The following is a 288,358-nucleotide window of genomic DNA, read 5'->3' as shown; positions in this document are numbered from 1 at the left end:
ATAAGAATTAAAAAGATTTTTTTTTTGGCACAATAGGCAGCTAAATGCGCCAAATTAACAGACCTTTTCCGTAGTGGGAAGAGTGCTGTGGCAGCCGGAGGTGCAGATGAGGAAGGACCCAGCAGCATGGACAGGACAGGTGCACGATTAGGGATATATTAGTGATTTATTATACACTGAAATTGTTTATATTTGCATTTAAATATAGGCATTTATTACATGGCTTGGTAGAATTCCAATGTAGGAAGAGAGAAGAGGAGGAGCAGCAGAAACCAGGAAACAGACAGGTAGAGGGGCAGTGTGCAAGGCTGGGTAGGCAATCATATTAGGCATATCAATCAATCAATCAATCAATCAATCAATCAATCAATCAATCAAAGCTTTATTAAGGACACACACACACACACACACACACAAAATAGAAAAATACAGCACAATATTACATATTTACATATAGGATAAAATGCCAATAGTTCCACATACTAGATAATAACCTGACTGAAGCACAGATTGAATTAGAAAATGTATTATTCTTAGTCATATTTATTACTGATGTTCTTCTCATGTTCTTCTCAGTTGTACAATCAGTAAGCAGAGGCAGGGTCCAGCACAGGGGAAACTGAGCCAGGGAGAGTTGAAAGTGAGGACACACACACACACACAAACAAATCTCTATTTTATGGGACTGCATTGTGGTTTTTGAGTATCTGAGTGGGTATTTGTTAGTATTTGTAACCATTTTATCACTCCGACTGACTGTACACATGACATGCTGGTAGTTAGCAGTATACTAACTATACTGTGACTTATGTGTTCGAAATTAGGTTTTGCTGACCTGGTTGTGTTCAGTGCAGTGGTGACTTGCTTATACAACCTGAAGAGGCAGGTGTCATCCTAAAATTTCTTGAAGGTCTTCAGTGTAATCTGATTCTCTTTATACCATAAAAACACTATTAGAATTAAAATAACTGCAAAGAATCCTTCTGCTCATGCACCAAGGGCACTCGCGTAAAAGGCCTCTCCATCTTAAAGTCCCGGGCTGAATTTCAGTCCCAGTACGTCCCTGGTGTCAGCCATGACAGCCCAACAATTTCCTGGGCCTTCTGCATTTTGTATCTCATGGACTTAAGCCATATAAATGGGCTAAGACTCCCCCAAGTCCTCCATCCCAGCCTCCTTCACAGAGGACATGTTGTTCAGGTTCAGAATTTGTTCAAAGAATTCCTTCCACTGCCCGACTATATCGCCAGATGAGATCAGTAGTTCCCCTTCCCGGCTAACAACAGCATTGAAAAAGCCCTGTTTCCCCCACCACAAGCCGTCTACAGTTTGCCAGAACCTCTTTAAGGCCAACCAAAAGTCCTTCTCCATTGCTTCCCTAAACTCCTCCCACACCCAAGTTTTTTGTTTTCGCAATAGGCCCTTTTCACAATGACGTCAGATAACTTCCGCTTTTCCGCAAAGCAGTGTAAACGTACTTCCGTTTTAATTTACGCGCGCTGGTTAAAGTTACTTCAGGAAAACACAGAAGGTGATCACCGACAATACGAAAGGTAAAATTAAAATAATAATAATATTTACGTATGTAGCGTTACTGGTTCTTATATTTACATTATTTTGATGACGTTAATGATCATTTCCAGTAACTTATTGCATTCTTTAACGTGTGACTGTCGTGGAGGAGAAAGTAGAAAGTTAGCTAGCACCAAGATAACTGTTAAATCACGGTTAGCCCGTGTATTGCCACAAGTTTACTAACAAGTGTTACATTTTTATCAAAGCTAAATGTCAAACCATTTCCATATGCTGATGTGATTTATCATTCATTTTATTCCTATGTCCATTTTTCAACAGTTTCCCATCCAATAAGCATGGCACAGTCATCTTGTAGATGCTATTGCAGTGTTCCTTGTTGTTCAAACAACAAACATAAAATTCCTTATTTAAGTTTCCACGATTTTCCAGTGGACGCTGAAATACGTGCACGTTGGGTTAGGGCCATCAAAAGAGATGAGGGACCGAGTTTTAAAATACTCCGTGGGAGCACTTACGTGTGTAGTCAGCACTTTACCCCAGAGGATATAGGTACATCAACCAGTGGACGAACCAGGATTAAGAAAGGAGCAACGCCATCTAGATTCCCCTGGAATGACTGGGGTAAAGGTAGGACACTATTAAGCCTAATAGGACATTAAAATAACAATAAATCGTAATTTATTACATTATTTACAGTTTACATATAATTGTGCTTGTATGAAATAAACGAAAAAAATATTATTTCATTTTAAATTGTATACAGCTTATTAGCCCATATAAATAATAAAGCATCCTGTTGCCATTAAAATTGCCATTTGTTAGTATTGCATTTGTGGTAGTATTATACACATTTTTTGAGTCCTGAGAAATGATTACTAAATATTCATAATGACTTGTATGTGTATCTATTTCACATCTCTACGAAGAGCCTCACAAGCTCGACAGCCAGTTTACCAGAGAGCAAGGAAGCATTTTAGGGCTGCAGTCCTAGATGAATCTCAGGAGATGCCTGTCCCAGGAGACATCACAGAGGAGGCACTCCCTGCGGGTGGAGTAGCAAAAGATCATGACTATGCCTACCATCCTTCTCCTGGTAATCTTAGTTATTGTAGTCTCTTTATTTCATAAGAGCAAATAATTACTGTCACGCTCACTAACAAATAACATCCAATAAAGAAGACAGAGTAAAAACTAGTAGATGACTTAAAGGATTACTTCACCCAAAAATAAGATAAACACAAAAGATAAACACAATTTTCATTTTTGGGTGAACTATCCCTTTAATGATAAACATTAAGGTGTATGCTTTTTCTTGCTTTTAAGGTAAACTGGATGCTGCTGCACGGAGAATTCAAGAGTTGGAGATTCAGGTTGTGTCACTAGAACTGGAAATCCAGCAGCTGACAGTTAAGCAGCAGCAGCATCAGCCTCTGATTTTCAAGTTCTGTGTCACAGATGAGGACTTTCGTTACTACACTAGGTTCAGCTCAAAGGAGGTCTTCACTGTGTTTTGGGAGTCAGTTTACCCATCTGCTTCAAGGCTTTTGTACTGGTCCAAGGCACAGCAAACAGCACAAGAGACACCTAGCCCTCAGCGAAAACTTCCGCTCATTGATGAACTGTTCATGTTTCTCTGTCGTGTTGCAGCTGGGCTTCAGGAGAAAACCTTCTCAACCATCTTCGAGGTCAGCTTGTCTAATGTCAGTCGCATCATCTTAACATGGACAAGCTACCTTTACCAGGTTCTTGGCTCGCTACCGTTGTGGATGACGAGAGAGCAAGTGCAGGCCACAATGCCTGACAAGTTCAAGCTCTACTGCCCTCAGGTGAGAGTGATAATAGACTGCACCGAGATCCGTTGTGAAACCGCATCTTCTCTCTTACTACAGTCGGAAATGTTTTCCAACTATAAAAACCACACCACCTTTAAAGGTCTAATTGGCATTGCTCCATGTGGGGTTATCACATTTGTTTCGATATTGTACACAGGCTCCATCTCTGATATAGAAATAACGCGGCAATCACAGATCTTACAGTTACTTCAACCAGAAGATGGAGTAATGGCTGACAAGGGGTTCCAGATTGAGAAGATGCTGTCACAGGTGGGGGCAACGCTCATCATCCCTCCACTGAAAAAATCAAATCAGCTCAGCACAGAGGACACATTGAAGAACCAGGCTATTGCTCGCTTGAGAATTTTAGTTGAGAGGGCGATACGCAGGGTGAAGGAGTACCACATTTGGGATGGGCTTGTTCCTCTTTCTATGGTAGGTTCAGTCAATCAGTTGTGGGCCATCTGTTGCCTACTCTCAAACTACCAGGGACCTCTTGATATCAAAGGGGACAAACCCGTCTGAAGTGTTTCCTTTCTTGGGTGAGATTAATTCTTAATTCTTCTACTTTTAGGTGTTTGACACTGTGTAGATATACTGTAAATACAAGTGCTTTGTAATATATTTTTAAATTTGCTACATTTTCTATGCTTTGTATGAACATAGGGGTTACTATATTTTCATGGTTTTTAATAAACAATGTTGTGAAGCATTCTGTAAAAAGTTTATCCAGAGTAAAATGAATTTACATCTTAACCAATAAAAGAAAGAGAATATCTTTAAAACTTGCCATTTTTTTTATTTACATATTTGGTAATAGCATTTATGTGAGATGAAGGAAACTAATACAAAACTTTCATAGCAGCTCAAAGCTACAAACAAGACAAAGGATATTTACATACAATGCAACACTGACTTAAGTTGTAAATTGAAAAAGTATTTACATCAGGAATTACATGCATCAGATGTTCATAGAAATATTTACATTTGAAAATTCTGCCTTAACGTAATAATACATCCATGTAGATGTTGTGATAAAAATAATCCAGCTTCTGTCGCATTGAGTTGATGATCTCCTCATCCCTAAATATTCTTTCAACTGTGAAGTCAGTGTGGGTATCTGTTATAAAATCACACCACTGAAGTCCGCTTATGGCCAGCTGGCCTTGAACCTGATAGTAATATTTGTGGCTTTTCTTAAAGCAGGCCTGGCCTCGAACTGTGATCAGGTGTTTAACTTGAGCAACATCTTCAACATCACAACTCTTAACCTCTGCCAACCCAAATGGTGGTGTTTCTCTGGGGTTGAAAACTTTGGCATCAGGGCTGGCTGCAAGGTGAGGTGCATCAGGGTGGATGAGGACCCCACACTGCGTCACAGTGACATCACAGAAATCAGAATATTGCCTTAGTATGTCAGGCTCCAGGTCCAGCCCTCTTTTCATAGCTGCTGTCTAAAGAGTTCCTCTCAGAATGCGAGCAGCTAAGGATTTTGCAGTTGACTCTCCACGGACATGACATATCTCACCAAATCTGCTGGCTGTAAGTCGGGGTTTGCGTACCTGGGTCCACAGCTGGCATTCTGACTGCAGTTGTGTTTCTGCCTCAATAGCAGCAGAGATCTCCCTTGACACTTTAAGGCTCTCTAAGTGGCATTGTTGCTTGTAGTTAGGCTCAAATTGTATGTGAAATTTAAAATTGTGACCTTCAATGGGCAACTGAGGAAATCCAGGGGCACCAGGGTGTTTAATAATGTCTCTACTTATCTCAGGAGGGCACTGGTAAGAGAGCAAAGACCCAAATGGCACCGGGCCAAATTTAGAGTCCACAAAATTAAGGGCCTCAAGCCTGTGGAGCGTCTTGCAGTTTCTCAACACTGGCAAGGATGTGAGGATCTGGAAGAGGACCTGACAAAAAAGTGAGATGTATATTTTAATAAACATGAAAATGTTTTGAACTGCCCCAAACCCTATATATTAAGAGATGTTCATAATTTACAGAAGATATCAACTGGAAGTTTAAAGGGAAAATATACTAATCATTGTTCTGTTATACATTAAAATATATAGACAGGTGTTAATTCAGACTTGCCACCATATGCTCTGTACAGTGTACATTTCACACCAGTTCGGGCATGATCCTTGGACTTCGGTACTGGTTTACACACTACCATGTCATTTGTTGCCTCAGGAGCAATTCCCTGTAATATATTGATGATAAATTATTAATTGACATAGTCATTACAAAATTAAAGTCCAACATCATTAAATGTAATAAATGTTAACGTATTACATGTGTCCTAGGCCGGTGCCAGGTCTGCAGTGAGCTGGTGCATGACAGTGGCAATGGCACTGTCTTGAAGCCCATGGTACAGTAGTGAGCACTTTGAAACAATAATGCCACAATGTGGTTGCACAGTGCTTTCCCAGCAGAGCAGGTACATGACATGCATTTCAGTACCACAGGAACCTCTTTAGCATGAAATGTAACCTGATAATAGAAACAGGAAATTAAGTCTTTCCTGCACAACAATTTTACATTTCATTGGAGTAATTGAACAAACTTAAGGTTTTACAGTAAGTCCATGAACTTTGAACACCTACTTTATTTTAACATCACACAGCATATTTCTCAGTCTTTTTGTCCTCAAACAACCCTCTTCTGTTTTTTAAATGTAAGGTTGTCATCTAGATTTTGGTGCACCACACTCATTGACATCAGGCTGAGAAACACACTGAACCACAATGGAACTTTGTGGGATAACGTTACTGCAAAGTGTCTGCAACCGCAGCAGAACATGAAAATCAGAAAAACCTGAAGGTGATGAGCCTCCTCATTTTTCCTCATGGACCTGTGACAACGCCCTCTCACTGTCACCTCATCGACAGCTACATTCGAAACTATTCCAATGCAATGTTTTGGTGAAAGGGCACATTAACCATGAATGCGTTACTGACATTTATCTAACAATACACAATCTGTAGCTAACATCAGTAATAAACATGATTGCAACAAGAGTTTACAGGTCTGTATTACAGTAAATTAATTAAGAATATGGACTTTCACTGCAGGAGAGAAAGCTAACAGCTATCGTTATCCTAACTCCTCCGCTAACGTAATTTGACCGGGACAATACAAAATGCTTACCTTCATACGCAAACCGGTACTGCTCAATGAAGAATTTGTATCCTTTGTCAAGTTTGGAACGTGTTGTAAGTGAAAAGTTGTCTGCAAGTCGCTGTACATCATCTAGATGTATTTTTGGCAGGTGTCGAAGGGACTGGGTAAACTCCATAGCTTTCCACTATGCTGGCGGAAGTAAACATACACTGCTTTGAGTCAGAATGGAAGTTGCGTGACGTCACGTGAAAAGGGCCTATTACTGCAGCCGCAGCTCTTCTGGCCTGCCGGTAACCCATTAGCTGAATTAGGAACCCCACAGGTTAATCAATCCCGAAAGGCCTCATTTTTCAGCCTGACAGCTTGCTTCACCGCAGGTGTCCACCAAGAGGTTCATGTGTTACCACCACGACAGGCACGAACAACCTTCAAGCCACAGCTCCATGCAGCTGCTTCTATGATGGAGGCTTTAAACCTGGTTCACTCTGACTTCATCTCCTTAACCTCTCTCTGGATTTGGGAAAAGCTCCTCTAGAAGTGGTAATTAAATATCTTCTGGACAGGAGACTCCACCAGAAGTTCCAGTTCAATATCACACTCTGCTTTGGCTTGACAGGTCTCTCCGGCAGCCTCCCCGCCGTCTGATACAACTTACCACCATAAAAAGTTAACATTTAAACATGAAAAAAATGACACACATTAGCTTTAATAAGCAAGCAGATCAATATGTGCCTGTTGTGCTATATTGTAAAAAATATGATTCTGTTAGGACATGATAGCTCATTTCAATGTCACCACTGTCCTGTCCATTGTATTTTGTATCTGTACACTCATTCCCTAGCTCAGTATGATCCAAAACCTAGTGAACTGCCTTGAAGCACAAAAAATCTGACTCATGATTGATTCCAATTAGAGACAGTCTAGGATGGTCATTAGTACTGTATAGGATGGTCATTGGTCATATGAATGGGAGAATGCTAAATGTTTTGGCTGTTGGAATGTAAGTCCCGCCCTATAGTTAAAAGAGCTAATTGCCTTAGAGACTGCAGTTTTCAGTGAGAACTCGCATGTGTATTAGCTGGACCAGCCTGAAAATATATATATTTTTTGCATGATCCGAGCTAAAGAAGCACAATTTATGAAATGATTTTATTGCTCATTTGAAATATGTAATTCAATTGTAATTTTGGCAAACCGTTTTGGAGATTTTGGTCTTTCTTTATTCAAGAAGATAGGAACTGTACATGTATCCACAGAAAATAGCTGCCCAAAGATGTTGGGAACATGTCCGCTGAGTGACCTGACTTACCTTAAATGGACTTTGTTCCAACAGAATGTGATGTTAGCTTGATGCTAAGCAATCGACACAAGCTCTAATAAGCTCTAATACTAGATTCTGATTGGTCAAACCAAGGGTCTCTGTGGCCACATATTTTTTTATAATAACTGCTAAACTGTATATTTGACACGTCACAAAACACTACATTTGATTTGCCACATTGTATTGTAAACGCAGCGGTGCAGCCGAGGGAGTAATCAAACATGCTCACCTTCCTCTCTCTCATATTGCTGGGAAAACCAAATCATTTAAATTAATTGTTTCTTTCAGACAGTTCATATAAGTAAATGAACCAATTAAAACAAACAATTCCCTTACATTTAGCATTGGGAACGTCAATTCATTTGAGTGAAGTTCACATAATTAGTTTTTTTTTAATTAAATGTAGTTTTTGTAATTCATTTACTGATTCACTTAAGCCCTGCACAGCCTTAAAGAGATTTTGCCTTCTTTTTTTAAACAAAATATTTATTGAGCTCTTATCACTATATTGCAATTCAGTTGTATAAAATAGGGTGTTTTCTAGTTTATTCTTTTATCTTAGGTAGAAATGTATGTTCATATAAATGTTGTCACTCTATTTTTTTGTACCCTTACGAAATGGTTTTAAACATGGTTTTGCAATAGCAATATTGTTGTATGTAACTATGAGTGTAGCAACCATTACTGTTGTAACCTTTTGCTTTTTGGCAGAAACAATAGTTTTGATACAATTAAGCATTGTTTTACTGCAGTAATGCTGTATTATTCATATATTAAACATGGTTTTACTATAGTAATTTTGTATAATAATCATGTAGTGCCTATGGTTAATTCTATACTTATATGGTTATTGTAGTTTTTCTATAAATACAATGGTTAAACTATTTTTGCTGTAGTAAAACCATGATTAATTTAAGTTAGGAGTTGCTAACTTAATGGTGGTGGCGTAGTGGCTAAAGCACAGGGCTGTTAATCAGAAGGTTGCAGGTTCTAACCCCATGGCCACCACCATTGTGTCCTTGAGCAAGGCACTTAACTCCAGGTTGCTCCGGGGGGATTGTCCCTGTAATAATTGCAGTGTAAGTCGCTTTGGATAAAAGCGTCTGCCAAATGCATAAAAATGTAAAAAAAAAAAAGTAAAAATAGCTTGAGAAGCAACAGTTTCAAAATAGCTTCCGTAACACTGTTTTTTAATTTTATTAAACAGTTTAATGGATATTGTCAGTATTGATTGAAATTTGTAATTCTTAAAATGTATCTTATTTCGTCCTGCTGAGCTCATCGCTATGTATTCTGGAATTGCCTTCTCCACAATGGATCCATGCTATGCTGCCTTAAAATTTGGCCAAAACAAGGTGTCTATGCCAACCTTTTGGAACAGCCTTCATATATAAAGCATGTCTATGATGACTTAAGAGGCTGAGAAGTTAGTCAGATCACCAGGTTTTGGAACAGAGCCAGTTCTGTCTCTGGGCCAGAATACTTTTATTGCTTCCAGTCTGATGGTTTGTTCTGAAAGCCTGATGTTACGAGGAAGAGGAGAAAGACACATGGCTCCATGGCCAGATTTCACAAAAGATGTGAAATAAAGGAACAGCTTCAGTGCTGTTAACAGACTTCTGACTACAATTCCAGTCACCCTCATTAATACCCTCTCTACTATCGACAGTGTCTCCAGGCCAGGATTTAATGATTTGTTGGATTCTCTCTCACTCTCTCTCTCTCTCTCCCTCTCTTTCTGTGTCCTACTGCTGTGCCATTGTAAGATAAATCCCAGAGGTAGCTCATTTGCAAATATACTGTAAGTGCGAACACAAATGCACACACACACATTTTCTTTCCACTTTGTAGTTTTTTCCTCTGTCAAATCTATTATGAGACAGTACATTCTGTATATCATTTTCCATCACCTTTTCTCACTTTCTTCAGCACACATTCTCTGTATTTGATTACTGTGTTGTGCAACATCAAACAGACTACAGGGAAGACTTATAAGCATCTACTCAGATAGAGTTGAAAGGACAATGATAAGAAATACGAACTGTTCTGGAAATAGATTCTTTCCCAAATCTTTTTTAAGCCACTTCGAGTAGCACTTCTTTTTTTAGAAGATAGTTTGTCTGGCAGCACAAATGGACAAATACCAACTATAAGAGGCAGTGAAAATCAGAGACATCTATCATGACAGCAAATATTGTGTAAAGGTATTGCGTGTACTCAGATTATCTTATTTTTGTTTGTGTCATCATATGGTATCATGTGATCAGACTCATGACTGAATTTGATGAAAACCAAAAATTATGAAACACTTACATTTTTGTAACTTTAATTAACCAGTCTTTACTTAAGCAATAAATTACAAGAGGCTGTGACTATATTCACAATATAGCTTGGCACTTTATATAAAACAACAGTAACTACAAAAAAGGACACACATATTTATCAAAATATAATTTTACTAAGCAAATTCTTAAAGTGCCATCCTTTCACTAGAGGATACAGTCCCTAGCATAGTAACAGTTATGTTGACATGTAATAGTTGACCCATGGACCTCTATGGGTTTTGCGTAGTAAACAGGTATTTTGAGACATACTATATCAGAGATTTTAACATGGAATTTAGGAAAATAACTATCTGTATTATAGCTGACATTTACGCTGAACAGATCACTTGTTCTTGTACATTCAAATACATGTGAAAATATACAGTATGAATCTGTTTCACGACACAACTATTTGAATGTACATTATTGATATTTCAAGCAAATTATAATAAAATAATATTTGTTAATTTCATTAACATATGCTTAAATAATAATATTAAAGTTGTTATAAAGTGCCACTGAAGAAAACTAATAATTTTACGTAGGCTACATTTACTCTTACAAACAATATCATTTGAAATCAACCCTTTATTTGAGAAAGATAAGTGGAACAGAGACCATTGCCTGTTTTGAATTTAAGCTAAATATAAGTGAATGTATACTGTAGCACTAATAAGTTAATTGAAGGTTAATGATGGTTTGAAGTGATAGACTTGATGCACAGCTTCAAGCTTTTGAACTAATTGATTAAAAATATAACTGGTACATAATTTTTCCTGTCTCAGATTAGATTTATTTCTATCACAAAGGTGCATACATATCTTACAGTATCAGTCTATGGGGATTTTATGGCATCTCCGGTATTAAACCACCAGGTGCAAACACCCTTATTGAGTACTGCAGAGACTCATTTCACAGATAAGTGCCTTCAGTGTTAGTTATACACAATAAAAACCACTTGACACTTGACACCACATCCTGGGCCTCGTTTCCCAAAAGCATCGTAAGCCTAAATAGACTGTAAAATCCAACGTATAATTCATCTTAGTTTTGAGGCCCATTTCTCAAAAGCATCGTAACTTAACTAGTACTTAAAAATGCTCGTAGATTAACGGGTGCTCTGGAGTAATCGTACAGCGCTAAGAGCATCATAAGAACATAGACTTATGCAGATACCTGCAGATGAAATTACACTTAAATATAATTTAAATACCAATAGCTACAATTTATGCTGAGACTTTAATATCAGGATATTTGTGTTTTATTTATTTATTTTTCTTTAAGTCTAATAATAATAATAATGAAATGCATAAAATATATAGTCTAAATGGTTGAATAGATTAATTAGTAAACAAATAAAGTTATTTATGTGGACTATTTGGACAAGTTGGTAACAAAAATGTGGTGGTATGATTGATGCAGACAACTGCACAAATCATTAACTTGCTGCCATGCATGAAAATCGTCCATATATATTTGCTCATCATCCTATATTTTCATTTATTAATATGAAAGACACTTTTATCATTTCCTCTTCCTCTCTGACACCCAGTGTCTATCTCACCAGCGCTACAAGTTGTGTAGCACCGCACATGCAGCATTGCTGTCACCGTTATCACTTTTGGCAGTAAAGAGCAGACCTCCGCTTTATTGGTGAATGTCCCTGAAGCACATCTTCTAAACGTTTCCTTATTTTGCACCCACATTGAACCTCGTAATATTCAATGAATGCTTGTTATAAGCAGGATCATACTCAATGCTTCCGCTGACTTCATTAATCATGGAAGCTTTTATGCAGAGAGGGATTTGTGAAAATGAAATATTACAAATGTACACCTGATTATGGAAGGAGATTGTGTAAAAGAAATAGGTTGTTCTGCACAAAATGCTTGTAAATACAATATGTAAATATATAGCTAATTAGGTCAAATATTTAAAGGTATTCAGAAACCCTTGTTATTAATGACACCTGTTGCCATTAAGTGAACTGCAGCCAGCTACCTGTTGCTCGTACATATACTCCATAGGGACGCAAGCGAGCGAGAATCGGCCAAAACAATGATGTAACGTACAAAGAGGCTGAACGTGATACACTGGCATCATGCTGACAGATGATGTAACATAATTAAAATTACACAGTTATGATTGTTTTACTACAAACTTTGAGACTAAACTAAAACTACTTATGAGCTAACATAGCACACTGATGCACACAGACAGTACAGCTACATACTACAGTTGCACTGCACTTTTATGTTGCACTATTGTATGTTTTGTATGTCATATGTTGTACTACAAATAAGAAACCAGAGTATTTGCTTAAATGTATCCTCTATACCTGACTTTTAGTATAAAAAGAAGATCCTTGAAATTATTTGAAAGTTACATAGCTTGCAATTCGTCAGCGTTAGCAGGCAAGATCAAGTTAGCTAAAATTACACAGATCAATCCTTATGGCACTATATTTCACATGCTTTACAGTTATGTAAGCTTACCTGTCCAATAAGAAGAATACTAATTCAGGGTCGGTTATGATCCCCAAAACCGAATTAAGTTCCCTCTAGGAATCAAATGCCCTGCCGATGTTCACTCTTGTTTTCACTCGACCACGATCATGTTCCCGCTTAGCCAGATGGGATTCAGTAGATAAATGTTTGTGTAGGAGTCAGTGTTGTGCTGGGAGCCGGACGTTTGCTGGATTCCATCTCTAAGATAACGTTACCTAGTGTTGCAGTTTGTTGTCACTGTTAAATAAGGGAAGCACTGAAGCAAGGCTTTCGGGAGCACGCATAAATGCCATATCCTTTGGATTTTTCTGGCAAAAGCAACTTGCTCCCTTCACATGAAAATCAGTCTACAGGCTTTAATAGGCAACCTATTAAAAAAGGCGAATATTATATACAATATTGCACCTTTAAGAAAATATTTTAAAACAAATTTTAGCGAAGTAAATTACAAATTATTGTATAGTTATGCACAAATATAATAAAGTTATAATGTCGAACAGCACTATATGGTCACATGTCAGCACTGTCACATGGACAACGACTCTCTTAAGTAGCACTTAAAGCATGTCCTTGCATGTTCATTTAAAAAAATAATGAACTTTCATAAAACTTCTCGTAGAAAAAGCTCTTAACTGCTAAGATCAATCGTATTGGGAAACGGGGCCCTGATTAGTAGGAGAGTCCACCATATTAGGGTGTAAAGCAATAATTTGTGTGAATAGCTGGGTTCCATGATTTGTTTAACCGGTGCCAAATCCTTCTGCATAAGCACAGTAAAACAACACTCAGTAGAAAATACAACAGTAGAAAATATGTTCAACCATTTTGGATGCCTATGGACATTGCCACAAAAGACAAAGACAGGAGTTGAACTGCATTCAAAATATCTGAAGACAAAAATTAAAAAAAAAACAAAAAACAAAACAATGATTGCCCTTCCCCTATAGCACAGATGGCCAACTCCGGTCCTGTAGATCCACTGTCCTGAAGATTTTAGCTCCAACCTTAGTCATTAGTTGCTTCAAACTAATCCAGGTCTCCAGGATAACTTAAAAAAAATTAAGGGCAGGTGTGTATGATTAGGGTTGGAGCTAAATGCTGCTGGACAGAAGGCTCTCCAGGACCGGAGTTGGCCACCTCTGCCCTATAGCAATACTTTAATGGACAGGAAAAAAAATGTTTGTGTAAGAATGTTTGAAATTTAATTTTCTGTTCTTTTCCATTCAATGACAGCTCATAGTTACCAAGGCTGTCAAGTTCCATAAAGGACAAAAACGCCCCATAAAAGAATCATGAATGTAGTCCATTCATCTTGTCAGCTATATTCCAAGTCTTCTGAAGTCATACAAAAACCTTCTGTGAGGAACGGACAAAAAATAATGTTGTTAGATTTGTATTCTTCCCCTTCACTATAGCTCTGAAAGCTCCTTCACTTTCACATTGAATAGTTATTGATGTGTCACACTTGGTTTGACAAACATTGGTTCTTGTCTGTGATTAAATGTAAGAACTTGAGAGAACTTAATTTAGCATTTTGGAACAACTTATGCACAGTCACATTTTTCCCATGAGACCAGGTGTTGAATAGCTTCATAAGACTTGGAATGCTGCACTCAAATTATATGGACTACTTTTATGGCCATTGTATGGACATAGAGCTTCAAAATTATTTCTGTTGTGTTCCATGTACTGTACAAAATAACAGCATGCAGGTTTGGAACAACAAGAATGTGAGTAAATAATGGGTTAACTTTTCATTTGATTCAGTTTGTATTGTTGCATAATACAATATATCAGTCATTTAATCACAAATACATAAATGACTGACCCCTCAAGGTGTCCTGTGGTATCTGGCACCAAGACATTAGCAGCAGATCCTTTAGGTCCTGTAAGTTGTGAGGTGGATCTGCCATGGATCAGACTTGTTTGTCCAGCACATCCCATTGATGCTCAATCGGATTGAGATCTGGAGAATTTGGAGGCCAGGGCAACACCTTGAACTCTTCATCATCTTCCTCAAACCATTCCCGAATGTGTGCAGTGTGGCAGGGTGCATTATTCTGCTGAAAGAGTCCAATGCCATCAGGGGATACCATTGCCATGAAGGGGTGTACCTGGTCTGCAACGATTTTAAGGTAGGTAGCATGTGTCAAATTGACATCCACATGAATGGCCAGACCCAGTGTTTCCCAGCAGAACATTGCCCAGAGCATCACACACCCTTCACCGGCTCGTCGTCTTCCCACAGTGCATCCTGGTGCCATCACTTCCCCAGGTAAACAGCGCACACGTACACAGCTATCCACGTGATGTAAAAGAAAACAGGACTCATCAGACCAGGTGACCTTCTTCCACTGCTCCAAGGTCCAGTTCTGACGCTCCCGTGCCCATTGTAGGTGCTTTCGATGGTGGACAGAGGTCATCATGGGCACGCTAACTGGTCCTCAGCAACGCAGCCCCACACACAGCAGGGTGTAATGCACTGTGTGTTGTGACACATTCCTCCCGTAAACATCAATAACATTTTCTTTGACTTGTGCCAAAGTAAACCTCCTGTCAGTTTGGACCAGATGGGATAGCCTTCGTTTCCCTTGCGCTTTGATGAGCCTAGGGCACTCAACATCCTGTCTCCGGTGTAGGATTTGTCCCTCCTCTGACCGCTGACCGGGAGTACCTCACATGTCTTGCTGTTTCAGAGATGCTCAGACCCAGTTGTCTGGCCATGACAATCTGGCCCTTTTCAAAGTCACTCAGGTCTTTACTCCTGCCCATTTCTCCTGCATATATATATATATATATATATATATATATATATATATATATATATATATATATCACACACACACACTGTGTACATATATAATCAGTTCTTTTTAGCTTTTTTGTAGTTTTATTTTGTTATTTTTCAATGAGATTCATACATTTTAAGTGTGGCTGAAGTGTACAAATACTTTTAGGGTCACTGTATGTGGAATTAGGTCACTTTTTTGGACTCTCCTAAATAATTTAATTTCACATCATAATGAGGTGGTTTTTAAAAACATTTTATGGGTATTATAAAACTCGACAGTCTTCCAACTTTAGCTACATTCATTTGGTGTATTCCCATACAAAGCCCCCTGAGACACAGAATAGGCTGCTATAATTTAACACAATTGCCACTGTCCATCAGCCTCTCCGCCCACATGAGCTTCATTTTCCTTCCATAAGGGGAATAGAGTATTTTACCTCATGTTATTCCAGAAACCCCAGTCCTCTGTTATACATAGGCCCATATGTCTGGGACTGTGCTGTTTAATCATGACATATGTTACAATCTCTGCCCTTTCAGCACAATGAAACTTCTCTCTGAACTCCTACTACTCGGACTCCACACTAAACATAGATATAGAAGTTACGCAACTCTTCAGTGGTGCTGCATGGGATCCTGAGGGAACCGATGTCTCTGGGCATGGAGAGGCCCTTTGCTTTACCTTTGCTAAGCTGTTACATAAAACACCATTGTGAAACTAGAGTGGAGTGGTCAGAAATGGAATAACACTGTTAGCATGTTGCCTTTTCACCCTCTTTCACTGTCTCACTCACACCCAGAATAAAAAAAAAAAAAAAACAGAAAAGGGCTTTTATGCCACATCCACACTTATACGTTTTCATTTGCAAATGCCTTCCGTCCACATTAAGACAGCATTTTTGTTTAGCGAAAACTGAGTTTTTCGAAAACGCTCTACCAGGTGGATAAATTTGAAAATGCTGTCTTTGCATTGGAAAACTGTGTAGACTGATTGGCGCTGGACTTGAAGCAGTGCATGACGATGAGAAATGTTGTCCGACTTGAGATAATGCCACAGCCACGTCACAACATACAGTATGCCATCAAAGTGGCGTGAGAACGATTCGAGGGCAGCCGTCTGGCTCAGCCAGTGCAGTTTATACTTTATTCTGAAAACAGAGATTGGCTAAACTCACAATGTGACAACAATGATGTGTCTTATGGGCTGTGTTCACATTTGCATACTTTACATACTACTCTTACTGCTTCTGCTATGTCACTCTATAGTAGAAATAAGAGTCGTATGGTAGAATTCCATTTCCAAGGTGTTTATTCTGACACATTCTGTTCCGTTAAACTCTCCATATTATTATAACAGTAGCCTACATAATGTTTATATCAATGTAATGAAGAGGAGTGATTGGCCGGGCCAAGAGGATGCATGCCCGATGCTGAGTTGCCCAATCAGCGGGAGAGAGATAAAAGAAGGATCTGGGGACGCCAGAGAGTGAGCGAGAGGGAGACACATGAAGATGTGTCTTTTGACGTGTCAATGGCCCGTCTTCTTCCAGTCACGGGTATCACCAGTGAGCAGACAAGTCTCTTGTTCAGTACGGATTAACAATCACGACAGTGTTGCCAACTATTTTCAATGGAAAGTAGCTAAAGCCTGCTCGAAAAGTAGCTAAATGTCGCCAGATGACGTCATGCGTCATTAGCATATTAATGACGTCATTGCGTCGTATTTGCATTCTGCCTAATTTGTCGGTACTGTAGCCTACTTCAGTTTATAATAACGGTTATCTCCCCTAAACCATGCTCATACTGTTTTTATATAAGTATATAGCCGAATGTCCAGTAAAACGGTTCTCAATTACATATTTTCTGTTAGACAACGGAACGGAACGGAACTTAGCTAACGTTACATGTTTATGAGTTTGAAGAAGGTTTATTGTTGTGTTTGGATAAGTAAAATGTATAGAGTCTGTAAATATACGATCTGAAGTCGGAGAGTTCAGAAACCGGAATGAACTTAAACTCTGATTAGTAGTGAATATAAGCGTATGCCAAGAAAAAACGGTCAAATTAAATGTTTTGAATTAATTAAAGAAGGCAGCTGCTATGTGATCACTGATTGGTTCCTGCTAACACAGCGTGCACATGCGCAGCTCATTCATGTCTATGTCCGCTGGCGTGCAGTCAACGGAATGTGCTGCTCCTCTCAGCCACTCACTGAACAGAGCAGACGCAGTGGGGAAGTAAGACCTCACGCTTGCAGTACTGGCGATATTTGGAATTTGGAAATTTGCTAAGGTTTGTCCAAAAAGTCGCTAGATTTGTCGCTAGTCGCTTTTTTGAAAAAATGTCGCTAAAGGGGTCTGAAAAGTCGCTAAAAATAGCGACAAAGTCGCTAAGTTGGCAACAATGAATCACGAGACTTTTAATAAAACACTGCTGAAGACTTTCAATATAAACAGAAGCATAAACAATGACGCACATACACACAGCTTTGTGCATCTCTCTCGCTCTCACTCTGGCGTCCCCAGCTCCTCCTTTTATCTCTCTCCCACTGATTGGGCAACTCAGTGCCAGGCGGCATCCTCTCGGCCCGGCCACGCCCTCCTCCTCATGACAAACATGTTATGTTTTGTGTATTATAGTAATATCATGTTTATTCATAAAAAAAAAAAAAATATTCAAAATGATTAAAAATACTGACTGCTTTATTGGTTTATTGGTCTTTAATTGGACAGGCACGATATAAAGCAGCACATAACCTTTCCAAATGAACAATGCCTCTGGTTGTAATATGTAAAATTCAAACCTCTGTCAATCTCAATTCTACTCTGCCTGCAATAAAGAAAGCAAACATTGTGCAGTCTTCCGTGACTAATGTAGGTTCAGCACACAACGGGAAGCGCAAAGTATTTGGCTTGACGGCTCTCTTTTCAAATCCTCCCTCGACTGCAACCGGCAAAACTCATGGACTGGTAAGGCAAGGCACAGTTCAAGTCGAACGCACTATTCCATAATTTTTTTTTACAAGAATTTTTGCTTAATGAGACTTTTATTTTGATTTTACGTTCTCTGGATGTTACACCACATTTTTTACTTTAAGCCCCAGGGAAACTCATTTAATTGAAAACATGTTCATCATAAAAGAGGTGTATTAAAACATCTCATGAACTCGTACTTGTATGAGATGGCAAAATATATTGTATGACTTGGCTTGATGAAAATTATTCCCACTTGTATTCCAACAGAAACCAACCAATCAACAAACAAAATTTCAAATGGATAAAAACATTTTCCTGACCAAAAACTAGGTGCTGCAATGTTGATACTAATTGCCACTGGACTGTTTTCTGGTTCCGGTCTCCATAAGAATCAATGCAAAAAACACTAATACGAGCATTCCAGATGGAGAACCATCTTGAGTGTTAGGCCTAGCTGGCGTACACATGAGTTCAGACTCAACTTGTGCAGTTGCTGGCTGTCATAACACCTCAAACACTGTGTACACTGTGCATTAACATTCATTTTTCAGTGATCAGATCACTATTGGATTGCTCTTGACCACATTAAATGACAGGTGTAAATGCACCCAAGTTGCATTGTGATCGTATCGTGATCGGATTACTGAAACCACATTCGGAGGTGGTCAGGCACAGATTCTAAGCACACTTAAAGGTCTAAATGCACATGGGTTTTAGTTATCCAGATACAAGTACATAAGTAATTAATTATATGATGACATTGCACTACAGTCATCCATTGTAAAAGCACTGAGTTGCAGGTTCTTGGCTTCAGTTTTTTATTCTGCCATCGCAATGTGAACTCCACTACAGACACTGTAGTCTTGCAATCATGTCACCCAAACAATGAACAATATTTCATTTGCATAAAGTTAAACTTCTCTCAACCTTGTCATGTAGCTCACCATGGCCACATCTATTCACCAGAGGTCACTGTCGCTTGTGTTGGCAGAAGTCGCCAGCTCTCATTGACAGTGAATGAGATGAGGTCACTTGGTTTGTCGCTGCATGTGTATATGGGGTTTCTCTCCTGTTTTCGAATCACCCAGTAAACTCACGTGAAAATGGGTATCACTCGTGCATTTCAGATGACAAGCATATATAGCACATACAAAGCGCTGACATGAGATGAATATCAATAGATTTGCTTTGGCGACCCAAAATTTAACTTTGTCGGCTGCCAAACATTTTTTAATTAAGGAACGACCCTTAGTCAAAGTTATAGAAAGCATTTTCATTATCCATCCATCCAGTGTTTTTAAAATTGGCTAAAAGACAGAGAATTTTAATTTACCATAAGTAGTAGTGTTTTCCATTTTGCTTGGGTAACTTTGATCGGATCACTATCCTTTCACAGTGGATACACATTTTATTGCTGATTTTAAATATGTTCTTTGATCGTAATCATGTCCAACCGATTTGGAAATGTCAGTCTTTCCACATAAGAATAGATAGGACCTGTAAATTTATGGCGCTTGTTTAAAAAAAAGAAGCTGCCCAGCCTATCATAGAGCATTCCAGAGATGACTATAGTTCACTGACTTGCCTTGAAAGGGACATTTGATATATTAACTTCTCGTTTACATATGTAACCTCGGTTTCCTGAGACGAAGGGAACGAGAAATTGCATTTATTAACGTATATTGGGAAGTGCCTTCTTACACGACCTAGTTGAAACCTATCTACAATAATGGCAATATTCTAATATTGACTATGGTGTTTGAGCCCCGCCGTTTTGGCGCGAAACTATAAATAACTCTGAGTCTTGTAGTGTGGCCAGCATTCACAATGTCTCATTCCCTTCGTCTCAGGGAACTGAGGTTACGTACATAAACGAGACGTTCTCTTACGACTCAGTACACTTTACATAGCGTTTGCTAACGCATATGGGGAACGGAATCCCATCACGCAGCACTACATGACATAACCTTCCAGAGAGGTAACATGATGCCGCAGTCTCGCGGGATGGCAACCGCCATGAGTTTGCCGCAGTGAGTGACCCTCATGTTGGGCCTGGAGGGGAGCACTCAGAATGGATATAGGGACAAGTCATATAGAATGAATTGACCACTTCACGAACCCAGTCGGGAAGGAAGTTTATATATAATGAACATATGTTTTGTAAAAACACACCGTTCATCCATGCCCTCTAGTTGAATATGATTTAATACCAATTGGCCATATCTTACCCTGCGACTTGTAAGCCAGGGAAATTGCAACAACGGTCCAGTGAGAAAGTCTTTGCTTGGTGACGAACATTCCTTTTGTGCATCCTCTATAGCACACAAAGAGCTGATCAGACAACCCTCATGCTTTTATTTTGACATTTTAAACTCTTCAGGAAGTCCTTTAAGTGTGTCTGTTTGTAGGCAAGTTCACAGTAGTTTAATTCGCTTCGTATTCAAATTCTGGTAAAATGCATCTCCAGTGCCATTCTAAATGCATATTATAAGTGAACCGGAATATTGAGCATCTACATCTGAGAATATTGCGCACCGCTGTGAAACTTAATATACCCACGAGTGTATGTGTGTAAACAGAGCATCGCCATTAACTGATGCGCTGGAGCTGTGCGTGCATTTGATATATTTACTTTAAACACAGCCTTTTGTGATTCACAGAGCTATTGTACGTCTTCAAGTGGCTTTGAATAAAATGCATGAGTCATTTGAACTACTTTAATTGTTTTTTATGGTTCATTTATGTCATTTTTTTAAGCTTGACCGTAACGAACATAACAAACACACAGTATCGGATTTGGATCAGGCTTGTCGCACCGATACCCGTCTAAAAGTTTCAGTATCGGAGCTGATACCAATCCAGGTATCGGATCGGTGAATCCCTAGTTAGAACTTTAGGCACATATCCTTTTCTGGGTTTGACAGTGGCTTTTGAAAGACCGGGGCCAAACTCCAGACATTAATTTTCAATTGATAGTGCTTGTAAGTCACCGACCCTTTTTACTGAGGGCAGAACCAGCAGTAGTGCAGTCTTATTAGAGAGCATGGGCAAACCATCAGAGTCCAAAGGTTCGAAGGTTGGGGCCCTGTGAGCTCTTTTAGAAGCAATGTTTGGTCCTAAATCGGGACTGTAGCCGGCAGAGGTGGATTTAATCATCTTACTCCTCTAAGGAACTTTATGATTAAATCCTGCTTGCCTATAGTTCAGGTGTGTGATATGAATATATAGTCACCACATAAACTTAGAGCTTTGACAGAGTGAGGCATACATCTAATTACTCTTGAAGAAATATGAGAATTTCATGTATGGGCCATTTTACTGTGTATTTGCCATGTGAAGACACAAATCAAATACCCTGTTGGTAGAAGGTTGGCGCTGTCCATGGTGCTAGAACAACCACTGGCTTTACCAGTGGCTCAACTGCAACATTTGGTGGTGCTGAGGCAGCTGGTGTGGGGTTTTTAGCCAGGTGCTGGACCGAGACAGAGCAGGAGCGAGCCATTTATGATGAAATACTGCTCAGTACTTTTGGCATAAAATGTCTCATAGCCTGTGAGTGTTGCTGAGTCGTGACGTAGTGCTATTCTATTCACAGAGCCTCCGAAAGCCTTTTCCCGTGCTACGCATTTCCGTGAGGGTCAGCCAGATATAAAGAAACACCAGGTTGCCAAAATGACTTGCCATTTTGAAAGTTTGTTATATGAAGTTCAGGGAAGAATGAGGCAGATCTATGGGACATGGTCACTTGACTGTGTCCAGACAGCAGGCACCATTCATCAAGGTGAGATTGTGTAGGTTCCTCTGGAGGAGACCACTCGATATCGAGCTCATTGACCACTCTTGAAAAGTTGCAAAGCATCTCCTTGTCAGTGGCTCGTACATGCTCCTCGCCCTCTCTGAGGGAAGGGGTGGTAGTGTGATCCATGACATCATCATCATCCCCAGCATCAGGCTGTGTGCTCCTGGAGGGTCAGAGCTAATAACGCACATAATATTTAGTCTTAGACGCATTATATGGAGATTATTATTATATCGGCACGAGAACCACCTCAAATTAATCCTGCTCAACCTCGCAGCCCTGCCATGCCTTCTCTTGTGATCCCTTGGATGTCACAGAAGAGGTGGGTGGGAGGGCGCAGGAGGCTGAATCGTCCCTCAGGATGCTGAAGTGGCCTGTTCACTGGTGACGAGGCGGAGTGATGTTCGCTGGAGCACTGCAGAGAAGTGAGAGTCTTCTGGTTGCCATGAACTGACTCATGAAGTCGATGGTGAAGCAATAGAGGGCTTCTAGACAAGAGATGAATCACTGTCTTGAAGGAAGAAAATTCTGTGGAATGGTGTTTGTGTGCCTGCTTTTATAGCGGACAGCTTCGTGCCTAAAAGGTCGGGGGCTCAAACAACATAGCCAATATTAGAATATTGGCATTATTTTAGAGAGGTTTCAAATAGGTTTTGTGGAAGGACGCTCCCCATATGCATTAGCAGAACACAATGTCAAATGTGCTGAGTTGTAAGGGAACCAATCACGACCAAGTACGCTGATAAAGAAGTGCAAGTGACTGCCCGCAGTTGCCGTAGGACCCTAGAGAAGAGATGCGGCCAATGTGAATGCCCAAATGCAACACGTTGCTCACACCTCTCTCACTCCTCGCTCATGGAGTATGTGTGAATTACGGTGTTAGATTTGACAGAATATATGTAAGATATGTGCCGTGTATGGATTCTTTACATCAGCTTTTTACTTGAATGACAAAGTGAGGGATTGTAGCAATTCATAATGTAATTACTACACATAATGTAATAACTGTACATTGACTTTTCATCTCATTATAGTGCTTTTGGATCGTTCCACTGATGAAACATTAAAAAAATATCTTTCCAAGAAATTTCAGTGCATGTAATTGAAGAGAGAGAGTCTATCCCTCACAGCCTCATTTTCATTCCTGTTAAAAATCAGAGATGTTTTTAGATGCTATTTGGATATTGTGATAAAAGAAATAGAATGATTTCCATCTTTAAAAATGTTTTGTTTAATATTTTATCCAATACAGTATACCAAAAGTCACAGCAATAGTATTAATATTATTAATACTTGGGCTAAGAAACACATTTAAATCCATAAAGTTGTTTATTAAAAAGTCATGCAAAGATGACGCTTTATATTCTATTGTGAAGAGAACTCGCGCACAATTAAATGCAAATTTATATATTAAATATATAAACAGGATGGAAGGCAGTGATGCACCAATATAGTTTACATGTTAAGTGAACCCATATGAGAGAGATGTTTCAGTTTTTATGACATTTGATGCAAATAAAAATGCACATCCTCACTGCAGGTTCAGGATTTATTCCTTGATATACTTCAGCATTTAATATCGGTGGTCTGGTTTTGGTGACTGCAGTGGCTTCAGACACGTGATTTAAAGCTTGTACTTTATTGGTCAGGGCATTTAATAGCTGGCGAGAAAAAACAACACACTCACCTTAGAAAAAAAAACTCACTTTTTTCGGCATGCAAATGTTCACTCGTGTGAACAGCTCTATAGGAATTCATTGTTTCAATTCAAAATCTTAAAAAAATTCATGTTTGCTGTAAAAATACCTTTTTGATGTGCCCATTCTGTCATGTGTTCAGCATCTGAGCATGTATTCAGCCTTTCATCAGGTCAAAGGGAGACAAAAACAATTAAACCAATACTTCTTTCACCTCATTTAAAATCCTGTTTCCTCTCTGACCTTCATACTCCATAAAACAGTGTAAATTCTCTCATCACCTCCAGCTGGTCATAGAACAGTTATATGTGTTTATTTTCAATGAAAGGCACACATTATTATCTCTGCATGGGAGGCTATTTAACACAATTAATCTTTCAGGAGAGGGACTCTCAGATATCTGGGTATCTGAAAGCCATTAGAGGAGAGAAGCTGAGATATAAATGTCTGATCGTAGTAAATGAATCACACTGGCATCATAATGAGGGGCAGAGAGATTGGCACTTTGGAGAACGTTTGTTTGTTGGAATTCTTGAAAGACAATGCCTGTTGTGCTTACAACCTGATTCCTACTGATTTAACCTATACTGAAGTCTTATACTTTAATTTTTAAACAGCCAAAAGTAAATCTGCAACTTTTATCTATATTGTCATGATTTAGCATACAGGTGAAACTCGAAAAATTAGAATATCGTGCAAAAGTTCATTAATTTCAGTAATTCAACTTAAAAGGTGAAACTAATATATTATATAGACTCATTACAAGCAAAGTAAGATATTTCAAGCCTTTATTTGATATAATTTTGATGATTATGGCTTACAGCTTATGAAAACCCCAAATTCAGAATCTCAGAAAATTAGAATATTGTGAAAAGGTTCAGTATTGTAGGCTCAAAGTGTCACACTCTAATCAGCTAAACACCTGCAAAGGGTTCCTGAGCCTTTAAATGGTCTCTCAGTCTGGTTCAGTTGAATTCACAATCATGGGGAAGACTGCTGACCTGACAGTTGTGCAGAAAACCATCATTGACACCCTCCACAAGGAGGGAAAGCCTCAAAAGGTAATTGCAAAAGAAGTTGGATGTTCTCAAAGTGCTGTATCAAAGCACATTAATAGAAAGTTAAGTGGAAGAGAAAAGTGTGGAAGAAAAAGGTGCACAAGCCGCAGGGATGACCGTAGCCTGGAGAGGATTGTCAGGAAAAGGCCATTCAGATGTGTGGGGGAGCTTCACAAGGAGTGGACTGAGGCTTCAAATGTCGTATTCCTCTTGTCAAGCCGCTCCTGAACAACAAACAGCGTCAGAAGCGTCTTACCTGGGCTAAAGAAAAAAAGAACTGGTCTGTTGCTCAGTGGTCCAAAGTCCTCTTTTCTGATGAGAGCAAATTTTGCATCTCATTTGGAAACCAAGGTCCCAGAGTCTGGAGGAAGAATGGAGAGGCACACAATCCAAGATGCTTGAAGTCCAGTGTGAAGTTTCCACAGTCTGTGTTGGTTTGGGGAGCCATGTCATTGGCTGGTGTTGGTCCACTGTGCTTTATTAAGTCCAGAGTCAAGGCAGCCGTCTACCGGGACATTTTAGAGCACTTCATGCTTCCTTCAGCAGACAAGCTTTATGGAGATGCTGACTTCATTTTCCAGCAGGACTTGGCACCTGCCCACACTGCCAAAAGTACCAAAACCTGGTTCAATGACCATGGTATTACTGTGCTTGATTGGCCAGCAAACTCGCCTGACCTGAACCCCATAGAGAATCTATGGGGCATTGCCAAGAGAAAGATGAGAGACATGAGACCAAACAATGCAGAAGAGCTGAAGGCCGCTATTGAAGCATCTTGGTCTTCCATAACACCTCAGCAGTGCCACAGGCTGATAGCATCCATGCCACGCCGCATTGAGGCAGTAATTAATGCAAAGGGGACCAAACCAAGTACTGAGTACATGTGCATGATTATACTTTTCAGAGGGCTGACATTTCTGTATTTAAAATCCTTTTTTTTATTGATTTCATGTAATATTCTAATTTTCTGAGATTCTGAATTTGGGGTTTTCATAAGCTGTAAGCCATAATCATAAAAATTATATCAAATAAAGGCTTGAAATATCTTACTTTGCTTGTAATGAGTCTATATAATATATTAGTTTCACCTTTTAAGTTGAATTACTGAAATTAATGAACTTTTGCACGATATTCTAATTTTTCGAGTTTCACCTGTATACACAGATGAGCAAAAACATTTTGAGCACCTGACTAATATACTGTTGTTCCTCCACGTGCCACCAAAACAGCACTGATCCACCTAGGCATGGACTCTACAAGACCCCTGAAGGTGTCCTGTGGTGTCTGGCACCAAGACATTAGCAGCAGATCCTTACAAGTCCTGTAAGTTGCGAGGTGGAGCCTCAGTGGATCAGGCTTGATGGTCCAGTACATCCCACAAATGATCAATCGGATTGAGATCTGGGGAATTCGGAGGCCAGGGCAACACCTTGAACTCTTCATCATGTTCCTCTAACCATTACCGAACAATGTGTGCAGTGTGGCAGGGTGCATTATCCTGCTGAAATAGGCCACTGCCATCAGGTGATACAATTGCAATGAAGGGGTGTACCTGGCCTGCAATGATGTTTAGGTAGTTGGCACGTGTCAAAATGCCATCCGCATGAATGGCCGGACCCAGGGTCTTCCTACAATTTAAATTAACATATCCAAAATGACAACAAAACAATGAGTCTGTGAATTAAATATTAGTAGCCTACTAAAGTATCTGGTTAAATTAATTAAATTAAAATTAATTAAAACTTAATTCCAAAAAAGTTTAAATGATCCATAAAGGTTTAAATACGCCATAAAGTTTTCATCTATTCAGAAAATTCCTGCTCATGTGATACAAAGAAACTGAAACATGTACAATATTTTTTCACTTTCCTTTAAACTGTACTAAATTTGAAAATGTTAATGTATCATTCTTTTTTTATTATTATTATTAGACTATTTTTATTCTTTTCCCACTATTTAGCTAATTCTGTACATGTAATTTAACTAAATAATTACGTCCTCCACATTATGTTAAAACGTGAGCACAAATCAGCTTTTTGTGTAAAATTCATGATATATTTATGGCACTTTCACCTGTTTGACGGCTATATTGATTTATTCAAAGTTCTTTGAATGTTTGTATTTAATGTTTGCTTGACATTTCACAACTGATTGACATCTCGTGCCTCAGTTAACAACATATTCTACAGTTCATGAGCCTACATTTTCAGTTTTATCTATTCTCCAGTTTGAGCCCCACCCACTTTAAGTTCTATCTGAATACAGAGACTGATACAGATAATCCTGCAATAGTCTCAGATATGGGAGTTCGATTTCGAGATTTTTGGAGTCTACTCCGATTCCCAACTCCAGCCGTTTGAGTCGACGTATAGTTTCAATATCCAGAGCGTCACCAGGGAAGCCATTCGTGGGCAGTGCCTTCCCAAGTGACATATTTTCACCACCCAAAATTGCTTGTAAGGCATGAGTGGAAAATTAACTGAATTATGAAAATCTTAACTCAATCCACTGCTTATTGCGTCCGACGTTTTTCATGGAATGTATGGGGAAAATTTTAAATCTACAGCTTTTTAAACTCAACAGTCTCAACCACAACAGATTAAATATCAATGGGTTTAATAAAGGTATATTGGTGTGGTTTTTGCTTTGATTAAATATCACAAGCTTATCTGTAAGTTAATAGTGTTTCCTATTCCATAAGTTCTGGCGAATCGCACACTAAATGTAGTTTTTATTTGCTCTTCAGAGTTTTTAAAATGTGTGACATGAAGACATAAACTCCAGCTATAATAATTAGAGACATTGCATAAATTTACCTTAAAATAACTGATAACAATGTCATTCCCTAGTTGCAGCTCATATCCAATTTTAAGAGGGAAAATAACAAGAAACATGCTGGGTCTGAAATCATTTCATTGTCATATAGATGCTTATTTGGATAGCGAGATGATGCACCTCCATTTTTCCCGCATCTGTTTTGAAAGCATTGTCACATGGTTATGCCTACATCGTTACAAAAGCAACCCATACAGATAGGTTGGTTATGTCTGAACACGCAAATCTGATTTGATCACATGCAATTAATAATGCACAGATCTGATTTGAGAAAAAAATCCAATTTGCCTGTAGGCTGAACTTAGCTAGATACAGATACAAATACAGATAATGGCTGCACTGCACACCCCTAATAGAAATAAACAATATATTGACTTCTAATTTGTTTAAAATCTATCTGGATATTTATGGAACTTGAAAAGAGGATAGTTTATAATGTATTTTGTAGAGACTGATTGACCAATAATTGTTTTTTTGACCAATATTTACACTTATTTTAGCTGTTTCCTCTCTTTGGCTATGTTCGGTAAGGAAGAGTAGGGTAGCACTTTTTATAGTGTGCTGTATACTGACTTCTATTTAAAATAAAAGTGATAGAGCAAAAAGTAGGCATTTTCCACTAAATGTTTTTCAAACATGTCGGATTATTTTTAACATGGTTTGGTTAGAAATAAAAATGGTTATTTCAAAATGAAGTGTGAAAAATGCAGTTTGATGAAATAATAAGTCAAGAAAGAGATTATTTATAAAGGCTAATTTATATTTGGCTCATTCGTTGCCTTGAGGGATATGCAGTATTCTGTGATCTGTTAGGATTAGTTGTTGTATACTGCATTTTTTGTGTGTGTGTGCAAAATATGTCACAATATTTGCTTAGTGTGCAGATGTTTTGTAACTGCAGAAATAGTAGCGTAGTAACAGTAGTATGTTATATATAGCCTTCCTCTCCCACTTACTTGATGTTTTTCTCTCTCTCTCTCTTTTTCTTTCTCTCAGGGGGACTGAGATTCTTGAATTCTGAATAGAAATTAAAATATTAATGAACACATAAAAATGTTTTAATTGTTGGCTTAGTAATTTCCGAAATGTTATGAGATATGCCTGGCTGAAATTTCATGTAAAAATGATCAGTATATTCCACAAGAACATTAAAGTAATTAAATGCCCATCCTTCACAGAGAGCCTGAACTCTGAGCTTCCTAACATACAGTATATGCTAAAAATGGGCTTAGACTAAAACCATGCTGTTGTGAAAAAACCTGATACAGTATGTAATAGATCACAGATCATGTGAACTGTACTAAAAAACAATAAGAATCCCCTTCAGACTCTCTCTGTGTCATATATATAAACTAAGATGACATAATTCTGCCAATAGCAGCAGTAGATGCCTTGATAACTGCTTTAGAAAATTAAAGAAAACTGAAAATTCTCTCATCATAATTTTCTTTCTTCAATAGACAACAAAAAAAAGCTCCTCTTTTCCATACAATTAAATTTAATGGTGACCAGGGGCTGTTCAGAATAATGACCATAATGTATCTTTGTTCTTCACACAAAGCTATCGTGACTTCAGAGAATTTTAAATATATGGTACACAAATCAAAAGCAATGCTTTTTTAAGCTGCTTTTATAATGTTTTTTGTCATTTTTGGAATGTGACAGCCATTGGTTCCCATTCAATTTAATCAAATGAATAAACAGCAGTCATGCTTAACATCTTCATTTGTTGTCTACAAAAGAAAGAAAGTCATATCGGTTTGGAACAAGGGGGACAAAATGATCCAATTTTGGGTTACCTATTCCATATAAGCATCTATTAAACTGCAAAGTAGCTGAGCTGCACATAAATCTTTCAGTTTCAGTTCACTAAATATAGCTGCAAGCAAAAATTAAGGGGACAAGTACAATTTAAGAATTTTAGAACTTTGTCATGACTGTAACCCACACAAGAAGAGACAGTCACAATGTCGGATGAAAACTGCTTTATTAATATCAAGTAGTGCAGGCAAAAGTACAAAGGGCAAATCCAGTGAAGAGTTGTCGAGGGAAGCGTAGGGTCAAAAGCCGGGGTAATCAGAATGAGAGTAACTAGTGGGCAAATCCGGGAGAGTAGTCGAGGGGAGCGAGGGTCAAAGCCGGGGTAAACAGGATCGAGAGGCGGGTAAACTAACAGGGGAGCTAGGGGAACAAGAGAGCTGGCAAGCTAAGGGGTAACGAATCAAAGGGGGGTCAAAACTAGACGAGACTAGCAGGGGACAAAGACACGGGAATCTAAATACAATAACCAACCCTGGAGAAACGAATGCGTGTGGAATATATAGTGACGAGTGCAGGTGTAAACAATGACGTGGTGATTGGGACGAGTGCAGGTGGTCATAATGTTCTGGATGAGAGCGGGAAGCAAGCGAGTGCGCTCGCGGAGTGCATGTGTGCCCGAGTGGGGAGATAGTCTACGAGCATGTGAGCTCGTAGGAGCAAAAACGAGCGTGCAAGCTCGAACGAGCAAAAACGGGCGTGGAAGCCCGAGGGAGGAAAAAGAGCGTACGAGCTCAAGGGGGCGGAGCGAGGGAGCGGGGTTCGTGACAGTACTCCCCCCTCTGAATAGGACGGCTCCTGACGGCCGCGGGAGGCAGTGCAGGATGATCGGGGGACAGACCAAGGGAAGTGAGACAGTCCATGGGCAGTTCAAGGTAAGGTCAGGGGGAACATAGTGGACAGGCGGGTGGTCGGGAGATCTAGGGGGCAGCCATAGGGCAGAGACTGGGTCAGGGGGTCTGGAAGGCGACTGGAGGACAGGGACTGGGTCCGGGGGTCTGGAAGGTGACCACCGGACAGGAACAGGGTCAGGAGGCCAGGGAAGAGGCCACAGGACAGGGAGAGTGTCAGGGGGCCACCGGACAGGGTCAGGGGGCCAGGGAAGAGCCGTGAAAGGCGGAGCCGTGGTGGACTTGGGAGACGGAGCCTTGGAAGACGGAGCCGTGAGAGACTCGGCAGGCGGGGTACTGAGAGGCTGAGGAGGCGGCACCATGGGGAGCCCAAGAGACAGGGCAGAGGGAGGTGGTGCCGCAGGAGGCTCTAGAGGCGGAGGCCTGGAAGGCTCTGGAGGTGGAGCCGAAGGAGGCTTTAGGGGCGAAGGCCTGGAAGGCTCAGGAGGCGGAGCCAATGACGGTGGCGCCGTGGGCGGCTCCAGCGAGGTAGGCCTGGAAGGCTCTGGAGGTGGAGCCGAAGGAGGCTTTAGGGGTGAAGGCCTGGAAGGCTCAGGAGGTGGAGCCGATGACGGTGGCGCCGTGGGAGGCTCTAGCGAGGTAGGCCTGGAAGGCTCTGGAGGTGGAGCCAAGGGAGGTGGCGCCGTGGGAGGTCCCCGAGGCGACGACCTGGCAGGCTCTGTAGTCTCGGTGGGTAGAGCCGTAGCAGGCTCGAGGGGCGGAGCTCTGGAAAGCTCTGGAGTCTTTGGGATCAGAGCCGTGAGAGGCTCGGGAGGTGGAGCCGTGGGAGGCTCTGGAGGGGGAACCGTAGGAGGCCCGAGAGGCGGAGCCGTAGGAGGCTCAGGGAGGCGGAGCCGTAGGAGGCTCGAGAGGCGGAGCCGTAGGAGGCTCGAGAGGCGGAGCCGTAGGAAGCTCTGGAGTCTCTGGGAGTAGAGCCGTGAGAGGCTCGGGGAAAAAGGTCATGGAAGACTCGAGAGGCTCTAGAGGTGGGGCCCTAGAAGGCTCGAGAGGCTTGAGGGGGGGAGCCATGAAAGACTCGAGAGACGGAGCCCTGAGAGGCTCGAGGGGAGGAGGAGCCCTGAAAGACTCGAGAGGGGAAGCCCTGAGAGGCTTGAGAGGGGGAGGAGCCCTGAGAGACTCGAGAGGCAAAGCTGTGAGAGGCTTGAGGGGTGGAGCCATGAAAGACTCGTGAGGAGAAGCCCTAGGAGGCTTGAGAGGGGGAGGAGCCCTCAGAGACTCGAGAGGCGAAGCCGTGAGAGGCTTGAGGGGCGGAGCCCTGAAAGACTTGAGGGGCGGAGCCCTGAGAGGATCGAGAGGCGGAGCCCTGAGAGGCTCGAGAGGCGGAGCCATGAAAGACTCTAGAGGAGAAGCCCTGAGAGGCTTGGAAGGAGGCGGAGCTCTGGGAGGCTCGAGAGGAGGAGCCCTGAGAGGCTCGAGAGGAGGAGCCCTGGGAGGCTTGGGAGGAGGAGCCTTGGGAGGCTCGTGAGGCGGAGGCCGCGAGGGCTCTGAGGGGCGAGCAGAGGCTGGCAGAGCCGTGGAAGACTCTGGGGGCGGAGCAGAACCCGGCAGAGCCGTGGAAGACTCTGGGGGCGGAGCAGAACCCGGCAGAGCCGTGGAAGACTCTGGGGGCGGAGCAGAACCCGGCAGAGCCGTGGAAGACTCTGAGGGAACCTCTGAGGTCTTGAGCACAAGACGAGACTGGGGAGAAGGGGCCCTCTTCCTTCTCTTACGTCTTCGGCCAACAGGGGACGTGGCCATGGGGACGGTCGAGGCTACAGGCGCTGGCTCTGGGGCGGTCGAGGCTACAGGCGCTGGCTCGCTGACCGTGGCGGACATGGGCGCTGGCTCGTTGGCCATGGCGGGCATGGGCGCTGGCTCGTTGGCCGTGGCGGGCATGGGCGCTGGCTCGTTGGCTGTGGCGGGCATGGGCGCTGGCTCGTTGGCCGTGCCAGGCTTCGAGGCTGGGGCCGTGACAGGCTTCAAGACGGGGGCCGTGACAGGCTTCAAGACGGGGGCCGTGTCTGGCTTCAAGACGGGGGCCATGGTAGGGAACGCTGGTTCAGTGTCTGCCTCCCCTACAGTAAACGAGGAACCAGCGTACAGTAGGGCGAGGTCAATAAACTGAGCCAGGTTAAGGGAGCAGCGACCACCAGGCATGAATGATGAGGCTGGCACATTCAGTCCATGTTGAAACATGGTTTTCAGAGCCACCTCATTAAAATTCACCTGGTTGGCCAGGGCACAAAAATCCACAACATAAACCTCCAAGGGTTGACTCCCCTGACGCAACCCCACGAGTCGGGACGCTGGCTCCATAATGTCGAGGGCGGGGTTATGAGTTACACAACCGCTGCCTCGCATAAAAAACCCTTGGTCAGCGTGTGAAGAGCCATGAAACCTCTCTGGGGGTGGAGAGTGCACAGCGCTCAGAAATGCACTGGAGGCATAAACGGGCTCAGGGGCAGACACAGGTGAAATAGGGTGAAACAAATCAGAAAAAGAACATACCTGCTGCCCCTGGGCCGCGAGCGCTCGGTCCTGCCTCCAAACTGTAGCTCGTCGCGCCGAATGTGACGTGCACCTCCGCTCTAGTGAGCTGCGCGAATCCTCAGCGCGGGGCATTGTGACTGTCAACGGTGAGGTTGGTTATTCTGTAACCCGCACAAGAAGAGACAGTCACAATGTCGGATGAGAACTGCTTTATTAATATCAAGTAGTGCAGGCAAAAGTACAAAGGGCAAATCCAGTGAAGAGTTGTCGAGGGAAGCGTAGGGTCAAAAGCCGGGGTAATCAGAATGAGAGTAACTAGTGGGCAAATCCGGGAGAGTAGTCGAGGGGAGTGAGGGTCAAAGCCGGGGTAAACAGGATCGAGAGGCGGGTAAACTAACAGGGGAGCTAGGGGAACAAGAGAGCTGGCAAGCTAAGGGGTAACGAATCAAAGGGGGGTCAAAACTAGACGAGACTAGCGGGGGACAAAGACACGGGAATCTAAATACAATAACCAACCCTGGAGAAACGAATGCGTGTGGAATATATAGTGACGAGTGCAGGTGTAAACAATGAACAGGAGTGCAGATGACACGAGTGCAGGTGTAAACAATGACGTGGTGATTGGGACGAGTGCAGGTGGTCATAATGTTCTGGATGAGAGCGGGAAGCGAGCGAGTACGCTCGCGGAGTGCATGTGTGCCCGAGGGGGGAGATAGTCTACGAGCATGTGAGCTCGTAGGAGCAAAAACGAGCGTGCAAGCTCGAACGAGCAAAAACGGGCGTGGAAGCCCGAGGGAGGAAAAAGAGCGTACGAGCTCAAGGGGGCGGAGCGAGGGAGCGGGGTTCGTGACAATGACCTCGGACTATATTGTAAAAACATGTAAACAAAACAAACACATATTGAAATTTCCATTTTCTGAAGACTTAGAATAGGGAAAAAAACGATCCAGAGATTTGCTTAAATTGACAAAGCATTTTTGGCACTGTATACAAACTGCTCAGATACCCTCTGGGCATGATGTTGAAGACGCATACCAATTTTCTTAAAATAAGACAAAGCATTCAAAAGATGCATTACTTTGTAATAAAATACAAAATGGTGGAGATATGATACGATACAGCCGATATTTTAATGACCCAAGTAATCCATAAGCACCCAATTCATGATTTCAAGGACAAAATGTTTAAAAGTTATGGGCAAAAATAGCAACTTTTGAGATTGATTTGACACATAAGTGGCACTGTCACCAAACTTTGCAAGTACCCTCGGGTCATGGTCATTTTGAAGCATCTTAAGCTTTGCATCGATAGGACAAAGCATTGCGGAGATATAGCCTCACTTCCTGTTTTACACCGACACCCTGTCCACACCAGACACGAGCGGCGCATTGCATCAAAAGCAATAGAATGGAAGCATCCATTGTGGTGCATTGCACTGACAGTAAACGGGTGTCTCATTCCATTTTTGTCTGCAAGCGCTGGCACTAGTTCTGCCAACAACACAAGTAAACGGTTTTAAAATTTAGAATAAGTGGAAAAAATTATTTTGTTTCTAGAAATGAATTATTTAACTGGTGGTGGCGCTATAGAATTTGTCCTAGACAACCCAAATTTTGTGTGTGGCCAGTCATATCCACACTTATCAGTGTGCAAAATTTGATAACTCCTCCAATCCATTGATGGGGCTACCATAGACTCCCAGCCAGTGGAAGAATAATAAGAAGAAATGGAATGGATACCATAGGTGTCAATGCATCTGTGGTGCATGGCACCTAATAATAATGTAAAACAGTCCGATTAAATGACCAAAAACCAATAAAAGCATTAGGCATCGTTAAAGCCACATATTGTGGTGGATAGTTTTTTCTTTTTTATTACAAGTCACAACTGATTGGAATAAGACTGAACCAGGGATGATATTGTTTTGTTTGAATTGAGTGCTAGAACATTCCTCCATTTAGATACTGAATAAATCCAGGAGCAACACTTTGTAGGTTCATATACATAGGCCAGCCCAGTCTTTCTCTCTACAAAATCTTTTCATATCAATTATGAAATTACAACGTTCTCTGAAGACATTAATTCACATATATTAATCTCTGAACACATCATTTTCTCACATACAATATTAGTGCATGTAGCTGTCATTTCCACAGAGTACAGACCCTCGTCCATTTTTAGTCAACTCACTTGTGGAACAACCTAGTTTAAGTCTGTCATATTCAAAACCCTGAGATTTCAAAGTTATGAATCCATCTAACATACAGAATTACAAACAGGGTGTTAGCTTAGATTGTTGTCCAACACATATCAACATACTAGCATTTAAAGTTAGTTTAGATATTTTGTATATCAGGACATTTAGAGTATAATCCAGTCATTGCAATATGCTTAAACACTTTAATACATTTGACAATTATTATGCTATTTTGTATTTGACATTTAGTGCTAGCAATGCCAGGATCATGGGTTCAATTCTCAGGAAACACGCTTACTGATAAATGTATGCCTTGAATACATTGTTTTTTGGTCTGGATAGAAGTGTTTGCAAAATGTGTATGTTTAGACATTTATTACAGACAACTTATATTTATAAATCTGGATAAGGTCATATGTGTGATTTTCAAAATTAGTCATATGGTTCTATTATCAAATTCCTTATAACACAAACTATCAAAAAATAGCATATGCTGTAGATTCTTATATTTATATTATCTGGCCCAACATAAATCCTAACCATATAATATGTACATATGACATGTAGAGTATTTTGTGTTTCAGCTACTGATTTGTATTTGCGTCACACCGTGCAACTAAATCAACAAAGCTGCATGAGTTCAGTTTTGTATATTTATTTCTGTAAGCCTGCAAGGGCCACCCCTGACTATTAACGATGATTAGACATGATCGGGGCGTGTAAGGATCCTGTAATCTTGAGTCTTGGCATTTTTATTTACTGTTTTTGGCATTTGGCAAAGCTTGGGGTTACCCTACAGAGATGTGTGCAATGTTTAGTGGAAGGAAAAGATTTGAATTAAATACATTTCTATTCCTATTGGAAAATAGTGAACACATTTTCAGCAGTATTGGGTAGCAGTGATGTGCACAGACCTTAGCAGGGACAGGGGCTGGAGGAAATGGAGAGAGTGGGAAGAGAAATTGGCCCTGGACTTGAAATAGAAACTGACCCAAAAGTTATTGGGGGAGGGGGTGTTGTGCTGCCCGCTTCAGCCTGTCAGTGGGTGATTGTGCTGTAGCGCATGCTCTTAAAGGCACCTCCGCTTAAACTCCCCTCGACCAAAAGGGCACCTTTAGATTTGTGAAGGAAAGGGGCAGGGGTTTGTGCATGTCAGTGTTGGGTAATGACTTACTAAAAGTAGTGCCGCTACTAACTTAACTATATTTTTTAGTTGCTTGACTGTTTTATTTTATATATATACATTTTTCTGTCATCTTAAATTAGACAATTTGCTAAAAAACTGTCATTGTTTTGGTGCCAGAAAATTATTAATACATATGGTTTTGGTTACATATTTATGGATTTATTTATAAGTAGTGCTGTCAAATTAATGCGATAATATAGTGCGATTAATTATATAAAAATAACTATAATACATTTTAAATAAATATAATAAAAATGTACGCAATTGATCATGTCCCTTGACCGTATTATAGAATATTCCTACCATCGGAGCAATTCAGCTTAAAGTACCAGCTGTTCCCTATCTGTCACGCACTCAACGTTGTGTCGATGTAGTGACACTAGGGGTCGCCCTTGGGAGCCCCTAACACCTCTGATTTTTGAGAAAAGGCCAATGGGTATTGGCGAGTGGAATTTGCATGCCACTCCCCCGGACATACGGGTATAAAAGGAGCTGGCTCGCAACCACTCATTTAGATTTTTTCATCGGAGCCCTGCGGTTGTGTTCAGCGAGCTGAATTCCTCTGCCGTTCCATTTATCTCTGGAAAGCTGTTGGATTTACGGCGCATAACAGCAGTTTCTCCCTGTTGTGCACTGATTGAGTGCAGAGAATGCCCCTTGGTGCTTCAGCAGCCTAAGAGTATTTATTCTTCCTTTAAAAGAGTATATTTCCTTTCTAAAAGTGTGGCACTGATGAAGAGGGTCTTTTTAAAGATGCTTTTCCACCTATGTATAATTCCTGGTTGCAGACATTACCTCTCTGCTTCCGACGGAGTGCTTGGGCGCTGCCCAGGTGGAAACAGTGTTCGCGGATGGGTCATGTTCTCACTGCGAGAACATGATCATGGCAACATTGCGGTCATGGCTTTCCATCGTCAGAGGGAAAGACCCCCAGTGGCTCCCCGCCCCGGTTCTTCTATCTACAGGTATGAGGCAGCGTCGGTTAGCACTGGGGGTGCTTTGGGGACCCCAATGGGAGCCGTTCCACAGGGTAAATGGTCCCACGGACCTCCCATTCCCCAGGATGCTCATTTGCCCCAGTCGATTTCTGGGATGAGACCGCTGGCTCGTCTCAGGGTGAGTTTGCGATCCTATTTGGGGCTCGTGAAGCGGATGAGCTCTCAATTGAAGCATTGGAGAGCGGGCTGGTCCAGTTGATGCCGAGGACTCGACTGGGCTCCCAACTTCGGATGTGGTCGCCAACTCACAGGCCAACTCGGAGCTGGCGGCCATGCTTGCCCTGGCAGCTGCAAGTGCCTGGCAAATATTTAGAAATGCGATTAATTTGGTTAATTTAGCGGTAAGCCATATAATTAATTTGATTCAAAATTTGAATCAATTGACAGCCCTAGTTATAAGTTATATGATTGTTTAGTTATATTTAAAACAACGCCCACTTAAGTAGCACACTATAATATACAATAATTTTCTCTGAAAACTAGACTTAATTTATTACGTCATTCTGCTTTTTACAACAATTATAGTTTTTTTTTTTGACAGAGATTAACTATTATAAGTAGCTTGACAAACTAAAGCTTTAAAGTAGCTCCCCGGTCACTTATTTTCAGTCATATTTCACAGGCTATACAGAAGCAGCTTGTCAATAATTATTGCAAAATGCAGTCAGCCATAATGTTGGCTTTTTATTTTTTTTCAGGAACAAATGTATTGAAGAAAAAAAAAATTATTGGGTTGTATTGTATTCTTCGATTGTACGCTCTTCCAGTGAGACATTTATGATTTTAACGTATCTGTTTACAAACTTCCCATGTTGGGGTCAGTGCTCCCAATTATATGCTCTGTGTCTCCGGGCTGATATCTACATGAACTGTGCAAATCCTTTGGTCATTAAGCTGAGGTCATTCACATGTCTGTGCCAAGGGTTGTCGTGACGGTGAGTTTTGAGAAGACAAGCAGCCCTGAGCTGTGCTGCAGTAACTGTGATTAACTGCATCATTAGTACACGTCAGGTTTTCTAAACCCTGATATTCCTGCATTAACATTCAAACAGTGCTCACGGTGATACTTGGTTACACAAATTATTCAAGCTTAGGAGTACAAAAGAATAGCTGACAAGTTTAAGGAAGAGCTCACCCAAAAATTAAACTTCTGTCATTATTTACTGACCCTAATGATTTTCAAAACCCATACAACTTTTTCTTCAGTGGAACATAAAAAAGGAGATGTTAGGCAGAATGTACAAGCTGTTATTTAAAAGTAGTTCATACGACTTGTGTGCTACATTCCTATTCTTCTGAACTCTTATGATAGCTTTGTGTTAGGAACAGAAATACATTTAAGTTGTTATGCACTGAAAATATTCTCAGCGCTGCAGCTCAGATTCATGAATCTCATTCATGTTTAAACTATATAACAAATAGGACGCATTAAGACACTTCCAGGGTTGACATCAGTGATGCAAACCACATTTGGGATATTTACTAATCATGAAACGTCAAACTGGAATATGCATATATTCACATTGCATGGATAACAAATGAATTATTTTAGAGCATTGGCAGAGGGAAGATTTTCTGTGAATAATGACTTCGATTTCAGTCTGTTCCTCACACAAAGGCATTATATAACCACAGAAGACTTATTTAGCGCACAATATATAGCACTCAAGTCGTATGGACTACTGGTTTTGTTTACATTTATGGTGCTTTTTGTAATTTTTAGAACTTGACATCAGTGGTCACTATACTCTTTCATTGTGTGGAAAAGAGTAGCATGAATGGACTGAAAATCATATGGGTTTGGAAGAGCATAAGGGTAAGGGTGATCTGGGTGAACTATCCTTTTAATGTTTTAAGACATTTATAATTAGTGTCACACAGTACTGTATTCAAAGTTTCCAGTGTCAAATATGCAACCACACTGAATGATGTACCGTCTGAAAATCCATCCAAAGACTCCATGCTACCAGTTTCCTAGTTTGAAGACAAGTTTACCATTTAGTTTTAGTGTTGATCTGTTAAGGCATCCCAGATCCTCTTTGTTAAAGTGGAAATTAAAATGCACCCTCATGCGTACAGCCCATTTAAGCTTTGCACGGTCTAAATCTTTATGCAGAATAGTACAAAAAGTCTACTGAACAGTTTTAATGTAAATTCAGTCATCATTTATTCACCTTCATGTCGCTACAAACCCATATGACATTCTGTCTTACACGGAACACAAAAGGAGATGTTAGGCAGAATGTTAGCCTCAGTCACCATTCACTTTCAATGTATCTTTTTTTGTTCATACAGTATAAAGAAATTATACTGTATGAACAGTCTGAGGATAACATTCTGCCTAACATCTACTTTTGTGTTCCACGTAAGACAGAAATTCATATGGGTTTGTAACAACATCATGTGGGGATTGAATGATGACAGAATCTTCATTTTTGGGTGAATTGTATCTTTCATTCTTTTGTAAATATCTCTGTGGGTGATAATTCTTCTCCAAATGGGCTAAAATGCTAAATTTTTAGCTCATAAATAGAGAAGGCAGTAGGTTTATCAGCTCATAAACTTGTTATGGGCTTCACTACTTTAAAAGTGGACATGAACGCAAATGATTTGCAACGATTTGTTTCCGTCCCCAGCAGAGCCCATTCTATTTATAAATGGCAGGTTGTCTACTCTAAGAAGAAAAAAGCAGTTATTGACTGGGACTTCTGTGTGGTTTTCTTTCTCTTATACTTGTTGCAAATCTCGCCAGCATCTGGCAGCCACCTTAATGGCTAAACAAAGAAGCTGGGTGAGAGAAGAAAGCTATCCTGACATTTGGAAGAAGGCTGAATGTAAAACTGTCCAGGAAGAGCTGATGAAGAAGAAGAAGGAGAGAGACAAGGATTGGAGGGAGAAATGGGAGGTAGGGTGAAGACAAGAGCGTTTAATCAATGCCTCGAATGTAACAGAGTTCAGATCTGGGTAATTCCTCTGCAGTATATCTTCATGGATGTATTCGTCATATACGCCTTAATATATTGGATACAATATTAAACTCATAATTAAATACGTTTCATACAGAGGGGTAGATTTAAATAACTTCACTACTTTGATTTGACCGGATGTTGGCATTTTTGCCATGTCACTTGTAAAATTAAATTGACCATTTGTTTTTATTTATTTAGAAATATCTAGTTTCTAACTTTTTCCTTTCTCTAATTAAAATGTTTCTAACCAAACATGTTAGTCAGCAGCAACACAAACATACGCACAAAAATATGTAGGTGCTATAATTAATATGTAATTTATAAATTCTGTGATATTTTGTGGTATTGGTTGGTTTTTCTCATTCTCAAATGTTCAATCCTGTTTGACAAAATTACAGAAATCAGTATAATTATAAAAATAATGATGGTTAACAAAATCTAAAAATTAAATTAAAGTTGACACCTCCATGTAAACTAACTCTCAGTCGCTCACTTTGTCCACTCTATTATGTTCCATCTTGTTACACTTCCTGTTCATTTTCTAACTTTTGTCTAAATCATCAAGTCATGATAATTAATAATAGTAATTTAATGTAAGGGCTTGAGCTTGACCAGAGAATATGTATGAAAGCCTGTTATACACTTTTATAGAAATATCCTTTATAGGACAGTCTCATAAGGGAGACTCTGCGATCAAATTCTTCCGAAGTCACAAGATCTCCATGAGAGGAATAGAGTGACATTGAATCTGAAAATCATCTTCTGTGAAGGCAACCTCATTTAAAAATATCATACAAGCATTTGAATGTCGGAATTAGTCACAAGACATACAAGAGCTTAAGACATTCAACATTACTGATGTCGAAACTGTGGTAACACTTCTTGAGGAGGCAATTTTTTAATGTTTAAAATGTTTTTTAATGTGCGGATCGGGTTCTGACTGTTACGACAGACGGGAACGTTAATAAATAAATAAAGACCTACATTTAGAAAACCAACACATGGGATTGGAAGACCCGGAAAACAGCTAAAGCATGAAGAGAGGGTTATTTTGATGATAAATTTATGGTTCTTTTCTAATATTTAAGCTGCAATTTGGACACCCATAAAACTCCCTTTGTGTCCCACGGCAAACAAAATAAAAATTAAATGATAAAGCATTAGTAAAAGAAATTTAGCCTTGGGAAAAGTAAGGGTATGCTCTGAAATTAGTTGAATATGGAATCAAATACACTGCGCTCAAGTACTCTTACTCATAAAAATGCTCTGATACAAAACAATGATACCGTCTGATGTAGGAATGTCATTAAGTGCACAAATTAAAATCACAAATTAGTGTGATTATTAAACCACAAAGGCTGCGAAATAATGAAATAAATGTATACAGTAAGTACGCTAAGTATGCTGCATGCTACAAAGTGAATGTGTGAAGCTGGCCGTTCATCCACTAAAAAACACATCATGATCATCATGCGCACTCTTGTGTGTAGTAGATTACAGAGAGCAGGGGGCGAATTTGCTCTACTGTACAGTACGCAACACATTTATTATTTCATTATTTCAGACAATATACACCCACTTAGCATGTTATTAGGAACACCTGTACACCTACTTATTCATGTCATCTAATTAGTCAATCATGTGGCAGCAGCAATGCATAAAATCATGCGTGTCAGGGGCTTCAGTTAATGTTCACATCAACCATCAGAATGGGAAAAATTTTGATCTCAGTGATTTAGGTTGCGGCATGATTGTTAGTGCAAGATGGGCTGGTTTGAATATTTCTGTAACTGCTGATCTCCTGGGATTTTCACACACAACAGTCTCTAGAATTTACTCAGAATGGTGCCAAAAACAAGAAACATACAGCGAGCGGCAGTTCAGCGGACGGAAATGCCTTGTTGATGAGAGGGGTCAACAGAGAATGGACAAACGAGTTTGAACTGACAGAAAGTCTAAAGTAACTCAGATAACCGCTCTGTACAATTGCAGTGAGCAGAATAGCTTTCAGAATGCACAACATGTCGAACCTTGATGCAGATGGGCTACAACAGCTGAAGACCACGTATTAGGTATTACTGTATTAGGACCATAGTGTTTCCAATAAAGTGCTCAGTGAGAGTATTTATTTAATTAAATCACAGCTTTTTCCAGAGGTGAGAGACTACCGTCAAAAACACAAATAAACATTTTACACCAAAATTAAAGCAAAATTTAATAAAGCTTTCATTAAATGAAAAACAAATAAATATAAAAAACCTTAGGATTTTCATGTGAAGAGAGCTGGTCAGTTTTGCCAGGAAAATCCAAAGGATGTGACGTTTATACACACTCCCCAGAGCCTTGCCTCAGTGCTTCTCTTCTGCTATTCAACAGTGACAACAAACGGTCTGGCTAAGTGGGAATGTGATCGTGGTCGAGTGAAAACTAGAGTGAACATCGGCAGGGCAATTGATTCCTGGAGGGATCTTCATTCGATTTTGGGGATCAAAACCGACCCTGAATTAGTATTCTTCTTATTGGACAGGAAAGCTTACATAACTGTAAAGCATGTGAAATATTGTGGCATAAGGATTGATCTGTGTAATTTTAGCTAACTTGATCTTGCCTGCTAATGCTGATGAATTGCAAGCTGACTTGCTTCATAACTTTCAAATCATTTCAACAATCTTCTCTTTATACTAAAAGTCAGGTATACAGGATCAATTTAAGCAAATATGCTGGTTTCTTATTTGTAGTACAACATATGACCTACAAAACATACAATAGTGCAACATAAAAGTGCAGTTCAACAGTAAACTGTCTGGTATTCTTCAGTAGTATGTAGCTGTATCTGTGTATCAGTGTGCTGCTATGTTAGCGGATAAGTAGTTTTAGTTTAGTTTCAAAGTTTGTATTTAAACAATCATAACTGTGTAATTTTAATGATGCGACCTCATCTGTCAGCATGATGCCTTTGGATCATGTTCAGTCTCTTTGTAAGTTACATCATTGTTTTGGTCAGTGCTTGCATCCCTGTGGAGTTTGTGCATGAGCGTGAGCAACAGGTATACTTAATGGCCACAGGTGTCATTAATAACAAGTGTTTCTGAATCTTACATACAGCACCTTTAAATAATATTTACAGTAATAACATTAACCCTTAAATGCATTGTTATTTTCCCAAACACTCTGATATCTATCAAAAATGGATGTACAAATTTCCTATATAGTGTATTTTCAAGACAATTTCAAAAAAAAAAAAAACAATGCAATAAATCAGGACAAATCAAGAACAGGATTCATTATTTTCATTCTGAAATTTCATTAGATGCAACTGGCTGTCAAAAACAAATTGAGGTCCACTTAATCTACACATGTGTTATGTATTTGTAACTTTTGTGTATCTTATGTGTGATATGTCTTATCTCCAAAAAAATGGATGAGTACAGGGGGTGAAATGAGGTTCCAGATCTCTAAAGACATTAAAGGGTATGCGTTAAAGGGATAACGGTAACTGAATTTTTCATTGAAAGGTATGCAGAAAAATTCCTTCTCCCTTAAAGATATGAACAATTAAATAAGTGTCCTGAGATATTTCACCAATCACAAAGTCTACAGCTGTGACAGCTGTAGACTTTGTAAACACCATACAAAAATTGTATCCGCAGATCGCGCATTGACACTTTTCAACTGTCAGTCATTTTGCTAATTGTATTGTAATTTTAGCGAATTATTGAGGCACACTGGCATTTTTAAGCCATGTTGTTCATAACAGTTGTCTTTTGAGGGCGCTATTTTGCTGCTGTTTTTTTAGACAACTTGTTACTTTTGGAATGCAGGATTTTGGAAAGAGGGGGGTGCGGCTAATTCAACGGCTCAGTCTCGTGGAAGTAAAACAGCTGAAATCTCTTACAGCACCTTTAAATTAATAATATTTTTTTCTGTATTTAAAAAAATATTTTACATCTTGACCAAAACATTTTTTTTTTGGATTGTGGTGTGAGGTTCTGTCTAAAAGTACTTTGTATGGTAAAAACAATTTTATGCTGAAAAGTATTATTATTATTATTTTTATTTTGTATTTATATATTTCTCCCTTTTTCACCCCAATTTGGAATGCCCAATTCCCACTACTTAGTAGGTCCTCATGGTTGCATGGTTACTCACCTCAATCTGGGTGGTGGAGGACAAGTCTCAGTTGCCGCCACTTCTGAGACAGTCAGTCCACGCATCACGTGGCTTGTTGTACATGACACCGCAGAGACACTACATGTGGAGGCTGATGCTACCCTCTGCGATCCACGCACAACTTACCATGTGCCCCATTGAGAGCGAGAACCACTAATCATGACCACGAAGAGGCCACCCCATGCCCAAGCAACTGGGCATGGTTTTGGTTGCTTGGGAGACCTGGCTGGAGTCACTCAGCACACCCTGGATTCAAAGTCACGACTCCAGGGCTGGTAGTCAGCTTCAATACTCGCTGAGCTACCCAAGCCCCTGAAAATGAATTATATTTTCTTTTGTTAGAAGTTTTAATGAAATAATTTATTTAGACACCCTTTTGATGAAACAATTGAATCATACTGTCAAATACACAATGTAAAAATAAAATAAAACCGAATTTATGAAATAATTAAAAAATTGTTTGGAAAAATAATACATAATGTTTTTACATTTTGAAACAGCCAAAATAACTTTTTCATGTCTTTCGAGTTACAGTTGCTGAAACTTAACACGCTTTCCTCAAATCATCAGTCTCACAGTATTGTATTTGAAAATTGCTACATTCAGTATCTGCAAGCACTAAAAGGAAGTATCAGCACCTGTAATTAGTCTTCAAAAAATGGTTTTGGGTCATCCGGGACATCCTGTGATGAGGAGGAGACTAATCAGCTGAGGAGATGGATAAGTGCAGTAGAATGTGGCAGTTTGGGAGAGAGAGAGAGAGCCACATGCAGCTGCCCTGTGTGTGTTTGTGTTGTGTGATTTTTTGTTTAAATAAAATATGATTTTGACTGTTCAACCGGTTCCCGCCTCCTCCTTTCCCATTCCAACCTTGTTACATTAGTGCCGAAGCCTGGGAAGGAGGAGGAATGCGCTGTCGTGGAGTCCTCGCCACTACCAGCCAACCCAAAGTAGCAGCCGTGACCATCTGCTGGGGGTCGGAGGACTTGCTCTGGTCCACCCGGGGAGGAGTGGCTGTTGTCTGGCAGAGGTTGGGGAGTGGCTGAGGGCCGGGCGACAGCGTTTCTGGGCGTTGGTGAACCAGGTTATTCCTCTCTCCCTCTTGCTGTCGCTTCGCTTTGCCCTTTCCCTTTCCTCTTTTTTTTCTTCCCTCCCCTCATCCCCCTCCCCAGCCCTAGAGAGGCAGGGAAAAGCCTGCGTGGCAGGCAGGGCCAGAAGATCCGGAAAGGGGGAGGGAGGGGGGTGTACATCATGCCGGGGGTCCCCCGCCCTGAGGCAAAGGAGGGAGGACTGTGAAGAGGAGGAGCCAGTCGGACTAATCAGCCGAGAAGAGGAATAAGTGCAGAGGAACACGGCAGTTGGTGAGAGAGAGAGCCACATGCAGCTGCCATGCATGTGTTTGTGTTGTGTGTATTTTGTTTAAATTAAATGGAGTGGTGGTGGCGTAGTGGCTAAAGCACAGGGCTGTTAATCAGATGGTCACTGGTTCTAACCCCATGGCCACCACCATTGTGTCCTTGAGCAAGGCACTTAACTCCAGGTTGTTCCAGGGGATTGTCCCTGTAATAATTGCACTGTAAGTCGCTTTGGATAAAAGCGTCTGCCAAATGCATAAATGTAAATGTAAATATTATTTTGACTGTTCAGCCAGTTCCTGCCACCTCCTTTCCCATTCCAGCCTTGTTACAATCCCTAATCTGCAAAGTTTTTAGTGGTTCAGGTGAAAAGTGATCACCCCAGTGACGTTTTGTCATGAGAGTGTATTGCTCTTAAAATGTAAGCACAAGCATATTCATTAATTGTTACTAAAGGTACTACATAACAGGAATGACCCAGCTGTGTTTAGTGCTATCTTGAATAGCTTTATTGTCTAAAACATTGTAATTTAACTTTGGTGTACCAACAAAGCCTGGCACATCTTTGTTTTGTCAGGAATCTCTCTCCACCCAGTCACCCCTTAATGTCTGGCTTTCTTCCCAAATGCCTCACTGTCTCTCTCCCTCCTTCCTTGCCTCAACCTAGACCCTCCCTCTCCCTTCTCTCTCTCTCTCTCTCTCTCTCTCCCTTGCACACACACACACACTGCCTTCTCTCACTCTCGCTCTGCCAGTCTGCGGTTCAACATGTTGCCTGAGCGATGCTGCGTTCCACAGTGGAAGCCATCCTGCCGGTGTTCCGGTCGCGCACCACAGCCCGAGCGTCAGTGCTCCATCTGAAGGACCTGTGTGAGGAGAAGCGAGACCCTCACAAACCCCTGCCATCACCTGACAGGGAGGAAGACCACACCAGCTCCATGTGGAGGGAGGCCATGCATAAGAGGACCTATTTGCTAGAGAGGGGCTCCCGGATAGGAGGAGATGGAACAGGGGGAGGAGGAGGTGTCCGTGGCCAGAGACACAGGTCCCCGGACTGGCTGTATGACTCGTATCATCGGATGAGCCAGCAGCACCCACTTATTGTTTTTCTTCTACTTATTGTGATGAGCGCCTGTCTGGCTTTGCTGGCTGTCTTCTTCGCCTCTGGGCTTGTGAGTGTTTGGAGACTAGGGGGAAGGTGACTGGGGAAGAGGGATGGGGAACAAGATTGGGTAGAATTGAGGGGGAGAGCTCTGTTGTTGCTGCTAAGAAAGTAGAAAAGGAATATAACTTATACAATAATGCAGTTGGAAGACACTTTTATTCAAAGAGAGAGTGCATTCATGGTATTTGTTTTTAACAGTTCATGTGTTCTCTGGGAATTTAACTCAGAACCTTAGAGTTGTTAGTGCAATGCCCTTCCCATTGAGCTACAGTAACATACTTTTCAATGCAGAGGGTTCCTAAAACTCTTAAAAGGGACTTTCTTCCATGGAACACAAAGATAAGATGATTGGCAGAATAAAAAGCTTCAGTCACCATTATATTTCATTGAATGGAGAACAAATTATAATAAAGTGAATTGTGGCTTAGATTATCATCCTGCCATTTTTGTTCCATGGCAGAAAGTCATACCGGTTTAAATTAAAACAACATGCGGGTGAGACACAAGTATAATGTGCATCCGAAAATAAATGTTCTGTGCACAAAAACATCACACATTAGAGTAAGTCCCATCCAATCAGTATTGTTTGCACTGATTGCAGCAGCCATATGTCTTTGTTTACATTATGCAGTATGTAATCTCTCCCTTCAAAGCATCATTTCTGTGATTCACGTGAAAGCCATAAAGATACTGCACACAGGGAATAATCAATGTCTGGAAAGAAGGGGAACAAGTGTATTTGGAAAATCAGGGGATTTAATCATGGGCAATGAAGCAGAATGGATAAAGCAGAAACTATTAGCCTGTCAACAATACAGCTGTTTGCATTTTCCTCTCATATTCATTTTAGCACAGTTGGAGAAAAATGGAATTCCCTGTGAATTCAAGCCCGTTGGTTAATAAGCTCTTCCATGCTGCAGAGAATGATGTGTTAACCATTGGCTGTGGTATCTATGAAGTGTCTAAACTGTACATTTTCTAATAAATAAAGTGAGGGTTGGCTATCTATAGTGTATTATAGATAGAGGTTCATAAAAATATTTAATTATTTATTTACCATTTTTAATCACTTTTAAGCTTTCACTAGTTCATTCATTTACTTTTTTTTTTTATTCAAAATATTCCGTGTTGCTCTAAATGAATGAGGTAATATAATCTGCAAGCATAATTTTTGTAAATAATTAGCATAAAAATGTCTAAATGTATTTCATGTCAACAACCCACTATCGGCTTAGTATGCTAGATGAAATAGATTTTATTTAAAGACTCTAATTCTGAAATTATTAATTAAATGAGTTTAAGGCTATTTTCTTATAACATCAATATTGATTTATTCATTTCAAGTTTTGGAAATATGTGAAGTAGCCCTATATGCACTTTATGTACTGTAGATTCAGCAAATGCAAAAGCTAAAGGGGATCTGGAAACCCAGGAGAAATAGATGATGCAGAGTTGTTTCTTAAAGACATAACTTGCTCATATGGTAAGACAGGCTTTCCCAGAAGTTCTGGGGTATTTCCATTACTGTTTGTGTAAAATGCAGAATTCATCTTGACAAGACGCATGTGTATATCTCCACAAAATGCTGCCATGCTGTCCACTATTTCGGTTTGCATTACCCTTCCAATTTAAGACCAGTAGTGTTTCAAAAATATCTGAAATCTACAAGGAAATAAGAGTAGTGTGTTTTTCATCCAATTAAATCAGCTTTGATGCATTAGGGAGATCGAGGAGTGAAAAAGTAAATGACATTTCACAGTATGACACCAACCCCTTTGCAGATACACACTCTCAATGTCTGCGCTACCTTCTCGTTTGTCTTTTGACTGCCTGACCTAAATTTCACATCACAGTGGCTGTCGAGCCTGCCTTGGGTTGGCGCAATGCTTTCTGTGTCTCCAATGGTTGCACACATCACATTGATTGTGAAAAAAGCCTTGGAGCACACTTGCACTCTCAGGACGATTTTTTTTGCGTGTGTGTGTACTGTGAACCCTGATAATTCGCTCCCCACATGACCTGTTTTTACTTACGCCTCTCACATTCCATAAGTGGCCGCAGGGCTTACATGCCCCCTGACTGCTTCATGGCGTTTAGTAGAGGATCGTGCTTGCATGTTTTGGCAATGAGAGGCTGGTTCTGTGTGCTCTACGCTAAAACAGATGAGGCAGTGCAACTATGACGTCTGTATGTTGATGTTATAATGGCAACCCTCCATCACACATAACAGAACATCTCTGCCATTTTTATCAGGGTTTCCATACCTTCTGTATCTCTGAAAGCTGGCTATCATCAATTATGCATGGGTTTTCGGTAGTTTTTCAGTGCTATTATTGGTTTCGTGTGTTTTGTCCATGCCTTGCCTTCCCTAATTGTTTACTGGATTCAGAAGAAACAGTTTATCAGAAACTGTTTATATCTTATATATCAATTGGTTTCACATAAATACAAAATCTAATTAAATCCTGCAAACTTATAGAAACTGTCCAACGATGTAAAATAAATCTCAGAGCCTTGTAGATCTCATGTAAGTGGGCTTTTACCTTTAAAGTTAATTAAACTAACATAAAAACACAATTCAGGTTACTTAAAAAGTTTCAGTTTCATGAAGTTTCATGAGAAAGAGAAAGATCTAAATACTCATCAAGGTTAATTTATTTTAAATAATTTGTATGATAAAATTTTTCGATACTCAAAACCATTAATTATTTTGAGCATTAGGGTTTACAGTGGTAAGTGGGCATAATTGAAAATGTTTTTGGCTTAGTGGGTAGCACTTTCGCCTCACAGCAAGAAGGTCCCTTGTTCGAGTCCCGGCTCACCCAGCGCCTTTCTGTGTGGAGTTTCGCATCCTTCCTGTGTTTGTTTGGGTTTCCTCTGGGTGTTCAAGTTTCTCCTACAGTCCAAAAACATGCAGGCTAAGTGAATCATAGGTGTGAGTGAGAGTGTGTATGTCTGTGTGTGATTGCCCTGTGATGGACTGGCCTGTCTAGGGTGTTTCCCTGCCTTTGGCCCGAGACAGCTGGGATAGGCTACAACACTACCGTGACCATTCATAGGACAAGTGACTATACAAGATGGATTGATAAGGTATTCAGCGATTCAGTAATAACAGTGAGAATATTAGAGCAGATAAGAAAACATTGTGGTTGTGAAACTGCCAGACGAGACCCCGTCAAAATCACACCATGTCACCTCGTAACTTCTAGCACCATATTTTATCCTCACACTTTTTAGTTGGGTGTGGTTAAACTGGTGACAGCGTGGCTAAATGGCCTATGGCCTATAAGCTCTGCCTATGTTTGGCAATGTCAGATGAGAGGTTTTGAATTGTTACTTAGTGTAGTTCTGCAGAGAGGAAATGATTGCAGTAAATGTTGTTGATAATTGGCCTGTTTCTTACTGTCCCAGCTTTGTTGCTGTAATTATGATGTCATGGGTTGACTAGGCTTTTCGCAGACATCATGGGCTCTTCACAAACCAATCCATCAGATGTAACAGATCAGAGCTTGAATCCATTTTGATATGCCTGTTTGGAGTGTCATATATATTGCTGTCTTATTTTTAGAATGATGATGATGCAATTTGGTGCACTAGACAAGTAGCTAAGATGCTGCTCACCTTATAAATACAACTGTTTACAGACTGATAAAAAAATCCTGTGTGCCCTTGATATCGGATTTTGCATCAAGGCCAATCAGATTAACATTTATTAGTTCAAGAAAGTGTTCTCCAGTTTTTTGTACAATATGCATCAGACAGTTAGTGAATACACTACTAGCGGTGCAAGGCAGCTCACTGGGTTTTGGAACAGAGCTAAAATTTGCTGTGTGGGTGTGGCAGACCGCCTCCTGTGTATCTGGGTAGGATGAGAGGAGGGAAAGGGAGAGGAAAAGGCGGCAGGAGTGACAGAGAGAGGGAGAGAGAGAAGAAGAAAAAATCCCGGGTTCGGCACCACTGTAACAGTATAAGGACAGGCAAGGAGGAAGCAGGGAACCGGCTGAACAGTAAACATATAACCGTAAACATTAACGGTAAAACTTAACTTAAAACAAACATAAACACAGACACATACGCAACGTGGCCACATGCATCTCTCTCTTGAACTGGCACTTCTGGCTCATCTGGGGTTTGTTAGTCAGACTGGTGAGTGTGACGAAAAAGAGGGCGTAGCCAGGCCCTAATGGTGCCTGGCTGGCGCAGAATCAGCCGTTCAGCGGGAGAGTGAAAGGGGAGTCAGAGACGGCAGTTTGAGAGAGAGTGGCCGACCGCCTGGAGCTGGAGGACTGCTGCCAGGGGCATGGGAGACCCTTTCTGTCCACCGGAACTCACTGGGGCCAGAGGACTGCCTCCGATCTGCCTGGGGAGGCCACTGTTGTTTGCCAGAGGGTGGAGGAGTGGCCGGGGACCAAGCTACAGCGTATCAGAGAACCGGAGAGTACTTTTTTTTTTTTTGCTCTCTCTCTCCCGCTGCTGCTCCACGTTAGCCTTACCCTCTCTTTTAAAATATTGTCTTTTTTTTGGTATTATCACTGTTACAGTGTATGTACCATGTTTTTGTTGTTATTGTTTCCTTCCCCTTGTCCCCTCCCTAGATCCAGGAACATGGGGATGACCTGCCGGCAGATGGGGCAGATGTTCTCTATATATGTATACTTATAAATGTTCTCTAAAAATACCTGTATATATTTAAATAATTATTCTACACTCACTGAGCACTTTATTAAGAACACCTGTACACCTGCTTAACATGTGATTATCAAATCAGCCAATCATGTGGCTGCAGTGCAATGCATAAAATCATACAGATACAGGTCTGGAGCTTCAGTTAATGTTCACATCAACCATCAGAATAGGGGAAAAAATTTATCCCTATGATTTTGACCGTTGCATGATTGTTGGTGTCAGATGGGCTGGTTTGAGTATTTCTGTAACTGCTGATCTCCTGGGATTTTCACGCACAACAGTGTCTAGAGTTATTACTCATAACAGTGCCAAAAGCAAAAAACATACAGTGAGTGGCAGTTCTGCGGATGGAAACGTTGGACTGGTTCGAGCTGACAGAAAGGCTACAGTAACTCATGTATCCATTCTGTACAATTGTAGTGAGCGGAATAGCATCTCAGATTGCACAACAAGTTGAACCTTGAGGTGGCTACAACATCTATGTAACCTACTATGTTGGTTAATTGTTAGGACCATAGTTTTCCTAATAAAGTGCTCAGTGAGTGTGTGTGTTCATGTGTAGCTACCGAAATTGATACAGTGCATTTAAAGTGCAAAATGCAATCCTCAAATACAGACAGGACATTTGGTTTATGTTTTAAATTTAGCTTCTAAATGAAAGCACAAATATGTGCCAACCTGTTTGAATTTGCACCTTGCATCAAAATAATGTATTCCAAACAAGCCCACATCCAACTGTCCATCATACTAGACGATCTTCTGTAAAATCATATGTTGTAAACAAACATTTCAGACATGCTGGTCACTTGTTCTTTGTTCTTGTTCATTGCAAATGCCCCTCTGCCCATGCTTTGAATGGAACATAGCATTAGTATGCCATTTTGAACTCAGCCATCATCTTTAGCTTGTGGAATAGATCTCTGATTGGACATGGCAACCATCACTTATTTAAAAATTCTATGGCGTATGTAAAGTTTCATTGACTGTCTAACAAAGTCAAAGTCCTTAATTTGTCACACAAACATACAGTATACACACAGGCATTGGCACTGAAATAATGTTTCTGAAGGTCATGCTCCTGTTTAGAAGAATTATGCATATGAATGCATTAACGTGTTGTGTTATGCATAATCTAAACAAAAAGAGAGTATTAACATTTACAAATCAAGATTCATGAAAACTGAACAAAAATATATTTAAAATGTGTAAACTAGTAAAAGTCATGTCCAAAGATGACATGAGTAGAAGAGTAGAAGAACATGGTCATGACTGAAGGCCATTGAAATGCAAATTTGTTCCCCAGGAGGAGAAGGAATGTCATGTGATAGGCTATTTCAACTCTTTATCTTTAATTGGGGAAGCGGGGCGAATATTTTGAATATTGCTAAATTTACTTAACCACGGTCCCTTCATGCTTGCAAACTTTGGTATGTTTTTTGCAGCAGGGATACAAATTTAAGATGTAAAAAAATTACGCTTATCCTATATTCCTAAAAACTCTGCATTGCTCATGAAATGTTTATATGTGTTAATGTGCAGTGTATCTAAACCCAACTAATGGCTACCTACTGCTAAATGGCAGGGCAGTCATTGTAGAGGTCATGGGCTGGCAACTTACTGACCCAAATAAATGCTTTTAACTCACAGCTGTAGCTTTGCAAGAATATTTACAGAGAAAGTTATTAGAACACATGGGAGAACAAACCTAATGCTGTGTAGTCAATATACTATTTGGATAACTATCTAAAACAAACTTGTGCCTGTGCTGTGAAGTCGATAAAGTCTACTCATTGCACAATGTGCATGTATTTACAGCAATCTGTCTTAGTACACCTAACTCTGTTTAATCAATATGGTCTACGTGAAATATGTTCAAGGCACACATTGATTACTTACCTAGAGCCAGGCTTTTTCTACCAGTATAATATTCTATCTTTTGGAAGCCAAATATTTACAGATTCAGCAAAAACGGCTTATTGCCAAGCAAGAACTAGCCTATAGTTATTTTGAAGAAATGCAATTAAATTGGTGAAAGACAGACTTACGTTGATAAGGAGACAGAGAGAGAGAATTCACAGCTATAAAAAGAGATGTAGATGTGCAGCCATTTATAAGTTACTTTTGAGTTATGCATCTCGCCCAACAACAAAGCCAAAGATGCAACAAAATTATATTGGTAATTATAGAGTGGTGTATGATGTCTGAATAGCTAGTTAATTATGATTACACTGTTTAAGGAGGCTTTGTGCATTGTTATTAAAGATATGGTTGTTAAACACAAATAGACTGAAAACAAACTAAAAGGAAATTACAATATTCTGGGTCAAATTTTACATTACATTCTAACTTTATAAAATATTATTTATTATTCACATACTAATGAACTACATGCACTTCCTGGCTATGTACACACTGCAATAATTCGGGAAAGACAGTCGCATTTAACTGCGGGAGTGAATCGTTTTCAATACATTATCGTTTAATTATCGAATCCTTCATGAAATTGCGGTGTTGATTTTTTATGCCTTCATATTGTAATGCACATGTCTTTTTGCTTTGAAATCTTTGCTGATTTTGATTAGGTACAGTAAAAGTTACAATGATGCTTTTATTTTTATTGATATTCAACACATTCTCTCTCCTGAAGCATCAGATACTGCAGCTTGTGCAAGAGCCCAAAAGAACCCTTTGGGATCAGTTTCCAACGCATCTGGCAAGCACACTGCTTTCAATTAAAATAAATTCACCATCAATGACTGACACGAAGGGAATCCGATTTTTATCATGTCAAATTATATGTTGAGGTAGAATTTTGTCATTCCTACAAGGTATGCAGGGGTATGATTTTCATCATATTTGAAATCAGCCACATCATAATCAGCAGCATGTATCATTTTACAGTAGTAATGTTTAATCCGTTATTTTATATTCACATTCTGCTCTACTGAAGTGACCTGTTCAGTTCTGGGTGTATTCCATGTATCTCTTTGTGTGAAGAACAGACCCAAATGTACGTTTTTATTTTGCGGTCCACCAGCATCCTCCATAACACATTCAGCTCTTGACTTGTTCTAGTTACAAATAAAAAAATTGCAGCCATGAGACGGCATCAGCTCAATGTCAAACACCATTGGCTCTCATGTGTCTTGTGACCAGTTATGATGAGCTCAAATTCAGATGTATCTTTTGAATTAGATGTGTGACTGGTATTGGTTGACACTGCCTTCTTGGAGGGGGAACATTTCCAGCGATTAAAATCTTCGGTTTCACTCTGTTCCTCCCACAATACTTTCGTATGGTTTGGAATTATTATAGTGCTTTTGTATAATTTTTGTAAATAAATGATTGTGAATGTACTTTTATCTGCTTGTTATGTCTTTAATATTATTGAGAATTGGTTAGGTTTAGGCATAATGGTGGGTTTGGGTGCTTAAAAATAAAAATAAAATTGTAATGTAAATTTTAATTATTGTTACTAAATGTGTCGATGTAGTGACACTAGGGGTCGCTCTTGAGAGCCCCAAACACCTCTAATCTTTGAGAAAAGGCCATTGAGAATTGGCGAGTTGAATTTGCATGCCACTCACTTCTCAGGGGAATTTGCCAAGGAGGTGCTGTCATGAGGAGAGTGAAGTCCGAGAACCAAATCTGGGTGGGCCAATATGGGGCCACAAGGGTTACTCATTCCTCATCCTCCCTGACCTTGCAAGTAGGCTCACTGTGGGGAAAACGTATTTGCGTAGCCACCGGGGCTAGCTGTGTGCTAGCGTGTCTGTCCCGAGGGGGGCTCCCGTCAAGGAAGCGAACAGGTCTACCTGTGCTTTGCCAAATCAACTCCAAATCTGCTGGACCACCTGGTGGTGGAGTCTCCACTCTCCCTTGAGCGTCGCCTGCCACAACAGCACATCCGCTGTGGCATTGAGGCTGCCCAGGATGTGAGTGGCCCGCAGCGACCTCAGCTGCTGTTGACTTCAGAGGAGGAGATGGCAGGTGAGTTACGACATGCGAGGAGAGTGTACACGGCCATGGCGATTTATATATGCTACTTTCACTGTGTTGTCTGACCTGACCAACACATGCTTGCCCCAGATTAACGGCAATAGCCTCCATAGGGAGAGCAGTACAGCTTAGCATCTCTAGGCAGTTTATGTGCCAACACAGCTGTGGTCCTGTCCAGGAGCCAGCGGTTCCGTACCCATTGCACATGGTGACCCAGCCTGAATTGGAGGCATCTGTGGTGACCACGATGTATTTGGACACCTGCTGTAGGGGGAATCCTGCCCACAAAAACATGAGGTCTGTCCAAGGGCTGAATAAGTGGTGGCAAACCGGCATGATAACCACGCGATGTGTGCCACGGCGCAATGCCCATCTCGGGACTCGAGTCTGAAGCCAGTGCTGAAGTGGTCTCATATGCATCAACCCGAGCTGTGTGACCGTCACTGAGGATGCCATATGCCCCAGGAGCCTCTGATAGTGTTTCAGTGCCCATCTCGGGACTCGAGTATGAAGCCAGTGCTGAAGTGGTCTCATATGCATCAACCCGAGCGGTGTGACTGTCACTGTGGATGCCATATGCCACAGGAGCCTCTGATAGTGTTTCAGTGGAACCACTTTCAGTGGACCCTGAATGACTTAAGGCAGTTTAGCACCGACTGAGCGTGCTCGCTTGTGTGGCGCATCATCGAGACTGAGTCTAACACCATGCTAAGAAAAGAGATGCTCTGAACCGAGGACAGCTTTCTCTTTTCGCAGTTGATCCAAAGCCATAGACGGCTGAGGTGCGTGAGCATCAGGTCCCTGTGTGCGCACAACAACTCTCTAGAGTATACTAGGATCAGCCAGTTGTCAAGGTAGTTGAGCACGCGGCTGCCCACTTCCCTTAACGGGGCCAGAGCTGCCTCTGCGACCTTCAAGAAGATGTGACAGGACAGGGACAGGCCGAAGGGGAAGATCTTGTACTGATATGCCCGGCCATCAAAAGCAAACCGTAGGGAGGGTCGGTGTCGAGGTAAAACCAAGACGTGAAAGTATGCATCTTTCAGGTCTACCACTGTGAACCAATCTTGATGCCAGACACGTGCCAAAATGCGTTTCTACAACAGCATGTGGAATGGGAGTCTGTGTAAGGCCCGGTTCAGAACTCGCAGGTCTAAGATTGGACGGAACCTACCGCCTTTCTTTGGAACAATGGGATAAGGGCTGTAGAACCGTTTCCTCATCTCGGATGGAGGGACAGGCTATATCGCACCCTTGCACAGAAGGGTCTTGATCTCCGCATGCATGGTGGCGGTGTTCTCAGCCTGCACCGAGGTGAAGCGGATGGTGCAGGCACCTGGTGAACTGAATCACGTAGCTGAGTCAGATTTTCCTGGCCAGCCACCTCGACGGGTTGGAAAGCGCTAGCCACATATCCAAGCTCCGGGCTCCGGGCACTAAAGGGACAATCACGTCTGAGGTACCTGGGGGTGGGGCATCACGGCTGGGTTGTCAAGGAGCACTACCCACTTGCAGCTCTTTCAGTACCTTGGCCTGGTGTATTTGCACGAGGGCCATTGCATGCAGGGTGGAGGTGGCCTGTCACGCAGCACTGTAGGCTTTTGTTGTCAGAGACGACGTAGTCCTACAGGTCCTGGAGGGGAGTGCTGGACAATCCCACCAGATGGTGGCATTATACGGGCATAGGTGCACCGCAAATGCCTTATCTACTTGAGGGACCTTCGCATACACGTGGATGAGGGTAGTGAGAGCGGACGAACCGGGACGAACCGGGACGAACCGGGAGGTTGGTTTCCGGCAGCAAAAGGTGCCCTCCACAACAACGTCAGTTCGTCATGCACTTCTGGGAAGAAAGGGACCCGGGGGGGGGGGGCGTGAGTGGTGCCCCAAACCCAGGAACCAATCATCTAGCCTCTATGTCTCAGGGATCCTCGGCATCCGACATCGCCATTGCACTCTCCGATGCAGCGAAAGAGCCCTGAAAGAGACGTTAAGCTGGCCGTGAGGTGAGCTGTCTCATCTCAGAACATGGCGGGGGCAGACAAGCATGCTGGGGAATGGGAGGTCCGAAGGGAATTACCTGGCGAGACCACGGCCATTGAACTCCCCAAATCGCTTCCAGCGCCAGCTGGGCCGGCCTTGTACCCATAGGTGAAAGCTGCAGCAGGGTGTAATCTGCACTAGGCATGCAGAAGGAGAGAAAGCTGCTGGAATGCACCGTATATCCAACAGCATACACTTCTTTCTGAGATGAAAGGAACAGCAGTGGGATTCAGCTCGCTGAAGTGAGTGGCCATATTCCAGCTCCTTTTATACCTGTATGTCCAGGTAGTGTAATACAAATTCCACTCGCCAATTCTCATTGGCCTTTTCTCAAAGATTAGAGGTGTTTGGGGCTCTCAAGATTGACCCCTAGTGTCACTACATCGACACAACTTTGAGTGAGTGACAGAAGGGGAACCAATTATAAACGATGTTCAACACAAAACCTCATTCATGATTTATATCGTTGATAATTGGTTACGTTCAGGAATGTTCAGTTCAGTTGTGTTAGGAGATGTAAAATAATCGACATGATTGTGTAATATAACCACACTTATATAGTTATAAGTATAATAAATCATACTGTGATTAAACATGCAATACAATCCGAATATTGGCAGTGATGCCTCCCATTTAGACTGCATCTGTGTGTTGGATACAGATGCTAGAGGGTGCTTTTGGCCTTTGTAGATTGATGCGCTGGACTTTTGCACAAGTGACTGTATTTGACACTATTTGAAGTGAAAGTATCTGTCTTTTGAGTGAGAACGGATTGTGATATTCCAATCTGAGTATTTGCTGAATTTAAGCGACTGTACATTATTTAAAAGAAAAATCAAGTTTAAATGTCTGTATCAAATATGGTACAACAGACTTTTGAGGTGTATGTCTCAATCATCATTACATTGCATTCATGCTTCCACAATAAATACACAGAACTTTGAAAATACTGACATCATTTTTATAAGATATATTTAAAGTGGAAACTGATATTCATATGCATTTTGTATATGAAGCCTGCTCTGTCATTATAAAGATCTCATTGTTTTACATTTAAATTTATGATTTCATCTTACTATAACCTCATTAGGGGTTCTGGGTAGCTCAGTGGTAAAGACGCTAGCTAGTTTGAGGCGTGTCACTACGCCACTACGAGCACATTGGGGATTGGGCATTGCAAGGTGGAAAAAAAAAAAAAAAAGGTTGTCCAATTTTTCTTATTTAAACATCAATATAGGATTTGGTGCATAAAAAAGCATATGATAATAATTTATATATATATATATATATATATATATATATATATATATATATATATATATATATATACAGTAGTATATGATTTGATGTGCCAAATTTGGCTTTACTTTTGAAACAGTGTGTATTTTAACATTTATATACTGGCCATATTCACTCACCATTCTAAGTTCCTCACTGTGGCCATGATTTTCATGATTATAATTTTTTTTTATGGGGTATGGTTCAAAATATTTCTTGGTGGTAATCAAAAATATTCTACAATTGCAGTCGACTGAGCTATTGAACCAGGAACATTTCCTTAAGCAGTCAGAAGAGGAGCGGCATCCATATTTACAGCAGTGTGTACATGGCCAATGTATAATTCTTTAGTGAAATTAATTGCAATTACAAATAGTTTCCTAGAAAAAGTCAAGGCTCAGGCCCTCAATAAGATGGCAGAATCCATGGGGGTCTGGGTTGATTGGCAGTCGTTAGTTTATCAGATAAACTGTTATTCAGTGGCTGATGTGCAGGCACAGTTGGAAGGAGCAGTTAAAGGTCTTTTTGTAACACTGCGATCTCTCCGCAGGATATCGAGGATCACGTCGCCTTTGTAATCACTGTCCCCACTGCACTGGCTATTTTCCTCACTATCTTTGTTCTGGTCTGCATCGAGTCCATCTTCAAGAAACTGCTCCGTGTATTCTCCTTGGTGATCTGGGCCTGCCTGGTTGCAATGGGATACCTCTTTATGTTTTTTGGAGGCATCATCTGTCCCTGGGATCAGGTAAGATGAGTGTGTTATCTGCCCCCTAAGGTTGTTTTCATTAAAGCATGAGATCCAGTGGGAGAGAGTAACATGAGAGGAAGAATAGCATACTACTTCAGTCAAATAGGAAGGTATATGTAACCCCAGATGAGCCAATTACATTCTGGTTTGATTTTCCTGATCTAGAAACTCTGGTTTAGTTTGCCTGATCTGCAAATTATGCTTTCATTTGCCTCATCTAGAGCCATTTTTTCGTCTACTAAGCCAGCACATTACCCGCATGTTAAGAGTCATACAGAGCTTTCTTCTATTCCACACCACCCTCTTTAACTTTAAAGGCATATCACAAAATAAGCACATATTTTATTACACTTATGAGCGGTTTTCAATTGACCTCTCTATTTAAATCTATCACTACAGACTAGCCGGGTCAATTATAACATGGATTAACACCATTCATTAAATTGTTGATGTTTTTATCAGTTGCTCTAACAAATAAAATTATGAATGTTCACAATGTATTTTAATTTTGATTTTCAGAAAGATGATTGAATAACTAATATCTATGAAGCAACAGATATCATTTGTTTGATATTCTAGCATTGTTTTCTATACATAATTCTTCAGATAACAAAGATATAACTTTAATGCTGCCATTCATTTGATATTCTAGCATTGTTTTCTATACATAATTCTTCAGATAACAAAGATATAACTTTAATGCTGCCATTCATTTTGCATTGTTAAAATACAATACAAATAATAATATTAACATTGTTAACAATTTTTAATCAACTAACTTTCTTTACACTAAACTATGGTACCAAAAGTGTCCCTTTGCACCCCCTGGTTGTGATTTTGCAAATGAGTCTCATGTGTGAGAAATCTTTACCGCATTGTTAATCCCTGCAATGATAAGGCTCATTCTGGTTGAGAACCTACTGTATGTACAGTTGTAACTTTTTTAGAATGCAGCGCAGACATTCATTTACACAGGAATCACATTGCAGAAAATAAATGCCGGGTCTCGATCCACATATTTTTGTGCAAATTTTGAAATAAATAGCATAAAACATAATGGATGAAAACAACAAGAGGCATATGAAATCTCCAAAATGCACAAAATGTATATGCTCGCTTGTATATGCAGTGTGTATTTGATAAGAAGACATAGGCATAAACTATGGTGGAAACACATTTACTGAATATATAACATTTATAGGAATATACAGGTAGATGCGCAAGAAAAAGTAATATGACTTTACCAAAAAAAGCCAAGTGAATACAATTTAGAGTACTGAACTGTCTGAAACACTTTCACTCACACATAAAGCATCTGCCGCTGAACACTAGCAAACACAAAGTTTGTCAGAGCGTTTTGTCTGCATGCTCTAAAAAGCAAATTTTTTTTTATTAATTCTAAGAAAATTTACAGTGGCTTCAACTTACATGTTCATTTCTATTTTGCGACAATTTCCCGAAAAGTGACGATTTTGTTCTCTATAAAACGTGATGAATACGATGCATTATTCACAAGCAAAGGATATTCCAATATTGTGCATAAATAAAAAAAATGACTACGTATTTGCACTAGTTGTAATTTGTACCTGCCACACAGCGCCGCTATTTACACTCCAATAGTCTTGTACAGTGGTCACCAATTAGCGGACCGTGGTCTGGGTCCCATATTAGTTCCATCCAGACCGGATAATGCCTGGATCATTACATCGGGTGCCCCAACTCATCGTTTCTACACTTAAGTCTTGAAGCACAACAAAACAACGGAGTGGTGTACACCGCATGCGTTCCAGGCCAGAGATAGCACTGATCTTTCAGTGCTATATCCTTTAATGTTTTTCTCTAGCACCGAACATGCTTTATTAATTCCTTAATAATCCCCCAACCCGGGATATGAGGTGCTGCATAGTAGAGCTGCAGATGCAATTATTTTAATGACAGTAGACCATAGCGGAGAAATACAGTGAGAAGCAATAATAGATGGATACCAGCATCTTTGCTTAAACACACAATTTTGCTTCAATGAAAATGAAGCAGAAACAATGTCATGTGTCTGATATGGTTCAGCTAAGCAAGGTTTGTGATAGGACAATATATCCTGGTTCCAGAGCACCATTAGACTAGAATCTATTTTTTCCAGTCTAAAATTAGCTTTATTAATTAACATGTTTCGAGCCTATTAATAATAAACTGAGATTTTGTTTACAATTTGTAGAAGTTGATCAGAGTCAGAGTTAGCATTTATTTTGGCTTGTGTTATGAATGGAGGCAGCGAAGCAGACGAGGAGATGCGGATCCAAAAGCAGTTTAAACTTTATTAGAAAAATAAACAAGGCGGGTACACAAAACACGGGAACAAAGGAAAAACCCTCAATGGGGAAATAAAACATAAAACTAGAAAACACGGGCAGGGAACACATACCAGGCTAACAACAACATTCAACGAACGACAAGGAGTGAACAAAAAGCAGGGCTTAAATACACAGTGAGTGATGACTGAATAAGACACAGGTGAGAACAAAATGGCAGTGATGATGGCAGGTGGATTCTGGGAAGTGACCACCGGGCAAGGACAGGTTTGGGGAACCTGGGAGGAGGCCACTGGACAGGGACTGGGTCAGGGGGCTCGGGAAGAGGCCACAGGACGGGAAAAGGGTCAGGAGGCCTGGGAGGAGGCCACAGGACAGGGACTGGGTCAGGAGGCCTGGGAGGAGGCCACAGGACAGGGACTGGGTCAGGAGGCCTGGGAGGAGGCCACAGGACAGGGACCGGGTCAGGAGGCCTGGGGGAAGGCCTCAGGACGGGAACAGGGTCAGGAGGCCTGGGAGGAGGCCACAGGACAGGGACTGGGTTAGGAGGCCTGGGAGGAAGCCACAGGACAGGGACAGGGTCAGGGTCAGGAGGCCTGGGAGGAGGCCACAGGACAGGGACTGGGTTAGGAGGCCTGGGAGGAGGCCACAGGACGGGAACAGGGTCAGAAGGTCTGGGAGGAGGCCACAGGACAGGGACTGGGTCAGGAGGCCTGGGAGGAGGCCACAGGACTGGAACAGGGTCAGGAGGCCTGGGAGGAGGCCACAGGACAGGGACTGGGTCAGGAGGCCTGGGAGGAGGCCACAGGACAGGGACAGGGTCAGGAGGCCTGGGAGGAGGCCACAGGACAGGGACTGGGTCAGGAGGCCTTGGAGGAGGCCACAGGACGGGAACAGAGTCAGAAGGCCTGGGAGGAGGCCACAGGTCAGGGACAGGGTCAGGACCCCTGGGAGGAGGCCCTAGAGGCGGTGACCTGGAAGGCTCTGGTGACGGAGCCGTAGGAGGCTCTGGAGGTGAAGCCATAGGAGGCTCGGGAGGCGGAGCCGTAGGAGGCTCGGGAGGCTCAGCTGAGGGAGGCTCTGGAGGTGGAGCTGAGGGAGGCTCTGGAGGCTCAGAGGCCTCAGGGGGCGGAGCCGTGGGAGGCTCAGGAGGCAGAGCAGAGGGAGGCTCGAGAGGCAGAGCCCTGGGAATCTCAGGAGGAGGAGCCCTGGGTGGCTCGGGAGACTTGAGAGGCGGAGCCCTGGAAGGCTCGAGAGGCTTGAGAGGTGGAGCCCTGGGAGGCTCAAGAGACTTGAGGGGTAGAGCCCTGGGAGGCTCGAGAGACTTGAGGGGTGGAGCCCTGGGAGGCTCGAGAGGCTTGAGAGGCGGAGCACTGGGAGGCTCGAGAGGAGCCCTGGGAGGCTCGGGAGACTTGAGAGGCAGAGCCCTGGGAGGCTCGGGAGACTTGAGAGGCGGAGCCCTGGAAGGCTCAAGAGACTTGAGGGGTGGAGCCCTGGGAGGCTCGAGAGGCTTGAGAGGCGGAGCACAGGGAGGCTCGAGAGGAGCCCTGGGAGGCTCGGGAGACTTGAGAGGCGGAGCCCTGGGAGGCTCGGGAGACTTGAGAGGTGGAGCCCTGGAAGGCTCAAGAGGAGCCCTGGAAGACTCGAGAGGCGGAGCCCTGGGAGGCTCGAGAGGCTTGAGAGGCGGAGCCCTGGGAGGCTTGAGAGGCGGAGCCCTGGGAGGCTCGAGAGGCGAAGCTCTGGAAAGCTTGGAAGGCGGAGCTCTGGAAAGCTCGGAAGGCGGAGCTCTGGATAGCTCGGGAGGCGGAGCTCTGGAAAGCTCAGGAAGCTCGGAAGGCGGAGCTCTGGAAAGCTCGGGAGGCGGAGCTCTGGAAAGCTCGGGAGGCGGAGCTCTGGAAAGCTTGGGAGGCTCGGAAGGCGGAGCTCTGGAAAGCTTGGGAGGCTTGGAAGGCAGAGCTCTAGGAAGCTCGGGAGGCGGAGCTCTGGAAAGCTCGGGAGGCGGAGCTCTGGAAAGCTCGGAAGGCGGAGCTCTGGAAAGCTCGGAAGGTGGAGCTCTGGAAAGCTCGGGAGGCAGAGCTCTGGAAAGCTCGGGAGGTGGAGCTCTGGAAAGCTCGGGAGGCGGATTTCTGGAAAGCTCGGGAGGCGGAGCTCTTGAAAGCTCAGAGGGCGGAGCTATGGAAAGCTCAGGAAGCTCGGAAGGCGGAGCTCTGGGAAGCTCAGAAGGCGGAGCTCTGGAAAGCTCGGGAGGCTCGAGGGGCGCAGGCTCTAGGACGGGCATGACCATTGGCGCTGGCTTTTGGGTTCGCTGACCGTGGCTGACGAAGGCTCTGGCTCGCAGACCGGGGCAAGCGAGGGCTCTGGCTCGCTGACCGTAGCTGACGAGGGCTCTGGCTCGCTGGCCGTGGCAGGCGTGGGCTCTGGCTCGCTGGCCGTGGCAGGCGTGGGCTCTGGCTCGCTGGCCGTGGCAGGCGGAGACTGGGGAGCAGAAGCCTTTCCTCTTCTCCTCCTCCACCTGGCAGACGAAGTGGACCGTGCAGGCTCACTGACCAAGGCAGGCGTGAAGGGACGAACCACGGGCGAGTGGAAGGTTATTACTGTGGGAGGAGTGGCAGAGTTCTCCTCGATGGCGCCCACAGTTAACGGCGACGCGCAGACCAGCAGAGTCTCCTCGATGAACTCGTGGAGCGTCCAGCCGCGCATCGTCGGTGGTAACCGCTCCTGGAGCGCACAATTCAGGTTAGCCCGAAAAAACGCCACTAGGGCGTAGTCAGGGAAGTCGGTGGCACTCGCAATCGCGAGGAAATCGTGGATGTGGTCCTCCACCGGACGGTTTCCCTACATGAGGCTGAGCAGACGGCAGCTTGCTCGTAAAACCGCTGGATCCATGTTGGGTCGTTCGTTCTTTAACAATGACAAGTGAACACGAAGGCTAACAAAGAGACTAAGGGGCTACACAAGGGACAAAAGTGAAAACTAAGGAATGCAAAGGTGACAAAAATGGCAGACAAAGGGCAACAGTGAAACAAGACAAGGAATTCCTAACATAGCCCCCCCCTCAAGGATCGGATTCCAGACGATCAAAATAACATAAAACAAAACAAAAATGGGAAGAACAAATGTCCATTGACTGGGGGGGAAGCTTGTGGTGGGCAGACAGACCAAGGGGAGCAACGAAGGGCAGACAGACAGTCCAGGGGGCAACGAGGGGCAGACAGGCAGTCCAGGGGGCAACGAGGGGCAGACAGGCAGTCCAGGGGGCAACAAGAGGCAGACAAGAGGTCCAAGGGGGGACAAAGGGCAACAGTGAAACAAGACAAGGAATTCCTAACAGCTTGAATGACAACCAAAACATTGAATGACTATTGATGTGAAAACATTTGAAAAACATTTCCATTATTTGATAGTCCATTATATATATACATACATACACAGTGAATATATAAACAGCACACAACTTTTGTTGCATTTGGGCCCCATTGTCCTCCTTCTTGCCCTGTTATTAAGACACGTTTTTGACTGTTTATGATTAATATTTTTTTTCTTATAATACTTTTACTTATTTTAATTATTGCTGACAACTTGTACATTTATAAGAACTATTCCACAAAATGTGCATTTCTTACACATTGTCATTAGTCAGAATGGCTACAAAACAATTTATTATTGTCCGGAACTTTGGTGGGATGGAAATGTAGAGACCGGACCTCTTGGAACTTTAATTGAATACCCCTGGTCTAGTAGAAACCCACAAACTGAAGACAAACAGCAACCCTAGTGTTGTTGCATTGGCGTGGAGTGTAACGATGGTGTGTATGTGCTTTATTTGTGCAGAAGACCTGGGTTCGATTTTACCATTTGTCTTACTTTTTAACATTCTGTTTCCTGTCTCCACTCTAAATATTTCCTTTAATACTACTTATAATAATAAATAACATGAATATAAAGGTTGATTGCCTCACAGTGATTTTGCCATTGTGACTGTAGGGGAGATGAAAGAAAATGGTTTTACTATAGTAATATTGTAGTAACCATGTTTTATGGTGAAAACCATAGATTTAATGCAATTAACCATGTTATTACTACAGTAATAGTGTAATTAGTGCAAAGAAGATGCTTTTGGTTGCTATTTACACTTAGCCTCTGCTAAGTAAAATTTACAGCTTGGATGAAAACATAGGTAATGTATCAAATGCATCTAAGTTGGTTGATGATTCTCATGCACAGATGAAAGAAAACATGTGGTATTTAATTTACACAGTGGTAATGAAACATCAGAGCCATCACTGATAGAGCTGCCAGAGCTGGCATTTTTTATATGCCTTCTATTCAGCATTTCATCTTAACGCAGACTTCAGAGGGGCACAGGGCAACGTTAACTTGGAAGTATAGCCTTTGCCGGCTCATCTGCTTTCCAGTAATGTGTTAAGATTTAAGATCAGAAACTACATTCTATAATCTTTTCTTTGGAATTGCTTCCCTGGTGTTTATGTCACTGTTATTTTGTCTTTACTCTTAAACACCACTGATAAGTGATACTGAAGAGGTGGCGAATTTCTAGAACTAAATTTAGCTATTCTGCAATGTGTTGTATCAAATCATCTTGTATTGGCTTTTCAAAGCAAATATAACCTATAAAATAGATTTTCTGTTTTGTCTGAATTATTGACCCAACCAAATGCATGACTGAATATGACCCCATTAAAAACATGTTATGTCAAAGGTGTAAAAATGTTACTTCACACATGCATTTTACAGACCTCTACAACAAAATGTGAAATATACAGCTCTCTCCTCCCTCTCAAATGATGATTAAATAATTTACCTGTGTGCTCTACTCCCATGGTAGCTGAGCCACACGCATGTTTGTCCTGAGAGTCCAGTAAGGATTATTGCATTCGACATTAATACAAATTTTGCAAATGTGTGATGTGTGATTTGACCTGGGAATTCACATCAGAAGCATGATCACAAGCATGACCTCGCTATTTTGCACTTTCCTATTAGGGATAACTAATTTACATTGCCAGTTTGTTAAGTGAAATGGAATAAAAACTAACTAGATAGAGAATATAAGCAGCTAATGACTTGGCGTGTTAAAATAAGACGTTGTGTTTGTCACTGACATAATGTATCTCTGGAATGGGCAACATATGGTGAAAGTCAAACAAGGCTAATGTCAGACATGTAAGAAGGGATGACTTCCTGTGTTAGTCAATATCTCTGCTTGGCTTCAGATTAAGGGGCCTCTGTGGAGGCTTTGTTGAGTCACTGAATCCAACCAGGTCATTTCTTCTTACATCCTCATGGTGGGTCTATGCCAGAAATTGTGCCTGTGGATAATTTATTGTTTAATTGGTTATTTGTTAATTTTAAACTTTAATTTTCATTTGGTTTTTAGTTCTGCATTGTGCTTATAATCATTAATTAAGGGAGCCTAGAAATAATGCATGTTAACCATTTTACAATAGTTAGTAAATCCTCTAATTTCACCAGACAAGTGGAATTCCAAGAGTTCTGACATTTAGTATAACATCACTGGGACGCTTCACTGTTTGTATCATTTAACTTGTCTATGCTTACGGTGCTTCAGACTGGCTTTCGGGCTGTGAGTTGCTCGGAGACAAGCAACAGTTGATTCTGCTTTGGCTTTTTTGGAACTATTTTTGTTGGTAAAAAAACAAAAAAACTATCTAGATAAAATGCCTTTGATTACCTGTTGCCTTGTGCCTATGGATGAATATCAGCTGTGCTGATATTCAGTACAATCCCACTTTTGCTTGTGTCGTATTGCTTTAATAAATGTTGTTGCTGCTGTTCTTTGGGACAATTTAGGACTAGGGTTGGGAACCGAGAAACGGTTCTTATTCAGAATCAATTACATGTTTTTTTTTTCTCTAATAAAATGGAACCAAAGTATTTTCATGACTTTGACTTCCATTTATGGTTCTTGAACTTGCAGTCTTCTGCTGATGTGGATGGAACACCACACTAAAATATTGTTTCCAGCGCTACCATTCAGTTGCACCACATATCTTCATTAAAACTTCTGTTAAAACACACCCTTTGCAAGAATGTATTCTGTTAAAATATGAAATAATTTCACCTCTTGGTAACAGGTTGCTGAGAACAGTAAATCAAATAAGAATTTATTTTCCCCCAAAGTACCAAAAGAATCATTAAAGGAATCATCAAAGGGAAAGTTCACCCAAAATTCTATCATAATTTACTCATCCTCGTGCCATCCCAGATTTGTATGACTTAATTTCTTCTGCTGAACACTCTGTATGTCCATACAATGCAAGTTTAATGGTGATCAGAACAGGAGATAAAGTCAGCAAGGTAGTCAAGGTTAGCAAGGTGGTTTAATCAATGTCTTTCTAAAGTGACCCAGATGGTTTTGGGCGAGAACAGACCAAAATGTAACTCCTATTTAACTTTACATCTACTCAAAAAAAGTCATACCTCATTGAAAGTAAGTGATGAGAGAATTTTCATTTTTGGTTGAACTATACCTATTAAAGAACCAGAATTGTTGAGAGGAATCCTAATTGGAAATGTAATCATCAAATTCCTAATGATTCACTATGGAAATAGCACGAGACTTATCTATCTCTTCTTTATTTGCTGTGCAATCCCTGAAAATTTAAATCCATAGCAAAAGTCCAATATGTCCCTAAACACCACAGTTCCAGGTATTATTTTAAATTCCCTTTCAGAAAAACAAGGAGTTTATAAAAATAAAATGGCATGCAAAAGCAGTTTAAATATGTTAAATATGTAAGTGCGCTCTCTCGTAGCACTCTGTTGCTCCATTAGCTTTTTGATATACACAAAAATTCACTATGCACATCTCTCAAAATTGTACCTGTGTGTTTTATTAAGGAAATAAAACCACCTTTCTCATTTATATACGTAGCCATTTGTACATTAGTATTTGTAACTGTGGCAGGGTTAAACTGTTAAGTTTATCATTAAAACTATTATTTATATTGTCAAGCCGGTTCTCGCCTCCTCCTTTCCACTGACTTCTTTACACTGGTGCCGAAATCCGGGAAGGAGGAGGGATACGCCGTAGTAGAGTTCTCGCCACTACCGTCCACCCCAATAGAGCAGCGCGCCATCTGCCGGTGGACGAGGAGCCCGGGCCACCTGGAAGCGGACGACGACCACCGACCGCGAGGGGAGAAGGGGCTCCTAACCGACTGCCTGGAAAGGTCAGGGACGCTGCCAGGGGCGGAGGAGTCACCTACCAGCTGCTGAAACGCGGCGGGGTCTGAGACCGCTGACCACGAGCGGGGAGGGGCTCACTGCTGACCACCTGGTGCTGGAGAATCGCTGCCAGGGGCGGGGGAGACCCCTTCTGTTCCTCAAGAATGCAGCGGTGCGTTCCGTCCACCAGGGACTGGAGGTCTGCCTCCGATCCACCCGGAGAGGCGTGGCTGTCATCTGTTAGAGGGTGGAGGAGTGGCCGAGGAACAAGCTACTGCGTATCGGAGAACTGGCGAGTAAGTTTTTTTTTCATCTCTGTCTCTTCTCTCTCTCTCACTGCCGCTCCGTGTTGGCCTTTTCTCTCTTGTTTAAATTTTAGTGTTTTTTTGGGGGGTACTACACTGTTACAGGAAGTACCCCCCATTTTTATTATTTCTGTTTCCCTCCCCTCGTCCCCTCCCTAATCCAGGTGGACGGGGATGACCTGCCGGCAGATGGGGCTTCGGGCACACCCTCCCCCAGGGAAAGGGGGGGGTGTACTTCATGCCGGGGGCTCCCCTGGCTGAGAGAATGAGGGAGGAATGTGGCAGAGCGGAGGGCGGGGCCGGGTCGCTATTTTCTACACACCCAGTCCCTTATCAGGCTAATCAAGCCTGTTTGTCTGTTAAGTTTATCATTAAAACTATTATTTATATTGTCAAGCCGGTCCTTGCCTCCTCCTTTCCATTGACTGCTTTACATTTTTATATATTTAACAGCCGCTAATACCACCCCTACTCTAAAACCTAACCATTAACGTTTATTAAGCATATAAAACTCGTAACAGACAGATACATTTAATCACAATAATTTTTTCTAAAAAGATTGCAAAATTCAGTACAAAAGTAGTCCAAAGGGCGTGCTCCATCAATGTGCTCCCTGCCAGCATACATTAGCTTTGTGTGATGCAGAGAGGGAAATATAAGTTGTTAATGTCTGATAATTTTCTCCTGATGCTCTCAGTAACAGCACTGTCAAATCTCACTCATACATATACCAAGCAGAATATGGCAGTTTCAAACAGTCAAGAGACACTTGAGAGCCAGTGAGCATTTGACATCACTGTCGTAAAACCTGTGTTCGTGCTTCTTGAGGCAGTGTCATAATCAAATGAGTCCGACCGTGAAATAGAGTTCCCAGGGGGTGACGGCTTTGAAATTGTGAAAAGCACTATAGATATGACAATAACTTGACAGTCTTCACATAATTAATGAACATATTTATTTAATTAAAAAAAATCATACATTAAAGACATGTTTTAGGAAAGTTGGTTTTAGCTCAAACCTGCTCCAGATAAAATCATTTTTCTAACATAATAATGGTGGGCATATACAATTGTAAAGTGTGTACCCATTTTCATGGGCGGACTCATTTGATTACGACAGCATAATTCCATTTTTGAATTATGAAAACGAAAGCAACGCGGGTTGACGGTTACACCAGGGGTGCTATGGCGGATGGAGACTGGGATCGTTGAATCAGTGTTGTACCACTTCCAAGACCATATTTTCATGGTCTTGATCTTGTCATAGACTCATGAGCAATTTGACTCGTTCTTGACTTGAACTCTTACAAGAATGGACTTTTTCAAAAATATACAGTGAAAAGCTTCAACTTATCTAACAAACATTTTTGACTGATAATATCAGAGATCTTGACGCCAGTTCCCAAATAAATCATTCTATCGAGCCAGTTCTTTTCAGAAAATTGGCCAAAAGGTTAGCAAAAAGGTCTGAATCGATTGGCTATTCAGTCCGATTCATTCGTTGGATAAAGTAGATATTTACCTATGGTCAGTAAAAGACTGCTTTTTTTTAAAAGGTAATGTAATGGGGTAATTGGGCACGGAGGAGGCGGGAACCGGCTGAACAGTAAACAAAGTTTAATGTAAAACTCATCATAAAAAAATAAAAACAAACACACACATATATGCAGCGCATCTGCATGCGTCTCTCTCCTCCCGAACTGGCGTCTCCGGCTACCCTTTATCTCGCTCTCCCGCTGATCAGCTGAATCAGCACCGGCTGTGCTCCATCACGGCCTGGCCACACCCTCCTTCTCATCACAGGAGAAACTTGCTTTGGTGATGTCTTGATGTGCTGTTGTGTCCACCCATGCTGTTTTTCAGTTGTTTTTCTATGTCAATATGCTAAACAGATGTCTTTGACCATTGCATTACGCATCGCTGTGTTTTTGCACCCCAATTACATTTTTTTTTTCTTTTGTCAAGTTAAAAAGATTATTAACTGTTAAAAATATTAACTCTGGACGTTGTGTCGGAGAAGCGACACTAGGGGTCTCTCTTGAGCGCCGAAATATGCCTCTGACTTATGAAAAAAGGCCAATGAGAAGTTGGCAGACAGTATTTGCATACCCCGCCCCCGGACATACGGGTATTTAAGCGGGCAAATACGGGAGTTCATTCAGAATTTTTTTTCGGATCCAATGGTCGTGCATGCAGTCTGCTGCGAGTCACACACCAGTTCCTGTTTATTTCTCTGACGCTCTGCATGCTGTTTGATTGACGGCACATAACAGCGGCTTTCTCCTTCCTTGCACGGCTGTGCATTGTTGCCCCTGGGTGCTTCGACAGCACAGACAACTCAAAAGAGTTATTCTATGAAGAGTGATTTTATTTAAAAGAGTAATTTCCTCTAAAAAGAGCAAAACACAGCGGCGTTGAACGTCCTTTTCTGGACGCGTCTTTTTAAAGACGTTTTTCCGCCCGTGTTTCTGGATGCGGTTGATTTCTCCCTACCTCTTAGAGTCTTAAAAACAGCCTCGCGTACCTGGGTTGCGATCACACGCAGGCAGCATTTTTATGAATGGTCTATGTTTTCAGTCCGAGAACATAGCCATGACAGCATTGCGGTCGCGGCTTTCTTTTGTAATGAGAGAAAGCCACTTCAGCTGCCCCCCCGCGCCTCGCCTCCATCCAACTGGATTGGGGCAGGCGCCGCGGGCGATGAAGACGATTTGGGGATAATGACGGGCTCCGTTTCTGCCGGGTAAATCCCCTCTAAACCTCCCGCCTCCCCGGCACGCTTGCTTGCTTCCCCCGAGCTCGGGATGAGTGCGGTCCATTGAGATCCCGGACATTGGACGACATCACCGCTGCATCGGAGAACGTTACAGTGGCGTCTGATGCGGATAACTCACCTTCGGGTCTGCTCGCCCAGTCCGAGCCTGACGCACGGAGGTCCGCTATGCTTCCCTGGGCTTGATTGGCTTCGCGGGCATGTGCGCCGCTCACAGTAAGCCGAGCTTCCTCGCTCCTCCACTCTCGCTACCCTCGGCGGTAGAACGGTCCCAGACCGCTCCCCCCTGCACACCATGGCCCCCTCCTGTAAGTCCACTGGGCCAAAGTGTGCAGGGGGAGTGGTCTGGGACAATTTGCACTTGGGTAGTCCTGTTCTTGACATGCCGCAGGAACTGCACTCGAACAGGCTATGGCCACCCTTGTGGTCCGGAAACGTAACACATGGACTGGACCTGGTTGCAGTACAGGAGGTAGACAAAGCATGCTTTCTCAAACGCTCCCGTCTTCCAGCTCCGTCCATTCGGCGACACCATTTGACGTCTCCACCCATCAGTCCTCAGCGGTGAAGAAACAGACGGAGGCTATTTCACACATCTTGCCCTGCCGCAAACCTGCCGCCACAGGCCATTCCCTGCCATTTCAAGAAAAAAGCTCTCAACCCCAGCGTCAAGCTCCCCACAGAAGATGGACGCCCCTCGTCTCACGGATCCCCTTGAGGACCCGAAAGGCTCCCAGGCGCTCCTGAGATGACCGACCCAGAGACCGAGACGTTAACTCCGGAGCTGGTAAGACCACTCCATTCCCCGGTGGGGGGCCGGGAGGAGAATCTTTTGTTGAATTCATTTCATTGGCCGTACTCACATTCTCAATAATAGAGCTATTTCCTTTTGTCTCTGGGTCACCTGGCCCGCAAATGCCGTTCTCACGGCACTCTGCCACCAGATTTCAATAGTTCCGGCACACTGGACACGGACCACCACCCACGACTGTTCCCCAGCCGGCCGGTTCTGACGAGTCTAGAGGATGCCTGCACTGGACCTCCTCCTCAGTCACGAACCCGCCCCCTGCCGTGCACGTGGAGCAAGGTAATTGCTTTGAGTTTTTCTCAGCACCAAAGCCTCGGGACACACCCTTGCCTCCCGACGCCATACTACCTGCTCCGCCCCGCTGCTCCCTGCCGGCTATGTTCAAAATACTTGTCCCCTTGGTGCCCCTAGCACGGAGTTTAGAGGCGTGGCTTTCACTGCCCAATCCGTCACGCTGGCTGCACTAGACCATTTGACTTGGTTACGCAATTCAGTTTTCCAGTCCCCCACCCCCTTCGCGGGCATCCATTTTTCCACAGTACACGACGAACATGCCAATTCCCTGCGCACGGAAATCGCTACACTTTTACTCAAAGACGCAATATGGCCTGTCCCTCCAACCGAAATGAAGAAGGGTTTCTACAGCCCTTACTTCATCTTACCCAAGAAAGGCGGCGGCTTACGACCGATCTTGGACTTGCAAGTTTTCAACCGGGCTCTGCTCAAACTCCCGTTCAAAATGCTCACGCAAAAGTATATTCTGACTTGCGTCGGCATCTAGATTGGTTCGCAGCGGTAGACCTGAAGGATGCGTACTTTCACATCTCAATTCTGCCGCGACATCGTCCCTTCCTACGGTTTATAATACATAAGTCTTATATAGCGCTTTCCAAGGAACTCAAAGACGCTTTACAAATGAAACAATCAATGGTGAGTGTGGTATTATAGATTGTAGGCAAGGTGAAATAGATGGGTTTTGAGCAGTTTTTTGTAGGTGGTCAGTGAGTCCGCGTTTCTGATGTGGATGGGGAGTGAGTTCCAAAGGGTGGGTGCAGCGATGGCGAATGCTCGGTCCCCCAAAGTTCGGTGTATTGATTTGGTGATGGGTTTGAGAAGGCCTAAGTCGGAAGAGCGGAGGCGTCGGGAGGGGCGGTAATGCTGTAAGAGGTCTGTGAGATATGGAGGTGCCAAGTTATTGAGGGCTTTGTAAGTGATGAGCAGAACTTTGTAATAGATGCGCTGTTGTAGAGGGAGCCAGTGAAGCTGTTGAAGGACGGGGGTGATGTGGTCTCTGGAGCGGGTGTGGGTGAGGAGGCGGGCAGCGGAGTTTTGAACGTATTGCAGTTTTTTTATATCAGAGGATGGGAGACCATATAGAAGACTATTGCAGTAGTCGAGTCTTGATGTAATGAATGCATGAATGAGAGTTTCCGCAGCAGATGTGGAGAGGGTAGGGCATAGACGAGCAATATTACATGGGTGGAAAAAGGCAGTTTTGGTGATATGACAGATATGGGACTTAAATGTGAGTGTGGGGTCAAAAATGAAACCAAGATTTCGGATCTGGGGAGAGGTGGTAACTGTATGGCCATCGACGGAGAGAGTGAAGTCTTGGGAGGAGGGGAGGAGTGATTTGGGACCAATGACGATGATTTCCGATTTATTGCAATTTAGTTTAAGGAAGTTGGCGTTCATCCAGGATTTTATTGCAGAGTGGCAGGTTATGATGGTTAATACTGTGGCAGGAGTGATGGATCTGGTGCTAAGGTATAGTTGTGTGTCATCTGTGTAACTATGGAATTTTAATCCATGCTTATGAATGATAAGTCCAAGGGGAAGCATGTACAGGATAAACAGAAGGGGACCTAGCACCGAGCCTTGAGGGACTCCGTGATTGACAGGTATGGTGTGAGACGTACAGTTGTTGATAGATATGAATTGAGATCTGTTGGTAAGGTAAGAGGTGAACCAGGAGAGAGCTAAGCCAGAGATGCCAAGATATTGTAGGCGTTGTAAAAGGATGGAGTGGTCAATGGTGTCGAAGGCGGCAGAGAGGTCAAGTAGGAGGAGGATGGAGAGGGAACCAGAGTCAGAGGTGAGCAGGAGGTCATTTGTTACTTTGAGTAGTGTAGTTTCTGTAGAGTGATGAGTACGGAATCCAGACTGAAAGGTTTCGTAGAGCTGATTTGATAGGAGGTGGTGTTTTAGTTGAGAGGCGACCGAGCGTTCCAGGATTTTAGACAGGAAAGGTAGATTAGAGATGGGGCGGAAGTTGTTGGGGTTGTCAGGATCCAGGCCAGGTTTTTTAAGTATTGGTGTGATGGCTGCAACTTTGAAGGAAGAAGGAACTGTTCCAGAGGTGAGAGAGGAGTTGATGATAGAGTTGATGATAGAGTGGGCTGAGGCAGGGAAGGCAGTGCTTGACCAGTGTAGATGGAATGGGGTCCAGTGGGCAGGTTGTGAGGTGGATTTTGTTGAAGTGGTTAGTGAGATCGGTTTCTGTAATGACTGATAGGGAGGGGAGAATGATGTGAAATGGAATGGATGAGTCAAATTGAGGGTCTGTGCTGGGTGAAATGTTCACAGAGAGTTCTTGGTGAATGCTATCGATTTTGTATTTAGAAGTCGATGAAATTATTGCATTTGTCCGTGGTGAATAAGTGAGTGATGTTGTCAATGGGTTTGAGTAATTTATTAACTGTGGCAAACAGAGTCCGAGGGTTGGAGGATCCAGAGTGAATGATCTCAGAGTAAAATGCTGTGCGGGCTGATGTGAGCGCTGATCTACAGGTGAAACTCGAAAAATTAGAATATCGTGCAAAAGTTCATTAATTTCAGTAATTCAACTTAAAAGGTGAAACTAATATATTATATAGACTCATTACAAGCAAAGTAAGATATTTCAAGCCTTTATTTGATATAATTTTGATGATTATGGCTTACAGCTTATGAAAACCCCAAATTCAGCATCTCAGAAAATTAGAATATTGTGAAAAGGTTCAGTATTGTAGGCTCAAAGTGTCACACTCTAATCAGCTAAACACCTGCAAAGGGTTCCTGAGCCTTTAAATGGTCTCTCAGTCTGGTTCAGTTGAATTCACAATCATGGGGAAGACTGCTGACCTGACAGTTGTGCAGAAAACCATCATTGACACCCTCCACAAGGAGGGAAAGCCTCAAAAGGTAATTGCAAAAGAAGTTGGATGTTCTCAAAGTGCTGTATCAAAGCACATTAATAGAAAGTTAAGTGGAAGGGAAAAGTGTGGAAGAAAAAGGTGCACAAGCAGCAGGGATGACCGTAGCCTGGAGAGGATTGTCAGGAAAAGGCCATTCAAATGTGTGGGGAGCTTCACAAGGAGTGGACTGAGGCTGGAGTTACTGCATCAAGAGCCACCACACACAGACGGGTCCTGGACACGGGCTTCAAATGTCAAACGTCTTACCTGGGCTAAAGAAAAAAAGAACTGGTCTGTTGCTCAGTGGTCCAAAGTCCTCTTTTCTGATGAGAGCAAATTTTGCATCTCATTTGGAAACCAAGGTCCCAGAGTCTGGAGGAAGAATGGAGAGGCACACAATCCAAGAGGCTTGAAGTCCAGTGTGAAGTTTCCACAGTCTGTGTTGTTTGGGGAGCCATTTCATCGGCTGGTGTTGGTCCACTGTGCTTTATTAAGTCCAGAGTCAACGCAGCCGTCTACCGGGACATTTTAGAGCACTTCATGCTTCCTTCAGCAGACAAGCTTTATGGAGAAGCTGACTTCATTTTCCAGCAGGACTTGGCACCTGCCCACACTGCCAAAAGTACCAAAACCTGGTTCAATGACCATGGTATTACTGTGCTTGATTGGCCAGCAAACTCGCCTGACCTGAACCCCATAGAGAATCTATGGGGCATTGTCATGAGAAAGATGAGAGACATGAGACCAAACAATGCAGAAGAGCTGAAGGCCGCTATTGAAGCATCTTGGTCTTCCATAACACCTCAGCAGTGCCACAGGCTGATAGCATCCATGCCACGCCGCATTGAGGCAGTAATTAATGCAAAAGGGGCCCAAACCAAGTACTGAGTACATATGCATGATTATACTTTTCAGAGGGCTGACATTTCTGTATTTAAAATCTTTTTTTATTGATTTCATGTAATATTCTAATTTTCTGAGATTCTGAATTTGGGGTTTTCATAAGCTGTAAGCCATAATCATCAAAATTATATCAAATAAAGGCTTGAAATATCTTACTTTGCTTGTAATGAGTCTATATAATATATTAGTTTCACCTTTTAAGTTGAATTACTGACATTAATGAACTTTTGCACGATATTCTAATTTTTCGAGTTTCACCTGTATAATGATGGCTGTGATCCTTGTAGGCTTGTAGGTGTACAGTGAGTCCAGTTTTCTTATGTAGGCATTCCAGTTGTCTGCGTTCTTTTTTGAGTTTGTGCAGTTCAGGAGTGAACCAGGGAGCAGAGCGGGAAAAAGTAACTGTTGCAGTTTTCACTGGTGCGAGAGTATTGAGGCTGGATGTGAGTGTGCAATTGTAATGAGCTACTAGGTCGGCGGTAGTTCAATTTTCAGGGATGCTGGGTATGGAAATTTTGTTTGTGATATGGGAGGAAAAGGCGGTGAGACAGAGGGACTTTAGATTTCGTTAAGATATGGTGCGTGTCTGCTTGAAGTGAGGGCTGGGGAGGTTGATGTGAAATGTTATGGCGAGATGATCAGATATGGCCAGGTCTGTGTGTGTGAAAGTGTCAATATTAAGTCCAGTTGAGCAGACCAAGTCCAAAGTGTGTCCACGGGTGTGGGTGGGGAAATCGACATGTTGTGTGAAGTTAAAACTGTGTATAATGTCCAGGAAATCCATGGTGGGTTTGGAGGTGGAAGAGTCGATATGGAAATTGAAGTCACCTACGAGTAATATGGTTAATGAAGTTGTGCAGAGTTGAGTTATAAATTCTGAGAAATCTGACATGAAGGAAGGATTTGGTTTGGGAGGGCGATAAATTGTTGAAATAGTCAGAGGAGTGGGGCCTAAGAGTTTAAATGAGAGGTGTTCAAAAGAGGGAACCGATGGGATGGGGAGAGGGCGAAGCTTGAGAGTTTGTCTGTGGATGACAGCAATACCACAACCCCTGCCTTCAGGACGAGGTTGGTCCATATATGAGAATCCAGTGGGGGTGGCTTGGTTGAGGGAGAAATAGTCATGAGGTATTTGCCAGGTTTCAGTTAAACAGATTAAATCTAATTGTGAGTCCAGGATGAATTCGTTGAGAATGATGCTTTTATTGTTAAGGGATCTTATGTTCAGTAGTCCAAGCTTGAGAGATTTTTGTTTTGAAAGGGATGATGCGGAAATGGGAACTGACCGGAGGTTGAAATGGTTCACGTGACGTTGGCTCTGATGACGTTGTGTGTTGCTGTTTTGATGCCGGGACGTAGAAGAGAAGCAATGAGGAAGTGTTGCGGCGAAGCTGTCATTCCCGGTGGATATGTGTATTAAGTTTCTACGGGAGCCTCTGTGGATGTAACGGTGGCGTTGAAGTAGTCCGAAGGTTTTTATTTCAGCGATGAGCTCCGGAGTAGCCGAAGGATAACAGTTTAGCTGGAGTAACAGTTTGGCTGAGTACCGGAAAACCATGAAATTGTTAGTGGATTTTGGCAACCAAGGAGGCAGGATGAAGAGCAGAAAAAGAACTAGGACCAGGTATTGCATCGTCCGGGAGAAAAGATTGAGTCGTCTTGGGCAGGAGAAGTTTGCGTAGCCGCCCGAAAGCGCGGGTATTAACCCGATCGATCCAGCGGCGTTGCCATCTATATGATCCGTAGTCCCTAAACGCAGCCGAACCAAACTGGGTCGGGTCCTTCGGTAGCAGAGACGTGCAGGCGAAAAGGTCCAGGTAATTGCTGAGGTAGTTTTAAGTCAATAAGAAGGTTTGTTTTGATTTCCCGGAGGGAGAAGCGGCAGCCAAAAAACGCGCCAGCGTCCTCTCCCAGCCAGCCGTATTATCCTGTGGCCGCACACATGATGCACACATGGTTTGCTTTCAACGACCAGGCGTATAGTACAAAGTCCTCCCCTTCGGCCTGTCTCTGTCCCCTCGCGTCTTCACGAAAGTCACAATGGCAGCCCTTGCCCTGCTCCGAGAAGCCAGCATCCGCATACTCAACTACCTTGACGACTGGCTCATCCTGGCCCCCTCGCTGAGGGTTACTATGCGCGCACAGAGACCAGGTGCTCAGGCACTTCAGCCGTTTGGGACTTCAGATCAACTGGGAAAAGAGCAAGCTCGCCCCGGTTCAGAGCATCTCTTTTCTCAACTGAGTTAGACTCAGTCTCAATGTCAGCGCGTCTCATCAACGAGCATGCACAGTCGGTGCTGAAATGCCTTGCTTCCTTCAAGCCAGGCACTATGGTCCCTTTAAAACTTTTCCTAAGGCTCCTGGGGTATATGGCATCCTCCGTGGCGGTCGCACCGCTGGAGTTGATGCATATGAGACCACTTCAGCACTGGCTTCAGACTCAAGTCCCGAGATGAGCATGGCGCCGTGGCACGCACCGTGTGATGATCACCACCGCCTGCCGCCAGACACTCAAACCCTGGACAGACCTCTGCTTTCTGCGGGCAGGAGTACCATTGCAGCAGGTGTCCCGACGCCGTGTGCCCTCATGGGTCCACAGTTCAGCGGAAGAACTCACCGACCCGATCCACTATGGGTACTTAATCTAGCCTGTACTGGAATAGGTGCTCCACAGGTTAAAGGCCTCCTACGTGGACTCCCCCTGTGTGTAATCTCTGTGGTACTGTCCCCTCATGAGTGGACTCCCGTGTCTCCCTTAGGCAGTTCCAGCTGCCTCGGTCGCCATGCTGTAGCAACTCCCCCCTCTACGAGGCTGGATCTACCACCGCGCCAACTTTCCCACATAGGACCTAAGAGGCCATGTGATGTATTCGCCACCTTTACCTCTCCTGCAGGGTAGGTGTGGTCTCCGCAGGGTCTTCTCCCCCTGAAAGAATAGGAAACTGGGTAAGACCCCCTTCCCTTAATGCATGTAAGGGCCCCTTATGCGAGAAACATAGAGAGATAAGAGGCCCAGCCAGGCTTGGCCCGTTCCCAGGTTGGCAAGCATCACCTTGTCCCTGTGCAGCCTGATACAGCTGGTCGCGTTTGCACGTAAGAATACCTGCCCGCTTCTGTATCAGCAGTTCACGTACACGGCCCATCGCATGGCATGATTTAAGTGGGACCCCTAGTGTCGCTGTCGGAGAGCGACAGAAGGGGAACGTATAGGTTACATATGCAACCTCCATTCCCCGATGGAGGGAACGAGACGTTGTGTCCTCCCCGCCAAGGAATAGCATTGGTCTGCATGCCACAGTCAATGTCCACAATCACCATCTGTGCTATAATGTGCTGCCTTACATTGGTGTATACAATATATCAAGGCTGCATTTTTTTTACAATAAACTTCCTCTTTTTCCTCTTTACAGAGGAAGAGCAAGAACAACTAGAAATTTAGAGAAATATTATGAAAACACATGGAAAAAGGTCTTTATTCTGGATTTTCATGATAAATGTGTTATTTCTGTAGTAGAAATAACACACATAGTTGTGTGTCTATAGCTTGAAATGTAATTAATTCAATAGAGAACACATCTATAGTTTTGTTAGTGTTTAGTTTTAAGTAATGTATTATCAGAAAAGAATACAGTTATTCATTATTGTTACGACGCCCACAGTGAACGGTGAGCCGCAGACTAGTGGAGTCTCTTCCACAAATTCGAGTCGCCGATGACAACCGCTCCTTCAGCGAACTGTGGAGATTTGCCCTGAAGAACACCACCAGGAAGTAGTCCGGGAAGTCCGCTACAATCGCCAGCTCCAGAAAGTCGCCAATGTGATCCTCCACAGGACGGTCCTCTTGCATGAGGCAGAGCAGTCTATAATTCGCCTGTTGCACCGCTAGATCCATTATGGTCGGTCGTTCTGTTACGCTGTGGCTCGCTGACCGTGGCAGGCGTGGGCTCTGGCTCGCTGACCAGCGTGTACTGGAACAGGTACTGCCATGGTTAGCGAGCCAGAGCCCATGCCTGCCACGGTCAGCGAGCCAGAGCCCATGCCTGCCACGGTCAGTGAGCCAGCGTTGTCAGCCTCATCCGCCCAGAGGAGGAGGAGAAGAAGAAAGGCTTCTGCTCTCCAGCCTCCGCCTTCCACTGCTCCGTCCACAGAACCTCCCATGGCTCTGCCTTCAATGTTCAGTGAACCAGAGCTCACGCATGCCACGGTCAACAAATCAGCACCTGTAGCCCCGACCGTCAGTGAGCCAGTGCCTGCAGCCTCGACCGTCAGTGAGCCAGTGCCCGCAGCCCCGACCGACAGTGAGCCAGTGCCTGTAGCCTCGACCGCCAGTGAGCCAGTGCCTGTAGTCTCGACCGTCCCAGAGCCAGCGCCTGTAGCCTCGACCGTCCCAGAGCCAGCGCATCTCGAGCCTCCCAGGGCTCCGCCTCTCGAGCCTCCCAGGGCCCACCTCTCGAGCCACCCAGGGCCCCGCCTCTCGAGCCTTCCATGGCCCCGCCTCTCGAGCCACCCAGGGCTCCGCCCCTCGAGCCTTCCACGGCTTGGCCCATCGAGCCTTCCAGGGCTCCGCCTCCTGAGCCTTCCTCGGCGCCGCCTCCTGAGCCTCCCATGGCTCCGCCTTCCACGGCTCCATCTCCAGAGCCTTCTACGGCTCCGCCCCCCCATGGCTCCGCCACCTGAAACTTCCATGGCTCCGCCTACCACGGCTCCGCCCTCGGAGTTCTCCATGGCTGTGGCCCCGTGGCCGACTCCCAGACATCCTGAACCTTTCCTGTGGCCGACTCCCAGGCCTCCTGAACTTGTCCTGTGGCCGACTCCCTGGCCTCCAGACCCAGACCCTACCCTGTGGCCAGCTCCCAGGCCTCCTGAACCTGTCCTTGCCCTGTGGCCGACACTCAGGCCTCCTGAACATGTCCCTACCCTGTGGCCGGGACTCAAGCCTCCTGAACATGTCCCTGTCCTGTGGCCACCTCTCAGGCCTCCTGATCCAGTCCCCGTCCTGTGGCCACCTCCCAGGCCTCCTGACCCAGTCCCCGTATTGTGGCCCTCTTGGACTGCCTGTCTGCCCCTTGTGCCCCAGTGGACTGCCTGCTTGCCCTTTGTGCCCCCCTTGGACTGTCTGTTTGCCCCTTGTGCCCCCCCCCCTCAATCCTTGAACGATTTTGTTTTTGTTTTTTGTGGGTATTTTACTTTTCTTCTTTTTAGGAGCGTCTGGAATCCGCTCCTTAGAGGGGGGTTATGTCACGATCCCCTGTTGTCTGCCCCGTGTTTCACTTGTCACCTGTTTTAAACTACACTTCCCATAGTTCCCTGCCCTCATCACTGCCAGCAGCCACTCATTGTTCTCACCTGTGTCTCATTTGATCATGATTATCCTTGTGTACTTAAGCCCCATTGTTTGTTCAGTCTTGGTCAGTCGTTGAATGTAGATGTTTGAATGTGTTTGTTCTTATGTTATTGTTATCTTTGCCCTCCGTGGATGTTTCTCCAGCCTGTGTACTCCTTGGATGTTTTTCATGTTTTTGTTTTGTTTTCCCATCGTGGATGTTTTATTTGTTCCAGTCTTGTTTGTCTTTATCATTTTCAATAAAACCGCATTTAGATCCTCACCCCTCGTCTGCCTTCGTAACAATTATGTAGTGAAATTGAATTTTCCTGTTATACCTACTCTGGTCTCAGACTAGACTTGGACTCGGATGAGCTGGTCTCGACTACAACACTGTGTTGAATAAAAGGCTTGAATTTGGGTCAATTCCTCAAACAATTCTATCAGAAGATTTGGATTATAGCGAACAAATTAAATTGATTCATTTATGTTTTATGTTGCTTTTGCGTTTTTTTTTTTTTTTTTGGCATATTCTGAAAACTCCCTTTGTGTCCCCTTGCCAACAAAATGAAAATACAATTATTTTAGTTTTTATTCATTTTAACATTTTAAGATTTATTCTTGTTAAAGATGTATAATTATTCTTAATTCTAATGTTGTACAGGGCAGCAGAAATCACACAGAACTGAATTAAACTATTAAAATGTCATATTATAATGTCAACTGCATTAAATAAATGTTAACCAATCTAATTGATAATAAATGCAATGGAATTAACTGATTAATTCCATAACAGTACACATAAAGATTTGTACGCTTTTTAAGGGTGTAATGCAAAAAATTATGATGTTTAGATCCTTTAAATACGTCAATGTCAATACGAAATGAAAACTTGATGTAAGAATACATATGCATTCTCGTGAGATCGCGCTGGGCTATACATCTGTTGCAGAGCCATGGGTGTTCCAGGGTGTGCACATGCCACCCAAAACTTTATCATGCACATCCAAATTAAAAGACACATTTTTATTAATTTATTGTCACTTAATAGTAGAGGTGCATTAATGTGAAGATGAAAATACAGTACATCAATTACTAATTGAATAATTGATTGTAATGTATATAATAATACCCAGTGTGTTAAAGAAGCCGTCTGAGATTAAATCACGCAACATACGTGGAGTGCGTGAGTCTGAAGAAAGTGCACACTTTAAAGGTGTCATGATTCACTGTTGTTTTGCCCTGTGTTTTGCCTCTGTCTCTAGTCTCCATTGCACTACAATTCCAATAATTCACTGCCCTGATCACTACCAGCTGTTCCCAATTGTTTCTCACGTCTTCCATTACCTCATTTATCCCATGTATAATGACCTGATGTCTGTTTAATCTTTGTCAGTTGTTTAGAGTTTCTCTCCAGTTAATGCTCTTGTTTCCATCCTGTTTGTTTACGTTTGTTTTGCTTCCTGGTTTCCAGTCTTGCCCTGTTCCAGCATTTATCCTGTTTTGTAATTAGTTTTATTTTCATTAAAGTAAGTTGCTCTTAGATCCTGCCCTCTTGACCTCCTCCCAACGTTACAAAAGGGGTAATGACTGCGAGTTCTGAATGTCCTTGTGGGCATTGACCAATGGCACCTCTCTAGCAGACATCTGCAGAGCAGCAGGCTGGGTAACACTCAATAACTTTGCAAGATTTTACAATCTCCGGGTTGAGCCGGTTTTCTTTCCGTGTTCTTTCAGGTACGAACAGGTAGAGTTCGGTAATACGGAACAGCTGGCCGGGTGTATCGCTTGTATATAGGGCCTTTCCCCTCCCCTGAGGCAAAAATGTGCGCTTTTACCCCAAGTCGAGTTCATGAATTCGTGGACCCTGGATGTCCTTCCTCCCTAGCCCTATGGTTTGCAACCAGCCCGAGACCGTGTCTCAGCTCCTCAGCACAAAACCTGAATGAATCCTGCATTCCAGCTCCCTTTTATACTCATATGTCCGGAGGAGTGGTATGCAAATTCCACTTGCCAATTTTCCTTGGCCTTTTCTCAAAGATCCGAGGTGATAGGGGCTCTCAAGATCGACCCCTAGTGTCACTACATCAACACATGTCTCATTCCTCCATCAGGGAATGGAAGACATTTTTGAACCAAAACAGTCACAATTTAGTATAATTTTCTCCCTGTCTTTGGTTTAAGCACCTCCTTAAAACTTAAACTCACACTGTTCTGATTGGCTAACATCATGCAGCCCATCTTCAATCAGAAGAGAATTAACTTTGACATTGCAAAAAAAATAATTCAGGGTTTACACAACACACATTTAACACATTGCACCTGAATATATTAAACTGTTCATCTCAAGCACAACTGTTAACACAGGGCACCATAAACTATCAACCAGTCCTGACATTTGAAATATTCATGAATTTAACAGTTTACTTATGTTTTTGAAGTGTTTTTAACTGTCCCATCCTGCAATAATAATTCCTTTGCAAAGCTTGAATCATATTTTGACTGTTCACAAGCAATCCATGCCGACATGAGCCAAATGGAGAAATAACGCACACACATACTGAAGGCGCGCTGAGGTGCACACCGAAACGGACAAAGACGTCCATCGTCAAAGACGTCCTACATACACCAACAATTAAAAATAGCAGAGATGAGAGAAAGAATGCATCTATGACAGAGGCAGCAGTTGAATGAAAGAGAATTGCTTCTCCCTTTCAGAGTTAACTTGACACTGTGTCTTTTCAAAGCTGTGAGATACATGGCAGTTGTCAAAGAGTCTGTGTAGTTCATGTTCATATACAAACTAATTCAAAATAGTCCAGATGGGTGCCCTTAGGTGTTATGGTAGGAATAGTTAACCACACAAGGCCTGCCATCTTGACTTGAACTGCGTGCCTGTGGGTGGGACCAAGGGTGGGATGACGCATGTTGTGGGATGTTTAAATACCAATGATATATATATATATATATATATATATATATATATATATATATATATATATATAGGACTGATACAACGTTAAACTTCCAGCAGGAGGTGAAGACACCAGAAGTGTTTGCGCGGCCATCTTATTATGCCCAAACTCTCATAGAGCATCAGTGACTGACAGGTGAAAACACTCCCATTCACCATCTCCGACCTTTGGATAAGACCTCTAGTGACAATAAAGTTTAATGTTTAATTAGCTGTTATGGATCAAAAAAATGTACGAGGGAGATCACGATGTCACAGCATTCACCTGTTCAGTATTTCAGTGCAGCACAACAATCACCAAAGTAAGTGGCAAAACTTTCCACAAGTTGTAATGTAATGTAGGAAAAGCTGTAATACTGTATTTGCTTGTTTTAGTCCATTTAGTCCATTTGCCTCGGAGCATCCTTAAAAAAGTAAAACCGGGATTTTTAAACTTTAAACTTATCTGTTCGCTGATGAAGTGTGTTAGAGGTGGATACTGTTTTATATAGATGAACACCTCGCTCGTGCTTTCAAGAAACAGGAAAAATTCCAGACTTTAAATAAATAAATAATTACATATGTACGACATTTGCGTTGTATGGATGCACATGCTGATTTCAAATATAAAATCGGTGACTGAATGATTAATGTTTACTCGCTGAAATTAGATGAAATGTATTAAGTCAATAGGGACATTGGAATATTTGGGCATAGCAATATGGCGGCGCAGTGGCTTCACTGTTATGACTTCGTGAGAACTCCAGTTCCCCTTCTGTCGCTCTCTCCACGTTGTGTCGGAGAAGCGACACTAGGGGTCTCTCTTTAGTCAGAAAATTTCTTCGGAGCCGATGGTCTGTCTGCAGTTTGCTGCGAGTTACACACCACTCAAACGTTCCTGTTTCCTCTGACGATCTGCATGCTGTTGGATCTTGACGGCGCACAACAGCGGCTTTCTCCTGTGTTGTTCCTGGATGCGGTAGAGTGCTCTCCGCTTCAGGCGGCCACAGGCGCTGTCTCGTGTGTTTGGGCCACGGTCACACCGAGGCGGCGTTTGTGGATGGCTCATGTTCTCACTGCAAGAACATGACCATGACCACGTTGCGGTCGCGGCTTGCTTTCAACAGAGAGCAAGCCACCCCAGCTGCACCCCGCATTGGTCCTTCTTCCCACGGGATTGAGGACGATGCGGTTGGCGCTTTTTTGGGAGCGGCAGCGGGTGTAGTTTCGCCGGGTAGCCCCCCGCGAACCTCCCGTTCCCCGACACGCTCGCTGGTCCCCGTCTACGCTCGCGGTGATAGCGGCTCGCCTCACGGCCCGGCTGTCTATCCTCCCGAGCCCGAAGCAGATGAGCTCGCCGCTGCATCGGAGAGTGTGATGTCTGATGCCGAGGACTCCCCTGGACTGCCGCCTTGGGGCCAGCAGGCCCAGGCTGAGGCCGACGCTCAGATTTCTGACATGCTTTCCCGGGCCGCCGTGAGCGTGGAGTTGGATTGGAACCCTCCATCCTCCCCACAGCCTTCACGGTTGGATGACTGGTTCCTGGGGGCAGTGCGCCGTTCGTGGCCTCGCATCCCCCCGGTCCCGTTTTTCCCGGAGGTGCATGACGAGCTGATGTCTACGTGGAGAGCCCCGCTCTCCGCTCGTCTAGGTGCCACCCGCTCCACTCTCACCACCCTCGACGGCGGAGAGCGCCACGGATACGGGGGCGATTCCCCAGGTCGATAGGGCAGTTGCGTACCATCTATGCCCCGGTAGCCCTACCTCCTGGCGTGGCCGCCCTGTACTCCCATCCAAGCCCTGTAGGACAACATCCTCGCTCAACGCGAAGGCCTACAGTGCGGCTGGACGCACTGCCTCCGTCCTGCATGCGATGGCCCTCCTGCAAGTCCACCAGGCCAAAGCACTCAGAAGCATGCACGGGGGTGGACCTGATCCTGATGTGCTGCAGGAACTGCGCTCAGTGACCGACCTCGCCCTGAGAGCGACGAAGGCCACAGCGCAGGCACTCGGACAGGCGATGGCCACCCTAGTGGTCCAGGAATGCCATCTCTGGCTCAATCTGGTCGAGATGCGTGAGGCTGACAAGAACCGCTTCCTGGTCGCACCTGTCTCCCAGATTGGCCTTTTCGGCGACACCGTCGAGGACTTCGCCCAACAGTTCTCCGCGGTGAAGAAGCAGACGGAGGCCATCTCTCACATCATGCCCGCCGCACACCTGCCGCTCACGGGCCCTGCCCGTCTGCTCGCCGAGGGCGTCCCCCTGCGGCGAAGAAACCAGCTCCTGCTCCGCCCCAACCCGGGCCCAGCTCTCAGCCCCAGCGTCGAGCACCCCGCAGGCGGCATACGCCCCCTGTCTCACGAACCCCCTCTAGGACCCGGAAGGCTCCTAAGCGTTCCTGAGACAGTCGACCCAGAGCCGAAGACTTTAGCTCCGGAGGTGGTAAGACCGCTCCGTCCCCCGGTGGAGGGCCGGGTGGAGAATCCTTTGTTTTCTCATTTGCCACATGAATGTGGTACCCACATTCTCAATAAAAGAGCTATTTCCTTTGCCGCTGGGTCACCTGGCCCGCAAATGCCGTTCTCACGGCAATGCGCTTTCAGATTATGACAGTCCCGGTACACTGGACGCGGCGATCCCGCCTTCTGCCTGCCCACGACTGTCCCCCGGCCGGCCGGTTCAGACGAGTCCAGAGGACGCCAACATCAGACCTCCTCCTCAGTCACAAACCCACCCCCTGCCAGGCGTGCGGAGCAAGGTAAGTGTTTTGAGTCTATTCTCAGGCCGCAACGAAGCTGCCCGACGCTGCATTACCTGTTCCGCCCCGCTGCGAGGCCCCGCCGGGTACGTCCAAAATACTTGTCCCTTTGGTGCCCCTAGAGCAGAGCTGGGAAGCCTGGCTTTCGCTTCCCAAGGCATCACGCTGGCTGCACCGGACCATTCAACTCGGTTATGCAAGTCAGTTTGCCCGGCTCCCACCCCCCTTCAGGGGCGTCCGCTTTTCCACAGTACACGGCGAGCATGTCAGTTCCCTGCGCACGGAAATCGTGACCCTCTTAGCCAAGGGCGCGGTAGAGCCCGTCCCTCCAACCGAAATGAGGAAGGGTTTCTACAGCCCTTACTTCATTGTACCCAAGAAAGGCGGCAGCTTACGACCAATCCTGGACCTGCGAGTTTTCAATCGGGCCTTGTTAAAACTCCCGTTCAAGATGCTCACGAATATTCTGGCTGGTGTTCAGCATCTAGATTGGTTCGCAGCGGTAGACCTGAAGGACGCGTACTTCCACATCTCAATTCTGCCACGACACCGACCAGTCTGACGGTTTGCGTTCGACGGCCAAGCGTTTCAGTACAAAGTCCTCCCCTTCGGCCTTTCTCTGTCTCCTCGCATCTTCACGAAGGTCGCAGAGGCGGCCCTTGCCCCGCTACGAGTAGCTGGCATCCGCATTCTCAATTACCTCGACGACTGGCTCATCCTAGCACACTCTCGAGAGTTACTATGCGCACACAGAGACCAGGTGCTCCGGCACCTCAGGCACTTGGGGCTTCAGGTCAACTGGGAAAAGAGCAAGCTCACTCCGGTTCAGAGCATCTCTTTTCTCAGGTTGGAGTTAGACTCAGTCTCAATGACAGCACGTCTCACGAGTGAGCGTGCTCAGTCGGTGCTGGACTGCCTCGCTTCAAGCCAGGCACAGTGGTCCCTCTAAAACATTTCCAGAGGCTCCTGGGGCATATGGCATCCTCCGCGGCGGTCGCGCCGCTGGGGTTGATGCATATGCGACCACTCCAGCACTGGCTCCAGACTCGAGTCCTGAGACAAGCATGGCACCACGGCACGCATCGGGTAAGGATCACCCCCGCCTGCCTCAAAACACTCCGAACCTGGACAGACCTCTGCTTTTTTCGTGCAGGAGTGCCCCTGCAGCAGGTGTCCCGATGCATTCTGGTCACAACCGACGCCTCCCAGTCCGGGTGGGGTGCCGTGTACAGCGGGCACGCAGCAGCGGGCCGTTGGAAAAGGGCCCCGCTGCGCTGGCACATCAATTGCCTGGAGTTGCTGACCATCCTTCTTTCTCTCAGGAAGTTCCTACCGTTAGTTCGGGACGAACATGTCCTCGTGAGATAGGACAGCACCACGGTGGTGGCGTACATAAATCGCCAAGGCAGCGTACGCTCCCGCCACATGTCACAACTCGCCCGCTGTCACCTTCTAAGTCGCTGCGTGCCACTCACATCCCCGGCAAGCTCAATGTCGTAGCGGACGCGCTATCATGACAACGCCTGCCCGGCAGGGAGTGGAGGCTTCACCCCCGGTCGGTCCAGCTGATTTGGGAACAGTTTGGCAAGGCCCAGGTAGACCTGTTTGCCTCCCAGGAAATCTCCCACTGCCCGCTCTGGTATGCCCTAACAGAGGCTCCCCTCGGGACTGACACGCTGGCACACAGCTGGCCCTCAGGGCTGCGCAAGTACGCATTTCCCCCAGTGAGCTTTCTTGCACCGGTTCTGTGCAAGGTCAGGGAGGACGAGGAACAAGTCACGTTAGTGGCCCCTTACTGGCCCACTCGGACTTGGTTCTCGAAACTCAGGCTTCTTGCGACAGCTCCTCCCTGGCGAATTCCTCTGAGAAAGGACCTCCTCTCTCAGGACGGGGCACGCTCTGGCACCCGCGCCCAGACCTCTGGAACCTCCACGTCTGGTCCCTGGATGACCGTTGTGAATACAATCAACCAAGCCAGAGCCCCCTCTACCAGGCACCTTTACGCCCTAAAGTGGCGTTTGTTTGCAGATTGGTGTTCTTCCCGAACTGAAGACCACGCAGAGATGCGCGATCAGGTCAGTGCTCCTGTTCCTACAGGAGAGGCTGGACAGGAGGCTGTCCCCGTCCACCCTCAAGGTGTATGTTGCCGCCATTGCCGCCCACCACGATCCTGTAGACGGCAAGTCTTTGGGTAAGCACGACCTGATCCTCAGGTTCCTGAGAGGCGCCCGGAGGTTGAATCCCTCCCGGCCAGGCCTAGTTCCTTCCTGGGATCTCTCGGTAGTCTTGGCAGGACTCCAGAGACCTCCCTTCGAGCCGCTTGAATCAATTGGACTCAGGGCCCTCTCTCTTAAGACGACCCTGCTGATCGCGCTCGCCTCTATCAAGAGGGTCAGGGACCTGCAAGCGTTCTCTGTCAGCGACACTTGCCTGGAGTTCGGTCCGGCAGATACGTCTGCGATCCTAAGACCGCGACCGGGCTATGTGCCCAAGGTTCCTACCACACCCTTCCAAGATCAGGTAGTGAACATGCAAGCGCTGCCCCGGGAGGAGGCAGACCCAGCCCTTTCATTGCTTTACCTGGACCGCACACAGAGCACTAGACGCTCTGAGCAGCTCTTTGTCTGCTTTGGGGAACGGCAGAAAGGGAATGCCGTCTCCAAACAGAGGCTCGCCCACTGGGTTGTCGACGCCATCACACTGGCTTATCACACCCAGGCCGTGCCCCTACCCTTGCGGGTCCGAGCTCACTCAACAAGGGGTGTTGCGTCTTCGTGGGCACTGGCCAAGGGCACCTCCCTAGCAGACATCTGTAGAGCCGTGGGTTGGGCAACACCCAACACCTTCGCAAGGTTTTACAACCTCCGCGTTGAGTTGGTTGCGTCTCGTGTTTTGTCAGGTCCGAGCCCGTAGAACTCGGTAACACGTAGACCGACCGGCCGGGTGGATCGCTTGCGCCCAGCGCCCTTTTCCTGACGTCAAGGTAAAGTAGTGCGCCTTCTTCCCAGGGCGCCCCACTCTGAGTCAGGACCCTGGTCGATTCCTCCCCAGCCCTCCGGGTCCGCGGTTCAGCGGAGGAACTCGCCGACCCAATCCACTGCGGGTACCCTGATGGCTACCCTGTACTGGTATAGGTGCTCCGCAGGTAAGGCCTCCTGCTCGGACTCCCCCTGTGTGTAATTCCACGGTTCTGTCCCCTTACGAGCGGACCCCCCGTGTCTCCCTTAGGCAGTTACAGCTGCCCCGGTCGCCGTGCTGTAGCAACTCCCCCCTTTCAAGGCTGGATCTACCACCGCACCATACTTTCCACACGAGCCCTAAGACGGCCGTGTGACGTGTCTACCACTTTTCCTCCCCAAGAAAAAGGGCAGGTGTGGTCTCCGCAGGGTCTGGGTAAGACCCCCTTACCTATATGCATGTAAGGGCCCCGGCCGTGATTGCTCTATGCGAGAAACATAGAGAGAAAAGAGGCCCAGCCAGGCTGGCCCGTTCCCATGTTGGCAAACATCGCCTTGTTTCCCTCCCAGGGTAACTAGAAGGATTCCGATGTTCTTATGGGGCATTGGGGAAGGGTACGTGCAGCCAGGTACAGACGATGCGTGGCACTGGATGAAATCCCTGCCTGCCTCTGTATCGCCGGTTCACGTACACGGTTCAGCGCATGGCAAGATTGGAATGGGTCCCCTAGTGTCGCTTCTCCGACACAACGTGGAGAGAGCAACAGAAGGGGAACGTTTGGTTACGTATGTAACCTCCGTTCCCCGAGGGAGGGAACGACACGTTGTGTCTTTCCTCCGCCATGTCGCTGAACCGAGCCACTGTTGTGGCCAGACCATTTCCGGCTCCTCAGAAAATCCTGACTAAACTTCCGTATTTGCCACTGCCAACTCTCATAGGCCCTTTTCAATAGGTCAGAGGTGAATATCAGTGCTCAAGAGACCCCTACTGTCGCTTCTCCGACACAACGGGGAACGGAGGTTACATACGTAAACAAATGTTCTATATATGTATCAGTGGTTAATACATATTAGCAATATTTTGTTATGTCACGAACAGTCAGATTTCAAAATGACAGTTTTCAGCAGGGTGCCAACTATAAATGCTCTTTTTAGACTGGGAGGAAGTTTTGAGTTTTGAGAATAAATTTGATACTCCATTTTATGACCCCTTTAAATTAAGAACATTTTTGTTACTCCGTCAGCTTTCTCTGTCTTTATGCATAACTGTGTGGGGTCCATTTGAGCAAAATAAGAGATTCATTGTTCTTCACCACTATATTGTGTAAATTATGGGAAAATTTGGAGAACACACTTGGACAAGTACTACTACCTTTACTCATGAAAATTATGTTCTTTACGTCTTATAGGCCTACACCATTAAGTTGTTAATTTTGTGACCCTGCTTGATTTATAAAGATGGGACATATCTGCCAGTATTAATGGCAGATTTCATTTATATTTAAATTTATGGTTTAGTAGTTTAATGTTCCTGTTAGATTATATGTAAATCACTGCATGCGTCTGCATGTAAATCAATGTTCATTTACGCATGATGAACAGTCTACTTACCCTGTGCTTGTTAGTTTGCATAAAGTCAGACATGGTGTTATGCTTTATTCATATTGGGTAAATAATGAATGCAACATCAATATCATTTTTCTGTTTATATTTGCTGTCACTTATAAACCAAATCTCCCTGTACTCCCTAATGCAAAGAATGTTCACTAAAGATTTGGAATCTTCTCTCTGCTGTGCGTTCTTGTGTTCCGCACAATGCTTTTTTTTTTGGAGCTAGTGAAGTGTGTATTTTTGTATTACATATTATATTGGCCTACTGTACTGCATGTTCCCAAATAGAGCAAATTTTACCTCCATTTACATTTTTGTCTTCAGCATATTTTGTAAAATAATTCAGAATTGTTCCAAAATAAGCAAAATCGAGTCATGACCAAAATTTAGATTTCATGATTATATTTGAAGACTTATGTTTTTATACATTAACAAACCTACTAATCCACTGTTAAAAGTAGCATAAATTGTTTAAGTCATTATAACATTTAAAGCATGGCTAAAACTAATTTTGAGCTAAAAATAAATGAATGCAGTGGTTGTCAGTGGTACATGTCACTTTATTGTGCTTCAGTTCTTGCACACCCTGTTATTGCTTGGCACACCCAGAGTCTCGTTTCTGGCTATGCCACTTCTAAAGCTGAGAAATTAGAAATGATAAACCAATCAGAAATGTTTTTGTACCATATGCCATTGATTTCTGGATAAAAGTATGTTTATAAATGCATATCTGTATAGTTTTCTGATATAATTGCCAATTAAGCAACCTGGTTTCATAGAATCACTACACCTACATTTTAGCTAAATTATTTTTACATGGATTGTTGTACTTATCACAACACTTTCCTGGCAAAATGAACACTAGAGTTGCTACAACAACAATAACTTTTATTCCCTTCCACAAATCACTAGTTAAGCAGCAGATTATCAGTTTATAAACACTTCCTTTACATCCTGTTACTCACTAATGATCTAAACACTTTTACTGTAGTTCAGGGTCTTTTACAGGAGAGAGAGAGAGAGAGAGAGAGAGAGAGAGAGAGAGAGAGAGAGAGAGAGAGAGAGAGAGAGAGAGAGAGAGAGAGCTGTTAATGTATACTGTTTGCTTTTACAATGTAAAGTTTTTTTCTCTTTTTATCTTGTTGTAGTTTTTGTTCACTTTGATTTGTGTCTGCATGCATCTTGGCCTCTAAAATAAATTCACCCAGCAACACCTTTTGCAGACATTTGTGTTTATTGCACTGTACATGGAGGTGAGAGTGGTGTGGTCTCAGGCTTTCATCTCACACAGCTCGGAGGTTACTCAAATGTCAAAGGTGATTTTAGCGCTTCGATGGGCAGCTCTCTTGAAGACGAAACCTCTCCTTAGCCACATACTGCTGCAATTGCTCTGTGGCCCCTAAACCATTTTCACCATTAAAACATCTACTCTCTGGGACACACTGCAATGGTACATTGAACCGCAACCTGCTATGAGTGCACATTTTCTGGGATCTCTTGGCACCAAAAGCAAACTCCCAGTGGCAGATGCCGCAGGAATGCTTTATGCACCTCAGTGATAGTGAAAAGCATGAATCCAAAACGCTTTCCTACACATAATGGCTTGTCTCAGGTGTCAGGTCACAGCGGCTCACACATTTTAGGTAATTGCACCTGAAATTGCATCTGAAATGCCAAGTGGAATCATGGATCTTTCAGGTAGCACAAAAGAGATGAACGCTTATTTTTTTGATGCTCCCTTCATTTTTCTAAGTCAGATGGGGTGTAGACAGGACTGTTTCAGAGGCGTCATGGAAAGAACACCTCTCCTGCTCAATTAAAATGACTATGGCGCTAATGTTTGGTACCGTGGATTTAATGCTACAGAGCACATTTCATTTTCCTGAGAAACAAGGTGAGACAAACCAAAAGGCAGGTACTTAATATGCTCTTTTGTAATGAGGTAACAATGAAAATAGTAAATCAAACATTGAATAAAAGGTTGCATATAAATTTACATTCCAGACTGCTTTCATTTAGATTACGGACCTTTTTTTTCTCACCTTTTCTCTCCAATTTGGTATGCCCAATTATCAATGTGCTCTAGGTCCTCGTGCTGGCATAGTGACTTGCCTCAGTCTGGGTGGTGGAGGACAAATCTCAGTTGCCTCCGCGTCTTATCATGTTACTTGTTGAGCGCATTACCATGGAGACCCAGTGCATGTGGAGGCTCACGTTATTCTCTGCGGCATCCATGCACAACTCACCACGCACCTCACCAAGAGTAAGAACCACATTATAGAGACCACTAGGTGGTTAACCCAACGTGACTCTACCCACCCTAGCAACCGGGCCAATTGGTTGATTAGGAAGCCTGACTGGAGTCACTCAGCACGCCCTGGATTTGAACTTGTAACTCCAGCTGTTGTAGTCAGCGTAATTACTTGCTGAGCTACTCAGGACCCTGATTACATAGTTTATTAAATTGCTTGGATCATCTCCCATCTCTGCTGTTTGATCACATACAGGCTAGTGTTTTAATTGCATTGTAATTTAATTTAGTTGCAATGTTTTTTTGGAAAGCAGCGGCTTCCATAGTGGTGTCCTGCCATGAACACAAGGGATGTCCCCAATGCCGAATACCTTATTCAGAAAGGCACGAATAATGACTTAAAAGAAAAACACTGATTCATCCGAATAATATAAAAAATATTTGAATGACTGATTATCCAAAAAGCACAAGGATAAAGCGATATTTTTATTAAACATATCCAAAGATGGTCCCAAGTAGATATTTAACTGACTATAAATGACTTATCAACTGGCTTGCTATAGCTAGTAAACAGTGTTTCAACAAATATTCAGTATACTATCAATAGCCTGTATAACAGCAGCAAAATAACTGCTTATTGACTGAATTGCTATAGATAGTAAACAGTGTTTCAACAAATATTCCGTAGAATTTCATTAGCCTCTATATAGATCTCTATTAATGACATACTTACAATATTGTTGAGAGCAGCAGTTCATTAAAAGGTCATTAATAAAGATCTATATACAGGCTACTGAAAGTCACTTGATAAGTTGATAAGTCACTTATAGTCAGTTAAATATCTACTTGGGACCATCAAAATGAAGTGTTACCAAATTTTTTTAATTCATGGTGTCTTTAAAGTATAATGAAGCCAATTCTGAATTTTGAAAAAATACCTTTCTTATCCTGTTAGTTTTTTCTCATAGGTCATGTTACGATGAGCCTTTCACTTTTATACTATTAAAATATATGTTAATGCACTTTTGCATTTACAATAACTTTTAAGACTGTTATTCTATGCCACTCTCTTGTACTTTTGGACCATGCAATTTCATATTCACAACCAAGGCTTCTGACTAGCTAAGAAAGTGCCCATCTCATGAATAATAGAAAAAGAAACCAATGACGTGTATGAGCTCAAATCTTGTGCATATATAAAACATAATGATATTGGAATATGTCCCTTGTTATATTAGATGTCTTTAACTTCTATGTGCTAAAATTAAAATACATACAATTCAATGTACTTATTGTGTAACTACATATCGTTTCTGCATATTGTTCTGCAAAATTCTTACACAATCCACATTTGCTGCTACTGAGGTTGAGATACGGAGTTTATAGGGGAAGGGATAGGGGTTCGGTTTAGGGTAAGCATTGGAGTAGGGTTAGGATTACGATTAGGGTAAGGTTCACAGTGTAACTCCTTTCATCCATTGAGTCTCAAGACCGAGTCCATAACAGGCAGAGTCCGAGTCGAGTCTGGATGAATCTGTTCATGAATCTAAATTCAAATTGTTACTGTAAAATCAACATCAATATTTTAAGCTTATTTTAAATGTCACAACTAAGATAAAAAGTTTGTCAATATAAATGCAACAAAAACACCTCTGTTGCATTTCATATATACATTTTATGATTGGTATCCTGCTGAACAGGCTTCAAAGTGGTTTCAGGATGAAAGCATATGCTTTAGGTGTATGAAGACAAAACTGTCCTACAAAACTATTTTATTGCATTCTGTTGACATTTAAATTATTTGTTGCAAACATAAACTAAAGAAAGATAAAGCTGTGTTAATCATTACAACCAAGATTATTATGTTTTAAACTTTAATTTAATTTTTATTTCTACTTGCAAGAACGTTAGCAATCTGCCTCTTGCTGCATTCCATTCAACCCTGCAAGTTGGATTTTCTAACTTCCTACTAGGAAAAGTGCAATGGAACGCCACTTGAAGTCGTAATTACAACTTGGAAAGTCGTAAAGAAATTTAAAACTCTGATTTTGCCGAGATTTGGGTGCGTAATGTCACACAAGCTCATCGGCACGTAAGATGTACAAAATAAGTGATAAACATTCAAACATTAGCATTAACATTAACAGAGTAGCAGGTGTTCAAAACATGGTAAATTATACTCTGTTTTGATAATCGTACACCTGTAGCACAAATGCTAGCATTGCAGATTCTTTATGAATTGGGTTGCTTCGAGACGTCTTTGGTGACAGTCAAACACCTGCTAAGCTGACGGGAGCATTGCAGTTTTGTTTCCTTTAACGCCATCTTCAGAGCATCTGGCATTGTAATGCCTTTAGTCAGAGATCGGAGATATAAAGTGGAATATCTGCATCAGTACCTAAACTCATCTTCACCCCTCACCCACATATTAGTTACCTATGTATTTACTGTTTTTTAGGGTGCTAGTTTCAGTTGCAATAGTCAACAGCTATTTGCTACCTAGCTATGTGCGCAAGCTACCTAATTTAGTTAACATATATTGAGGGATGTAGCTAATGCAGTGTTATCTTTGTTAGAGATTGAGGGGACAGGGCATGTAGTTACAAATTGTTGTTCCCAAGTTACGTTTTTGCTTGTGATAAAGAATGATAAGACAGGCCACATAAAGCTTATGTAGCTAATGTATATAAAGTTATGTTACATCAACTTTAGCTAATGTCAGCTCCGACATAAACGCTACAGGCCACGGTAACACTCCCTCACTTGGGTGAGTGAGATAGAGATGTGACAGCAGAGAGTGGAGACCTAGTAATGCGCCTCCACTTATATGAAAAATATACATTTTAAATAGGCTGCTTTGCTTATGTTTGGCAGTCTTTGTTTTATTTTTTAGATTTAACTATGTGGTTAGCAAATTGCACACATTTATACAAGGCTTGTTGTTGGTTCAAAAACAACAAACAACGTACTATATTGTTTAAGAAAAGTGAAGACTTATGTATTGTTGGGGGCCTGGGTAGCTCAGCAGGTAAAGAAGCTGACTACCACACCAGGAGTTGCAAGCTAGAATCCAGGGAGTGACTCCAGTCCGGCTTCCTAAGCAACCAATTGGCCCGGTTGCTAGGGTGGGTAGTCACGTTGGGTTAACCTCCTAGTGGTCACCTTAATGGGGTTCTTGCTCTCGGTGGGGCATGTGGAGTGTTGTGCGTGGATGCCACAGGTAAAAGCGTGAAGCCTCCACAAGCGCTAGGTCTCTGCGGTAACGCGCTCAACAAGCCATGTGATAAAATGCGCAGATTGACGGTCTCAGATGCGGAGGCATCTGAGATTCATAATCCGCAACCCGGATTAAGGCAAGTCACTACACTATCACGAAGACCTAGAGCACATTGGGAATCGGGCATGCCAATTTGGGGAGAATAGGGAAGAATTTTTTTTGTGGATATATTCTATACTTAATGAAGAGGCAAGAGTCATCCAGAAAACCTTAAAACTTGAAAAGGAGTGTTGAATAAATATTGTTAATTTGATTTCAGCTCCTTAGTGTATGTATTTGTTTGCTCATAAAAAAGGACAATTCGTACACATGAAATTCACCTCTACAAAGGCTTTTGATTATTTTATCAAGATATTTCTCAAGGTACACTGACACACACACACACACACACACACACACACACACACACACACACACACACACACACACACACACACACACACACACATTTGGCAACAAAAGAGGTGAACGAAGAGGAAACTTTGTGTTTTTATGGGAATGTGGATCTTTCAGATAAATTTTAGGAGTGCCTATGATTTGCATGTTCCACATTTTATCGTAAGTTTGTCATGCAGTGTGGGACTCGCACTGGTCTGGTCTTGGTCTTGACACGATCTCGCCCTGCCTTGGTCTGGGTCTTGACTTGGTCTGAACCCCTCAAAGTCTTGGTTTTGTCTCGGTCTCGATACACTCTGGTCTTGACTTGGTCTCGGTTTAGGTGGTCTTGACTATAACACTAGTACAGTACATACTCAACACAGTAGTAATTAGCACTTGCTGAGAAGTTACATCTCATGATTTGATTGCAAATACTACATCCAAAAACAGTGGAAAAGCTCACTGATAATGTTAGGGCCATGTCGTCACAGACATGATTTTCTAGTTAATTTGAGGGAAACCACAAAGTGCAGGGCAGTTCTGCGTGCTGCTCGTGTACCTTACTCCCTGATGCATTCGTGTGCATCTCACAGCAGCTGCCGCAGAAGATAAAAAATAATAATACTTGATATTTGCTTGAGCAGCAGCAGCATTGTCTGCAATCAGTCTGAAATCTTTAAATACCAACCAAAGAAAATTTCTTTAACCACAAAAACATGGAGAATAATAATCTAGAGTCAAATGGAGAATAACAAAGAGTCAAATGTTTTTACAGAATTGTCCTTCAAAAGTTTTTATGCTTATAGGCTATAAAAGACGTGCCTGAAATTACCTGATGGTTTACAATTAAAATAAAATAAAAAACAAGTTTACCTTCATACACAAATTCTGTCATTGAATAATACATTTTATAGTCAGTAAAATTATTAAATTAAATTATAAACAAAAAATGTCACTGCCCAAAATATCCTAATATTTTATTGTGCATGTTTAAATGTTGTGAACGGTGGACAAATGCTGTAAAATAATGTTTTTAATAAAGAATATTTTAAGCAGCAAAAAATAGATGCTGTTTATCTGTTTAGAGTTGCTGTCGGCTTTAGCAATAACGCTTATTCCCCCTGACTATTTAAAAGGTTACAGATTTAATTCATCAAGATATTATGGATACTTTTAAACGTCAAAAGAACTTAAAAATAAATAAGGGTGCTCATGCACGAGACGCCAAAAACACAGCGATGAGTAATGCAATGGTCAAAGAAGTCCGTATAGCATGTTTACATAGGAAAAAAAACGTTTGGTTACGTATGTAACCTCCATTCCCCGAGGGAGGGAACGACACGTTGTGTCGGAGAAGCGACAGTAGGGGTCTCTCTTGAGCGCCGATATCCACCTCTGATCTATGAAAAAAGGCCAATGAGAGTTGGCAGCCAGTATTTGCATGTCCCACCCCCGGACATACGGGTATTTAAGCGGCGCAAATACGGGAGTTCATTCAGGATTTTTCTGAGAAGCCAGAAATGGTCCGGCCACAACAGTGGCTCGGTTCAGCGACATGGCGGAGGAAAGACACAACGTGTCGTTCCCTCCCTCGGGGAACGGAGGTTACATACGTAACCAAACGTTCCCCTTCTGTCGCTCTCTCCACGTTGTGTCGGAGAAGCGACACTAGGAGACCCATTCCAATCTTGCCATGTGCTGAACCGTGTACGTGGACTGCCGATACAGAGGCGGGCGGGGATTCATCCAGTGCCGCGCATCATCTGTACCTGGCTGCACGTACCCTTCCCCAATGCCCCATACGAACATTGGGATCCTTCTAGTTACCCTGAGAGGGGAACAAGGCGATGTTTGCCAACATGGGAACGGGCCAGCCTGGCTTGGCCTCTTTTCTCTCTATGTTTCTCACATAGAGCAATCACGGCCGGGCGGGGCCCTTACACGCATATAGGGAAGGGGGTCTTACCCAGACCCTGCGGAGACCACACCTGCCCTTTTTTTTGGGGAGGAAAAGTGGTAGACACGTCACACGGCCGTCTTAGGACTCGTGTGGAAAGTATGGTGTGGTGGTAGATCCAGCCTCGAAAGGGGGGAGTTGCTACAGCACGGCGACCGGCCGGTCAGTCTACGTGTTACTGAGTTCTACGGGCTCGGACCTGAGAAAACACGAGACGCAACCGACTCAACGCGGAGGTTGTAAAACCTCGCGAAGGTGTTGGGTGTTGCCCAACCCGCGGCTCTACAGATGTCTGCTAGGGAGGTGCCCTTGGCCAGTGCCCATTGTTGAGTGAGCTCGGACCCGCAAGGGTAGGGGCACGGCCTGGGTGTGATAAGCCAGTGTGATGGCGTCAACAACTCAGTGGGCGAGCCTCTGTTTGGAGATGGCATTCCCTTTCTGCCGTCCCCCAAAGCAGACAAAGAGCTGCTCAGAGCGTCTGATGCTCTGTGTGCGGTCCAGGTAAATGCGTAGGGCGAGCACTGGACATAGCAATGAAAGGGCTGGGTCTTCAACCTCCCGGGGCAGCGCTTGCAGGTTCACTACCTGATCTCGGAATGGTGTGGTAGGAACCTTGGGCACATAGCCCGGTCGCGGCCTTAGGATCACAGACGTATCCGCCGGACCGAACTCCAGGCAAGTGTCGCTGACAGAGAACACTTGCAGGTCCCCGACCCTCTTGATAGAGGCGAGCGCGATCAGTCCAATTGATTCAAGCGGCTCGAAGGGGGTCTCTGGTGTCCTGCCAAGACTACCGAGAGATCCCAGGAGGGAACTAGGCCTGGCCGGGAGGGATTCAACCTCCGGGTGCCTCTCAGGAACCTGAGGATCAGGTCATGCTTACCCAAAGACTTGCCGTCTACAGGATCGTGGTGGGTGGCAATGGCGGCAACATACACCTTGAGGGTGGACGGGGACAGCCTCCTGTCCAGCCTCTCCTGTAGGAACAGGAGCACTGACTTGATCGCGCATCTCTGTGGGTCTTCGGTTCGGGAAGAACACCAATCTGCGAACAAGCGCCACTTTAGGGCGTAAAGGTGCCTGGTAGAGGGGGCTCTGGCTTGGTTGATTGTATTCACAACGGTCGCCGGTAAGCCGGCTAGCTCTTCCGCATCCCGTCCAGGGACCAGACGTGGAGGTTCCAGAGGTCTGGGCGCGGGTGCCAGAGCGTGCCCCGTCCCTGAGAGAGGAGGTCCTTTCTTAGGGGAATTTGCCAGGGAGGAGCTGTCGCGAGAAGTCTGAGTTCCGAGAACCAAGTCCGAGTGGGCCAGTAGGGGCCACTAACGTGACTTGCTCTTCGTCCTCCCTGACCTTGCACAGCACCGGTGCAAGAAGGCTCACTGGGGGAAATGCGTACTTGCGCAGCCCCGAGGGCCAGCTGTGTGCCAGTGCGTCTGTCCCGAGGGGAGCCTCTGTTAGGGCGTACCAGAGCGGGCAGTGGGAGGTTTCCTGGGAGGCAAACAGGTCTACCTGGGCCTAGCCAAACCGTTCCCAAATCAGCTGGACCGACTGGGGGTGAAGCCTCCACTCCCCGCCGGGCAGGCGTTGTCGTGATAGCGCGTCCGCTACGATGTTGAGCTTGCCGGGGATGTGAGTGGCATGCAGCGACTTGAGTCATGGGCGAGTTGTGACATGTGGCGGGCGCATACGCCGCCTTGGCGATTTATGTACGCCACCACCGTGGTGCTGTCCGATCTCACGAGGACGTGTTTGTCCCGAACTAACGGGAGGAACTTCCTGAGAGCAAGAAGGACGGTCAGCAACTCCAGGCAGTTGATGTGCCAACGCAGCGGAGCCCCTTTCCAACGGCCCGCTGCTGTGTGCCCGCTGCACACGGCACCCCACCCGGACCGGGAGGCGTCAGTTGTGACCAAAACACATCGGGACACCTGCTGCAGGGGCACTCCTGCCCGTAAAAAGCAGAGGTCTGTCCAGGGTGTTTTGAGGCAGGCGGGGGTGATCCTTACCCGATGCGTGCCGTGGTGCCATGCTTGTCTCGGGACTCGAGTCTGGAGCCAAAGCTGGAGTGGTCTCATATGCATCAACCCCAGCGGCGCGACCGCCGCGGAGGACGCCATATGCCCCAGGAGCCTCTGGAAAAGTTTTAGAGGGACCACTGTGCCTGGCTTGAAGGAAGCAAGGCAGTCCAGCACCGACTGAGCACGCCGCTGCGTGAGACGTGCTGTCATCGAGACTGAGTCTAACTCCAACCCGAGAAAAGAGATGCTCTGAACCGGAGTGAGCTTGCTCTTTTCCCAGTTGACCTGAAGCCCCAAGCGGCTGAGGTGCCGGAGCACCTGGTCTCTGTGTGTGCATAGTAACTCTCAAGAGTGTGCTCGGATGAGCCAGTCGTCGAGGTAGTTGAGAATGCAGATGCCGGCTACTCGTAGCGGGGCAAGGGCCGCCTCTGCGACCTTCGTGAAGACGCGAGGGGACAGAGACAGGCCGAAGGGGAGGACTTTGTACTGAAACGCCTGGCCGTCGAACGCGGACCGTAAGAAGGGTCGGTGTCGCGGCAGAATTGAGACGTGGAAGTACGCGTCCTTCAGGTCTACCACTGCGAACCAATCTAGATGCTGAACACCAGCCAGAATATTTCTCTGCGTGAGCATTTTGAACGGGAGTTTTAACAAGGCCCGATTGAAAACTCGCAGGTCCAGGATTGGTCGTAAGCCGCCGCCTTTCTTGGGTACAATGAAGTAAGGGCTGTAGAAACCCTTCCTCATTTCGGTTGGAGGGACGGGCTCTACCGCGCCCTTGGCTAAGAGGGTCGCGGTTTCCGTGCGCAGGGAACTGGCATGCTCGCCATGTACTGCGGAAAAGCGGACGCCCCTGAAGGGGGGTGGGAGCCGGGCAAACTGAATTGCGTAACTGAGTCGAATGGTCCAGTGCAGCCAGCGTGACGTGTTGGGAAGCGAAAACCACGCTTCCCAGCTCTGCGCTAGGGGCACCAAAGGGACGAGTATTTTGGACATACCCGGTGGGGCCTCGCAGCGGGGCGGAACAGGTAATGCAGCGTCGGGCGGCTTCATTGCGGCCTGAGGCTGAGGTGCTGAGAATAGACTCAAAGCACTTACTTGCTCCGCGTGCCCGGCAGGGGGTGGGTTCGTGACTGAGGAGGAGGTCTGATGTTGGCGTCCTCTGGACTCGTCTGAACCGGCCGGCTGGGGGACAGTCGTGGGCAGGCGGAAGGCGGGATCGCCGCGTCCAGTGTACCGGGACAGTCGTAATCTGAAATTAGATTGCCGTTTGCGGGCCAGGTGACCCAGAGGCAAAGGAAATAGCTCTTTTATTGAGAATGTGGGTACCACAGCCCCCGGCAAAAAAACCTGCTCTGGGTCGACTGTCTCAGGAACGCTTGGGAGCCTTCCGGGTCCTAGAGGGGGTTCGTGAGACAGGGGGCGTACGCCGCCTGCGGGGTGCTCGGCGCTGGGGCTGAGAGCTGGGCCCGGGTTGGGGCGGAGCAGGAGCTGGTTTCTTCGCCGCAGGGGGGCGCCCTCGGCGAGCAGACGGGGCAGGGCCCGTAGAGGCAGGTGTGTGGCAGGGCATGATGTGAGAGATGGCCTCTGTCTGCTTCTTCACCGCGGAGAACTGTTGGGCGAAGTCCTCGACGGTGTCGCCGAAAAGGCCAATCTGGGAGACAGGTGCGTCTAGGAAGCGGTTCTTGTCGGCCTCACGGATCTCGACCAGATTGAGCCAGAGATGGCGTTCCTGGACCACTAGGGTGGCCATCGCCTGTCCGAGTGCCTGCGCTGTGGCCTTCATCGCTCTCAGGGCGAGGTCGGTCGCTGAGCGCAGTTCCTGCAGCACATCAGGATCAGGTCCACCCCCGTGCATGTTTCTGAGTGCTTTGGCCTGGTGGACTTGCAGGAGGGCCATCGCATGCAGGACGGAGGCTGCACGTCCAGCCGCACTGTAGGCCTTCGCGTTGAGCGAGGATGTTGTCCTATATTGCTTGGATGGGAGTACGGGGCGGCCACGCCAGGAGGTAGGGCTACCGGGGCATAGATGGTACGCAACTGCCCTATCGACCTGGGGAATCACTCCGTATCCGTGGCGCTCTCCGCCGTCGAGGGTGGTGAGAGTGGAGCGGGTGGCACCTAGACGAGCGGAGAGTGGGGCTCTCCACGTAGACGTCAGCTCGTCATGCACCTCCGGGAAAAACGGGACCGGGTGGATGCGTGACCACGAACGGCGCGCTGTCCCCAGGAACCAGTCATCCAACCGTGAAGGCTGTGGGGAGGATGGAGGGTTCCAATCCAACCCCACGCTCACGGCGGCCCGGGAAAGCATGTCAGACATCTGAGCGTCGGCCTCAGCCTGGGCCTGCTGGCCCGAAGGCGGCAGTCCAGGGGAGTCCTCGGCATCAGACATCACACTCTCCGATGCAGCGGCGAGCTCATCTGCTTCGGGCTCGGGATGATAGACAGCCGGGCCGTGGAGGCGAGCCGCTATCGCCGCGAAGCGTAGACGGGACCAGCGAGCGTGTCGGGAACGGGAGGTTCGCGGGGGGCTACCCAGCGAAACTGCACCCGCTGCCGCCCTCAAATCGCCCCCAGCGCCAACTGCATCGTCCTCAATCCCGTGGGAAGAAGGAGCAATGCGGGTGCAGCTGGGGTGGCTTGCTCTCTGTTGAAAGCAAGCTGCGACCGCAACGTGGTCATGGTCGTTTTCTCGCAGTGAGAACATGAGCCATCCACAAACGCCGCCTCAGTGTGATCACGGCCCAAACACACGAGACAGCGCCTGTGGCCGTCTGAAGCGGAGAGCATTCTACCGCATCCAGGAACAACACAGGGGCGGAAGGGCATCTTGAAAAAGACGCATCCTGAAAAGGACGTTCAACGCCGCTGTGTTTTGCTCTTTTAGAGAAATTCACTCTTTTAAGGGAAATAACTCTTTTAATACACAGTATGTGTGTGTGTCTGCGCTGTCGAAGCCCTCAGGGGCAACAATGCACGCCGTGCAAAGTAGGAGAAAGCCGCTGTTGTGCACCGTCAAATCCAACAGCATGCAGATCGTCAGAGGAAACAGGAACGTAATAGTGGTGTGTAGACAGACCATCGGCTCCGAAGAAATTTTCTGAATGAACTCCCGTATTTGCGCCTCTTAAATACCCGTATGTCTGGGGGCGGGACATGCAAATACTGGCTGCCAACTCTCATTGGCATTTTTTCATAGATCAGAGGTGGATATCGGCGCTCAAGAGAGACCCCTAGTGTCGCTTCTCCGACACAACGTGGAGAGAGCGACAGAAGGGGAACTGGAAAACAGCATGGGTGGACACAACAATGCATTTGGTGTGAACAGCCCCTTATTAACAAGACACAGCACCAGTGGACATTCCTCAAAGTTACCTCTCAAAAAAGAGTCTTTTGTTGACTGTAGGTAATTATCCACTTTATCCAATGATTAGTTTGTTTTCCATTTTCTAAAATACCCAAATGTTGTATTAATGAGTGAAAAGCTGCTACAAATTATTCAGTGAGACAGTCCAAACTAATTGGACTGAATAGGCAGTTGATTCAGACCTTTTTGCTGACCTGTTTGGCCAATTCCTGACTCCATAGAATTATTTATTTGTGAATCGGTTATCACTTATTCTACGCAGCAGATTGAAATGCAGAACAAATGTCAAGATCTCAAATATTGTCAATCAAAATTTGCTTTCAGACCAATCTAAGCTTTCACTGTATATTTTTTAAAAGAGACTCGACTCTTGAACGACAATAAAAACCACTTGACTTGACTTGATTTTACTGGATTCAGGGTTAAGTCCAAGTCCACACTTGTTTGAGTACAAGTCAAGACAGAGTCAAATTGCTCAAAAGTCCATGCCAAGACCAAGACCATGAAAAAATTACTACAACACTGCTTGCTATCTTTGTATTACATAATCCGCAGCGCATACAAATCTGTTAACTTATTGAAAAACATGTTTTAGTGTTTCATGATCCTTTAAAAAGCACACAAACGATTTAGTATGCTGTAGTTGTTTGTAATGCCTATGCTGTATGTTAACCCTGATCCTGTGGTTCTGAGGATTGAATCAGACTGACATAAATCAGAGCTATACTTTAAATAATTACTCTTTACTCTAATTACTTTTTACTACCACCAAACAATTACACTTTATACTACCACCAAACATAACTTTATCTGTAACTTTATACTGTATGTTACCCCATCTGGCCCACATTGATAACAATTGTTCATGTGGTAATCTCCTAGAGTGAAACTTATACAGTTCATCCACAGTCCACGATTCAAAATCACAAAGAGTCTCCAGTGTAAGAAACAGCTCAGCTACTGCTTTAAATGCAGAGAGTCTCTCATGTCTGCTGAGTCGTGCTAGCTGCAGGGTAAAGAAACCAGTTACAGATTATTCTCCATCACAGTAAGACTTCATACTCTGACAAGGTTGGAAATATTCTATGAGTCATCCTTATATGTTCTGAATAGATTGCTCAGAATTATGCCTCTCTGATAATATAGTATGTACAGAAAGGACAATTGTATTGTATATTTAGATTATATAAAAGGCATAGAATATTCTGTGTAATTGCAAATATTCTCACATCCATTTTTTCAATAAATGTAATATTTAATTATGGATTACATTTGTTCTCAGTCTCTGGTTGTTAATTTTTATTTAGATAGAAGGGGCGGGGTTTCAAAAGTTGTTGTTGAGAGGTTCGCTGTCCTTTCCTGCATATCGCGGCACCATTTTGTGGTCTGTTCTGCATAACACGACTGCTCATTTTAGCTTATCACGGTCCGTTCAGCACGTTTTGTGGCCAACCCACCTGCCCGATCAGTTTTCCCGATGGCCATTCCGCCCCTGATCGGCCCCAAAATGCGTCGGCCCACCGGCAAAATGCCGGTATGCCAGATTACCAGTTCAGCCCTGCGTGAAGCATTGTGAATGACGTAATCTAATATAAAACGATGGAAATGTATAAAACTATTTATTTTAGGTTATTGATTTTAAGTATAGAAACAGTATAGTTTACATTTATTGCAAAAAAGTCAGATATACAGAAATATATAAGTGTAATGTTGCTGCTGGTGGCAATGGCAATGACAATGACGATGAAGTGAGAACCCTTCTGGGCTGTGGTGACTTGATGTAGCAGGCATGGGCGCTGGACCCTGGAGCAGAGGCGAGCCTGGACCGTGGTGCAGAGGCAGGCTTATGACATGGCATGGAGCAGTCTGGGGCTTGGCTGTGACATGGCAAGGAGTAGTCTGGGGCTTGGATGTGACATGGCAAGGAGTAGTCTGGGGCTTGGCTGTGACATGGCAAGGAGTAGTCTGGGGCTTGGCTGTGACATGGCAAGGAGCATTCTGGGGCTTGGCTGTGACATGGCATGGAGTAGTCTGGGACTTGGCTGTGACATGGCAAGGAGCATTCTGGGGCTTGGCTGTGACATGGCATGGAGTAGTCTGGCACTTGGCTGTGACATGGAATGAGCAGGCTGAGGTGTGTCTGTGACATGACATGGAGCATTCTGGAGCTTGGCTGTGACATGGCATGGAGCAGGCTGAGGCATGGCTGCCATGACGTGTGGCCAAGTCGTGGAAGATGGAGTTGTGGAAGGCTCAAAACTAAGTGTCCTAGATGACTGGGAAAAGACCTCAGTGGTCGTGAACATGAGCAGAATCTTGGGAGCGACCTCTGTGGTTGTGGGTATGGACTGAGTCTTGGGAATGACCTCTGTGGTCATGGGCATAGACAGAGACTCAGAGATGACCTCTGCAGTCGTGAACATGGACAGAGACTTGGAAACGACCTCCTAGGTCATATACATGGGCAGAGACTCGGAGATGACCTCTGTGGTCGTGAACATGGGCATAGATGAGGAACTGACCTCCATGGTTGTGAATCTGAAATAATCCAGATTGATGGCTTTAATGGAAGCATATACCATCGATGAACAACCTCAGAGCTCATGGTAGGTCTGTCTTTAAAGGTTTATCAATTAATCTATGGAAACATATTATGGGATTTTTACTTTCAGAACCAGACTGTTGTGCTCTATTGAGCATAAATCAGAAATAATGCAATTGAAAATATCTGATTACACAGCAGGGATGTGTATTTTCTGACCTAAATAATGGTCTCCAACCTGGTTTCGTGAGTCCTATTATTCTTCATCACATATCACTGTTTATTGCCTAATACACTACAAAAAACTAAATAATAATAATTTTTGTTATCAGAATTTTTGTCTTGTTTTCCAGGAAAATTACATTACTTGAGCATCTTTATAACAAGATGCATTTACTTCAGAAGAAAATTGTGTAATATATTAAGACTTGTTGTCAGAAAATGTATATTGATTTTTATAAGCTCATTTATTTCACAGCCCAATGGATTTTTTTCTTGTTTTAATTATAAACCTCTTTTGTTAGATTGTGTTTGAATTATTCTTAAAAATATTTTTTAATTGAATAGGAAAAATACATTTCAAAGATATATATTCTCTGAAAACAAGTCTTTTTATCTGACACAATTCTGCTTCTCAAGTAAGTATATCTTATTTTAAGGATTACTAGATTACTAAAATACTGATTAAAAAAATATTGTTTTTTGCAGTATGGACTTAATCATTAAAAAATGCAACCAAATTGTGTCTTATTTTATTGCAAGGCAGCTAATATGACAAACCTCGCCCACATGTTCAATACCATGACAGTTTTGCCGACAGATCTTATTGAGAGTCTGCCGCAGTCTTATAAGTAGATTCTGCAGACAACAGTCTGGATGAGAAAATCAATAGTTACTTAGTTATATGTGGAGCACTAAAATCACAGACCAAAAGGCATGACCTATATAAGATATGGTGAGAATGCACTTGTTTTCCCGGTAAGGTAAGGTGTGAGCAGCCTCACTAACACTGATACGCTAATCTCAGACAAGTATAAAATGTATAGTTTGCTATGTCTGAGCAAAACAACCCTGTTTTGATGTTTAGTTTACTACTTTTCCCCCTCTCTCGGCTTGTGAGGAGACTTCATGCTGTTTCTGAGAGTCAAAGTGGTAGCTAGGAAACCTTCTAAGTAAAGGTCAAGACACCGGTCACGTGTGGTGAAGCCAGGGTTGTGTGCTTTCCAGCACCAAACAGGCTCTTGTATCCATGTGCTTTGGGCTTTATGGCTGTTGACATTTGCTTCATAATTTGGTTGGATTTTTAGAAAACAAGCCATTTCCTGAATGAGGTTCCACAATCATAAACAGGTAGATGTGGAAGATGACCAAAGGGGCCCTAAAGATTTCAATAATAGCACAGGAACAAATTGCAATTTAGTTTATAACTGTTATAGGTCATAAAGACAGGCGGGTGGGGTTTCCAGTGCTAGCTCAGGATGTTGGTAGTGTGGTCATAAAAATCTCATTAAAGTCAATAGAATGTAAGTCATCATGAAACCACTTGTCCCCCCCCTTCTCTTTATCTGTCATTCACATTTATGGGTCTGTATGTGGTGGAAAGAGAAAAGAACCCTCTCACCAGGTGGTGTCACAGTTTTGCTAATGTCTTTAGATGATAATCCCATTGGCTGAGGCAACAACTGTCGTCTCATCTCTTAATGACCAATCAGTTGCTCTCTGTGTGAAGCCCATGAGATGTTTGGCAGAGTAACAGATAGCATTTGGGGATAATTGTCTGCCCTAAAAAGGAATAATGAGACTCGTAAGGGGAAGAGATACTATTTCTAACAGCAGTGGCTACAGACCACTACTAATGTCAAAGAAACCCTTTCACTATTCGGGTAGCATTGCCTGGTGCGTCACTAGATCTATGCTGAAAGGGTTGTAGACCTGAATCTTTTCTGGATAACTCAGAGTGTTTTAGAGCAATGGTTACCCAATGGGCCTCAGTGAACTTCTATATATAATTAACATAATGCTCTGATAATTAGCATTTTCAAGCCATTAGTTCATTCGAGAAAATGGGTTTTTAAAATAACAGTTTTTTATGTGTGAGGAAAATAAGGTCTGTGGTTAAAAATACTTGAAGAGACTTTCACATTTTGTTCTCCAACATTAATTACTTATAGTCAAAATTTAAACATGAATTTTTTAAAATTTTTGCTTGATGAATCAGACAACCTTATGGGGCAACTAATTTGCAACCTAAATTTTTAAAGCACACAACAGTTCCAAAATGTACTGTATAAAATGTATCTTGTTGAACAAAGCGTCCCTTTAAGTGATGTTAGCCAGATACTCTGGAAATTCCCAAGGCATACAAATTGACATCATGACTGAACATATCTATAATTTATGGGTTATTAGTAAACAAGCTGCAGTACAGAAGTCTTCAAAATTAGTTCCTCAACATTCCAAAATCATCTTAAGACAGAACCAGGCGCTGTGGGCAAGGACAGCCAACAAAATCACATTGGAAATTGACATGTAGCTTCCGAAAGTGCAAGCGCCATCTCCCATCAGTCATTTTTGCATCACTTCAATCTTGACCACCTTTCCCTCTAGCGTTACTGATAGCATGTTGTGTGAACAATCTCCAAGACTTGGGTTCTTAATAACTAAAATTACACCTGTATTTCACCTGTAAACTGGAGCTCACACGCACCCATACATTCAACAAAATTTCCAGGTTTGGCCACTGGTGCGGTGAATAAAATTGTGGCAATCACAGACTGATATCAGCAGCAAAACTTTTTATCTACTGTCACCAAATTCACAGTAATTGGCCACTCACAGCCATACACTCATTTGCAACAATTTCACAGGATTGTGCTTGTTCTCGGTTCCGTTCCTTCCATTAGTTTCTATCAAACTTTAATTACTGAATTAATAGTTTTATGTACAAACCTGCAGAAAAAATAATAATTCTAGTTTGAATTATATACACATTTTGGTAGCTTTTTGTTATGATGTTGCACTATCTGTCTAAACCCTGAATGTCATTTGTGCCCCAGGCCATTCCAGTGATTCTCTGGGAATTCTCTATAAATGTCTGTGCATTACTGTTATGTAGAACATTGAAAACTACCTGCAGGTTTACAGGGTAGCTAACATGGTCAATCTGAGGGTAATTCAGATTAAAATTAATTAGAGCTGTCAACAGGGCTGAGAAACTAAATTAATAGCGTATCTCAAATATTAACAAAATTCTAATTATTGTTGGAAACCACCAGATATATTAATTGATGTTGTTTCCTTAGCACACAAGAGGGCAGAACATATACATATAAGCCAAAGAGCACCGTGTTAAATTATTGAACAGTACATTCATGGCTGTTAAAAAGTGGGTAGCGCTTTAGATTACAGCACGCAATTTACAGTGTAACTAAAACAAATTTACAGTGTACCTTTTTTGTATTAATAGTGTAACTACACAATACGTACTTGTAGGTATAAGGGAACAACAAGCACAGTTTGGGGAATAAAGGGGTAACAACCTGTAAAATTACAAATAATGTATAATGTAAGTAATTTATAACTAAGGGGGTAACTATACTAATATTACTTGTTTATGACCTTATACTTTGCTAAACAATAATCTTACTTTGAGAGCAATTAATCAAGAACATACACAGCATACCTTTTTGTAATATCCTACCTTCATGCTGTGGATGTACTGATATACTTCTGTGTTTTTGAAACTGATAAGTGTATGCTTTATTTTATATTCTGTTTACAACTATTTTAATCTCATTTAAGCCTCTTGAAAATGTGTGGGTGAAAAAAATATTTTAAAAAGTACAAATAATTTCCTTTAATGTCAAGAACTTGCATGTATTATAATACGATGCTGTCCTGTTGAAATTTTATATAAACTACACATTTCAACAAATTATTAACAAGTTGAAACCCAAAGAAATTAAGCAGAATTGCACGTATAACAATTAAACGCTTGTATCATGAAGAAGTGCAGTGTGTCACAGCTGAATGTGATCTGCAGGTCCAATGTACCTTTGTGAGTGTTGAAAAACAAGATTGTACAATGACAGAAAAACACCTCACAAGCATTTTCACATAGTAAAGGGGTGGTGTAAATTTACACCAATAACTCTTGATGAAAAATACTTTCTGTGCTCCCGTAATCTATTAGATAGTCTCAATTTACTCAATTTAGATAACAGTCTATTAGATAACAGGAAGTTAGATAACAAAATTCCGAAGAGCGGAGCGCTGAAAAGGGACGGGGCTGAATAAGGTGACTATTACCCCAAACTTAAGTTTCCCCATAGTGTATTACATTCATTACAGTTGTGTGTGCGGTAGAAATATTTTCAGATAGTAGTCGTATTTGGCTGAACTCGTGGGGAAGTGGTTCATTCTCTGGTCCCAGGGGCTGTTCAAACAGACGGAGCACAACCGAATGGAACAGGACACGAGGATCTCAAGACACACATTTTTAAATTGAACTCTTTTCCTGACAAAGCATTTTTAAACCCATTGAGTAATCTGAGAAACACTGTTAAGAGAGCAAGCCGCAACAGACAAAGGGGCGGTTCATGCAGAAGTCTTTTGCATCCATCGACACAGTTTTCCAGTTGTTAAACTGTATTTGTTGCACTGCTTCAAAGTCATTGTCTGTGTGGCACACATCCAAAATTTTAACGCACAGTTTTATTTTAAATTTGAAGAATATTAGAATTTTTATTTGACAGACTTGACATGAATTCTGGAGTGCAATGCTGCTGACATTACCATATTGTGAGTTTGCTGCGGTGAGCGCAGCTGTACAAGCACACACTGCCTGACTTCGTCAAACCACATGTGTGTGGCAAAGACTCAGATTTTAATGTCTTTTCAGGAGTGCTGTAGATTTCTTCACAAAGAGCGATAAATGACTAAGATCAGATCAGACTCTTCAATCTGTGATGAATTCCTGACACAAATTAATGTGCAGAGCAGATGCCATGTGAAAAGACTGAGGCATGGCCAAAGGAAATACACATCCCAGGCTCAACAGTACAGGGATTTTTTTCTTTAGGCATGGTCCAGCCAGTTGTTCAGATTTTGACTTGCTCTGCCAACATTTAAAATGGCCAAAAAACAAAAAGACTCTTTGAATTGGTTTTTTTTTTTTAACCAATTTATTTTTTAATGTGCCAGAAAACAAATATTTATAAAAACAAAACAAAAAATATAACTAGCTGTTGTAATCCTAAGGTGTTGTGGGTGGCAATGCTATGCATTGCTAAAGTGTTTTGAGTGCATTTTGGCTTGTTGTTATGTGGTTGCTAAGGTGTTCTGGGTGATTGCTTGGTTGCTGTTTACTGGCCCACTGTAAAAACAAAAATGAATGTAACCTAAAAAAAATTAAATGACAAAGTTCATCTGGAAACATCTACAATAGATTGTTTTAATCAAGTAAAAAATATTATGCAGTATAACTAAATTAACCTTTCTTTATTAGGTTACACCAACTAAAGTAATTTTTAAGGGTCAGATCAGATAGAAAATAGCTCCTTAAGGAAACTACTGCACAGTTAAAGTTCTTATATTGCAAGTCAAAAATTCAAAAAGGCAAAGTTTATATGATATTCTGGTCTCTAGATATGGCATGTGTCCCTCTTTCAATATAACTCTGTCAGATGTTTTTAGTTGGTTTTTAACATTGATAAGACAGGTATTGTAAGTCCGATCAAACTGGTTAGCACACCTCTACTCAACATGCTACATGATTTGAGGTATCATTAAATGTTCTTAGCAGAAACAGTGCAGGACAAGCTTTGTGCCAACATGAAATTGTGGTGCCTTAGCAAGCACCACTAATCATACAGCTTTAATGTAACAGTTCCATGTTTTGTTGTCAACACACTTTTTTTCTTCCTGGAAAACAATGGCATATGGTGCAAAACAGTCATGATTTGTTTATAATTTTCAGCGCATTTTGATTGTTTCTAAGAGCGATCACAAGTCATTCTCTCAATTTCAAGAAAATATCATCTGTTAGCCAGCTAGATCAACATGATCACACTAGAGGTAGGCATGATTTTTCCCAGAGTTCCAGTACCCTAGGATCGGCCAAATTAAGCCAACTCAATGACAAGTGGCATCTCCCATTAGCCATTTTTGCATTGGCTCCAGTGCTTTTACCTTCCCATGTGCTGTGATCGGAAGTGTGCTGCATTAGTAGTATAAGACTTTTTTTGTATATCTCCCTTTTCTGACATGTCCAATTAAGGTCTTGGAGTCTCCACTAAAGAGTGGATGTGTTGAATCTGGTGTGTTTGATTAGGAATATATTCAAAAGGTGTTGTTTTGGGGCATCTCCAGGAACAGGGTTGAGAACCACTGGCATAGGAGTACCAGGTTTGCGTCCTGCACTGAAACCAGAAAATAACTGCATTTGCATAATCAGTGACAAGCGCGATTTGGAGGTTGCATTTTTCCCTCTAACATTACATTTTTACTCAACTGATGGTTAGGTTTAGGTGTGTGCGGTTTGAATTTGGGTGTACAGTTTAAAAAATATACATTACTCGTCACAGTATTACAGCCTATACATCTAAGAAATAACTTCATTCACAACTTGCTTTTGGCACCCCTCCATGGACTTTTCACCCAGAAAATGTCACCCAACAACACATACTGCTTTGGCCACTGGGGCAGTGTATTGAATTTTGGCAAGCACACACTGATTTAAGCTAAATAAAAGTCAACCTACTGTTTCCAATACACAGTGAGATCAGTCTGACAAGATAACATTTCCGACAGTTTATAAAGTACATAACAGAAAACCAAATAATTGGTAATAAATAATAAAAAAGTAGTTTACATGCAAAAATGACTACTGTAAGATATGAAGAGAATGCAGCACTGGCCCAATAGGACAAGTGAAAATTGTAATTTCTGTTAATGCATGATTTTTTGTAAAGCTGCTTTCAAACGATGTGTGTTGTGAAAAGTGCTATACAAATAACAATTACTTGACTTAACAGTTCTTTCAGCAGTCTGAAACTCTGGCCCCTGGGTCATCTGGCCCCCTTTATTGTAGAGCGCTGCACATCTTTAATGTTTCCAGCCAGAGCTGGGCTGAGCTTTTTCCTTATGTATAAAACAGCTTTCATTTCCCATATAAATCAAATGGATCCCTTATCCCCGGCCCAGAAAGCCTGCTTGGTCTCCCTGAAGTGGGAAAAAAGCTTATCTATTGCGGCCAGCCCAGCACCCCTGCTGAGAGAAGGAATGGGGGAGGCTCTCTCAGAGGTCCCACTCTAGACAGCTAAGACCATTCAGGGCAATGCTAAAATGCTTATTAACATGTGGCAAAAGTAAATAGTCTTTTAATTTCTTAATTTAATTGTTTATCTAAGCGGCAAATAATAATTTTGCATTAACAACTAAGATTGTCTCTGAAAACACTGAGAAGACTTAATGTAAATACTGTTGTTTGTCCTTGTGCACTAAACCAACTGAACTGTCAGGAGCAAATTAAGTTTTAGAATGAGGTTCCCATGCCCATAAATATCTCTAAATTAAATATTTGGAGTGGCAACCATATTCAGGGTTGGGGAGTACTAAAAAAGACAAATAATGGGAATACGTATTTAAAATACAAAATATAAGTAACTGTATTCCACTGCAGTTACAATTTAAATAGGTATTTAGAATACAGTTACATTTTGATCGCTGAAGAGATTACTTTGCATTTTATTGTTATTAGTTTCATTTAATATTTAGTCCTTTCAGATGGAAAACATTTATACATATAAATGATGCGATCCAAAGTGCATTTGAACAGCGGTGAAACACTTTCTTATGATTTGTGACATTCATATGAGTAGACAGAGAAGTCGAAAGTAAGTTTGGAGCAGAAGAAATAGAAATAATTAATGTACTGGCAGATTAAAAAATCTAAGAGTGCCGAAGAAGTAATCCAAAGTATTTAGATTACATTGCTGACCTTGAGTAATCTAATGGAATTTGTTACAAATGTATGTATTCTGTAATCTGTAGGAATTACAGAATACTTTTCAAAAGTAACTCTCCCAACTCTGACCATGTTGAACTGCACTGTGCTCATGGCCGATGTGGTTTCACAGACAATTTGATAATATTTATGGATACTTTGATGTTGGTCATCACACAACCTATATCTAGAGCTATAGCATGTTTGGATGTTGGTAATATGATTTATAAAGTGTAAAAATTAGCTTAATTTTAGCTTTAATTTGTGTGGCAAGTTTTAGCCAGCTGTAAGGCCAGATAATCTGACTGCATTGCTGTAATTTATTTTATACGTGCACTAACTGACCTGCATTTAATAATTATGATGAGATCATACAAGCCAGAGTTGAAATGGCTGTCCAGAAATAGACCAAAAATGCGACCACTAAGTGGTCATATGAGCTGGCACAGTCCACACTCTTAGTTTCAAAGTTGCATTTTTGTTCAAAATAAAGGTTACTCTATCTAGCCTTTCTTTTTTTAATTCCCATATAATTGTGTTACCAGCATTGGATTAAGGACTGTAAAGTGGCCCTCAGACCAAAACAAATTGCATCTGAATTTTAAACGATAACAAGTGCTCATTATCAAACCTAATGAAACCTACTGGTCAAGAAAATTGTATCCTGGGAAGGAACAAGACATTATAGCATTATAAATTTGTGCCGCGTACCCCACATAAACCCAATTATTGATGAGCTACTGTTAGAAGGGTGTCTACAGTCCCACAATTATAGCGGATAGATGCAGCCATTCAGGTTGATATATTTTCTTTATTGAACATATATAATGACTGATACATCATGTATACATAAATAATTTAATATCAAATGTTTCTTTTGCTCCTATCTACAAACTATCTGAGCCTGAAAATCAAATAGCTTTGAGGCCTACTTTTAGTTTTGAGTTGTTAGGAACCAAAAGAAAAACACAAAACTATTTGATTACCTATTGGTGTCCAGAGGAAAAAGATCACAAGTACAATGATCCACTACTTAAAAAAAAAAAGTATGCTATTTACAACTACACAGAAGAACAGAACAGTCTGACCGCCAATATAATTCCAAACAGCTGCTTTAAGTACACCCGCAACTGAGAGCTTGCTCATATTTTTCTGAATATTAAACAAATGTACTGTGGCTGTTATATGCTACTTGGTTAACAAGATAGAGACTAATGTGTCATTGGTAACACTTTACATTAAGATTCCATTTGATAACATTAGTTATTGTAAACTAACAATAAACAATATTTTTTACAGCATTAACTAATCTTGGTTAATTTCAACATATAGTAATACATTTCAATACATTCAAATGTTGCATTAGTTAACATTAACATTAGTTAGTTAACAGTTAACATTAGTTAATACCTTTGAACTAAGATGAACTAACAATGAACAATAGTTTTTTTATTAACTAATTTGAACTAAGATTAATAAATGCTGTACACAAATTTATCTAAGTTATATAAGTTTAGATCCTGAATATGTGTAAGCAGTGTAATCCTTCACTGGCTTTTATATGCCATTGTAGATACAACATTTTTGATCCGTGGCCATGCGATACAACTGGTAACTATCAGAACAGAATTCATGCATTTCTTTTACACTCTTCAGTGAGCAGGTGCAGATCGCTGTCACGTTCATTCAGTGCCAGCAGTGCCTCACTTGAAATTGAAATTGGAAAAAAGAGAGCAATAGTAAGGGAAGTCAGCGGAGAGGTGGTGATGTGGCAGATTTTAATTGATTGGGGATGAAGCTTCAGTTCACATAATACTTGAAAGAAATATTTAATTCAAGCAGTATTAGCAAATTAACATAATTATCAAGAGCAGTTATAGCTTTGAAAAAGTTTTGGCCTTTAATGTAAACATAGCAAGTAAGCTGTAGGGCTGGTAGAAACCAAACCAGGTATTGGCCAAAGCTCTTAAGAACAAATTAATATAGCTTTGTGTCTTATTTCCATTGTGGTGTGGCTTTTCTATTGTGTTGTGGCCTAATTTTGATGTCTTGTGGCTTATTTCCATTGTGCTATGGTTTTCCACTGGGTTGTGGCTTAATTTCGATGCGTTGTGGCTTATTTCCACCATACCTACATATTTTTCTATTCAATTATTTTCTTTAATGACCAGCTGTTAGGTACTGTAAGTGCAAGTACTAGGCTGTTCAAAGTTAAATAGTCATGTGTTGCAGACTTGTTATGCCTGGTGGTGATATAAATTCATGCTTTTAATTGAAATTAATTTGTTATTTAAATGATAAACAAAACAGTTGGCATTAACACCAATTCCTGATCTTTAGTGCCCTAGACCATAAATTACAAATTTAAATTGTATGATGCTTTTATACACTGCAACATTTTTGTCAAATAATATAAAAAAAATGAAATATTCATACAGTATGTAATATCTAAATTAAGTGGTTTTATACAGGTAAAACATATAAATGTTGAACTAAATATATCAACCTAAACAAATTAGGTTACACCAACAAAAGTATTTTTTAGGGTCATATCCTTTAGAAACAATAGGAATTGCCCTCATGTTGTTCAAAACCTGTATGATTGTCTTTCACAGGGCACAAAAAAGATATTTAGCAGTAAGTTAGTTTGAGTCACCATTAACTTTATTGTATGGAAAAAAGATGCAATAAAAGTAAATGGTGACTAAGTCTAACATACTGCCTAATATCTCATTTTGTGTTTTACATAAGAAAAATCATATAGGTTTGGAACAGCGTGGGGGTAAGTACATGATGACAGAATTTTCATTTTTGGGTGAACTATTCCTTTAAGGGAACAACTACATGTAACAAGTTTTTACTATTTAAAACTCAACTGTATTGGCATAGCATCTAGAGACATTGTGCAGTAGGTTGTAGGCAGATGTTGGCAACATATGTTAGCACATATGTCAATTTTCCTTGTCCAGGTAAAGGATTGGCATAATTACACTACAACACAGCATAAAGTAAATAAATCTCAATAGTACTGTCACAGTCCCAAATGAGCACATGAACAGGGGATGAAAGTGTCTGTTCCTGTATTGATTCGATTTCCATAATGAAAGATTGCATTGAAGCATGGGAACAAGAGGAACACTACCAGTTACTATGCATTTGATTTTTAAAGGCATGCTGTTACCCAATGGATGAACGTGGATACTCAAACCATAGCTGAGATTGCTGCTCTGATCAAACTGCCCCTTTTGTTGCCATCTTCTACACAATGGGACAGATCTGCTGCACGACAGTTGTCATGGCCTGTTAACAGAGGACAACTAGAAGACGTAAAGCTATTGAAATTGAAAAGCAGCTTAGCTGTCATGCTAAATCAGGCGATATAGGACAATGCGAAGATATATTGAAATGAAAGAAAGATCAATAATGGTGAGGTTTTGCATGAACAGGTTGTTAAAGTCCCTAAAATACTATTATACTGATGGATGACCAGAAAATATTTTAAGGTCTATTTAAAGACCAAATGAATACATGATGAGAATTGTTTTAATAGAAAATTCAATTGAATAGTTTTTTTTGTATACAGTAACTGCAAACCCACAGACATAACACAGATATTAAAAACAGAATATATTGTTGTGCAGTTGATTGGAGGATATTACATGTGGAGATGAAGGTGAAATGATCCATGACAAGAGGATTCTTTCACAGAGTTTACTGAACTTCTGGCACAGATGTAAGTCACAGTTCACAGTAGTCTCATCAACAGTATGATGTTCAGTTATACACACTTTGTATCAGGTTGATGCGGCTGATAGGTGTTCTTGCTCTGGCACAGAACGGCAGCTTTTCTAACCTCAATAACTGAACATAATCATGTAACTTCTCACTCTCCTCTATGAACAGTGCATCTAAACTGTCAATAAGCAGCAACAGGAGAGAAATAGAGAGGGGACTTAAAGGGGCAGTGTTCTCTTTACTACAATATTACCCTTTTGTATCGCTTAGCAATGTGGCTATAAATATCATACTGACACTTAGTATTAGTTACTGATTGTGCTACAGTAGTGAAAAAGGTATTGTTTAAGTTCAGATACAAGGTTGCAGGAGGTAGTTATTTTATAACGTAACTAATTCAAGAATAGAAGATATTAAAAATAGAATGATTGGATGCATGATCAGGACGTAACTCAGTTATATGAGAACATATAGAATGAGGAGATTGCCCATTACCTCTTGATGCTTGGAAATTATGTGGAGAGTTAAATCTATTTCACTTGAGAAATGTTTTCCTTCATTGGTACATGCTAAACAGTTCAGTCTGAGTCTCAGTTAGACACGCATATGATTATTACAAGAGGCATGTAAACATAGCCTTATATAATATTATGTAGGAATGTACTGTAATAGCCCCTAATTTAAATAATGACCCCTCTTCAGGAAAAGAAATAATACAAATGCTCAGACCTAATGAAAACATATTACAATAAATTACACTCCATTCATAAAATTCCATGAACAGTCCAGTAAATTTCCAGAAATTATGGAATGTTGTTGTACAAAAAAAAAAAAAAAAAAATATATATATATATATATATATATATATATATATATATATATATATAATATTAAGAAGACATTAAGTATTAAGATAAATTAAGTATAAAGTGCATTCAGAATGTACTAGCACATTGCTTAGAACAGCCCTCTAGCTTCCAAGTAATTGGAGATGAAAGTCTCTGACTTAAAAGATTTTTACAGTCCATTCCACATATAAAGTAAAAAGCTAAGACCATGAAAGCTGCTTTTGCTTAATCAGTATGCTCATATGTTTCGTACAAATAAATATTTATGTTCCTAGGCACCAGTGTCCTGGTGTCCCCACACCAGTGATTTTTAAAATCAATTGTCATCTCATTGACCCCCTGTACACTTCCTGGTAATTAACTATAACTAAATATATCAAACATGGATGCACTTCAAAGTTTCCCTTTGGACTTATCTAGTATGGGAGCAGGCTGGGCCAGCTGCTGCCTTTTCTCTCTAGGGAAGGCATTCTTTTCCTTTACTATTCTTTCAGGAAAGACCACGCGGAGACCACACCCTACCCCGAGGGGGGATAAACATGTGGCAAATACATCACATGTGCTCAAGGCCGCTCGTGGAAGGGGCGTGGCGTAGCATGGCGTTAGGTCCTGACCTCCATAGGGGACCTATTTGAATGGGCCTTTGTCCATGAACCATGTAGATTCGCTAACCTCAGTACAGGGCACATTAGCACACGTACTGTGTCTGACTACGAATTCCTCTGCTGAATTTGTGAACCAGAGGGCTACGAGGAAGGACATCCAGGGTTTATGGTTCGTGAACTCCCAGGGGAGAAAAGAGCGCACAACTTCACCTCCTGGAGGGGATAGGCACTGTATGCAAGCAGTACACCTGGCCAGCTGCCCTGTTATTGTGTTGAATGCTGAGCAGAAGTCTATGAACAGCATTCAAACGTATGAGTCCTTTTATCTAGGTGGGTGAGGGACAGATGGAGGGTGGTGGCGATGGCGTCATCTGTTGAACGGTTTGCATGATACGCAAACTGCAGTGGGTCTGAGGCAAGCTATTGTCTCATCCTAGAACTGGACGGGAGCAAAGGAGCGTGTCGGGGAATGAGCGGTCCGTGGGGGATTACTCGGCAGAACTATACACATTGAAGCCCCCAAATCGCCTTCAGCACCAACCGGGGTGGCCTCAAACCTGTAAGTAGAAGGACAGCTGAAGTGGCTTTCCCCCAGAAGAAAGAAAGCCATGACCGCAATGTTGCAGTGAGAACATGAACCATCCACAAATGCTTCCTCAATGTGATCATGACCCAGACACGTGAGGCAGCAATCATGACAGTCGGAGGCGGAGAGGTAATGACCGCACCCAGGAACTACACAGAGACGGAAAGTCGTCTTTAAAAAGACGTATCTTTAAAAAGACGTTCAAGTGGCTTGTAAGTGGCTCTGGTACCATGGTGTCCGGCACATGGTACGTCATGGGCATACATCAGCATGACCCCCTTTTGGTACTGTGGCACCACAAGCCTTGGCGCTGTCAGGTCATTAGGGACATACCAAAGAATGTTGTGAATGTTGTGTTGAATGGCTTGGAAACGGCTACACTGGGTTCAATGCCCCATGGTCCGATGAGTAGGCCCACGTAATTTACCTTTGTTTGGCACCACTATCCTTTGTGGAGGGCAATCTTGGCTCCGGCAGTGGTTAATTGGTTAATTGCTCTTCATGAGGACATCGTCTACGTACATTAGGTTACCTCTCATTCTAGCATCTGGGCATGCTTTGTTCAGGAAGATGGTGTGTTGGCATAGCCGAACGGGCACCATGTGAATGTATACTGTTGGTTGCCGAAGGTGAAGGCAATCTTGTGTTGATCTTCTGAATGCACTGGTATGGTCCAGAATCCTGAGGCCCCATCAAGCATAGAGAAGATTGTGGCTCCTCTGATTCTGGGTATTTCCTGCTCCAGTATTTCCTGCTCTAGTCGATGGTGGGTCGCCACTTGCCCTTTGGTTTGAGGACGGGCCAGATGGGGGCAGAATAAGTGCTGTTGCGTGGACGGATGACACCTTTTGCAAGCATGGAATTGACGATCTCCTGCACTGGTTCGTGTCAGCCGATGGGAATCTTGTATTGCTTGATGAAAGTGGGAGGAGCATTCAGGTGCATTGGGACATGCACTGCATGGAGGTTTGTGAGGCCACAGTCTAAAAAGTCTTTGGCAAATGACGCTTTTGTATTTGTACAGGGCTTGTCTGAGTTCTTGATGGTCTGCATTGTCCTTTATCATGTCTGCATCTCTCAGGATTTGTTGGACTTGAGTACCAAATCCTGGGTATGGCTCCCCTGTTGTTGTGTTGTCTGTCCCATCGGCAGTCAGAGGCACAGTACTTTCATCAGTCTCACAGGCGGGCTGGTTAGAGACTGTGTATACTGCAAGGTGTTGGTCCTCAGTCAGCTCCATTCTGCACACCTGTTCATAACAGAAGGGATTTAGATGATTTTTAAGGGTGCCGTGAACACTGTGTTGTCTGAGCTTTCTTCTGGGAACATCGAAGGTGGGATGGGACCAATTATTGTTAAGGTGAGGTCAAAGTCATGGAAGTCGTGACTCACTAGCTATCCCAGATGATAGGCCTTGAGAATTCTGTCGTCTGTTGCCTTCAGTTGTTGAACAGGATGTATACTACACGAGATGATACTTCAGTGAGGGGTGTGGCTTCCAGAGTGAGGCCAAATTCCACGTATTCAGGTGAAGGTTGGAAGAAGCATGAAATGTGTGACCACATTGCATGTTGAACCGAACAGCAACCCCTTTGTTGTAAACTGGTACCACTTTTCCTGTTCATTGATTAGGGTGCATACCTCTGGGACGGTCTGGCCTGACAGCAGGTTCTCAGGGTTGACAGGAACAACAGGGGGCTGTGAGGTCAGTGGGGCCAACACTACTTCATTAATAAATGAAAAAATCTGTCACTGTGGTGTTGTTCTGCACCCTCTAGAGCCAGCTCTGAACAGTGATCAGAGACAGGGAAACTTTTCAGAAGCAGTCTTTTGCTTGGCATTGGCCTTATTGGCCAAGTCCCGCAGCTGTTGGGTGGACATACTACACGGGCAGGCCAGGAACACTAAGTGGTGGCTCACTGCAGGATGCAGATATTGGAGGAACAGAGTTCTAAGGTTCAAATCCTCCTCCATTCCTGGCTCGTTTTGTGGTCCGAAGTAGGCCCGTTAGAGTCTGTTGTAGTAGGCCTGTGGGATTTCATGTCTAGCCTGTTTAAGGTCCATGGCGGCAATGAGTCAATGTCCTGCAGGTAGGCATGCACATCATAGCCTCCTGCAGGGTTTGGGATGAAAGTAGAGATGTTTCTGGCCAGCTTGTCAAGTTCTTTGGGAGCCATGCCGTGACTAGTGGCAAGGATTCTCTGGAAGAGCTCCCACCCCCTTGCTGCTGATGGGGGTTCAAGGATGGTGGCTGGTGACGTCTTGAGCAGTGAACTTTCACCCCCTTTTTTAACTAGGGACTCTTGACTGGGAGGCCTGGGCCCACTGGTCAGGGGAAATTCTGTGGTGTGTGTTTCCCCTTTCTGGTTACATTGCAGTCTATAAGAATGTTTCATTACTCTGTGAACAGTGTCAAGTTCATCTTTTAAATAGTCTCTTTGCTGAACCAGGACATGGATTTCAGCTCAGGCTGTTTGCAGGTGGCCTTCATAGGCCTTGGCCCTTTAGTCCCTTTCTTTTAGTTCAGTCTCTACTCTCTCTAGGAGAGCTTCAGCTTGTTGGAGTTTTCCATCTAGTTCCTCTCTGGCTTCCTTCTCCAACTGCTCTCTGCTCTCTGTCTCTATATGAAGATCTGCCAGGGCACTTTGGAGTCTCTCCACTTCCTCCTGTATCTCGTGGTCCGATCTCTCTCCCACGCCAGTCCTGGGCCTAGAGGTTTAGCTGATCTAGACGACTTTGAGCTTGTGTTGGGTTTCTCCGGGCCTTCTCTGCCTTAAGCTTTAGCGCTGCTGCTTCTTGCTCCAGGTGGATGCTGTTCTTTTCACTTAGCCATGCCTGGACGATGAGGTTGTGGGCTAGGCCACTGATGATCTTGGCCCATTCTTTGTGGTTGTAGCTCTGGGTTGGATCGTGGGCCAACAGCCTGTTCAAGTCATTGTCCAGCTGCTCCCGGCTCAGGTGCTGTAGGTCACTGGTGGCTTTGGGCAGGAGGGCATTGGTCATGGTGCTCAGCCAGGCCTCTAGATGATCCCATTGGGTGGTGGGACTGAATGATCAGGACATACTGGCTCACTGGTGGCAAGAGAAAACAGCACACAAAGGCCAATGCAAGTCCATGCAGAGTTAGTGAGCTTCAATAATATTTGATTGTGTAAGCTGTGTGTGTGGTTTTGACTAACTGGTTTTGTGTGGGGGAGCACCGGTCTAAATAAGGATTTTTGACAGGGCAATAGCCTAGTGGGGCACTTAATGACATTGGCTGCCTGGGTCTACAATCTATTATTCAGTTTTCCCTGATGGCACTCATAGGTTCGGTCTCTATTTGAACTGAAAGAAATCAAAAACACAACAGAACAAACAAAAACAACTAAAAAGAAATTAAATTAAAAATAAGATAAAATAAAATAAGAACACAGACTGAGATAGAGGGGAGAAAAGGCCTAAGCTTCCCACCACTGCTAGGGTTTATGACAGGACTGACAGAGTGGGGGCACTGTCAAGTCATAACACCTAGGGATATGGTATGGCTTAAGAGAGGGATGATGGGCCAAACACTTAAATGACCAGGGAATATCTAATACTCGTTGGCTTATAATAAGTGAATGGGTTGTATATCATTTAATATGCCTGGGGGGTGCATTGAGGTCACTCAAGTGAGAATCAGTGGCGAGGTCAACCTCCCTGACTTTTCTGAGCACTTGACTGCGGTGTCCTTGGGCCCCTCTTCCCCCTTGTACCATGATGTCGTCCACTCAAACAGCCACGACTTTTAGCACAACTGGGCAGCACTCAGATGAGGCATGTCATCGGCCAGACAGCATGGCCAAAATTGGGTTGAAAACCCTTTGGAGTCAGCTGCCTTGGTGGCTAGCCACATAAAAACTGGTGGTTCCATCAGTAATTAACAAAAGTTGCCCTTGTGTGTCAGATGTATTAATCAGAATATAACAACTAAAGGGAAAAATAGAAATAAGAAATTCAAAATGAAATAACAGGAGTGAGAGAGAAGAAAGTAGACCTAACCAAAAATGCCCACAAGGTGGAGTGGGCGAGCCCATACAAAAGTGAAGCGTTAAACACTTAAACCGACTGCGCTCTGGTGTTAGTCAGAGGTATTGCGGCCTTCCCTACTTCAGTCGTGATTAAACCTGAACACGTTTAGAGTGAGATTGTCTCTTCTTAACGGCCGAATTACTTCGATCACAAGTATACAGATGCCAGTGGAACTTTTTGTGGCAGTCAACTGCACAATAGTGTGTGGCAGAATTTCTTCGCTGCACAATAAAAATACAGGCAACAGGATTTCTTCGCTGTTGTTACAAATTATCACTTGATCAAGATTTTTAGGACTCTCATTTACATATCAATCAGATACTGGCCCATAGTGTTATATGTTTAGATTTGCATTAGGCATGCATTAGTTAGCTAAGCTAATGGTTAAACCTAAGGGAGTGAGAATGAGATCGCTTAGATAAATAGCACTTAAAAATTTGTTACTCTTTTAAAAAATATAAGTTTATTCAAAATAAAATCAATAATTAAAAAGAGGATTTGTTACTCCTGATCTAAGCCAATGAAAATGCACTTAGGCACGTTTCTCGCCTCTTGATACTGTCGATTGGCTTTGCCGACAAGATACTTGAAAGGTTGTTTGGACAGACTGCGCAGATCACACCAGAGAGAGCACATGTAATTGTTAATCGGCAGGTGTAGGGAAATTTTTGTTAATTATTTGAAGATTGCAGCGGACCATTGTTGACTGTTTAGCTGTTTTATGAACCAAGTTCCCAGAATATCTTGGTGAATTCATATTTTGAGTATTTGTCACGTTAAGTGACATTTTCCATCGAATTAGCTTTACTGGATAAACAATGTAACACTTAATTTACATTTTTAAAATGAAACAGAGCTAGACTATTATAAGTCACAATATCTTAATAATTAATTTAATTGCAGTAAAATATTAATCTTTTGTTTTGTATAAACAAGCTTGTATGTTGTTACTAAAAGTGGTATTGTTCTTAACACTGAGTTAAGTATGCGCTTAAGAAATGAGTATGCATTTGGAGCAGGCCATATAGGCCATTCCTGCTGATTGAGACTATAAAATGCATATTTGCTACTTTGAGAAATCTGCAGTATAGTTTTTACAGTTGAAATGATGGTTTTTCTGTTTATTTAATCAAATTATGCTGTTTGAGCATATGATAATTTCATTGACGTTTTCACATGCAGTATTCATATGTGTGACATATGGATGTTTATTTTCATGAAAAAGTTGATCATAAGGCCTAATAATAATAATGTGAATGATGTCCAAACAATGTTTTACAAATGTATACTATAAGTGCCTGTTTTGTAAATGCAATTGTTGACACAAAGCATCGACCATTTAAGTAGATGGCGAGTCACCCAGTTTGACCGGAACTTATCATTGTATCCAGAAGAGGACCGAGTTGATTATCTTGGATTCCAATTTAGTGACAAAACTTGAACTTGGAGCTCTGAAACTTCACTGTGTAGTAGGACTGTCGGCCTCATAAATCAAACAAAGATTGGAGGACATTTGAAAGAAAAGATCTGAATAATTGGACAGACTAATTTGTTGCACATATACATATAATACACATACACTGATATAGAGATTCACACTGACACACATTTAAAGGTGTTTTATTTCATTTTATTGTACACCGGCTTAATTGTTTTGTAACTCTGTAAAAAATGATTTCTTGTTTCACTAAAGTTCCACTGAAACAACATTCACTTTTGCTGCATCTGTCTAACTCCTACAAACCTAGCATTGTGTACTTACCTACAGATGGGTTACTTACGCAATTAATTAAATCTAGCAAGACAATCATATAAGGCCTTTATAAGCTGAGATGAGCCTAGCTCAAATCAACTTTATCTCACTGAAAGAAGATTTCTTTGTTCTAACAGGCAATCTTGATAATATTAAAATTGGCTGTAAAGAGGTTTCCTTGTTTTCAGAGAAACTATTTTAATATTATGAACTGCAGTTCATTTTAACATTTAACAGTTGCTAAATGATAGACAAATAGAAGCTGTTAACGTACAGAACTGAAATCGGCTTTGAGCCTTTCAGTTATCAGAGAAATTAGTTCGCATTGCGACTTGTCTCACTCTCTAAGTGCGCATAAAATAATAATAATACACACATAGATTGACACAGAGTTGGCTCACAAAACAAAGTTTAAAACGTGCCTGCATTCTCCACCATAATATGTAGCAAATTAGCTCAAAAGCGATATATATATATATATATTAGGGCTGTCAATCGATTACATTTTGTAATCAAATTAATTACATGGTGTCCCGATTAATTAATCGCATATACAGATATTTGCTGAGAAAGCCCCTCATATAACAATAACTCAATATATATAATGATTATACATATTTATATCAATATAGAATTATACATAGTTATCTTTAAATGTTTAAAAATTATATATATATATATATATTGCAATTCCTTGATATTTGTACTCAGATTACATGCAGTCCTTTACTACCCAACACTGACTAAAATATAGGCCTAGCCATAACTTACCCATGTGACAACTATCCCCAGTCTCCCCTATAGGCCTTTTTACAATCTACAGTATGATATACGTATATTGCTAAAATATTATTAAAAGTACCATAAGCAAAATAATTAGCTGTTATACTATTTTAGTTTTTAATTTATATCTTTAATTGTTTTGTGTACAATTTCTCTGTGTACAATTTCAGCAACATTAATTTCCTCCAAAAATCTTTTAGTGGGTCTAGTTTACCTACCAAGTGTACGATGGGCATAGTAAAACACCCAGAAGAAGCAAAGCTTATCCCAATGAACAACAATGTACAAAAGAACAATATCACGTTCTTGTGTGTCTGGTATGACAGTGAAGATATTGAGAATAATGTTGCTGGTGGCAAGTAAGCAATTAAAGTCACAACAAAACTGTTCATGATGGCATGAAGCGGTCACTTTTCTTTTGTGGATGCAACTTGCTTTCCCTGAAGGATCTAGCTGTGAGTATTGAATGTCACAGAAAGCAATGATGGGTACAATGAGAGGAGCAGCCACCAAAGGTGATTCATAGTTTAAGAAACAATAGCCAATCACATATCCAAAGAAAAATGTTATTGACCTGACTGTCACAAAGATTGCCTTCCTGATAATTATGGTTCTCTTGATGGTCTTGTACATAATTGGGTGAACAACAGCAAAATAACTATTTCCACAAATACAAGTCATGAAGAGAGACAAGACTATGCAAAATATGAAGTTACTAATACGCTCAAATGCAATGGAGTACCACACCATGTAATTAAACACACTAAAAGTCAGGATGTCTAGGAAATCAAGATTAATGATGGTGAGATAAAATATAAAGACATCATTGGAGAAGTTTTGTTGTTGTCTTTGAAGTTGACTTAGTACCATTATGCTGGCTGGCAAACCCGAGACTAAACAGATTGAAGAGAAAACAGACCAAATCAGACCTCCCATGGGTTGGTCAGCACAGTACTGAAAATAGCTTGGCTCCTGGATACCATTTGTGATGGCTGACAGATTTGGATATGAGAATACTGACTCTGATGACGCTGTCTGAATGAAAATCAAAACATTTCAGTAAGATATGCAATGTTTTATTATGAACATTGCAGCAATATTTTTTTTATTTAAGTTGTGAATTCAAGCTTTATTCGTAATAATCTTGTGAATTTTGATCAAGTGAAACAGTTCCAATCCTAAAAGGAAAATTTAACATGGAAATAATTATTAGATCTAAAGATATGTTAGAATAAACAATCTCTATCTTATATTAACACACTGTAGTTCCCAGCTGTGGCCACATTTTAGCTTTATTATATCCAGGAGCATTTCAAAGTGAAATAATTTACAGATCCACTTTAAGAAAAACTTAAACTTTGTCTTAACCCAACACATCACAGCTTGATTGATGGTCATTTGTGAGTTACTGCAATATGTGTGTACAGCAACAGAGTTCTTACATTAGGTTTTTAATATGCAGGTATCACTGAAATCTCCACAGTTAGGTAGATAAAGCATATATATCATGACATGAAGCTGCATTGCCTTTCATCACACCTACGAAAAATTACGAGATTTTAATTTTAGTTTATTGGTAACACTTTATAATAACTTTTAAACTTCGCTTTACCATTGATAATATCTCATTTGATCAACCATCTGTGCCCCCAGTCTGTGAGAGCCAGATACCATCTGGTGATCCGTGTGTTAGTATCCTTCATGCAGTGGAGCCACTGCAGAGGAGCATGATTGGAACAGAGGGTGAAGGCCTGCCCAAGCAAGTAGTAGTGGAGGGTAAGAACAGCCCACTTAATCGCAAGACACTCCTCCTCAATGATGCTTTGTCTCCCTGAAGGAAAACTTGGGACTAATAAACCGCACCGGCCGTTCCTCCCCGCCCACCTCCGGTGAGAGCACTGCCCCAGCCATCAGCCCCCTGTCAGATGCATCCATCTGTAAAATAAAGGGGAGAGAGAAGTCAGGTGCATGTAACAGCAGCCCCCACAAAGTGCAGACTTTACCTTAAGGAAAGCCTGTTGGCACAACTCTGTCCACTGGACTGGATCGGGAGCCCCCTTTTTAGGAAGGTCTGTCAGCGGGCTGGCGATATCAGAATAACTAGGCACAAACCTCTGGTAGTAGACCACCATTCCCAAAAACTGCCTTACCTCCTTTTTGGTCTTGGGCAGCGGGCAAGCTATGATCACTGCGGTTTTCCGCCAGTCATTACTATAAATTATAATATCATCTAGATATGTGGCGCTATACCGTATGTGGTCTGAGGATCTTGTCCATGAGGTGCTGAAACGTGGCCGGAGCCCCAAAGAAACCAAACGGAAGCATCACAAATTTGTTTAATCAAAAAGGTGTAGAACCATTTTTTCTCTGGATATTGGAATTAAAGGGATCAGCCAATAACCCCTTAACCTGTTGATACGCACCCCCTTTATGACCACACACCATGAAAATGACATACAGGAACTTAAATGGTATTTACTGGACCCTTTGGAGTATGGACACAGTTGTAGTATCTTTTGAAAGAAGACACTTTGGGCTTTATTTTCCAAGAATTAATATAAGTTGTTATTTTGTAAAGTTAGATAAGCTGAAGTTTATAGTAATGGAAATATTTTGTGCTGAACATTCATTATAATCTAAAAAAGCAGTAATAAAAGTCCCAAGAAAACCCAGAAATACAGTGTTTTCAAAGCCACAAGTCTAAAGGAGTTATGTTTCAAATTAAAAGATGATCTAACAAAAAATGTGGTTCCTGCAAGCTTTTTTCTCTGTAAAATCAGTAGAAGCATACAATTAATATAATTTAAAATTAAAATTAAAATTAAGAGTAAGAGTAAAATTAAGGCTCCGCCTTTCAAGACGGCACAAAATATGACTGCACTGCTTGGCTATTATGAATAAAACTACGCCCATTTTTAAAAATAGACTTTGGAGACTAAAACCAGACTTTATTTATGAGACTCAAATATATAAGATAATATACAGTTTTACAACATGAATGCTGCTCAGATTGCATAGTTTGTTGAAGAACGATGAGGAAGGGTAATTATTTCAGGCGAGATCTCATGTAAACAATGGAGAATATATCAATATTTCTCAGATTTATCACTTTTATGGACAAAAAGTGTTATGTTTTCAATGAATGCGTTTTCATAACAAAGGTATGAACTTCCGTTTTGATATTGCATGTTTTCATTTGTACTCCTGGCACAAATAACTAAATAGCTGTTTCTTCAGCATTGCTATCGGATATCAATGTTGAACCCTTAGACCTTTAAAAAGATGTATAATTTTTTAACATTTAAACAACTTTAAATGACATTTAAAGATGGTAAATAATGTATTAAATGTAAGCATAGTTACGTCACTACCATCAACTACATCGTTGCCGGTCTTGGCAGCAATTATCTTGTCACAAACATTGCATCGCGCGCTGTTGGCATCGAGCCTGGTGAAATGTAGCCACACTTGATCTTTTCCACATCTTTTACATCTATGAGTGTTGGGACGTATATACACGTCTGTGGTCGTAACCAACGTAAACTAGTGTTTTTCCTTGATGACTAAACACAGCCAATCACTGGCACTTGTAGATTTGGGCACATTTAGCATGTTACGTGCTTATCACTGATGTTGACGAGATTAAGACATTTTTTGATACTCGATAGTTTAGAGGCAATTCGGTCGATGCCTAAAATGTATGAAACTCGATACCCAGCCCTAGTTGACCCTTGTTCTTCATAATGTTTACAATTTGCTCTGGCATGCTGGATATCACCTTTTGGGACAAATCCTGACTGATGGAGATCCATTCTTGCCTTAATAGTGCCCAAAGTTGATCACAATTTATGGGCTTCTGTTTAACCACTTGTCTTTTGAGGATTGACCACAGGTTCTCTTTGGGATGAAGATCCGGGGAGTTGCCTAGTCACGGAACCAAAATTTCAATGTAATGATCTCCGAGCCACTTCATTATCACTCTTGCCATGTGACAAGGTGCTCCATCATGCTGGAAAATGCACGTATCATCACCAAATTACTCCTGGATCGTTGGGAGAAGTTGCTCTTGCAGGACGTTTTGATACCATTCTTTATTCATGGAAGTGTTTTTGGCCAGAATTGTTTTGCCCACTCCCTTGGATGAAAAGCAACCCCACACATGATGGTCTCAGGATGCTTCACTGTTGGCACAACACAGGGCTCATGGTAGCGTTCATCTTTTCTTCTCCGGATTTGCTATTTTCTAGATATCCCAAACAGGGGGCTTCAACAGAGAAAATAACTTTGCACCAGTCTTCTACTGTCCAATCCTTGTACTTCCTGTAGAATTTTAGTCTGTCCTTGATGTTTTTCTTGGAAAGAAGTGGCTTCTTTGCTGCCCTTCTTGACACCAGCCCATTGTCCAAAAGTCTTCGGCTCACGGTGCGTGCAGATGCACTCACACCAAACTGCTGCCAATATTGTGCAAGCTCTGCACTGGTGGTGACATGATTCCGTAGCTGACTCCTCAAGAGGAAACGGTCCTGACACTTTCTTTGGGATGTCCTGAAGCCTTCTTCTCTGAAGTTGAACCTGTCTCCTTGAAGTTCTTGATGACCCAGTAAATGGTTCTTTCAGGTGCAATATTCTTTGCAGCAATTTCCTTTGATTTGAGCAATTTTGATGCAAAGAGATGATGGCTGCCGTATTTCTTTAGAGGTAACCATTTCGAACAAGAATACAATGATTGGAAGTACATCTTACCTCCTTTTATAGCAATCAGTCTGCTCTTATAATCCAATCAGAGTGATTTCACCTGACTAGTACTCGTTCACACTTTCCCAGGTACTGCTGATATGATTAGTGAAATGATGTTAGCTGGTAATTTTGTGCCAGGGCCAAAAAACAGTGAAATTTGGGTTTTTGTGATAAAGTTAATTTTTTTGGCCAAAAGAAATGGGCCATTATAAGGTTCAAAGTCTTTTCGTGACCTAAGTGACCAGCCATTGGGTTATAGTGAGTTGTCTGGAAGAGTGTTTCCTGATGGCTCTATGGTACTAGTAGCTGAGTTGTATTCTCTTTGGCCTGAGTGTCCTGTGTCACTCGATACAACTACTCTTTGATAATAGAAAAGTATGGGTATGTGAGTGCAACATGAGGCTGGAGCTGTTGACTGTCAATTACTTTAACCTGGTCAAAGGCATGCTTCAGGTACTCGTCACACAACTACTCCAGAGGGAAATCCCATCCACCCACATCCGGACCCATCCACACACATTACCCTAAATTAATTTTTAAAGCCAGGCCAATTGGTTCCCAGAATTAGTGGATGGGTGAGGCGGGAATTAACCATGACCTTTACTCTACGCCTTTTCCCCCTGAATCATATCTCAGTGGTAACCACTGGATACTTGTGAATGTCAACATGCACACACCTTACCCTCATACGTTTATCCTTATCCAATGCCCCGCCTTGCACCAAGCATTGGTGGATAGAGGTTTGGGAACAACCCAAATCCACAAAAGATTGATGTGGATCCCCTTTTATCTTTACCGGAATCCGATACACTCCCGCCCAATCAGGGGTGGGCTGCAGAGCATCAGGGATCCGGATCAGTGTCCCGACATCCATCACCAGACATTGATCCTGGCAGTGCCGGCTTCCGCGCAGCTCCAACAGACCAGCCCAGGCTTTCCTACCACACTCATGGGGCAGTCTCGTCAACCTGGGGAGGAGAGAAAACTGAAATAAGCTACATCGATGAAAGTTAGATTAAACAATCTGGGACACAAAAGACCCTCCCCTGGGCCTATCAATGAGGAATGTGACAGAAAGAGAATGAATGTGATGAGACTTAATGATCAAAATCAAGTTTTAAGTTAAAAGAAGTTACATAAAAGTTACATTTTTACATAAAGACTTTACTTAATTTAATACCTACACTACCATTTAAAAGTTTTCGAAGAAGTCTCTTCTGCTCACCAAGACTGCATTTATTTGATCCAAAATACAGTAAAAACATTGAGTGAACGCATTTTACAATTTAAAAGAACAGTTTTAAACAATATTGAATAATATTGAATATATTGTAAAATGCAATTTGTGATCAAAGCTGAATTTTCAGCATCATTACTGCAGTCTTCAGTGTCACACAATCCTTCAGAAATCATTATAAGATGGTGATTTTCTAATATGGGCATATTTAAAGTGCATTTTACTAATTTAACCTGAACACATATTTACAAGCCTTGATGATAATGAGACAGCATAAACACTAGATTAAATATATTCTAAACATTCATATAATTTTATATCATATTACATATCATATTTATATCATACAGCATACAATTTAAATACCTGCTTTAGCCGAAACAACATTTACATTTAACTAAAACTTGCTTATTAGGACATATTTCAAATGTCAATCCTCTGAATCCTGGCTGGCAAGTCTGGAAACAGTCTCACTAGTAAAATATGTACATGTTTATATAAAATAGCATGTCAACTAATGAAAACTAAATGACTTACTCGTCCGAAATTGTATCCTCGGCTGGATCAAATCTCTCATCAAAATACAAACATTCATCAGAGTCACGCTCTTCTTCTGAGGAAAATGTTAACTCTTCCTTACTATCCAGGAGTTTCATCGTCTGTGTATCGTTACAAATGCTCAGTATGATGAATTAATTGTTTATATCAAACCTCTGAACACTGTCAGGGGGCATGTACCATTTGCCTTGATCGTCTCAACACATTAGCGTATGAATGGCGCACTCTGCTGGTGGGTGGGATCACATTATCTATAATTAGATCAACTGGTAAAAACTGTACATCGCTTTGTTTCATACAGATTACATTGCAGGAGCATATTTGTTTTACATTTTTATTGTTTTATTTAAAAGTAGAAATCTCAAGCTTTCTTTAGACATATGTTTCATGTTTGTGTGATAAGTATTCACTGAGTTTCAGTTCATTTTTGTGACATGTTTCAGAAATATGCTTGTGAACACAGAGACTGCTGAAAGCTCACCCTTTTTATTTTCTTTATTTTACAAAAGCACAAGGTTTTGTTGTTATTGTGAGTAGACCCTTTATAGTCTCTAATGATGTCTTACACTTATCTGTATGCCCCAAAATGACAGAGTATTTTAAGTTGATTCCGCTGTAACAACTAAAATATCCAGCAGGACGTGCCGGTGCGTCCGTCGACCCCAGAGGGTTAATGTCACAGCAATCCCATAAAGCGATATAACCTACTTTTCCAACCATGGTCATGAAAGGGTAAATAAAACCATACTTTGTATTAGTGTTGGGTTCGAGTCCACCTTAGTCAAGTCAGAGTTTTTTTTTTAAGATTTCAGTCTGAAATCTTTAAATACCAACCAAAGAATTTCATTAAGCTCTGCTTTAACTGTAAAAACAATAATAATAATAACAACAGAAGTGTCCTTCAAAAGTGTCAGAGATATAGGCTAAATAAAAGACGTGCATAAGTTACCCAGCGGTTTACAATAAAAATGAAATAAAATAAACATTTAAAATAAAAACGTCATAACCAAATAAATTCATCTAGTAACAAAGTTTAACTTTGTACACACAATGTCCCATCTTAATATTTTATTGTGCATGGTTGAATGTGAATGGTGGACAAATGCTGTAAAATAATGTATTTTAAGCAGTTTGTCAATGCTTTGAATATAGTCAATCAATTATAAATAGGTGTTGTTTATCTGTTTAGAGTTGCAGACATGATGCGGTTGACTTGACTCAATGAAGTTCTTATGTACTAATAATGTTTTTAGCCATGATGAAACCGCAATGTGAGCACCGTCTTGGATACACAAACAACACATGCAATTTGACCAGTTGTCAGGTCCTGTGTCTTGTGAAACTGCCTTGTTTAGTTTCTATTACATTGGATACATACTATCTTTGTTTACTTCATGCTAGCCACCTCGGTAGTTGATGTTATACAGTAGTCTCTGTACTAACATTCAATTGTATTGGCTGACTGATGAGTGTGCTTGTGTATGTATGTATGTTTGTGTGGGTGTTTGCTTAAACACAGTGAAACAACTCTGGCTATGTCTACAACTTCTGGGGCTAATACAGCTGTATGCAGACAGAGATGTGCTCATTTATTTCTGTTTTATTTTTTTTAAATGTTTTTTATTTGTTTTCGTTGCATCACAAAAGTCATGGACTCGGCTGGACTTGGAAAGAAATCCAAAGTCCCAAAGGCTCGTGTCCGAGTCAAGTCCGAATAAAAATGTATCCGAGTCCGTGACAAGTCCAAGTCCATTAAAATTGGAGTCCAAATTCGAGTAACCCAACTCTACTGTGTATAGCTATATGGTCAATTTAGATTCCCAGACTACATTAATTTCCATCTGGCATCTGCCACGTGGAACTATTAATTACAGATGTACTTAGTTAAGTCTTTGGCCTGTGGCCTAGGACTCCTCATGCAGATCACTATTAAGTGTTATACCCTTGGGTTTGTTTACAAAAATTTACACTTTCGACTCATCAACATTTCAGAACAACAAATGCAACCTTATCACTTGACAACTATAGCAAAATGTGTTAATATTAACCAAGATAGGCTGATGTCAATGTTAATAGAGAGGTGAATTTAATTTATCTTATTAAGATATAAGTCAAAGAAAGAGGGACGTGTTTAAGATGTGTATCCCCCAAATGTTTGGAAAGTAAAAACAAAAATAAAAAAACGTTGAAACTTATTAAAAAAAACATTTTGTTTGTTTTTCGAAAGGATAATGGCAAGATTTCTCTTCTTCTGTGGATGTACATTCGTATTTCCTGAAGGATCTTTTTTCCTCAGCGGCTGCAAAACTGAGCTATCACAAAAGCCACTTACTGGCAGGGCAATAATCAGAGATATAGGGTCTAAAACAGTTAAATAAGTCCAAAGAAAAGAGGCTGTAAATTATCCAAAACAAACTATAAACAACCGTAACTTTGGTTGGATAACTTTCCTGATCATGGCGATTCTCTTGCTGGTCTTGTAAATGATGGGATGAACTACAGCAAAATAATATTCTCCACAGACTCAAGCCATGAGAAGAGGTCTGCCAGAAACAGTGAGTGAATACATGAAATTACAAAACCATTCAAATTCAATGTTGCGCCACACCATGTAATTAGCAACAATTAAAGGTAGAAAACTTAAGCAAATTCGACAAAGGTCAGATTAAACAAAGTCATTAGAGATGTTCTGTTGATGTCTTTGATAAAGTTCCCATAGTGCCAAGACACTGGCTGGAAAAACCCAGGAGAAAACAAACTATAGAATTACCGGTCCAGAACAGAGAACCTATTGACTGGCTGATGCAAAAGGAGTCTGCATACAATTTGAGAAGTCTGAAACTATCTCAGATGAAGATAATGTTTCTTCAGCCATTCTTAAGATTCAACGTTCTGGATCTGAATGACAATAAACATCCTAGCGAGATTTAATGTGGTATAATGTACACATTTTAATAAAAATTAACAGATCTAGTTACTTTCAAAGTTAAACTTCTCTGTTCAGAAACTTTACTGACATCAAGCCACAATACAGACTTAATAAGCTTGCATTTGCTGATTGCAAACTGAATTGGCTAAACTAAAATGTGATGAATTCCATTATAATTATTATTAAAAGAAACCGTAACAATGTTTGATTACCTCAATGATGTCCTTAATAACTGAGAGGGAGACTGAGAGGCAAAAAGCTGTGTTTGTGTATGACAGTATTGAGTCAAATTGTTTATGCTGAAGTTTTGAATATGGAGCTAATATGTGCATCACTTGAAAAACAAACCAGCTGTCGAGTAGAGTAATAGAGTAGTTTTTACAAATTAATAATGGCACTGCCTTCATAGCGTTAAAATATTTTTTTATTTTTTGTCTTCCTAGTCCCTAGACAAACATTTTAGTATATGTGCTGTATACTGAATGTACAGGTACTTCTTCAGCAATTGTATAAACATATAATTTAACAAATGACAGTGTGACAGGAAGCCATTTTGTCTCACAAACAAATGCAAATGGCGCATGCACTGCCAAAACACAGAAAGACACAACCCATTATATGTAAACAAATTTTACAGATTCAGTGTTATATGCGGTTCCCCCCTTCTGTCACTCACTCGATGTTGTGTCGAATGAAGTGACATAAGGGGTCTTCCTGGGATGCCAAACGTACCTCTGAACCTGAGATAAGGCCAATGTCAAGTTTTTGCATGCCCCGCCCCGGACATATGGGTATAAAGGGAAGCGGGGCAGCGAGTGCCAGTCAGGATTTTTCATTGCGGTCACGGCTTTCTTTTCTCATGAGAGAAAGCAACTTCAGCCACCCCCCGCATCGTTCCTTCTTCCCAAGGGATTGAGGATGACCCGATTGGTGATGAAGGCGATTTGGGGATAGCGACGGGCTCGGTTTAGCCGGGTAAATCAACATGAACCACACGCTTTCTTGCTTCCGTCCAAGATCGGGATGAGTGCAGCTCGCCTCGCAGCCAGCCTGCATTCTCCCTTGAGCCCCCAGACTTGGATGACGACATCGCCGCTGCATCGGAGAGCATCACAGCGGCGTCTGATGCTGATGACTCGTCTGGGCTGCCTCCTTCGGGTCTGTTCGCCCAGTCTGAGGCTGATGCGCAGATGTCCGCGATGCTTTCCCAGGCCACCATGAGCGCGAGGCTGGAATGGTCCCCCCCTCACGGCTACTTGATCAGTTCCTCGGGTCAGGGCGCTGCTCATAGTCACGCCCCCCCCCAGGTTCCGTTCTTCCCGGAAGTGCAAGACGAGCTGACGCGGTCGTGGAGGGCACCTTTTACTACCCGGAACCGACCCCTCCGCTCGTCCGCTCTCACTACCCTGGATGGCGGGCGGCCCACAGGTACTCGGAGGTCCCCCAGGTGGACAGAGCAGTTACAATCCACTTGTGTCCCAGGAACGCCACCACCTGGCAGGACCGCCCGGTACTCCCCTCCAGAGCCTGTAGAATAACGTCATCACTGACCTCAAAAGTCTACAGTCCCACCGGACAGGCTGCCTTTCTTGTATCAGCGGATGGTGGAAAGGGAACGCCATCTCCAAACAGAGGTTAGCTCACTGGGTCATTGATGCTATTTCCACACCCAGGCCGTGCCCGCCCCCTTGTGGGTTCGAGCACACACTACGAGAAGTGTGGCATCCTCGTGGTCACTGGCCCATGGCACCTCCTTAGCAGACATCTGCAGAGCAGCGGGCTGGGCAACACCCAGTACCTTTGCCAGATTTTACAATCTCAGGGTTGAGTCTGTCTTGTCCTGTGTTTTGTCAGGTCCGAGCCGGTAGAACTCGGTAACGTAGCACAACCGACCGGGTGTTCCGCTTGCACACAGCGCCCTTCACCAAGTTGATCCAGTGCACCTTCTATCCCAGGTTAGCCACTAAGCGTCAATCCCTGGATGTACTCCTCCCTAGCCTTCTGGCCGGCGAATTCAGCAGAGTATTTCGCGGCCAGACCCACTACGAGTCACAGGTGCTCTGTACTGAGGTCGGGCTCCACGGGCTTAGTTCCCTTTTCAGGCAAACTCCCCGTCATTTATTTCCCGCGGTACAGTCCCCCTGTCAGCGGACCCGCGTTTCCCTTGGGCAACCCGCTGCCCCGGTCGCCGTTCTTGTAGAGTCCCCCCTCATTAGGCTGGACCTACCACTGCGCTATTTCCCACGTACGGCTTCACAACCCTCGTGGGGTATTTGCCACATGTTTCCTCCCCCTAGACTGGGCAGGATGCGGCCACCGCAGGGTCTTTTCCCCCTGAAAGAATAGGACCGGGAAAGACCACCTTCCCCGACGCATTTCATAGCATTAAGATAAGCCGCTTCACATCCTATGTGAGAGACATAGTGAGAGAAAAGGTGTGGCTGCCGGGCTTGCTCCCATGCTACTTATGTAGTGCCTGTTCCACCCCTCAGGGGTGCGGGGAACCTAAGGTCTGTATGTGACACCTCTTTGGGGCGTTGGGGAGGGCTATGCGCAGCCGACACAGTTGCCTCTAGCACGCAGTAGCCTGCTTGCACCTGTCTCGGTAGTTCACGTAATACGGTCAATGCATGGCGTTTTTATATGGGACCCCTTGTGTCACTTCATTCGACACAACGTCGAGTGAGTGACCAAAGGGGAACGTCATGGTTACTGTTGTAACCTCCGTTCCCCAAGGGAAGAAATGAGACATTGTGTCCCTCCTGCCACAGCACTAGACCTACCACTGTAAACGGCCGTACATTATTTTCGGCTCCTCAGTGCAAAATCCTGACTGGCACTCACTGCACCGCTTCCCTTTATACCCGTATGTCCGGGGCAGGGCATGCAAATTCTGTCTGCCAACTTGACATTGGCCTTTTCTCAGGTTCAGAGGTACGTTTGGCATCCCAGGAAGACCCCTTGTGTCACTTCATTCGACACAACTTCTCGTTCCTTCCCTCGAGGAATGGAGGTTACAACAGTAACCATGACGTTTGTTATTGTGTGGGGAAACAAGGACGTATTGTTGCACATATGGATATATAGCACCCATCAACCAAGGTAATATAGATGATAACATTGTGAATTCAGCGACAGTAGGTTTAAATTTCTACAGCTGAAATTGGTCTGTGATTACCGAAAATCGTTCCACTGCCCCCAGTGGCTGAACCTGAAATTGTTGAAAATATGTGCAACGTGTTTGTTTTGGGAATACAATAATTAGTGGTGCTTGCCAAAGGCAAGGCATCACTATTGTTATTCGCCATACTTATTATTATAATTATTATTATTCTTCCACACAAAAGTTCGGCACGTAATTTGTCCCGCAGCTTTTGTCACACACCCCTGAGTGAGGCGTCAAATCATGCGGCCTATTGAGGAGAGGTGTGGAATGACTTTTATAAGCGATCGGGGGTACGGTATTTGCCCCAGGGGCAAAAAAGCGGCCGAAAAATCCCATAGACTTAACATTGCGACAAACTTTGACGAGTCACAGCTCCGACCGAGAATTTCGCAGAAACGTGTGATTTGCCACATTTGAAGAGGCTGCCAGGCTCTGTAAGAGCATACCTCAAAATGGGGTCAAAGTTGCACCCCTGGGGGGCAGAAGCGGCCCAAAGTTGCCCCACTGACTTACTATGGTGTAGGACTTACTATGGTGTAGGACGGCCCATGAAATGACATGGCATAGGGATATTGTATTGAACATAGCTCTGGATCACAGTGTCATAGAGACAAGTGGGCAGGCTCATTTTACTTAGACGACCAATCAGTCTCTCAGGATCATTGTGAAGCTATCAAGCCATGCCCTAGCAACCATTTACAGCACCTTAGCAACAAGTCCCATAGACTTCTAATGAAAGAGATCAAAGGGATATCTCCGGATAGAAGTGTCATAGAAACACAAGGGTGGTCTCGTTTTACTCAGGCCAGCAAACAGCCAATCATGAATAACCTCAACAATTCCTGGCCCCTCCCTAGCAACCATTGTCGAGCACCTTAGCAACCAAAATCCATAGAGGGATATCTTCCATTTTGAATGTCACAGAGGCATGGGAGTTGGTTTATATCATTCATACTGACAAGCAGCCTTTGGAGTTTCATTATTGGCAGCTGCCAAGCCACTCCCTAGCAAATAAACAGAGTACCCTGGCAACCGTTTAGCAATAACTATATCTCTGCACCAGAAAATCAGAGAGACTTCTGGGTTGATTTATTTCAATCAGGATGGCAAGGAGACTTCATAAGTATCACCATGGTAACTGCCTAGCAACCAGATGGGGTTACCCTAGCAATAGAGTAACAAATCACATATCTCTGCATCAGAAAAACGTAGAGACTTCCGGGTTGACTTATTTCAATCAGGATGGCAAGGAGACTTGATTAGCATCACTATGGTAACTGCCTAGCAACCATATGGGCTTACCCTAGCAACAGAGTAACAAATCACATATCTCTGCATCAGAAAAACGTAGAGACTTCCGGGTTGACTTATTTCAATCAGGATGGCAAGGAGACTTGATTAGCATCACTATGGTAACTGCCTAGCAACCGTATGGGGGTTACCCTAGCAACCGAGTAACAAATCACATATCTTTGCACCAGAAAACAGTAGAGACTTCCGGGTTGACTTATTTCACTCAGGATGGCAAGGAGACTTGATTAGTATCACTATGGTAACTGCCTAGCAACCAGATGAGGTTACCCTAGCAACCGAGTAACAAATCACATATCTCTGCATCAGAAAAATGTAGAGACTTCTGGGTTGGTTTATTTCACTCAGGATGGCAAGGAGACTTCATAAGTATCACTATGGTAACTGCCTAGCAACCACATGGGGTTACCCTAGCAACCGAGTAACAAATCACATATCTCTGCATCAGAAAAACGTAGAGACATCCTGGTTGACTGATTTTACTCAGGATAGCAAGGAGACTTGATAAATATCACTATGGTAACTGCCTAGCAACCAGATGGGGTACCCTAGCAACAGAGTAAAAAAACACATATCTCAGCAGTTATAAAATGCTATTTGACGAGTTTTGCCACGGCAAGCACCACTCACATTTTCTTTAGGAAATGTACATTCTAGTTCCTTCTATCATCTGTTTGTGTTTCAGTAGCTCAAGTGTTAGAGCATAGCTCCAGCAATGCCAAGGTAATTTAACCATAGGCTTTTATATAAAAAGTTTTAAAGACCATGTAAAAAAAACATAGATTCAGTAAAGTAGGTGCAAATGTTTGGCTGGTTGTGTATATTGAGGACTGGTGAGACAAGATAACCTTAATATATTTATTGTAGCTATACTTTTTTTCCAGTTACATTAGAAAAATTAATACTGAAAGAGTTTTGTGCAGAAATACATTTTATTGTGATTTCCCATATTAATTTAAGACATTTTATATAAGACACTATATAAACACATGACAGAGCATAAAAAAAAACCTGTTCTCATTTTGTCATAATCTGTTTCATCCTAACAATTGTATTTATTTTCATCACAATGAATTGTATGTTCAGCCTACCTGCACTCTCCAGATATGGCATAATAACACAGCCTGAAACTGTGAAACACACTGCAAGAATATTTAAAACACAGTCGTACCATTCATAACTAAATTGTGTATTGTATCCCACAGCAAAAATAACTGATGGTGGGAGATAAACCGTAAAAGTCATAACAAAGCTGTTAATTATGGTACGTAGGGCTCTCTTCTTCTGTGGATGTACATTAATCTTCCCTGAAGGATCTGCTTTCCTCAGAGCTCGAAAAACTGAGATATCACAAAAACCAATGACAGGCAGGGCAATAAAAATGGGTATAGATGCAAAAGCAGTGGTAAAAATCCAGGGGGATAAGGCAGCAAGTAATCCAAAACAAACTATGATCAACCAGACTGTCATGGTTATAGCCTTCCTGATCATGGCCATTCTCTTGCTGGTCTTATAGATGATGGGATGAACCACAGCAAAATAATATTCTCCACAGACACAAGCCATGAAAAGAGGTCTGCCAGATACAGTGAGTGAATACATGAAATTGCAAAGGCATTCAAATTTGAAATTGTGCCAAACCATGTAATTAGCAACACTGAAAAGGAGGACACTTAGGAAAGCAATATCAATGAAGGTCTGACTGAACACAAATAAGTCTTTAGAGATGTTCTGTCGATGTCTTAGACAAAGTTCCCGTAGCACCATGACACTGGCTGGGAAACCCAGGAGAAAACAAACCACAGAATAGCCGGCCCAGAACAGAGGTCCTATAGGCTGGTCAATGCAAATCATAAAATAATTTAGGTCCTGGGTGTCATTTGAGAAATCTGAAGAATCTTGTGATGAAGATAATATCTCTATTGACATTTTTAATATTTGAGTTTCCCACACTGAAAGAAGAAATATTTGTCAGATTCAATACATTTTGAAATATGCACAGTTACTGCATTGACAATCAATCCTTGAATAGAGATGTCCTGATACGATACTGGTATCGGAATCAGGTCTGATACAGCGCTCATGTAATCGTACTTGTACTCGTAAAAATGCTCCGATACAAATAAACGAAACCATCTGACGTACAATTGTCATTAAGTAAACATTCGGAGCACAAATTAAAATCATGTTATGTCCTAGTGAGATTATTTTACCGCAAAAGCTGCAATTTAATGTTATAAATATATAGTTTGCTTGAGTGGCGCACTGTATAGGACTTGTGAATGTGTTGAGACAGTGTGGTGATGACAGCCGCTGCACATTCATTTTAAAGCTCCTCCTTGGCTCATACAGGGAAAAAAACGCCATGTGCATCGAACACTCTGTTTGTAGCAGATGACAGTGAACAGAGCGCAAATTAAATTTGTAGCACAAGACACAGACCGAGTAAATATTTATTTATTTATTTAAATATCAGTCTTTTGTACTTTAATAATCACTCTGAGTCACGATGCGACCAGCTTTTCTGGAGAGGGAAGCTTCCATCTTACGTGAAATCTCCTTGGTCATAACAACACAGAAATACTTCAAAATAAAAGCTACGCCAACATAAAATCTAAATTTAAATTAAAAAGTTATGACAGAAATATAATACTCACTGTTATACTACTACTACTACTCCTACTACTACTAGTAGTAATAATAATAATAATAATAATAATAATAATAAATCAATAGTAATTGTTTTATATTTAGGCAATATCTTACATCTGTGATGCTCTTTTATGCAGCACTTTATTTGACAAAAATAATACAATATCATGTTGAAAATTAATTGTTATACTTTCATTTCATTAAAGTTTTAAATTATTTATTTAAACACCATTTGATGATAAAATCGAAATAAACTGTTGGTATTCAGTTTAGAAAAAAATCTGAATCAGACTATTTCGGTGAGGACCAAAGAAAAAGAACACCTAGCATTACTCATAATCAGTCTAAAAAATGGTATCGGGACATCCCTACTTGCAGCAATACAGTTTTTATAAGCATGCATTTGCTGATAAAACTACTAATTTAACTCTAATTTCAGTGCCATTATACCTCAATATATATTGAATAAAATATTCTAGCATTCATAAAATTATCTAAAATGCTTCTTACCTCAGTGATGTAAACCGTGATGAATCAGGCTTTGGAGAGGCAACAGGCTTTGGTTGTCAGTGACTGTCAAGTCTCACAGGTGTGTTTATTAATGGATCATAGTTTTGAATATGGGGCTATTGCAGTACTAAACAAAACCACTATAGTAATCTAAACAAGTATTTTAAATAGAACTGCATATCCTCAGGTATTTGCACAGCAATGATAAACATAACCCTCCTATTATGGAGCCAGAATGATCTAAAAATTATATATATATATATATATATATATATATATATATATATATATATATATATATATATTTGTTGTAGTCCGGGTAAATGGACCTTTAATGCCTTTTCAGTTCCACAAACACAGTCTTGGTCTTTTAAAACAAGTTTCTCTAGCCTCTATTTTTTTCACACACAGCTTCACACTAACAAACACTTTCACATGGTGAGGTATAACTAGCTTTTCAGCTCTGAGCTTCAGGGTGTGTGTGTCTTGGTCTCTCTTTCTCTCTCTTCTGGCGTTCTCGGCAGCCTTTTCAAGCCAGTCTTTGTCACTGAAACAAGACAAAGGTGTTTAGTATTAATAATCACTAGTTGATTGCCCTTACCAATTCCTCTCTCCTCAGTGACAGACACATGACCACGTCCCGCTCCATAATTTTATTTTTTAGATAATTCTGGCTCCATACCCTATTGTGTTCAGAATGTGCATATACCTTTTGCATTCACACGTCAGTTTTGACCCAGTGGAATTCAAACTAACTATATTTTAAGTAATTAATAAAATCTTAACTTTTCATACATGTAAAACGATTTATATTTTTTGCATGTTTACTGACAAATATAAAAGTTATTAATATGCCTTTTTTTGGAAATAATAAAATTTAGAAACTGACATTTCAAAATAGACATTACATACAGCAGAACCAGTGTGATACATGTGAAGACTTATTTTATCAACATTTTGGTGACATTTTATTTAAATAACATAAAATACATAATTTCCTATTACTAATAACTGCTCAGTACAACTTGGTGGTCAAAAGTTATCAAACCAATGTATTCTTTTTCAACGAAACATCATCAAGACAATTGTACAACTGAAGTATACAACATTAACACTTCTTTACTATTTTACTGTCGAATGTTGATGTGCAAGCTGGTTCAGCATCAGATGGCTGCAGAGTAAAATGTGTACACTTTCCTCTTTCAAGCAATATTTACACTAATGTGCACATGAACAAAATCTTGCCACACCCCTTTAGGCTGTTGTAACTTTGATTTAGTGTATTTGTTATGTTTGTTACGTCTGTCATGTCTGTTTTATACAGGTGTGTGTGTGTGTGTGTGTGTGTGTGTGTGTGTGTGTGTGTGTGTGTGTGTGTGTGTGTTGCTGTATATGTTAATTTGTGTACATGTTTGTGAACAAGATGCAGTCACAGTGGGAGACAAAAAAGTTTGTAAGAGCCTATGGGAAAGAAGCTAAATATAAGTGAAGTGTTTACTAAAAATAGTTTGATTTATATATCTACAAATATATCGAGAAAATATCATGTGTACAGCCACAATTTATGTCTGGGTCAAAATTGACCTGCAAAAGATAAAATAAATACATCTATTGTGTATTCTGAGTCTTGACACAGTCAAAATTTGGATGCTGTACTAAAGGAGTTGGAGAAGAGATTCTTCAGTTAGGATGCATTTATTACTCTGCTGACAGAATTAGTAATGTCTCCATTGTTCTGTCCACATGTTGAGATTACAGTCAATGAGTTAATGGCTGTATTAATTGTCCTGTGTTTATGGTCTGTAGACAGAACAAATAAAGAAATTCAATTACAATCTGTATTGAGTGTTCATATGTCTCATTATTTAACTAATATAGCATTCAACTAAATGAATTAACAGCACAATACACATGAAGCAGACAATATGCCTGTACTGACAACACAAACAAATGCATATAATCAAACAAGCATACAATAATACAAATAACACTGCTGTCAACAATGACATAACCCATGTGGCTAATGCTAACTAGCGCATTTACATCTGCAAATGACACCCGTAATATAACAGTCAGAACAACAATCTATAAACAACAGACACCAGCAGTAACATCAACAATGTGTATTGCGTCGATAACAACATAAACTCTCAGATTTCTAGCATAAACGCATAAACACAGCATAATAACGATGTGCATAGATGTTCATCTCGTTCTGTGTGCAACACTAAACTTGAACATCCGGGAAACAATATCTAAACCAGAGGTCTTCAAACATTTTCAGGCCAAGGACCTCATAATAGCTAGAGACAGCAGGGACCCCGTTATATATCGTACTGTATACAAATTGAGTGTTGCATTTTATGCCTGTGGTAGGGGCCTACCATATTATTGTGTGTACATACTTAATGATTTTATCATTGAAAAGCCAGTAGAATAATCATGAAAATATGTACAGCAGGAGTCTGCAACCTTTTTGACATGAAGGGACATTTAAAATTTTATTTTGTAATCACTGTGATATACCCCCTCATAAAATAAAAGATGAGGGAAAAATACTGTGTGCATTAATTGTGTTGATTTGTGAGTCACTGTCTTAAATGTGTGGAATTGAATTGTTTACGTTCTGACAGTAACACATGGACACTGGGGAGACACACACAAGGTTTGATCCACTATTCTCCCCACTCTGTCCTTGCTTGGGTTGCCAACTGTCCTTTATTAGCCGGGATGTACCATAATATGGATGAAATGACAACGTCTCGTAAATTAATGATTTTGGTATACAGTATCAATAACATCAAATATGACTCTGATTAGTACCCACAAACTGTCTTGTTGGCAGATGCTTTCTAGCACTCATACGTATTGAAAAGTTTTAGGCACTTGTGAAAAATGTTGCATAGTGAGGATGTCTTAAAAAATAATGACATAAATAGTTTTCATTTATCGATTAACATCATACAAAGTGTAGTGAACATAAAAAAGCTAAATCAATATTTGGTGTGTCCACCTTTGCACAACAGCACCAATTCTCCTAGGTAAACCTGGACACAGTTTTTCTTGGTTGTCGGCAGATAGGAATTTCCAAGCTTCTTGGAGAATTCACCACAGTTATTTAATTTATTTAGGCTGTCTCAGTTGCTTCTGTCTCTTCATGTAATCTCAGACTGACTCGATGTTCAGTTGGGGGTCTGTGGGGGCAATGCCATCTCTTGCAGAATGGCCTGTTCTTCTATTCTAATATTTTCTATTAGCAAAAGCAATGTTTGATATTCTAAAATATATTTTTCCTTCTTACACACTAAAACTGAAGATATAAATAACCATCTTAAGACCAATGTTTTTGTGAAACATCTTAAGTGCCTAAAAGTTGTGCACAGTACTGCAATAAAATATACATTTATGCTTGAGGAATTTGCAAATTTAATATCACAAGCCAGGATATCTGTATTATTTGCCAAACTCTTTTATTAAGACGTGATGCCGCAAACTTTGGCAAATCTAGCAACAATTTTTTTCCCCCTCAAAGGTACAGAAGTAGGTCTTGCCTTGCCTTGTCTTACCCAAGGTGAAAAGCATGCAATTTCTTATCTTTGAGCATACCTGATAGGAATGGAACTATATGGTTCCCCGTCTGTAGCTCTCTCGACGTTGTGTCAAAGAAGAGACACTAGGGGTCTCTCTTGAGTGCCAAATATGCCTCTGATCTATGAAAAAAGGCCAATGGGAATTAGGCAGACAGTATTTGCATATCCCGCAAATAAATTTTGTCGATGTATTGACACTAGGGGTCGCTCTTGGGAGCCCCAAACACCTCTGATCTTTTAGAAAAGACCAATGTGAAATGGCGAGTGGAATTTGTATGCCACTCCCCCGGACATATGGGTATAAACTAGCTGGCAAGCAACCACTCATTCAGATTTTTTCTTTGGAGTTGAGCGGTGTTGAGCAGTGAGTTTCACTGCCGTTCCATTCACCTCACACATGAGAAGTGTTTGCTGTTGGATATACGGCACATTTTAGCGGATTTCTACACCTCGTGCACAACTAGTGCAGAGTACGTCCCTGGGTGCTTCGACAGCTGAAAGAGTATATATTCTTACAAAAAAAATGACGGAGAATGTCTTTTTTAAGATGCCTTTCCATCTGTGTGTAGTTCCTGGATGCGGTCGCTATCTCTCCTCCTCTGACGGCCATGATCCCTGTCTCACATGTCTGGGCTGTAGTCACGTTGAGGCAGCATTCGTCGATGGTTCATGTCCTAACTGCGAGAACATGGCCATGGCAACATTGCGGTCGCGGCTTTCCTTCTTCTGGGGGAAAGACACTACAGCTGCTCTACTGCCCTGAGCCCTCGCGGCTTGATGATTGGTTCCTGGGTTAGGAGCATCGCTCACGTTTGCGCCCTGCCCCGGTTCCATTCTTCCTGGAGGTGCACGAGGAACATGTGAAGTCGTGGCGGGCACCTTTTACTGCCCGGACCCGACTTCTGTGTTCCCCCGCTCTCTCTACCCTTGACGGTGGGGCGGCCAGGGGGTATACGGAGATTCCTCAAGTGGCTTCCATTTCTAACTGCACAGAAATGGAAAGGTCTCTGTCTCATCTGTTATTGGTTTCTCTTGAAATTAGGTCACTTTATTTTTATATTAGTGTTTATGGCTGTGATGTGCTCCTCGAAATTTGTTTAGACTTTTTCTATGTTTACTAGGTTCAACACTAAAATTATTTTTAAATTATAACATGAACAGTCACCAACATTACTTGTTGATCCACAACAGATATTTAGTTATTCAGGAAATCACTGTAAAAAACATGATACATAGGTCATACATTTTGGTAAGACCTCACAAAAATTAATTAGTTAACAACATTAGTTAACATGAACTAACAATGAACAATACATTTACAGCATTTATTAATCTATATTTCAACATATATTAATTATTTTTTTAAATAAAAAAAATGTTAATGCACTATGAACTAACACAAACAATAGCTTACTGACGTAACCCAGGTTCTTTGAAACATCGAGTGGAGAGATCCACCTATGGGAAGGGCATCCGTACCTGACCTCTGCAGAAGCAAGTAATTGCACCAAGTCTGGCTAGACAGACAGAAGCACGTGACCTATGCTCGGTAAGGACCCACCCCCATATAAGGATCTGCATGCACTGCTGCTCCTCAGTAAGTATATTTGCTTCTCGTGCAGCAAGCGGGGCAAGCTTGGTGGATCTCTCCACTCGATGTTTCAGAGAACCGGGTTACGTCAGTAACCTATTGTTCTCTTTCATCATCTTGTGTTCGAGATCCACCTATGGGAGATATTGACAGCTCCCCGAATGCACAATACACTCACAGTGAGGTAATGCAAGCCAGTTAAGGGAACGGTCGCCTCAAAGAGGTGGTGCTTGACATGTCCCATAATCACACACCTGGCAACCCTGAAGCACACAAGTGAGAATTGTGTACAGGTAGAGCATAAATAACATGTTAGTGGCACAAACATAAAAATCAGCCCAGCAGCATACCGTAAAGATAACACCCAGGCAGGAATGTGAATGCGTTCTTGGTGACACAAATGCATTCTTAGTGACATGAATGTGCACGTCCAACCGGCCCATAACCCCTTTTCCATACATTCTATATACATATATATAAAGAAAAGGAGCTAACAGGGGAGGATCTATGAAGAACCCACCCCCTGACAGAATGAGCTACTGGGGTCCTGGTAACATCCAGCCTGTAGTAACGTACAAAAGTATGGGGAAAAGCCCATCTGGCAACAGAACAGATGTCCTGCAATGAAACTCCCCTGAACAGAGCCCAAGAGGTGGCCATGCCCCTCGTGGAGTGGGCTCTGATGCCTTCTGGAGGCAGCACTCCCCTAGATTCATAAGCCAAACTTAGAGCTTCCACAAGCCAATGTGAGAGGCGTTGCTTAGAAATGGGATTCCCCGAGTGAGGGGGGCCCAAAGATACAGAGCTGATTACTCTTCCAAAAAGCACTGGTCCTATCCAAGTAAGGACCGGACACAGAGCATTCAGCCTCTGATCCTCTGCAGATGAAAAGGAAGCAATTTGACATAAAGGCCGGGTTAGGCTTAAGGAAAAACGTATCTCCACTAAGAGAGAATTTAGTGCACAAGGAATGAACAGAGAGTGCATGCAGGTCACCCACACCTTTAGCTGATGCTAAAGCCAGGAGCAACACTGTCTTGAAAGATGATGAGGCGAAGAGATCTACTGTCACCTGTCCGAATCTCTCCCACAAAATGCCCACTATCTGAGGATGGAGGCATCAGTCTCCGTAGAGCTGGTTCCCCCTCGACAGAAGGTCCGCGCCCCTGTTAAAAAAGCCTGGAAAATGGTTTGCGCATAATGAAAGGAAGTGCCGCCTGCTCCACATTTAAAGCCTGTGAGCTAGGGCATGAAGCTTGGGCGAGCGCATGCCGCCCTGGCGATTGATATGTTCCACTGATGTGGTATTGTCGCAGCAAACGAGCACATTATGCCCCTGCAAGCGGGGCAGAAAATGATTCAGAGCTTTCCATACAGTCATGAGCTCCAAATAATTTATGTGGGCTGAACAACATTCGCTTGGCCACGAACCGTTCACCATCCTGCCCTCCAGAGTGTCTCCCCACCCTGTTAAGGACGCGTCTGTCATTACCACTTTTCGCAACATAACAGTCCCGAGAGGGGTCCCATGTGTGTACAAGTCTGCGCTCCTCCAGTGGCGCAAATCTGCTGTGCACAAGCGTGTCACTGTAACAGAGTGACAGAAATCGAGTAAAGGGCTGAAGTGGAGGGATAAAACCGACTTCATGAATGCCCTCATTCGCAGAAGGCCCAAAGGCAAAACCTGAATAGCTGATGCCATAGGACCCTGTAATCTGAGACATGTGCGATATGGCAATTTCGTCCCCTCCTTGAATTGCGAGAGTGAGCACGTTCTTGTGAGAGGCGCGCGCGTGGAGATTGAATTCAGCTCCAGACCCAGGAATATAACACTCTGGGCAGGTGTAAAATTGCTCACGGCGAGTGTCTTGCACCACTTTCTCCTTGGAATTGGCTATGATTAACCAATCATCTATATATGTTAGGATCCTTTGATCCGTTATTCTCAGCAGCGCTAAGCCCACCTCCGCACATAGACAGAACACCCTCGAACTCAGTGAGAGGCCGAAAGGGAGGACTGTGAATTCATAGCATATGCCCTATTAGGCAAAACGAAGAAATTTCCTGTGCGTAGATGTTGATGTGGAAAAAAGCATCTTTCAGATCGACGGATTTGAACCAGTTGTTCTGATGAATTGAGCGACCCCACTGAGTGAAAACCTCCTTTTTTTGAATGGGTGAACTAGGAGGGCAGGATAGGAATCCGGAGGCTGGTGGCCCGAGAACGTGGACTCAAAGCCCCCAGAGGCCGTGCATCAGGCCGACAGTTTTCGTTTAGAGTCAGAGGGGGTAGAGTTGGAGGGTTTCTTGGCCACAGCCGCGGTGAAATACATTCTACCCCAGGGCTGAGCAGAGGGTGGGTTACTCTGCTGGGGAGGTGGTTTATTGCATGGCTTTGCCTTACCAGGGTGCTGGAAAGGACGCCCCGAGGCAGGAGGGTTGGGTGGCCGTTGCCTGCCGTGGTGCTGCATTCCTAGGAAGGCATCATTTTTCTTATCTTCGCAACGCTGTTGCATTAAGGTGATGGCAGGGCCAAAGAGAGCTTGGCTAGGCTCTACAGGGGCACCCGCAATGCGCTGCTTCTCACTGTCAGAGAGGCCCGACAGATTAAGCCAAATCACACGTTCTCCGGCCACTGAGAAAGCCAAAGATGGTCAAGGTTATGGAGGACGAGGTCATTGACTGTGACAATCTCCTTCCACAGAGAGGATGTGGGGGGTCCCTTTCTCTAGTTGCTGACCCATGTCGACCAGGAGTTCAACATGGTATGCAGAGAGAAGGGAGGAGATGTTGAGCACCCTGACAGCCAAGGCAGAGGCTTTGTAAGAGGCCTGGTGTATGGAGGCAGAAAAGTGGTCCATTTTGTTGGGGAGAACAGGCTTGCGGGGGGCCAGTAGGCCACCTTGAGAAGGATAGAGGGCTCGATGGCTGGGCGGGCTCGATGGCTTTGTCCAACCATGCCAAGGGCTATCACATGTCCTTCTTTTCGAGGTCCGCGAGACCATGTTTAAGATCGAGCAGGTCCCCCAACAATACCTCATATGCTTAGCACTAGCAGGGAGGACAGGGATAAGTAGTTTTCCCAGGAGTTTCCAGTTGTATATGTCCCTCTCTTGGTCAGTGGCACTTTGTTGGGCTGGCCATTCGATATCAAGGCGAGCGGCTGCTCGCTCACAAACCTCAATGAGGATGGACTGGGGGAAGGCTGCGGGGGCCTGGATTGCCTCCTCATCCTCCAAACCCTCGAGAAGGCCCGCATCGTCTTCGTTACCAGAACCAGCCGGCTCATTGGTGAATGAGGGGCCCCCTGAGAGAATGACCTCAGGGAACGCCGGGTTGCTTTGATCAGTCCAGCTAAGTAAGACGGCACCCAGGAGCGCGTCATCTTCACCGTTTCCCCCATCAGAGTCGGAAAGTTCGAGGTCAGTGCACTGGGTAATGGCGACCTTGAGTTTTTTAAGCAGCACCAGGTAGTGGCTACAGTTTTCAATTTCTTGGTACAATTAGATGCTTCTGCACAGGTCAGGTACGGATGCCCTTCCCATAGGTGGATCTCGAACATGAGATGATGAATGAGAACTAACAATAGTATAGCATTACAAGCTTTTAACTAGCATTACAAAGATTAATAAATACTGGAACAAATATTTTGTTCACGTTAGTTCACTTTAACTTCGTTAACTAATGTTAACAAACGGAACTGTATTATTAGGTGTTACATAAATTACAATTAGTTTTGAAAAAACAAAAAACAAACATAAAAATTGCTTAATAAATTAATGTATTTCTCTCAAATACCAGGATAATATAATTATCTCAAGCTTTCAGTTCAACTTTGTTTTGACTGAATTGATCAGCACATAGGTGGCTCAAGTTGTTTGCTTTTTAAATTACAGTAAACATAATTTTATCAACTTCATGTTCAGCCTATTTTAATAATGTTGCATGTTGTTTGGCCAATGCAGTGTATGGCAATATTTATGGATTGCCAATACAGTTGGTCCCTGAAGCAGGACTAGTTTAGAGCTGCTCAAAATTCCACAAAGAGGTCTTTGGTTTATACTGTATTACAAAAGGTACAGATAGAGAAAAATAGCCACTCTAAAGTAACTTTTGAACTACACAGTGCACTGCAAAATCCAATGCTTCAGCAAGATATTGAAGATTGTCCTGTATTCCCCAACAATCGCTGGCAAACCAGTATGAAACATAAGCACAAATTAGAATAAGGCATTGCATACCATTTTTATGTAGCTTAGAATAAAGACTTTAGCCTTGAAAATTTTGTTTCTGTGAGGACAATGATCCACACCCTACTTGGAAGCATAAATGTTTCAGAGCTATGGCCTTACCATATGTAAATCAAAAGATTTGATTTGTTACCTGATCAGTCATAGTTTTGAGCATGCAGGTGTCAATGGAGTTATAAACAAAATAACCTTGCATACACAAGGTTAAACCAATACTATGATTCACGCCATATCTGTTGACAACATGTAATTTACAAGTCAAAAAACAGGAGATTGAATTGCTCTGGCGAACTCAACTCACTGTACAACATACACACGACCGACAAGCTCACAATATTATAAATAAACCTACCCTCAGAAATATTCACTGGAGTAAATTGTGAGTTACCTAGCCCTAATATGCTTTATAACTTGACATAACCAAAAGAACCTGTCATAAAACCAGTCCCAAATGATCCTAATAAATTCAGAGATCGGCAATTGCATAATTACATGATCATTGTATCATTTACATGTTTTTATATCAATTTCAAGAGTTTTTTCCCTTTGTTAACTTTGTGCTCTTTTTACCCTGTGTTTGTAGGTTTCTTTCTTCTTGTTCATCATCTTTGTGGTGTACACCATGCTTCCCTTCTCTATGAGGGATGCCATCATAGCCAGCGTGCTCACCGCGTCCTCTCATACTGTTGTCCTCAGTGCCTGCCTTTCCTCTACGATCGACCATGCGAAGCCCCTAGTGTGGCAGGTCAGTGCTCTCCCGTCTGTCTTTCGATGTTCCTGCCAAGAACTGTGAAGCTTACCCTGTGCGCCAACTGTTGAAGTGTTCCTTGTCTGTTGAGTAAGACCATTGCCAATTGCTTTGTAATTGTATTTGTGTCGCATATGTGTGACCATTGAGTAGTAGAATCTTATTGTGGTTAATACACTTGTGCTTATTGCCATATTGATAAATTGTTTTTGAATAGATGTGCGCTTTCAATAGTTTTGGGGGTGTGATGGTTGATATTCATGGTTAATTAATGTATTAAAGTTTTTCCTCAATAATCTATTCCATGAGCCTAATACCATAAATCAAAATGTAATTTTTCAAATAAGGACTAACTTCTCAAAATTCAAAACACTATTCCTGTGTTAAAAAAGTAAACTTTTTTCTTTTTTTTCTCAAAACTAAACAAATTAATCCATTTTCACAAATGATCAGAGCAAGTGTCATGAACATGTGATACAGTACATGCACTACACAGTACTGGACATGGCTTCTAAACTGCAGTAAAGTAGCTAATTATAGAGCAAATATCATCAGGGATACCTTCTGCTCCTTCATATTCCTCTTACCCACTATCTCCGACTGCTGTCTCTCTTCCTTCCATATCTTCAAACACTTTTAGAATCCATTTTCCAAAGCACATAATCATCTGTGGCCATTTTTATTTATCCAAAATGGCGTGTGAACAATTTTGCGACTTGGTGTTCAAACATGGAGAAATGTGTGTTAATTAAGTTCAGGCTTTGATGCCTTAAGCAAATGATTTGAGTTCTTGTGCTTTCTGAATGAGAACATGGTTTAACCTGTGCAAAATGAGGGCATTTTTGAGTAGTTTTACAGTATATATAAACTGTATATATATATATATATATATATATATATATAAACTGGAACATGCGTAAAGAATTGTGCTAATAGTTTTAGATTTGTGTCTTTGTTTCGAAAGTTGAAGTAATGGTTAGGAGAATTGGCCCTCTATAATTAGTAATAGTGTGTTACCAATCGAGGACAACCGTAACCCTCTGTATCTCACAATATTAGTAATGCAGTTGCTTTAATATGTTGTGACATTGCTAAAAACTTTTCACCTATATACTGTATGGTAGGGTAAATTTGGGCTAAAGACACCCATAGGAAAATTTGCTTTTTTCAAATTTTTCAATAAGATTGAAAAAATGCATTTCTTTTTATTTAAAATTTATTTGGCAACATAATTTGAAAATAAATCAAAACGGAAGGCTGATTTTATTAAAATGCAAACATACAATCTTCAACTAAACATCATTTAAATGTAATTGATTTAACACATTTATTCAACAATGTTTATTTCACATTTAAAAGATTGAATCTTTCAACTTTTATTTCATACTGTATTCCTCACAGGCACAATTGGACCCAGTCTCCTCTATTTTTAAATATAAAGTCAAACTGACCTTCCCTTAGTATAATGTTCCTTATTTAGTCATTTTCATATTCCATAAATCAGTTTCATCATCACTGAATGTTGAAATTTCATATTTACATTTACATTTATGCATTTGGCAGACGCTTTTATCCAAAGCAACTTACAGAGCCCTTATTACAGGGACAATCCCCCCAGAGCAACCTGGAGTTAAGTGCCTTGTACTTCTGATTAACAGATTACCAGTTATGTGCTTAGACCACTACACCACCACCACTCCACAGAATTACAAATACATAGAATTATCCTATGTTCTAAAGAGAAATTGTCTTTTAGCTAAAGGTCATATTTGCTTATTTGCTATGCGGAGAGTTTATTTGAACTAAGACAGGAGCAAGTTAGCTTCCTGGATTTTCTAAAAAAAACAATCCAATTGAAAATGTACCCGTTTGCTTAAAAGAGTAAAATCAGGTTACCAATGATGCCTGTATCTATTTTGTTAAAATCTCTCCTTATTTTTCTTGCCGCATTACTTATGGCCTCCTTATGGCTGTTTTCATTTTCAATTGGATTGTTTGTTTAGAAAATCCAGGAAGCTAACTTGCTCCTGTCTTAGTTAAAATAAACTCTCCGCATAGCAAATAAGCAAATATGACCTTTAGCTAAAAGACAATTCCCCTTCTGTCGCTCTCTCCACGTTGTGTCGGAGAAGCGACACTAGGGGTCTCTCTTGAGCGCCGATATTCACCTCTGACCTATTGAAAAGGGCCAATGGGAGTTGGCAGTCAGTATTTGCATACCCCGGCCCCGAACATACGGGTATTTAAGCGGGGCAAATACGGAAGTTTAGTCACAAAATTTCTTCGGAGCCGATGGTCTGTCTGCAGTTTGCTGCGAGTTACACACCACTCAAACGTTCCTGTTTTCCTCTGACGATCTGCATGCTGTTGGATCTTGACGGCACACAACAGCGGCTTTGTCCTTCTCATTGCACGGCGTGCATTGTTGCCCCTGAGCGCTTCGCCAGCGCAGACACATACACACACACACTGTGTATTAAAAGAGTTTTTACTAAAAGAGTAATTTCCTCTAAAAGAGCAAACACAGCGGCGTTGAACGTCCTTTTAAGGAAGCGTCTTTTTCAAGATGCCTTTCCGCCCCTGTGTCGTTCCTGGATGCGGTAGAGTGCTCTCCGCTTCAGACGGCTACAGGCGCTGTCTCGTGTGTTTGGGCCGCGATCACACCGAGGCGGCGTTTGTGGATGGTTCATGTTCTCACTGCGAGAACATGACCATGACCACGTTGCGGTCGCAGCTTGCTTTCAACAGACAGCAGACCCAGCCCTTTCATTGCTGCGTCCAGTGCGTGCCCTGCGCATTTACCTGGACCGCACACAGAGCACCAGACGCTCTGAGCAGCTCTTTGTCTGCTTTGGGGGACAGCAGAAAGGTAATGCCGTCTCCAAACAGAGGCTCGACGCCATCACACTGGCTTATCACACCCAGGCCGTGCCCCTACCCTTGCGGGTCCGAGCTCACTCAACATGGGGTGTTGCGTCCTCGTGGGCACTGGCCAAGGGCACCTCCCTAGCAGACATCTGTAGAGCCGCGGGTTGGGTAACACCCAACACCTTCGCGAGGTTTTACAACCTCCGCGTTGAGTCGGTTGCGTCTCGTGTTTTGTCAGGTCCGAGCCCGTAGAACTCGGTAACACGTGGACCGACCGGCCGGGTGGATCACTTGCGCCCAGCGCCCTTTTCCTGACATCAAGTTAAAGTAGTGCGCCTTCTTCCCAGGGCGCCCCACTCCGAGTCGGGCCCCTGGTTGATTCCTCCCCAGCCCTCCGGGTCTGCGGTTCAGCGGAGGAACTCACCGACCCAAGCCACTGCGGGTACCCTGATGGCTACCCTGTACTGGTATAGGTGCTCCACAGGTAAGGCCTCCTGCTCGGACTCCCCCTGTGTGTAATTCCATGGTTCTGTCCCCTTACGAGCGGACCCCCGTGTCTCCCTTAGGCAGTTACAGCTGCCTCGGTCGCCGTGCTGTAGCAACTCCCCCCTTTCGAGGCTGGATCTACCACCGCACCATACTTTCCACACGAGCCCTAAGACGGCCGTGTGATGTGTCTACCACTTTTCCTCCCCAAGAAAAAGGGCAGGTGTGGCCTCCGCAGGGTCTGGGTAAGACCCCCTTCCCTATATGCGTGTAAGGGCCCCGGCCGTGATTGCTCTATGCGAGCGACATAGAGAGAAAAGAAGCCCAGCCAGGCTGGCCCGTTCCCATGTTGGCAAACATCGCCTTGTTCCCCTCCCAGGGTAACTAGAAGGACTCCGATGTTCTTATGGGGCATTGGGGAAGGGTACGTGCAGCCAGGTACAGACGATGTGCGGCACTGGATGAAATCCCTGCCCGCCTCTGTATCGGCGGTTCACGTACATGGTTCAGCACATGGCAAGATTGGAATGGGTCCCCTAGTGTCGCTTCTCCGACACAACGTGGAGAGAGCGACAGAAGGGGAACATTTGGTTACATATGTAACCTCCGTTCCCCGAGGGAGGGAATGACACGTTGTGTCTTTCCTCCGCCATGTCACTGAACCGAGCCACTGTTGTGGCCGGACCATTCCGGCTCCTCACAAAAATCCTTACTAAACTTCTGTATTTGCCCCGCTTAAATACCCATATGTCCGGGGGCGGGGTATGCAAATACTGACTGCCAACTCCCATTGGCCCTTTTCAATAGGTCAGAGGTGAATATCGGCGCTCAAGAGAGACCCCTAGTGTCGCTTCTCCGACACAACGTGTCGTTCCCTCCCTCGGGGAACGGAGGTTACATACGTAACCAAACGTTTCTCTTTAGAACGTAGGATAATTCTATGTATTTTTAATTCTGTGAAAAAGGTCGAACTTCAGATGAACAGTAAGACGGAATGTAATTATAAAACATGAATGTTTTTTTATTTTTATTTTCATAGCTGGTGTTGCTGCATGCTTATTTCTTACACTTTCTCAAGTTCTTTCTCTCTTTCATGCTTTGTCTTTGGTCCTGGGTTGAGAGAGTCTTGAAAGCTATACGTTTCTAACATGAGAGGCACTCTGGCATACTGCTGCTAGTCATCTTTGGAAGAAAAAAAAAAGTTACTGTTGCAGAGCAGTTTATTGAGAAAGTAAAAAAGAAAGAAACAGCAACATATTAATGCTTCTCTTATAGCGGTTTATGTTATTTTATAATCCTCAAGTCTTGGGTCTGAAGTAATGCTAATCCAATGCATAAAAAATAGGCAATATTATGTATAGTAGGGGTTCTCAATGGGGCGGTACCGCCTTCCAGGGGGCATTCAAAAGATGCCAGGGGGTGCTGAGAGGAAATTTGTAGAGAGGGGGGCATTAGGTTACAAATGCATTTATAAGCCATAATATTTAAATACATTGTTAAGTTCCTCTTTGCATTAAAACATTTATCTACACTTGGAGTATATCAGTTTACCATGGTTCATCTGATTTTGAAGTCTATTAACGCATGTGAATTATCCGGTTTTGCAGTGTCAAGTACGCAGGTTAGGCACAACCACGGCTAATGCGCCTGATTGGCTCTGTAGATGCATGGGTACATCTCAATGGACAGAGCAGCGCAAGCTCTTAAACTCACAACTTCACAAGAATCAGTGAGAAGCAAGTCGCGAGAAGCAGAAACCATTTGAATTCGGCACAGAATTCTACCTCACCACCCTTGGATTTACTATAGTAACACTAACTGTACTTTAGGCAGAAATAGATTGATAATAAATATTATCATATCACTAACTTTTCCCAGTTGATCTTCAGCTCTATTAAAATGGTCATGGGCTACATTAGGGGAGTGAGGGAATATAATTAATTTTTGTTACAACTTTTTGTATTTATTGTTTTTACGTGTTTAGAGTAGGTCTACTGTTTATAATTGCAAAAAATGACTTAGTTCCCCTTCTGTCACTCACTCGACATTGAGTTGATTGTAGTGACACAAGGGGTCTCCTCTGAGAGCCTCGCATACCTCTGAACTTGAGCGGGCGAGCGACTGTCAGACAGATTTTTTCTTCGGAGCCGAAACGGTTGTGTGATCAGCGAGCTGTGTGCCACGACTGCTTCAACCACCTTCACCTCCACCCACTTCACCCAGCTTTCTGTTGGATCTAACAGCTCATTCCAGCGGGTTTTCCTCTCTGCACGCTGTGCAGACTCTGCCCCTGGGCACTTTGACAGCACTTCTCTCCTAAAAGAGTTTGATTTCTCTAAAAGAGTTTATTCTCCTCTCAAATATTTTTTTCTGGTAAAAGAGCAACATACACAAGAGGGCGTTGAACGTCCTGTCTTTTTGAAGATACCCTTCCGCCGCTGTATAGTTCCTGGATGTGGCCGGTATCTCTCCAGATCCGACGGTCATAGACGCTGCCTTCTGTGTTTGGGTAGCGATCACACTGAGGCAGCGTTTGTGGATAGTTCATGTTCTTACTGCGAGGACATGACCATGGCAAATTTGCGGTCACAGATTTCGTTTCTCAAAACGAATGCCACTCCAGCTTCCCCCCGTGTCGGTCCTTCTTACCACGGGATTGAGGACGACCCGACTGGCGATGGAGGAGATTTGGGGATGGCAGCGGACTCGGTTTCACGGGGCACAGCCCCATGGACCACCCGCCCCCCGGCACGCTCGTTTGCTTCCGTCTGCGCTCGGGACGACGGTGGCTCACTTCACGGCAGGTTTGCTTCATCCTTGGAGCCAGGTCTGGATGACAACAACGCCGCTGCATCGGAGAGCATTCAGGCATCTGACGCTAAAGACCTGACTGGACTCCCATCCTTGGGCCAGCCCGCCCAGTCAGATTCTGACGCGCAGATGGCCGACATGATTTCCTGGGCTGCTGTGAGTGTTGGGTTGGACTGGAACCCTCGACCTCCCCCCAAACCTCGCGGCTTGATGATTGGTACCCCTGCTCCGGGTGCCACTCCCAGCCATGCCAAGCCCCCCCGGTACTTTTCTTCCCAGAAGTGCATGACGAGCTGATGAGTGCCGTTGCAGCGCAGGCCGCCCCATCTACTCGCCGTGGGCGTCCCCCTGCAAAGAAACCACCGGCAGCTCCACCTCAACCTGGGCCCAGCTCTCAACCACAGCACCGAGCGCCCCCCAGGCAGCGTACGTCGCGGCATGATGTGAGAGATGGCCTCCATCTGCTTCCTCACTGCTGAAAACTGCTGGGCGAAGTCGTCAACAGTATCGCCAAAGAGACCGAACTGGGAGACGGCGGTGTTGAGAAAGCAGGCTTTGTCAACGTTGTGGATCTCGACCAAGTTCACCCACACGTGGCGTTCGTAGCCCTGAGAACGAGGTCGGTGGCAGAGTGCAGTTCTTTGAGTGCACTTTATGAGCAGAGATTTCCACTGTGCTACTCAAGGACATGATAGAGCCTGTCCCTTCAGCCGAGATGAAGAAGGGTTTCTACAGCCCTTACTTCATCGTACCCAAAAAAGGCGGTGAGTTGCGGCCAATCTTGGACTTTACACAGACTACCGTTCAAAATGCTCATGCAGAGGCGAATTCTAACCTGCATTCGGCATCAAGATTGGTTCGCAGTGGTAGATCTGAAGGACGCGTATATCCACGTCTCCATTCTGCCTCGACACTGACCCTTCTTACGGTTCACATTCGACGGCCAGGCGTATCAGTACAAGGTCCTCCCCTTCTTTACCAAGGTTGCAGAGGCAGCCCTTGCCCCGCTATGGGAAGTGAGCATCCGCATACTCAATTACCTCAATGACTGGCTCATCCTAGCACACTCTTGAGTGTTACTATGCACCCACAGGGACCAGGTGCTCCTGCACCTCAGCCATAAATGGCTGAGGTGCAGGGACCAGGTGCTCCTGCACCTCAGCCATTTATGGCTTCAGGTCAACTGGGAAAAAAGCAAGCTCTTTCCGGTTCAGAGCATCACTTTTCTGTCAGCGCGCCTCACAACCGAGCGCACACAGTCAGTGCTCACGTGCCTCGCTCACTTCAAGCCAGGCACAGCGGTTCCTCTCAAATGGTTCCAGAGGCTCCTGGGGCATATGGCATCCTTGGCCGTGGTCACGCCGCTTGGTTTATGCATATGAATCAACTGCCTTGAGTTGTTGGCTTTACTCCTTTCCCTGCGGAGGTTTCTCCCACTGATTCGAGGCAAGCACGTCTTGAGCCATTCAGACAGCACCGCCATGGTAGCGTACATAAATTGGCAAGGCGGCGTACGCTCCCGTCACAAATCACAAAATTTTCTCCTTCGGAGTCACTGCTTGACACTTATATCCCGGGCGACCGCAACATGTTGTCGGACACACTGTCACGACAGGTCTCGGTCAGCGGAGAGTGGAGGCTCCACCCCGTGGTCTCCGCAGGGCCTTTTCCCCCTGAAAGAATAGGAACGGGAAAGGACGCCTACCCCGATGCATCTATAGCGTTAAGATAGCCCCATCTGCTTTTTAACTCTATGAAGAGAAACATAGAGGGATAAAAGGACGCGGCTGGCCAGCTGGCTCCCATACAAGTCGTATCGCCTGTTCCCTTACGGGTACTGGGAACCTAAGAGCGGTATATGACAACTTTTAGTTGTGGCGTTGGGGAGGATTACATGCAGCCAATCCAGCTGGGCAGTCACGTAGCACAGGTTGTGCATGGCGTTTTGAAGTGGGACCCCTTGTGTCACTACAATCGACACAAAATCGAGTGAGTGACAGAAGGGGAATGTCATGGTTACTGTTGTAACCTCCGTTCCCCGATGGAAGGAACAAGACGTGTTCCCTGTGTAATGCACCGTAAACGTATTCTCGGCTCCTCAGTGAAACCCTCTCTGACAGTTGCTCGCCTGCTCCCCTTTATACCCGTATGTCCGGGGGCGGGGCATGCAAATTCTGTCTGCCAACTTGAATTTGGCCTATTCTCAAGTTCAGAGGTACGCAAGGCTCTCAGAAGAGACCCCTTGTGTCACTACAGTCGACACACTGTCTCGTTCCTTCCATCGGGGAACAGAGGTTACAACAGTAACCGTGATGTTTGTTTTAGAGAAATCGTGTTACATCTAACCATCGTAGTGAAGATCCATATGTCCATGTGTTTGCTATGGTCTTGTTACAAATTCCACTGTTAAAACTATAAAAATAAATTCTTTATTTCAAAAAGGCAAATGTTAAATATATTAACAATATCACTTTTTTTATTTGTTCCTGTCTTCGAATTTTCATTTTATTGGCCCCAGATATAGCCCTCCATCTGCTTCAATTCAAGAAACACATTCATGCCACGTAAGCCTGATGAATTTATTAACAAAACTTTACAATTGTGCAGTGCATCGAAGTTGCATTGAGCAAATTAATAACATAAATAATGAGTTTTGTGTTTTAGGGGGGCATTCATAAAAAAAAAAGTTGAGGACCACTGATGTATACGATAAAATATAAAGGATATTACTTATTATGGGAAATTTTTTTACATATTTTTTGATATGTTTGGCGAAATACAAGCAATTAGTTCTGTGGTATCATTACACGAATGCAATTCTGAGATTGTGGCCACAGACTGGAACTACTGTAGATGCTTTGCTGTTGGTCAGGTTGGCTGTTTTCTCTGATGGAGAGAAAAAAGCATGAATTTATCCTGCTCTGAGAAATCTTAGCTTAGCAACTGTGAGGGAACAGATTTGTGCCCTATTTGGGTGTCAGGGTTGGAAGGCTCTAATACAGGAATGTGCCAGAGTCTCAGTAGCTCAGTAGCTTGTGTGATCTTTCTGCCATTTCTGCCAGCTCTCCCAATCAGCATCAAATGACTGCACCCAAGACCGTTTTTTTGTAAGAACAAGGTGCCTTATTACCTTACCTTGACCTGGATAGAAGTGGGCCAGTTTTCATAATATCTTGATTACATTAAATAATACTTCACTGCTGAACATAGACACATACCTCTGAATATTTTGTGATTTAGTGATGTATTTTTATTTGATTAAGCACTGGTACTTCTTTTCAAAACTAATCAGTAATTTTATGGATAGAGCTTAAGTTTGACTGTCAATGTGTGGCTATGGGTGTCTGTGCACAGATGTCCACTCTAAGTTACAGACGTGTAAAAAATATATAGATATACTGTATATACTGTATGTTGAAGCTATAAGTAGGACTTGCTATCGATACAGTTTTTCAGATGCGATTCCATTACAATTCAGAAGCTCTTGATTCAATTTTGATAAGATTGTTGTTCATCTGGATTATAATGTAAATTTTGCTTACATACTGTATGAAAGAAATCTTACATATGAAAGAAATTATCTCTCTTAGCTAATGCTGTAAACTATTGAAGTTACCTTATTTGGTACTTTACAAAAATAAAATTTTTTAAAATTAACAATGGGGTCCAAACCACAGTGTTTTTTACAAGTCAGTCCACTCAGTGGCCATCTTGGAATGCATTTGGGCAGCTATTTTTCTGTGTAAACAAGCGCCAAACAAGTGTAGCTCCTTGAATGGAGAAAGAATTAAATCTCCAAAATGTTTGTTACAGGGTTGAGGTGGGGCCGGACCGTGATACTACACACCCGGCCCCTAATTAAGCTAATTAAGCCTCAGAGAGGGATAAATGCTGACTGGAAGCTACAGTGGGACAGACTACAGGCACATGTCCAACACCTTTGTGTGTTTGTCTTTTTGTTTAGTTCTTCAGTAAACTATTATCTATATCATCAAGCTTGTTCTCGCCTCCTCCTTTCCATTAATCCCTTTACATTGGTGCCACAATCCGAGAAGGAGGAGGGATGCGCTGTAGTAGAGTCCTCGCCACTACCATCCACCCCAACAGAGCAGCAGCGGCCATCCACCGGAGGAGCCCGGCTGCCTGAGAGCAGATGAACGGCCGCCGACCGCGAAGGGAGTAGGGGCTCCTAACCGACCACCTGGAGTTGTCAGGGCTGCTGCCAGGGGTGGAGGAGACCCCTACCAGCCGCTGAAACACGGCGGGGTATGAGTCCACTGACCGTGAGTGGGGAGGGGCTCCTGGCCATCCACCTGGAGCAGAATAACCGCTCCCAGGGGCGGGGGAGTACCCTTCTGTTTCCCGAACGCCAGGGCGTTCCGTCCGCCAGGGGCCGGAAGACTTCATCTGATCCATCCGGGGAGACGCGGCTGACATCTGTTGGAGGAGTTGCCAGGGACCAAGCTATGGTGTATCGGAGCACCTCTCTTTTAAATTTTTTTTTTCATTTGGCAGGATCGCCGTTCCAGCATGTAGGTGGCAATTTGTTTTGGTTTCCCTCCCTTTGTCCCCTCCCTCTTCCAGGTACACGAGGATGACCTGCCAGTAGACAGGGCGTTAGGCACGCCCCTCTCCAGGGATAGAGAGTGGGGGGGTGTAAGAGAACGAGGGAGGAATATGACCAGGCAGAGGGCGGGCCAGGTCGTGATGCTACACACCCGGCCCCTAATCAGGTTAATCAAGCCTCAGAGAGGGATAAAGGCCGACTAAAAGCTGCAGTGGAACCGAGAGAGAGATTTACGGGCAGCTGTCCGACACCTTAGTTTGTTTGTCTTTTTGTTTAGTTCTTCATTAAACTATTATTTATATCGTCAAGCTGATTCTCACCTCCTCTTTTCCATTAATCCTTTAACAGATTGGTAAAAATTACGATCAAAGAACATATTTAAAATCAGCAGTAAAATCGGACAAGACTGGTATCATAAAATGTGCTTCTTTATCTCAGATTACGAAAAAATAAATAAATACATTTCCAGCTTGTACAGCTAATGTGCATTCTCGAGTTGATTGGCAAGCGATGTCTATCTAAAAGGCCCTTTTACCTCTAAGGCAGGAGTTCCTTCTTTACACAAACAAAATTGTTACTATGTTAGTTCAGGAATAATTTAAATCCACAGACTGTACCTTTCTATTGTTTAAAAAATATATCCATAAATCTAGCTAAATGTAACACTGTAAGAGCAAATTCAAGGTTGTTAGAGTGATTTAATAGTGGTTATGATACTTTTTTTTTACTTTTAAAGGAGTCATGAAATAGAGAATATAATCTTCCTTGATATTTAGACACATAAGAGGTAGCTGTACTAAAAATTAAATACATTTCAGAACTCAAAACTTCCTCCCTGGTCTAAAAAGAGCATTTATAATTACCACCCTGCTGAAACATCTCGTTTTAAAATCTGTGTGTTCCTGACGTCACGAGACATTGCTCAAATGTATTTACATATCCCACAACATGCGCCATCGCACCCTTGGCCCCACCCACTGGCGCACATTTGAGAGAGCAGGACAAACAGTGTGGCTAACTATTCCTGAACACAAAAGGGGACCAATCTGGACTTTTACAATATTTTTTGTATATTAACATGCACTAGACAGTCATCTTTGACCATTGTCATTTGTCTTGGGCTGCTTTTAAAAGACACAGTGTCAAGTTACAACTCTGAAAAGGAGAAGCCATTTTGTTTCATTCAGCTGCTTTGCACTTTGCTGTTTTAAACACAAACTGGTCCTAACAACTTCTTTGTCTGCATTTGCGCTATTTTTAATTGTTGGTATATTTTAACATTAAAACGTCTTTGACTGTTTTGATGCATTTCTGCCGATGTGTGCCTATGTGTATACATCATTTAACAGTGCCACAGTATTCCAGTGTTCCTTCACAGTATTAGCACATTTTAGCACAATACGTTGAGATTTCAGACAATCCCTTACCCACCAAAGGCAAATTATCCAATTTATATCAATGTTAAATTAGCAATATGATTCTGACCATCTTAAATACAAGACATATCACATCCCGTATTGATTAGATATGGGACGCAGCATTTTATCTTTAAATATGGGATGATCCTCTATGTTACAGGGCTGGTGGCAACACTAATGTGTGTGCGTGTTTTTTTTTGTCTCATGTCAGCTTGGATTGTATGCTTTTTTGGCTCATATCAGTTGGATAGCTTGTGAATCAGTCATAATATGATTTAAGCCTTGAAAAGGAACATTTATTGAAGGATGGGGCAGTTAAAGACACTTGGACCCTATCAAAACCTGTTCATAAACAGTTTCATTCATGAATATTTCAAATGTCATGACTGTTTGTTAGTTTATGGTGCTGAGAATTAACAGCTGTGCTTAATGCAATGTGTCGGATGTGCTTTACCCGAAAACCCTGAGAGTTAGTTTTATAATGTTGTTGATCTTGTTCATTCTCTTCTGATTAAATTGCAAATATGGCTGCTTTTGAGGGGCAGCACTATGTAAGCCAGTCACAACAATGGGCGTTTATGTTGAAGTTTTAAGGAGGTGCATAGGCAAAAACCAAGTGCTTCAGATTGAAGGCCAGAGACAGGGTGGAAAATTATCACAGATTACTAAATTATTACTGTTTTTCTGCCAACAAATCCTTTAATAGCATTATCAGTGGACCTCAGGGAAGATGAAAATAAAAAAAGAAGCAATTAAAACATCACCAATGATACGTGTGTCTGAAAAGATAATTTTATTAGTGAAAGATAGACCTTTACTTAGAAAATTGTGACAAAGATAATTGTGCTACATAACTAAACCACACAGCATAGACCAGTCTTCTATCTAAAAATACATGCTTAAATCCTTTAAATTAATTTTGTAGACAAATATTAATTATGTTATTTTATAGTCTGCATGTATATGTTCTGTTCATCCGGCTTTAAATACTCTGAATCGGACACAGATAAAAGGACCTCTCCCCCTTTTTTAAAGGTAATACTGTATGTCCTCAGAGCCTCTTATTTGGTCTGTTGCCTTTAGGTGTAGCTTTAGAACTACATTTTTTTTCTGTGTTGTGTTCCAGAACTGTGATAGGGCTGTGTCTCATTGCTGCTCAGGGTGAGTTGATTGGATCTGATCTTGAAGTCATTGGCTGAAAAGCAGGGTTAAATTTAATTACGGCTTTGCATTTCCCCATGGGGCTCTTGGCAAATAGGAACTTATGCATTTTATTGTGTAATTAGAAGGGAAGAGCAATAGGTTTAAATGGCTGTTGGATGGGAGGACAGCAGTACAATCCAAAAGATTAATGGGTTGATGCAATCCTACCTGAGCGGACACTGTATCATGTTGATTTGATTTAACTGTAAATAATCTGTTGACCCTTTCCATTTCTCTCTCTCTCTCTCTCTGTGTGTATCTGCAACTCATACATGTACAATGTTACAATTTATGTAACAATGTTATTTATGTTTTTTTCTTTGTCTAAGAAATCATGTAAAAAAAAAAAAAACATATATATATATTAGGGCTGTCGATTTAACACGTTAATTCATTGCGATTAATTTTACAAAAAAATAACGCGTTAAAAAAATTAACGCAATTAATCGCAATGCCCCCGGACCATAATAAGGAAGATTCCTGAGAAATGCCAGCTTGTAGTACCACCTGTTTACTCCAGAGGGCAGTAAGTGAAATTTCAGCTGTATGAGCAACGCTCAGTTTATAAAGTGTAGAAAACACTTCAATAGGAAGAACAAACGCAAACATGCATTACATTCTTACGTTCAAAACACTCGAAGGAGCGCAAATGCGATATAAGGGATCTCAAGATGTGTTTAAAGATTGAGTATTAAACTATATTTAACTTGACACAGTGACCTAAACATTTTATGTTTATGACGCATCACACCCGAGACATCTGACATAGGTGTAAATTGACGGGCCCTTAAACAAGCGCTCATAATAAATCTCCAACTGATTGACAAATTCACTTGTGAAATGGATTGCTGTGAACTGTATGTAATTACTTACGATCAATAATATGGTAATAAACAATACATTGTATTCTAAAGCCGCTTTTTGTATGGCCTTATCAATGATTAACTCTTCTGCTACAGGAATGTAAAGCATTTTAATTATCTGAATATTTTATATATATATTAGGGCTGTCGATTTAACACGTTAATTCAGTGCGATTAATTTGACAAAAAATAACACGTTAAAAAAATTTGTGCAATTAATCGCAATGCCCGCACTGATATGGAAGATTCCTGAGAAATGCAAGGTTGTAGTACCACCTGTTTACTCCAGAGGCCAGTAAGTGAAATTTCAGCTGCATGGCAATGCGCAGTTTATACAGTGATGAAAAACACCCTTAAGCAGCAACAACACAGACATGCGTTATGTTCTTGCGTTCCAAACACTTGATGTAGCGCAAATCTGAACTAAGAAATCTCAAGATGTGTTCTAAGTATTAAACTATATTTAACTTGACACAGTGACCTAAACATTTTATGTTTATGACGCAATGCACCCGAGACGCTACACAAGCATGTCTGACGCAGGTGTAAATTGACGGTCCTTAAACAAGCCCTCATAATAAATCTCCAACTGATTGACAGATTCACTTGTGAAATGGATTGCTGTGAACTGTACGCCAATGATTGACTTATGTTCAATAATATGGTAGTAAACAATACATTGTATTCTAAAGCCGCTCTTTGTATTGTCTTATCAATGATTAACTCTTCTGCTACAGGAATGTAATGCATTTTAATAATCTGAATATTTTTTATTATATATATATATATATATATATATATATATATATATATATATATATATATATATATTTATATTTAAAGATCATTATATATTGAATGAAATTTATATAAGGGATTTCTCAGCAAATATTTGTATATGCGATTAAATGCGATTAATGACGAGTAATTAATCGGGGCACCATGTAATTAATTCGATTAAAATTGTAATCGATTGACAGCCCTAATATATATATATATATATATATATATATATATATATATATATATATATATATATATAATTTTTAAATATTTAAATATAACTATGTATAATTATATATTGATGTAAATATGTATAATCATTATATATTGAGTTATTGTTATATGAGGGGCTTTCTGAGCAATTATTTGTATGCGATTAATCGCGATTAATTAATCGGGACACCATGTAAATAATTTGATTAAAAACTGTTATCGATTGACAGCCCTTATATATATATATATATTCAGATGATAAAATACGTTCCTCATCCCAGCTTAATATGCAGAAACATTTATGAGTAAGACAATTGTAGGTTGACTTCCCTTGAAAAGTGTAAATAGCAATGTGCTAATAAAACATTGTTCTTTTTGTTTGAGAATCCTCACCAGGGGTGCGTTTACCAAAGGCATCATTAGTCAACTATAGTCGCAAGTTCCATAGTTACCAACATAGTTAAATTATTTAGTGTTTCCCAAAACCATAGTTAAAATGAACATTCACAAACAGCATTGCAAAGTTGTGTGGATGGAACTACAGCTCTCCACCTGTGGTAAGAAGCATAGTTCCTTGTAAGTTTGCTGTGTTGACATAATTTCACTTCGCTAAGGCTTATATATGTTTTATTCCGTAAACTGTATATTGTTAATTCAATACTTTGACCGTGTTATGTGCACTTTTTTTTGCAGAAAGCGGTGTTTGGAAACGTCGCGTCAAGGGATTAAAGGCTGTTAAGATAAAGCACTTTAACACACATGGCTTCTTTTGGGGAACACGGCTTATGTGTCCATGATAACGAATAAGTGAAGTTTATGTATGTTTTTGAAAAGTGCTTATGTGCGTATGTGTTGAGGTATGTCGGGGGAATCCCAAAGTCTCATGTAAAGGTAAACCCCACTATTACAGCACAATCATCACATTTACTTAGCTTTCATGTCTTCAGCAGCTTTCGCACATTAAACAGCTTTCTGGGATATGTGCAAGTGAGCTATTATAATCTGATCTCAGTAAAAGATATTACTCCACCCCTGCATAAAGTCAGCCCTACATTTTTTAACCAACATGGTTCAAAAGTTGGATGTTTGACATATTTACTAAGGTGTTGGGAAACATTTTGACTAGCTAGTAGATTTCTCCAATGATGCATCATACTATGGTGGTTAAGCAGTGAGTTACATAGTTGTATGGGAAACGCACCCCAGTCTGAAATGGCAATGTTGACTTATTCATTGGCGTGAGTCTGGAGCAGCTATAAATGTTTACCAACCACTGGAAGATGGGTTTTTTCTGCAAACCTTTTTGAAACAGTCATTATTTTGAAAAGGCATTATTATGATTATGCTAGAGATGAAAATTTTCATTTGGCTAAGGAACAAGTCAATTTACAATATAATTCGTAATCATTTTAAACAGCCTTATCTGATTCCAGTCCTCAGATTAGATTACATTTTTTTTTGCTGTTGTCAGAATCTAATGTGATCCCAAATCTCCTGCCTGTTACAACAGATTTACACCATAAAATGTTTTTTTTTATTCCAGTTTAAACGACTAGTTCACCAAAAAATAAAAATTCTCACATTAATCACTTACCCTGATGCCATTCCAGATGCCTATGACTGTCTTTCCTCAGCAGAAGATTTTTAGAAGAAGATAGAGCTCTGTCAGGTCCTTATAATGGATGTACATGGGTGACTGTGACATTCCAAAAGTCATATTTAGACACCTCTGACACCTACTGGTGAAGCTTGACCGCACGCCTCATAGGCCAGGGCAATAGCATCCCTCACCCAATGTGACATAGTCTGCTTGGTAGCGGCCGCCTCCCTGTTGCGCCCCATAGCAGACAAATAATTGCCCTGACTTACGCCACTGGCTAGTGCGGTGGACATAAGGCTGAAGGGCACGGACTGGGCAGAGTCCGTGAAGTCTTTCCTGCTCCGGCGTTAAAAAACAGCGGGGAGCAGAAGGCTTCCAGAGTGACAGGATGTAGTATCGAAAAAGGCACCTTAGGAAGGTAGTCAGGATGAGGATGTAGAATAGCTTTGGCCATACCTGGGGCACATTCTAAACAGGCCGGCAAAACAGACAGAGCCTGTAGATCCCCAATCCTCTTAAGAGAGGTAATCGCCATAAGAAAAAACATCTTGAGAGTCAGAAGTCTGTCAGACGCTGACTCTAGAGGTTCAAAGGGGGTCCCAACCAGACCCTCCAGGACTATTGCTAAGTCCCATGAGGGAGTTCTGGTCCTAACAGGAGGCCTCAGTCGCATGGCTCCGTGAATGAAGAGAGCGAGTAGATGATGCCTCCCCAAAGGCACCCCGTCCATCAAGGTGTGCAAGCCGAAATGGCAGCCACATAAACCCTGAGAGTAGCGGGGCATATGCCTGCTGACAGTTTTTCCTGCAGGAAGTCTAGAACTGAAACATTTTGGCAGTTAACTGTATCAGCACCATGTAAACTGCACCACTTTTCGAAGACACCCCATTTATTGGTGTAGATTCTTCTGGTGGAGGAAGCCCTAGCACTTAGCGGCAGCCTTGTGTCCCTCAGTTGGTACCCTTCAGGGGCCAAACATGAAGTTTCCACAAATCGGGCTGGGGATGAAATATCATCCCCTGTGCCTGAGACAGAAGGTCCCTCCTGTCCGGAATCGCCCAAGGCGAGCCGTCGAGGAGAGATATTATCTCTGAGAACCAAAGTTCGGCCAGTGAGGCGCTATCAGTAAGAGGTAAGACCCTTGCTGGCGAACTCTGGCCAAGACTCCCGGAAGCAGAGAAACCAGGGGAAACGCATACAGACACATTCTGGGCCATGTATACGCCATCGCGTCCAGACCCGGGGGGGCTGAGAAGTAGAAGGGACATTGCGCAGTCTCTTGAGAGGCGAAGAGGTCCACTTCTGCTCTGTAAAATCTCTCCCAAATTTGTTGTACTACCTCGGGGTGGAGTTTCCACTCGCCCCTCGGTATGTTTTGTCTGGACAGAAAATCTGCTCCCACATTTAGGTGTCCAGGGATATAAACAGCCCTGAGTGATAGGAGCTTGCCCTGCGCCCAAAGGAGAATCCGACGTGCCAGCAAATTCAGGTGGCAAGAACGTAGAACTCCTTGATGATTTATGTAGGAGACTGCTGCTGTGTTGTCCACCCACACAAGGACATGGCAGCCTCTCAGATGTCGGGGGAAGTATTTCAGGGCCAGAAATACCGCCATCAGCTCGAGGCAGTTGATGTGCCAATCGAGCTGATGACCCCCCATTCCCCTTGGGGTGGACGACCCCTTAAGACCACACCCCAACCCGTCAGAGAGGCGTCTGTCATTAGCATCCTGCGACGACATGACACACTGAGAGTGGGACCCAAGGTAAGAAACTGGGGTCTGAACCACATAGAAAGGGAGCAAAGAGCTCGGTGCGTAACCCTTATTTACCTTAGGGGACTGACCCTTGGATGAAATCCCCTAGCTTTTAGCCACAGCTGAAACGGTCTCATATGGAGAAGGCCAAAGGAATCACCATGGACGCAGACACCATGACACCTAGTATTTGTTGATACTGAAAAACAGTGCAACCTTGACCTAGCCTGAGATTGCTCAGGGAGTTCTGGATGGACCTGACATGAGCGGGAGACAACTGTGCCCGCATCGTGATCGATTTCCATATAATCCCTAGATAGGTAATTTCCTGGGTCGGAGAAAGAACGCTCTTTTCGACGTTGAGTCTCAGACCCAGAGAATCTAGATGAGCCAAGAAGATATCTCTGTGCTGAACTGCCAGTTCTTGAGACTGTGCTAGTATCAGCCAGTCGTCTAAATAATTCAGAATGCGGATGCCGTGCAGTCGCAAAGGAGCCAGTGCTGCATCCATGCATTTCGTGAATGTGCGGGGTGATAGGGCTAGGCCGAATGGAAGAACCCGATACTGGAAGGCTTCGTCCCCGAAAGCAAACCTCAGGAACTTCCTGTACTGTGGCAGAATTCCAATATGGAAATATGCATCCATGAGATCGATCGTGACCAGTCAATCGTGATGTTGGAACTGAGACACGACAGACTTGACAGTTAGCATCTGGAACTTGAACACCCTGACCAAGCGGTTCAAGCCTCGAAGATCTAGAATTGGACGCAACCCCACACCCTTCTTGGGAACCAGGAAGTATCTGCGGTAATATCCTGACTCTTTCTCTGGAAGAGGAACATGTTCTAAGAGATTTTGCAGTTCTTTCCACAGTAGACATGCCTGCTCCGGTCTTACGGTAGTGGGAACCACGCCGTTGAAATGCGGAGGGTGGCGAGCGAATTTAATTCTGTAGCCTTTTTCTACTGTCTTTAGAACCCACATAGAAATACCTGGCAGAAGTTTCCACGCTGCCAGGTTCTCTGAGATGGGTGCTAATTTGAACACTTCCTGTTGAGTGTTCCGTGTCCTGGATTAAGGCAGGAAGCAACGGTACACCCAACTCTTTGTTGGAAGCCTCTATCACCCGAAACACCAAAGGCGGTGGAGTGAAGCGGTTTCATGAGGGTATCGGGAGGGCCGAAGTGGATGATACACGCGCCCCGTCCCGAAGGGAACTACCCTAACAAGGCTGGGTACAAGACTGTCAGGGTTTCTTTCTTTTAGAAATCACAGCCCTGAGGTCTTGCTTGGGCGGCTGCTGAGGGCAACGAGCCTGTCCCCAGTCCCTACGAGGTGGAGCACGACTTGCCACGCTCTGTTTTTGAGCCTCCTTCCTAGCAGAATCGGGGTGAGACTGGGTGGCTGACGGCCCCGCCCCCTGAGTGCGGCGAGGAAGAAACTGCCCAAAGGCTTTCTCGTGGCTTTTCGCCTCCTGGAATCTGGAGATGACTGTATTCATGGTGTCTCCGAAGAGACCAGAAGGCAAAACCAGGGCATCGAGTAAGAAAACTCTGTCTTTATCCCCGATGCCTGAAAGGTTAAGCCATAAATGCCTCTCCGTACTGACCAAAGCGGACATAGACCGGCCAATGGCACGGGAGGTCATCAAAGAAGGGAAGGGACTGATGAGGCGTTCCCTTCCCTTGGCTACCAGACAGAAATCTGTCCTCTAATTTGGAGCGTTTGGGGGTTTCTTGGTCGCGTAGCCAGTCTAATTGAAGTCTGGCCACTGCACGAGTAATCAAATCGAGTAGCTCTTCAGAGGATTTTGAGTCATGCTTTGAGTGCTTGGATGTGGGTAACTCGAAATTTGCAGATCCAAGAGAATCGAGGTCTCCCTCGTGAACTGAAGAGGCGCCGGAGCGCGCTTCAAGATCACGCGAAGGACCAGCCGGATCTGGGGAGAGAGCGAGCGAAAGGGACGGACCTGTCTCTCGCTCCTCAGCCAGATCCATATGAAGTGTGGGTGCCTACTCTCGGAAGTAAGCAAGGCGAGCACGAAGCATTCTGACCGAAAGAAGGTCACAATGTGCGCACCTGCCCTGCCCCAACGTGAGAGCAGCGTGCTCTTCCCCCAAACAAACAAAACAAAACTCATGCGTGTCCTTGTCAGTCATGTAACGCTGACAAGGAAACACGCATCGTTTGCTCTGTTTCTCCGCCATTTTCTCTCTTTTTTTATTTTATATAACGTAATTTCCGGACTATAAGCCGCAACTTTTTTCCCACGCTTTGAACCTCGCGGCTTATACAATGACGCGGCTAATATATGGATTTTTCCCGCTTTCAAATTTTATTAAAAAAAAAAAAACATATTCTGTGACGTGCTCAGTTTTTTGGCGGCGTGAAGCTTTCATTAGACCAATGAAATTGCCGAACGGGTTAAGGTCAAAACAACTTTTTTTTTTTACTGTTTAGATTAAATCGAGCGTGCTCAAACTTCCCATCATTCTGATTACGGTAGTAATTTTGTCACCCTCACCATGGCAAAGACATGGAGAAATGCATATGATGCAGCTTTCAAGTTGAAGGCAATTGATCTGGCTGCTGCACGGGACCTTGGTCTTAATGAGTCGATTGGAAACAGCAGTGTGATGAATTGACTCAGTGCAAAAAGACAACTAAATCTGAGGCTATTCAACGCCGACACCGAAGGAGATGACTTCAGTGCACAGGACAAGATAGTGACCAATGACTTTATTGGTAGGCTACTGTTTACTGCAAATGTTTTATTACAAGCCGTGTGTGGCAGCGGGGGCGTGGTCAAGCGCCCGTCTGGGAGAGAAAAGCTGTAAGGGCGCTTACATCTGCGCTAAATTATGTCTAACACCGGTGTCTAATTTCAAGTGCCCTGCTTCACGTGTCCTTCTTGGGAAAACTGTCACACGGGCACCAGTGTGACAGTTTTCAGCAGGGCACTTGACGTTCCAGGTAAGGCTTTTAATGGCCACAGCAATGTTTACAATCAATTTTATAAAGTTTCTCAATTCTTCTATGCGCCAACACTAGACTGACGTGTGTCACTTTCTCAGCTCTGTGGCTGCTGCCTTTTTATGCCGCTCTCCCCATGCTTACTGAAATTAGACACCGGTGTTAAGACATAATTTAGCTCAGGTGTAAGCGCCCTTACCGCTTTTCTCTCCCGGACGGGCGCTTGACCACGCCCCCGCTGCCACACCGTGTTTCGTTAAAGCCTGAGTTAAGTTCATTTGTTTCAATGTACCGGTAGGCACCTGCGCTTATAGACAGGTGCGGCTTATTTATGTTCAAAATAATATTTTATTTAAAAATCAGTGGGTGCGGCTTATATTCAGGTGTGCTCAATAGTCCGAAATTACGGTATATATATATATATATATATATATATATATATATATATATATAATCTCTTTTAGAGCAGAGAGAGAAAGGAAAGAAAGTTCTGTGCACTGCCTAACAATTTCTAACTCCTAAGAAAGGGAAGAAAGTTTTTTTAGCAGGTTTGTGAGACACACAGCACAGTATGCTCTGAAGAAAATGGATCTGACGACATGCTGGTGATGCCTCTATTTATAGCCTGGCCACAGGTGCATCTAATGATCTCACCAGCTGAGGCTATAAATTCTGGTCAATGTTCATTGACGTGTTACACACATATTCACAGCTGGTCACGATGCAGGATTATTCCCCAAAGCGCATAGCAAAGCGCAGCATCATAGTGAAGCTTTTTGTAAAGGGAACGATACCCTTTTGTAAAAAATAAACCGATAATTAAAACGTTAATTACAGCAGCTGATGCGAAGCGTGATGCGTGTAGGCGAGTTCACGTGAGAATTTGGAAGCGGCACTTATTAACAACAGAAAAACGAACATCGTGTAAGAGTTCAGCCATTTCAAACAGCATCAGAGCCATGGATAGAAGCACCAATTTAAAGTTAAAAATGTTTTAATTATCGATTTGTTTCTTACACAAACCTATCGATTCACTTCAGAAGACATTCATTAATCGACTGGAGTCGCATGGATTACTTTTATGCTGCCTAAATGTGACTTTTGGACCATCAAAATGCTGAAACCTGCATACTTCTATTATAAGGACCTTACAGAGCTCTATCTTCTACTAAAAATCTTCATTTGTGTTCTGATAAAGAAAGACAGTCATACACATCTGGGATGGCATCAGGGCAAATGAATAATGAGAGAATCTTAATTTTTGGGTGAACTAATACTTTAACATGCAGGGTGAACTAAGTATGCCACTTGTGGCTAATTTCTAGGAAAGGGTAAAAAAGTATACTAAGTTTGTTTGACCATCCCCCATTAGCCCAGCAACATTGGCTTAACCAATGGTGAGATTTTGGGGCTGAACAATCTGTTTATAGGACCAATGGCAGAAGGGGGGAGTGTTTGAGACTTGTATAAAAAGAGTTGTTACCTCTGTTTACAAAATGCTCCAGAGGGGCTTCCCTTGTAGTATTGTAGTAGTGTACTGTATGTTGGATGGTATAAAAGTGCTAAGTGAAAAATAATTGAATTTGGTAGATCAATTCACCAGAAAGCTGTTTAGCTTTGAGCACACCACACAATTAACAGTCTCTCAAGTGTCAATAATAATAATAATTAATTATAATTCCTTACATTTATATAGAGCTTTTCTAGGCACTCAAAGTGCTTTACATAGTATAGGGGGAATCTCCTCAACCACCACCAGTGTGCAGCATCCACCTGGATGATGCGACGGCAGCGATAGTGTGCCAGTTCACTCACCACACACCAGCCATTGGTGGAGAGGAGATAGAATAAGCAGAAGTATTCTTAACAAAACTATTAGAAGTGATTGTTTATTTGGTTTCTGTTTAGGTGAGGGTGAAAATAATGATATGATCAGCCATGCATGAGAAATCATGTCAGCTCTCTAGCTTGGCATGTTTAAAAGATGCTCCATTCAGGAAAACAAATGGAGGTTATATTTTACCCAACCTGTTATAATGACAAGTTTAAATAATTCTACAATTGGCACAATCAAAAGAATTGAGTTGGCTCGTACAAAAACATACTACAATTGTACTCCCATAGAGAAAATAAATTAACCAATGAACCAATGAAAAATGTTTTTGTACAGGCCAAGTAGTACGATATTTTAAGATTTTGCCTTCAAATATGAATTTTTCATGATTTGTTTGAGTTGTCATGATGTTTTGACCATTTAAAAAATAAGATCTTAACAAAAATCCAATGATTTTATTAATTTCAAGTTGTTAAAAAAAAAAAATTGAAATAGAAAAAAGGAACTGCCATATTTATTGTGAGAAATGTGCAATACTAAAATATGTCAATTTATTGTATTTTTGCTCAGAATGACATGTTTATGTAAAAAATTGCTTTGCATGTGACAATATCAATATAGAACTTTCACATGTCTCCTCATTGTTGTGTTCATTTTAGGAAAAAATTAGAAAATGTGCATGAAATATAGCTATTTTATCAGATATATTTCGACAGAAGTGTATTTATCAACACTTCCTAAGTTTAGTATTCAATATGTCCAACTCTTCTTGGAAATATTTGATTATAGATATAAAGATGAAATTGGAAACATGCCAGAAGCTTTTTATACTGTGTATCCTGAGCATTCATATTGGCAAGATTAAATGGATATGCTCCTCCTGAACTTGCGTTTATAACATTTATTAACATGACTCCAGTTTTGATTGGGGTGCTTCCTCTGACCACAACGTCCTAGAGTGAGACAATTAACCCTTGCCTTTTGTATCTGTGTGTTTTATGTCAAGACCTGTGCTCCAAGATGGCGGCGCGGTAGCACGCAGTGGCCACCCGGATCCACAATGGTGCTATTTTTGTTAAAAAGCCCGACTTTTGCAACACATGGACATCGGAGCAACCAGTGTTCGTGTCTACCATCGCCAGACACTACTCAAATATAAGACTCATGCAAAAACCAAGCTGCATGATGACCTGCAGGAGGCGCTACGCGTACTCGGCTTGCTGCGGAGACCAGGCCTCCAGCCCTCGGCGTCGCCTGATGCCGGTGGCGGGGAGAGGACGTCGTAGCGGTGTCGCGAAAGCGAAGCGCTGAAAGAGGGCGGGGGTCCATGCTAGGCTAAAAACATACCCTAGCTGGCCGGCTCTCCCGTCTATCCTGCTCTCAAATGTTTGCTCCCTGGACAATAAACTGGACTATATCCGACTCCAGCAGGCTACGCAGCGTGAGTTTAGAGACTGCTGCGTCTTTGTTTTCACGGAGGCGTGGCTCAGCGACAGAGTTCGGATGCGCCATTCAGCTAGAGCGGGCTCGCCTCGTTTAGTGCCGACAGAAATACAGCTCTCTGTGGTAAGACTTCGCGGTGGTGGCTTGTGTGTTTACATCAACACGGAATGGTGCAAGAACTCTATGCTAGTCTCTAGTTACTGTTCATCGCTGTTGGAGCTTGTGACTGTTAGATGCAGACCTTTTTATCTACCACGGGAATTCACCACTGTTTGCATAACCGGGTTTACATTCCCCAAGCTAACGCTAAGGAAGCGCTCTGTGAACTGTATGGGGCTATGAGCCGAACTGCAGAGCGCTCACCCCGACGGACTGTTTATTGTCGCGGAGATTTCAACCATGCAAATCTCAAGACAGTGCTCCCTAAATTCCATCAGTATGTGGACTTTGCAGCGAGAGGGCTGAACACGCTTGATCTTGTTTACACAAACATCCCAGGCGCGTGCGGGCGGAGCCCGCCCCCACCTCGGCTACTTAGACCACATCTCTGTTATGTTAATTCCAGCATACAGACCGCTCGTCAGGCGCACAAAACCGCTTCAGAAGCAGGTGAAAACCTGGCCAGCAGGAGCCATCTCTGCTCTTCAGGACTGTTTTGAGTGTACTGACTGGCACATGTTCAGGAGGCTGCAACATATGGCGATTCTACCAACTTGGAGGAATACACAGCATCAGTGACCAGCTACATCAGCAAGTGCATTGATGATGTCACTTTCTCAAGACCATCACCACACGCTCCAACCAGAAGCCGTGGATGACTGCGGAGGTGCGCACGCTGCTGAGGTCCGAGACTCCGCCTTCAGAGCAGGCGATAAGGCAGCCCTAAGAACAGCTAGGGCCAAACTGTCACGGGCAATCAGAGAGGCAAAGCGCGCATGCGCCCAGAGAATCCACAGTCACTTCCAGGACAGCGGTGACACGCGGCGCATGTGGCAGGGCATCCAGGCCATCACCAACTACAGGACAACATCAGTTGCCTGTGACAAAGATGCCTCCCTTCCAGATGCGCTGAACGACTTCTACGCTCGGTTTGAAGTGCAGAACGACGTGATGGCGAGGAAGTCCACCCCTCCTCCCAACGACCAGGTGCTCTGTCTTACCACGGCAGATGTGAGGAAAACTCTAAGTAGAGTCAACCCACGGAAGGCTGCTGGACCAGACAACATTCCTGGCAGAGTGCTCAGAGGATGTGCAGACCAGCTAGCAGATGTTCTTACCGACATCTTCAACATCTCTCTGAGCAGCGCCGTTGTTCCAACGTGCTTCAAGGCCACCACCATCATCCTCATGCCAAAGAAGTCTTCAGTGTCCTGCCTCAACGACTACCGTCCCGTCGCACTTACACCCATCATCATGAAGTGCTTCGAGAGGCTCGTCATGAGGCAGATTAAGACCCAGCTGCCCCCCTCACTAGACCCACTGCAGTTTGCGTGATCGTTCAAACCGCTCAACGGACGATGCCATCACCACAACCCTCCATCTGGCCCTCACCCACCTAGACAATAAGGACTCATACGTTCGAATGCTGTTCATAGATTTCAGCTCAGCATTCAACACAATCATTCCCCAGCACCTGATTGGAAAGCTGAACCTGCTGGGCCTGGACACCTCCCTCTGCAACTGGATCCTGGACTTCCTGACTGGGAGACCTCAGTCAGTCCGGATCGGGAACAGCATCTCCACCACCACCACACTGAGCACTGGGGCCCCCAGGGCTGTGTGCTCAGTCCACTGTTGTTCACTCTGCTGACTCACGACTGTGCAGCAATGCACAGCTCGAATCACATCATCAAGTTCGCCGATGACACGACCGTGGTGGGTCTCATCAGCAAGAACAACGAGTCAGCATACAGAGAGGAGGTGCAGCGGCTGATCGAACTGGTGTAGAGCCAACAACCTGTCCCTGAATGTCGACAAAACAAAAGAGATGGTTGTTGACTTTAGGAGAGCACAAGGTGAACACACTCCGCTGAACATCGACGGCTCCTCTGTGGAGATCGTCAAGAGCACCAAATTCCTTGGTGTTCACCTGGCGGAGAACCTCACCTGGTCCCTCAACACCAGCTCTATCACCAAGAAAGCCCAGCAGCGTCTCTACTTTTTCGAAGGCTGAGGAAAGCACATCTCCCAACCCCCATCCTGAGCAGCTGCATCACTGCCTGGTTTGGGACTTGCACCGTTTCGGACCGCAAAGCCCTGCAGAGGATAGTGAGGACAGCTGAGAAGATCATTGGGGTCTCTCTTCCCTCCATCAAAGACATTTACAAAAAACACTGTATCCGCAAAGCAACCAGCATTGTGGACGACCCCACACACCCCTCACACAAACTCTTTACCCTCCTCCCGTCTGGCAAGAGGTACCGAAGCATTCGGGCCCTCACGGCCAGACTGTGTAACAGCTTCTTCCCCAAGCCATCAGACTTCTCAATACTCAGAGACTGGTTTGACACACACGTGTCCTGAGTTGCACTTTAATAACTGTCACTTTATAACTGTCTGCTACCTCAATAACTGCTATGTGCATAGAACATTATCTCATAGTATGTTATGTTTACATTTTAGAAACTGTCATCTTTTTGCACTACTGAGTACTGGTCGGCGCTGCACTGTCTATTGTCCTGTTCATTGTCAGTAATTTGTTGTACTGTCCTGTACTTTTTGCACATGTTTGCACGTGCACTTTATATAGGTATATATAGGTAGTTTATATAGGTATTTTATTTCGTTGTGTAGTCTCATGTGGTCCTATGTTGGTCCTTTGTTGTTTTTATGTAGCACCATGGTCCTGGAGGAACGTTGTCTCGTTTTGCTGTGTACTGTACTAACTGTATATGGTTGAAACGACAATAAAAACCACTTGACTTGACATGACTTGACTAACCCTGTGTGAGTCGAGGAATACATTACTTAATTGCACATCAAATTGTTGAAAGTTTTCAATATATATATAGTATATATATAGAGTTCAGACTCTCTCTCACCTGTCAACTGTATTGCATAATATACATGCAATCGTCACTGTTTTATGTGCAAGTCATTACATTATGCTAATATGATGCTCAAGGTACTTATTTGTTTATTGAAACCACTGAAGTCAGACACAGGTGCGTTTTTACTTTAAATAAGGTCTGGTCCTCATTGCATTTTATTCTGTCCAAGAACAGCCCACTTAGACAGGAAGATACCATTTAAATAACCAATAATAATTTAATTTGTTTTTAAAATTAGTTTAGGGGTAGGTTTTTTTTTAAATAGATTATACCAGAATAATAGGTCAGTGTAGAAAACAATGAATTCAAAAAATGCTGTGATGATGTCAATGGAAATTTGCATAGAAAAAAACAAAAAGGTGTAAACATTTAGACCTCACTGTGAATTTGGCAACAAAAGGTTGTATTTTTTTTCTTTGCTTACCTAAATTCTAAGCATTGCCCCAGTGGCCAATGCGAGAAATGTTTTTGAATGTAAGGGCACGTGAGAGCTCCAGTTTCTGGGTGAAATGACAACAGAGGCAACAGTTTCAAGTGTGTTGCTTTTAGTTGTAAATAATGTAATGCAATGAAGAGGAATGCATATTTTATTAACTCTACCCCCCAAACCCGAACCCCAAACCTAAATGTCAGTGGGATAACAATTTGATCTTAGAGCCGCATCCGGACCTCGAACCATCTTTTTGAGGCCCATGTGATGTTGTCATCATATAAAATTAGGCAGATGCTTTTTACACTAATTGTAAAAAGCAACAAAAAGCATCTTCTTTGCACTAAGTGCAAATAGTGACAGGTTCTATTACACCCCTGTTTAAATATTAACAAAGTATAGGGGCATCACTGCAGTGTTTTTATTGTGTTTATTTAGAGTCCCACAGACACCAACCCCTGCCCCTAAACCTAACCCCAACCATACTTTACAAAAATGAATCATGTTTAGCTCATAATAACAATAATATAAAATTAAATGATTATTATCAGTAAGCAATATCACAAAATCTGAAAACCAGTACTGAATATCAGCATAATTGGATTCAGCCATGGCAGCCTCAAATAATCAGATTGTTTTCATTTAATGTTTCAATACTGTAAAGATCTATATTTTTTATTAATTTTTTTTTACCAAAAGTCATTATTTATAAATGATTATATTTTCATTTGATTAAAGCTTGTATTTTATTAAATACAATTTGAACATAATATTTAATTAAAACATTTAACATGGAATCCAGAAAAGTTCAAACAGAAAAGGCAAACTTTGCAAAGTTGAGTACCTGTGTCTTAGAGGGAAAATCGAACCTCAGAATCACGCTTGACACTCCCAAACATGATCAATTCCTGGTTTCAATGCTTGATGAAACCCCATGCTGCTGTTGCAACACACTTCTGGTTGCAAAACAGGAGAAGGTAAACTTAAACCTTTGTGCACTTTAACCTATGCACAAATGTCTGATGGCAGATAGCTCTTTTCAATAACTTGGCAAAATGCATCCAATGTCAGGGTACTGGAAATTTGCAGAAGCAACATGCAGACTTCCAGTGTGATCATATTGATAATTTCACAGACATATCTCAACATCAAAACAAAGCAGATATTGCAATTATGTTCATGGATATTTAGTTAACTTAATACTACTATAAGTACCTAATAAAACTATTGAGTATCTTCCAAAGATTGTTGCCTCAAACCTGGCAAACTTTGGCAAATCCATCTGTTCGTCCATCAATCTATCCATCTTTTTGTCCAACAGCTGGTAAAGAAATACATCATCTCTCCAAGCTTTGTGGGGCAAATTAATTTATTAAATGCTAATGCACTCTTCAGAATGACATGGCCATAATAAGCACCAAACTTTGCATCCTCGGAGTTCTGCTTGCCAAATTATTTAACACAAGGAATGGAGCCGTGCTGTTCGTAGAGCTATGCAGTCTGTGTTTCTTAACAACTCTAACTTTACCTTTCCAATGATTCAGACCAATCCAGGTAGTCAAGATTATATGACAACAATCAAAGGTTTAATGAACAAACTTAATTGAGTTGGTCATATTAATAGCATTAATAAAGCATGGTCAAATAGATGTGACCTGTCCAAGGCTTCTCTAATAGATCTACTCTTTAAATAATCTCAATAAAATTTTAATGTTGTAGTTCTCACAAAATAATTGAAAATCTGTCATTATTTTTTTTCCTCACCTCATGTTCTTTTAAACCTGTTTGACCTTCTTTCTATTTTGGAACACAAAGCTGTTGTAAGGCAAATTTCTTGAAGTTGTATGTCTGTGTAAACATCTTTGGAGATCAGGTGCTTAGTGAACCTGCGGCAGAAATCCGTGTGCTTTTCAGGATTAACCACAATCTGGACATGTGTACTTGAATTGCAGAAGAAACAATAGTAAGCCAGAGCTTTAATGTGCTTGAGGTATGACCTCACAGCCGTTCATTGGTTTTGTGGAAGGTATTAAGAAAGCTTTAGGAAGTAACAGTGCATTTCTTGTTTTATGGGTCCGATTCGGGAGTTGCCTGTGGATTGTATTGTGTTTGTGTGCATCTTAAGCATTACAAAAGCACTTATATATATAGTTTATTATCATACTGTGAAGTCATGAAAATTCAGTAGTCATGACCTTTTGTTGCAGCTGTTTCTGTATTAGTTATCTTAGTGAGTTTCAAAATCCACTCTAAGTATATTCCCACGTACTGTCTGAGATAATCTGATCATAGTATTTCACTGACAGACAGATAGCTGATTGGAGACTCATATATGTACTAGTGATATTTATTGGATCATTACCGCCGTGTTGGTCTCCACACTTACAATGAAAACTATTTTTCTCTAAATATTTTCACAATTGTGAAATTGCACGTTGAAGTAACTTCAATGCCCACGTGGGAAATGACAGGGACACCTGGAGAGGCTTGATTGTGAGGAACGGTCTCCCCAATCTGAACCAGAGTGATTGTTTGTTGTTAGACTTCTGTGCTAGGCATAGATTACCTATAATAAACACCATGTTCAAACATAAGGATGCTCATAATTGTACGTGGTACCAGAGCACCCTAGGCCGTATATCGATGATCAATTTTGTAATTGTGTCGTCAGATCTGAGGCCATATGTTTTGGACACTCGGGTGAAGAGAGGGGCAGAGCTGTCAACCGATCACCATCTGGTGGTGAGTTGGGTCAGGGGGTGGGGAAAGACACTGGACAGACCTGGGAAGCCCAAGCGAGTAGTGCGGGTGAACTGGAAAGTTTGGAGGAGGCAACCTGTCTTCAACTCACACCTCCGCGGTGGAGAGCTGCAGCCTCAAGGTCTTAGGTGTCTCAAGGGGCGGTAACCCTCGAACACCGTCGTGGACACTGGTGGTCAGGGAAGCTGTCCGACTAAAGAAAGAGGCCTTTCGGGATATATTGACCCTGATGTCTCCAGAGGCAGTTGCAAGGTACCAGCAGGCCTGAAGGGCTGCGGCCTCTGCCGTGAGCGAGGCAAAGCAGTGAGTGTGGGAAAAGTTCAGAGAAGCCATGGAGAAGGACTTTCGGTCTGCACCAAAGTGCTTCTGGAAAATCCTCCGCCACCTTAAGAGGGGGAAACGGGGAACCATCCAAGCTGTATACAGCAAAGATAGGATGCTGTTGACCTCAACCGAGGAGGTTATTGGGCGATGGAAGGAACACTTTGAAGAACTGCTAAATCCCAACAAGCCCTCTATGCTAGAGGCAGAGCCGGAGGATGATGGAGGATCAGATTCAATTTCCCTGGGGGTGGCAAAGCCTCTGGGATTGATGAGATCCATCCAGAAATGCTGAAAGCTTTGGATGTGGAGGGGGTGGTCCCAAGGAGTGGCAGAACGGGGTGGTGGTTCCCCTCTTCAAAAAGGGGGACCAGAGAGTGTGTGCAAACTACAAGGGTATCACACTTCTCAGCCTCCCTGGTAAAGTTTACTCCAAGGTGCTGGAAAGGAGGGTTCGGCCGATTGTTGAACTTCGGATTGAAGAGGAACAATGCGGGTTCCGTCCTGGCCGTGGAACGACGGACCAGATCTTTGCTCTTGCAAGGATCCTGGATGGGGCCTGGGAGTATGCCCATCATGTGTTTTGTGGATCTGGAGAAGGCGTATGACCTGGTCTCCCGGGAGATACTGTGGGAGGTGCTGCGGGAGTATGGGGTTGGGGGGTCCCTTCTTAGGGCAATCCAATCCCTGTTCGTCCAAAATGAGAGCTGTCTCTAGGTCCTCGACAGGATATCGAGTCATAGTCGGGGTGGGGAAGGGAAGTGATTCGGTGGGCTGGGGATCTCATCGCTGCTTTTTGAATCGGGGCAAGGGGGGATATTGCACTCGCTCTATCACACCGTTGTCACGAAAAGAGAGCTGAGCCAGAAGGCAAAGCTCTCGAACTACTGGTCAATTTTCGTTCCTACCCTCACCTATGGTCATGAAGACTGGGTCATGACTGAAAGAACTAGGTCAGGGTGGGTACCGGGCCTTGTTGATAAGGCAAGTGACGGATGGGAAGAAACTGTTCTTGTGGCGTGAGGTTTTTGTCCTGATGGACCTCAGCCTTCTGCCAGAGGGGAGTGATTTAAAGAGATTGTGGCCAGGGTGGGAGAGATCAGCCACAATCTTTCCAGCACGCTTCAGGGTCCTGGAGGCGTACAGGTCCTGGAGCGGTGGCAGAATGCAGCCAATCACCATCTCTGCAGACCGGATGACACGCTGCAGTCTGCACTTGTCCTTGGCAGTAGTAGCAGCGTACCAGATAGTGATGGAGGATGTGAGGATGGACTCGATGATGGCTGTGTAGAAGTGCACCATCATTGACTTTGGCAGGTTGAATTTCTTCAGCTGCTGCAGGAAGTACATCCTCTGTTGTGCTTTCTTGATGAGGGCACTGATGTTCAGCTCCCACTTGAGGTCCTGGGAGATGATAGTTCCCAGGAAGCGGAAAGACTCCACAGTGTCAATTGTGGAGTCGCAGAGGGTGATGGGGGCAGGTGAGGCTGAGTTCTTCCTGAAGTCCACAACCATCTCCACTGTCTTTAGAGCGTTGAGCTCAAGGTTGTTTTGGTTGCACCAGGTCACCAGGTGGTCAACCTACCACCTGTAGGCGGACTCATCACCATCAGAGATGAGTTCGATGAGGGAGGTGTCGTCCGCAAACTTCAGAAGCTTCACGGACTGGTGACTGGAGGTGCAACTGTTAGTGTACAGGGAGAAGAGCAGAGGAGAAAGAACGCAGCCCTTGGGGATCCAGTGCTAATGGTCTGTGAGTCGGAGACGTGTTTCCCCAGCCTCACATGCTGCTTCCTGTCAGACAGGAAGTCAGTGATCCACCTGCAGGTGGAGTCAGGCACACTTAGCTGGGAGAGCTTCTCCTGGAGCAGAGGCGGGATGATGGTGTTAAAGGCAGAGCTGAAATCCAAAAACAGGATCCTGGCGTAGGTTCCTGCGGAGTGTAGGTGCTGGAGGATGTAGTGGATGGCCAAGTTGACTGCATCGTCTACAGACCTGTTGGCTCTGTATGCAAACTGCAGGGGGTCCAGGAGGGGGTCGGTGATGTCTTTGAGGTGAGAAAGCACAAGGCACTCAAAGGACTTCATCACCAGAGAGGTCAGGGTGACAGGTCTGAAGTCGTTAAGTCCTGTGGTCCTTGACTTCTTGGGAACAGGGATGATAGTTGAAGACTTGAAGCAGGCTGGCACGTAAAATGTCTCCAATGATGTGTTGAAAATGTCTGTGAACACTGGAGACAGCTGATCAGCACAGTGCTTCAAGCTGGATGGGGAGACAGCATCCGGTCCAGCAGCTTTCTGGGGTTCTGTCACCTGAAGAGTTTGTTGACGTCCCTCTCATGGATGGAAACAGTCGTCACTGAGGTGGGTGGGGGGGTGGAGGGGGGTACCTTTAAGGTGGGCATTGGTGGGGGTGCCCAGGCCCCTGCTGAGGTGGGGGAGGTGGAGGTGATGCACTGCGGCTGGAGCTGTTGGGAGGTGTCGTGGGGGATGGTTTCAGGACTGTCCCTTTGTCTTTCAAAGCGGCAGTAGAACTCGTTCAGGTCCTTGGCTAGGCGTCGGTCGTTAATGGCCTGGGGGGCTTTAGGCTTGTAGTTGGTGATCTGCCTAAGCCCTTTCCAGACAGATGCAGAGTCGTTGGCTGAGAGCTGGTGTTGGAGCTTCTCAGAGTACCGTCAGCCTCTTTCACTGCCTTGCTAAACTTGTACTTCGCCTCTTTAAATATGTCTTTGTCCCTACTCCTGAAGGCCTCTTCCTTATCAAACCTTAACCTTCTGAACTTGGCTGTAACCAGGGTTTGTCATTGTTGTAACTCACCCTGGTGCGTGATGGAATACAGCAGTCCTCTCAGCAGCTGATATATGACGTCACAGCCACTGTGTACTCATCTAGACTGTTTGTAGCAGTCCTGAACACATCCCAGTCAGTGGTGTCAAAACATGTCTGGAGATCCTCCACAGCCTCACTGGTCCACTTCCTCTATGTCCTCACTACAGGTTTGCAGAGCTTTAGTTTCTGCCTGTACGCAGGAATCAGGTGGACCATGATGTGGTCAGAGTTTCCCAGTGCAGCATGGGGGACGGCATGATAAGCATTGCTGACTGTGGTGTAACAGTGATCCAGAATGTTCTCCTCTCTGGTCGGGTATTTAATAAACTGTCTGAATTTAGGGAGTTCATGAGTGAGGTTTCCTTTGTTAAAGTCACCAAGGACAATAACTAAAGAGTCCGGGTTGGTCCGCTCCACACACAGTATCTGGTCGGCGAGCATGCACTGTGCGACCTGCACGTTGGCCCATGGCGGGATGTAAACACCGACCAGAATGAATGAAGCAAACTCACGGAGTGAATAAAAAGGCTTACAGTTTATGATGAAAGATTCCAGGTCAGGAGAACAGTGCTGCTGGATCACTGTCACATCGTTGCACCAACCGCTGTTGACGTAAAAACAGATTCCTCCACCTTTAGTTTTGCCGGAAAGTTTCCTGTCTCTGTCCACTCTGTAAATTTGGAAGCCTGCCAGCTGCAGCACAGAGTGCGGTATTAATCCACAAAGCCACGTCTCCGTGAAGCACAAAACAGTAGATGAAGAAAAGTCCCTGTTTTTCCCCAACAGCAGTTGTAATTCCTCCAGTTTGTTGGGCAGTGAATGCATGTTAGAGAGAAATATTCCCCGTAACGGTGTGCGTAATCCTCACTGGCGAAGACGCACAAGCGCACAAGCCCGTTTCCCTCTCCTTCGGAGTTTCACTGCATGAGCAAAGGTGAGCGCACCTTTGACCAGAATGTCCAAAATTTCCAGTGTAGGGAGAAGAAAAGTAGGAAATAAGTCCTATGGAGTTGTGCCCCTTATGTTCATGAGCTCATCTCTGATGAAAGAGCTCGCAGTACCGACACAAAAAACAGAGTTAAAACACAAAACAACGCACACACACACACACACACCGAGGCGGCCATCTGTGACTTGATATGTACACTGATTTTTTTGTTTCTTCTAAAGAGTGTTAACATCTTCAGGTGTTAACATCTAAATTTACTGGTTTATTAAAGTCAAAAATGTTACTTAACATCACTGAATCAGCCTGAATACATTAGGGGTTTAGATCAGGTAGAAATAGCTTCTTATGGTAACAGTTGCTGGTTATCACTGGCTATTATCATTATGGCTATTAGGCTATTATTATCAGAGCCGTTTAGCTGCAGGGTGAAGATGAATATTCAAAACAGTCTACTTCATATCATCCTCATGAAACACCAGTTACATTTCTCATTTCTGGACCATACAGGTATTTTTGTGCTTTGTAAATCAGGCTGTGTTGGTCTTTAGGTTGTCTGATTTCATGTTATTTACACATTCTTAAATCACAGATTAGGCCTAAGATCCCCCTAATGTATATTACACGTCACAACCGATTTGGAAGTCTCTTCACAGGGATTCATATATTTAATACATTCAGCCAATAATCACATCTTTTAACTATTAAATCTTTGATCCTGTGTGTGAATACAATACACATGAGCAAACGTTGTATGACAGCATGACTAAATGGATGACCGAAAACCCATCATCTCCACCACAGAACTCTTTGCTTAAAAACTCATGTGTAAATGGTAGGAAGGCTGAGGTTAATATGATGTATTTATGAATATATCTATAAAGCACTTAAATGGGATTACATAAAGCATAAATCATATCTTGCAAATTATAAATGTGATTCAGTTTGGGGGTACATTGCCTTAAAAACATAATATATGTAAAAAATGAATTATCTTCTGACACATTTTTAAAGCCATGATGGTAAAACTTTTTTATTTTTTTTGTGTTGGGGCCAGTGAAATGTTTGGCAGGGCCAGTAAAAATCTGAAGCATTGGCCGACTGGGCCAGTAGAAAATACTGGCCCAGTCGCATTAAAATAATTGGTTTAGTGGTGGTAAAATGTATATTTTACCCAATTAGTAAACAGCTTTTATTACAACAGAAATTGTGATGTTTTCTGTAAGTACAAAGTTAGTATGTTGCTTGATAAGTCTGCCACATAATTGAGCAGCACAGTGGTTGGCCATTGAAGTATGAATAAATTAATTATGAATAAACTAGTTTTCAACCAAGGGTCCGTGGACTGATGTAAAACACTTTAGATTTCTTTAAAAAAAAATTATATGTTTCTAAATGTTCTAAATATTCAATTCAGTTCAAAGCACATGCAAATCTTTCTGCTGGACTATACATGGCCAATGATTTTAAGGTTGATCATTCAGAAACCAGCTGAAAAATAGTTTAGAATGAAGTATGTACAGTATATCATTGTTCAAATTTTTTTTAAAGAAAGAGATGTCAAATGTGAATATAGAGAAAAGATTATTTGAGTTTGGCTGTTGCTATTTAAAGAGCACTGACGATTGTGTCTTTAAGAGGAACATTTAGACAACTTGTCTACATTCCTCTTGAGATGGCTTTTAAGCTCAAGATCAGATAATCCTGTTATTTATCGATTTAATTTTTCACAGAGATGTGGTTTTTGTCTCATCTCTGAGTGGATTTGTAATGATGAAATAAATGCATACTCAAGGATTAAATGCTTACTTGGAGTTTACGATTTTGCCCTTCAAAATTTGGGTTAACGTTTTAATATATAATTGTATTATGATTATTTTAATATGGTGTGTCTGGATAAATATGTTGTGTCTCTAGACACATGGCCAATTATAATGTTCTTCTCCATCATTTGATAAAGTACTGCTGCCATGATCAAGAATAATTGTACAAAAACATCTCTTTTCAATCAAATTCCATTTACCACCTGTTTTCCGTAGTGCAGTCTCAATTGCACCATGCAATTTTATGAATACGGTGCAATATACAGTATAATAAACCTAATTTACATAGAAAGGAGGTGTGACAAGTCAGAGGCAGACGCAGAGGGAAGATCCATGTGCACAGTTTAATAGCAATCATAATTAAACAAGCAGAGGTCAAAACCAGGTAAGCAATCAAAACAAAGTAACAAATCAAAGATGGTAAACACAGGGGTAATCCAAGTGACAGGCAATAATCAACACAGGCAGGCAGAAGATAAAGTTATTGCTCAGAAATGCAAGACCACGGGTGAATTGGCAAGACTTTGCAGTAAAGTGAAGTTTGAGCGGGGATTATATACACTGGGAGTTCATGAACGGCAATCAGGTGTGAGAGTCAATGGCGGGAAGAAGGGGGTTCTGGGAAATGTAGTCCGTTTATGGGTTAATACTCAGGGAAGGAGAGCTTGTGTGAACAGATCGGGAGGATGTGACAGGAGGTGTTTGGGCTGACAAGAATGATGATAACTTAATTTAAATGGTCATAGTGCATTGCAATTGCATCACATTTTGCCCCAGGTTAAACTGGATTGCAGATGGTTAGTGAATATGAAGCAGTTTTTTGCACTGAAATACTGTACACAAAAGTAGGGCATGTGTTTAGTGAATTGACCCTCAAGAGTAAATTATCATGCTTGCAGAGATCTGTATCTTATTATGTTTGACTTAGTCCCACATAGCCTGATTTTTTACTAACATTTACAAAAATCATTGAAAAATCAATGAATTCTCCATCCATCTGTCATGAAACAGAATCTTTTCTGAAGCACTCTGGATAATCCCATTATTATTCATGTCAGAATAATAAGGATGTTCTGTGCCTCTGACAGAAATTAGTCATCCATGATTTAATCATAGACAGCTGATGACAGCTGATTTACAACTCATATATAACAGTGTTTTTTTTAGTAAACAACAGGCCTTGGCATTCTAATATCCTGCTGATAATGCATGGACATTAATATGGAAATATTATTTACACGACCCGTCAAAAAATGATATTTTTGTCCATTTCCCCAAAAAGGAGCTTGAAAGAAAAGCCTTAATTATGTATGCTACTTTTTAAACACTTAAATCTGTTTCCAGGAGCATTCTCTTCATATTTAGCAGTCAAATACACTCGCCTAAAGGATTATTAGGAACACCTGTTCAATTTCTCATTAATGCAATTATCTAATCAACCAATCACATGACAGTTGCTTCAATGCATTTAGGGGTGTGGTCCTGGTCAAGACAATCTCCTGAACTCCAAACTGAATGTCAGAATGGGAAAGAAAGGTGATTTAAGCAGTTTTGAGCGTGGCATGGTTGTTGGTGCCAGACGGGCCGGTCTGAGTATTTCACAATCTGCTCAGTTACTGGGATTTTCACGCACAACCATTTCTAGGCTTTACGAAGAATGGTGTGAAAAGGGAAAAACATCCAGTATGCAGCAGTCCTGTGGGCGAAAATGCCTTGTTGATGCTAGAGGTCAGAGGAGATTGGGCCGACTGATTCAAGCTGATAGAAGAGCAACTTTGCCTGAAATAACCACTCGTTACAACCGAGGTATGCAGCAAAGCATTTGTGAAGCCACAACATGCACAACCTTGAGGCGGATGGGCTACAACAGCAGAAGACCCCACCGGGTACCACTCATCTCCACTACAAATAGGCAAAAGCTACAATTTGAAGAGCTCACCAAAATTGGACAGTTGAAGACTGGAAAAATGTTGCCTGGTCTGATGAGTCTCGATTTCTGTTGAGACATTCAGATGGTAGAGTCAGAATTTGGCGTAAACAGAATGAGAACATGGATCCATCGTGCCTTGTTACCACTGTGCAAGCTGGTGGTGGTGGTGTAATGGTGTGGGGGATGTTTTCTTGGCACACTTTAGGCCCCTTAGTGCCAATTGGGCATCGTTTAAATGCCACGGCCTACCTGAGCATTGTTTCTGACCATGTCCATCCCTTTATGGCCACCATGTACCCATCCTCTGATCAAATCAAATCAAATCCAATCAAATCACTTTATTGTCACACTACCATGTACACAAGTGCAACAGTAGGTGAAATTCTTGTGTGCAGTTCCGAGCAACATAGCAGTCATGACAGTGACGAGACATATACCAATTACAATAAACAACATACTTACACAACACAATTTACATATCAAATGTACACATACTTACACAACACGATAATTATATACAATACACACAATATAGAATACAATATAGAATACACAATATGCAATACAATAAGTAAGGACTATATGAAATATATGTATATATATATATATATATATATATATATATATATATATATATATATATATATATATATATATGAAGTAGTATATTGAGGAGAATATGTTGACAGTCCAGTGTGAGATTACAGCTGAATCAAGTGCAGTGCTAATTATTGATCCTGATAGATCAAGTGTTCAACAGTCTGATTGCTTGGGGGAAAAAGCTGTCATGTAGTCGGCTGGTGCGGGTCCTGATGCTGCGATACCGCCTGCCTGATGGTAGTAGTGAGAACAGCCCATGACTCGGGTGACTGGAGTCTCTGATGATCCTCCGAGCTTTTTTCACACACCGCCTGGTATATATGTCCTGGAGGGAGGGAAGCTCACCTCCGATGATGTTCCTGGCAGTTTGCACCACCCTTTGCAGGGCTTTGCAGTTGTGCGCGGCGCTATTGCCATACCAGGCGGTGATGCAGCCAGTCAGGATGCTCTCTACAGTGCTGGTGTAGAACCGTGTGAGGATGTGTTGGTTCATTCCAAACTTCCTCAGCCGTCTCAGGAAGAAGAGGCACTGGTGAGCCTTCTTCACAACGGCCTCAGTGTGGATGGACCATGTGAGTTCTTCAGTGATGTGGACACCGAGGAACTTGAAGCTGCTGACTCTCTCCACCGGTACTCCATTGATGGTGATGGGGCTGTGTTCTCCGTCTTTCTTCCTGAAGTCCACAACAAGCTCCTTGGTTTTACTGACGTTGAGGGAGAGGTTGTGCTCTTGACACCAGCGTGTCAGAGTGTGCACCTGCTCTCTGTAGGCTATTTCATCATTGTCAGTGATCAGACCTACCACCGTCATATCGTCAGCAAACTTAATGATGACATTGGAGCTATGTGTTGCCACACAGTCATGTGTGTACAGGGAATACAGGAGTGGGCTGAGAACACAGCCCTGTGGGGCTCCAGTGTTGAGGGTCAGTGATGACGAGGTGTTGCTGCCCATTCTAACCACCTGACGTCTGCCTGACAGGAAATCCAGGATCCAGCTGCACAGCGAGCTGTTTAAGCCCAGAGCCCGGAGTTTCTCATCAAGCTTGGAGGGCACTATGATGTTGAATGCTGAGCTGTAGTCTACAAACAGCATTCTCACATATGTGTTCCTTTTTTCCAGATGGGAGAGAGCAGTGTGTATTGTAGATGCAATGGCATCATCGGTGGAGCGGTTGTTGCGGTAGGCAAACTGCAGTGGGTCCAAAGAGGGGGGCAGAACAGACCAGATGTGATCTCTGATTATCCTCTCGAAGCATTTGCTGATGATGGGGGTCAGAGCAACAGGACGCCAGTCATTTAAGCAAGTGATTGTGGCTTGCTTTGGTACAGGCACAATGGTTGATGTTTTAAAGCATGTGGGGACTACAGACAGGGAGAGGGACAGATTGAAAATGTCCGTAAAAACACCAGCCAGTTGATTCGCGCACGCTCTGATGACGCGGCCCGGAATGCCGTCTGGACCTGCAGCTTTATGGATGTTCACCCGTCGGAAGGATCGGGTTACATCCACAACAGAGACGGAGAGTGAATCAGCCTCTGTAGCTTAAGCCACGAGTGCTCTCTCCACGAGGGCGGTGGTGTAGTCCTCGAAACGAGCATAAAATGTATTAAGTTTGTCCGGGAGAGATGCAGCGGTGTTCATGGCGGAGACTTTATTCCGTTTGTAGTCCGTGATTGTGTTAATTCCCTGCCACATACTTCTGGAGTCAGTGGTGTTGAACTGACCTTCAAGTTTGTGCCTGTACTGGCGTTTGGCTTCACCGATAGTGTTAAGGAGGGCATAACTGGCTTGTTTACGCTCCTCCGTGTTAGAAGAATTAAAAGCGGAGGTCCGCGCAGTGAGTGCCGCGCGAGCATCGCCGTTAACCCATGGTATCCGTATAGTTTTGGTCGGAACAACGTCCTCTACGCACTTCCTGATGAAACACGTTACGCTGTCAGCGTAAACCTCGATGTCGTCATCAGAGGCGGACCAGAACATCTCCCAGTCCGCATGATCAAAACAGTCTTGTAGCGCAGAGTCTGATTGGTCCGACCAGCACTGGATCGTTCTGAGGGTGGGTGCTTCCCGTTTTAGTTTCTGCCTGTAAGCAGGTAGAAGTACAACGGAAGAATGGTCCAATTTGCCAAATGGGGGGGGGGAGGGATTTGTAGCCATCCCGGAAAGGAGAGTAACAATGGTCTAAAACCCGGTCCCTCGTGGTGTTGAACTTTATGTGTTGGTGGTATTTTGGAGCGATTGTTTTGAAGTTGGCTTTGTTAAAGTCCCCGGCAACAATGAACGCAGCCTCAGGGTGCGGCGGTTTCCTGCTCACTTATACTCCCATACAGTTCCCTGAGTGCCCGGTCTGTGTCGGCTTGTGGGGGGATGTACACAGCTGTGATGATGATCGCTGTGAATTCCCTCGGCAGCCAGAATGGTCGACACAGAAGCATGAGATATTCCAGATCAGGAGAGCAGAAAGACTTGATGAAATGTACGTTCCTCTGATCACACCATGATGGCACACCATGATGGCTACTTCCAGCAGGATAATGCACCATGTCACAAAGCTCGAATCATTTCAAATTGGTTTCTTGAACATGACAATGAGTTCACTGTACTAAAATGGCCCCCACAGTCACCAGATCTCAACCCAATAGAGCATCTTTGTGATGTGGTGGAACGGGAGCTTCGTGCCCTGGATGTGCATCCCACAAATCTCCATCAACTGCAAGATGCTATCCTATCAATATGGGCCAACATTTCTAAAGAATGCTTTCAGCACCTTGTTGAATCAATGCCACGTAGAATTAAGGCAGTTCTGAAGACGAAAGGGGGTCAAACACAGTATTAGTATGGTGTTCCTAATAATCCTTTAGGTGAGTGTATATAGACTATTTCTTCTTTTTACCAGTCTGGGAAAATCTATTGTGAAGTTTTGCTTAACCCTTCTGTTATGTTTAAAAATAATAACATCTGTGATGTCAGGTTCAAAAAATGACCCGTATAGAGTTCAGTAGATTTGCAGTAGATTAACAGCACACTCATCTATAAATTATGAACATGAAAACTGGCATAGGCTTACCTACATGTTTTTATGCTGAACACAGGCTTACACAGGTGTGGTACTACTCATTTACTGTAGACATACAGACATCTTTAGCTTAACTGTAAGGATTTACAGTACTTAAAATAAGCTGATACTTGGGTTACTTACAAATTTGATCAATTTGAAAGAAAAACAGAATCATGGTTTATATTAAGCAGAAATACAACCATAGGAATATTGCAAAAAAGAGCATTTATTATTATTCAACAAATACATTAGCCTTGTTTCCATCCACTTTTCACTCTATTTTGTTATCGAAAACGTGAAAATGCGTAAAAAAAAGTTAGGGAAATTTGCTGTCTTCTGCCTATTTCCATTCAAATTACATTTTATCAATAAAAATGCTGTGCATGATGACATCATGCCTAAAAAAAAAATACTTTGTCGCATAAGTTTTGGTTTATCACAAATCAAATCTCCCCTTAATCCGTTTCCATACAGATATCTGTTTATCACTAATTGTTTACCTTTTGCCTCCCAGATATCCCTAGTTTTTCCCCCCTGAAGTCTTTGTAAAATGGGGAGAGTTTTTAGACAATTAATTGAAATTAGACAGCTTTTTGTCATTTTAATTTCACAAATAAATGCAGTCAGAAGATGAGGAATTGCAATAAAAAGGGAGCTGTTGCCCTTCTGATATTGGTACTGATGACGCGTCTATCGTAGGTTGTCACCGGTTCTGACCCAAAAGCGATTTATCATGGCCCTGTTCAAGCTAGCATCCTGCAGCAAGTAGTGGGGAAAACTTTCAGTCTTAGTATAAGGACCATCCATCGAAGTGCATGGGCTGTGTGCACAGCTATTGAAGAAAAAGATCAGAGATAAAGAGGGTTAGATTTAAAATATTTAAGTTTTAAAATGTTCAAAAGCTTGTCTTCTGAAAGTGAACTCAGTATTGGACATATATAGGTCTAAAAAAATAGTTCATTCAGAAATCTTCTTCGGAGCCGATGGTCATGTTGCAGTCAGCTGCGAGTTACACACCTGTTCCTGTTTTGCTCTGACGCTTGCCTGTTGATTTGACGGCGGATTACAGCGGCTTTCTCCTTCTCTGCATGGCAGTGCAGTTTGCCCCTGGGTGCTTCGACAGCGCAAGAAACTAAAAGAGTTATAAAAGAGTGATTTTCTCTAAAAGAGTTATTTCCTCTAAAAGAGCAAATACGCAGCTGGCATTGAACGTCCTTTTCAGGACTTGTCTTTATAAAGATGCCCTTCCGCTCCTGTGTAGTTCCTGGATGTAGTAGAGTGCTCTCCACTTCAGACGGCCACAGGCGTTGTCTCGTGTGGCTGGGTTTGTGGATGGTTCATGTTCTCACTGCGAGAGCATGAGCATTGCTCCTTCTTCCCACGGGATTGAGGACAGTGCGGCTGGTGATGGAGGTGATCTGGGGATGGCAGCGGGTGCAGCTCTGCCAGGTACATCCCCTCGGACCACCTGCCCCCCGGCACGCTCGTTGACTCCCGTCCGTGCTCGAGGCAACAGCGGCTCACCTCACGGCCAGTCGGCCTATCCTCTAGAGCTTGACTGCATCGGAGAGCACGGCGTCTGTAGGCGCCTGTAGGACAACGTACTGACGACGTAAGCCTACAGCGCCGCCGGACATGCCGCTTCCGCCCTGCATGCCATGGCCCTCCTGCAAGTCCACCAGGCCAAGGCACTTAAAGATCTGCACAGGGGTAGCCATGATCCTGACGTGTTGCAGGAACTGCGCTCAGTGACCGACCTCTGACCGGCGAACTGACCGGGTGGATCGCTTGCACCTAGCGCCTTTCCCTCGGTCGAGGTAAAATTGTGCTTTCTCTCCCAGGAGATTCCATATATTCGGATCCCTGGACGATTCCTCCCTAGCCCTATGGGTCCGCAATTCAGCGGAGGAATTCGCTGACCCAATCCACTACGGGTACTTAATCTACCCGTACTGGTATAGGTGCTCCACAGGTCCGGACTCCTCCTGTGTGTATTTTCCATAGTACGGTCCCTTTGCGAGTGTACCCACGTCTCCCTTAGGCAGTGCAAGCTGCCCGCCGGTCGCCATGCTGTAGCAACTACCCCCTCCTCAAGGCTGGATCTACCACCGCGCCATTTCTTCCACATGCGACCCGAGGGACCCATGTGATGTATCTCGCCACTTACCTCCCCGAAAAGAGGCCCGGCTGGGCTCGGCCCGTTCCCAGATGGGCAAGCGTCGCCATGTTCCCCGGCTTAAGGTAACCAAAAGGGCTCCGACATCTTTTATGGGGCATTGGGGAAGGGTTCGTGCAGCCAGACACAACTGGTCGCCTTTGCACGTAAATATACCTGCCCGCTCTTGTGTCAGCAGTACACATACACGACTCAGCGCATGGCGTGATTTCAATTGGACCCCTAGTGTCGCTTCATCGACACAACGTCTCGTTCCCTCCATCAGGGAACGGAGGTTACATCCGTAACCTAGACGTTTTTTAGTTTGTTAATTATTTATTTAATGCTTTATTAATTTGGTAATTTATTTAATTTAATACAGGGAATATTACCGGCATTTTTTAAGCTAAACAATGATTTTATAGAATTGGGCTGTTAATGTTCCAAAAAAGCACACTGAAGCTTTTATCCTAGTATTGTGTATTTATTTTTAATTGAAACATCTTGTGCACAGAAATTATATGTTTTTTTTATGTATTGTGGGATAATTCCATAACTGCCGTCCATCAGGGGCGGACTGGCCATCGGGAGAACTGGGCCTGCCATGAAACGGGGCTGAATGGGCCACCACATCATGCAGAACAGGCCACAAAACAGCGCCGCGATATGCCGAAGGGGCAGCAATATGCAGAAAAGGACATTGAGTCAGCCCATGCCCTCTATTATTTTGAATGGTGTAGAAAAGAAACTTTAATAAATAAACAGATGGATTAAATTAATCGCAAAGAGTGGCCATTAATTTGTTCTCCGTGCACTTGTCTGCATGATATGAGATATTTGTGTTGGCACTGCTGGAAGTGTCCAGTTTACAGCATGATCATCATGATTAACACAGGCTAACTATTGGGTGTCATGTGACAAAAAATGTTTCCGTTAATGCCAATTTTCTTTACAAAAAGTGTTTCCAAACCAGTTTTTGCGACATTTGAAGTATCGAGATAGAGTTTATGCGCTGGACTTAAACGGAAAAATATTATGTAGACACTTGTAGCGATAATTTGTATTTCCATCAGCTTTATTTTGATGCATAGTTATTGTCAGCATTGTCAAATCAATGTTGTGTAAAAAAATATTGCAAACACTATAGTTATATATGTTGTAAATCCACCAAAGTCTGAGTAAGGAAGAGAAAAAGTATTCATAGCGCTTGTTTTACTGCCGCTCCTGACATGTATGGCACGCTCCAAATGAACATGACAGGTTAACAACACAGAGACTGATATATAAAGACTGCAGTAATATTCCCAGTATAACTGTACACAGTGTGATTGTAGCTCAGCTTCATCCATCATTCAGGTACACACCGGCTTAAGACCATAACTGGCCTCTATGTGAACATGTTGATGAAGGGTCTCCCTTTTTTTCTTTTTACCCATAAAAAGCATTAGTTACTTATGGGAGAACCAAACATCTGCTGCTCCTTTTGCCATGATGATTCAGATCTATTGGCAACATTTGGCAAGTGATCATTTTTGACAGACTTTGCAAGTGGAATTGTAATGATAAATAATTTCATATTATCATTGATCTCTATGTAACTTTATAGATAGACTTGGTTTAGATCACATGAATACCAACACTGGCTAAGAATTATTTAGCAGTTTTCTTATTCTATTATTTCTGAACATCTGGCTTTATTTTAATATATTTTACATTTACGCTCGGTAGAAAAATTCCCCCTGTGGTGCAGTTGGTACACTTGTTCATTTTTCTTGCACACCTTTGTTTCATATAATGAAAATAATTTGGGTTTCTCTAGACAGGTTTCATTGCATACTAATAAAGAACATACAATTTGAGTTATGTTGGAGTACATTTAAAAGCAAAAAAAAATCATGAAACATCCATAAGTTTTATTTATTTAATTATTTTGGCCATATCGCCCAATCCTACTTGTCTCATCAATCAAGTAAAGGGAAACAACATTACATTTCAGTGCAATTTAGAGGCTACATTCGAGTTGTTTTCCAAGGACCCGACATATATTTTAAAGAAGCATTTAAAGGGGACTCACACAAAAATCACGTTGGCTAGGATAGCTGAAATTAGTAATGAGTTGTAAAGCAGTTCAATGGAAAGGAGGAGGTGAGAACTGGCTTGATGACATAAATAATATATTTTATAAGCTGCTCTGCAGATGTCTGCTAGGGAGGTGCCCCTGGCCAGTGCCCATGAGGACGCAACACCCCTGGTGGAGTGAGCTCGGACCCGCAAGGGGGGGAGCACGGCCTGGGTGTGATAAGCCAATGAAATGGCGTCGACAACCCAGTGGGCAAGCCTCTGTTTGGAGACAGCGTTCCCCCCCCAAAGCAGACAAAGAGCTGCTCAGAGCGTCTAGTGCTCTGCGTGCGGTCCAGATAGATAAGCAAAGCACGTACTGGACACAGCAACGCAAGGGTTGGGTCTGCCTCCTCCCAGGGCAGCGCTTGCAGGTTCACTACCTGATCTCTGAAGGGTGTGGTAGGAACCTTGGGCACATAGCCCGGTCGCGGTCTTAGGATCACGTATGTGTCTGCCGGACTGAACTCCAGGCAAGTGTCGCTAACAGAGAACGCTTGCAGGTCCCTGACCCTCTTGATGGAGGCGAGCGAGATCAGCAGGGCGGTCTTGAGTGAGAGGGCCCTGAGTCCAGCTGAATCTAGCGGCTCGAAGGGGGGTCTCTGGAGGCCCGTGAGGATGATCGAGAGATCCCAGGAGGGGAATAGGTTAGGCCGGGAGGGAGTTAGCCTCCGGGCACCTTTGGGGAACCTGACAATTAAGTCATGCTTACCGAAAGACTTGCCGTCTATCGTGTCGTGGTGAGCCGCGACGGCGGCGACATACACCTTGAGGGTGGAGGGTGACAGCCTCCTCTCCAGCCTCTCCTGAAGAAACACGAGCACTGACCTAACCGCGCACTTCTGCGGGTCTTCAGCTCGGGAAGAACACCAGTTCACGAACAGACGCCACTTTAGGGCGTAAAGATGCCTGGTCGAGGGGGCTCTGGCTTGGTTGATAGTATCTATGACGGTCGGTGGTAGGCCGGCTAGATCTTCTGCATCCCGTCCAGGGGCCAGACGTGGAGGTTCCAGAGGTCTGGGTGCGGGTGCCAGAGCGTGCCCTGTCCCTGAGAAAGAAGGTCCTTCCTCAGGGGAATTCGCCAGGGAGGGGCAGTCGCGAGGAGCGTGAGGTCCGAGAACCAAGTCCGGGTGGGCCAGTAGGGCGCCACCGGAATGACTTGCTCTTCGTCCTCCCTGACCTTGCATAGCACCTGTGCAAGAAGGCTCACTGGGGGAAATGCGTACTTGCACAACCCCGTGGGCCAGCTGAGTGCCAATGCATCTGCCCCAAGGGGAGCCTCTGTCCGGGCATAGCAGAGCGGGCAGTGGGAGGTTTCTTGGGAGGCAAACAGGTCTACCTGGGCCTTGCCGAACCGGTCCCAGATCAGCTGGACCGACTGGGGGTGGAGCCTCCACTCTCCGCCGGGCAAGCTTTGTCTTGCAAGCGTCCACTATCACATTGAGGTTGCCGGGGATGTGAGTGGCACGCAGTGACTTGAGTCGCTGCTGACTCCAAAGGAGGACACGACGGGCGAGCTGTGACATGTGGAGGGAGCGTACTCCGCCTTGGCGATTTATGTAGGCTACCACTGTGGTGCTGTCTGCCCTGACTAAGACGTGTTTGTCTCGAATTAATGGGAGAAACTTCCTCAGGGCAAAGAAAACAGCCAGCAGCTCTAGGCAGTTGCACACGGTGCCCCAACCCAATTTGGAGATGTCGGTGGTGACCAGAACACATCGGGACACCTGCTGCAAGGGTACCCCTGCCCGTAGAAAGCAGAAGTCTGTCCAGGGTTTGAGGGTTTGGCGGCAGACAGTAGTAACTTTCACATTGTGCGTGCCGCGGCGCCATGCTCGTCTCGGGACTCGATTCTGGAGCCAGTGCTGAAGTGGTCTCATATGCATCAACCCCAGTGGCGCGGCCGCCGCGGAGGATGCCATATGCCCCAGGAGCTGTTGTAATCGTTTTAGAGAGACCACGGTACCTGGCTTGAGGGAAGCGAGGCATTTCAGCACCGACTAGGCACGCTCGTTGGAGAGACGTGCTGTCATTGAGACTGAGTCTAACTCCAAACCGAGAAAAGAGATGCTCCGGACTGGGGTGAGCTTGCTCTTTTCCCAGTTGACCTGAAGCCCCAAACGGCTGAGATGCCTGAGCACCTGGTCTCTGTGCACGCATAGTAACACTCGCGAGGGGGCCAGGATGAGCCAGTCGTCGAGGTAATTGAGTATGCGTATGCCGGCTTCTCGGAGCGGGGCAAGAGCTGCCTCTGCGACTTTCGTGAAGTAGCGAGGGGACAGAGACAGGCCGAAGGGGAGGATTTTGTACTGATATGCCTGGCCGTCGAACGCGAACCTTAGGAAGGGTCGGTGTCGAGGGCGAATCGAGACGTGAAAGTACGCGTCCTTCAGGTCTACCGCTACGAACCAATCTAGATGCCGGACGCCAGATAGAATTTGTTTCTGGGTGAGCATTTTGAACGGGAGTTTGGACAGGGTCCGATTGAAAACTTGTAGGTACAAGATCGGTCGTAAGCCGCCGCCTTTCTTGGGTACAACGAAGTAAGTGCTGTAGAAACCCTTCTTCCTTTCGGTTGGAGGGACAGGCTCTATCGCGTCCTTGTGTAAAGGGAGGCGATTTCTTTGCACAGGGAATGGGCATGTTCGCCGTGTACTGCGGAAAATGAACGCCCACGAAGGGGGGACGGAGGCCTGGCAAAATGAATTGCTAACCGAGTCAAATTGTCCGGTGCAGCCAGCGTGACGGGCTGGGCTTTGAAAGCCACGCCTCTAAGCTCCGTGCTAGGGGCACCAAGGGGACGAGTATTTTGGACGTACCCGGCAGGGCTTCGCAGCGGTGTGGAACAGGTAATGCGTCGTCGGGAGGCAGTGAAGCGGCCCGAGGCTCCAGTGCTGAGAATAGACTCAAAGCACTTACCTTGCTCCTCGCACCCGGCAGGGGGAGGGTTCGTGACTGAGGAGGAGGTCTGATGTTAGAGTCCTCTGGACTCGTCTGAACCGGCCGGCCGGGGAACAGTCGTGGGCTGAAGGCGGGGACACCGCATCCAGGAACCGGGACTGTTGAGGCCTGAAAGCAGAGTGCCGTGAGAACGGCATTTGTGGGCCAGGTGACCCAGAGACAAAAAGGGAATAGCTCTATAGAATGTACAGAATTTACCTCCTCTGGCCCTCCACCAGGGAACGGAGTGGTCTTACCAGCTCCGGAGCTATCGTCTCGGTCTCTGGGTCGGTCATCTCAGGAGCGCCGGGACTGTTGAGATCTGGGGGCAGAGTGCCGTGAGAACGGCATTTGTGGGCCAGATGACCCAGAGACAAAGGAAATAGCTCTTTTATTGAGAATTTGGGTACCGCTGCCCCGGTTAAGGGGAGCGGCAAAAGAAAAGTTTTTAAAGGAAAATTCTCCTCCCGGCCCTCCACCGGGGGACGGAGTGGTCTTACCATCTCCGGAGCTAACGTCTTGGACTCTGGGTCGTCCGTCTCAGGAGCGCCTGGGAACTTCCGGGTCCTCGAGGGGGTCCGCGAGACGGGGGGCGTCTGCTTCCTGCAGAGCGCTCGAAGCGTGGGCTGAGAGCTGGGCCCAGGTTGAGGCGGAGCAGTTTGTCGTTTCCTCGCAGGGGACGCCCTCGATGAGCAGAAAGGGCAGGGCCCGGGGCGGCAGGTTTGCAGCGGGGCAGGATATGTGATATCGCCTCTGTCTGTTTCTTCACCGCGGAGAACTGCTGGGTGAAGTCCTCGACGGTGTCGCTGAAGAGACCGAACTGGGAGACTGGGGCGTCGAGAAAACGAAGCTTGTCGGTCTCACACATCTCGACCAGTTTCAGCCATAGGTGTCGTTCCTGGACCACGAGGGTGGCCATCGCCTGCAGCACGTCAGGATCAGGGCTACCCACGTGCAGTTCTTTGAGCGCCTTGGCCTGGTGGACTTGCAGGAGGGCCATGGCGTGCAGGGCGGAAGCGGCAGTTCCGGCAGCGCTGTAGGCCTTCGCTGTCAGCGAGGATGTTGTCCTACAGGCCTTGGAAGGGAGTACAGGGTGACCGCACCAGGTGGTAGGGTTTCCGGGGCATAGATGGAGCGCAACAGCCCTATCCACCGGGAGTATCGTCGTGTACCCGTGGGCCGCTCCGCCGTCGAGGGTAGCAAGAGCGGATGAACGTGTGGCTTTGTGATGTCGTGTGGTGAACGGTGCCCTCCACAGCGACGTCAGCTCATCGTGCACTTCCGGGAAAAACTGACATCTGAGCGTCAGCCTCGGCTTGGGCGTGCTGGCCCGAATGCAGCAGCCCAAGGGAGTCATCCGCTTCAGATACCGCGCTCTCCGATGCAGCGGCAAGCTCATCCACCTCTAGCTCTAGAGGATAGGCAAGCTGGCTGTGAGGCGAGCTGCTGTTGCCTCGAGCGCGGACGGGAGTCAATGAGTGTGCCGGGGGACGGGTGGTCCGAGGGGGGGTACCCGACGGATTCGCACCCGCTGCCATCCCCGAATCGCTTCCAGCGCCACTCGCACTGTCCTCAATCCCGTGGGAAGAAGGAGCCATGCGATAGGCGGCTTGAGTGGCTTGCTTACGGTTGTAAGCGAGCCGCGACCGCAACGTTGTCATGGTCATGTTCTCGCAGTGAGAACATGAACCATCCACAAACGCAGCCTCGGTGTGATCGCTGCCCAGACACGCGAGACAACGCCTGTGGCCGTCTGAAGCGGAGAGCACTCTACCGCATCCAGGAACTACACAGGGGCGGAAAGGCATCTTTACAAAGACACGTCCTGAAAAGGACATTCAACGCCGCTGTGTATTTGCTCTTTAAGAGAAAATTACTCTTTTAAAGGAAATCACTCTTTATAGAAAATCACTCTTTTAAAAACTTGTCTGAGTTTTTTTATACTGCGCTGTCGAAGTGCCCAGGGGCAATATGCACTGCCGTGCAAGGAGAAGAATCGCCGCTGTAATGCGCCCTCAATCCAACAGCATGCAGTAGCGTCAGAGGAATACAGGAACGGGTGTGTTTTCACGCGAACAGCATGCACAACCATCGGCTCCGAAGAAAATTTCTGAATTAACTCTAGTATTTGCCTCGCCTTTATACCCGTATGTCCGGGGGCGGGGTATGCAAATACTGACTCCCAACTTCTCATTGGCCTTTTTTCAATGGATCAGAGGCATATTCTGCGCTCAAGAGAGACCCCTAGTGTCGCTTCTCCGACACAACGTGGAGAGAGTGACAGACGGGGAACTACCAGTCCCAGTGGTATCCCAATTTGATCTGTTGTGGGTATGTGCAGAGGAGTTAACTCAAGCGTGTTGCCCAATTTTCCAGCAATCATTGGACTCTCACATGGTCCCTTCACTATGGAAAAAGACTATCATTAGATCCGTCCACAAAAAAACTTGTTCTATTGACAATAATGAATTTAGACCAGTTGCTCTATCTTCTGTTGTTATGAAGTGTTTGGAGAAATATGTTGTGTCCAGACTGAAATGTAATTTAAGTTTACTGTTAGATCCATTTCAGTTTGCGTACAAGGAGGGAAGAGAGACTGCTGATGCTGTCAATACTCTTACCCATCTTACTCTTCAACTTTTAGAGAATTCTAATGCTTATTCACTTCTACTCCTTGTTGATTTTAGTTCAGCTTTTAATGCACTTCAGCCACATTTATTGCTTGACAAACTTACAAAGATTAACATCAATCCTTTTATTATCAAATGGTTCCTTTCTTTTTAACTAAACATACACAATATGTGAAAGAAAATAACACCCTTTCTATCGGTACTGGTGCTCCCCAGGACTGTGTAAGTTCTCCTGTTCTCTTTACTATATATACAAATGATTGTATCAGTAGAAATAAGAATAATTATAGCATTACGTACTCTGATGATACTGCAATATTAAGTTTGTTAAACAGAAACCAGGATACATCTGACTACCATTCTGAAACTGGGAATTGTGTGCAGTGGTTTGATGTAAATCACCTCATTGTAAATGTAAGGAAAAGAACTGAGTAAATTATATCTGACCCGAAATGAATAGATTAAAGTCCAGTAATCATCCATGATACTGTAATTAAACAGGTGGTTACTTATAATTACTTGGGAGTGGTCATTGGTTGTTCATTCAGTTGGAAAGCTCATATTGGAAATATTTGTTCTAAATTTCAGCAACGGTTGTATTTTTTAAGAAGACTTAGGTTATTTGGCATTAAAAAGAAGATTATGCTTTTATTTTATCAGACATTTCTGGGTAGTCTGTTAAATTAGGGGATGCAAGCTTGGTATGGGAACCTTGTCTTGTCTTGTAAAAACTACTATGAAAATGATCTACAATGTATCAATTATTACCATTGGGGAAGCGTTACAGGGTCCCACTGTGTAAAAGCAGTCATTACACAAAATATTTTTTTTACCAGTATCTATTAATATTCTAAACAGTAAGATATAGAGATTGGACTACCTGTTGTTTAATAGTATAGGATAGTTAAGTATAACTTAACTTAAGATGAAATGATGGGCACATATCCAGACATTATCGAGTACATTTTGGCTCAATCTATAGTAAGCCTGATTTACACTAAAATACAACGAGCTTGAGAATGTTATATATATATATATATATATATATATATAAACAACATTTAAACCCCACAACCACCCCTCCCCCTCCAAATCACCCACCCCGCACCAAATAGACATCCCCATGGTCACAGATACACAGAAAAAAGCAAACAAGCACACAAACAAAAAACATATATATATATATATATATATATATATATATATATATATATATATACATACAGGTGCTGGTCATTGATTTATTTCAGTAATTCCATTCAAAAATTGAAACTTGGATAATGTATACATTCATTCCACACAGACTGATATATTTTAAGTGTTCATTCCTTTTAATTTTGATGATTATAACTGACAACTGATGAAAAACCCCAAAATCAGTATCTCAGAAAATTACAATATTGTGAAAAGGTTCAATATTGAAGACACCGGGTGCCACACTCTAATCAGCTAATTAACTCAAAACACCTGCAAAGGCCTTTAAATGGTCTCTCAGTCTAGTTCTGTAGGCTTCACAATCATGGGGAAGACTGCTGACTTGACAGCTGTCCAAAAGACGACCATTGACACCTTGCACAAGGAGGGCAAGACACAAAAGGTCATTGCTAAAGAGGCCGGCTGTTCACAGAGCTCCGTGTCCAAGCACATTAATAGAGAGGCGAAGGGAAGGAAAAGATGTGGTAGAAAAAAGTGTACAAGCAATAGGGATAACCGCACTCTGGAGAGGATTGTGAAACAAAACCCATTCAAAAATGTGGGGGAGATTCACAAAGAGTGGACTGCAGCTGGAGTCAGTGCTTCAAGAACCACCACGCACAAACGTATGCAAGACACGGGTTTCAGCTGTCGCATTCCTTGTGTCAAGCCACTCTTGAACAAGACACAGCGTCAGAAGCATCTCACCTGGGCTAAAGACAAAAAGGACTGGACTGCTGCTGAGTGGTCCAAAGTTATGTTCTCTGATGAAAGTAAATTTTGCATTTTCTTTGGAAATCAAGGTCCCAGAGTCTGGAGGAAGAGAGGAGAGGCACAGAATCCACATTGCTTGAAGTCCAGTGTAAAGTTTCCACAGTCAGTGATGGTTTGGGGAGACATGTCATTTGCTGGTGTTGGTCCACTGTGTTTTCTGAGGTCCAAGGTCAACGCAGCCATCTACCAGGAAGTTTTAGAGCAGTTTCATGCTTCCTGCTGCTGACCAACTTTATGGAGAAGCAGATTTCATTTTCCAACAGGACTTGGCACCTGCACACAGTGCCAAAGCTACCAGTACCTGGTTTAAGGACCATGGTATCCCTGTTCTTAATTGGCCAGCAAAGTCGCCTGACCTTAACCCTATAGAAAATCTATGGGGTATTGTGAAGAGGAAGATGCGATACGCCAGACCCAACTATGCAGAAGAGCTGAAGGCCACTATCAGAGCAACCTGGGCTCTCATAACACCCGAGCAGTGCCACAGACTGATCGACTCCATGCCACGCCGCATTGCTGCAGTAATTCAGGAAAAAGGAGCCCCAACTAAGTATTGAGTGCTGTACATGCGCATACTTTTCATGTTCATACTTTTCAGTTGGCCAACATTTCTAAAAATCCTTTTTTTGTATTGCTCTTAAGTAATATTCAAATTTTTGGAGATACTGAATTTGGGATTTTCATTAGTTGTCAGTTTTAATCATCACAATTAAATGAAATAAACATATGAAATACATCAGTCTGTGTGTAATGAATGAATATAATATCCAAGTTTCACTTTTTGAATGGAATTACTTTTTGATGATATTCTAATTATATGACCAGCACCTGTATATATATATATATATATATATATATATATATATATATATATATATATATATATATATATATATATATATCATACTCAACCAAAACCATGGTGGTCGCGCCAGGGGCCATCAAAATTGCCCCCCCATAAAAGCAGTTCAGCCATCACCCACAGGGTTGCAACACCACGTCTCACAGCAGATGTATAGCCACGGGTGCTTTCTCCATTCATATACATTGCAGCTGGACAACCAGTGGGTCAGCGAACACCCCCTAGTGTTCATCCAATTGGCTGACGCCACAGGTGTGTCTGAAAGGGGGCGGGGCATTCCATAAACAGAGTATTTATCCATCTACCAAGTATATTAGGCCACTTTATACCTGAGGGGCCCCAGACCCCGGGGGTGTGTCCCAGAGGGGGCGGGGAGTCCATAAACAGAGTATTTGTCCACTTACCAAGTATATTATACCACTTCATACCAGAGGGACCCCACACTCCGGGGTAGTGTCCCGGAGGGAGCGGGGCATTCATAAACAGAGTATCTGTCCACATGCCAAGTAGATTATGCCACTTCATACACGAGGAGCCTCAGATCCCGAGGGTGTGTACAGGAGTGGGCGGGGCTGTCCATAAACATTGTATTTATACACTTACCAAGTATATTATGTATATTAAAACACATTGGAAGATACCACGTGCGATGTATTTTATGGCTGCCAAATACTAGGTTTATGGACATTTAATTTAAATGAATTTAATTATTACTTAAAAATAACAAACTTATTGTTTGAAACACCTGTTTTTCACTCAGGGCATACAAATGAAAAATACACATAACATTTAATTCGAAATTATGTATAACAAGCATAAAACAGGACTGTCCACAATGACTGTATTTGGATGCAATTGAATACCTTGCGGCAGGAACCTTCCTGTATTACTGAGGACATGATGTCTACCAACCATATCTTTGACACCAATTAAATTAATTGTAAGTGAGACAATCCCTTGTGCAATGTATATAATAAGTTCTGAATACCTGGTTCATGGACATACATTTTTATAAGGTGCTTGATCAAAATATTGATTAAAAACCTATTAAGATGACTATATGAATCCCGCTGAACAGTATGCACCCTTCAAAACTCTGCCGACTGTCCACAATTCAAAAATATACAACCATGTATTTTTGATAATGTAAATACATATTTTGAGGGACCATACACTGATCTATATATATATATATATATATATATATCATTGCTCATAAAATTCTAAACTGTCAGCAGTAGGTGAAGCCACTGGAAGTGCTCTGGCGGCTATTTTACTATTCCCTACCGACAGAGGGTATCGAGGCATGTGCAGCATTTAACCGCGAAACAACACTCATTAAAGGATGCGGCAAAAGTGCCCAAAGGTTGTAATTTATACAGACTATGTACCTATTAAGCACTAATGATTCATTATCCCCATGTAGAGAGGGCATAACGATCATAATCTTTAATAATCAGCAATAAAAATAAAACATCAAAGTGTATAAATACCCCTTTTCAAAGTCACATAGTCACCTAAATATGTTTTTTGTCAATATTTTGAGTATGGTCCTTCGGTAAATGTATTTACATTGTCAAAAATACATGGATAGTGGACATTTGACACATTTAATTAATATTGATATTAAACTTGATTGATTAAACCATGTGTATTTCACTCAGTGTGCTCCATAATGCCATTCATCTAACCAGCATTTCATAGTTTTGTGTAAAATGCTTATAAAATGACTGTCCATAAAGCATGTATTTGGTGGCTATTGCATACATTGCAGATGGGATCTTCCTGAATGACTTTGAGCTTTTTCTTATGAGGTTTAATATTATATATATAATGATCTTTTTGAATGTAAGGGTAATTATACATCTCAGTAGATCCCAATTATGTAACTTACAACTCATTAATATGTATAATGTGCATAAAAATGAGTGTCCACAGACCATGTATTTTGCGGCTATTACATACTATGCAGATGGTTCTTCCTGCATGACAGAGTGAAAATACCCTTAAATGTGGTGCAAACAGTTAGGGACTTTGAATGCTCACTCATTGAGCTCCTGTGAACAACATATTGAAACGATCGGTGCAGGTCAAGTACATGGGTAAAAAAATCAGAAAAAATATTGGAGAAGAACAACTGTCACTTTTCACTCAAAAGTCAGCCACTTTCACACTTCAAACTTTGCACACTGTCCAGGGGACCCCTGAGAAGATATAGATTTTTATATAGATTAAGAGGACAAGGCTCTAGAAAAAAGAAAAATATTTTTGCCGATTTATGCAAGAATCTCTCACACAGCCCTTTCCGACTTATGCCCATACAGGCCTGGGATAAAATCATTGGTACATCACTGGTATTTTTCATTATTTTCAATAGATCTCCCTGCCTGCCATAGGAATCAATGAGACAGCCTGTCCTGTAGGCCCGTGTGCACCAGTACATTCATCAGAGGCTTTAAAACTTAGCAAGGACCCAGGGCTTTCAAATTCTATGATGTGATTTGCCTTGGAGCACAAGGTGGCCACCTTTGCCTTCAAAACAGCACCAATTCACCTAGGTACACCTGGACATAGTTTTTATTGGATGTTTTCAGATAGGATGGGCCAAGCTTCTTGGAGCATTCACCTCAGATCTTCTATCTATTTAGGCTGTCTCAATTGCTTATGTCTCTTCTTGTAATCCCAGACTGACTCGATGTTCAGTGGGGTGCTCTGTGGTGGCAATGCCATCTTTTGCAGGGCTCCCTGTTCTTCTATTCTATTCAATTAGCTAAATAAATGTTTGGGCGTCTAAGATTTATATTTCCTATTGACACACTAAAGCTGAAGATTTAAATAACCATCTTAAGGGTAACACTTTATAATAACTACACAGTATAAATTATTTGAAAAGCATTATTTTATAGACAATAATTTATTGTTCCTACATCAATAAACTTCATACAAATAGTTTGTTTATATACAATAGCAAATTATTTATTATTGTTTAATAAATTAATTTAAATGCAGTTTGATCATGTTTTTTTAACATGAACAAGGCATCAATTCATAGTAAATAAAGATATTATATTTGGATTTGGATTTACATTTTACATTTTATATATAGGTAGTAATAAAGCATTAACTAATTTCTAACAAAGCATTTTGCGTAATCTGAAGTGAACACTCTATATGCCTAATTAAACATTAATTAATGATCCATTACTCTGAAAATGTGGCCATGAAATAACCAGCTCCACTAAATCACAAAGGCTTAAAACGGACACTAAATCTTAAAAACAAAAAAACAGACACATTACAAAAGTACAGGAATAAAAGTGAGAAAGGAAATTATTAAAAGAGATGCCACTTTAGCATTAAAAGCATTAAGCTTTATGAGCAGATTGTTCTCATTATTCTAATTAAAATTACTGTTTAATTTATTTTCACCAGCAGACCTACTATAAATATTTAATTACATTTAATCCAATTCCAGAATAAAAGTCAGAAAATCGTGCTACGGTCTGTGCGCACACTCTGGAAACAGCCAGCAGGTCACCACAGTCACATGACAGTGATGACATAGCGCAAAAACTGTTAGTGAAAAGTGCTGAAGTGTACAAGCGACGTACAAGTTACTTTTTCCAGCGCTGGGCCGAGAAATTGCAGGGGCGGATTTGTATCTCAGGTACCAATCATTGTAGAAAAAGATACAAGCACAGTATTTAATGTACAAATGTCTGCAGTATGACAAAAATGCCCTAAGATTTGAATGCTGATCAACAAAGAATTAAACTTTCAGGATTAGGGCCGGAAGGCACCCCTTTCAGAGACACATTTGTCTCTCAAATATTTTTTTTTTGTTAAATCACCACTTTGATGACAAGTTTAAGCAAAATTAGATATTCAATACATCAACACATTTTTTATTACTTCAAAGAAATGCAAATGTTTGCAAGGAATAAAAAATAGAATTTGAAGAAATCCTAATTCTTCCTAATTCTGCTTTGTTTTCCTAAATTCTGTTTTCCATTTTATTTTCCATGTTTAAAAGATTAATACTTTTTTTAATAAAAAATATGACTAATCAAATGAATTCATAAAGAGTTCATCAAATGAAATTATTTGATCAAATAAAGTGCTTCAATAACTTCTTCACAGCTAAAGCTAAAACAGTTATTTTTTGACAAACAACGTGAGCACAACAGAGAATTTTGTCATAATTTCTTCCATTTCACACATCCATTTTAACCAAACTTTTATTTTTATGGATCACTGTGTTTGTGTCTGTTTGATGGAAGTTTTGCACTTCTGGATAAGCAGTTCGCTGCTTGGTATGCGATTTCATTAAATAAATAGTCTGCAATGTGTTGTGCACTTTGCATTAAATGAGCATTTTAGCTTTCTGTCATCTAATACACAGATTACCAAAGTCATAATGTGGTGTTTTTAGCGGGTCAATGCCTTCACACGTCACTTTGCAGCGTGCAACACAAGATAACTGGATATTCCTAAATTAAATCTCAGGCTTCTGTGGTTTATTAATCAGACTAGGACACATGTACAAGACATTTACAAGATCAGCAGAAGATTTAGTGACAACTGAAACTCACACTGGCCCCAGGCCAAATGGCCATACTTACTGTTGAACTGTTAAAAGTGTAGCTCAGGTGCATCCCTTTTCTCTGGATCATCTTTGATATATGCCTACACTTTGATTGGAGTCCTCCTGTGGCAAATTAAATCGATTGGACATGATTTGGAAAGGCACACACCTGTCTATATAAGGTCTCACAGCTGAAAATGCATATCAGAGCAAAAACCAAGCCATGAGGTCAAAAGAACTGCCTGCAGAGCTCAGATAAAGGATTGTGTCAAGGCACAGATTTGGGGAAAACTACAAAAGAAATTCGGCTGAATTGAATGTTCCCAAGAGCAGAGTGGAATAAGATTGAAACAACCAGGACTCGTCCTAGAACTGGCTGCTCGGCCAAACTGAGCAAAGAGGGGAGAAGGGCCTTGGTAAGAGAGGTGGCCAAGAACCCGATGGTCACTCTGATTGAGCTCCAGAGATCATGTGTGGAGATTGAAGAAAATTGCAGAAGGACAACCATCACTGCAACACTCCACTGATCTGGGCTTTATGGCAGAGTGGCCAGACGGAAGTCTCTCTTCATTGCAAGACACGTAGAAAAGCACCTAAAGGGCTCTCAAACTGTGAGAAACAAGATTATCTGGTATGTTGAAATAAAGATTGAACTGTCTGGCTCAATTCCAAATGTTATGTCAGGAGGAAACCAGGCACCACTCATCACTTGCACAATACCATCCCAATAAAGAAGCATGACGTTGGTAGCATCGTGTTGTGGGGGTGTTTTGGTCAGGGTTGAAGGAAAGCTGAACAAAGCAAAATAAAGAGATTTCCTTAATGAAAACCTGGTAGAGTGCCTCAGACTTGGCCGAAGGTTCACCTAACAACAGGACAATGACCCTAAGCACACAGCCAAGAACAATGACCCTAAGCACACAGCCAAGACAATGCAAAAGTCTTAGGGACAACTCTGTGAGTGGCCCAACCAGAGCCCGTATTGAACTCAATTGAACATCTCTGGAGAGACCTGAAAATGGCTGTCCACCATTGGTCCCCATCAAACCTGACAGAGCTTGAGAGGATCTGAAGAGAAGAATGGCAGTAAACCCTTAAATCCAGGTGTGCAAAGCTTGTCGCTTCATACCCAAAAAGACTTGAGGCTGCAATCACTGCCAAAGGTGTTTCAACTAAGAACTACTTCTTAGTTGAAGCTTATGTCAATTTCAGTTTTTTCTTTTTAATAAATATGCAAAGTTATAAAAAATGTGGTTTTTGCTTTGTCATCATGGGGTACGGAGTGTAGATTGATGTGAGAGTTTTATGCCTTTTGGTGTTCTAAAAACTCAAAATCTACTGTTATGTGTTTTATTCCTCTAGGTCCTGGCGAATATTATAATTTTCATATGTGGGAACTTGGCAGGAGCGTACCATAAGCACCTGATGGAGTTGGCACTAAAGCAGACCTATCAAGACACCTGCAATTGTATCAAATCACCGATCAAACTGGAGTTTGAAAAGCGTCAACAGGTTCAGTACCATCCTCTCATTACTTTATCTCAGTTCTGATGTTTTATTCTGTCAACTCGTCTGTGGCTGGTGTTGAAAGACCAGGAGGCCGGAAGAAATGTCTCAAGTATGAGATCCTATGTTTCATTTGGCAAACCACTAAATGCTGATGGAGACTGAACAGTGGGAAATTCAGGAGTGAATTGGGCCTGGTAACAGAATACTAAAAGCTTTTTTTTCTTATGTGTTTGGATGATGAGAGATTGACAGATAATTTTTTTTATATATATCATTTGGTTTTTTCTAGTGGCCATGATAATTTCAGATATCTATCTGGTAAGAAAGCCTTTTAAGTAGGGATGTTAATTGATTAAATTGTTTATTAGAATCAATTACATGATGTGGTGATTAATTCATTAATCACATATTGATATTTACTGTGAAAGACCTTCAAATAATGTTAATTTAGAATAATTGAAGCAACTCATGATGTAATCACAATACATAATGTAAAAACAGCACATAATGTATAAGTGAAACTTAATGTTTATAATATAATAATTTTTTTCTAAACATAATGTTTTGCACAAATCGTTTTTTTTTTTTATGTTGATAAAGATTATTATATTAAGAGAAATGTGTAAAGCTACAGTGCAAACTTACCAGAACAATTTTCATTAAAATAATAATAATAATAATAATAATAATTATATAAAAAAAATATATATATATATATATATATATATATATATATATATATATATATATATATATATATATATATATTATTTGTCAGAATAGGGAGATTTAATCAAAGATGCATTACTTAAGTTATAGACATTAATCCCAGGTAAATACAAATATAATGCAAAGGCTATATTGATTGCATATATTTATTATATATTAATATTAATAGTATATAATATATAATATATATATATATATATATATATATATATATATATATATATATATATATATATTACATAAGATAAGCATTTACAGCTGTACTGTATCTTTCAACATACTCTCTGATGTTTTTTTTATTTGTATTAAAGTAAAGGAGATAATTGGTTTACTCGTTCTCCATGCTGCTTGGATGTTTTGTTTATAATTGTTCTTCTCCACAAAAAACTCAAAGTGATAGAAATATATTTTAATCATTAAAAAAAATGTCTCTTCCTCTAGGAGAAAAACAACAACTTGTCTTAGTCTTATGCCATTCTTATCCTTTTATTATTATTTTATACTAAATATTATATTTATTATAATCATATTATACAATTCTTCTTGTTATACCTTATACCTATTATACCATTTTTATTTATTGTCATATTATTCTTATTAATGCTGAAGTGTGTAACTTCAGCACCATTAGCACCACTGAACATAACTGCAAAATAAAAATAGTTTTTAAACAGTACTATAGATATCTGTAATTGAGTTTTGGCAGATAGTTAAAAAAAAAAATAGCATTTCCACTGGTAATTCTGTTACTGATATCAAGAATTAGCATTTTAATTAGTGGAAATTGAATTGTTGATATCTATAATTCATATCCCGCACGTGATTCAATGCTGAAAGGGCTTGCGATAGTAATGCGACTGGTGAGCAACAGTTTAGCAACTTCATGTCCTTAAGTGACTAAATCAATGTCTTTGTGAATGGGTCCTTTTAGTCATAGATTATAATTTGTTGCTTAGAGTCAAGTCAAGTCAAGTCAAGTCAAGTGGTTTTTATTGTCGTTTCAACCATATACAGTTAGTACAGTACACAGCAAAACGAGACAACGTTCCTCCAGGACCATGGTGCTACATAAAAACAACAAAGGACCAACATAGGACCACATGAGACTACACAACGAAATAAAATACCTATATAAACTACCTATATATACCTATATAAAGTGCATGTGCAAACATGTGCAAAAAGTACAGGACAGTACAACAAATTACTGACAATGAACAGGACAATAGACAGTGCAGCATCGACCAGTACTCAGTAGTGCAAAAAGATGACAGTTTCTAAAATGTAAACATAACATACTATGAGATAATGTTCTATGCACATAGCAGTTATTGAGGTAGCAGACAGTTATAAAGTGACAGTTATTAAAGTGCAACTCAGGACGCGTGTGTGTCAAACCAGTCTCTGAGTATTGAGAAGTCTGATGGCTTGGGGGAAGAAGCTGTTACACAGTCTGGCCATGAGGGCCCGAATGCTTCGGTACCTCTTGCCAGACGGGAGGAGGGTAAAGAGTTTGTGTGAGGGGTGTGTGGGGTCGTCCACAATGCTGGTTGCTTTGCGGATACAGTGTTTTTTGTAAATGTCTTTGATGGAGGGAAGAGAGACCCCAATGATCTCCTATAACTATGTCCATGTGTTTGACATCCAGCACTGCATGTGTATACTTTGAGATATTGCATATCTCTAAGGTATTCTCTTTTCGGACCACTTGCTACTGAGTGGAAACCAGGACTCTGGTGTGATGTTCAGCTTTCAGTTCAGGCTGGAGCACACAGGCAGATGGTGTGACTGAAGCTCACTGCTGTGTCTGTGAGATCTGGGGACTGCTGCTGTTGGCTGTCGTCCATCAAACTGTGTGCTCAGTGAGAGGTCAAATACTGCCTCACTCCTCTTCTCTGGATTAAACTCTGTCTGGCTGCTGGTGATGAATAGTTGTCTCCGTTGGAGCATTTTGCAGTTCTCTGCTGTTGTTGTTGTTGTAGCCGTAGATCCTAGATTCATTTTGTGCTACATTAATTAGTGAAAAAGGTTAATGTTGGTGCATTTGTCATGGGGGTAAATTAATGTAAATAGCTTTTATGTTCAAGATAATACAATTATCAGGATTTTAAAATGATTTTATTAGTTCATTATGGCTGATTAGGGGAAATATACCAGACCTATTGTGCATTTAACCTTATCCTGCATTTAGCGCAGAGTCAAGTGATCACGAGCCATCATAGTGACCTTCCAGAGCTTTCCTGTTAAATCTGATTAAAGTCATTCACACTTTCTGCCTTGTGTGGAAATATAAAATCTGAAAATTAGATGTGGTTATCTTAGTTTTACCTTTTCAGGGAAGTCCACTGTAACCCAGTTATAGCACTCCCAGATGCAGTAGAATATCACATTACAGGTTGCCTTTGACTCATGGATTTCAAATCAACTCTCAAAGCCTAGGTGTGAAAAATCTGAGCGAAGGCATAATTTGCTTGAAGAGCTTAACAGTAAGGTGACATTAATATTGCAGCACTAATGTGCAGCAGGAATTTTCTCTGCCGCTTGATTTGCTTGTGGTTAATATACATTTTTAATGGTGTATTATAAAAGGTACACAAGAGCTTCTCATCTATTATAGATACTATTGTATGTAGCAGAAAATCACTAAAGCTCTCTTCTAAAGCATTGTTAGCTGCCTACTGCCTACATATGCGCCTGCATTCTAAGTGAAGAATTTGGAAGCTCAATATAGGCAGCAATGTTGAAATTGTAAGAAATTGTATGAGGTGGCTCATACATTTTTTTTAAGCTAAATCTAAACCTAATCATAAAGTGTTACTTTAAACACCTTACCCAAAAGTTAGGGTTTGGAACAAGATGAGAGAAGAGTATTGCAGGTTATTAACATTCATTAGTAATTTGTATTGCATAAAAATAGTATATATGAAATGATTAACCAATTTGTTAACAGGTGTTTCCTTTCTTAAAATAAAGTGTTGGGTAGGAGCAGGGACGGATTAACCACCAGGCCAATTGGGCCATTGCCCAGGGACCTCAAATCCCAAAGGGGCCAAGTTCTAAATCAATTATTTTGAGATATCTATTATAAATACACGTAAATTTCAGTCTTATGTGAAATACCATTTGTTCGGCCGAATGCGTGTTGGACAATAGCAGTGCAAGCACAGGTCCTCGAGTTCGTGCTCAGGGAATTTGTGTCACATAGGTGCAGCGCATTTATTTGAAGGACTGCAAAGAACAGTGTCTGATTTAAAAAAATGCTCCCAAACACAAATCTGCCAAGTGTCCTGTAATACATAAAGGTGAACATAGTCACATCTCAAGACACCTGTGTTCCGTTTCACCATTTGTTATAACAATTTGTAAGAAATTGAAATTGCAGATATTGTCCGATTTAGCTAGAACTAAAAGGTACAACTTTTATTCCCATACAGACCTACCATTCAACAAACAGAATTTCAATCACAGGCATCACATTTAAGTAGCCTCCTATCCAACAATTTATTTTTAATAGAGGAAACATCGGTAAACAAATTTGGTTACTCATTCCAAATCATAGCATTTCACTAATTAGCATTTGCTTGGAGACATCTCAACGGCATCATTGCAGAATTAACTATTGTTTTTTTTCTGTTATTACTGTTATCGTGACGTGCAGGGTTGGGGAGTAGTGGAATACATGTAACGGCATAAGTAACTTTATTCCACTACAGTTACAATTTAAATCATTGGTAATTAATATACAGTTACATTCAAAAAGTATTTTGATAACTGTACAGATTACATTGCATTTTATTGTTATTTATTTAATTTAATATTTAGTCCTTTCAGGTTGAAAACATTTATACATATAAATGATACGATCCAAAGTGCATTTGAACAGCATTGAAACACTTTCTTATGATGTGTTACATTCATACGAGCAGACAGAGAAGTACGTTTGAAGTAAGTTTGGAGTAGCAGAAATAGAAATAAAACTTGTATAAATTGTCAGCTTTACACTAAGCTAATATGTTATCTCTAGCCATTTTACATGCACATGTTACCAGACACGATCATATTTTTTATCAAGATAATTCACGTTAGATCATAATTTCTTTTTTCTAGTAAGACCTTTGATATTAGGGCAAAAATCATATTCTTGATAATAATTTTTGTATCATTTCCTGTAAAAATATCTAAAAAATCCTTAAAACAATCAACACAATTTGATTTGAAGTTTTAGAAACAACACTGCATAAGATATTCAGGTTTTTCAGAGAATGTATTTTTAACGTGTATTTTGTCTTATTGTACTGGCAGAGTTTTTATAGTCAAAACAAGTGAAAAAAAACTATCAGTGCTGAAGAAGTAATCCAAAGTATTTAGAATATGTTACTGACCTCGAGTAATCTAAAAGAATACATTACAAATTACATTTTACAGCATGTATTCTGTAATCTGTAGTAAAATACATTTCAAAAGTAACCCTCCCAACCCTCGTGATGTGTGTATATACATGTATATATGGTGAGTTCTTCAAGCAGGTTTGACACAGATTTACACTGTGATGAGAGACTCTCAAATGAGATTAAGTGTAAGCATTTTTGAGTGACAGACCCCATTTGGGTGCACACACTGTTTCTATGAATGCCCACACAGACTGACAACCACTCTCATGTACCATCATATAATTAATTAGTTGCATCCTTTGCAGCTTATTTCCTTCCCCAACAGTACTGCAATTCAGCAATACAGAGAATTGCCGTAAATAGTCTGATCGTAAAAATTTATGTAGACCTCAGTATGCATACACATTTGATATTGATAAATATATTTTTAATGGCGACAACATATCACTTGCTGAAAAAAGAAGGCTTGAATGACACATACAGCCCAGGTGATGAGTAGTGCTGGGCCTCATTTCCCAATAACGATAAATCTTAGAGGTTAAGAGCATTCTACGAGCAATTCTATGAACGTTAATTATTTTTTACATGGTTTTCCCAAATTGGCACTTAACATGAATGAGCGAGGACACACTTTATGTGCTACTTAAAAGAGTCACTGTCTGTGCGACAGAGCTGAAATACGCACGTGTAGTGCTGCTCGTCATTGTATCTTTATTATATTTGTTCTTAACTTTACAGTAATTTGTAATTTACCTTGCTAGTATTTATTTAGAAATATTTTCTTAAATATTTGACCTAATTAGCTACATATTTAAATACTGTTTTACAATAATTTTGTGCAGAAGGATCTATTTCTTTTACACAATCTGCTTCCATAATCAGCTGTGCATGTGTAATATTTAGTTTTCACACATTTCTCTTGATATGAAAGATTCAAGGATTAGTGAAGACAGCGTAGGCCCTGAATATTGAATATTACGAGGTTCAATGTGTTATCATGCAACGCAAAATAAGGTGACGTTTAGAAGATGTGCTTTAGTGACATTCACCAATAAAGCTGTCTGCTATTTACTTCCAAAATTGATAATGGTGACAGTAAAGCTGCATGTGCAGTGCTACACAACTTGTAGTGCTGGCGAGAGCGCCTTTGGGTCTCAGATAGGAAGAGGAGAAAAGGATGATAATCCAAGATATACTGACAATATTTTCTTCTCTCTCTGATTTATACAGTTGTCTGCATCATTAATGTCACCTTTTTGCTGTAACCAACTTGTCCAACTCTCTCTTTCCTAGCATTTGTCCCACGTAGGTGCAGCGTCCGCTTAGTGATAGTTTGCATATACATATATTGATTTGGCACAAGTTTTACACCCGATACCCTTCCTGGTGCAACCCCCAGTGACTGGGGGACTCACACACATATGGGCAATTTAGAGTCTCCAATTCACTTAACATGCATGTCTTTGGACTTGTGGGGGAAACTGGAGCACCCGGAGGAAACCCACGCAAACACAGGGGGAACATCCAAACTCCACACAGAAAGGCCCTAGTTGAGCCGGGATTATTAACATTATTATTGATTGTGCATATGAGGGCTAATTATCGCATGCTAACTCTCCAATGTGCTGTGGTTTTGCTACAGGAGCGTCTGTTACTGTCTCTGCTTCCTGCTCATATCGCCCGAGTGATGAAAGCTGAAATCATACAGAGGCTGCAGGGGCCAAAGTTTGGCCAGGTGGAAAACACCAACAACTTCCATAATTTATATGTACAACGTCACACCAATGTCAGGTGCGTCTCACATCACTTTTTTAATTATAAAACAGCAGGAAATGTTTATTTCTAATCACTATCACACTTATTATGAATCATAATGGAGTTAAACATCACCTTATTAGGAAGTACAGGTTGGCATTAACATTAATGTTTATAGAACTGAAGCAAAAGTCATAAATCGATGATCATTTATTGTCCACAGTCTTGGGTACCTCCATTTTAAAATTTTTCCTCATAACTAATAGAGTACTACAAATCTACCTGCCATTCTTAGGTATAAGAAGCATTTAAATGTGCTGAAATTAATGTTTGAGATTGATAATGAAATTATTTATGAGAAGCATCCATTAAGTCTTACCAACATAAAACTTATTTTAAATTAGTTAAATTCCATTTACTAACCCATACTGAAATCAGATATATGTAGGATTTTCACTGAATAAATCACATACTTGCAACCTGCTGTATAATATTATATATCAAAATATACTGTATTGATCACTGATATTTTTATAAAATAATGTAAAAAAAAAAAAAACTTTCACACCTCAGTAACTTTGTTTGTGATTGAAGAAATGTAGTGCATTACAGATACCCCAGGTCTCCCCGTCTCTTTTCAATTGGTGGAGTAACTTAGTTTAAGTGAACAGTTTCCGTTTAAGTTCTGATGTGACGTCTCACATTTTGCAAGAGTCTTAAATTCTTTCTTATTTAAAAAAACATTTTGGAGTGCCAAGATTGTCGCAGCTTGTTCCTTAAGCTTTCATTTGCGGTGAGACAGAATCATTAGCAGAACACTGCTGCTCTGGCTAATGCTAATGGAAAGGTCAGAGATTTGAAAAAGTACAAAATAATTCTGTTACACGTGCCACACGTTCACACAGAGCCTGAGACACAGAACACAATATTTTGAGGGTCACGTTCTGGTCTTGCTGGGTTTCATACTGTCATATCTTTACTATTAGCTTTCAGTTGTTGAAGAACTAGTCATTAAGAAAATTCTACAAACTGTCTACAACTGTCTTTAAAACTAATTCTAAAGCATTTAAGAATAATCCTTTAGATCAAAATGTTTTTATGAACACAAGAAACACGATATCATTAATTCAAGTCTATCCAAAATTTGTGTACAATCTTTTTCATTCATTGTCACTCGAATGTATGTTCTCTTACAGCATTTTGTATGCTGATATTGTTGGATTTACCCGCTTAGCCAGCGATTGCTCACCTGGAGAGCTGGTTCATATGTTGAATGAACTATTTGGCAAATTCGATCAGATTGCCAAGGTAAACTGACTCACTCATTCCAGAAATGAGCCCAGTTATACACAATGCAATAATTCTGTTGGATGTACTCATACTACCTTTTACACTAAGTAACATTTGCTATTGCTGTAAAACTAAATTCTTTTATAAAACTCACGCCAATTATAAATATATGTGTAGATTATTATGTTAAGATATTTTCTGTCTGTTGAAGTCCTTAATTGTTTCTGTGTGTTTCAGGAAAATGAATGTATGAGAATAAAAATTCTAGGTGACTGTTATTACTGTGTATCTGGCCTCCCAGAGTCCTTGCCAAACCATGCCAAAAACTGTGTGAAGATGGGACTAGACATGTGTGAAGCCATTAAGTAAGTTCGGCCCCACATAACAGAATCTGAAACACTTTCTCTAAAGCAATGGTTTTCAACTGATGGGTCGCGGCCTAGTAATGTGTCGCAGGTCCGTTTTAAAAGGGTGATGGACAACATGTGAAAAAAATAAATAAAAAAGCTAAATGCAAATAATAAACTTAATCATAAATAATTCTTATCATATATTTTTTTGTTGATGTCAACGGCTGTGCATCCAACAGTGCTCAACGCTAAAGATTTTTTCTACTGGCCCGATTGGGCCAGTGCTTTAGACTTTTACTTGCCCTGCCAAAATTTTCACTAGCCCCAAAACAAAAATGAAAAATAGCTGATACATCATGGCTTAAAAATATTTTCTAAAGCTAAATATTTTATTTATAGATCTACTGTATACACACACACATACATGTTGGTCTACCTATCATTATGAGGACTTTCCATAGACATAATGACTTTTATACTGTACAAACTATAGATTCTATCCTCTAAACCTAACACAACCCCTAAACCTAACCCTCACAGAAAACTTTCTGCATTTTTACATTTTCAATAAAACATTGTTTAGTATGATTTTTAAGCGATTTGAATTATGGGGACACTAGAAATGTCCTCATAAATCACATTTATAGCATAATACCCTTGTAATTACTAATTTGTAACTTACAAAATTGTCCTCGTAAATCACACACACACACACACACACACACACACACACACACACACACACACACACACACACACACTATTACAATTTGTAAAAAAAAGTTCAGCACCTCTAAAACTACTTCAAAGTGTTCTTTGCAATGACAGTTTTGCAGATTCTTGACATTCTAGCAGTCAGTTTGTCCAGATACTCAGGTGACATTTCACCCCACACTTCCTGTAGCACTTGCCATGTCGGGCACTTCTCACACACCTTACAGTCTAGCTGATCCCAAAAAAGTTCAATGGGGTTAAAATCCATAACATTGTTTTCTAATTATCTGTTGTCCAATGTCTGTGTTTCTTTGCGCACTCTAAACTTTTCTTTTTGTGTTTCTGTTTCAAAAGTGGCTTTTCTTTACCATAAGGCGGCACCCCTGAGACTTCTCTTTACTGTTGTTCATGAAACTGGTTTTGAGCGTGTAGAATTCAATGAAGCTGTCAGCTGAGGACATGTGAGGGGCCTATTTCTCAAACTGATGTACTTATCCTCTTGTTTAGTTAAGCTTCATCTAACGAACCAAATAGCTTTCAGCAGTGTTTGATATAATGGCAATTGATTTTCTAATATCAAATGATCAATTTAGCATTCCAGTCCAGTCCTTATTGTCGAGCCCTGTCCAATAAAAAGTTTTACTGTTTTCTGGCACAAATTTACCTGTCACTTGATAATATGGTTAATAATAAAAATACAGTATTTAGCCCAGTGTTTGGTCCAAGTATTAAACTGATACATCACACTTCTAATGTTGTTTTTGTATTATTCAGTCTATACCATGTTAATAATTTCACATATTATTGGGCCTATTTTAATAAAGTGCTTGATTTTAAAGAAATTGTGATTACTTTTGTACGATATATAATTTTGGTACAGAAATTAGGTTCTTGAAGCAAAACCAGTTGTGAACCACTGTTCATTTTCAACAGGCTAAAGATTTTTAGCTACTGATTAGCTTGAAAACATCTGTTCTAGATTCTTAATTATGTACCAGGTATAAATTGGGGTTATTCTACAAACCTGTTCAAGCATTTGTCTCTGAGCAACAACTTTTTGAACACCTAGCATTATTGCTCTGTTGTTCATTCACACAGCAATTTTGCATACATGTAACTTCAATCGTCATGAAATATAACACAATTATTACACAATACATTGACCAGGTTTAGGAACTTCTCTCATAAGCAAGAGTATCATGTATACTATTGTAGCTCTATTAATATGGAGACATTTGGCAGAGTCAGTCTAGCAGCAGAGCACCTATTCCAGTGTTATAATCCTCTGTGATGCTCTGAGGGACTTGATACCTGGATGTCCTGATAGTGAGTCAGAGGTCTCAGAGGACAGAGTGTGGAAAGTGGCTGGTGCTCAGTGCCAACAAAATAGCTGCCTTTCTCTTATCTCTACCTGTTCTGAAGAAGCCTGCAAGAACGTTATCTCTATATTAGAGTTGCTGCCATTTCGGTCTCCTATATGATTTTAAAGAAGAAAAAAAAATTATTCTTGCTTCTCTGTTTTGGGCTCTAAACCTAACCCTACACTAACCCTAATCTAAACCCTGGCACTTCCCCTAAACCTACCCGTATCTCAACCTCTGTAGCAGCAAATGTGAATATTGTGAGAATTTTGCAGAACAATATATATAGTTACACAATAAGTACATTGTATTGTATGTATTTTAATGTTAGTAAATAGTAGTTAAAGACACCTATTATAAAGTTGGACCAAAGATTTATATGATTATCATGGAAATAACAATGGACAGAGGAGCTTATTTTGTTTGCCATGTCCGCAGATTGAGTTTGAAGATCATAAATGTAATTTATGAACTGAGTGTAGCTTTATTTGGCTTCATTAGCACATTAGATAGTATTCGAGAATTTTAATTGACTGCTAGCTAACTTATTTAGCTTTTTCTCACTAAGACCTTCACACTCAACATAAAAAATTCACACCACATTATATAAAAGTCCAGTTAAAGCATGATTTAGGCCATGATCTGATCTTAATTTCAGGATATGTGATAAATGTTTTAACATTTAAGTTTAATTGTTTCAGAAGATTTTGAATTGCCAAAAGTGTCCCTAATAGAAGAATCATTCTCGCTTGAGTGTTTGATAAAGGTAATGGAGACCTTGACTTAAACCCAGCATTACCAAATTATTTTCAGGTATTTTAATATATAACTTTGGCCTGTAGAGTCTTTTGGTTGACCTTGCCTCATGGAGCAACTTTCTTGTGCTTCAAGAACTTGGAATGACAAAAACATCATTCAAAAGTTCATGCTTTTTAAAAGGTCAAAGCCATATCTCTTGTCCAAATGTATTTCTTATCAGTTTACAGCATAACAGGTTACAGTTATCCATACATTCTAAGGAGGATGTGTTTGTATTCTTATTTCTTTTCTATATAGAAAAGTACGAGATGCCACAGGTGTAGACATTAACATGCGAGTGGGTGTTCACTCTGGAAACGTTCTCTGTGGTGTGATTGGCCTCCAGAAATGGCAATATGATGTCTGGTCACATGATGTGACTTTAGCCAATCACATGGAAGCTGGGGGTGTACCTGGGTAAGCCAATGTGTTTTTTACCTGTTAATTTTCAAAAAATAACATGTTTAATATTTTAGTCAGTATTCATTCTCAGTTTTAGTAGATAGCTGAGGATCTGGTGAGAAAAGAATAGTAATTTAAAACTCTTTTGATGAATAGACGAGTCCACATCACCTCAGTAACTCTTGAGCACCTGAACGGGGCATATAAAGTTGAAGATGGAGATGGCCAAGAACGAGATCCTTATCTAAAAGAACATGGAGTTATAACCTACTTGGTGATCAACCCAAAGGTACAAAAAACAAACCCAAAACAAAGGTTTCAACCAATTATAAACACTTCTTGAGTAGCTGACTTCTCTTTGGTCAAGAATTTTTGGAATATACACGAACAGGAATATACACGAAATATCACCAAACAAAAACTTTAGTAGCAGCGTCAGAAATTAACTTTTACATTGAGGGACAATATTTGCTTCTGGATTTGATTTTCAGGGGCCTGTTTTTTTTACCTTTATGCTGGCATATTTTTTTATTACCATTTTAATCAAACTGTGTCTCAACTGTTTATTTCAAATACATCACATTAATTGATTCATTGATAAACATTCTTAAGATTCTTACCTCTTATCTAAAGAATAAAGCCCATTGGATAAAGGGGCCTAGGAACAACATCTCCCACCTTTCTCCCTTTGTGAAGAATTAAATCAACATTAATTCATATTGCATGCCATAATATGTATAACTAGTATTATAATAGAATATTAAGAACTATCTCAGATGTTACAAATAAAAAAAGTCATTTTTTGATGGCTTTTTTGCATCGAGCCACCCTAAATTTCTAACCCTGTTTAGCAGAATAAAAACATCAGTGCATTTCATCTATTATTTACAAACTAAAAGAAGTCTGTTCAACCAGTAAGTATAAACTAGCCTATACATCACATCCAAACTACACCCATGAGCCAAGTTCTCCTAGGTCAAGATGTGCTCGAACAAATGAAATGTCACCAAACAAACACCTTAGAAGAACACAAATGTCAGTGCATTTTGTCATAATCTTTAGGCAAAATAAAAGAAGCCTGTTCACTCAGTAAGTATAAAATAGCCTAAACAATGACATAATTTAACTTCATTGCAGTGCCATTCTGTGCACCTGTTTTAGCTGGATTTTGGTTAGTTTGTTAATTAGATGCAAGGTTTTGACCCATAATGAATAAAGTATAGACTGTAGTTAATGCATTTTGTCACCTGTTTTCACCCAAGTTACTTACTGAAATTTAAAACATTTTAGAAGGTTTAGTGAAGTTTCCTGTGGACTGTGTTCTCAGGTTGAGAGGAAGAGCCCTCAACACCACTACAGACCCAGAAACGCCATAGACGGGCCGAAGATGAGAGCTTCAGTGAGGATGACCCGATACCTGGAGTCATGGGGTGCAGCTAAGCCTTTCGCCAATCTTCACCACCGAGACAGCATGACAAATGAGAATGGAAAGATCAACACTGCTGTGAGTCTTCCTTTGAAACACTTTAAACTCTACTTACACAACATAACTCAATCATCATTGCACATTAGGCTTTTGTTTAAGCCCTGATGAACCTGTAAAGGCTTTAGGAATTGCCCCTGCCACTGAAATTACTCACCACTTTCTACTTTCTCTTTAACAGGATGTCCCACTGGGCCAATACCACTTTCAAAGACGTTCAGAGAGGTGAGACTTTCTTTGACTTTCACTTTCTTTAGTTATTTTTTCAACTGATTTTAACCAACTGGTCTCACTGTGATTTTTAGTGGATGTATGAAGTCAGTCAGCAACCTTCAGGTGTAGTTCATCACATGAACAATGAACCACAATGTTTAACAACCAGAAAGGATCTTTTTTATTATAATTTTAGCATTAGAGTTGGTTGGGCTTGGGTTAGTTAGGGTTAGGCAAAACAATTATAAAAATCATGAATTGCTTTATAACTGTGTTTGGGCTATCGTTCTTTAAAATAAATGTCAAATGTTATTTGTATGTGGATCCAAAGTGACCATATACTTTTTGGGGCCACTGTAATATATTGGAATATATTGAAGGAATATGCATAGAAATGATAAAAATGGGAAATATTTTTTCGTTGATTATGAATATATGACAAAAAAAGTGCTGAGACAAAGTCATCGTGTCCTACTTAGAACAAAATCTCAGAAGAAGCGTTTTGAGGAGGAACTCAACGAGAGGATGATTCGAACTTTCGATGGCATCAATTCTCAAAAGTAGGTCATCTCATATCTCAGCTGTGTTTACCCATGATGTTGAATATTCTAGTTGTCTTTGTTGCCTGCCTGGTTATATCTATCCCTATCTTTTTAATTTCCACAGACAGTGGCTCAAATCAGAGGACATTCAGAGAATATCTTTGTTTTTCCACAATAAAGCTTTGGAAAAAGAGGTGAGCATTGACACTCTGCCAGTCATTATTTAATTGAGCTATAGCCATCTGTAGTGCATAAATAGAACATCAACACATAAATATTTGGAATTGTCACCCACAATTTTACAAAATTATATAGATAAATCAGTCATTTCAATAAAAAAATTGTTGTATGCTCTATGCAAACAGTTTTTTCTTTTTTCCCCACAGTACAGAGCAACAACCCTGCCAGCCTTCAAATATTACATCACCTGTGCCTGCTTGATATTCTTCTGCATTTTCATAGTGCAAGTCCTGGTCCTGCCAAAGTATGTTCGCTCAGTCTCAATATGCTTAAAAAAAAATAGATATCAGATAGGTTTAATTGCAGATTGGTTTAACAGTATTGAACTTTGCAGTATTAACATAGAGGATTGTATATATTTTCCAGATTTTTATGGGAGAGTTGGAGCTGTCAGTATGAATTTGTTGAGTTTGAGGTGTTGTTGTCAGGATGAAAACACCTATTCTCACTCTCTTCCACTCCTCAATTCATCATGTGCTCTCTGTCTGTCTTTTTCAGAACTGCAGTATTGGGAATTTCATTTGGAATTTCGTTCCTGATTTTGTCTGTGATTCTGCTCATTTGCTTCATTGGCCATTTCTTGGTAAGTGTCAATTGAGCGAAGTGGTTGTTTGCCAAATCATTTGCATGCTATTTGTTATTTGCTGTTCTTGGAAGAAATGCAGATGTGTCTGCTTTCAGTTAGGGTGCAGAATGTGCAGAGCAGTGTTTCGAAGATGATGATATATCAAACTGTCCATGTTCACATCTGTCTAATTTGTCCAGCTTCTAACAAGTGACAGATGAATTCACAGCAAAATACAGTAGAATGTGATTGGACACAAAGCCTTTGATGTCAATGACAAAAGATATAGGAGGCATTTTTTCCTCCCTTCTAAAAGTTTATAAGCCTATTTATTTTGCAGTACACACTATGCACAATTATATGGTTAGTTTGAATTGATCATTTGCATTTAGCATTGTTTTGATGTCTGAAACCCTGTCTGAACAGACCCAAAATGTGGGGTTTGAGTCCATCTTAGTATATAGTCTGAGTCAAGACCAACTGCCGGTTGCAAGAAACCCTTTAAGTAAAGGAAACCCTTGGTGACAATACATCTTCAATTATAACTAAGGATTTGGATTTCTTGCAACAATGCCTTGGTCCATAAACAATCAAATTCAAGCCAAGTTGAAGTCCAAAGTTAGATTTCAGACCAGAAATTGAATCTGTTTATACAGTATATCTGATTGAAATTGCAAGTGTAAACTAATCACTAAGCCATTTCATAAATATGTTAAGCTCATTTTAACTCTAAGGGCCAGGGTGTGAAGCGGGGCTGAGCCCGTGCCACGGCTGGGGGAGCGGCCGCCCCGGGGCGCCTCCGCCGTGCCTCCCGTCTGAAACGCGGCGCTCGACCGTGGTCGCCCCCTTCGCGGGGGGAGGCCGGGCGGCGCGTGGAGGGGGGGGTGTCCATTGCGCCGCGACGAGGACGGTGCTGCGGCGGCAACTCTGGACGTGCGCCGGGCCCTTCTCGCGGATCTCCCCGGCTACGGCCCGCGCCGGGTCCTCCGTCGGCGTCCGTGTGTCCGGCCTCGGCCGGCGCCTAGCAGCTGACTTAGTACTGGTGCGGACCAGGGGAATCCAACTGTTTAATTAAAACAAAGCCCGCGGCGAGTGTTGACGCGATGTGATTTCTGCCCAGTGCTCTGAATGTCAAAGTGAAGAAATTCAATGAAGCGCGGGTAAACGGTGGGAGTAACTATGACTCTCTTAACTTGACTCTTCTTGACTATTGAGTTACTCTTAGTTACAGGGCCCGGGCGCCTCCTCGTGGCGACCGCTGGATAGGGTGAAACACCTGAACTAAGATCCGGGCCATCCCAGACAGGGCCAACCACCCTGTCTGGGAATAGATGCTGGTTACGAATGTTACAAATATAAATGAAAACCCTGGACCCTCTGGAAGCCAGGTAGACAGCATAAACGAAGCTATGGCAAGGGCTAGCGTGGTCCCAATGGAGGACGGAACTACTGCGATTTTATGTACGGACTGTGACAGAACCTTTCCCTCCCTGAGAAGTCTGGGGATGCACAGATACCATCAACATCCCCATGAGGTAAACGAGGAGAGGATTAAAGACCTGTTAAAGAAAAGGAAAAGGTGGTCAGGACAGGAGGACATCAGTTTGCTTGAGGAGGCGAACAAAGAGTGGAAGGATAACATGCCTTGGAAGGAACACCTCCAGATGCTCCATCGGAAACTTCCTCACCGATCAGTGGAGGCTATAAAGAAGAGACTGCAGCTTGTCGGATGGACACCAGAACAGGCAGGGAAGACACTAATCCCCTCGGGAGTGGCGGAAACAAAAGCCTCTCCACAACGGCGAAGGGTACCACTTCAATCTACATCACCTGTTAGGCCGAGGACTCCCGAAGGTTCTAGGAGAGGGAAGGTCTGGACAGATGAGGAGGACACAGTTCTACTGAATCTGGCAGGAGAAGCTTGGGAAGAAGGAATCCTTAAGAAAGATCATGCCAGGAAGATCGGGGAGAACATGGCAGGGCTGCCACTTGAGGCTATCAAGAAGAGGCTTGCGAAACTGAAGTGGATTCCTAAGAACATACTGACAAGTGGGATACAACCATCAAATCTCCACTAAGGAAGATTGGCACGGAAGACGCAATAGGTGAGGAAGACGCATGGCAACAGATGATGTTGAGGAAAGCCAAGGAGAGCCTAGAGGAACCAAGGATTGGGAGCGATAGACTATCTGCAATGATTAATGGGATGATTACTGGAAAAATCACGACGGAAGAAGCAAGGGAGTTCTTGCAGAACCATATCGGGGAGCAAATACCAAAAAACCACCAACCAATAAGCAAATAAGACACATACAGTGACTATATAGAGTGAGAAGGAAGGATGCAGCAAATACAATCATGCAGGGCAAATGGAAAGAGGCATATAGAGAGAAAGGAAAAAGCATTGAGGGTATGGAGGAGTACTGGACGAAGGTATATGAAGCAACCGAACAGGAAGCGGATATCATCACGACAACTGTAGGGGAGAAAAAATGGAACATCATAGCCCCTATCGAGGCGGCCGAAGTAACGGAGGCTCTGAGAGGCATGATTAACTCAGCGGCGGGAATGGATAGACTCACGGCACAGGAGGTCCAGAAATGGCATCAGCCGTCAATATCAGGCCTATTTAATATCATGTTGGCGACAGAAACTCTGCCGAAGACATTATCCTGTGCTAGGGTAAATTTCATCCTGAAGATTGAGAGCCCAAAAGATCCTGGAGACTTCAGACGGATCACAATATCTTCAGTCCTAGCAAGAGCACTTCATAAAATATTAGCAAGGAGGATGCGGGAACAATGCGAATTCTCACATCTGCAATATGCTTTCCTGAAAAGAGATGGGTGCCTGGAAGCTTCATCACTACTACAATCACTGCTGAGACAAACTCATGACAATAAGAAACCGATGGCAGCACTCTTCCTTGACCTGGCGAAAGCATTCGACACAATCTCGCATAGAGTGATCATAGAAGCGGCAAGAGCAGCCGGTATGCCACCGCCACTGACGAGGTACATTCAACATCTATACGATCAATCAGAACTTCAAATTGGGAAAACAACAGCGAAATGTGGAAGAGGGGTTCGACAAGGAGACCCCATTTCACCAATACTATTCATACTGGCTATGGGACAAATCACTGACAGAGCTGTCCCTGAGATGGAAGTGGAAATAGGAACTCAAAGTGTGGGAGATGTAGCGTATGCGGATGACCTGATACTGTTGGCGGAGGATGCAGACAAACTACAACTAAAGCTTGATGGCATATGCAAAGCAATAAAGGAAGCAAGGATGTCTTTAAACCACCAGAAATCGGCATCACTAACTATAGCAAAAGATAGGAAAAGGAAACACATGTTACTGTTAAATCACCAATACACAACTACAGAAGGAAGAATTCCACCAATGGGTATAAGAGATACCCAAAAATATCTCGGAATACAGTTCAATTGGAAAGGAAAAGTTGTCCCAAAACACACTAGAGAGTTGGAGAGAATGCTTACTGAGGTCACAACAGCACCACTTAAACCATATCAACGGCTGGAGATCCTTAGAACTTTCCTTGCACCAAAACTAACCCACCAACTTGTGCTAGGATGTGCACATAGGAACACACTATCCAAAATGGACAAGATGATAAGGAACTACCTGCGTAAGTGGCTCCGTCTACCAACGGATACATCAATTTCATACTTTTACGCTACCATTAGAGATGGTGGGATGGGAATTCCCAATCTGAGCACCACAATCCCTTCTACAAAAACACAGATATGAAAAATTACTATCAAGCAAAAGCAACATCGACAAATCAATAACAGAACAAGCATCATTTATGTCACTCTTAAGCAGACTAAACCTGCCCTGCAAAGTGGGCAAAACCATAGTTCTATCAAAGGAGGAAGTCAAGGCAGCATGGAGGAAAGAGTTGTACTCATCAGCCGATGGAAGAGAACTACAACAGGAACACATAGACCCTGCAAGGTACTACTGGTTAGAAAACCCACAGAACATATTTCCACGTCTACATCTTCGGGGGATACAACTCCGCGGAGGATTACTATATACAAAAGGAAGAGCAGCAAGAGGGAGGAACAAAGACCCACAGGAGGTACAATGTAGAGGAGCATGCCAAATGATGGAGACACTTAATCACATTCTACAAATATGTGACATCACTCACGATGCACGGTGCGCAAGGCACAATAGGGTGGCTCTACAAACAGGGAAATTTCTCTTTAAGACAGCAACTAAAAACTGGCATGAACCAATAATACCCACAAGGACTAGTTTCATAAAACCAGACATCGTCATGGAGAACAGCAAAGTCATAACAATCATAGATATGGCAATAGTAGCGGGATACAGAATGGAAGAAACCTAGAAACTCAAAATCAGTAAATATGGATCACCAGAAAATACAGCTACAATACACTCATGGATAGGAAAATCAACCCCTATTCAACATCACCCAGTAATCATCTCAATCAGAGGTTTAATATACGGACCATCAGGGAAAGGTCTCCGGTCCATGGGGCTATCTAAGAGGGACCTTTCTGATCTAAGTGTTCTAACTATAATCGGATCCTTGAAGATCTATGATCTGTACACGAGAGGAACATAGACGTTTATCACAAGGAAGTGCTAAGCAAAATTACCTTTGTGAAAAGCAGCGAATACCAGGCCGAAGCGGAACAATAGCGCCGTAAAGGCACCTCAGGTGTGATTGAAGCACCTGATAACGACTTTAAATAGCCAAATGCCTCGTCATCTAATTAGTGACACGCATGAATGGATGAATGAGATTCCCACTGTCCCTACCTACTATCTAGCGAAACCACAGCCAAGGGAACAGGCTTGGCGGAATCAGCGGGGAAAGAAGCTAATTTTAACCTCTTCAACTAAAAAATCAATGTGTCACTATCAGGGATTTTTTGGATATAGTATAGATATAGAACCTTTTATGGATATAGTTAAACTCAAATCTGAGTACAACCTTAAGTCTGAGTCCGGCCTGGAATACCTCAACTCTCCTGACCTGTAACCTACTGTTGTATCGCACATAGTAGGGATGTCCCGATCAGCTTTTTTGGCCCGATCCCGATCAGTTATTTAAATATTAAATATCTGCCAATACAGAGTCCCGATCTGATACTTGTATTTGCCTAGATAATAGAGCTGCAGACAGTTGTTTTGTTTGTTTACAAAAATAACTAAGTAAACAAAGTAACTTATAGATATCTTCAGCTTAATGCATTTAACTTAGTGCAGCTAGCATTTTTATAAAACTCACATATAAAATCAACCTCTACTTCTATACGAATGGTGTAACAGCTTATTATAACTTTAATATTCAGGTACAAAAATAAATCACAAATCCACAGAATTCTGTATGGATGAATAGAAATCTTACATTCACCAACAAATGGTGTAAACAGTTACCCTTGAACAGGCCCAAGTTCAACAATAATGAAAAGTTATTAATAGTTCTGTTGTCAATATCAAAATGCCATTGTGACATACTGACAACCAGTATAAACCATGAAAGCATCACACACTGCAGAGATACATAAAAAAATAAGAAACATATATTAATAACAAGCTCTAAAACTACTCCAGTGAGAAATCATTCATATCTATGGTCTGTTTACTGTCTTTGAGTTTTTCTGTAACACAAATACTAATTATTAAGCAAATATATGAAGAATCAGTGTCGTTATTGAAGGTTAAACAGTTATATTTATTATTAGTGGTATTGTGACCAACATTAATCTGATTTAAATTGGGATGAGTGAATGATGATCTGATATTGAGAGCACCTGAAGAGTGCACGTCTTTGATTGACACAGAGAGTGCTCATGTTAAAGAGAGTAAACCTAAAATCGCTCATGATTGCTCGGTCTCTATCGCTCAACACAACATCATGTATTTGCATGTTTATTTGTTGTTTAATTTGTTTTTAAACCTGTTAGCAGCCTCTATATCCTCTTACTGTTCACTGTGCAACGAGTCTGAATAACTACCATAACGACTCTAGGAAATGGGCAAATTAATATTCATTCATACACATGTAATTCTTACACATTTTTAAAACAAACCGACATATTCATCTCAATTACATCATGTCTGAAAGTTTAAATTCGTGAATGCTTAGAATTCCCAACAACTCACCCTCCATAGGCCATTCTGTCATGCTTCAAAGGCTGAGAAAGCACTCATTCATTATGTATGTATATGTGTGATTGCATGCTGCAAAAAAGATCAGCCCTAAATCTAGGCACGATCGGCCAATTGCAGATCACGGATTTAAGACGAATATCAACCAATTTCAATCGCTGTCCGATCGATCAGGACATATCTAGCACATAGAATTGTTGAAGTTCCACGTCTGTTTGTAACTGACAGTGCAGTCTTCATTCAATCTCAAGAAAGTCACTAGACATGAAAAATATGAAAAATTATGCTTTACCCCAGCGGTTTCTTATGCTGTGTCACATCCCACAGTCCAATGTGAATTAGTATATTGTGAACACGAATTTGGGCAAATGCATGGACATTTATCCACTAAACACTGGGACACTGTAGACTCAATTACCTGCGATACCATTGTGGGGTTAAACCATTGTGTATATTAAAATACAGCTAGTATTTATTGACAAAATCACTGTATAAGACACCATTGTGCAAAATACAGTGCAGTTATTAAAGAAAATACATATAGTATGAACAATAGTGCTGGGAATCGAGAACCATTCTTTCTTATTCATTCATTTAAAAAAATATGTCATACATTTTGATTTCCTTTAACAATTCCCGATAATACATTCTTCCAGCGATGTGGACAGGACACCATGCTAAAATACTCAGACAATGTTTCCAGTGCTACCATTCAACGGCACTGCAACACCACTAATAAATCAGCAGCGCAAAACATTCAGTGCAACTAGCATTGTAGCATTACCTCCTGAAGAATGACTCTTTTCAATCGGTTCTTTTTAGTGAATCAAAAACTTTCTGAATTGTCAATCATTTTGTTATGTCCGACTAAAAATGAACCAAGAACTGGAACTGTGTTACAGTATGTGCACTTAAGTCTTGGAAGACTTAAATAATTACTTAATGGTTGTTGATATGACAGCGTGTAGTTAAAGATACACATTATGAGTTTTGTTGCAATTAGATATATTTTATTTTTAAAAATGACAATGAATAAATAATAAAAAAAATATTATTTTAAAAGTCAGTTTTAACACACCTTTTGCAAGAATCTTGTAAAAATATGAAATGATCTTATAATTTGGTTACAGGCTGCTCAGGGCAGTAAATTAAAACAAAAATGCATTATTTCCAAATATTTCTTCCTCAAAAGTAATGGAACCATTAAGGAACTAGAATCAAAACAGTAAGAGGAATCTGAATAAGAACGTGTAAAGGGATTTAGACGGGCAAGGAGGATGCGAGAAACGGCTTGGCAATATAAATAATATTTTAATGATAAACTTAAACAAAAGACACAAACACACACATGACGGTCATGCCCGTAAACGATCTCTCTCTCCCGCACCATCTTCTGCAGTCGGCCTTTATCCCTCTCAGAGGCTTGATTAGTCTGATAAGGGACCGGGTGTGTAGAATCACGACCCGGCCCTGCCCTCCGCCCTGCCACAGAACGGAATCGTTAAATTCCCTATGACCCACATTCGTAATAAACATGCTGAAATCTAATCTCATAGAATAAACAATAACTAAATTTTTTAAATTTTTTCGCTGCAGCTTCCTAGTGTAATTAATACTACAACAATAGCCACAACAGATGCAACAACAACTGTTTGTTTTATTCACTTTTATACAAATCACTGATAAAATGGCTGATTATGACTTTAAAAACACTTACAGTAATTTTTCGTTCTGTTACTCGCACACTGCCTTGTTACGATATCGAAACACTAAAGCTCAAATACATAATTTGAAAAACTATACATTTTAATGCTTCTATGACAGACACGACTACATTTATACACTTATTCGAGTGTGATTAGCTTTGGTGGTAGCTCACCTGATAGAGCGTTGGACTTTGGACTTAGAAGACCACAGTTCAAGCATGAAAGCTGACACGTGAGACAAAAGCGTCATAGAAGTGACACAATGATGTGGTTGCTTCAGAAAATGTGCTGTTTATGTTGCATTTGCTACAAGAACACTATCAGTTAGGTTTAGGCATTGATACAGGGTAACCTAACAGATTTACCTTATAATCTCATCTGATTACAACATCATTTCACTCCATTTTGGTGCCCCCCCGTTGGATATTTCACTGGGAAACTGCCTCTAAACATGTAATACACCATATAAAACAAAAAACAAACAAACAAACAGAAGATAGACAATAAGACTTTGCTTAATAAATGTATATTTGTAGTCATCCTCTGGGACAATTTTGACACTCTAAAACATTAGGTTTTTTAGCAACTGCTATATACAAACCATAAACAGTGTATTTTTTAATGCAAGATTATCACTCTGTTGATAATATAAAATTATGTATTTTAGAGGTTGTTATTGCTTGGCACTGAGTGTTTGGTACTGAGATCGTGTTCGCAGTATACATTTTCCCAACCATGAAATTGCTACCAAGTGCTAATGAAAATGTGATCATGATAGGAATTTTTTTGCAGAATGGTGTGTTTTTCACAGCTCATCCAATCTATTTGGGATATAGAACTATTTTGGAAGGTCATGTGTTTGTTCAGTGTTGTGGTAGTTGTGTTGACTCAGCTTGCAGCATGAATTGGTAGCATTAATTTGTATTTCCCAGAAGCATCAACTGCAGTAAGATTTCCTAAATATGAGAAATGAAGTAAATTATGTATTTATTCTTCAACGTGACCTTGCGATAACATTGTCAATGAGGATGCGTTGTCAAGATTTCCCATGGCATGCCAAAACAATACAATAAGCTATCATATAATTCACTACTTCTTTAATGCAATCTATATGTTCTGTTGTAAATTTCAATCATTTTACAATAATAATAATTAATTATTTTGATGAGTTTGAGATTCTGTCTTTTGAATCTTATAAATAAAAGATTTTCCCCTTCACAGAATTTGTTCCAATGATTCTCGCTGCATTATTTCTATGTGTTGTTGACCAACAAACATCTCCCCTCTGTAGCATTGCAATAAGACAACCTCCTCATCTTGGCTCTGGATCCTTAGATCCTCGGGAATCATTGCGAACAAGCCCTGGCCACGCATCACCATCACTATGGCAACCACAGCCCTCATCCTGGTCATGGCTGTCTTCAATATGGTATGTCATTCGCAATGATCCAGGAAATTTCATATGGATATTTTTATGCTTGTGGTTATACAAATCAGACACTGAGACATTTCCTAATTGGATCACACACATTTACATTAAAGGAATTGATCGCAGTGGCCTGACATGCATTATTGTGTAGATTCTTGGCGGAGTATGTGTGTCCATCTGCACCCTGGCTGTACAAAGCTGTTTGGCCTCCAGATTTGGCCATTCCACTCATGGCATATGTCTGTGTTTGTAAACAAACATGAAGCAAATTTGTCACTTTCAATATTGTATCTTTCTGTCTGTGGTGGGCAGTAGAAAATCATCAGATTTTTCTAATAAATGATATGATGGATAAATCCTTCAATACAGAATGACAATTAGTACAACTGTGTATTAGTTGTTCTTAAACAGTCGATTTATTACAGTACATTAATTTGTTTTTCAACAAAGCTGAAACCACAGCCCCTATCTTCTATCGTTCGGCCAAACAAATAGCTCCACCCTAACATCACACCCTTGGTCGAGACAATGTTGTTGTTTCAGGCTGGTCAGGATGCTCAAACAAACAGAGCAAAGTTTTTACATTTACAACAGAAAACAGTGATACATTTTTCAACACTTTTCAGGGAAATAAACAGAAAGCTTACTTATAGTTGTCTTAGAAGAAAGTATTGTAACATCCAAATAATAATACTTCAGTTTTAAGAATAGATCGGTTGAGCCACAGATCACTGTTAATATTTCTCATTTTCAAAATCTATATATGAAAGCTCTTATCCTGTAAATAAGATTAATTGCATAATGTTTTTGGTAGCACAAGGAATAAATAATTTTTAAAGCAAAAAGGGTAACATCAAAGCATTTATTAATCTTGGTTATAGTTCATTTCAACATGTACTAATACACTTTTAAAATTAAAACAAACGCACAAGTACACCGCAGCCTTTGCTTATAAAGAGGCTGTAGCCTTTGAAAAACAAGTGAGTAAACGATAACCATATATTAACGTTTTGCATCACAATACACTAAATATAATGAGGGAAAAAACTCTTACTCGTGCTGTGCATCCAAAGATAACTTCAAAATCCAGAGGCTTCCGAAGCATTATATTCATTAGTGTTCACCTCAGCAATTCAGGCTTGAAATATCTCAAACACAACCTTGAATTTGCCGTTATTCCCCCTCATGTAAATTGTGAAATGTAAATTCAAGCCAGCTCACACATAACCAAGGAAGTTTGGGTTAAGGAATGATGGTCTTAATGGAAAATAGATGAAAATACACCTTGCCATCTTCACCAACATGCGATTGATGCTTCGTTTAACTCTACGCAAGGCTGTGGTATTTATAAGAAAGATGCCTGGTTTAAGCAGACTAACAGATTGGAAAAGTCCTGCATACGTCATCAGAGAGAAGTCTGTCATTTCACCAGAAGATCAAGTTATTACATTTTGATTAAAGATTACGAGGTCAAAAATAAAATAAATACATGTATAAAACATATGCATGGATGAATCGTTCACAATAAGATCAATAACATGCATTTAGAAAATAGATAAGATTCATTTTCTTTTCATGCTGACTTTAAAAGTTGTACACGTTAATGCATTACACTTAACAGTGATCTAAATTAATAAATGCTGTGGAAAAAATATTGTTAATTGTTTGCGCATGATAGTGTTGGGTTCGAGTCCATCTTAGTAAAGTCTGAGTGTTTAAACAATCAAGTCGAGTTGAGTCTAAGTCCAGAAGGGGCTGAGTCAAACTCAAGACCGAGTCCATAACAGGCGGAGTCTGAATGAATCTGTTCATGAATCTTAATTAAAATTGTAACCTTAAACTCAAAATCAATATTTTAAGCTTATTCATAACTAAGAAAAACAGTTTATATATATTGTGTATATATTTTATGATTAGTATCCTGCTGAACAGACTTCTAATTGGTTTCAGAATGAAAGCATATGCTTTAGGTGTATGAAGACAAAACTGTCCTATAACACAATTCTTATTATTCTGTTGACATTCCAATCATTTGATGCTTTTTCCCGTCTACTAAAACATAGACCAAAGAAAGTGAAAGCTGTGTTAGACGTTACAACCAAGGTTGTTATGTTTCAAATTTTTATTTCGTTTTATTTCTACTTCATTTTCAATTTGTCAGTTCAATTGAATTTAGTTTTATTCATATCTAAAGAAATAATAGTCTTTACTGAAATTTCTTTCTGAATGTTTTTTCTCTATCTGCCAACTGATTTGAGTGAACACAGTAGTAATTAGCACTCGGTGAGAAGTTGCACCTTACGATTTGACTGCAAATGCTGCATCCAAAACATTGGAAAAGCCCACTGAAAATATTAAGTCCATGTCGTCACGGACATGATTTTCTAGTTAATTTGTGGGAAACTGCACAATGCAGGGCAGTTCTGTGTGCTGCTCGTGTACCTAAATCCCTGATGCGTCTTTGTGCTTGTCGCAGCAGCTGCTGCAGAAGATAAAACATTTTTTTATTGATATTTGCTTGAGCAGCAGCCGTGTTGGTTTGCAATCATTCTGAAATCTTTAAATACCAACCAAAGAACATTTCATTGAGCTCTTCTTTAAGTGCAAAAACATGAAGAATTATCATTTTGAGTCCTTTAAAAGTGTCAGAAATATAGGCTGAAAAATGATGTGCATAAATTACCCAATGGTTTACAATGAAAATCAAATAAAATAAACATTAGAAATAAAAACGTCATAGTCAACTAAATTCAACTTGTTTCATACACAAACTCTGTTATTGAAAAATTTAATTTATTTTATAGTCCATAATTAAATTAGAAACAAAACATTTCACTTCCCAAAATGTCCTAATATTTTATTGTACATGGTTGAATGTTGTGAATGGTGGACAAATGCTGTAAAAGAATGTATTTTAAGCAGGTCGTTAATGCTTTGAAAATAGTCAATAATAAATAGGTGCTGTTTATCTGTTTAGAGTTGTTGTCTGCTTTAGCAATAAATAACCCCTCCCCTCCCCCAACTATTTAAAAAATACATGTAATTCATTAAGCTATTATGGACCAGTTCAAGCTGACAACACTGCGTGGACCACAAGAGACTACAGACTGCATGTGTAGATACATTACGCCTAAAAACACTTGATATCCAATAGTAATACTATTTTTTATGTATTTTTATTTCTATATGCTACTTTTAGTATTCTGTGAGAGACATGTGGGTGAATTTACTCAATGAACTTCTTGATTTTAAGTTTTTATCCATGATGAAACTGCAATACAAGCACCGTCTTGGTTGCACAAATGCCACATGCAATTTTACCTGTTGTCAGGTCTTGTGGTATGTGAAACTGCCTTGTTTAGTTTCTATTACATTGGATACATACCCATCTTTACATTTTCATCATGCCAGCCACCTCTGTTGTCAATGTAGCTTCTGGACCAATCAGACACACAATTATTAATTATTTTATGACAGATGTCTCAAGACTGTAACAAGCAAAGGTCCAAGTAGGCCCAAGCCGACTTCGTTATGTCTGCTCCCCCACTGATCATTATCAAGCCTTTACCCTGTCTTTACAAGGTCCAGCAACTAGTGGACATCAGTGACATGTGTGGGAGGTTAGCTGCATGCCAGAGCACTCCTTTTCCAAATAGGAAATGGACATAAAGCCCAGAACACAGACTTTTCTTCATTCAGTTGTAGACAAACTATAAATTCACATGTATATCCCCAGGACATTGTGTATATGATTTATTAACGTATATGATCTTGTAAAGTGTCTTTTTCTACTGTATACTGTTTTATGCATGCCTTATGACAGAACTACCAGCTAATGTAAAATTATTTAGTATCATGTTTCCTACCAAATGAATCTTTGTGTGAAATCCTGCATAATAGTTTATATATATATATATAATTCTGACAGCATGCATTGTATGCTTGCTATAATAATCAGAGCATAAAGGGGCATAAACTAGCCCCAATCATGCAAATGAGTCAGCTTCCAAACAAAGGAACATTTCCTGCTTGGAAATTGCACCTTTCTCATTGGTCAAGCCAGACTCGAGAAGAGGGATCTCCAGCAGAAGTTAAAAGACACATCCCCATGCGGAAGAAATTGGTTGCAACTTCAGCACCATCGACTCAAGGAACCATCAAGCCTTTCTCCTGCGACTGCATCCGGGCGCTCTCTCAACAGCCAAGGCAACTGCAAGTATCGTACCAGTAACTTACTGAACATAGCTTAGTATAAGAGGTAAACCCCTTTGTAACAAAAGGTACTTTTAAATTAAGAAACGGCTGGTCCTCTCAGATGGTCAAAAATGACTTTTCATAACTGCATTTCCCCTATTCTGTTCCGGTTTCATTTTATTTTCACTTTTCCCTTTCCCATGAATAAGTGATTTTGTGTTTATGATTTTGTTTAGATTAGTTATGTGTTCGTATTTTAGTTAAACTTTTGTGGACATTCTTGCAAGTTGATTCTGGTCTGCTTGTAAATCAACGTTAATTTAATGATTCGATCACAGCTACATGCTACGAAAGAATTATTTTTGTGTGGCCACGAAAAATATCCTTTCTGACAATTGATAGACGATCAATACTAAGTGTTCGCTGGACGAACAGATAAATTGATGGGAATATTAATTCAGCTACAGCAAGTAGATTCTATTAACCGATACAAATGTTCATAATTATAACGAGTTATGATTAATTATTCACGTTTCCCTTTTAAAGATATTTTAACTGTGGTATATTTTGATAAATAATCATATCCCTGTTTCTAAAAGATTTAGCTTCAAAGCTATTCCTATATGTGTAATATTATTGTCAATAAGCCATGAGAATAATATTACTCCAATATGAGAATGAATCATAATTCTCTTATTAAAGCTAATTCCCTAAAGTATAAATTTTGAGCTGATACAACAAGACATTGTATGATTACGTGGACACATGTTACGATTGTAATGGTGGAGAATTTTATTCAGACAAATAATCTAGTTATTTGTCATTTATCTAAATTATAATGGTTGTCAAACACGACTGATTCCAGTATAAATTTCCTTACATAGTAATATAGAAATAGGACCGTTTAATTAAATTCCTAGCTCACACATGCTGTTTCCCTTACAAATAATGGTAATGTACACAAAACTTTAACCCATGCAGTGGACATTTATCATATCAAATTCGCTACATATATTGGTGTGAGAATCTGGGCACTTTAACTGATTACTGTGTATTTGTGCAACGTGTAACACGCTGACATTCATATGCATCGATTAAACTATTTTCATTAGTGTTGACCCAGATCACAAATCACTGGTGTTGGTTGCTATGGCAATGAAAGCATGCACATGCGCAACCTGCTGACACCATTTTGTCAACAAAGTACAGCTAAGCTAATAGCATAACACAACACCGCTAAAACTAACCAGTTAGCGAACTTTCATTGAAACCACTAAATACGCTACATATTATAGTGGAGAATGCAGGCAAGAATCTAAATGAGTTATTTGTCATTTTATACACAGTTATTATTTCCTTTGAATCCAGAAACAAGGAAACTAAAAGTTTGCACCTGTGACATATACACTCACTTAAAGGATTATTAGGAACACCATACTAATACTGTGTTTGACCCCCTTTCGCCTTCAGAACTGCCTTAATTCTACATGGCATTGATTCAACAAGGTGCTGAAAGCATTCTTTAGAAATGTTGGCCCATATTGATAGGATAGGATCTTGCAGTTGATGGAGATTTGTGGCATGCACATCCAGGGCACGAAGCTCCCGTTCCACCACATCCCAAAGATGCTCTATTGGGTTGAGATCTGGTGACTGTGGGGGCCATTTTAGTACAGTGAACTCATTGTCATGTTCAAGAAAACAATTTGAAATGATTCGAGCTTTGTGACATGGTGCATTATCCTGCTGGAAGTAGCCATCAGAGGATGGGTACATGGTGGCCATAAAGGGATGGACATGGTCAGAAACAATGTTCAGGTAGGCCGTGGCATTTAAACAATGCCCAATTGGCACTAAGGGGCCTAAAGTGTGCCAAGAAAACATCCCCCACACCATTACACCACCACCACCAGCCTGCACAGTGGTAACAAGGCATGATGGATCCATGTTCTCATTCTGTTTACAACAAATTCTGACTCTACCATCTGAATGTCTCAACAGAAATTGAGACTCATCAGACCAGGCAACATTTTTCCAGTCTTCAACTGTCCAATTTTGGTGAGCTCTTGCAAATTGTAGCCTCTTTTTCCTATTTGTAGTGGAGATGAGTGGTACCCGGTGGGGTCTTCTGCTGTTGTAGCCCATCCGCCTCAAGGTTGTGCATGTTGTGGCTTCACAAATGCTTTGCTGCATACCTCGGTTGTAACGAGTGGTTATTTCAGGCAAAGTTGCTCTTCTATCAGCTTGAATCAGTCGGCCCATTCTCCTCTGACCTCTAGATCAACAAGGCATTTTCACCCACAGGACTGCCGCATACTGGATGTTTTTCCCTTTTCACACCATTCTTTGTAAACCCTAGAAATGGTTGTGTGTGAAAATCCCAGTAACTGAGCAGATTGTGAAATACTCAGACCGGCCCGTCTGGCACCAACAACCATGCCATGCTCAAAATTGCTTAAATCACCTTTCTTTCCCTTTCTGACATTCAGTTTGGAGTTCAGGAGATTGTCTTGACCAGGACCACACCCCTAAATGCATTGAAGCAACTGCCATGTGATTGGTTGATTAGATAATTGCATTAATGAGAAATTGAACAGGTGTTCCTAATAATCCTTTAGGTGAGTTTCACGCACAACCTATTCTAGGGTTTACAAAGAATGGTGTGAAAAGGGAAAAACATCCAGTATGCGGCAGTCCTGTGGGCGAAAATGCCTTGTTGATGCTAGAGGTCAGAGGAGAATGGGCCGACTGATTCAAGCTGATAGAAGAGCAACTTTGCCTGAAATAACCACTCGTTACAACCGAGGTATGCAGCAAAGCATTTGTGAAGCCACAACATGCACAACCTTGAGGCGGATGGGCTACAACAGCAGAAGACCCCACCGGGTACCACTCATCTCCACTACAAATAGAAGTGAAACCTCCAGATTCAAATATCAATAACCTCTCTGGTGATTACTGCTCTGCTTTTCTTAAATTATTTGACTCAATAATCTCAAAAATCCATCAACAACTGGCCGTGGCGAATATCACACCGGCTGCATTGCCAGCAGCATTTGTGCTAAATTTAGCCCCACCTGCTGTTTTTAGTAACTTCAGTCTTCCAACTGAGGAGTCTATTTTTGAGCTCATCACTAAATCAAATTCTTCGACATGCCACCTGGACCCCATCCCCACCTCCCTTGTGAAGACCTGTTTACCTGCCTTAGCACCACTGATAACCTCCATTATCAAATCATCTTTGTCAACTGGCATAGTCCCTGCATCACTAAAAGCTGCGATAGTTAGACCCACATTGAAAAAACCAGGACTGGACTGTAATAATCTTAATAATTATCATCCTATATCAAACCTGCCCTTCATCTCCAAAATACTCGAGAGAGCGGTTGCAATCCAACTCCAGACTTACCTTCATGAGAATAATCTTCTGGAACAATTTCAATCTGGGTTTCGTTCACGTCACAGTACCGAGACAGCCCTTGTCAAGATCACTAATGATCTTCTGTGCAGCTGATGCTGGCTGTTATGTTTAACTTGTCTTGTTTCACTGTTGCCCTTTTTGTTTACCATTTTTGTCACTTTTGCACTCCATAGGTTCATAGGTTTTGCACTTTTGTCCCTTGTTTAGCTCCACTAGTCTGTTGTTAAAAGAACTACACTTCCTAGTATCCACCTGTCATCATCACTGCCATTTTGTTCATTGTTCTCACCTGTGTCCCATTTAGTCATCACTCCCTGTGTATTTAAGCCCTGCTTCTTGTTCTCTCCTTGTCTGTCGTTGAGTGTTGTTAGCCTGGTGTGTATTCCCCTGCCCGAGTTCTCTGTATTTAAGTTTCCTGTCTCCCCATTGTGGGTTTTTCTTTTGTGTTTATTTGTTTATTTGATCTTTCAATAAAGTCAACTGCGTTTGGATCTGCACCTCCTCGTCTGCCTCGCTGCTCATTCATAACACTGGCCTACTATCCATTCTTATTCTCCTAGACCTCAGTGCCGCCTTCGACACAATATCCCACCAACTGTTGCTTGAGCGGCTTCAAAGTATAGGAGTTTGTGGTATTGCCCTTAAGTGGTTTGCGCACTACCTGACAGCCTGGACATATTGTGTCAAAATTGAAGATCACCAGTCAGAGAGCTCAGTACTCCAACATGGAGTTCCACAGGGGTCAGTATTGGGGCCACTTTTGTTTATCATCTATCTTCTTCCATTAGGCAATATTTTCAGACATCATGGCATTCACTTTCACTCATATGCAGATGACACACAGCTTTATGTATCTACTAAGCCCACTGCCACACTTTCCCTAAACACCCTCAATACCTGTATTCACGATATCCAGGCATGGATGACTACAAATTATCTCCAATTTAATAATAAAAAAACTGAGCTACTGCTCATTGGCACTCCAACCACACTCTTAAAATCCAACCTCTCATTAGTTTCCATTGGGGAGGATGTCATACCAGTTTCAAAACAGGTAAAGAGCCTTGGAGTTATTTTGGACAGTACCCTTTCATTTTCCAACCACATCAATAATGTCTGTCGGACGGCTTATTTTCACCTCAGAAACATCTCTAGACTGCGTCCCTCACTTTCGCAACACTCCACTGAAGTTCTTGTCAACACCTTGGTGACCTCTCGGATCGACTATTGCAATGCAATCCTGCAAGGAATCCCCAATAAATGACATTCAAAGCTCTGCACAACCTCGCCCCCTCATATATCACAGAATTAATTCAGACTTACATACCCACGCACCCACTCCGTTCATCATCAGCAGGATTACTGGTAACCCCAGACATCAGACTGTCCACAATGGGAGCAAGGGCCTTCTCCCATGCGGCACCAAAACTCTGGAATTCTCTTCCCCATCATATCCGTTCCATAGACTCCATTTCGCAGTTCAAAACCACTCTCAAAACTCATCTTTTCAAGTCAGCCTATAAACTTTGAGAAACTCCACTCTCTCTCCATCAACATTAGCCTGTTGGATGTTTTCTTATTTTATTATAATTTTCGTTCTTTTAATAGCTAATACTATTTTTTATTTCTATTTTTGTTGTAAGGTGACCTTGGGTGGTTTGAAAGGCGCCTAAAAATTAAATGTATTATTATTATTATTATTAAGTCTTCTGTGACGAAGAAATCTCAGATTAGCGGCATGAATTAAACTGAGTGACGAACAAATCTCACTACAATGAATAATGGTGATTTGAGCGACTCTCCTCATTTCTCAGAATGTGTTACTTATTAATGTATTCATATTGACCCACTCATGTGAAACAATTGCGTCAAATTAATGGTGTAATTCTAGTCCTAGCTAACTGGTAATTTGCCATTGTCTGTGAAGTGAATGTGCTGTTTTGATTTGTGAAGGAGTTGCATGTGACGTCATAACTGACAGTGGTTGAGTTGCCTCTGCGAGTTCACAGCAACTTCAATTGCTGCTCCATTTGTGGTGCTGTGAGCTTGCAGTGGTCTCTTAGCAACGCATGACCCCTGAAGGCACGAGCAGGCTTTTCAATTTCAATCTGATAACAGCGTAACACGTCACAGACCTGTATGTAAACAAACAGAACCTCATGTAGCCAAAAGATAGCTCTTTAGCAGCCCTACATGCATACAAGTTAAAGCCCTTTACATCAACCGTTAGCTGTTAGCATCCGACTAACACTTACATACGGTGTGAGTGTAACGTGTTAAACCACTCCCCTCTCTCTCTCTGCCCCTCACTCTGGTTTTACCCTCTGTTTGAGCTCTATCAGTTAGGTTTGTCCTTCCCCTTTGGATTTATTTGTGTTTTATTTTATTCCTCCCCTATTTTGTTTTATTTCAGTTATTCACCATTGTTTTAGTCTGAATATCCCTATTCAGCTAAATTGAATTTAATTAAGTTTGAAATTTTATTAAATTAATTTATTTTTCTTTCCTTTTTAGCTTCCTAGATCTATAAGAACATTTTATTTTTACCTAATTGTAGTTATTTTACTATCACCCCCTTCCCACTCGGTACAAGATTACAGTAGTTCTAGCAACTGTAGTTTCTAGAGAGAACAAGAAACATTTCCTATTGTTTCTCTTTATTGACCTTGAGGTGTTGGGTGTGACCCTGCTAGCTTAGCTAACAGCCTCTCTAGGATTTATGAATCTACTGCAGCATCACTAAAACCAGTGACACCTGCTTAGCCATATCTCCTAGCCTAAACTAAATAAGGAAAACCCTCCTTTCTCTTTCTGATTTCATCTTATTGTTATATTCCAGTTTTGTTTTATTTGTTACCCTCATAGTGACCAAACCTGTGAGAACCATCAGTATTTAGAGTAATATATTGACGACACATGTAGCCCCAATTATTAGCTGACCCCGCTTATATCCCGTCAACCAAGATACTCCATCCTTTTATTTGTGTTCACCAACATACATTTTTAGCACCCTGCCTTACTAGCTGCCCCACATCAGCTATTCATACCTTACACGGCCAACATACTTACACGGCCAACATAGTCGCCCCCCCCCCACCCCAGACACACAGATAGCTTATCACCTCTGTACGAACTTGCAATTGCCTTTGCCATTTCTCGCTTGTGTTCCCACAAGTGTGCCAGCATGCCTCAGACATCCAGCCCTGCCACCTGCCAGGACCCACTGGAGACCCGGCAGAGCAGTGTGATGGACATCCTTCAGCCCAAAGCAGCAAACAACCTGCAACGGCAGAGAACGGAACAGCGAGACAGCAACACAAGTGGACGCCTGAGCCTCAAAGAGCTGACCAGCACCATCCTCTCCTTGGTCCATGCTCTCACGGACCTCAGACAGGAGGTATATGAACTAAAGTTGCAAGTCACAGAGTTCCACAGGTATCCAATAACCACTCAGCAAGAGAAAGCACAGCACAGATGCCATGACCCTGACAGAGTGGAGAAGGAGATCACCAGCCTTCAGGAGACCCTGACAGCTGCTGAACACTGAGCAGCTGGAGACAGCCACCAGACAGGAGTTTGAAAGAGAACTGTTTCACACCAGGACACTGTTAGAAACAGCTTATGTGGAACTTAAAGAGAGAGGCGCTAAAGCTAAGGCCCTTGAAGGCCATTTGCGTGCAGCCAGAGCTGAAGTCCAAACCCTGACTCAGCAATTCAGCAGCATCAAAAAGGAGTTTAACATGGTCCAAAAATAACTGAAACAGTCCTACCAACTGCAAATGGACCCCACAAAGGAAAGGTTCCCTGTTGAAGTTCACATCAGCAGTGAAAACTCCCCCAGCCCTGCACACAAGCACAAAGGGGGAGGAGCTATAGCCCTTCCTTAACACCACACCAGCCAGTTTCCTGAAAGCCTCTGCAGCCACAGAAGGAAAAGGATTAATTCAGACAAACCCTAATACGACACATGTAGTGATGCTCAAAGACCTCAACCGAATGGCTAGAAACATCCCTATGTTCTCACCAGATCTCACAGGAGACCATGACATCCACGCTTACCTGTGAGACATTGACTTTCATCTGCCGTCTTTGGCCAGTGTGAACCACCTGGATACACTATCTGCTCTGGATCACTTCCAGCCCAGAGTTGTGATGCTTTCTGGCTCAGCAGCCAGGAAACATCCAATCAGACTACCAACAGCTGAAACAAGCCATCACTGAGGAATTCTCAGACCTAGAGTCTGAAAACAGACTGAGCACTGCCCTAGGCACAAAACAGAGCCGGCTTGAAACTCCCTATGTCTATTACCATCGACTCAGATGAGCTTACTTCGGAGCTCACAACCAACCTGGGATGGAGGAGGAAATCAGCTTTATGAGCCTTTTTCTCTGAGCCCTCCATCCTATTGTAAGTCACCATTTAGGCATTAGGGCCTGCCCCCACAAAATGCCTATCCAACAACTGCGTGACCTGACACAGAAGGCTTTAACAAACACAAGGCCTCCTCAAAAAAGTTACGTAAGACCCCAGTGATTCTGAACTGCAAAATCCAGAATTCAAAGCTGGCACCAGAAGGCACCCCACATTGCCACAATGCAAGACCCTTCAACGAAAAGCTCCTAGCCATCAGAGGGCAGAACCATCACCATGGCAACAGACCTAGGTACCAGAACAACTGCTGGGAGGAGCCATGGAAAATAACACCCTCAACCTGCAAACCCCACAGGATGTCCCACAGCCGTCTACCATAGCATCCTCATCCACACCCTTTCACACAGGTGCCAAACTGAGGCTGCAGAGGAACAGCAGGACATGTCTACTTCTGTGTTCAGGAGCAAACACCTGTCCGAAACGAACTGACTTCAGGATGACAGGTGACACTGCCAAGAAACCTGCTGCATAAGCCTAGGGACCTGAACCTTGCTACTGTCTACACCATCAGCCATGGCACAAACAACCAGGGATGCCACCACGGCCTTCCAGCCTTGGGTGATAGATGGGTGTCTGATCTTCCTGCACCTTTGACGTCACTCGCTGTTGTCTATAGGACAACAACGTTTGAAAGAATATGTAGCACCTGGACCAATCAGACACACAATTATTCATTATTTAATGCCAACAGATGTCTCAAAACTGTAACAAGCAAATGTCCAAGTAGGCCCAAGCCCACTCTGTTATGTCTTCTCCCCCACTGATCATTATCAAGCCTTTACTCTGTCTTTACAAGGTCCAGCAACTAGTGGACATCAGTGACATTCCAAGTGGTGGAGGTTAGCTGCATGCCAGAGCACTCCTTTCCCCCATAGGAAATGGACATAAATCCCAGGACACAGACTTTTCTTCATTCATTTATAGAAAAACTATAAATTCATATGTATATCCCCAGGACATTGTGTATATGATTTATTACTGTCTTGTAAAGTGTCTTTTTGTACTGTATAATGTTTTATTCATGCCTTATGACAGGACTACCAGCTAATTATTTAGTATCATGTTTCCTACCAAATGAATCCTTGTGTGCAATCCTGCATAATAATTTGTATATATATATATATATATAATTCTGACAGCATGCATTGTATGCTTGCTATATTAATCATAGGATAAAGGGGCTTAAACTAGCCCCAATCATGCAAATGAGTCAGCTTCTAAACAAAGGAACATTTCCTGCTTGGAAATTGCACCTTTCTCATTGGTCAAGCCAGACACGAGAGGAGAGACCTCCAGCAGAAGTTAAAAGTCCCGTCCCACTTCTTACCCTCTCTCTTTCTCCTGACCCTCTGCGGCTGGTCGTGCCGACCTTGAGGTTGCAGGCCTCAACACCTCAAGCCATGTGCAACTACCTCGACCATACAGTCAATGAACACCACAGTTCATCCTAATTTCTTCATACAACACAGAAAAAATGTATTGAAACTTGAACACCATCGACTCAAGGAACCATCAAGACATTCTCCTGCGACTGTATCCGGGCTCTCTCAACAGCCAAGGCAATTGCAAGTAGCTAACTGAACCTATGTTTAGTATAAGAGGTTAACCCATTTTTAACAAAAGAACTTGATGGTCCTCCCAAATGGTCAAATTATACTTTTCATAACTGTATTTCCCCTATTCTGTTCCAGTTTCATTTTATTTTCACTTTTCCCTTTCCCATGTATGAATGTTTCATGTGTATGTTTTTGTTTAGATTAGTTATATGTTCGAATTCAGCTACAGCAAGTTGATTCTATTAACCAAACTAAATGTTCATAATTAATTATAACGAGTTATGATTAATTATTCATGTTTCCCTTTTAAAGGTATTTTGGCTGTGGTATATTTTGATAAATAATCATATCCGTTTCTAAAATATTTAGCTTCAAAGCTATTCCTATATGTGTAATATTATTGTCAATAAGCCATGAGAATAATATTACTCCAATATGAGAATTAATCATAATTCTCTTATTAAAGCTAATTCCCTACAGTTGAAATTGTGAGCTGATACAACGAGACATTGTGTTCCGATTGTAATGGTGGAGAATTTTATTCAGACAAATAATCGAGTTATTTGTCATTTATAAAAATTATAACGGTTGTCAAATGCGACTGATTCCATTATAAATTTCTTTACATAGTAATGTAGAAATAGGACCGTTTAATTTAATTCCTAGCTCACACATACTGTTTCCCTTACAAATAATGATAATGTACACAAAACTTTAACCCGTGCAGTGGACATTTATCATACCAAATTCACTACATATATTGGTGTGAGAATCTGGGCACTTTAATTGATTACTGTGTATTTGTGCAACGTGGAACGCGCTGACGTTCATATGCATTGATGAAACTGTTTTCATTAGTGCTGACCCAGAACACAAATCATTGGTGTTGGTTGCTATGTTGACGAAAGTTCATGGAAGTCCTTAAGAGACTCTTCCGGGGCAACTAACCGCACATGCGCAACCTGTTAACGCAACCTGTTAACGCTGTGCCTGTGCATGTGCATATGCGTGTGTGTGTGTGCATGTGTTTGCTTAAACAGTGAAATAACTCTGGCTACATCTATGAATTCAGGGGCTAAAGACTCAGGTCAGAGTCCAAACTTGGGTACCCCAACTCTAGTGCATTAACTAATGTTAACGTATGGAACCTTATTGTAAAGTGTTACTACCAAAGCTTTTTTTTTTCATTCTCTTTTTCAGTTCTTTGTAGAAGACAACCTAACATCCACAGTTGCCATTTATAATAAATCAAATGAGACACTTCTTCTCCCTGATGGACAATCCATATCTTACCTGGACAAAAACACCTACTACCTTCCTGTGAGTTAATTAATTTTACGTGTCCTCATTGTCATTTTTTATCAAATCAAACATCTGGTTATTGGTAAAATTCAGATTTTCATCTGTTTAGCTCATAATAACACCTGGGGACATTTGAAGTTTTTCTGTTTTTTACTCTTTTTGCTAAATATTTAGATATTCTCTACTGATATTTTCTCCATTTCTTTTCAAGGTCGTCTTTCATACTTAATCTATTGATTAGCATGGTTGATGCTATTGTAGTATTATGGTCACATTTTCAATACAGTATTTTTTTTTCATTTAGGAATTTAGTTACACCATGTTAAAATATTTTCTGATACAGAACATTATGCCTCTTTTCTTAACTTTAAAAAAACAAAAACAAAAGCAATGTTGACCAGTTTAGAACATTTACCACTGTTTCCACTGTTACTAATATGCAAATCAGTATAATATTTAAGTGCAGTTTACTTGATTAAAAATAGGAAGTCTTTTAGGGACTTCAAATTTGCCAAGAGGAATTAATTTCTTAGCTTTGAAGAAGACTTAATATTGCAGAGACAGAAGTCAAATTCTTCCAGACATTTAGGCTTGGGCAAATGTTATCACAGTGTAGTTGTGTCATGGTTCTGATAAGCCTGCAGGTTTGTTTTGAGTTGTATAATTTTCGCTCCCTCTTTTTTCACAGGTGCGCTCGAGTGGCATGATCGGTGTTTCCATGGGAATGTTCATTGTTCTCAGGGCGCCGCCGATCATGCCAATGATTGCTTGTCGAGCAACACCTGTTCCAGCCTGATTGCACTTCCTACATATGCCTTCATGATTCTCTGTTTCTTTGCCAGATTATAATGCTAAATTGAATACTAAGTTTGCTCTCTTTGTTTAGCTGGTCCTGTCTTGTCACTATGTTGGTTTGCCCAAGTTGTTTGGGTTATGGTTTGCCTTAAAGTCTTCACTGAGTTCAACCTGGCAATCCATAAAGGAATTCCACTCTATGCCCTCATGCTGGGGATCTACACTTCTATTGTAGCTAGCATTGTCCGCTGGACATCTCTCTCATCGCCAAGCTTCTATAAAGGATTCGGCCAGGCTCCTCCTGACTTCCATGATACATGATACAGAATAATCTGGCCAAATCATGGACCCAGCGGAGCATTACACTCTTTGCGCCACACTTTCTCAACAGGGTGTTCTGCTAGGATGTCAGCAAGACCAGATCGCTGCTGCTAACCGGACTTTAGAGGCGATTTCCTCATGTCTTGCCGATCTCACCTCCTACGAGCAACAGCTCCGGCCAACTCCGACACCTGAATCCCCGTGGGATGTTTCCTCACCAGCCCCCGCAAAGCCTGTGTATTCTGGAAGTTTTGAAGCCCACATTCCATATCCAACCCCGTATTCAGGTGAGGCTGAATCCTGCAGTGCATTCATCTCAGTTTTCCCTGTTTTTGTACATTGCAACCCTCCACGTTTGCCTTGTACACCATGAAGGTGGCTTGTGTCATTACACTCCTCACCGGTAGTACTGGTAAATGGGGCACTGCTATGTGGAACAACCGACATCCCTGCTGCGCTTCAAATCAGACATTTATTTTGGAGCTCAGGCAAGTGTTTGATCGCTAGGCTCAAGGAAGGGAGGCAGTGAGGATTTTGTCTGGACACTCCCAAGGAGATTGACGTGTTGCAGATTACATGATCAAGTTTTGCATTCTTGCTGCTTCTTGCAAATGGAATGATCATGCTATGAGAGATCTTGGATGAGATTTATTCATTGGATTTACCTCCATGCTTCAACGATTTGGTGTATTTGGCTATTTGAGTCGATCAGCACCTCGCTTTATGTCACCATCACTGCCAACGACGCTATCCACCTGTTATGGCGGTAGATCATCCTGCCTGCTCTGCCTCGCCAGCCTATTTGGCTGAACCTCGACCTGATAATGAACCCATGCAAATCAAATCTCACCCAGGAACACATGTCTCAAATCTCACGTAGGCAGAAACAGCGGTGCCTTATTAATGTAATGTGTCTGTTTTGTGCTGCCCCGGGTCACCTTACTACTTTGGATTAGTCAACGCCCCCACCGTCTTCCAGGGGCTCGTGAATGATGTGCTTCGAGACATGGTCAATCGGTTCATGTTTGTTTATCTAGATGATATTCTGATCTTCTCCCAGAATATCCAGGACCATGTCCAGCACGTCAGGCTTGTGCTCCAGCCACTGTTAGAGAATCTGCATTTCGTCAAGGCAGAGAAGTGTGCTTTTCATGCACGGTCGGTTCCGTTTCTAAGGTTCATAATTTCATTCATAGGAGTGTGCTTGAACCTGATTAAGGTAAATGCTGTTTCCGAATGGCCAACCCCAGATTCTCGCAAGGCCTTGCAGAGGTTTCTGGGGTTCGCTTATTTTTATCGGAGGTTCATTAGGAATTACAGTCAGCTCGTCGCACCTTTGACGGATCTCACCTCCTCACACACTGATTTTTGTTGGTCCCCAGTAGTTGAGAACACTTTTTCAAATGAAAGTAGCAGTTTTCTACTGCACCTGTTTTAATTACTCACGATCCCGCAAATCAGTTCGTGGTGGAGGTGGATGCATCCAAGGTTGGTGTCGGAGCAGTCCTGTCCCAGCACTCTCCCTCAGATGGAAAGATGCATCCATGTGCTTTTTTTTTGCATCGCTTAACCCCAGCTGAACGAACTTACGACGTTTTTAGAATTATTGACTGTCCGCTTGGGTGAGTGGTGACACTGGTTAGAGGGTTCGGAGGTACCTTTCATGTTCTGGACAGATCATAGGAACCTAGAATATATTCATAGTGCCAAATGTCTCAACTCTAGGCAGGCCCGCTGGGCCTTAATTTTGTGCTGTTGTTATGCCAAGGCTCTAAAAACATCAAGCCCAACTCTCTCTCTCTCGATGTTTTGAGGTCGAGACCTCCACTGTCCCACTGCATACCATTCTACCCTGCACTCACATGGTTTGCATGGTATCATGGTAGCACAGCTCTACGCAACACCGCATCTCCTGTTCTAGACGCATGTCCTACAGTGGGGTCACTCATCTAATGTCGCTTGTCATCCTGGAGCGACTTGTACACAGATGCTCATTAGACAATTATTCTTGTGCCCATCACTAGTGCAGGACCAACGTCGCTTTGTTGCAGCTTTCCCCATTTGTGCGACTAATAAAATGTCTTGTGAACCCCCAGCTGGGCTTCTCCAACCATTGCCATATTATTATTCATATCAATGGCTGAGGTAAATATTTCACTGAGGGAGTGGTAGAAAAAGACTCTCTCTGTTTCATATATCTAGCCAGTTGTTTTCCTGCCTTGTCCCCCGTCTTGCCCTGAATAGCCAAAACTCCACCTTCTGTGACAAAATAGTATTATATCTGTTTCAATCAAGGCCATTAGACGACATTTGGCACTTCAGCTCTGCCTCGGTACTTATAAAATTCTCTTCCAATTCCACAAATTCTTGTGCTTTGGATTTTTTGGTGAATGAGGCATACTGTATGATCCGGCCCCTAAGAACCGTCATAAGTGCCTCCCAAGCCACGACAACAGAGGATACTGAGGACCAGTTGGTCTCCATATAAACATTGACTTCAGCCCTTAACATTTGATTTTGAAAAAGGATACATTATAGCGACAACTATATAATTTACTTTTCTCCATATGTGGCAACACCTCTAAACACACCAGGGCATGATCAGAATTTAAAATTATTCAATTTAGCAATCAAAAACAGAAAAAATTAGGGAGCTTGCAACATCCCTTCAAGATCTATAAAAAACCTTGATCATTAACGTTAGGTGCGGTGTGTAAAATATTAACCAAAATAAGACTTTGCCCCTGAATTCCAGCTAAAACAATAATGACTAATTATTGTTAAGAATAACCAGGGCAGACAGGCAGTCCGGGGAGCAACGAGGGGCAGACAGGCAGTCCACGGGGGGCACGAGGGACACGGAGATAGACCAAGGAGGGCGAGAGGGCAGATAAGCAGTCTCTGGGGGTGTGTGCTGGGAACCAGGTCGGGTGGCCTGGGGAGCTTCCACCGGGTAGGGGCGGGTTTAGGTGGACTGAGAGATGGCCGCAGAGCAGGGGCCGGTTCAGGGCACCTGGGAGGTGGCCACAGGACAGAGGCCGGTTTAGATGGCCCGGGAGCTGGCCACTTGGCAAGGACAGGGACCGGGTCAGGGGGCCTGGGAGGAGGCCACTGGACAGGGACTGGGTCAGGGGGCCTGGGAAGAGGCCACAGTACTGGGACCGGGTCAGGGGCCCTGGGAGAAGGCCACACTAAGGGGACAGGTTTAAGTGGCCCGGGAGCTGGCCACAAGGCAAGGGCCGGTTCAGGGAACCTGGGAGGTGGCCACAGGACAGGGACAGGTCTAGGAGGCCTGGGAGGCAGCCTCAGGACAGGGACAGGTCCCGGAAGCGGAGCTGAGAGGGGCTCTGGAGACGGAGCTGAGGGGGGCTCTGGAGGCTCAGGAGGCGGAGCTGAGGGGGGCTCTGGAGGCTCAGCCGTAGGAGGCTCAGGAGACGGAGCTGAGGAAAGCTCAGGAGACGGAGCAGAGGAAGGCCTAGGAGGTGGAGCCGAGGATGGCTCAGGAGGTGGAGCCGAGGGCAGTGGCACCGTAGGCAGTTCTAGAGGCGGAGGCCTGGAAGGCTCCGGGGACGGAACCGAGGAAGGCTCAGGGGACAGAGCCGAGGAAGGCTCAGGGGACGGAGCCAAGGAAGGCTCATGGGACGGAGCCAAGGAAGGCTCAGGAGACGGAGCCGCAGGAGGCTCTGGAGGCGGAGCTGCAGGAAGCTCTGGAGGAGGAGCCGTAGAAGGCTCGAGAGGTGGAGCCCTAGGAGGCTCTGGAGGCGGAGCCGTAGGAGGCTCAGGAGGCAGAGCTGTAGGAGGCTCAGGAGGCAGAGCCGTTGATGGTTCGAGAGACTTGAGGGGTGGAGCCCTGGGAGGCTCGAGAGGCTTGAGGGGCGGAGCCCTAGAAGGCTTGAGGGGCGGAGCCCTGGAAGGCTCGAGGGGCTTAAGGGGCGGAGCCCTGGAAGGCTCCAGAGGCGAAGCCCTGGAAGGCTCGAGAGGCTTGAGGGGCGGAGCCCTGGTAGGCTCGACAGGCTTGAGAGGCGGAGCCCTGGAAGGCTCGAGAGGCTTGAGTGGCGGAGCCCTGGAAGGCTCGAGAGGCTTGAGAGGCGGAGCTCTGGAAATCTCGGGAGGCGGAGCTCTGGAAGGCTCAGGAAGCTCGGAAGGCGGGGCTCTGGAAAGCCCGGAAGGCAGAGCTCTGGAAAGCTTGGGAGGTGGAGCTCTGGAAAGCTCGGGAGGCGGAGCTCTGGAAAGCTCAGGAAGCTCGGAAGGCGGGGCTCTGGAAAGCCCGGAAGGCGGCGCTCTGGAATGGCTCAGGGATGGTCGAGGCTACAGGCGCTGGCTCACTGACGTTTGAGGCTATCGGCTCTGGCTCACTGACATCTGAGGCTACTGGCGCTGGCTCGGGGACGGTCGAGGGCTCAGGTTCGCTCACCGTGGGTGACGAGGACTCAGGCTCGCTCACAGTGACATGCGTGGGCTCTAGCTCGCTCACCGTGACATGCGTGGGCTCTAGCTCGCAGACCGGGGCAGGCGCGGGCCGGGAGGCGGAAGCCCGTCTTCTCTCCCTCCTCCGGGCAGACGAAGTGGGCCGCACTGGCTCATGGAAGGCGACTGGCGACACTGGAACGCTGTTCCTGGTCGGCGTGACTTCAGGCTCACTGGCCGGGGCAGGCGTGAACGGAGAGCCACACAACAGCAAGGTTAACTCCAGGAAGTCGCGGAGAGTCCAGCCGCGTGATGCCGGCGGCAGCCGCTCCTTCAGCCAGCCACTCAGGTTTTCCCTGAAAAAGACCACCAGGGAGGAGTCTGAGAAGTCCGCAACAGCCGCCAGTTTAAGGAAGTCGCGGACGTGGGCCTCAATAGGACGGTCCTCTTGCCTCAGGCAGAGCAGGTGGTATCTGGCGCATAATACTGCTGGATCCATGGTGCGGTCTTTCGTTCTGTAACGATTGAGGACAGAGGCTGACAAAGGTTGAGGATCCAAGTGCAGTTATCTTTATTTAAACGAATGGAAACAAACAGAGATGAACAAACAAAACTACCACGATGGGCAAAAATGAAAACAAAACACGAAAACACTGGAACTGGGAACACAGGCATGGGAACGAACATCACCTACATACAACCACGTTCACAAACAATCAACGAAAGACAGGGACTGAACCAAAAACCAGGGTATATATACATGAACATAGAACTAAGGGGCCAATGAACAAACAGAACACCAAACAAGATAACAAGATGACAAAACAGAAGCAAATGGCAAACTTAACGAGGGCAGGTGAAAACAATGAACAGTGAACACGAGGGCTGACAGGAAGACTATGGAGGTACAAGGGTGACAAAAGTGAAAACTAAGGAATAACAAAAGTGACAAAATTACAAACAAAGGGCAACAGTGAGACAAGACAGGGTAACCGTTACACCCACGCATGACAGCACCAACTAGCGTCCACCCCTCTAAACTCAAATAGTCCATGTACGCCTATGAGAACCCCTGCAACAGCTTCCAGATTAGTCCGGTGTTTATATACAAATTCTATACAAATTTTGTGAGACAGAATTACACATCAAAAGATAATCTATAAAATAAACTCCAGCCAATAGGTGGAATAAACACAAAGAGCATGTATATTCATCCATGAAAAACTGTCGCGAAGGTTTGTTACTCCACAAAACAAACTCCAGGTGCTAGGCAGAACCAGCACAAAAGAAAAAAACAAGGCGTTCAGTTTCCCCGCACAGTCCAATGAATGTTCAGTGAGCCGGCCCACTCGGCTGCAGCATGAGTGCAACAAATGACCTAATCACTGCAATGTCTTGCAAGAAATTCTCCACAAAACAAACTCCAGCCAATAGGATATTGGATAGGATACAAAGAGCATGCAGATTCATCCACAAAAATGTCCCGAAGGAGTATTACTCCACAAAACAAACTCCAGCCGCTAGGTGGATCAAGCACAAATAGAAGAGGCACTCAGTTTCCTTGAACAGTCAAGTGAATGTTCAGTGAGCCAGTCCACTCGGCTGCAACGTGAGTACCACAATATAACTTACTCCAATGACTTTATGAAGGACATCACTTGCTGTGGGCATGTGAATGTTTTACGGACATCCTTATCATCTATTCTCAATTTGGCCAGGAATGTCAGTGCAAAAGCAAACTTCAGTTGATGTAAAAGTTTCTTGAATTCCTTGAATTGATCACATTTCTTACTTGTCGAATTTGCAAAGTCTTGGAACAAGAAAATGCTGTAGATTTCTAAGAAAACCTTCCTTTACTCCTCGCCTTCCGTAACACAAGATCTTTATCGAGTGATCTTAGAAATTTGTCCAGAATTGATCGGGGCCTACCTCCCTCCGTGACACGCAGAGAAGGAATTCTGTGAGCTCACTCGATTTTCAGCTTATTGCCTGTTATTTCAAGCAGACTCAAGAGTCTTTTCCTAATTTTACATTAGGAAATTCCAACAGGAATTCCAACAACACGGACGTTATTCTGCTGACTACAGTTCTCCACGTCCTCCAACTTCTCCCAGACACACTCCAATTCCACCTTTCGTCGCTAGCGGATTAGCAAATAATTCCCTCTCTGATGACTCCAGATAATCGATTTAATTATCGACATCCTCCAATCTTATTACCACCTCAGAGAATTTCATCTCCATAGCTTTGATTGATCGACATATCACAGCTAGATCCTCCCAAGTCCGCAATGACCTTCATCAGCATTGCCGACATGTTCATCATCTCTCGCCGCAATTCCCTCATTTCTCTGACCAAATCGACTCCCTGACTCAGGGCCTGTTTGGGGTTGTCAGCATGAGCATGTAAGTGTCTTTTAATGTCTCCGGAGTGTTTCGACTCTCACCCATGTATGTTATTAAAAGTGCATAGCTAGCCGTTCACACATCCGATTCTAGCATGGCATCACCGAATCCAGTGATCATCACTTTTTTGTATTACAGGCAAATCTCATTTGCAAGAAGACACTTAGGAGTTTGTTGTCCAAAAGTCTGAATAGATTAACGTAATAATGAAAACTCACAATAGAAACTCAAGTAAACTAAAATATGCTTACATACATAAATGCTTACATTTTTATATTATCAAGATATTTACGGAATGAACATATTTATGACTCTTGTGTTTCTCTGCTGTTAGTATTTTATCTACAGTTGCATCCTGGGCCTCATGTCTTGCTCAGTGTTCCTGAGGATCAACTATGAGCTGAAGATGCTCATCATGCTAACAGCAGTTGTGCTCTACAACGTCATTATACTTGAAACGCATGCATCACTGCTGGATGAGTACAGCAAATTCCTCTACAAAACAGAAATCCTGGATAGGTGAGAACCTGTTATATAGTGTTATAAATGTTTGATTTAATAGGAAATCATATGAGTTGGCTCGTTCAAAAGCGTAATTTTACTCCCCTAGAGAGTAAAATAAACAAACAATTTTATTAAAATTTTTCATAAGTTTAACCTCTTACCTAAACCTAACCATAAAGTCTAACTGCCTATCCAAACCCTAAACCTAACCATGATTTTAATATTAAAGTAACGTTTGTGTTGAATGGAAAAAAGCAAACATCCGGGAAGCATATTACAGGTTATTGACATACAGTACATTTGTATTGCATAAGTAAAAATGTAATAATTAACAGAATTTTTTATCTTAAAATAAATTGTTGGATTGGAGTTTAGCTTAAATGTGATGCCTGTATTGAATCTGTTTGTTGACTGATTGGTCTGTGTTGGAATAAAATCTGTACATTTACGTATGAGCCAAGTCGAACAATATCTTACAATATCGCCATCTCATACAAGTTATTACAAGTTGTCATGAGACTATGTTGGTTTAGACATTAGATAACAGTCCCTATGAACCTCTTGCATGTTATTTCTTTGTTTGAGATATCATTCAATAATGCGCACATAATTGAACAAACATTTTGACTCCAAAATTTACATTCTGTCATCATTTTACATCGTTTGACTTTCTGTCTTCTATTGAACACAAAAGGAGATGTTTTGAAGAATGTTGATGCTGTTCTTTTAGTTTCCATTGATTCCACTGACTTTTATGCACTGAAAAAAAATCCTTTGAATTTACATGATTAAAACATCGGTTCCACATGAATCAATTAAGTTTCAACATATTTTTTCCTCTTAGTTTAGATTATTAATTATTTGTTTGTTTCAGAAAACATAATGTGTTCACATAATTTCAACATAATGGATTAAAGTTATTTTAAATGACCCAATTAAGAAGCCACAAAATTATTTTATGTGTGCCTAACACGATTCATCTCCTCAGTTTAACACAATATCTTCGAGTCACATTACTGATTTATATTGTAATCTTATGCAAGTTAGTTAACTTTTAGCTAGGAATAGCACACATTAGCATGCTAAATGCTAAGTATTATACAGCATGTTGTTTGTTTACTGATACTCAACCTAAGAAAAAGCTCCACTCTTCACCACAAATTGTACAAGAATTGGTTCTAAAACCCAAAATTACAAAATTAAACACTGCTCAAAATACATAAAATAACATTTATTTCAAAATGTTTACTCTCTGAATCAAGTAACATGCAAAGCATAATGGGAACAGCAAATGCCATGCCCAAATCTCCTTGCCTATGTTGTCTATGTAAACCTACTTGATTAGTTCACTTTCACCCTACATAATGTAATCTAGTAGAGCACATATTATTTAGAATTTATCGACAGCAAAGAAAACGCAGAAAAATATTATTGTTGATCATAAATAATATGATTTAGTAAATTGGACAACCTGTGTTTTTCCCCTCTTTTTCAGTGTCATTTTGGTTCTCAACAGCCCCAGTTCCCATTCACTTTTAATATATGATATGCAGCTTTGGAGCTGAAATTGTAAGGATATAGATATTCTTAAAAATGTACTTTAAATCTTCTACAGAAAAGAGGAAGTCATAATTTGAAATAAGATTTCATTTTTTGGTGAACTATCCCTTTAAATTCAACAAGGAAAGGCTCTATGCATGAAAGATTATGTCCGCAGTATTTTTCTCTGTTTTCTTGTTTAAGGAAACATCTCCAAAATCTTAGTCCCTGAACTTGTAGCTTTTGCATTATTGATCTTGAAGCTGAATACTCTCACAGCTAACTGTGCTCAGCAAAGTGACTTTCACAAATTCAGCTCCTGTTTCCTTCGCTGTTCATTCTATTTTTCTCTTCCCAAGACATAATATAAATAAAGCAGGCCCATGCAGAGTGAAATGATTAATTTGGATCAGCTGTTTGGCATCTGTCTTTTCCAAAAATCTCCTTAAGCTTCTTTTTAGGTTTTATAAAGTCCAGGATTACCAATTTTTGTCTAGAAATGACAGATGGATGTTGAGAATAAAGTACAGTAAACCAGCACAGGCACTTCCTGTTAATTGACAGCTGGGGTGGACATGGTCTGCAGGTCCATCCTGAGCTACAGACATGATTTGTCATAAAAAACCAGTGATACCGACAAGCCTTCTCTTTCTCTCTCTCTCTCTCTCTCTCTCTCTCTTTATCTCTCTCTTTCTCTCATAAAAAAGGCCAGGAGTTCTGAAAGACTTGAAAACGATGGGTTCTGTGTCTCTCTTCATATTCTTTGTCACGTTGCTTGTTCTAGCTAGACAGGTGAGTCTTCTTTTCAAAAGCCAAATTGAAGTTTTGTGGGTTGGAATTTTAATTAAATTAATTGCAATTCATACAAATAACATCAACATCGAAATTTCATCATTACAACCTACAAGTTTTTTGACAAAATATAAATTATCATAGAATAATGATAATTTATACCTATTTATTTTTTATAGAATATACAGTATAATTTTAATATATATATATTTATATATATATATATATATATATATATATATATATATATATATATATATATATATATATATATATATGCATTATATATATATAATGCTTTTTTCTCAACATTTGTTTTCATATTATATATAAATATTGAATTAGGCCTATACATAAATATAAAATATTTGCACAATCTGTTGCGAATATGTTGTCTAAATGTCTGCAAAGACAAAGTGAAATGCACCACTGTGAAATACACCATGTATGTTTCTACATATAGCAGCATCATCCAGCTTTGCTGTTTTGAGCAACAGCACTCAGATGTGCAGGACAGTTGGGCTAGCCCACATTCACAGATCTATAGGAAGTGCTTTTTCTCAGTAATAACCCACCCCTCAGACGTCTCTTCCCTAATAACCCACCCCAGATGTCTCTCGCCACAATGGGTGTGTAAATCTGAATTTTTAACATTAATATCAAGCATCATTTAAATGTTACAACAATGACTGGTTGATTGTAAATTATACCATTTATTACAAGGCTACTAACTAAATCAATAAATGGAACTGAATTATTGATTTGAGTTGAAATTATTTTATAGGAGTGACTATTTGCACTTGGTGTAAATAGCACCTGCCACAAAGTGTGGCTATTTGCACTTCAATAGTTTGCTGGAAACACAGAAATGAAAGGCAAACAGCAATCTAGTGTTGCTGCAGTGGTATGGGGGGTAACAACAGTGTGGATTTGCTTTTCTCTGTTTGGATGATCCAGGTTCGATTTTGCCTTTTGTCCCACTTTTTCCAATCCTGTTTCCTGTCTCCATACTTGATATTTCCTTTAATACTACTTATAATATTAAATAAAAATGGCTGATTTCCTCACAGTGATTTGGTCAAGTTGAAGGTCGGGAAGTTGAGAGACAGGTTTGATCTGGATAAAATTAACAATGGTTTTACTATAGTAATATTGTAGTATCCATGTTTTTTGGTGGAAGCCATAGTTTTAATGCAATTAGCCATGGTGTTACTACAGTAATATGGTGTTAATATAGTAACCACATTTAATTATGTGGTTACTATGATTTTACAACAAAATAACATGGTGATTCTATGTTTACTGTAGTAAAAACCATGGTAAATTTTTGTAAGGGAAGGTTAGGGTTGGGTTTAAGGGTAAGGTTTGGTGTAGAATCTCTGTAGGACTCTAAATAAACCCAATAAATACACTGCAGTGATGCCCCTTTACTGTATTTTAGTATTTAATTAGGGAAAAAATAGCCTCTGCCTTATTTTATTATGTGAAACTAGAAAGAAGTAACTAGCACAGCTATGGGGGAAATCAGTTGCCTGGGAGAACAGTCAATTACAGCAGTTTTTAGCTGTCATTATGTAAGAGATAACGTACAGTCAGACGGTTGATATTGCAAATTATTACACAGGTCTTTGGAATGTTTGATTCAGATTGGACAATGGCGCCATCTATTGGTCTAATATTTCTGAGAAACAACTGCAAATCCAGGGATTAAAACCTTTCAGACCGGTCATCCGGGTAATGCAAGTCATCTTTCCTATTTCTTGTATTACTCTGCAATCTCCACAAGTAGGCAAATAAAACAATTTCAACTCATTTCAATGTTTCATGTCCATTTACTTATTTATTTATTTGGCAAGTTGTCTTTTTAAAAGCTGGATAATGAGCAGTTCACAAAATAAACACCAACAAACTCTGACGCAAACTAGATTTCTCACATAATAACACAATTTTAAACTGTATAGTTGCATGTCTAAATCTACTAACTAAACAAATAAATAAATGGACATGAATTGTACAAATCATGTTCAATTTGAGAAGAAATCGGAAATTGAAGTTCTGATCAGTATAGCAAGACATCGATGCCTTGCTATACTTATTTACACTTAAATAATTATTTCATCAGTATGATGAATGCAGCTTAAATTACCTTGTTTTCTTTGACTAGTTTGAAGTGATTATAAAACTGTGAAACTTAAAATAAATGGTGACCTGTCACAGAACCTGCAAAACACACTTTCCCTTATACATAATTATATTTAACGTAAAATAGTGATGTTGATAAAAAAAACTTTCATGGACATACTATGCATCAACTATCCGAGTACATGATGTTTATGAAGCACCTGTTCTTCATTATATTACTCAGTACTTGATAATGTCAATATCAATCTTTTCATCTGCCGTATATGCTATTGCACTGCTACTTTTACAAAGAAATGTGTGTTCATGCTACACACAATAGTAGCAGTGCAATAGCAGATAGGGCAGATGAAAAGACTGATATTCAGGGTCACTCTCTGCTGTCCTTGGGGTGTCTGTCCAGCCTCCATTTGTTACATCATTTCAGAAAGACGTGTTGATTTAATTCATATCTTCATTAGTCACTCATGTTCACTATGTTGCAGAGCGACCACAGACACATCTCTGTTTATTAAAGGAATAAGGGTGTAGTTTTCTATAAGTACTTGTAATACATTTCAAAAGCCCTTGGTGCTGAGCTGTGATTCTTTGAAAGCAGATAAATAAATAGACCTGTATTGTTGTTTATATTGGTGTATGAGGTTTATTCTCTTCATTGATCAGTCTGTTTTAGACAGTTATGTATCCCTTTTTTTTAGCCAAAAATGTACTGTCCCCAGAATTCATAATATATTAAAGCATAAAATATGAAGGATAAAAGATGAAAGCATCTCCCAAATGCATAAATGTACCATACAGAGAAATGTGCAGTTTATAAGGTGTTAAAGGAATAGTTCTAAAAAACACATTCTGCTATCATTTTCTCATCTTAATGTTGTTCCAAACCTGTATGGCTTTCTTTCTTCAGTGGAACACAAAAGGGAGACAACCAGGGGTGTAGTTCTCTTGGGTGCGGGGTGTGGGTTCAGGTAACTCTTCTCAATATTCAAAACAAGTAACAGCCCCTCCAAACCCCAATGTATTATACAATGATCCATGGAAACATGGGTGAAGGCTTCAAGCCAAATCTACACCCTTGGTGACAACACAAAAGGCCATGTGTCCATATTTACTTCATTATATGGAAAAAGAGTAGCTAGTATGCTTCAATATTTGTGTTCCATGGAAGAAAGAAGAAAGTCATGCATATTTTGAACAACTTCATTTTTGTGTGAACTATTCCTGTGAGAATATGATTTTCCTCTCATTATATGGATTTTCTCTGTGTGGTGTTTGTCACTGAATAAAGTGCGGTGACCTCCAGTCTCTTTACTTCTGTGTCCTCTTGTAACAGAATGAATATTACTGTAGGTTGGATTTCCTGTGGAAAAACAAGTTTAAGAAGGAGTGCGAGGAGATTGAGACCATGGAGAATCTCAATCGCGTTCTGTTGGAAAATGTTCTGCCAGCCCATGTTGCAGAGCACTTCCTGGCCAGGAACTGGAAGAATGAGGTGAGCATGTAGATTATGGAAGGAACTACTTAAGATCTAGGGTGAATAATACAACATGTAATATACTTACTGCCTGCCCTGTGAAGTATGCAAGGTAAGGTTGTAGGATGTTAGGAAGTTAGTTAAGTTGTAGTATACCCAAAAGGTATAGAAGATAATAACACTGTACTTTAAATATACCATTGTACTGAATCGTTACCATATTCATGTACACTGGTATTTACATAGTACTTCAAGGTCCCAAACATTTTTTATGACCTTGTCCAAAAAACATGGTGTTACCATGGGAACGTTACAATGTTAGTGTGCCCACAATCCCTTGCACTACACAAGTGGACTGATTCCCAGTATTGTCATACTGGCTTACCTTATCCTTAAAAGTAGTACTTAACTATAGTACTTAACTAGCCCAACCCTTTGTTCTTAGTAGAAGTACAGTATGTTATGTGCTATAATTAAAACCTGAGGTACACAATCCTGATCCTGGGCTGATCCTCAATGTGCATTCTTTTGTGTTATGTTCTCGTGGACTCATTTGACGTCATCATCCACTGCCAAAGTTCAATTCCAATAGACAAGAATGCTAGTATACTGAGAATGCATGACCCTGATGTGTTCTTGATCAGGCCGAATATCGAGGCTGCATCAGATGGTGACTTATGAGCAAGAACCCGACGGCAGACGAAGGACATTTACTAGTCCTATAAAACCTCACTAGTGTGATGATAATATTGCTGTGACTGGTGTTATAATGCCAGTAGTTCTCTCACTGTCTCAAATGTGCTCTGACGGTGAACTGCGCAACAGAAAGATCGCAGCACATCTCAAAGCTTGCAATAGACACATTCTATGTCCTCTTGTCCTTCCGAGTGCGTTATTCCAAGGTGGCTTGACAAGATCGGTCTGCTCAAGAAGTATATTCTGTGCATTCTTAGAATAGAGAAACACCCCTGGAGATCTGCCTTTCTGCAGTGTTTATCACCAATTCTATTCAAAAACACCTGAACCAGTTAATCAAGGTTTTAAGGTTCACTTTATAATAATAAGGTGATGTGTTAGGGTAGGATTGGAACCAAACTTTGCAGTCAGGGGTATCTCCAGGAACAGGTTTGAGCACCCCTGCTTTAGAGGTATATCTGTTGAAGATACACTGTTTCTATAATGGCTTCTTTTTGTTATTTTTGAAAGTCAGTCATCAGATATTTATGCCTCCTTTTCCTCTGTGAATGACAGGATCTGTATCACCAGTCATATGACCTGGTGTGTGTGATGTTTGCTTCAATCCCGGACTTCAAAGAGTTCTACACAGAATCAGACGTAAACAAAGAGGGACTTGAGTGCCTCAGACTACTCAACGAAATCATTGCAGACTTTGATGAGGTAATGTGTTATTTTGTAGAAATTATTTATTTTATTAATCTCAAACTTTTAAATTATTCAACAAAACTTTTAACCTATTGTGTAAATTCTGTTCTCTTAGCTGTGACATTACTCATGTATAAACATGCTAAAGTACATATTTTGTCCACAAGACTTCCATTATATCAAAAGCTTTGTCATTTCAGTAATGCAGCCCTTCACAAAACAAATTTAATGGTTTGTTTGATGTGTACTTTGTTATGGTTATGGAATTCTCCACTCTTCCCTTTATAGTTGCTTTCTAAGCCAAAGTTCAGTGGAGTGGAGAAGATAAAGACTATTGGAAGCACATATATGGCAGCCACTGGGCTAAATGCAACACCACCAGGCCCAGAGTATATACAGGTATGTATTTACAGTATATGATGCTATCTACCATTCTTTCCTGCTGTCTATTGCACTATCTTGCTAGCTTTCGTTCTATAATTCTATCATTCTATCTATCATTCTATCGTGCTAGCTATCGTTCTATCATTCTATTTAACATTCTATTGTGCTACATATTTTCCTATCGTGCTAACTTTTGTGACAGCTATCATTCTATCATTCTATCTAACATTCTATCATGCTAGCTGTCATTCTATTTAACATTCTATCATGCTAGCTATCATTCTATTTAGTATTATATCGTTTTACATATTTTTCTATCATGCTAACTATCATTCTATCATTCTTTTATTCTATCTAACATTCTATTGTGCTACATAGTTTGCATGAAAGAAAAATTATGTTGTGCAATATAATGTTAAATAGAATAAAAGAATGATAGAACAATAGCTAGCACGATATTTAGCATGATAGAAAAATATAATACTAGATAGAACAATAGCTAGCACGATAGTTTGCATGATAGGAAATATCATGCTAGCTATTGTTCTATCACTCTATCACGCTAGCTATTTTTCTGTCATTCTATTTAACATTCTATTGTGCTAAAAAAATTATATTGTGCTAACTATCATGCTAGCTATCGTTCCCCTTCTGTCACTCATTCGACATTGTGTCGATGTAGTGATACTAGGGGTCGCTCCTGGGACCCACAGACATCTCTGATCTTTGAGAAAAGGCCAATGAAAATTGGCAGATGTAATTTACATGCCACTCCACTGGACATACGGGTATATAAGGAGCTGGAATGAAAACACTCATTCAGACGTCTTCTTCAGAGCCAAGCGGTTGTATTTCACTGAGCTGCCAGCCATTCATCTCTCGCTCTTATGAGCTGTTGGTTTCTACAGCGTATTGCAGCGAATCTCCCCCTCTCGCACTGGTGTTGTGAAGAGAAACACCCCTTTGGTGCTTCAGCAGCAAAGAACATATTTTCTAATAAGAAAAACGAGCATATTTTCTCTAAAATTGAATATGTCCTACTAAATTGGTAATAGATTGGTACTTACGAAAGCGTCTTTTTTAAGATGCCTTTTCGTTTGTGTGTTCTTCCTGGTTGCGGTCGCTATTTCTCCGCTTCTGTTGGCCATGATCGCTGTCTTATATGCTTGGGTGTTACCCACACGGAGACAGCATTTGTGGATGGTTCATGCCCTCATTGCGAGAGCCACCCCAGTGGCTCCCCGGCTCGGTTCTTCTACCTATGGGTATGAGGCGGAGTCGGTTAGCACTGGGGGTGATTTGGGGACTTCGCTGGGAAACCCCCACACGGACCTCCCATTCCCAAGCACACTCATATTCCCTGGTCGAGTTCTGGGATGAGACCACAGGCCCGTCTTAGGGTGGGTTCACGGTCTCGTTTGGGGCATGTGAGGAGGACGAGCTATCGATTGCAACATCTGAGAGCGGCCTCGTCATGTCTGACATGGAACACTCGGCTGGACTCCCAACCACGTGTGTCGGGCTGGTGTGGAACCCTCTACACCCCCTGAACCCTAGCGGCTCGATTATTGATTCCTGGGGCCAGAGCGCCACTCACGGCAATGCTCTGCCCCATTCCTTTCTTCCCAGAGGTGCATGAGGAGCTTACACGGTCATGGCAGGCATCTTTTACTACCTCTCACTACCCTCGAGGGCGTCTCCCTGCAGAGGTAACACCAGGTTCTGCCACAGCCCACCACAGTAGGTCGGACTCAGCATGGAGCCATCCACAGGAAGCAGACGCCACCCGTCTCACGGCCGGCCACCAAGAACCCGAGGAAGGCTTTGAAGCACCCCTGAGATGGGCAGCCCTGGAAGACCAGAACCTCCACTTCAGGAGCTGGTAAGAAGACCACTCCTTCCCCCGGTGGGGGGCCGGGAGGAAAATCCTTATTTACCTTTTCTTTTGATTTTGCTGCACGCCCAGTGGGCTGCGGTACCCACTTTCTCAAGACAAGAGCAGTTTCCTCACTTCCTGGGCCCACACTTGGTGTCCACATCCATCGTTATCCCGTCCAAACTCGGCTACGCCATTCAGTTCGCCAGGCGCCCATCCATGTTCAGCAGTGTCCGCTTCACTACAGTGAGAGGCGAGAACGCTGTTGCTCTGCGCGCTGAGATGAGATAGAGCCTGTTCCTCCAGTTGAGATGAGGAAGAGGTTTTACAGACCTACTTCATCATACCCAATAAAGCTGGCAGGTTGCGGCCAATCTTGGACCTGCGAGTTCTGAACCGGGCTTTGCACAGACTCCCGTTCAAGATGCTGATGCAAAAACGCATCTTAGCGAGTGTCCGTAAAGCGTCCGGCGGTGTGTCCGGCTGATTCTAGCTCACTCGCAGGATCTGTTATGTGCGCACAGGGACCTGGTGCTCAGACACCTAGGCCATTTGGGGCTTCTTGTCAGCTGGGAAAAGCGCAAGCTCTCCCCAGTTCAGAGCATCTCTTTTCTCGGTATGGAATTAGACTGAAGGTGCTGAATTGTCTGCGTACGTTCAAGCAGAACACGTCGGTCCCACTGAAATCCTATCGTGCTAACTATCATGCTAGCTATCGTTTTGCATTATATCATTCTATTTAACATTCTATCATGCTTCATATTTTCCTTTTGTGCTTACTATCATGCTAGCTATCATTCTATCATCCTATCGTTTTATTTAACAGTCTATTGTGCTAACTATCTTGCTAGCTATCGTACTATCACTCTTTTTAACATTCTATTGTTTTACATTTTTTTCTATCATGCTAATTATTGTTCTGTAATTCTATCTAACATTCTATCATGCTACATATTTTTCCATCATGCTATCTATCATTTTATCTTTTTCATTCTATCTAACATTATATCATGCTACATAGTTGGCTATCATTCTATTATTCTATCCAACCTTCTATCATGCTACATATATTTCTATCGTGCTAGCTATCATTCTGTAATTTTTTCATTCTATCTAACATTATATTGTGCTGCATATTTTTCTTTTGTGCTAGCTATTGTTCTATCATTCTATCTAACATTATATCGTGCTACATATGTTTCTATTGTGCAAGCTATTGTTCTATCATTTTATTTAACATTCTATCGTGCATCATATTTTTCTACCATGCTAACTATCCTTCTATCATACTACCATTCTAGCTAACATTCTATTGTGCTACATATTTTTCTATCATGCTAACTATTGTTCTAACTATTGTTCTGTTATTCTATACAATCTTCTATTGTGTTAAATATTTTTCTATCGCATTAACACTCATGCAAGCTATCTTTTTATAACTCTATGTAACATTCTATCATGCTACATATTTCTCTGTCGTGCTATCCTGGTACCTATCATTCTATTGAACATTCTGACGTGCTTCATATTTTTCTGTCATGTTAGCCATCGATCTATCATTCTATCTAACATTCTATCATGCTATATTTTTTTTCTATCATTCTTGTATTCTGTCATATTCTATATTTATTTTTTTCTTTTCATCCAACCCCAGACTTTGAATCATAAAAATGGTACTGAAGTCTTTGGGGTAAGTTTATTATTTATTTGCCATTTGTATTAAAAGGAGCATGACAGGCAGTATATGCACATTGGCACCATGGTGGAGTTTGCCTTTGCACTGGTCGGGAAGCTGGATGTCATCAATAAACATTCCTTCAATGACTTCAAACTCAGAGTGGGTAAGTGAGAGTAAAAGATTAAACAGTAGGCTGAAAGCAAAGGATCAAATCTCACGGTACTGTCCCTGCTGCTAAAAAATGTGTATTTGGAAAAGTTACACCTAATTAATGCACTGCCACTGGAGCTTGACTCGCATGTGTGAGCAGGGCTGTCTGTGATGACTCTCCTTGTTTATGCCATGATAAATCTTCCTGTTATCTATGAAATTCTATCCATTAATTACCTTTTGATTCTTGCAATAGGATTATTTAAAATATATTCCTTTGAAAACATTCAATTCGACTCAAAAGCCTATAACTTTTGAATGAGGGGAGGAAAAAGATCTTTGTTCGTCTCACACAATAACAATCATTATTTTATTTTTTTAAACATTTCATGTCCAAACTTATTTGGTAACTTATTTGGTAAGTCCGTCTAGATTACAAATAAAGCATGGTCATATTTACATAGTCCATGAAAAATAACTCTGAAAGGGATTTACTACTGTGTAAAAGCATAATCGTAAATAAGAAACTGTGTAATGTACAGTCAGTCTGTCATTATTGCAGAATAAACAATTTTAGGATGATACAAGCCATGATCACCCTGTCGAAGTTTGTTTTGCGATACATTTCCGACTCTATGTACAATTATATTTATCTTGCTTTTGCACTGGATTTCATTTAAGCACGTCCTGTCCAATGAAATTCTTTCATAAAATAATGGAAATGACTATCATTTACATTAAATGTTAATTTAGTTGGTTTCCATGTGAATGGATCCAACCACTAGGTATTATTTGAATAATTAATCTGCCTCACATCCTTTTAGTTCAGGTCATAGCAGATGTGCCTTGAGATTCGTTGGCCCACTTAAAATTTACAATAAGTAAGGGGATAGTTCTGAAATCATTAAATTATGTATGGGATAATGAACAGGCAGCCAGTCAGGCTACCAAATCAGGCTACAAAATAAATACATAAATGGACATGAAATATTGATTTCAATGATTTTGAGTTATATTATTTTACAATGCGAGGACAAAGATCACAGAGTGATATGAGAGACATGATAATAGAACAGCTGTTCAGGAAGTTGGTTGCCTTTGAAAGTTTAGCACTCATTATAATATTTGACCACAGAATGCTATGGTTGACCAATCAGAATATCATTATTTAGACAAATGTTTTTGCTTGTTGAGTTTTTAGTTTTAGCAACCCTTACAGTCATCTAACATTACTTTTAATTGAATTACTGCTGCAAATCATTCAATAAAAACATTCCAGCTGATTGACTATGTTATATTTGATTTATATGTGTTATATTTTTAATGATACATACAATTGTACATTGTTGAGACAAAATACAAAGCTGAAAACACAAAACATGCAAAAGAAAAACAGAAATGATTTCTGTATTTTCCAAAGACTTACCGGTATTTGAAAATCACAAAAGGCTTATGTCACATTATGTAATTCCGAGAGCATTAATATACTCTGAAACCTTACCTGTTCTGTAAATGCCTGTTCTTCCTTTGAGTTTGAGGGTGAGCTTTTCTTGTGTATGTATACAGAAAAGTAAGTAAAAGTAGCATCAGTAATAATTGTGATTTTCTTGGGGGTAATATTATATTATTTCTGCAATATATGATGTCTTATTTTTTTGATTTTATGTAGTTCTGTGTTTGTTCATTTTGACGAGAAGCCAAAGGAAAATGTTCAAAGTACTGCACTATAAAGTATTATCTTTCCAAATCTAATTAAAACTGAGAAAAGCATAGTTTATTAAACAAAGGAGGTAAACCAACTGTGTAAAAACAAACTTAAATACTAAATAAATATCAACAAAACCTAATTTTACATTACTCTGTACATATCTCTGCAGGTATTAATCATGGGCCTGTGATTGCTGGAGTGATCGGAGCTCAGAAGCCGCAGTATGACATATGGGGCAACACAGTGAATGTAGCCAGCAGAATGGACAGCACAGGGGTGCTGGGGAAAATACAGGTTAATGCTTTTTTAATCTTTTTTTTTATTATTTTGTAAGTGAATGTATCTAGTGACTTTGGTACTACAGAGATAAAGTTCAGTCATGACAACACTTGGAATTTAGTTTTCAAATGTTTATTATGAAAATTACAGTTTGTAGATTTGTTCTTGGTGGACTATATTTGCTTACGCTACTGCTGCTGTAGTATGAATACTTGCTACTGCTAGACATACATAGACATGCTACAACAAGCATGCAAATACAAGCTGCTGCGACTGAAACAAGACATGCACATATCCCTGAAGAAGACCTAGACTCGTGTTGCTGGGGAGGAGGGTAATTGTGAAGAAAACACTCATAGCTTTTGCAGTGAGACCAGCTTGCTGGTAATGTGCCAGGTAAGCTTATTTAAATTTTTTATGTAATTGGTCGAAACAAGTTGATTGGCTACCGAGATTTGGATGCACCCACTGATTCTCAATGTGAAAATGCACAGGAAATTAGTGCATTTACTAGGGTTGCCCCCGATAGTCGACCAGAGGTTAGTCAACGAGTCTTGGTCGACCAAGTTTTGATTGGTCGGTTGGCCGCAGAAAACACTCCACATATAAAATTCCACCACACATAAAAACGACAAACATCGTATTAGCGCTGGTTGGATGCTAGGTGGTACTATGGGGTAAGTTTCATTAAGCAGGGTTAGGGTTAAGCCTACACAATGAAGCAAGACACTTTGATTTCAAATTAGAACTTTATTTTTATTTATTTGAACGAAACTGAAAAAATCCCACACACTATCCCAGCAAAGTTTCAGTCACTCAACATTCGTCAGGTATTTACAAACATAAATTTTAAATTTAGTGCTGTTGCACTCTGTTTGTAAATGCCTGACAAAGGTCGAGTGACCGAAACTTTGCTTAATAAAATTTGATACTTTTTTGCAAGCCGGGATAGTGTGTGAGATTCTTTCATTTTCATTGATTTTGATGAAGCTGGTGTCTTATGCACAGTATCGCTGCTCCCTATAAGCAGAATACGCAGTCTGCGTAGGGCACCAACTCCCTAGGGGGGCACCATCTTACACTAGGATGGCACAAGAAAGTCCACCGACTGCCCTTACTCGCACGTTATACGTTATTCAAGGACCCGAAAGCAGTTGCGGAAAACAGATGATCGCTACCCGCTCATATCACGTGAACATATATATATATATATATATATATATACAGTATTTATACATACACCTTTCCATTTACCGTCAGGCAAGAATCTGTCTCAACATTTATACATGTAAAAATAATAATTACTGAAATATATATCATGGTTCGAGGTGAACGTGTTTTTGTATTATTTTATCTTTTAATCACAGATGTATAGGCTGAAGAGTTGTGGTCACAATGAACTGCTCTGTGGAAATAAAGCTGAACTGAACTCAAAGCACCTCCTGAACTGAGATGTCTGAGGCCATTTGCAGCACTAGACAATACTGTTCATGCAAAAAAAAAAAAAAATCCGGAGACAGAAACAAAGAAAGAGTGAGAACCTTTTAGATGCACATGTTCCATGAGACTGCACACCTCCATATCAGTGTGCCATACACGCGCATAGATGGCTTTTCTGTCATCTGTTTCATTTATTCTGTTAATAAAGTGTTTCATCAAGCGTGCGTCTGTGTGCTGCAGGGCAAATTATTTTTAATACTAATTTCGTCAGCAAATTTAATGATGGCATTGGATTGGAGCTATGTGTTGCCACACAGTCATGTGTGTATAGGGAATACAGGAGTGGGCTGAGAACACAGCCCTGCGTGGCTCCAGTGTTGAGGGTCAGTGATGAGGAGGTGTTGCTGCCCATTCTAACCACCTGACGTCTGCCTGACAGGAAGTCTAGGATCCAGCTGCACAGCGAGCTGTTTAAGCCCAGAGCCCAGAGTTTCTCATCAAGCTTGGAGGGCACTATGGTGTTGAATGCTGAGCTGTAGTCTACAAACAGCATTCTCACATATGTGTTCCTTTTTTCCAGGTGGGAGAAAGCATTGTGTATTGTAGATGCAATGGCATCATCAGTGGAGCGGTTGTTGCGGTAGGCAAACTGCAATGGGTCCAAAGAGGTGGGCAGAACAGAGCAGATGTAATCTCTGATGTGGGGACTACAGACAGGGAGAGTCACAGGTTGGAAATGTCTGTAAAAACACCAGCCAGTTGGTTCGCGCACCTTTTGATGATGCGGCCCGGAATGCCGTCTGGACCCGCGGCTTTACGGATGTTCACCCGTCGGAAGGAACGGGTTACATCCGCAACAGAGACGGAGAGTGAACCATCCTCTGTAGCGTCGGGCGTGAATACTCTCTCCGCGAGGACGGTGTTATTGCCCTCAAAACGAGCATAAAATGTATTATGCTCATCCGGGAGAGAGGCAGCGGTGTTCATGGTGGAATTTTTATTCTGTTTATAGTCCATGATGATGATAATTCCCTGCCACATACTTCTAGAGTCTGTGGTGTTGAACTGTACTTCAATTTTGTGCATGTACTGGCATTTGGCTGCACTGATAGAGTTACGGAGGGCATAACTGGCTTGTTTACGCTCCTCCGCGTTCCCGGAATTAAAAGCGGAGGTCCGTACACTAAGTGCCGTGTCGAACATCGCCGTTAACCCATGGTTTCTGGTTGGGGTAGAGCCGTATTGTTTTGGTTGGCACAACTTCCTCTACGCACTTCCTGATGAAACACGTTACGCTATCAGCGTAAACCTTGATGTCGTCATCAGAGGCATACCGGAACATCGCCCAGTCCGCGTGATCAAAACAGTCTTGTAGCGCAGAGTCTGATTGGTCCAACCAGCACTGGATCGTTCTGAGGGTGGGTGCTTCCCGTTTCAGTTTTTGCCTGTAAGTGGGCAGAAGCAGAATGGAAGAGTGGTCCGATTTGCCAAATGGTTGGTGGGGGAGGGATTTGTAGCCATCCCGGAAAGGAAAATAGCAGTGGTCCAAGACAGGGCCTCCTCGTGTGTTGAAGCTGATATGTTGGTGGTATTTTGGTGCTATTGTTTTAAAATTGGCTTTGTTGAAGTCCCTGGCAACAATGAACGCAGCCTCAGGGTGAACGGTTTCCTGCTCACTTATACTCCCATACATGTCCCTGAGTGCCTGGTCTGTGTCGGCTTGTGGGGGGATGTACACAGCTGTGATGATGACCGCTGTGAATACCCTCGGTAGCCAGAATGGTCGACACAGAATCATGAGATATTCCAGATCAGGAGAGCAGAAAGACTTGATAAAATGTACGTTCCTCTGATCACACCATGATTTGTTGATCATAAAACCATATTCCTTTCAGAATCCCCAACCGGGAGATCATTTTGAAGACTGTTGTGTAAAGGTACTGCTTCCGGATATCGCGTCGCATAATCCACCAGGACTAATACAAACTGATATCCGCCTGTTGACCGTGGACAATTTCCATACCAATTCTTTCGAAGGGGGCCTAAATTAATGGTAATGGGTGCAGCGGTGCTCTTGGGGTGGCCGGTGGATTCACCAGCTGACATTCATGGCATGCCGCACACCATCTGCATACATCCCCATGAATTTAATCCTTTAAATCAACAATCATCAAAGACAACCATCAATTATCACATTCAATAGAATATTAATTAGTGTAAGGGGATCAGTTGAAAGGAGGAGGAGAGAACCGGCTTGACGATATAAATAATACTTTAATGAACAGCTAAACAAAAGGACAAACATACAAAGGTGTCGGACAGCTGCACGTAAATCTCTCTCAAAAACACAAAACTATTTTATAGCACAAAGGAAAAACATACTATGTAAACATGTAAGGTGAACATGTAAACTCTTCTTAGAGAGTTCTGTACAATCAGAAAGGTATGGGGTCCTGACGTTCCAGTCTGTCGGGCCAAAGATTCTGATCTACATCACAGTGGATATCTTCTCTTGCAATGCAGCGAGGAAAGAATATTTTTTTGTGTCTTATCCAGCCTCTGCAAGCGTCGGCTGTGATGTCCTCACATGCTGCATCCATGGCAGCCAGCAGGGTCATTTGAGTATGTGGCTGGCGATCGTAGACCTGCCACCTCCATGCTGAAAAGAACTCCTCAATTGGGTTAAGGAATGGGGAATAGGGTAGGAGGAATTCCATAATCATCCTGTGGTGGGTCACAAACCAGTGCCTGATGGTGTTTAGTGATGGAAACTCACATTATCCCAAAGTACCACATACTTTGGTAACTCATCATGAACCTGACCTCTCTCATCAGCAGGTATGAGATCCCTGTATAGGGTGTCTAAGAAGGTGAGGAGACGTGTTGTGTTGTATGGCCCTATAAGGGGGATACGCATTACCAAACCATTCTCTGACAAAGTAGAACACATAGTGATGTTTCCTCCCTGATTTTGGTCAGGTTGAAGCCACCATCATCCAGGTATATGAAGTTGTGAGGTGGTTCACTTGATTCCAGTTCCATTATACGCTATATCCCAGAAGATGCAAAATTAGATTATGAGTTTTTTCATTTTGGACAACATAAATTTACATCAAATATACACATATTGTATATAGCTCACACTTACTTTAAAGTAATTACTGTATGTACATATTTTACCTGTACATACTGGTACCGTAGCTCCTTCACTCTGTCACCATTACTTTCAAATGGTACATGGTACAGCTGTTTCATGCACCTATGGTTTCTTATCACCCTGTCGATGGTTGAGATGCTAACAGATTGGATGTTTACAATGACATTGTTGTCTTCTATGATGGCACTCTGATTCTCCCTTAGTCTAATGGCATTATTTTCTCTCCCACCCTTGTGAGGTAGTCTTCCAGTCCTATGTGGAAAAATACAGTGATGCCAAACACAAGATTGAGGAAGATTTCAGTATAAAAAAGTGCAGTGTTACAGTGCAGTGCACATTCTTGGATTACACACCTGTTCTTTCTGCGAAACGTTTGAATGATTGAGGACACGGTTGTTCTCCCTACATTTGGCTGCACCCTTCGACCAGTCTCCTCGGCCTCTTCCTCTGTTTTGCCTCCCAACTCTTCGACCACGCATCCTTAGTCCTCATCTTCCCAGCTGTTGACCCTGTTTGTTTCCTTGTTGTCCTTCCATTGTCAGAAATTGTAACATTTTATGTTGTGCTCTGTCTATATATGCTTGCCAATTGCAGGTTCATGAGATGCACCTCTGAGCTTTTAGCTGATCTAATGCTTCACACTTCCCCTTCATTAGTGAAAGTCAAGATTCACATTAGAGAACCAGTATAATATATTTTGATCATCATGACATAAGCAGACAATTGTACATAACCAATTGCATGAATGTACCAAAGCATTGGCAATTTATTCAAAAGAATGAGAAATTGCTTTTATGGTGTGCACAAGTGATTAGATGATGCGGAGGTTGAACAAGTAGTTTTGAGAATTTCAGTTGATCTGAGAAATGTACCAAAGTGACTGAGAAAAACTGTAATAATCAATACAATGCAGTCAATAAACTTCACAGTGACATGATTAGATATGGTAACCAAAATAAGCCTATAGCACATGAGAGGAAGGTGTGTACGTCATGCAAGATTTCCAGCCAGAGAATATGGCCGGGAATGTGTCCGGAAAGAAGCCGGTTTATGCTGTCTGCCCGTTTACTGTGTGTCTCCGCTTGTACTATAACTTAGTGACAAAGCTGAGCTTTATTACCAAGTTATATACTGGCCAAATGTGTGTGTGTGTGTATGTTTGTGAGGGGTCGTGTGTGTCTGCGGTTAGTACGACAGAGAGAGCATAAAGTGGCGGCACCAAAGCCCATTTTGCGATTGTGGGAGAGAAATCAGCTGTTAGTTTATCACTCAGAGATGCAGTGAACGGCTTGTAAACTGTCCTGCGGTCTTTATTTCTTTAATGTATAAACTCAGTGTGGCGGTCTCATCCACGATGGTGGAAATACACAACAGTCCAATGTGGTTGCACTACAACAAAGCAAATCTCATTTGTGATAACAGTACGTTTCATTAATACCTTGAGTATTATTAGCAGCAATGTGCGGACTCAACGATCCATCGTTTGACCTTGACTCGGTTCCTCGAGACTCGGGTGATGATGGGAGGCCGTTTCCTCGCTTGGTCGGCAGGTGGTACGGCTGCTGATTCTTGGCGGGCTGGCAGAAAAATCAGCGATGTCGACTTGATTGAAGAGAGGAGAGAAATCTTCTTTCACTTCTGTTGGCAAATGGATGAAGGTGCGGATTGCTTGGCAGTCTCCTTCGGATCTGTCAGAGTGTTCAGTGGAACACAGCGTAATCTCAACTTGTCCAGCGAGATGGAGATTGTATGGCCACAGTTTCAAGTCGTACGTTACTTCCTTGTGCAACAAGGCTATACCAGAGAGCAGCGATGAGCTGCAACTATTCACCACTGGAAGCGATACCCAGAAGGATCTCAAAGTTATTTCTACTCCTGATGACATCATGGTTGAGGGACGTCCTGTTGTGCGTCTCATCCAATAGGAGTTGATAGTTCAATCCTTTGGAATTTTACTCATAGTTGCAAAATGAGTAAGGCTTCATGTGACTTGTAGTCCTTCCTTGGCCAGCAGCCATCTGCGGCAGGTATCACAGAGCTTTTAGGCAAATGCGAACAGTCGGCCGGCGTCGATCAAGTAGAGGGAGCGGAATCACTGACAGTGTTGTTCGGGGCTCCAGCCAACCCGTTGCAGGGCAGCGGTTTTCAGCTTGACGTAGTCCAGGCGTTCCTCAGCTGGTAGTTCCTGCACCATGATCTTGGCCTCCCCGGAAAGCAGCAGCAGCTGGTGGGCCCATTGGGTTCACGGCCAGCAGGAGGCGGTGGCCGACTGCTCAAAGAAACTCAGGTATGTCTCCGGCTCGTCCTGGAGGCCTATCTTTTGGAGTAACAGCTGTGGCTTCCTCACTGCTTCCAGGGTGCAATGGAGGAACCGCTTGGAGCTAACCAGTCCACTAGGCATGCCAATCTTTGGCTTGGGCTTGGAGGAGCTCCTGGAGTTGCCGTTCTTGCACGAGGAGGGCTTGGTGGTGGGACTCCTGGATGCTGGCCAGGGCACTGATGGCTTCGTCCAGCGGTTCAACCAGTCTTCTTCCTTCTTCCCGGGTAACAACATCAGTGTAGAACATTCAACAATAAGGAAGCAGGAAGCGGAGTGGCAGTCCAGGTAAATCAGGCTTTAATGTTTTTCCCAGTCTAACAAACCAGCTTCACAGCAGTGCATTTACTTTTCAGTTTCACAACAAGCTATCTACTTTAGCCATAAGAGAAAACATAAACTCATAAATAATTAAGGTTAACAGCTTTGCAGTGTTTAGCTTCATGATCTAGCAGGTCTTTGTGACTGGGACTCTCTCTCTCTTATTGCCGTTCTTGGTGGCCTTTTCAACCCCATCGCCATTGTTACTGTAATGAGACACAGGTGTTACGAATCATTAGTCACCAGGTGTTGGCCCTTACCGCTTCCTCTCTCCCTCAGTGACAGAATCATGACTCACACTCAGATAACAGCTCTGTACAATTGTGGTGAGAAGAATATCTCAGAATGCTATTCTGAGATGCAGTGGAGGCATGAGGGCACCTTCGCAGTATTAGGCTGGTGGTTTTAATGTTGTGGCTGATCTGGTGTGTGTGTGTGTGTGTGTGTGTGTGTGTGTGTGTATATATATATATATACACTCACCTAAAGGATTATTAGGAACACCATACTAATACTGTGTTTGACCCCCTTTCTCCTTCAGAACTGCTTTAATTCTACGTGGCATTGATTCAACAAGGTGCTGAAAGCATTCTTTAGAAATGTTGGCCCATATTGATAGGATAGCATCTTGCAGTTGATGGAGATTTGTGGGATGCACATCCAGGGCACGAAGCTCCCGTTCCACCACATCCCAAAGATGCTCTATTGGGTTGAGATCTGGTGACTGTGGGGGCCATTTTAGTACAGTGAACTCATTGTCATTTTCAAGAAACCAATTTGAAATGATTCGAGCTTTGTGACATGGTGCATTATCCTGCTGGAAGTAGCCATCAGAGGATGGGTACATGGTGGCCATAAAGGGATGGACATTGTCATAAACAATGCTCAGGTAGGCCGTGGCACTAAGGGGCCTAAAGTGTGCCAAGAAAACATCCCCCACACCATTACACCACCACCAGCCTGCACAGTGGTAACAAGGCATGATGGATCCATGTTCTCATTTCTGTTTACGCCAAATTCTGACTCTACCATCTGAATGTCTCAACAGAAATCGAGACTCATCAGACCAGGCAACATTTTTCCAGTCTTCAACTGTCCAATTTTGGTGAGCTCTTGCAAATTGTAGCCTCTTTTTCCTATTTGTAGTGGAGATGAGTGGTACCCGGTGGGGTCTTCTGCTGTTGTAGCCCATCCGCCTCAAGGTTGTGCGTGTTGTGGCTTCACAAATGCTTTGCTGCATACCTCGGTTGTAACGAGTGGTTATTTCAGGCAAAGTTGCTCTTCTATCAGCTTGAATCAGTCGGCCCATTCTCCTCTGACCTCTAGCATCAACAAGGCATTTTTCAGCCCACAGGACTGCCGCATACTGGATGTTTTTCCCTTTTCACACCATTCTTTGTAAACCCTAGAAATGGTTGTGCGTGAAAATCCCAGTAACTGAGCAGATTGTGAAATACTCAGACCGGCCCGTCTGGCACCAACAACCATGCCACGCTCAAAATTGCTTAAATCACCTTTCTTTCCCATTCTGACATTCAGTTTGGAGTTCAGGAGATTGTCTTGACCAGGACCACACCCCTAAATGCATTGAAGCAACTGCCATGTGATAATAATCCTTGCCTCAAATCCTAAATCAGTCCCTTTTTGTGAATGCTTGATTAGGTTGAAGCAAGTGTATGTGACTGCCACTTGAGTGTGTAGACAGAAAAGTCATGCAATGTACAATTCACAGCACAATGACTCATTAATCCATTCAGTTTCTTTTGTGTGTGTGTGTGTGCAGGTTACAGAAGAGACGAGTCGTATCTTGCAGACGTTAGGCTACATGTGCACATGCAGAGGAATTATAAATGTAAAGGGGAAAGGAGAGCTGAAAACATACTTCATCCACACTGAGATGAGCCGGTCTTTATCCCAGGGGAATGTAATGCCATGAATCATAACAACAGACGTGATATCCACAAACAGATATAAAAGAGATTTTTGTAAATAACTGCGCCTTGTCTTTAGATGCACGAGATCTTGGATGTATTGACAGTGATACAATTTCTACTGTTTCTCATACAGTAAGAAGGGTTTGTGCACAGGGTACTGTATGTAAGTATGGTAGCAATTATTTTATAAGAAAATTAAATATAACAAAAAAGTGTTTTCATGTTTTAATGCCATTGTTTTTTCTTTTTGTAAAAACTTCATTAAACTTTATATGTACTTTGTCTTGCTGGGGCATCTTTATTTTATATATTAATGTTTTTTTTTATATAGTTAAATAGTTTATTTTCATTCTTTATGGTATTGCTGCGCTAACTGTAACATTTTTTAAATTTTACTTAATAACCCAGACCAATGAAAATCTAACTGCTGTCTTTGGTAGAAGACACATTTATACAGTATGTGCCATTATGACTTGCTGTATTTATTTAGCCTTACGCAAACACACTTTTTTTTTTTCACTTTTCTTCTTTTTTTTTTATGACATTTGCCAAACATTCAGTAAGTTACAGTGCCACATATGGAACATGTTTCTTTGGGGCAGATGGAAAATAACTTAAATTAATAATTTTCTGACATTAATTTTGCACCTGTTAGAC

The 288,358-nt window shown here is 42.1% G+C and overlaps 1 protein-coding gene across 1 annotated transcript; it reads left to right on the top strand.

Moving 5' to 3' along the window:
- The first annotated feature begins 46,630 nt into the window (after positions 1-46,630).
- On the top strand, positions 46,631-287,929 carry adcy2a (adenylate cyclase 2a). Its single transcript, XM_052143767.1, has 25 exons — positions 46,631-47,040; positions 59,590-59,787; positions 156,148-156,309; positions 217,502-217,651; positions 224,411-224,559; positions 225,720-225,831; positions 226,051-226,178; positions 229,295-229,453; positions 229,595-229,727; positions 230,766-230,942; positions 231,103-231,146; positions 231,614-231,694; positions 231,801-231,870; positions 232,063-232,160; positions 232,415-232,499; positions 241,656-241,793; positions 256,597-256,716; positions 264,961-265,145; positions 267,377-267,461; positions 270,934-271,092; positions 272,326-272,472; positions 272,746-272,856; positions 276,444-276,558; positions 278,423-278,547; positions 287,551-287,929. The coding sequence occupies exons 1-25, from the start codon at positions 46,651-46,653 to the stop codon at positions 287,701-287,703; spliced, it is 3,474 nt and encodes a 1,157-aa protein (XP_051999727.1). The 5' UTR covers positions 46,631-46,650; the 3' UTR covers positions 287,704-287,929.
- Positions 287,930-288,358: the final 429 nt, after the last annotated feature.

Source organism: Xyrauchen texanus, chromosome 15 (genome assembly GCF_025860055.1).
Source record: "Xyrauchen texanus isolate HMW12.3.18 chromosome 15, RBS_HiC_50CHRs, whole genome shotgun sequence".
NCBI lineage: Eukaryota > Metazoa > Chordata > Actinopteri > Cypriniformes > Catostomidae > Xyrauchen > Xyrauchen texanus.
The sequence above is the reverse complement of the archived record's forward strand: the minus strand, read 5'-3'. Positions and strand labels throughout refer to the sequence as shown.

Bases quoted from the DNA above. Each gene is read 5' to 3' on its own strand.
- adcy2a (XM_052143767.1), top strand. From the start codon at position 46,651: ATGCTGCGTTCCACAGTGGAAGCCATCCTGCCGGTGTTCCGGTCGCGC. The intron at 229,454-229,594 runs GTAAGCCAATGT...TTTGATGAATAG, and splicing joins GAAGCTGGGGGTGTACCTGG to ACGAGTCCACATCACCTCAG. The intron at 272,473-272,745 runs GTAATGTGTTAT...TTCCCTTTATAG, and splicing joins TCATTGCAGACTTTGATGAG to TTGCTTTCTAAGCCAAAGTT.